Genomic DNA, 288,358 nt, shown 5'->3' with positions numbered 1-288,358 from the left:
ACCTAATGACGCGGACTCCGGTTAACTGAGACATTTGATTTTATATAATCGCTCCAGTGTCAGCTTATGCCGACGCTCCCAGGGGCAGGGAGGGGGAAGAGGGCTCCTCTTTTCCTTGGCTTCATTTATGTCCTGCACTTTCATCCCTCCCAATACGTTTTGTGAAAAAGGCTTGCAATGAATGGAGCTTCAGGAGGACAAGGTAACTTCCTGAAACTTCAAGCCCAGTTATTTCTGTCTTGTTACTTTGCAAAGGGCGTCGGCGCTGGCAGCCGCGGCGGGAGGGAGGGCCGGGCGGGGGGCGGGGGGCGGGGGGCGGGGGGCGGGCGGGCTCGCCGGGGCCCGCGGTTACCTGGCGGGAGGTATGAGGTGAATCACGGAATGGTACAGCCCTTTCATTCCCGGGGGGAGAAGGTTCCGTGAAACAGACCAACCTATCATTGAAAGTGGCATTAACGCCCGCTGGTATGTATTATCGCACCACGAAAAGCTCAACTGATGATTTTTTTTTTCTTTGAAAAAAGCAGCTAATTGCCGGCAATGTGTTTCCTCCTGCTTTTCAATGCATTCTGACGGGAGCACGAATCCGATGATTCATGTAATTGAACAGAAATATGCGTTATTACATAAGAGAAGGGGAACGATTAAATTAGCGCTCGGGTGCCGCTCGCTTCTGGTTCATTCTGCAACGCGCGGAGCACCTTGAAGTTTTCTATCCTCTTAATAGAGAAAAGCATTCTTTGGCTGAAATGGTTTCAGCCACACCGTTTGTACTAAGAGTTCAGCGCCCCAAACAATAATCCCCTAATTCTGGAAACCTGCCCTGGAATATGCTGAGTGCCAGATGGCAGTAGGAGCATTAGTAAAAGACAATAATTTCTAATGCAGCGAGGGAACTGCGCATGGCAGATGCCCCTAGCTGCAGGGCCACGTTGGCTGCTGTTGGGGTCCCTGGGAGCTATGCTTTGCCAGGGGCTCATTTTTCACCCTGTTCAGCTTGCTCTTCTAGAAGACTGCAGAATGAAATAGGATCGTGCTTCTCACCCTCCCTTGAAACTCAGAATCACCTGGGCAGATTTAAAATATATATTGATGCCTGAGCCTTATCGCCAGAAATTCTTATTTAGTTGATCTGGATTGCGGCCCAGGTGTCAGGGCTATTTTTAAAGCTCTTAAAACTATCTCTGAGGTGCAAGCCAAGCCTGGGAGCCCCTGCTTTGTTACAGAGTGCAGTATGTTATGGATTGAAGAATTCCAGAGCTTGACAAGAACGAATTCCTAGCTTGATGGATGATATAGCTGATGCTCAGTGACATCAAAGGATTTGCTAGAAATCAGATATCTTATTAATAGCAGTGTGGTAACTGGAACCCACCCCAGTGTTTTTTTTGTTTTTTTTTTTTTCTTTCTGTAATGCCCTCCAGCCACCGTGCAGGATTTGGTTGATTGGCGGGGGAGAAATTAGGGACTGACAAATCCTTGAGAAGTTGTCAGAATATTGTGGAAGTAGTACCCGTGCCCGCTAGACACAGGGCCAGTTGCAAGTTCACCACTCAAAAATGTGGTGCTGGGTTGCTGGGTATCTAGATCTAGTTGGAGCCGTGTCTCCGAGCCTGTCCCTCTTTGGGCTTCCTGTTTGAAATTAAAATGTAAAATAGGCCAGTGTCTACAGACACTCAAGAAGCTGCGAGAATAAGTTTTGCACTTTGGTGAGGTCCTTTGTCTCTGCAGACTGCCATGCATGGCCTTTACACCAAGGAAATCCCCTATTTTTGTTTTTTTTTTTTTTGTTTTTGTTTTTTTTAATTATTCTGTGCTAGTCAATCAATTGATCAACTAGTAGAGGCGAGTACCTGCCAGTGATGAGTATCTACACTAGCTGCTTTGAGCAATGAAAGATGCATGACATGGTTTCTGCTTCTAATTGATGTGGTTTGCAATGGGGCTTGGGAGCCAGCGCTCAAGAAAGAATTCTTAGACGTTTTCAGTGCAAAAAGGGTGTTTTTATTATAGCACGGGGACAGGACCCGTGGGCAGAAAGAGCTGCATTGTAAGTATGAGGAGTGACTGATTATGTAAGATTTTCTATCCTATGGAAGGCAGGGTGATGTTAGGGCTCCAGGAAATTGAGTCTATAGTTTTCTGGAGGTCTGGCTATTGATCAGATTGCTGTTTTTCTTGTAAATCATTGATACAGTTGCAAACTGATGAGGACTCTTGTTCTGCGCCACGGTGGTCTCTATCAGATAGCCATTTGTTTCTCCCTTTCTTTTGTTCTTGGGCAGCCAGGAGTACCTGAGGAATGTCTTACATACCCTACCCTGGCGTGGGGGAGGGCTGTGTTGCTGGGTGTTAGCTAGAGGTTTGCCCTCAGCTTGCATTTTGCTCCTTCATCACAATCAACATATGATACAAAGGAGGGATGAGACATAATGGAAATCTTTCTTGCTTGCCTAGCATCTTCTGTTTGGGGAACTACCCTTCCCATTCCCAGTCTATAGGTGTGTGGGCAGCCCCACCTCCAGGTTTATGGCTGTGCATAAGCCCCAGCCTTGGCCAAAATAGTCTGAAACTAAGGAATGGGCAAGTGCTCCAAGTGAAGCCAGACAGGAACAGCGCTAAGACTTACTGGGGCTGTAAAGAGGGGCTCCAGCCTGTGCAAGGGCTCCGATTCTGCAGGCAATCAGAGCTGAGGGAGGAGAGACCGGAGCATTGCCCCGATGGCACTGCTTGAGCCCCTGGATTCAGTCGTGCCTGATGTCCTCTGGACTTTCTCGAAGACCCAGAACTTCCCAGGTACATAAATCATAACCTCACTTCCCTTTGTTTTTTTTTCCTTGGAGTTGGGTTTTTCTCCTTGCCAACTAAAAAAGCCCTAAGTCATGGAGCTTTATCTTGGACCACTTGAATTGTTTGGACATTCTGTTCCCATTCATCTTCCACACGTCAAACCCAGCTGAGCTTTTTGGCCAGCATGAGTAGTGATAAATTAGCTGTGTTTCCAGACCTGTCTAGTGGCTACTTTAAGGTCAATTTATTTTCAGGAGCCCATGGAGAAACTGCTGTGGACATTTGTTTGGTGGTATGTTGATTGATTCCATTTTTACCAATGACACCCCTTTTTGATGGGGCTCTGGCATCACAGAAGCCATTCTTGATGAGACCTGTTACTTTCCTGTGAAATAAATTCATCACCTGTCTGAATACTAACCAGAGGACCAAATTTGGGGTGCCTTTAATTCTTTGGTGGTTAGTGTAAATGTAGGGTATAGGTGAATATGTGACTTGAGACTTTAGCTAGCTTTGGAGTACATAATTCTGTACTGCAAAGTGATCCATAACCAGGAATGTGCCACTGATGGGGTTTCCAAATAGGCAAAACTCAAGCTATGCTTATGGTACCAGAAAAGACAATAAGTATTTTTTGGAACGTATTTGATATTTCAAAAGAAGCACCAAAAATATTCATCATAGGAAATATCAGAACTTTGTGGGGTTTTTTTTCCCCTACTCATTTAGTGATTTGAGTTGTGCTGAGTTTCAATTACACATCAGTGGGAAACATAGGATAATGCAGCCTCAGAAGGTTTTAGTCTGTCTCTAAGTGCCAAAACTGAAGAATAACAAGGTATACTAGTGTGGGAAATGAGGGTCCAAAGAATGGGAAAGCAGGGAAAGGCCTTAAGTTCTTCAATCATTGGGATAGAAACCATTTCTTAGTAGAAAATGTTCTAGAAATGTGCTACCGGTTTGCATTATTTTATGCAGAAAGAGGAGTCTCAGTTTTTTTGGAAACAGTTTGGGGTTTCAAAGACTCTTTGGCTTTCTAACTTATTTAAAACATCCATTGCTTTCTGAATTGGCCTCGAGCACTCCTTGCTAAGTTGTTTCTGTGGTATTTGACAGCCACCGCAGGTTTCTATCAAGCCTGGCTGTATAAACAAAGACTATTAACCTGTTGGTTGGATTTAGCTGTCACTTTGGTCTGCTTAAATCCTCTGGAATTTCCAATTACTTTGTCTTCGGATTATTTGCAGAATAACCACTGAAGGCGACAAGACTTTCTTTTTCTTTTCTTTCTTTCTTTCTTTCTTTCTTTCTTTCTTTCTTTCTTTCTTTCTTTCTTTCTTTCTGACTTAAAAAAAAATTATTTGAGAGAGAGGGAGAGCACAGAAGGAGAAGGAGAGGGAGAGGAAGAAGCAGACTTGCTGAGCAGGGAGCCTGATCTGGGGCTCAATTCTAGGACCCTGGGATCATGATCTGAGCAGAAGGCAGATGCTTGATGGACTGAGCCACCCAGGGCACTTCAAAGCTCTTTCTAAAGAGTCCTAATGACAAATACTATGTGTGTTCTGAAGAATGACCCCTGGAGAAATGGGGACCGACATCTTACTTACTCTCAAAATCATGGGGAAAAATTTCAAAGGGGGTGGAAGGGAGTCAAGATAGTTCAGAAAGGAAGTTCAAGACTGTCTTCATGTTAATGATGCAAACTCCTATTTTCCACAATGAGTGCATGAGTCATAGTAGCCCTTTAGTGGCCAATTGTGAAATATTGGGTTTCCTCCCTCTATATTCTTTCTTAGATAAGCTTTTAGAGGACTGCATGTGTTTGGGCTCACCCAAGCCGACACAGAGGTGAGGCTGAGTTTAGCTAGTTAATTTAGACATGGATCCCAGAAGTAACCTTGAAGGATGTGGATAGTAAGACAGGAAGGGAAGAGAGCCAGTAATCAGTGGATTACCACCACAGGCACCTATAGCTCCATCCTACCAGGAATCCTCAAGTAAAGGAGTAGCAGGAGCTCCAGAACTTTCCCAGGGAAGGTCAAGGAAGATATATTTATCTATTGACTCCCCACTTCATTGGTTGAGGCTTGCTCCTGGGGGTCTTTGAATCCCAGAGAAAACTCCAGGCAGAGAAGGAGAACAGTTTGGTGTTTAGGTGAGAAGTTTCCTAAGGAAAAAGAAAAAGTCTACCATGGCTATAGCTGAACAGATGGAGGGAAACACAGGGCAGGGCATCAATGAGGTCAGCCCACTGACCATTTTTATATGGTTGCAATACCTAGGTTCATCATGAGATGCTGTATTGATTTTCTCCAGCAGGAAGAGGGTCTATTTGATTACTTCCTAAAAAAGGATTACAGTGTGAATGACTTAGGCTACGTTTCCCAGCCGCGCCCTCCAGTAACCATGATGTGTGATGTGTGACAGAGAAGAAAAAATGTGGCTACATTATCAGAGTACCTCTGCAGTGGACAATATTATGAAGCCATTAACATCACACTTTTGGGATTTTTAAGCACATGAAAAACGCTCAGCGAAATGGTTTTGTTAAGTGAAAAACATCAAGTTATAAAACTGCAATTTCAGTTATGTGAGAAAAATATTTTTACATGGAGCAATAAAAAGGCTAGAAAGAAACATTCCAGCATGTTGAGTGGTGTCTAACTTTGGCTGGATACTTTGATGACTTTCTGTGCCTTTCTTCATTTCCCGAATGTTCTATGTCGAACATTTTTCCTTTTTTTTTTTTTTTAATAAGCAAACATGTTTTTGGTTTTCTCTGTATGATCAGATTAAATGTGAAGCTTGCTGGGTGGACAGGTGGACTTAGCTCATGAGCTTGTTGGTTTGAGCACGGAGGGCAGGCTGTTACCCGGCTCAGTTACTGGGCCGGGAACTCAGCCCAGTTTCCCAGGGCAATCTGACAATCTGTGGGCATTCATTTCAAGGTTAGCTCATGAGTCTGTTTCTGCATGAACTTGCAAGACCAAGAGGGTAGTTCATAGATGGCGTGTGCCCCGCAAGACTCCTGCCACAGCTGTTACTTGCTTGTGACAGAGGAGGCCACCAAAGGAGGCGGTACCTGGGATGGGTTTCCCACCCACATGTTCTTTTTTGAACCAAGCTGAAGAGCACATCCTGGTTCACATGTGTTATTAGTTTATTGTCCTGAGCAGCCCTTCAGGCTAGTATTGGCCACTGGGCACTGCATTTCCAGCCCCATCTGAGACCAGGCATGCTGCTGGGGGTCAGGAGTTTCCTTAAGGAAGAAATGTTCCAGAAGGAAGTCATATGATCCATTAATAATGATTGATCATATAAAGAGGATGTGCTAAAGGCCAATGTAACATACAAATAAAATATGTTAGGAGTTTGGGAGGTGGTGGAGATGGCTGAGACTCTAGGGAAGAGTCACCATGGACTGGAGTGGAGTGGAGAAAGGTTTTGTAGAGAAGACAGTGCTTTGAATAAGGGGTCCATCAGAAAATGATGAAAATCTACCTAACTCAGTAGCATTTATTGTTTATTGTCTTGGGTCAAGTACAGCCCTGAGTTCTCTAGAGTCCTGATCAGAGTTCTGTCTCACCTTCCCTGTGTGTCATTAGCTGTACTCTGATGAGTAATTGATGGTAAACATGGAGGTGCTGTTGCCAAAGGCTTAAATATGTCCGACAATTGGACATACGGAGAGGTACCAGTGCTTTTCTGAACTACAAAACAATGATAGTGCTGGAAAACTCAAGGATGTCAAAGACATTTGAAGTTGTGTCCAGATTCAGCAAGCTGTTTAGCATGAAGCTGGTTAACTTTAGGGGACTTAAAAACATCATCAGCAGGGGATCCCTGGGTGGCTGAGCGGTTTAGCGCCTGCCTTTGGCCCAGGGCCTGATCCTGGAGACCTGGGATCGAGTCCTGCGCTGGGCTCCCTGCATGGAGCCTGCTACTCCCTCTGCCTGTGTCTCTGCCTCTCTCTCTCTTTCTGTGTCTCTCATGAATAAATAAATAAAATCTTTAAAAAAAAACACAAAACATCATCAGCACAAGTGTTAGGTTGGCGAGTTGATGGCATACTAGCCTGGACTGGAGGCTCTAAATTCTTGGGAGTGCAGACATTCGATAGCTAGATTTGTATCAGAGAGGTCACAGAACCTTCGGGAAGAACTCTAAGAGGGCTCCATCTTCTCCAAAGATCTGTTTGATTACCAAACCTAATTCCTCACGTCTTTGATCACAAGACCCCCATTATGTATTTGCTTGTTCCGTTAACATAACATGGGAATTGGGAAGCTGTGCCCCCCAAACCAACCAACAAGCAAAAATAACAGAATACAGACCCCGACTCACACAGAAAGCGTACATTTCTTTCTGCTGGACCATTTGCAGTATGGCCAGGCCATTCCTGCACACAAGCTGGTTAGTACCATGCCCACAGTGCCAGTTCTCCTGTCCTTTGGGCTGGTCCCACTAACTAAAGAGATGAAAAGAGGTTTCAGGTTTACTCAGTCACTTCTGGATGTGAGGAGGGGCTAGGTGGCTCTTTTCACACAGAATGCCATTTTACACCTGGCTGCAAACTATATGATAAGAGACGTGGTAATGGCTTCAGACTAACCAAACAATACACAGACCATGAAAATGAGGCCAGAGGAATATACTCATGACATTTCCTGGAGGCAGTATTTGCAGCTCTTTTGCAAATATTGACTCACTAAGTAGGAATCTGGAAAAGAAATGTGGTTTATGGCTGGGCCAACCCCATTGAGTGCTTGGGTATGTCCTGAGGGACTTCTTGACTGGCCCTGGGATCCTGCCCAGAGACAAGCACTCCTTTATATGCCACCTGTAGTCCTCCTTGGGAGTATCTTCTCTGCCCCACCTAAATTCATAAAGGGCTTTCTTCTCTATTTGTAATAGCCTTTTCTTCCACTGATTGGAAAAGTGAGGAGGCAAGATGAACTGCATGGGATGACATGTGGCCTTATTGAAACAGTCATTCTATTTCATTTCATTTCATTTCATCATTTCATTTCATTTCATTTCATTTCATTTCATTGATTTTATTTATTTGAGAAGGAGAGAAAGCACTAGCAGGGGGAGAGGGAGAAGGAGAAGCAGACTCTCCACTGAGCAGGGAGCCCAGTGTGGAGCTCCATCCCAGGACCCTGGGATCACGACCTGAGCAGCAGGCAGCCACCCCACCAACTGAGCGATCCAGGTGCTCCAGATATGATCATTCTATTTGCGTATAGAAATGTGATGTTTTCTTTCTCCTGTCCCTTCTGAGCATCTGCACTGAAAGGACTTAATGCAAAGTTCCCTTCTTGCTGCAGAAGTTTGCCAAGTGAGGCCATCTACCACATGGGAAGACAAACCCTGCTTTGTTAATCATCACCCTATGGGTAGAGTAGGCCAAAAGAATTCTTATAAAAGAACAGGAAGTACAAGAGGCTTGTGTCTTAGAGGAAGTTGCTTAGTACAGAGGAAGTTCTTTTGGAGCACAAGAGGGAAGAGGTCTGTGGGTCACTGGAGAGGAGAACGTGCCTGTCAGTTAGCTCAGGTTCCTAAGGAAGTGGCCAGTCCTCAAGGGAGATGAGTGGTTGGGTGATGTGCCTGAGGACACAAGCTCTGGGGTTCTGGGTCCTGGCAGCATTTGCTGTGTCTCAAGCGTGTACAGGGCAGCCATCCTCAGAGTAGTGTGTGTGTGTGTGTGTGTATGTATGTGTGTGCACGTATGTGTGTATGGGCCAGTAGCATGGGGCTTCCAACGAGAAATCAGGTTGACTCACATAAAATAGAGAGAGAGAGAGAGAGAGAGAGAGAGATGTGGTCCTTTTTCCACACCCAAGTAAAAGCAGTAGCTTTAAGCATTTTTCTCCATGACCCACATCAAGAAAATTAAGGACACCTGGGTAGCTCAGTGGTTGAGCATCTGCCTTCGGCTCAGGTTGTGATCCCAGGGCCTGGGATGCAGCTCCACATCGGGCTCCCCACAGGAAGCCAGATTCTCCCTCTGCCTGTGTCTCTGCCTCTCTCTCTCTGTGTCTCTCATGAATAAATAAATAAAAATCATTAAAAAAAAAGGAAATAGAAAATTAGCTAGGGAACCTTGGAAGGAGTCTGGGCAATCAGGGAGCCAGACTAATGAACTAAACTTCATTAGTTATGTGGCAAATCCTCCTCTGCTGGTGGGTGTTATTACATTTTGTCTTGGTTAAGCTGGTAGAAAATGAGCCCAAAAGGACTATCCTCCCTCCCCCCACCATCCATGGACATCCTTCCTTCCCTTGAAGATATTTTGCACTCTCTGATTGCACCACCTTTCAAACCATCCCAACAACGGAGACTCTGAAAATGGGTCATTGACATGAAACGTTTGTTCGGAGGTTTACTCTCGCTCTTGACAGGGTTACTCAACCAGATATATCCCTTCAATTTTTAAATCTTTTACTGCAGGGCGAAAGCCTTCACTACTTTGGTCACCTCTCTCCTCCACTAAGACTCAGCCTTCTCGTTCTTTACGCAACCATCTTTAAAAGAAAGTAGGTAGTTCTTTATTTCTTTTAGCTTTGAAAGAACACTGCTAGCATCAGCAAGCAGTCCAGAAGACTGAGAGGAGGAAGAGGAAGAAAGGGACTTGCCACCAAACCTCATCTGCACCATTAATTTGGCCTTGTAGGGATACTGGATTCTCTCTCTTGATGGTGAAAGCAAGCACAGCTCCGAGTGTCTCTCCATCTGAGGCTCAGCAGATTTCCCAAGATTGAGTGACTTTGTCGTGGTGGAAAAATACATAGGTTCACAGGGATGGTCAACGTCCTATGAATCACTCCAGCAGAGAGGTGAATACTGGAGTCCCTTTTGGTAGTCTTTTCGTAAAAAGGCACCAAGAGTCCAATCTCACCAAGACAGAGAGGATCATTTCCCCGAAGATCTGCAAAAGAACGTGCCATTCATGCTAAAGAACATTCTCAAGAATTCCAAGATGTTCTGTATTGAGCATGGTGTTCATGCTACTCAGCCGGGCATTTGGTCTCATTTGGGAAAGGAAATCGCATTGTTTAGGAATTAGACCTCACATATAGTTTAAGAAAAATACCTCCACGAGGTGGAATGTGGAGAGCTTTATGTATAAAACACTGTTTACCTTACCTGACATTTTCTAGTGTTTGCACTGGGCATAATAAATAAAGAAATGACAGGATCTTATCATAGAAAAGGAAGAGCTTTTATTTGTCTTACAACATTTGGATTGATGGCCTTGCCTGCCTTTCTTTCCCCCCTTGGTCTTTGCCTTCTTTAAAAAAAAAAAAAGAAAATTCCAAGTCTTCAGAGGAGGACAAGGAGCTGAAGAAACAGCTTTTGCCTAAAGTGAAAGAGTATGTGGAAGACTTTGGGGTCTTGGCCTTCTCCAGCCACTGGTCAACCAGTCCAGGGACTTGGTCAGCATCCCTCAAGCTGTCTGCCTTGCCTTGCAGGCAGAGGAGGGGTGGGTCATCCCTCCATTTTTTTCCCAGCTCTGGTGCTCATTGAGTGATTCTCTTCTCGGAACTCCAGAGACTACCTAACTGCCACCTTAGAGTCCAGTCAGGGGAAGCTCGCCCACCATCAAAGGACTAGTCATTCAGAAGATGTTCTGACCAAAGACAGGATGGGAACAGTATGTTCAGACACAGCAGGGAGAGCTAATAGGATTCATCCCCCTGATGCACCCATTGGTGTGGCGCTGCTGTCCATCTGGGAGCCTGCAAGGAATCCTAGTGGGATGAAAAGGTTTGCTGGGGGAGGTGTAAAAGCAAGGGGCAGGCATAGCTCTACTACAAACATTGTCTGACCTTTGGCTAAATCACTGGCCTCTCTGGGACACTATTTCTTTTTCTTTCTTTCTTTCTTTCTTTCTTTCTTCTTTCTTTCTTTCTTTCTTTCTTTCTTTCTTTCTTTCTTTCTTTCTTTCTTTCTTTCTTCTTTCTTTCTTTCTTTCTTTCTTTCTTTCTTTCTTTCTTTCTTTCTTTCTTCTTTCTCCTTCCGTCCTTCCTTCCTTCCTTCCTTCCTTCCTTCCTTCCTTCCTTCCTTCCTCCAAGATTTTATTTATTTAGAGAGAGAGTGCACAAAGGAGGGGAGAGGCAGAGGGAGAGGGAGAGAGAATCTCAAGCAGACTCCACACTGGGCATGGAGCCCAATGCAGGGCTCAATCCCATGGCCCCAAAATCATGACCTGAGCTAAAATCAAGAGTTGGACGCTTAACCAACCAAGCCACCCAGGTGCCCTGACACCATTTCTTTAGAAGTGTGAGGTGAGGGTGATGAGATCAGCCCTGCATGGCTCAGGGGCTTCTGATAAGGCCCAAACATGTATGGAAGTAAGAAGGTTTGAAAATTATATGATGACAGACAGGAGGATTGTGATCCCTCCTTGGGAAAGGTGTTTCTGCCCTTCTGCCCGGACTCAGGAGGAGGCAGGGCTGGGGGTTTATGGCACAGGGGTGAAGGGGGAAGAGTCTGGGCTGAGGGAGTAGAAGAGTCAAGAGCAGTCAGGTCAAGAGCAGGGCTGGAGGACCTGTGAGAGCAAAGGAAGGCCCCTACCCAGCAGCCAGCTCCACGCTGGGGTATTTGGAAGCTCTGAGCCAACTATGTCCACTTCCAAAGGCCATCATTTATGGGCAGTGTGGTCTTACTGTTGGAAATTCCTGTTATACTATTTTCTCAAAACAGAACATGCATAGCTCTGGGATTACACCCCTTACCCTGATGCCCCAACTAGGATGCTCCTGCCTTATGAGACCCATCACAGCACTGTTTGGTGGCCCTTGCTATGCTAAACAAGAAGCAGACAATTTGAGGACACCTCATTTGATTGATGAGGCTGTCATGGTGCTGAGATGGAAAACAGACCAAGTGATAGCAAGGAGGATAATCATATTTACTGTGTTGCAGCACTGTGTCCAGATGCTGAGCTAACTGCTTTACATACATTTGCTTATTTAACCTTCACAGCTATCCAGTGGGCTTGTTACATTATTATTTTATTCCACTTTAGAGAAGTTAGAGGAGATATGGGAACCTAATCTCCTAGGATTAATCTCCTAGGATTAATCTCCTGGAACCCTAGATCTCCTGGCTTGTCTTTGTGATGGAACTGACTTTGAAGCTGGTTTGTTTGGACTCTAGGTTCTAGCCTCCATCATTGTGCTCTTCTGCTTCTCCTGCGTCCACAGGTTCTAATCAAGTCAGCCCCAAGTTGTCTGGTTTTCAGCAGAATCCCAAAGAATGAACTGAGTCAGTCCTGAGCAGTGAGGAGAGCAACACATAGCAGTGATCCAAAAAAGGGCCTGACTCGCTCCTCATATATGGTGAGGAAAATATAAATAAAATAAAATTAAATTAAATTAAAAACAACAAAACTATAGTAAAACAAACACAGGAGTTCTCTACTGGTCTAGGAAAAGGGACAGGCAATGACTTGCTGCTGGCCATTCCAGCTGGCAGGTGCGCTGGTGCTGGCTTGCACTGGCTCACACCTACCTTCAGGAGCCAATTGTGTGCGTCTCTTCCCAACTCTGCATTTGATGAAATTAGGTGGGTAGTTCAAAGTTGGCCGAGGAAGAGTAGATGTTGTATGCGATTTAAGGGGCAGGTGAAGGTGTCCTTTGAAAGCTGCTCAAGTAACCACACATGCTCAAGACAGCTGCATCAGAGTGACGGGACCCCCGTGCCAGTTCTACTGGAGCTTCTCACTTCAGAACTGCCATCTGTGCCCACAGGGAAAGGGGTCGTGGTCAGAGTTTCCTTTGGCAAGGGCTGGTGGCTCGGCTTGTGACAGTGAGGCTGCAAGCCTGTGTGAATGACCTCTTCCTTTTTGACATTTTACCATAACATACCACTGATGTCGTGGCCAAATGGATGGAAGCACAGAGCTACACCGATTCATCTGTGAAAGGTATTTGTCAGATCACCTAAAACTTTTCAACTGCATCTGCATTCACCAGGCAGGACACTTACTAATGTTACCTATCTGCAGTACAAACTTTCTCAATTTTCCACCAAAATGGGAGCTAGGAAGATGATAACCTAGTTTTGCTATTCCTTCCAGAGTTTTGTATGAAGCCTTTTGTCTGAAATGGAGGAGAAATGTGTGCATTTTTGGCTGTTCTCCTAACTCCTCCCTTCCTCTCTCTGCATGTGCTCCTCGGAAAGGGATGGGGTGGAAATGTCTATTGGGCACTTACCCCAGTGCCCTTCACCTGGAGTATGAGAGCGGAGCACCAGACAGTCTCTCTTACTAAGGCCCCTCTGGTTCAAAGATGCGGTGCCTGAGTAACTGGCATCCGTGGGCCGCGGAACATAGTGAATTCGGCAAGTGTGCGATTCCCAGTGGCTTGAGGGAGGACAGGGTTTTGGTCTCAGCTCTCCAGCAGCTTTAAGACTTTTGTTCTTCCTAAAGAGTACTTGTTTTCCAGATCAGGACTTAACAGGTGGAAGGACACCTTCCTTCAGACTCTCTAGTAAAAGAGCAGCCAGGGCTATGGTAAAAATAAGAGATGGAATGCCCCACTCTGCCCCACTCTGCAGCTCACATTTGGGGACCAGAGGGCATGGGACAGCTGGGAGGCCCTGCCTGCACATTCCTGTCCTGCGAGGCTCTGCTTCTCACGTGGACTCTCTTATATAAGACTCAGCGGCAGCAGCCTGCCCCTCCCTGCTGGGACAGCTCCCAGGGCCCAGGATTAGCTGGCTAGAGCCAGGCTCTATTTCTGGAAGGCAGAAAGTTCAGCTCAAGGGTAGCCACCGGGAAGATACTCATTTACTCCACTGAAGGGAGCAGAGATAGAGCCTCCTAGGGTGAAAATTATTCTGGGAGACTCTTTTGTACAGATACACCAAGAACATTCAGGATCAGAGCAGGGGAAGTGAGCAGAGGGAGTGCACACTTAAAAGTAAGCCTTCCTCCTGTTGCCATACCTTCCTTTGGCCACTGCATAGATTCAACCCTGGGATTTTAAAAATATAATTTATCCAGTAAGCCTGATGTGACAAGACTGTGGTTTTTGTCTTCGCCACCAACCTACACTTACATTTGACTACAGATTTTACATAAATAAATACAGTACATCCTGATTATTCAACCTCCCGTGGAATCTCTGTTAACACAAATAACAGATCCCCGTGCCAGGCTAAACATTTGTTATTATACTCAGGTGGCTGGAAGTGCACAGGCTCACCTGTTCCACTGCCTCACCAGGAAGTTAATTCCTTGAGGACAGAACAAAGTGATAATTTCAGGTGGTTGATTAAGGAAAAACTATCTGAATTCTTGTTTTTAGTGATGGTGATGTGTGTGTGTGTGTGTGTGTGTGTGTGTGTGTGTGTGTGTGTGATGGGTGTATGATAGTGTGTGGAGTCTACTGGAAAGGACAGTTTTCACTGGGGGATAGGGGAGTGAAAGGGGACAGCCAAGCTGTGATCTAGGAACTGGAGATGAAAACTAGCCACCAAAGCGGGTTGAAAGCAGGGACATTGAGGCTTGTGAGCAGGGACAAATCCAGAAGGCAGGAACCAAATCAGGAAAGGGCTATCCCATGACAGGAAGGAATATAGAATGGGAATCAGGCAAGTGGGCTTTGACAAGACCCTGGACATTCCTGAAAGGCCAAGGTTAGCAAAAGGAGTGTACGCACCACAGCCCAGAGGGATCCTGGTCTGTGCCATAGGCAGCAGATTCTGTTGCCTGAAGACCGGAATGCCCTACGTGATCACCTGCTATTATATACTCAGATGAACACCCAACATTTTGGGAAGGCACATTTGGAAACAGCTCCCAGAGATAAGTGTTTGAGCAACAGAGAGAAAACCAGATATCCTGAGTTCTTCATCATGGTTTTATTATCTGTTCAAGCATAGAGGTGGCAAGACCAAATTTGTGGTAGGTGGAGGAGCATGGGCGGGTGCCTCGGATGCCCATTGAGAAGGCATTGCTGTGCCCAGGACCAGATGATGGTGGCCCAGACCAGGGTGAGGTTGGAGATGCAAAAGAGGGGTGGATTTGGGTGCTAGTTAGACCACTGGTTGCAAATCAAAATGCCCTAATAAATTTCTGTTAACCATAAGAGAACAAGAGATGGGAAACCCCAGTAACTCTGCTGGAGACCTGCAAGTTAGAAGAGGCATGAATGTATCTGCCAGTTGAATGCAGGGAATTTATTTGGAGTCTCTACTCAAACAATCTGTTAAAAAGTTATGAGACATGGAAAGTTGAACACTGACTTTTTTTATTATTAAGGAGTAGTTTTACATGTGATAGTGGCATTGTGGTCCCCCCCCCCCCCCAGAGGTCTTATGTTTTTGAGATGTATGCTCCTGAGACTTTATAGAGGAAATGGTATGACTAGAGTTTTCTCCAAAGAATAGGGGGAGTGGGCAGGAGTTAGCTGAAGCTGGATTGGCTCTGAGTTGCAATGTGTCAAAGCTGAATGACGGGCTTGGGGGCTCATTGTGCATGGAGTCAAGACTTTCCTTGTAATGATGGCTGCCAGCACCACACCCCAGAAACTTTTCAGAGCTTCGTGTCTGCTCCACTTGTCTATGAAGGGTCCTATCGCTCTAGGATGAGGACATCCAAATGCTCACGTTAATAGGGACATAAAACAGCCACAAAAAGGTGGGGCTGTAGAGGAGCTTTACTGTTTGTTTTAAATGTATTTATACAGTTCTTCCTGCTAAAAATTGTAAAGAAGCAACATTTTGGAACTTACCGAGAGGAGTACAGGCATCATCTTATTGCACTTCACAGACACTGGGTTTTTTTGTTTTCTTTTGTTTTTTTACAAATTGAACGTTTGTAGCAACCTGTTTTTCTGACGGCATTTGCTCACTTCCTGTCTTTGTGTCATATTTTGGTAATTTGCAATATTTCAAACTTTTTCATTATTATTACCTTTGTTATTGATGATCGGTGATTACCACTCACTGAGAGTTCGGATGATGGCATTTTTAGCAAGAACATACTTTTAATCAAGGTATGTACACTGTTTTTTTTTTTAAATATAATGCTATTACACAGTTAATAGACTACAGTAGAGCATAAACATAACTTTTATATGCACCAGAAAACCAAAAAATTCATTTGACTTGCTTTATTGTGATATTCACAGCATTGTGTGGTGGTCTGGAATTGAACCTGTAATATCTCTGAAGTCTGCCCGTGATGATGTGTGAGAGAGGCTAGTTGTCCTCCTTCTCTATTCCTTCTTAGCTGAATCGTAATTGTTTGGTAGGCTTCACTGCTGGCCAAACACTTCCCAGCCTCCTTATTAGAGGGCATGGCCATGTGATTTGGTTCTGGCCAATGAGATGTAGCAAAAAGGTCACATGGAACTTTCTGGAAGGCTCCTGAAGGGGAGCTGACTCCTCTAGGAGGTATGTCCCTCCTCACTTCTCCCCATCTATCTCCTGTTGCCTGGAAAAGGGATGGGGGGTTCAGAGCCCCAGGACCCCTGCTGGGCCATGAGGTGGTTTTGAGGATAGAAGCCACACACCTTATATGTCAGAGCAGAATAAAGGAGGAGCCTAGGTTGCTGATGAGTCTCTGAACAGATTGAAAGAAATGAGAGTGAACTTTCATGTGCTTCAGCCAAAATTGCTTTAGTTTTTTTTTTTAATAAAGATTTTATTTATTTATTGAGAGAGAGAGAATAGAAGGAGAAGCAGGCTTCTCACTGAGCAGGGAGCCCAGTGTGGGACTTAATTCCAGGACCCCAGGATCATGACCAGATCTGAAGGCAGACATTTAACCAACTGAGCCACCCAGGCATCTCCTACTTTAGGTTTTTAATTGTATGCAGAGTCTTACTGCCGATTGATACAGGTGACTCTATTTTAATAAATAAAGTTCTATTTGCCATCATCTATCAAAAAGAAAAATATTGAGAGTCATCAACTCAGCAATTTCATCAGGACTCCAAACTGTAGACATGCATCAAGAAATAGTATTGTTTGCAAGAGTAAACGCTGTAAAAAAAAACAAAAAAAAACAAAAACAAACCACACTAAAACAAAACCCTCAGCATCCACGCATGGGGCCTGGTTACAGAAACGCACCTTAAGTGGGAGGGCAGACAGCCACTTGAAGAATGAGACAGGCCTGTTTGTGTTTCTATAAAAGAGCCTCAAGTCTTATTAGTAATTGAAACCAAGGGAGTTATATTTTAAAAAGTGAGTGAGTTTGATTGCTTTTGCATAAATAAATATAAAAATATGCACATATATTTCCTAGAAGGAAAGAAAAGCCTTGCTAACCGAAGGAAGACAGGGCCAGGGGGTTGGCATGGAAAGAGTGGCATTCACTTTGTCACTGAATATATTTTTGTACAGATTGAATTTTCTTTCTCTAGACTAATAAAAAAAATTACTTCTGGTGGTACAGCTTTGCTCAAAGCCTGATATCCTAAATTAACATCACAAAGAGTTTATGATCATTACATTTTCTTTGCCATCGTTCTCTTACAATCTCAGGTAGAGATTGATTTCCGTCTGAACTAATGTCAATGGTTATAGCAAAGATGTTTTTGTCCACTTCCCATCTCCCTGTCCTTCTATCCCTCCCCTTGTACCTCTCCCCTTGCCATAAATGTTGCTATTACTGATTCTCCAAGGAGCTCGTCTTCCCAGGGCCCAGGAAGGCAATCCGGGAGCCCAGAGCAGAGCAAAGCAACTTGCAGGAATGCTGAGCTGTCCATCCGCTCAGGGGCAGATGGTGACATTCTGACTCAACACAGAGTCCTGGTAACGCTCAGTGGCCTCCAAGTAGTTTTTACCAGTAGCTTTGTTTGTTTCTTGCTGATGAATGAGGACACACAAGCTCTGACAGGAATTGGCATATGTCCTGGAGTTCATTGACTTGGGTTTCGAATGAAGACCGGGTATATTTGACTCTTCCCTCCAGCAGGCGAGCTCTGCTGATGAGAGCAGGATGGGAACACAGCAGGAAGACAGCCACGTGCCACAAGGCAGATGGCAGGAGAGGTGACATTTGTTTCCAAAGGATCTCAAAGCCCTAGGAAGCTCACAAGAGCAGCTCAAATGGCGCTTCAGTTTTAGGACAGTTCTTTCTAGGGGTCTGCATCCTTTAATGAGAGAAATCTGAACCTTAGCAACCCCATGGTCCAGAAAGGATTTTCATAGGATGATCAAGAAAACTCAGGTCTAAGGAGTGGCAAGTTCCAGGGTTGGCTTCAGGGTTGGAGTTTCACATAGAGGAACACAAGTTGGCAAAGTCTGAGCAATGAAGGGAGGAGGAATATGTGGGAATTATGGGATCTAGGAATTTGTCACTAGACCGAGTATATTGATCCCGACCACTCTGGTTTGTGAAATGCATGCCCAAATTGAACTGGCTTAAAGAAGAATCAGGATTTATTGATCAATGTAACTGGAAAGTTTGGTCGGTGATTTCAAGTCTACTTAGATCCAAGGCTTGGAACAATGCGTCAAGGACACTGTCACTGCTTCCCTCCCTCTCCCTTTCCTTCCTCTGTATTAGTTTCATTCACAAACCAGCATTCCCTACAGGGGGCTAGAGATGGTCTCCAGGGTTCCATCTACCAGTTTAGCAATCCCATCAGACACATCTTTCTCTATAGCTCCAACAACGTCAGGGCTGATTTTCACACCTAGTTTGGGACACATGCCCGCCTCTGAACCCATCAACTGCCCCTGTGATCTTCCAGGCCTAGACCTGGTACCCAAGCCAGAAGCCAGAGTCACAGCAGATGTTAGAGGGGCCACAGCTGGGGGTGTTGTTATCAGGGGCAGGAGGAGAAGTTGGTAGACAATTAAATGTACAGTGGACATGTCTGAGCTTCAAGTTTCTTTCCAGGATTAAACAAAAGCAGAAAAGGGACTCCTCCTACACCCCCAGTATATAATCCTTCTTTGAAATGTTAGGGATTAGAAGCTTCCAGACCCTAACCCAGGCTTTGGGGCTTACTCTAGAGTCTTTGGGAGTTTTTTTGTGGTTATCCTGAGTGTGGGGTTGAAAATAAATTGGGACTGGAAAACATATACATACTCTTAGGGGTGTTCTCCAGGTATGGATGGATTCCTGGTCTAGGATACCACTCTGAAAGGTAAAATAATTCTAGAGCTTTCCTAGGTGCTTCCGTTTCTGCCCCAAATCTAAAGGGACCAGCTTGATTTATTTTTGGTTCCACATTTGCCTCTGTTTTTATAGACTTTTACTATTTTTTTAAGATTTTGTTCATTCATGAGAGACAGAGAGAGGTAGAGACATAGATAGAGGGAGAAGCAGGCTTCCTGTGGGGAGCCCGATGCAGGACTTAATCCCAGGACCCCCGGATCACAACCTGAGCCCAAGATAGATAGATGCTTAACCACTGAGCCACCCAGGCATCCCTACTAATGGTTTTTATAGACTTTTACTAGTGGTGAGCTGGACCCACACCCAAGCGTTCTGGCCCCAAATCAAGCAGGCTCTCCTGTGCTCTGCTGTGGGTGGCTAGGAAGAACAGCAATGGACATCAGTGTCGCCTTCCAGAAACAGGATGTTTGAAAAGAAATCTTTGTAAAACTGAGCAGTGTTGTCTTTCAGAATACACAGATTGAGCCGAGTCTACAGCGACTTGGAAAAGACTGGATCTGAATGCAAATTATGTGATCAGACCAAGTAAGCAAAGAGAAACGCAGCATTGCCAGCTCTTTGCACCATTTCTGAAAATGAGAATTGTGCAAAGACAAGTAGCTTATCTCAGAAACTGACAACTGTCAGTTCATTTTCTTACTGGTGACAAGAAAATATTCTGGAACTCTTCCACAGGAATGGCTGTCAGGCGTACACCAATTTCCAAGCAAAAGTTAGTAAAGGAGGAGGAGTATCATTTGTAAATGTGAAGAAAAAAAGAGTCCATCTTGGCCACACAAAAAGCTTGGGTGATGGCCCATATTCATCTCTGTGCTGAAACACTGACTGAGAGGCGATTGGTGGAGAAAATGCCCCCACGGTCCCTGTCAGATGTAGGTCAGGGAAAAGCACACTGGGAAATTTTTACAAGGCATCTGATCAATGCCTTCCTTTTACTTACAGGGAGGATTAGAAAGTTCAAGTAAGACAGGTCCTCTTCACCCTTCTCAGTTCAAGAATTGATCCAGAGAGGAACCCAAATCTGGAAATGTCAACAGTGGTCACCTTACAACTTCTAGAATGGGCCATCCTACCCACCATGTGATTGGACCAGCGATGTCCCCTAACCAAGTCAGAATCCACTAAAATCACTCTTTAGGGATTCTGAACTCAGAGATGCAGATAGAATTTGCCCGTATGGTTGAGGAACAGAAGGAAACAGATACGTAGAGCATAAGCTGAGACACCAGGGCACCAGTTGCTATAAACCAGCCGCCCACAGGACATGTCTGAAGCACAACATGTTTTGCTTGGCCGGCAGGGTTTGAAATTCAAAATGATTGCCAACACGAGACGCTTTCACATTTTAAAATGGGTGGGCTTCCAGAGCAAACCATGTGGAAGTTGTGACTTTCTAAGAATAGTCACGGGAGGTGCATTTGGGACTTTTCAGACTTTTCGGACAGACATTCAAACATCACATGTGTTCTCATGACTGTCCCTCTAGGAGTGCCACTGGCCATGCTCCAGATTCTGGAGCTATCTGTGGGGCTTTGCTTAAAATCACTGAGATTTTAGCAAACTTATGTGGGACAGGATGGATGAAGGATTTTATATAAGTGTCCCAGGGTCCCCACCTACTCCTTTCATTCCTGAGACCCCAAGCCCAAGTGACTCCAGTGATTTTCTGTTTTAGATGCCCTGTTGCACACCCACCAGAGGGAAGCCAGTGAACCTGCACTAAGTGGAAGAGCTGGGTTCTGGCCATGGAGGCTTCTGATGAGCCCCGGTTCCTGCCCCTACTAAGGTCTGGTTCATTGGCAATTCCTGAATCCCTAAGACTTCCATACAGGGAGTGAACATTCTCTCTTCTCCCTGCTACCCCCACACAACACACAATTTATTTGAGCAAATTTGAGTGGGTTTCAGACCTGGCTGCCAAAAGAGCTCTGGCTAAGATGACTTCTGAGGATTAACCTAGCAAAGGGAAGATGCCATGGGGAAGGGCACTGGACAGTGTGGCACTCCATTTGCATGACGCCACCTGAAGCCAATGGCCCCTACAATAAGGTTCTCCATGCACTTTCTTGGTGGCCTCAGGACCTGGTGGTATGGACCCTTTTAGGCTTCTTCCCACCCACAGCATCTGGGCAGAGCTAACTATATCATAGAAGACATCAAGCTAGAAATGGCTTGACTTTTTCTCTCTCTCTCTCTTTTTTTTTTTTTTTTTTTTGCCCCCACATTTCTGCTCAAGTACTCAGCTTATATGTTGGGCAGATATTTTTAAGTGTTTGCTTGTTTCTTGCCAAATTTTGGTGACTTCGCTCATTGGGTCTGTTTGCAAATGTCAGAAGGGGTAAAGGTCCCCAAAACTGGCACTTCGAGACCTGAGTTCTTTTGGGCTCTTGCCCAAGGGAGTGGGTGTGCAGCATGTTTTAAAGCCATCATGCAGTTCTTTGCTCCTTTGTGTGAGTCAGAGTCATGTGCTGTCTAAAATAGGTGGAGCGTGTGGGCAGGATAGTCCAAACACCATAGTTAAGTCATGGAGTTTATTCCTAGGGAGAGTGTGGCCCCTCATCCAGAGCCTTGGCGAAGCTCCATATGACTTCTGTAGGCATCGCACTGAGCATGCAAACCTGCTGAGTTGACTGCTTCTGCTCTGCCCTGGGGATCCACACACACCTTCATGCTGTGCATTTAGGAAAGTTGAAACAAGTAGATTTTACCAGATGTTTGAACACTAAACAGGCACATAGTTAGTTTATTAGGGCTTCCCTAACAAACTGTACAGAGCATGTGGCTAACTAGGAAGGCACAAGCTCATTCATGCAGCTCCACATGGAGGCATGTTTGGGATTTTTTTACACTTTTTAAATATAAGTTTGGTAAGAAGGTACCCTTCCTCGTACCCCCCGTGCTCCCCAACACACACACACACATACACATACACACACACACTAGTGTGAACATGTTCTCATAACGTTCCCATGAATGTTTACCCGATAGCTCATGCTGATTGTGGCACCAATGACTAAGTTCTAAACCTACCTGTAGCTTTACTGCTTAGCTGGCTGTTCTGCTATAGCTTATGGAAGTAATTGCATGACTATTTGGGATGTTAGGAGCTGGTGATGAGCTAACTCCCCACTATCCCCACCTATAATTCCTCAGAGCACAGAGATGGAAACTCTTTCCTGGAAGAAAGGCACAAGGGGGAAGGAAGTAGTTGCTTAGAAGTGTTGCCAAACCCCTGTGCAACAACAGCTTAGTTAGGATTACGTGTAGCAAGCACCTGCTGTGTCCGAGAAAACTTTGAGCCATTGCTTCGTAACGGGTGAGAAGGAAGGTTTTACTGAGCCAAAACCAAAATCTGATCACCACTCAGCCTTGCCCTAGGCAGAAGGTTAGCCATCAGTCTTCCTCTCTGGAACATTTTCTTGCCCTCCCTCCTGGCTTTTGCACATGCCACCTCACCACCATGCTATAGATAACCGTCATTCCCTCTGCCCTCTTACATTCTTCATTTTTATCCTATAATGAATATCAGTCACTGTGAAATTCTGAGATAACTGTGAGCCTTATTGTCAGCTGTGACATAGAAGAATCTATCCTCCTTTTGGTGACTATTATCAGAAGTGGAAGGGCCTGTGGGCAGGAGGAGGGCTTTTTTTTTCTTTACTTTCTTGAACCTGCAAATCATGGTTTTAGGCAAAGAAAATAGCAAACAGGATATCCTAGTGGGGCACCAAGAGCTTAAAATCCACACAGGACAGTGTCTCCGAAAGGGACTTGTATTATTCTGATGCATTACTGCTTTTCTTGTTCGAGTTGCTTAAGTTTTATTTTGTTGCATTTTTGAGAACTTGACATTTTCCTTCCCCCAGGGCTGCAAATGCAGAAGCAGCACTGACCAGCACTTGACATGTCTCTGAGACTCAGGAGACCCTATAGCTTCCTGGTAAGAGTTGTCTCCTGACAGTTCCTGGCTACTGCATTGCGCAAGGGTATTTTAAGTGACAAGAGGGCTACTTACTAACAAACTCCTTAATTGAAAACTTTGCTGTCAGACTATATTTGGGAGAGCCTGTTATCTTTCCTTGTTGTCGTTTGTAAGGACTAACTCTGGGTCCAGCTTGTATTCATACAGAAATGTCATCTGGCTACTTTACTGCTTAAATGTGTTAACTTTTAAGAGTGCTGTTATGGAGACTAAGAAAAGGAAGATTCTGGGATTCTTAAATTTGCTAAAGATTTTCACGGGTTCTCCAGTGATTTCAGAAATGATCACCTTTGAAGACAGATTGCATGCAATGTTGCCACCCTTGAGAGTCCCCAGGAAGTGGCCATTCCAAATGGTAATGACTCCAGGAGACCAGTCTTATTCTTGCTAGATGGAAATCCCAGTAGGGTTTCATTTGGTTCAAAGTAGTGTACCTGGACCTCTCTTCACTTACCAAAGTTAATGGTTCTTATCAATGTGCTCAAGGGATATAGTAAGAATTTCTCATTTTCATAAGGAGAAATGAAAACACTGAGAAAGCAGAACTAGAGCTCATTACCACTAAGCATGGGAGTGTTGCCTTTCTTCTATCACAATTACGTCAATTCTTTTGTCAGTATCTTCTTTTTGAAGTTATTTTTTAAAAGATTTTATTTACTTATTTGAGAGAGGGAGCACGTGCATGAGTGAGAGGAGAGGCAGAAGCAGAAGCAGAGAACCCAACATGGGGCTGGATCCCAGGACCCGGGGATCACAACCCCATCCGAAGGCAGATGCTTAACTGACTGAGCCACGCAGGTGCCCCTTGTCAATATTTTCTAATTTCTTTTTTTAGTTCTAGAGGTTTCCTTCTAATTTCTTCCACCCTCCAATCCCCTGTTTCACTGAATAAGCAATTGCTCATTCTCTTCTGAGTCTTTCCAGTCAACATCTAAATTTAACTTCCTCCTTGTTTCTTCCACTCGGTGGCTTCTGCCCTTACCCAGAGTTGTGATTGGGCAGGAGTCTGCTGTCCATGCAGGGCTGGCTCAGGGGGATTGCTGATCAACTCTCAAAGCCTTACACGTTGACAACAGCCCAATTCAGTATCCATGCGGCCTGACATCCGTCCACTTCATTAGACACATATTCTGATTACCTCTAGAAAATTCTAGCCTCTTTGAGTACCCCACAACCACTACCAATTTTAAATACGTTTTCCAGTCTCTTGATATCATGCAAATTTTGTGAGCTTGCCGAAGGGAGGGTGGTGCCCAGCGTCATATTCAAAGTACTCTCACACATGTCTTCAGTATTCTTTCCTTCTTCCTCATACCTACTCCCTAGCTGCACTCTGTCCAAACTCCGTATTGATTCCGCCTACCTGGTGTTTTCCTGGTCCTTGCTGGAGAAGGCACTACGCAAGCTTGTCTAGATGGTCAATCCCCAAAAGTGTGCAAGGCCCTCATAAGACCGCAGGCTATCTAGACCTTGATCATTGGCCAAAGTGAAGAATAGGCATATCCCACAACTGTCCATAAACATGTTCCCATTTCAATGTATCCAAGTGTATGTCAGTCACTAATATAGAATTCAGCTGTTTTTCAGAGAAAGGAAATGTGTTTCAGGGCTAGTTCATCTTCAGAGTCCACTTAATTGGTCCCCCTCCCCCCGCAGGTTTTATTTAGAACTAAACCAAGCCTTTCTGACGATTAGACAACGTCAAACCCATATATCATGATTATACCGCAGGTTGGCTTCACAACCTGCACACGGGAAAATGACCATAATTAGCTGAGCCTAAAATGCTCAGCTGACATCTGACAACTTGACCAGCTAGCCACACAGGAAAAGGGGTTTATTAACTAGAGTGACATTTGATCTGCAACATAGATAAAGTGAAAAATGAAAAATGTCAGCCGTGGCAATGACTAATGATAAAATATCCATTGCTTAAATATCCATGTGTGGGGGCAAAAATAGTGACAAGGGGGACAGAGCTGTTTGTGTATAAGTTCCAGCTGGTGAGAGTGCCAGGTGGTTCTGAGTCTCTGCTAAACCCTGATTTGTAGGCTGGCTCTCTGTTAATCAACTCTGTGCTTTAGGATGGTGACTTGTAAAAGCTAGGGAGCTTTTAAATACAGCAAACATAACGATGACCATGATTCTGCTTCCCACCCCCGCCAAACCTGATAATTCAATGAAAATGTGCCTGGGGCATCAGTGTTCTCTTAAAGCTCCCCAGATGATTCTAACGTGCAACCAGAGTTGAAGGCTGCAGTTCTAGGTTTGGTGATGTATATATCCTGAGGATGGACAAGAAAATCTGGTTCCATTTCAGGATGGTGGATGAAGTATCCTACTAAGTACTACAGATTCTTCCCTCCTGCAGCATTTCACTTTCAGTGAATCAGAAACCCTGACATATGGCGTGCAGAACTGATTGATGGAAAGATAGGAAGCCCCATGTACAATGCACACAGGAGACTATTGGAAAGGTGAAGGAAGCACTGAGCCTGCTCCGTCCCCAAAGGTTGGGCAAGGCACCAGAAGCAGAAGGGTATCGAGGATGATCAACATGTAGGTGCTTGGGCCATTGCTGCAGGAGGAGCCAACGATTCATCCTCCACGGTGCCCTTCTGGCTGCTCTTGACCTGAATAGCAGTGACTAAATGTCAGCCCTCAGGTAGGAGTCATGGCCAGGGAGCCCAAATTGGATGGGCATGGCCATGTGTCTTGAGGGTGTCCATTGCCAGGGGAATGGGGTAGACCTGAACACCCCAGAGAAATCTCACTCAGTGACTTATCCTTCTTCACTGTCCCTAGAGTAGTCCAATTCAGACCAGCCATCTCCCCAGGCAGGTGACAAACACCCACTGGCAGGGGATACAGAGTAATGGAGAATCTCAACCATAGGGAAGATCACAGAGCGAAGATCACCACACATTCAAGGAAGACCCACCACTACAAAAGACAAGAGACTGAATGAAACAGACAGCTTAACCCCCAAGCAAGATAAAGAACAGAGCGAGCAGAAGATGAATCAAGAATAAACCAGAGAGGGCACCTGGGTGGTTCAGTAGTTGAGCATCTGCCTTCGGCTCAGGTTGTGATCCTGGAGTCCCGGGATCAAGTTCCACTCAGGCTCCCTGCATCAGTCCCACATCAGTTCTCCCTCTGCCTGTGTCTCTGCCTCGCTCTCTGCCTCTCATGAATAAATGCATTTTAAAAATCTTAAAAAAAAATAAGCCAGAGAAAGACACATAGACAGATGCCATATGATTTCTCTTATATGTGGAATCTAAAACACAAAACAGATGAACAAGTAAGCAAAAACAGAAACAGACCCATAAATACAGAGAACAAACCAGAAGGGCAGGGAGGGGATGGGCAAATTGGGGAAAGGGGATAGAAGAGGCACAAATTTCCAGTTACAAAGTCAGTCACTCACAAGGATGAAAAATACAGCATGGCAAATATAGTCAACAAGACTGTGATGACATTGTACAGTGACTGTACAATGTGGGGAGCACTGTGTCATGTGTGGAATTGTCAGATCATTGTGTTGTCCCCCTGGAGCTATTATATGTCAACTGGGCTTCAATTAGAAAAATAAGCATAAGTAAATATCTCCGCTGTGTGAGGATAAAGCAATCACAAATAAATCAACTAGAGGTCATGGAGATTAAAAATTGATCCTTGCAAAAACTGAAGCAGCAGATGAAACTATTTTTTTCTGAAATGTAATTTTATTGTGACAAAGACTAATATGTGTCTTATAACCTAGTGACTAGAGATAATGCCTAAGTTGAGTAGTTCTCTCTCGGAAAGCACGTAATATCCAAGGAGGTTGTTATAGAAAGTGTCTTGAAGAATGAAATGTTTTCTGTAACCCTTTTAAAAAGACTTGGTCCATTTTGAAAAACTGACAACGAATGAAAAATACAACCCAAAGAAGGTAAAGCGAATTTTTCTCCCAAATGTATAAGACACACTTGCTTGGATGTATATTTTAAGTGCCTGGGGTGAAATGGGCCACGTTTTCAAAAGCAGTTAATAACAGCCTGTCCAACAAGAACTTGTTTCATTTGATTTAGCACCAACTGAAATAAAGAATAAATATGCCATTGAAGATACGTGTGTTTCTCCTCTACCTCTTTCCTACTGCCCCACTCCTACCAGGCAACGGCACATAAGCATGTGTCCTCCCAGCCCCACAAAGGAATAAAAAATCAGGATTTAAAAATGTGGTCAGATGACACACACTGACAGGACTTTCTCCTCTTGGGAGAGGATGGCAGTGAGCAATCCCAGGTATCAATTTTCTCCATCCAGAATAAAGAACTCCACCTTCAGCAAACTCACCTTCCTGGACCTTTTTTACCTCTCATAGAAAGCTTTTTTTTTTTATTGCTACACCTGTTACTAATTATGACTGCTGTATCTGTCCAGGAAATTTCCCACCAGGTCAGCCTGTTCCATTTCCATCTCTTCAATGACCAAGCATGGGCATTTTCTGTAGTGTCACGAGTTTTTCTTCTTTGTTTAAAAAAGACTTTGTTACTCTTCAAGGCATGACCATCAAAAAGAACTGGCAAGTAGATCATAAGGCACACATTTCTTAGCCCCCCCCCCCACCGAATCTGTAAATCCAGTTATTTTTATCTGGAATTTTATAGATACAGCATCTCACAAAGCCATGTCCCATGTGCTAGAAACGTCTTTTTTGGCATCTGGCTACACAAAGGCCTCTGATGAGATATTGTCTCCAAATTGGTATAATGTAACTTTTTTTTTACTTTTCCAGAAAGATATGAAACGAATCACTTTTTCCGCCTGAGCAGAAGTCAGATTACTACCAACTGCTCTTTTAATTTTGCTCTACAAGGATGTTTTAAGCTCGGACATCTCTGATGTTTTTGTATCGTGTACCCATAGCTGGATAAAACACACTAGGCAATTTCCAAAGACAAATCTCAGCATGAGCCTCATTTGGCATTATCCTTAGCATCCAAAATAAAATCTGGAGAAATGAAACTAATTTAACTTTCAAGGACTTCATACACGGTGGAGCCTTAGAAGGAGGAACTTCTAACAGAAGAAAGGAAGAAGAGATTATGCTCAGCTTGCTGATTGCAAGCATTTGTCCTCATGGAGTAACCGATGCTTTCTGGTCTATTTGGGGAACTTTTGTTTGCAGGAAAGCACGCACGCAGGGCCAGATCTGGTCGGTTTTCGTTCCGGAGAAAGTCTCCAACACCCCCTTTTCCCGGTAATATTCCAGGACGGGTTTGGTTTGGTCTTCGTAAGCCTTCAGCCTCTGGTTAAGCGTCTCTGGTCTGTCGTCCTCACGCTGAACCAGAGGCTCGCCAGTGAGATCATCCAGGCCAATGGCTTTGGGAGGGTTAAATTCCAGGTTGTAGACGCGCCCACTGCTCGGATGGATCCAGCGAGCAGAGAGGCGTTGCTTGATGACCTCCGAGGGCACGTCCAGGCTCATCACCAGGTGTATCTGATAAGCTCTCTCCAGGGCCTCCGCTTGTGGCAGCGTCCTGGGGAAACCGCACAGCAGCCAGCTCTCCTGGGTGAAGGTTTTCAGCTGGTGAAGGGTCAGCCGGGTCATGATGTCGTCCGGGATGAGCTTCCCCTGGTCCATGAAAACCTTGGCCAGCACACCGATCTCTGTGTCCCTCAGCAGGTTGTCTCGGAGCAGGTCCCCGCTGGAGAACGTCTTCAGCTGGAAGCCTTTGGTGATGCGCAACGCCACCGTGCGCTTGCCGGAGCCCGGGGGGCCCATGAGCACTGCCCGCAGGAGCCGCACCGACGCCCCCATGGCTGCTGGGCCCGGCGGGGGCTGAGGACGGTTGGGGCCCGCGCCCCGACCCCCGCGCTCCGGCCCCGCGCCCCGACCCCCGCGCTCCTGGCCCCGCGCCCCGACCCCCGCGCTCCTGGCCCCGCGCCCCGACCCCCGCGCCCCGACCCCGCGCTCCCCGCCCTGGCGGCAGCAGGTGCGGCGCAGCGAGCACCCAGCCCGTGGTGAGAGCAGGTGTCCGACACTGCCAAAGACCGCATCAGTGACTTGGAAGACTGAACCACGAATTCCTCCCACAGTGTCTTCTTTAAGACAAACTCTCCAGGTGAAACACAAGGCCCATGAAGGATATTCCCTCGCACGGTATTCATAAAGAGCGCAAAAACTGTTAACTACCTAAATGCTCACTATTAAGAGAAGAGCTAAGTGAACCTTAATCCTGCTAGCCCTTGACAGCAGTGACAGAGACAGCTCTCTCTGTGCTAACGTGAAAAAATTTCCAAGACACTGTAAATTCAAAAGCTGGCAGCACTGTATAGTTTATATTCAGTTTATGCTAAAGTACGTTACAATGTTCATTTATTTTGAAGGTTTATTTATATATTTGAGAAAGATAGGAGGGGCAGAGGGAGAGAAAATCTCAAGCAGACTCTGTGCTGAGTGCAGAGCCTGATAGGAGTCTCCATCCCAGGATCCCGAGATCATGACCTGAGCCGAAGGTGGATGCTCAGCCAACAGAGCCACCCAGGTGCCTGTTTATATTTAAATATACCTGTGAGGTGAACTGGGAAGCAAGGTTTCAAGCAGTGGAAAAGACAGCTTGATTCTTGGTTTTAGAAGATTGCTCCATCTGCAACAATGGAACGAAAGGATGCTATAAGGACGCTAGTTCAGTGGACCAGCAGAGAGGTGAGAAAGAATTTTCAATTTAATTCTCTCAGTAGGAATGAGAGCACCTTTTCGTTTGTCTACAGGCCATTTCTACTTTATTTCTGTGTAGAAATTTTAAACTGACAGTTATCTGCTGATCACTGCCTTGGAAAGATGCTTTAGGTAGAATTTATTCCACAAGCCATGGAACAGATCCATTCTCAGCTTTGTCTTGGGTGGTCCAGCCAGCTCAATACCACATGGGAGCCTGGATCGTATGGAACTGATTAATACTAACAAGAGGCTGCTGAGCCACCAACCCTGCAGCCACTTCATTTCTCAAAAAGATCCATAGAAATGATGTGATGGGTTGTTCTCTTCCTATAAGCAAGAGAGAAAGCTATTTCCAGAATAAAGATCTGGAGTGTAGAAACCTAATTTCTGTATTTGTATTTTGTAGCAGCCGATAGAACTGCTGCTCGAATTGCTCAGACTTTTTTTTTACTATTATTTCTGTTATTTCAGGTCTTTGAGTTAGTCATATAATCCCTCTTATTGTCATATTCAAAAGAGTTACACTGGATGCATCAGAAGACTCAAAAGGCATACGAATACTTAATAGAAATTTGGCCCATATCCTCCAGCAAAGGGAAAAAAATGATGTTGTAATTGCTTTGCATAATAAAGCAGCATACTCTTAGTGTCTTTTAATTATATACACAAAAATTGATCCTGGCAAGGTCTTTCTATCCTCCTGGATAGATTTAGACTTCTGGTATATTCAACCTTTAATTGAGACTCCTAATTTGGTACTAGAATGTGATCCCAAAATATCCCAGAGAGTATCTTTGGAGAAAAGGTAGCATTTGCTCAGCTGCAGGTGTGAGGGGGTGAAGATGTGCTCCCCAGCAGCGTAGAACACGCACAGTCATGTAGGTACGTGTGACTCCTAAAGCACAAGGTCATTTCTGGCTCCTCAGACCACCTTGGTCCTTCCTCCTCTCCCAGGCTGGTAGCACTTCAGCCTTTTGGGATGTTGGTTATAAAACTCAACAACATCTAGTAAGAGACTCTCTGACCAAAACATAAAGGCCAGTGGCTGGGTAATATTATGGAACACATTTGGCCCGCATTTAGCAGAAAATGTCCAGTGCCCACCAAAATGTGACTGTGGACAGTAATTGAAACTTTCTAGATGCTTTTCATGATAACAGACACCAAATGGTATAGCGGTCAAGAAAAACATCAGGAACTCCTCACACTAGAGTTTTTTGTTTTTTTTTTTAATTTTATTTATTTATTTGGCAGAGAGAACATGAGTGGAGGGAGCAGCAGGCAAAAAGAGAGAGAGAAGCAGGCTCCCTGCCGAGCAAAGAGCCTGATGCGGGGCTTGATCCCAAGGTCCTGAGATCATGACCTGAGCCAAAGGCAGACGTTCAACCACTGAGCCACCCAGGTGCCTCTATCCCCAAATCTTTATTCTAGATATAGCTTTCTCTCTTGCTTATCTAGTGAGAACAACCCATCATGTTATTTTTATGGCTCTTTTTGAGATATTTCAAGGGAAAGAGACTTCCAGAAGATGTTCTCAATGCTATCTTCATGGGAAATTAAATACAGGTTGGGGACTGTCTGAGTGAAAAGCTGGGGCAGAGAGTAGGGTCAAGTCCATTGTCCAGAGGAGGGGCTCATCTCTTTACTGAGCTGTGAGGTGAGCATTGTTTGGACTGCAGGGAGTAGAAGAGGCATGTGGCCCTGGGAGAGGGCAGTAGAAAAGACTTTCCTTCTGTGGCTGCTGAGCACTCTGGCTCATGTCACACGGCTTTGGTTTCATTAGACACTCCTTTGTGTAATAGAAACCAAAGTATCCCCCACCCCCTCTGCCAAACCCTGTGATAAAAATCCCAAAGAAAATATTCTCTGAGTAGAGCCAGAAAAGGTCACAACTTAAACTCCCTCAGGGAGATACTGGTGAGTTAACCCCTCACCTCCACCTGCTTCTCCCAGGCCTGGCATGAGATCACAGAGACTACTGGTGTCTTCGGTGTTGCCCAGAGAACGTTTTGCATTCAGCCACCTGCAGAGGCTCTGCTGCTAACAGCAGCAAATGGAAAGCTAACAGATAAATGGGAAAATCAGCCGTGGGCTCCTCTCGTCAGCTAAGTGCTTGTTGCAGCTGAAAGGTGCACTCTTCTTGGTGTTGGCTCACCTGGGGTTATGACATCTCAATCCACATCCATCCTTTTGGGCCTTTGCTGAGCCGTATCTGAGCAGGTGCAGGGCCTCTGCATTTCCAGCTCCCTACCACAGTAAAGAAAATGAAACGCAGAACCATTCTTGGTGTGGCGTGATGTGAACAGCCGATGTTCTCACCGGTGACCCTGCTTCACCCAACAAGGATTCCGTTACACTCACTGTCCTCTGCTCAAAGGGCAAGGGATTTTTATCATCCACTTTTGAATGCTTGCCATCAAAAAATAACTGAAAAACTAAGCTGGGTTTTTTTGTGGTTGGTTGGTTGGTAGTTTTTTGTTTTGTTTTGTTTTGTTTTGTTTTGTTTTGCGGGAGGGGGGCAACTGAAGGTTTGGTTTCAGTTTTCTGAAAAAACTGACGTCCACGGTACACTTCCTTCTTCATCTGTGCCAGGAACCAAGGAACCACTGTATTTTTTATGATTCCCAAAGGCACAGGTGACCCCTCATCGGTTTGCATTTGAGCTGGAACGCTCTTGATGGCATACAGTCCTTTTTAAATAAATAAATAAATAAATAAATAAATAAATAAATAAATAAATAAATAAACTTTTCTGATGGAATAGTCAGTGGTACAGCAACGTTTCACGAACAGGACAGAGAGTTTTCACATGTCCCCATCGCCCACTTCCCCGTATTGTTAACATCTTACGTAACTACCAAGCTACTGAGAAACTAAGGTTCGTACATTGCTATTAACTAAACTCCAGACTAAATTTGGATTTCACCACCTTTTGTGTTGATGTCCTTTCTCTGTTCCAGATTCCATTCCACATAGCCACATTGCATCTAGTGGTCTTTTCTCCCTTGTGTCCTCTGATCTCTGACTGTTTCTCACTCTTTCCTTCTTCTTAATGATTGACAGTCTTAAGGGGTATTGGCTGGGTGTGCTGTAGAATGGGTTTGTCTGGTTGTTTTCACATGATTGATTTGGCTTATGGGTTTTGGGGAAGGGTACCACGGAAGTGAAGTGTCCTTGTTGCATCATGTCAGGGGTGTGTGACACCTCATGACATTTCTGGTGATGTTAACTTTTGTCACCTGCTGAAGGAGGTATCTGCTGGATGTTTCCACTGGACAGTTACTGCTTATTTCTTTCCCTCCTCTGTCAAGTCTTTGGAAGTGGTCTCTAAGCCTAGCCCACCTTGGGAAGGATGGGGTTTAGCGCCACCTCCTGGAGCAGTGGGGAGTATCTATTTACTTGGAATTCTGCAGGATATCCCGTAGAGCCATTGTAATGAAAATTTTTAATAAATATGTTTGCCAAGCTCCCAGATTTAATAAATGTTACCATTTTGCCAAATATGCATCAGCTTACTTGCTTGCTTGCTTGCTTTATTTATTTATTTATTTATTTATTTATTTATTTATTAAGGGAGAGAGGGAAGGAGAGCATAAGCAGAGGGAAGGGCAGAGGGAGGAGAGAGAATCCCAAGCAAACTCTGCGCTGAGTGTGGAGCCTGACATGGAGCCCAATCTTATGACTCTGAGATCATAACCTGGGCTGAACTCAAGAGTTGGATGCCTAACTGACTGGACCACCCAGGTGCCCCCATTTCCTGTAGGCTATTAATTATACCTTTGGTGTGTGAATTGTTGGGAAGCACCTGATACCTCCTGGATTTCATTCTTAGAAGTGGGACTGGGGAGGGTTCTAGAAAGATAAGAGGGAAAGGAGGAACTAGTTATCCTTCTTGAAGCTTCCTACATTCTCTTGTTACTGGCTGCCCCTTCTGCTCTTCTTTCTATCCTGGTTACCTACCTTTCCTGGTGTAGGTGAGCCCTCAGGACAAGTCCCTGATAATCAGGAACGAATGTCAGGAAGTGGCCATGTCAGCCCTCAAGAGACAATTCAAGGCACCATGAGAACTGAAGATAACAAGGTTTCTGCACCTAAGCTCCAAACTTGAAGGTCTTACAACTCAAACTCAGTGTGTGTCAAGCCAGTTACCATCTTCCCCTGCAAGCTGTCCTTCCATCAATGTTGCTAACTTTAAAATGTCTCCAGTTGCTAGAGTCAGAATCCTGGGAGTTGTTTTTGACTCCTGTCACTAAATCAAGAGCTACTCTTCCTTTTTTTTTTTTTTTTTTTTTTTAAGATTTTATTTACTTGAGAGAGAGAGAGAGAGAGCATGAGTGGGAGGGGGAGGGGCGGGGGGGGGGGGGAGGAGAAGCAGAATCCCTGTTGAGCAGAGAGCCCAGCGTGGGACTCGACCCTAGGATCATGACCTGAGCCAAAGGCAGATGCTTAAACAACTGAGCCACCCAGGTGTCCCAAAATTGACTTTTGTGAAACAAATAGTTCAGAAGCAAGAGTGTCACCAATACTGATACTAAGGGACCAAAGACCTGCGAAGTTCTTCCCAGAGAACCAGAATTGCCCTGCAGAGAAGGGAAGTTCTCAGTGAAACCCCTCTTAGAGTAGCGAGTTTCTGTCACCGTTTTAAAGGTTTGTGGAAAAGAGGATTCTATGACCTCTCTGGCAGAGTGTTCCAGCTGTTTGGAATGCTGACTCTGGGAAACTTAAGCCTATTGATTTTTTTACTTAAATTTTTCATGCTGCAGGTAAAACCTAATTCCCTTCATCTTTTTGCTGTATAAGGAAACAGGGGCTTACAGAAGTTAAATGGTCCATAATCACACCCAGAAGTGCTAGGCTTGAGATTTGAACCCAGGCCTGTCTGATTCTAAAGCACCTCCTCTTTTGCGCTTTCCCCAATGAGCCCACCTTGCATAGACAATAGGATTGTTCAGTCAGTGAGACAGTTCAGTTCCTTAGCTAGCTCGGGTTAAAGATCATGCCCACCATTGGTCATAAACCTATGTGACCCTAGCTCTGTGTCCCCAGGGCCAGGTCAGTGTAAGGCAGGTAGCAAACAGGCTGCCTGGGGAACCACAGGGCAGTGGCAATGAGACTTCAGTGGATCAGGGCCCAGAGTGCTCCGTGAACAAGCCAGAAAGCTCCTGCACTCGGTATACCAGGGCTTTTGTATGGGTTTCCACTTCCCAACAGCCCACAAAGCTCTGATGCTGGAAAAGCAGGAAACACTAACCTGAGCTTAAGACTGGTAATTCTGTCTCAGACCCCTTCCTGGTCTTTACAGTGAGGGTAATGATAACTGTAGTTAGGGATCCAAGCCACATCGCATGCCAAGGGTTGAAACAGAGTCTAGTGGACCATGAGTTCTCGACAAAGCTTACCTATGAATAATATATTTAAGTTGTTACTATTAGCTTTATTATTGTTATGATTACAACTAGAGAACAAGGTGTTTAAACAAAGCTACAACCAATTAAGTCGTGACAAGGCCCTGTGTACTGAGATGCGTGACCTCAGAGCCAGTCGGAGAAGCTGGTAGCTCACACAGCCGTGGCTAAAATACACACATCTCCATGGGTACGGAGACACCCCAAGAACTTGTGCCTTCAATTTAGCTTTTTCCCAAATTACAGCCACTGTCTGAGAAAACACTCATATTTACTAACAAATATTATATTTAACTTTTGTTCACAAAGCCTTACTTCCCAGTACTGTTTCTACCAGGTGGCTCTTGGGTTACAGATCAGTGATTTATTCACATCCAGTGATTATTTTTATTAGTCTATACCTACTCTTCGGGTTTTTTTTTTTTAACTTCTTACTAAATTCTTCTTACTTTTCTCTCTTCGTTTGTAGCATTTTATTCATTTCATATTCTATGTGATCTTTTTCCTAATGTTGCATTAACATTTCCTACCTCTGGCTCATCTGTTTTGTTGTGAGATAAATATATATATATAAATATATATATATATATATTTATATATATATATCCCTAAAAGCCTTTCAGTACATAAATACTCAGGCTGCACAAAAAAATATCCTTACTGTAAACACAGAGAAATGCATGTGGTTCTTACAAATACTTGTCCATATTTATTAGCTTCAAAATATTGGACACCTGTTTAAAAGTTATAATTGTAGAAACTTAATGTTTTATTTTAAAATCTGCAACCAGGGGCCCCTGGGTGGCTCAGTCGGTTGAGTGTCTAACTCTTGGTTCTTGCTCAGGGTTGTGAGATCAAGCCCCACATTGGTCTCTGCACTCAGAGTGGAGTCTGCTTAAGATTCTCTCTCCTTCTGCATCCCCCATGTGCTCACTCTCCCACACGTGCTCCCTCTCTCTCATATAAATAAATTTTTTAAAAATATATATATAAATAAAATTCTGCAACCTACAAAGCTGAGAAATGTATAACATAACAATGATGTGTCCCCTGACATTGTCAACAGTTTATTAATTAACAGACATGGTTCTTATGCGATCACTGGGTGCTTGCACATTCATTAGCTGGAGGAGTCCTGAGAAGAACTCTTTTCAGATGAGTCAGGAGGACACGTCTACATTCCTTACCGTTGCGTTAGCCCACGGGTAGAACCCATGGGTGCATGTTCCTCTTTATATGCAGACACATATATACCTGTATACCTTGGGCTATATCCTTTTGAGACTTTCTCCTTAAAGACCCCACTTGCTGTTCATCTTGATCTGATTTTATCTCTACATAAGGGAGGGAAGAATGAATGTGTCACTAGAAAAGACTAGTGTGCCCATGTGCTTATCCCGTGCCACTTGCCACCCTCCACCTTGACAACCCTACACTTGGAAATAAGCATACTTGCTGGAGTGGGGTCGGATAGAAAATACCTACCAGGAGTTTGTTAAGAAGAAGAATGGCACATTTCACATCTTCCTTGCCATGCTGGTGGATGGCAGGGGAAGCCACTGTTCTTTGTGTCTTATCTTTCTCTGAGTGAGAACCCTGTCGTGTCAGATGACATGGTGAGCTTGCCAATGGCCTCACACAAATATAAGGAAGTTATTGAGAGGTCAAGGCTCTAATTTAGTAAGATTTAATGGGACCTGCTACCAGGACCTTCTGAGTATACCTTGCTAAAGCATACACACTAATTGTATATTTTGCTGAGGGCCAGCCTGCCCACGTGGAAGGTTCTCAGTGGCCACACAGTGAGTCAGTAGGTGAATACCACCTTGGAGGCTTGTAAACACTACCTCTTGCAGCTCCTTTTAGCTATAGAGTAGTAGGAAGTAGCCCAATTAATGCAGGCGCATCCAAACATCTAGGGTGGAGAAATGAAAAGTATCAGGACGTTAAAGGGTTTTCAGGAGGTTAAAATTCCTGTGTGAACTGCTGTTGAATTTGTAGGAAATTTTGCATTGGAGCTTGAGGCAAAGGAATCTGATTTCTGAAGTCTAACTATGACTCAGCAAACCACAGCCACTAGATTATCAGAGTGTGCAGAATGTGCACCTCGCTCCTAGTCAAAGCAGCAGGTGGAAACAGTTGGTCTGTGAAGATTTATCTGAATGAGTACAGCAGCAGAAAAGGAACCAGGTTTATGTGAGGACCTGAGCCAAGGACTGGAGAGACTATTTTTCTAGGAAATGGCTGCAGGGCCCCCCTCCTTTTTGTACCAGATACGGAAACAAGTATGACTGTCAAGCTCTGAAGTAATTTTATTTTAAAAAGCTAAAGATGGGGGGCACCTGAGTGGCTTAGCTGATTAAGCACCTGCCATCGGTTGGGGTCATGATCCTGCGGTCCTGGGATGGAGCCCCGCATTGGGCTCCCTGCTCAGAGAGGCGTCTGCTTCTCCCTCTACCTTTCCCTCTGCCCCTTGCTCGTGCTCTTTCTTTCACTCTTTCTATCTCAAATAAATACATACATAGATCTTTAAAAAAAATAAAAAGCCAGAACTTCTGAAAGCCCTTGTGGATCTGCCCTCCCGATTACCCTAGTATCTGCCCTGCCAAGTATGTCATGATACCATGTGCCTCCCTTGTGGCTGACCTGTTAGGATACTAACTGAAGCCAGCCCCCTCTGCTGGCCTGAGCATTGGATCTTCAGATTGGGGGCCCCAGTGTGTGCCCTTAGAGGGGCCCCCCACCCACTTTTTTCATTTGTTGTATTCATGGCAGGCAAGGGAAGAGTGCTGGGTTCCTAAAGGCTCCCTAAGGGAGTCTGGTATCATTTTCCACTTCTGTGTCCATAGGACAGAGAAGGACCCAGCAGGTGGCATGGGAACTTTTAAGGTCACAGTTCTAAAACGTCCAACTTGGCCACAAATCTCTTTCTGTATACTTGCCTGGAGGTTCATTTCTTGGACTAACCCATTTTGTTTTGGGCCATTTTTTAAAATGAAATTTTAACTATACCTATAAAGAATATGTATTTTTAAAGATTTTATTTATTTATTCATGAGATAGAGAGAGAGAGGCAGAGACACAGGCAGAGGGAGAAGCAGGCTCCATGCAGGGAGCCTGATGTGGGACTCGATCCGGGGTCTCCAGGATCACACCCTGGGCTGAAGGCAGGCGCTAAACCACTGAGCCACCAGGGCTGCCCTAGAGAATATTTTTAAAAATATTCCTTCCCATCTACTTAATATGATCGACTCAGATCTTAAATAGGTTTTTGGAAATGGACCAATTTGCCCCAGAATGCATTCTTCAGAATCAGTCTTGGAAAATGACCACTCTATTTCAGCAAGGCAATTTTTTCTGCGTAACTGACTACCCTCCAAACCTGTGGGTTAAAACAAAAGCTATTTCTGTAGCTGACAATTCTGTGGCTGTACTTTTGTGGGCAGTTCTGGTCTTGGCTGGGCTTGGTCATGAGTTGGCTAGGTTGGCTGGGAACTGTGGGGTGGTCTCAGCTTGTTCAGTTTTCCCTGATTTACGTAGTCTGCTCACCTTCCTAAGAGCTTACCACCACATAGTTGGCAGTGGAAGGATCCCAGGGAGAGAGAGAGCAGAAATGTTCAAGGCCTACCTTGGAACTGGCATGACATCATTTCTACCATGTTCCATTTGCCAAGGCAAGACACAAGGCCATCTCTGATTCAAGGGCTGGCCTGCATCTTGACAGGAAGGGTTATAAAGGGTCACATTGCTAAAGGCAGAGACACAGAAAGAAGAGGAATCAGAGCCATTTTTGCAATCTGTTACGCCTACCAGTAAAAGGTTAAGTGTATCGAAATAATTTTATTGCAGGCTAATTTTCCACAGGCGAGAAATGGGCTGATAATAAACTGTATAGCTTTGTACCTTATTTGAAATAGTTGTAAACAGTTCATTACTGCTAATATTGACACCACAAGAACAGGAAACACAAGGTCAAATTCTCAGCTAACTTTAGCCTGGTTTCCTATATTTTATACACCAGAAGTATAAGTAAGGCCTTCCCTCTTAATGCAACAGTAACTTCTGTTTTGCAAATGTTTGGGTAGATGCTGGTTGCAGGCTGAGATTTCTGGGATGGAATGTCAGGTCAAGGGTCTGTGCAAGGCACGTGTCTGGAATCAACACCTGCGATGGAGAAAGAGCGGAGCAGAGAGCAGTTGAGGGGATGTGCAGATCCACACAGCCTCAGACAACCCATGGAGAATTCTCTCCTGTTGGGAGCCTGTCAAAGGGTTTTCCGAGATTGGGCCTAGGTGGCTGGGCCTCTATAAACAATCCACCAGTGGGAGTCTTTTGGGAGGGACAGGACGTTGGGCGCAGTGGCTTTCTATAGTTAAGACAACCCCCGATGGTGCCAACACATGAAGGCTGTCTGATGACGGCAGTGCTGGGGCCAAAGGCCATTCCTTCTAGATCCAACAGAATGTTCATGGAATTACAGTGAGATTCTAGCTACCTCCAGATCGCTGATTTAGTCTGCAGGAGAAGCTACATGGACACGTGAGGTATTTATTGACGCTGTTGTTTTCCTTAGATTTCAAAGAGCTTCATGAAGTATCTGACTCAAAGCACTGCTACCTTCATTTTGCTGCTGGAGCTGAGCAATAAGTAGTGGGCTAACTGAGGAATTCACTTAACCATCCGTGCAAGCCTGCCTCATACATATTTTATGCCGCCTCCTCCTCCTCCTTTTCCTCCTCCTCTTCCTCCCGAAGGAGCACTGAGTCCTGCCACCATACCCTTCAGCCAACAATTCCTGGCATGGCAGATGGGGGTGTGGACTTTCTTGCCCTTCTCTCTGGATGACAAGATACCCTCATTGTCAGCAGGGAGTGAACTTGGGCTAAGGGCAGGGTCAGGGCTCAGCATTCCAGCTCAACTCCAAGGTAGTCATAGACATAAAAAAAAAAAAAAAATCTAACTTTTGACATTAAAAAAAAATCTAACTTTACCAAATGGATCTACTAGAACAAATATGTCACAACCATATTTTTCTTTTCTTGGTGAAGGAATGAAGCAAGCTTACTAGTGGATTTAGAATAGGATTTCATTTCCAAAAGTGTGATTTGCATATAACTATTTGATCATCTGCTGCATTTGCAGCAGTTTAGGAAAGCCTAATTAGAAAATGGTTGGATTTTCCATCTGAATATGGATTGCCTTTTTAAAGGCCTTAGGAGAGGGCACCTGGGTGGCACAGTGGTTGAGCATCTGCCTTCAGCTCAGGTCATGATCCTGGGGTCCTGGGATTGAGTCCCACATCGGGCTCCCTACAGGGAGCCTGCTTCTCCTTCTGCCTGTGTCTCTGCTTCTCTCTCTGTGTCTTTCATGAATAAATAAATAAAATCCATGAATGAATGAATGAATGAATGAATGAATGCCTTAGGTGGTCTTTGCAAGAGTTCGGCCAGCCATGAGGGGAGGCAGAATTGCCCAGCGGTGAAGAGCCCAGGTTCCAGGGTCAGACTGTTTTGACTCTGGTGCTTCGAGGTGTGTGTTCTTAGAGAAGTCATTCTCTCAAAGCCTCAGCTTTCTCATCTGTATACACAATGGAGAATCCAATAGCTGCTCCTTCCAGGAACTACCTGTAAGGAGGCCTTGGTGAGGTGATGCCCATGAAGAGCCTGACATAGGTCCTGGCACCAAAAGTGTGAGCTTCTCTTCTTTAGGATGATGATGAGAATGGTGATGATGGTGATGGTGATGATGATGATCATGGTGACCATGGTGATGATGGTAATAGTGATGATGATGGTGACGATGGTGATGCTCATGGTGACCACAGTGAAGATGATGGTGATGATGATGATCATGGTGACCGTGGTGATGATGATAGTATAGTGATGATGGTGATGATGATAAAAACAATGAGGCATTTGGTCTCTGCCTTCGATCACATCCCCACACTCAGGCCTCTTTATGGTTAACTTCATCAGCCAACTCTTAATTGTTCTCCTACAAGAGATCCCAAAACCATAGGTAGTAGGTAGATATGAATGAATGCAGAGGAAAAATGTATTTTTGACAAATACCTAAAATACAGATTCACCTTCAAGATAAGATAGCATGAGTGAATTTTAGGAGAATCACATAAAAGTAAATAGCTATGGCTGATTCAGTGGTGTCTGGGAGCAGGCACCTAAGGGAACAGATAGAGGGATGTGTTTGTGGGATAGAGTGAGTCACTCGGGTGCAGGACCAGGGGGTCAGGGGCAGAGAGCAGCAGGTAGGGCCAAGGGGCCATGGTTTGTGGACACGTGGGAAGCACACAAAGTCACAATCTTCTCATTGTTGGGTCTGCCAGTGGCTAGCCCACAGTGACTGACCGACAGGGCAGACAGGGCACAAGGCAAATTGTGTAAGATTTCTAAATATAAGGATTTTTGACCTCGTCTGTGAAACTCCAGCTGTCCTATAATAAGCTTTAACCTTTGTCCACCCTAGAACAAGATTTCACAAGAGGTTGGTTTACTCTTGCTTGGCCTCAAGTCACCATAATTTTTTTTTTGCAGAGAAGGATGCTGCTGAATTTGCAAACTATTAATATGAAGGTCTTTATTTTCCAAGTGTGATTTAGGTATGAGCTTCATATGCTACAGTGGAAGTGAACATCTCTGTCTTCAGCAGATTTATTAATGTACTTCTTGATTTGGAAGACTTCCTTAGTTGGCATGACAGGCATCTAGTGTGTTCTGATTACTTAATGTCTCGCTGAGCTATTCATTGTGGTCATACTCAGATTATCAACTTTCAAAGAACCAGAATTCAATGAAAGGCACTAATGCTGAAGCTGTTTACATTGGTTTACTCTTTCATCAGAAATTTAGAAGAGCTTTAGAGTCTTTGAGAACCTTGTTGCTGGCGTTATCACTGGGTAGTCCCATGGATTTGGTAAAGGTAAGCAGCAGGACCCCACATGGAGTCTGAATATGTCCCTAGCAGCTGATTGGGGACTTCAACTTCTATCTCATAAAAGCAATGAGAAAGGGTGCACATTGGTCATCTCTGAGGAAGGGAGCTGAGTGATTGGGAGTCGGAGGGAGAAGGGAAGGTTTTCACTATTTATCCTTCTGTCTATATAGACTTTGAATTTTAAACTAAGTGACCATTATAACTATTTAAAAAAATAAGCAAACAAAATCCATTTCTAAATATTAAGTCTTCCAAAAGCGGGTGAGGCAGTGTCGTGACATGCCTTTCCCTGGTGGTAAGCAGGAGTTGAACAAACAGATGAGAAGAGTATGCAAGTTCAGATATAGAAAGCGAGTCCCTCAGGAAACCACAGAAGAAGGAACAAGACTCAGCAATGCAGAATTAGGATTGGGTTTTTTGTTTGTTGTTTATTTTTCTGGAATATGTATTAAGACATGCCTCATGAATGTGTATGTACTGGGCTCCCATGGCCCATGATGGGGAACCAGACAGGTGGGCCGATGGCAGGCCAACGTTAGATGCCGGAGGTGAACATCTAGAAATCCCTCATGAGTCACGGCGGCCTACCCAGCAGAGATGGCTAATATTATTCAATTCTGTACAGATGCATGTGTGCGTTTCTGTGAGGGCACAATTAGGGATTCGGAAACTTGCCCAGTGTTTCATTTTGTGAGGCTTGTTTACATTCTAGGTGTGAAGGTGCTGGGTTTTGATGATACCCTGTCATAACATCTCCTGTAATGAAACTCCATTCTCCCCAAACAGAATAAATTTGTGTTCCCTGGCATAAACGAAAAATAATGTGTAGAGAGCACTTTACAGTATTGGTTAAGGCTGTTTCTGTAATCTGCTGTGTGCATACCTGTCACTTTTTCTTGGTGACAAATAAGCTTAACACAGTGAAGAAGCTATCACAGAGCTCCCCCTGCACAGCCTGCAGAGAGGAAGTTACTGTTCAGTGGGTTTTCAGACCTGCAACAGGCCACCAGCACTAAAACTTTTCAGAGAAATCCACAAATGTTAAAAATCAGAATGTACTTAATAAGCATCCTGAATGAGGATCCTGCTTGCTTCTCTGCATAGTCTTTAAACTTTGGCATAGTTTGTTGTTCTTTGAAGATTTTATTTATTCTCAGAGAGAGAGAGGTAGAGACACAGGCAGAGGGAGAAGCAGGCTTCCCGTGGGGAGCTCGATGCAGGACTAGATCCCGGGACGCTGGGATCACACCCTGAGCTGGAGGCAGACGCTCAACCACTGAGCCACTCAGGCTTCCCAGGGTTGGGTTTTTTTTTTTTTTTTTCTTGTTTGTTTTTTGGTTTGTTTGTTTTTCTTAGAAAAGGAAGACATGCCCCAGATTTACTCTCTTGGCTGTATGTGAAGGACACTGAAAAAGTTCATACCAAAATATCATTTCATGACCCTAACCCATGAGAGATTTGAAAATCAGCAAATCCCTGAGGTGAGCAGAATTCTCTCCTGAACTAGAATCACATGAGCCACCCCTTCCAGGACCACAAAACCGTGCTAGAGACCAGAGCCCTACATTTTGTTTCTCTCCTTACAGTCAGATTAACTATCTTAGTTTGACAGCTTAAACAGTGAGCATGGATTATTTCATGAAATCTTCTCAACTGCCAGTTGGACTGTAATTATTGTGTTTTATGGATTAAGAAGCTGAGACAGAAGCTAAGTCATTTTCCCTAAATCAGACAGTTAGTTGGTCTGACTTTCTAACCAGCATGCTAACCACCATCTTGCACCGCTGCTCTGAAGAGAGGTACTTGTGTTCAGCGGGATCATGTTATATAAGCTATGATTAATGGAAAATCATTAACTTTATGCTTAAATATTAGAAGTAAAGAAAACTGTCGTAAATATGGGCTGCCATGTACAGTTGTGCAGGGGAGCACTGCCCAACCCTGGGCGGAGGGGGGGGCTGTTTATGTTACAGCCTCTGTAGGACACCTAGAGCTGGGCAGCACATAGTATAAGTTGATTACAGAAAAAGAAAAGCAGGGTGCCTAGTTGGCTCAGTCAGTAGAACATGTGACTCTTGATCTCAGAGTTGTGAGTTCAAGCCCCACATTGGGCTTGAAGCCTACTTAGGAAAAAAAAAGAAGACAAAGAAAAAGGAAAGCAGAGGAAGGTCAACCATGTAAACCATTAAGTGATTGGCAAATATATTTTTTAACTATATGCTTCAAGTCTGACAGATTGAGTTAGCTCACTTTGCTATGAGAGATGTAGTTATTAGAATTATCTTCTATCATCCCATATCTCTTTTCTGTATCTTCCGGTTATTGTTCATCATATTATCCACCCACTGAGCCACCCAGGTGCCCCTCCATGTGTCTTTCTCTGTGAACTCTCTTTTTATGTCCTTTGCCCATATTTTGGCTGGGTTTTTGTAAGGGCTATTTATTTTTGATTTGTAAACTTATTTATATATTGAGTAAATTAGCCGGAGCCATCTGTTAATAATAGTTAATAGTAGTTAATAGTAGTTCCCAATTTGTAGTTCGCCTTTTGTCTTTTTTTTTTTAAGTATTTTTGGCCATGAAAAATTTTCTTTTTACTTTTATAAGGCAGATTCATGAATAGTTTATGATGTTAGGTTTTGTGTCTTCCTTAGAAAGGCCTTCTTCACGCCAAGATTGAATTTTAAAAGTATTTCATATTTTCTTCAGGTGCTTTTTTAGTTTCTTCTTTTTTTGAAAGTTTTTATTTATTTAAATAATGTCTACACCCAATGTGGGCATAGGATCTCACCACCTGAGATCAAGAGTTGCATCTTTATGACTAAGCCAGTCAGGTGCCCCTTGTGATTTCATTTTTTTATATTAAATATTTGACTCATCTACTACTTATTTCAGAGTAAGGTAGGCATTCAGTTTTCTTTTTGTTCTAATTGTTAGCCTGTTGAACCTCAAATGCTCCTTATTCTCCTCCCTGCTTAAAAATGCTGCTCTCAAAAAAATCAGTTTCCATTGGAAAGGTACTTAGGGCAACATCTTGGTTTGTGTTTCATAAATGTTGGTTTGCAGTTTGGTGTTGTATTGGTCACTTCACCATCTCATGAAGGCCTCATTAAAAATACAGGTCCCTGCCACCGGCCCTGCAGATTCTGAAGATCTCAGGTGGGGTTTAGATTATTGTCTTTTTTCCCCGTTCATTTGAAAATTTTCAACTGCTTATAAACATATCATGAGTAGTTCAATAACAGCTGTGTATACTTCACCTACGTTCACCATTACTAACATTTTCCCACATTTATTTTAACTTTCTATATATATTTATGTACCTACACACACACACTTTTATTCTTTGAGCCCTTTGAGAGTCAGTCACAAACACAATTTCTCTTCACCTTTTTATATTTCCACATTTTTATCCTGAGAATAGAGATACTCACCTCTGTAGCCATGATACAATGAGGTTTACCATTGCCAACCATACTCCTAGCTAACAGTCCCTATTCATACTTCCCGTTGTCCCATAAACTGTCCTTGATAGTTTGGGTTGTTTTTTTTTTTCATCTCCGATCCCGTCAAGAATCCTCAACACATTTGGTTTCATATTCCTTATATCTCCTCAGGACAGTCTCCAACTTTTTCTTCAATTACCTTGACATCTTTGTTTTGCAGAGCGACCTTTGATTTGGATGCCTTTTTCCTCATGGTTAGATCCAGCTTGAGCTTTTTTGGCGGGAACACTGCAGAGATGATGTGCATCATGTTAGCAGGCACACGATGTCTGCTGGTCTCATCGTCAGTGATGTTAGGTTTAACCGCTTGCTTGATGCGGTGTCCACCAGCTCTCCAGGCCTCTGATATTTTCAGATGCCCCCTGTGTGATTCTGATGCAGAGTCTGGTTTGGGATTCACCAATCAAATTCACTGTCAGAGATGGGAGTCTCCTCTGGGGTGGTGGTGGGGTGGGGTGGGGTGGTGTAGGGGGTGGGAGGTGATCTTTGAAGGCTGGATGTTTGCAGGAATTTTATTGGCTCTGCAAAAGGGGAATAGATGGATCCTTCATCTATTTTGATCATTACAATATCTTTTTAATACCCAAAAGAAAAAGAATTAAAAGCAGGGATTCAAGGGGCACCCAGGGACCCCTGGGTGGCTCAGTTGGTTAAGTGTCTGACTCTTGGTTTCAGCTCAGGTAGTGATCTCAGGGTTGTGGGATTGAGCCCCACATTGGGTTCTGCACTGAGTGTGGAGTCTGCTCCAGATTCTCTCCCTCTGCCCCTCCCCCTGTCCATTCTCTCTCTCTCAAATACATCTTTTTCTTAAAAAGAAGATTTTATTTATTCATTCATGAGAGACACAGAGAGAGAAGCAGAGACACAGGCAGAGGGAGAAGCAGGCTCCCTATGGGGAGCCCAATGTGGGACTCGATCCCAAGGACTCCGGGATCACAACATGAGCTGAAGGCAGACGCTCAACCACTGAGCCACCCAGGGGTCCCTCATACAAATCTTTTTTTTTTTTTTTTTAAAGCAGGGACTCAAACAGATACTTGAATACTCATATTCATAGCAGCATTATTCACGATTGCCCAAAGGTGGAAATAACACACACGTCCATTGACAAATGAATGGATAAACAGTATGTGGTTCGTGCATACATACAATGGAATGTTATTCAGTCTTTAAAAGGAGAGAAATTCTGACATACGCTGTACCACGGACACAAAGCATCCTAATTTTTGATGTTTCTGAGTGAAGGAAGCCAGACGCGGAAGGTCATATACTATATGACTCCACTTGCATGAGAGGTGCCCCAAATTCTTAGAGGCAGAAGGTAGAGCAGTGGTTGCCAGCCATCACGGGGAAGGGAATGAGGAGTTAGTGTCTCATGAGTACTGAGTTACGGTTTAGAAGATGAGAAGGTTCTGGGGATGGGTGGTGGTGGCTGTGCAACAGTTTACATGTGGTTAATGCACTTAAAAGTTGTTGACGTGGTAAATTTCATTTCACGTACATTTTACTGCAATAAAAAAACTGGACTTTTTACATTTATCTATACTAAGACAAAATGACCTCCTTTGTTACTTCCCTTCCTTAGTTTTGGCTTCTGGAACCGCACCAGATGCACTTTTCTCTCTTCTATATAATTTCCCTTCTCGTAGTTTCTAGCCTGTTACATATGCTGCCCTTCCTGGATCCCCACATCCCCAGCCATGGTGGGAGCAGTATAAAGTCTAGTGGAAGTTTTACTTCTTACCAATTGGATAGTAAAACAGTCTAGGACTGCCTTAGGGGATTTATATATATATACATGTATATACATATAATCTTTTTTAAAAGAAAATTAAAATTAAACATTTTAATATATATGTACAATTTTAAAAAAAATTAAAATTAAACATTTTACTAGTAAAGCAGTCTACTCATTTAGACATAGGACAGTATCTGTTATCCTTGCCTGGAGCTCTCCCTTTCTGTGTTCGGAGCCTGTGCTCCAGTCCCGTGCCTGCAGAGGCTCTGTAGCTGCTGCTAGGAAGCAGTTGGCATGGAATGATTTATATTAAACAAACTGTAGAGAATAGGCTGGGGTCTTTTATTATCTCCTTTCAGGACAAACAAAGGCAAGCGTGGTCAGCTGCAAACAGCTTGACATTTCTTGCTAGGTTCACATAACAATCTATAGGCTTTTGACAGAAATGGTTCACCTTTGCCATAGCAACAGATCCACGTTCTCCAGTGATGTAGGCCCTGTCCAGTTGCTAGCAGAGCTTTGCACTCAGCCTTCTGGCTGCAGGCTTTGTGTCAGGTTCCCCTTGCAACTCCAAAATGAGGCCTAGCCAGCTTCCTTGGTGTCTCCTTTGGGCTCCAGGCTGATCGTGTGGGCCCAAGGACCCTTCCTGTCCCAAGAAAGTCACTGAGTGGGTGGAGGGTCTCTCCCTGCCCTCATGGCTGATGCTCAGTTGGGGAGACTACACCAGCCTGGGTTCATCGGTACTCCTTGAGGGGAGATTTGTGTCTTTTGTGGAACAATGAAGGGCAAAAATAGCCAAAAAAGAGGCAGGAAAGAGAGGAGTCCAAAGTGAAGAGAAAAGGAATGGAGCATCAAGGGCCTTGGAAGGGAGCCAGTCTCTGCTTCTCTAAGCACAAGCCCCCTGGACCCACCAGCTTGCAGAACAGGCCTCAGAAAGGAAACAGCTCTGGGCACCTGTAACCTGACCCCAGGTTCCAGCCTCCTGCTCTAGGGTCCTGGGTTTGTGTACTTCAGTCTCTCCCAAAGGTAAAAGTGGCCCCTCAGGTATTGTGTGGAGGGATGGCTGTGGTTAAGGAGGAGGAAGTACAACCAAAAATCTCTAAGGACTCAGTGGCCATCAGCCCAGGCATGAAGAGGACAAGGTGGGCCTCTGAGTGTGCCTTGGGCCCAGCCTGATCCTCCCAAGGCCTGGAGAACAACAGTCCAATTCAAGTGGGATGTCAGCCCTTTATCAAGAGTCCCAGGCAGGAGACTGGGGATGGGGGTCCCACATCCTGAAAGCAAGGTCTTCTCCTCCTACTACCCCACCATCATTTTTCCTGCCACCATCCTTAGGCTGAGGCAATGCCTGCAGAGTTTTGAAGTTTAGGCTCCTAGCTGAGGGAGGTGGGAACACCCAACAGAAGTCACTGAAGTGCCTCTTGACTGCCTTTTCCCATTTCACCCACTGCCTCCTCTCTGGCAACCACCAATCTGTTCTCTGAATCTATGAATTTTGTTTTGTTTGTTTCTTAGATTCCACGTGTAAGTGCAATCATGTGGTATTGGTCTTTCTGTGTCTGACTTATGTCACTTAGTGTGATACGCTCTGGGTCTATCCATATTGTTGCAAATGACCCGATTTCATGGTCACTTATACTTCAGAAGAAAGAAGAAAGAAAGAAAGAAAGAAAGAAAGAAAGAAAGAAAGAAAGAAAGAAAGAAAGAAAGAAAGAAAGAAAAAAAAGAGAGAAAGAAAGAAAGAAAGAAAGAAAAGAAGGAAGGAAGGAAGAAAGAAAGGAAGAAAGGAAGAAGAAAGAAAGAAAAGAAAAAAGAAGGACAGAACAAAAAACACAGCCACCAAGAAGAACCCCCAAAAGAGAACGAAAAGAAAAAAAGAAAGGGGGCACCTGGGTAGTGCCATGGTTGCACGTCTGCCTTTGGCTCAGGGCGTAATCCTGGGGTCCTGGGATTGAGTCCCACATCTGGCTTCCAGCAAGGAGCCTGCTTCTCCCTATGCCTCTGTCTCTACCTGTGTTTCTGTACCTCTTATGAATAAATAAATAAAATCTTTTAAAAAGAAGAAAAATAAATAAATAAAAAATTAAAAAGAAGAAGAAGGGGAAGAAGAAGAGGAGGAAGAGAAGAAGAAGAAGAAGAAGAAGAAGAAGAAGAAGAAGAAGAAGAAGAAGAAGAAGAAGAAGAAGAAAGAAAGAAGAAGAAGAAGGAGGAGGAGGAGGAGGGAGGAGGAGGAGGGAGGAGGAGGAAGGGAAAGAAAAGGAAAAAAAAAAGAAAAGAAAAAGGAGATTGAGGATACCATGCCCTTGGACCGAGAAGCCTTCTCCTTCAGTCTACCTAAACTGACCATGCTTTCCTTCCTCATTCTCTCTGCTCGCAGATTGACTCCTGCTCTGCAAGATAGTATATTCCTTGTGGTGACAAAGCCTCCTACACAGCTCCCATCCAGGCAGCTGTCACCCACTCATCTGGAGGACACTATTTTTGTGCCCAGTGGGCTTCCTGGGAACTACACTGCCTCCCTGCCTGCGGTGCAGATGGAAAGAAAAACAAAACAAAAAAGAGCCTTGGTATTAAGAGCTGAAAATTGAGAGCAGCAGTAAAAGCAGCTAAGAAGCATCTTGTGTTGAAGGAAGAGGTGAGGGAGGAAGCAGAGTGGGGGAGGGCTGAAGGTCATGGCAAAGATCTACTTCCTCCACTGAGTGTTTAGTCTAAGGGGCCTGACCATCTTTCTGTACACTATTTCTGTCCTCCAGAAATAGGTATAGCAATCCAAAAAAAAAAAAAAACAAAACCCACTATGAGTAAGCAGGGTGCTTCTAAAAGCCTTTGGTGGGGGTGCTTGGGTGGCTTAGTGGTCGAGCATCTGCCTTCGGCTCCGGTCGTGATCCTGGGGTCCTGGGATCAAGTTCTGCTTCTCCCTCTGCTTATGTCTCTGCCTCTCTCTCTGTCTCTCATGAATAAACAAATAAAAATCTTTAAAAAAATAAAAACCTTTGATGATTTGTCTGATTATCTTTGTAGGTCAATTACAGTAAGAGCAATCTCTAGAGAAAACATATATATTTAAAAGATGAGAATTGACACCGGGACATGAAATTGACACATTGACATAAAGTAGTCTGGAATTTCAGAAAATAAAAAATAACAACAGAAATACCAGCCCGTTTATCGTTAAGGAAATGCGTTGGAATCGCTTCTCGGCCTTTTGGCTAATATCAAGTGTAGGAAATGCATTGGAGAGGGAAACATTGGGTCTCCAAATATTCCCCGAGAAACAAAACACTGTGCCCGATTGTATGAGAATGTGGCTGTAAGATTCTCCGCACAGAAATACTTTCTTGGCACGCAAAGCATGTGCAGTAAACAGCCATGGGGACCTCTCCCAGTTTCCACTGTTCTAGTAAATACTGTGAGATCACATTCCAAGCTTAAACATTCTCCCTCCATTGACACTGCCTACCATCTTGGAACACTCACAGCAGTGCCTGTGGGGAGGTTAGAAGGAGCTGGAAAGTCACCTTTGGGAGCAGTCCCACTGCCCTGAGCTCACTGATACCAGTTTCTCTCCACTGCACACTCTTGAGGCAAGGAATGGACAGGGAAGATCGGGGGGCGGGGGGGGGGGGGGGGCCAGCAGCACCCCTGAAAGAAAATCTGGTTTCAGCCCTTTAGTTTCTACTCAGGGATGCGAGAGCCCTGCCTGAATGGTCATCAGCGGAGGAAACCATCAAACAAAACACTGATAAAAAAAAAAAAAAAAAAAAACCACTGATGGGAAGCATCATGGAGAAGGGATCAAGATGGGCCTGAACCCATGAGGCCCTATGTGAGGAAGCTCAGCATTCCTTAGAGCAGGAGAGTCGGACTTGTGTCTCCTGGTGTGGTGAACGAGGTAATCCATAGCATCGCCTGGCAAGTATTCTTGCCCCCCATTTTTTAAAAGAGTTTATTTATTTGAAAGAGAGAACATGAGGGGACGCCTGGGTGGCTCAGAGGTTGTGCCTCTGCCTTCGGCTCAGGGAGTGATCCCAGGGTCCTGGGATCGAGTCCCACATCTGGCTCTCCGTGGAGAGCCTGCTTCTCCCTCTGCCTACGTCTCTGCCTCTCTCTATGTGTCTCTCATGAGTAAATAAATAAAATCTTTAAAAATAAATAATAAATAGTGCTATAGGGATATTATACGCAAATACAAATATATGGCTCTTATTTGTTTTTGGTTTTGGGGGGTTTTTTGTATGTTTTTTTTAATTGGATTTTGATTTGCCAACAAACAGTATAACACCCAGTGCTCATCTTGTCCACTGTCCCACTTAGTGCCCATCACCCAGTTGCCCCATCCCCCCACCCACCTCCCCTTCTTCTACCCCTTGTTCGTTTCCCAGAGTTAGGAGTCTCTCATGTTTTGTCATCTTCTCTGATTTTTCCACTTATTTTCTCTCCTTTCCCCTATAATTCCTTTCACTATTTTTTATATTCTCCAAATGAGTGAAACCATATGATTGTCCTTCTCCGATTGACTTACTTTAATACTTCAGCATAATACCCTCCAGGTCCATCCACGTTGAAGCAAATGGTGGGTATTTGTTGTTTCTAATGGCTGAGGAATATTCCATTGTATACATAGACCACATCTTCTTTATCCACTCATCTTTGGATGGACACCGAGGCTCCTTCCACAGTTTGGCTACTGTGGACATTGCTGCTATAAACATTGGGGTGCAGGTGTCCCGGTATTTCACTGTATCTGTATCTTTCACTGTATCTGTATCTCCAGCAGTGCAATTGCTGGGTTGTAGGGTAGCTCTATTTTAAACTCTTTGAGGAACCTCCACACAATTTTCCAGAGTGGCTATTCCAGTTCACATTCCCACCAACAGTGTAAGAGGGTTCCCCTTTCTCCACATCCTCTCCAACATTTGTTGTTTCCTGCCTTGTTAATTTTCCCCATTCTCACTGGTGTGAGGTGGTATCTCATTGTGGTTTTGATTTGTATTTCCCTGATGGCAAGTGATGCAGAGCATTTTCTCATGTGCGTGTTGGCCATGTCTATGTCTTCCTCTGTGAGATTTCTCTTCATGTCTCTGCCCATTTCATTATTGCATTGTTTGTTTCTGTGCTGTTGAGTTTCATAAGTTCTTTATAGATCTTGGATACTAGCCCTTTATCTGATATGTCATTTGCAAATATCTTCTCCCATTCTGTAGGTTGTCTTTTAGTTTTGTTGACTGTTTTCTTTGCTGTGCAGAAGCTTTTTATCCTGATTAAATCCCAATAGTTCATTTTTGCTTTTATTTCCTTTGCCTTCATAGATGTATCTTGCAAGAAGTTGCTGTGGCCAAGTTCAAAAAGAGCATTGCCTGTGTTCTCCTCTAGGATTTTGATGGATTCTTGTCTCACATTTAGATCTTTCATCCATTTTGAGTTTCTCTTTGAGTCTGGTGTAAGAGACTGGTCCAGTTTCATTCTTCTGCACATGGTTGTCCAATTTTCCCAGCACCATTTATTGAAGAGACTGTCCTTTTTCCAGCGGATAGTCTTTCCTGTTTTGTTGAATATTAGTTGACCATAGAGTTGAGGGCCCATTTCTGGGTTCTCTATTCTATTCCATTGATCTATGTGTCTGTTTTTGTGCCAGTACCACACTGTCTTGATGATCACAGCTTTGTAGTACAACTTGAAATCCAGCATTGTGATGCCTCCGGCTTTGGTTTTCTTTTTCAATATTCCCCTGGCTATTTGGGTTTTTTTCTGATTCCACACAAATCTTAAGATGATTTGTTCCAACTCTGTGAAGAAAGTCTGTGGTATTTTGATAGGGATTGCATTGAACGTGTAAATTGCCTTGGGTAGCATTGACATTTTCAAAATATTTATTCTTCCAATCCATGAGCATGCAATGTTTTTCCATCTCTTTGCGTCTTCCTCAATTTCTTTCAGAAGTGTTCTGTAGTTTTTAGGGTATAGATCCTTTACGTCTTTGGTTAGGTTTATTCCTAGGCATCTTATGCTTTTGGGTGCAATTGTAAATGGGATTGACTCCTTAATTTCTCTTTCTTCAGTCTCATTGTGAGTGAATAGAAATGCCACTGATTTCTGGGCATTGATTTTGTATCCTGCCACGTTGCCGAATTGCTGTATGAGTTCTAACAATCTTGGGGTGGAGTCTTTTGGGTTTTCTATGTACAGTATCATGTCATCTGCGAAGAGGGAAAGTTTGACTTCTTCTTTGCCAATTTGAATACCTTTTATTTCTTTTTGTTGTTTGATTGCTGAGGCTAGGACTTCTAATACTATGTTGGATAGCAATGGTGAGAGTGGACATCCCTGTCATGTTCCTGATCTTAGGGGAAAGGCTCTCAGTCCTTCCCCATTGAGAATAATATTTTCTGTGGGCTTTTTGTAGATGGCTTTTAAGATGTCGAGGAAAGTTCCCTCTATCCCTACGCTCTGAAGAGTTTTGACCAGGAATGGATGCTGTATTTTGTCAAATGCTTTCTCTGCATCTATTGAGAGGATCATATGGTTCTTGTTTTTTCTCTTGTTGATGTGATCTATCACACTGATTATTTTATGAGTGTTGAACCAACCTTGCATCCCAGGGATAAATCCCACTTGGTCATGGTGGATAATCTTCTTAATGTATTGTTGGATCCTATTGGCTAGTAAGTTGTTGAGAATTTTTGCACCTGTGTTCATCAGGGATATTGGTCTATTATTCTCCTTTTTTGGTGGGGTCTTTGCCTGGTTTTGGAATTAAGGTGATGCTGGCCTCATAAAACAAGTTTGGAAATACTCCATCCCTTTCTATCCTTCGGAACAGCTTTAGTAGAATAGGTATTATATTTCCTTTAAATGTTTGATAGAAGTCCCCTGGGAAGCCATCTGGCCTTGGACTTTTGTGTCTTGGGAGGCTTTTGATGACCTCTTCAATTTCCTCACTGATTATTGGCCTGTTCAGGTTTTCTATTTCTTCCTGTTCCAGTTTTGGTAATTTTTGGTTTTCCAGAAATGCATCCATTTCTTCTAGATTGCCTAATTTATTGGTGTATAGCTGCTCATAATATGTTTTTAAAATTGTTTGTATTTCCTTGGTATTGGTGGTGATCTCTTTCATTCATGATTTTTTTTAATTTGAGTCTTTTTTCTTTTTAATAAGGCTGGCTCATGGTTTATCTATCTTATTAATTATTTCAAAGAACCAACTCCTGGTTTTGCTGATCATTTCTTCTGGTCTCTATTTCATTGAGTTCTGTTTGAATCTTTATTTTTGCTCTTCTTCTACTTGGTGTAGGCTATACTTGCTGTTCTTTCTCCAGTTCCTTTAGGTGTGAGGTTAGCTTGTGTATTTAAGTTTTTTCCAATTTTTTGAGGGAATGCTGTATTGCGATGTATTTCCCTCTTAGGACTGCTTTTGCTGTATCCCAAAGATTTTGAACGGTTGTATCTTCATTTTCATTAGTCTCCTTGAATCTTTTTAATTCTTCTCTCATTTCCTGGTTGACCCATTCATCTTTTAGTAGGATGCTCTTTAACCTCCACGTGTTTAAGTTTCTTCCAAATTTCTTCTTGTGATTGAGTTCTAGTTTCAAAGCATTGTGGTCTGAAAATATGCAGGGGAGAATCCCAATCTTTTGGTATCAGTTGAGACCTGATTTGTGACTTAGTATGTGGTCTATTCTAGAGAAAGTTCCATGTGCACTTGAGAATAATGTGTATTCAATTGCGTTCAGATGGAAAGTTCAGTATATATCTGTGAAATCCATCTGGTCCAGTGTATCACTTAAAGCCCTTGTGCCTTTGGTGATGTTGTGCTTAGAAGATCTGTCATTTGCAGAAAGTGCCATGTTGAAGCCTCCTACTATTAGTGTATATTATCTAAGTGTGTCTTTACTTTGGTTATTAATTGACTGATATACTTGAGGATATATTAGAGGCCTAAATATTCATGATTGTTAGTTCTTCTAGTTGGATAGACCCTTTAAGTATGATATAGTGTCCCTCTTCATCTCTTACTACAGTCTTTGGGATAAATTTAATTTATCTAATATGAGGATTGCTACCCCAACTTTCTTTTGAGCACCATTTGAATGGTAAGTGGTTCTCTACCCCTTCATTTTCAGGCTTGAGGTGTCCTTAGGTCTCAAATAAGTCTCTTGTAGACAGCAAATAGATGGGTCTTGCTTTTTTATCTAGTCTGAAACCCTGCATCTCTTGATGGGATCATTTAGCCCGTTCACATTCAGAGTAACTATTGAAAGATATGAATTTAGTGTCATCATAATACCTATTCAGTCCCTGTTATTGTGGATTATTTCTTTGGGCTTCCTCTTTCTTCTACAGAGTCCCCTTTAATATTTCTTGCAGAGCTAGTTTGGTGGTTAAATATTCTTTCAGTGTCTGCCTATCCTGGAAGCTCTTTATCTCTCCTTCTATTCTGAATGACAGGCTTGCTGGATGAAGTATTCTTGGCTGCATGTTCTTCTTACTTAGTACCCTGAATATATCCTGCCAGCCCTTTCTGGCCTGCCAGGTCTCTGTAGAGAGGTCTGCTGTTAATCTGGTATTTCTCCCCATATAAGTTAGGGATCTCTTGTCTCAAGCTGCTTTAAGGATTTTCTATTTATCTTTGGAATTTGCAAGTTTCACTATTAAATGTTGAGGTGTTGAACAGTTTTTATTGATTTTGGGGAGGACCTCTATCTCCTGGATCTGAATACCTGTTTCCCTCCCCAAATTAGGGCAATTCTCAGCTATGATTTTTTCAAATATGCTTTCTGGCCCTCTGTCCCTCTCAGCATTTTCTGGAACCCTAATTATATGTAGATTCTTCCTTCTGAGGCTATCATTTATTTCCTTTAACCTTTCCTCATGGTCTTTTAATTGTTTTTCTCTTTTTTCCTCATATGGCTCTTATTTGGATCCTGCTTACAACTGTGTGTGTGTGTGTGTGTGTGTGTGTGTGTGTATTTGTTGGGGGCTGGAATTGAGGCAGTTAGGAAATCTTGTATATGGACTGCATGATACCAAGGAATTATCCTTAATTTTGTTGGTTATGATATTATCACTGCAGTAAGAAAATGTCCTTAACCTGGGTGGTTCAGCAGTTTAGAGCCTGCTTTCGGCCCAGGGCGTGATCCTGGGGTCTCGGGATCGAGTCCCACATCGGGATCCCTGAACGGAGCCTCCTTCTCCCTCTGCCTATGCCTCTGCCTCCCTATCTCTCTCTGTGTCTCTCATGAATAAATAAATAAAATCTTTATTATAATAATTCCATTTAAAAAATCCTTAGTTTTTAAAGATATATCCTGAAGTTTGTGGGGTGAAATGATAAGATGTCTGATACCTTCTTTTTAAAAAATGATTTATTTTATTTTGACAGAGAGAGAGAGAGAGAGAGAGAGAGAGAGAGAGAGAATCATCAAAGGAAGCAGCAGGCAGAGGGAGAGGGAGAAGCAGACTCCTTGCAGAGGAGGGAGCCCCCACATCCCAGGATCCTTAGATCATGACCTGAGCCAAGGCAGATGCTTAATTGACTGAACCACCCAGAGGCCCCTGATACTTCCTTTAAAATACTTGAAAGACACCTGGGTAGGTTCAGTCAGTTAAGCTTTTGACTCTTGATTTTGGTTCAGGTCATGATCTCAGGATCATGAGCTCGAGCCGCACATCTGGCTCCATGCTCTGTGGAGAGTCTCCTGGAGATTCTTTCCCTCTCCCTCTATCCCTCTCCCTGCTTATGTGCGCTCTCTCTCTCATAAATAAATAAATACACAAATAAATAAATCTTTTAAAAATGAAATACTTGAGGGAATAAAAGGATAGAAAAGCAAAAATACTTTTTAGAATTCTTATAAGATACTTCTTTTTTTTTAAAATTTTTATTTATTTATGATAGTCACAGAGAGAGAGAGAGAGAGAGAGAGAGAGGCAGAGACACAGGCAGAGGGAGAAAGCAGGCTCCATGCACCAGGAGCCCGACGTGGGATTCAACCCCGGGTCTCCAGGATCGTGCCCTGGGCCAAAGGCAGGCGCCAAACCACTGCGCCACCCAGGGATCCCTTATAAGATACTTCTATTCATGATTTTATATACATGAAAATATAGTGTATACCAGTAAAATTTACTCAGTGAAATATACACACACAATTGAAAACATGTTGTGCCTATTAGCACACACAGTGGCAGAAAAAGTATTTTTCTGAGTCTCTGGAAATAGATCTGTTCTTTCTCCCTCTTTTGAAATAGTCAAAATCAAAAGAACTTTAAGGCACAGACAGATAGCTTACATGCAAAGAAATATGGATGACATTTGAAAGACATAATTTCTTTGAAAATCCACTGATTTCTAAGAAGTTTAAAAAACAATAACCTTGCAGTTGTCACTTGGAACAAAGTGAGGCTGGATTCTTCCTGGCACCCAGCTTCCTCTAGGACAGTAGTCTTCAAAGTATCACCTGGGAACTTTTAGAAATGCAAATTCTCCAGGTGTACCCCAGACCTACAGAATTATAGGTCTGTTGATCACCCCAAGATTGTGGGGTGAGGCCATGATCTTGTTTTAACAAGCCCTTGGGGTGAGAATGATGAAAACCACAGCTCTAAGAGCTTCCAAGTTAAGTGTTGAGAAAGTGTGTCAATTCTGGGAATCCCTGAGAGGCTTGTTCAGTGCAGTGCAGAAGTAATGCACTAAATGATTCATCACTCCTATTTGCTAAATGGCGGTGGTGGGGTTATTCAGTGGTGATATCCCACATCCCCTCCTGTGAATATTTCAGCTTATAGCTATTGCCAGGAAGTATGGGTTAACAGTTCTCTTTAAGTGCAGACCTGGCCAGGAGCTTAATGTTCTCAAAGGATTTGGAATCTGGTTGCCAGCTTGTGTCCTTTTCACCTCTTATTCTTGATTTGATGCATTGCATCCTTGAAGTTTTATGGAGTGAAGTTTGGTGGAGTCCTTTGGCCTTAGGAGATCCACTCTTTCGCAGGTCCCCAGCGAATTTTGAATTTATGCAAAAGTTAGAAACAGGCAAAGAAATTAGCAGACATCTGTGTTACATTGGAAACATTTTCTCTCCCTTTGATATCTGTGAGAAGTGAGAAATCTTAGTTCTGCAAGGAAAAATGTCATAGTGTTCAAAGAGGAAAATCCCCTTGGAAAATACAGTTGTACTTCTAAATCAATCACCTGAATGCTAACTCCTGAGTGAAAGCAGAAAAAAAGGAAAGTCACCTGCTGGCTTCATGGACTTCTGGAAGCAGATTTGAATAGGCTGAGGATGCATTGCAGGGTCCAAGGACCCAGGTCTTCATCTTGGAGAAAAATCAACTTGAACAATCTTTAGTTTGAAAGACACAGTTGCCCAGTCTCACAAGGGTCATGTCTGTTTATCAACTTGAAGATACAGGTCTAAATTTCTGAAAGTGGAAGCTATTCTACAGATTTAATGCAATCCAACAACATTTTTTCATAGAAATAGAACAAAAACTCCTAAAATTTATGTGGAACCACAAAAGACCCTGAATAGCCAAGGCAATTTTGAAGAAGAAAACCAAAATTGGAGGCATCACAATTCTGGACTTCAACTTATATTACAAAACTGTGGTAATCAAAACAGTATGGTACCAGTACAAAAATAGACACACAGATCAATAAAACATAATAGAAAACCCAGAAGTAAACCCACAATTATATGGTCAATTAATCATTGACAAGAAGGAAAAAATATACAATGGAAAAAAAGACTGTCTCTTTAACAAATGGTGTTGGGAAAACTGGACAACTACATGAAAAACAATGAACTGGACCACTTTCTTGCACCATACACAAAAATAAACTCAACATGAATTAAAGACTGAAACCATAAAACTCCTAGAAGAGAGCATAGGCAGTAATTTCTTTAACATCAACTATAGCAACATTTTTCTAGGCATGTTTCCTGAGCAAGGGGAATAAAAGCAAAAATAAACCATTGGGATTACATCCAAACAAAAAGCTCTACACAGCAAAGGAAAACAATCTTAAAAACTAACAGGCAGCCTACAGAATGGGAGAAGACATTTGCAAATGACATATCCAATAAAGGGTTAGTATCCAAAATACATAAAGAATTGATACAACTCAACAGCCCCCAAAATATTTAATCCAATTAAAAATAGGCAGAAGACATGAACAGACATTTCTCCCAAGAAGACATCCAGATGGCCAAGTCACATGAAAAGATGCCTATCATTACTCATCATCAGGGAAATGCAAATCAAAACTACAATGATATATTACCTCACATGTGTCAGAATGGCTAAAATCAACAACAGGTGATGAACTGAACAATGGTGCACAATGGTGAACAATGGAATACACACTGGTGCAGCCACTGTAGAAAACACTATGGAGGTTCCTCAAAGAGTTGAAAAGATATAATAATTGCAACAGTGAGTATTTGCTCCCCAAGTACAACACTAATTCAAAGGGATACATACACCCCTATACTTATAGTAATAGTATTTAGAATAGCCAAGAAATGGAAGCAGCCTAAGTCCGTCAATAGATGAATGGATAGAGAAGAGGTGGTATGGATATACAATATTATTCAGCCATAAAAAAAGAATGAAATCTTGCCATTTGTTAACAACATGGATGAAGCTACAGAGTATAATGCTAAGCAAAATAAGACAGAGAAAGACAAATACCATATGATTTCATTTATATGTGGCATTTAAGAAACAAAACAAGCAAAGGGGAAAAAAGAGAGAGAGAGCCAAACCAAGAAGCAGACTCTTAACACTAGAGAACAAACTAGTGGTCACCAGGGAGGGGGTAGGTGGGCGAAAGAGATGATGGGGATTAAGAGTGCACTTACTTTGGTGAGCACTGAGTTATGTATAGGAATGTTGAATCACTATACTGTGCACCTGAGACTCATATAACACTGTAGATTAGCTATACTAGAATTTAAAATACAATAAAATAAATATGAAAGCTGGTTGCCTTGTAAATGACAAGACGGGGGTAAAGAGCGTTGATCTGAAAACCTAACAGCCCAAGTTTCAGATCTCATCTGAATATCTGTTTGAACTAGATCAGACTTGTTATTCTGTGAGCCCCCAATCCCTCACTTATGGAATGAGAATAACACCTCGCTTGCAAAGGTTGTCTGAACTGATACATGCACGTACACACACACGTGCATGCACATACACGCACAGAACATTCTGCTCTGCTGCACTCATGCTTTTATAAGCATGACTTCACTCATATGTGATTGCTACATCGTGGAATAATGGCAGTGTAACATGGAGGTCCTGAGGAGCTTCCCCGGCCTGCTAATGCTTCCCAAGTGAGTAACAGCAGCTGACCGTGGGGTGTGTCTACACAGCTGAACATGACAAATGTAAGGAACACAGTACTGTCCATGATGACTAGTTGCTTGTTATTTTTTTGGCTCAGAGCAACTCACTGCTCTCAGAAAGTATTCACCACATGGTTTCCCACAATCTTTGGGAATGTTGCTGCCACACCATAACTCAGCAGCTCCACATTTCCTTTTATACCCAACCCCCATCAAGATGGGTTCACTTCCTAATTTTTTAAAAAATATTTTGCTTCTTCATTCATAAGATACACAGAGAGAGAGAGGCAGAGACACAGGCAGAGGGAAAAGCAGGCTCCCTGCAGGAAGCCCGATGTGGGACTAGATCCCAGGACCCCAGGATCACGCCCAGGTGGCTCAACCGCTGAGCCACCCAGGTGCCCCTAATTATTTTAAGTAAAAATTTTAGGTTTAGTTAGTATCTCTGTGTTAGGAATGTCATGTTTTCACTGTGCTAATGTTTTTATTAAGATTTTTTTTGTTGATGCCCTGGCTACAAATTTTTGTAGATTTTTAGGAGGTACACTTCCACTGTTGTTTTCCCAGAAGCCCTGCTGGTTTAAGGGTAAATGCTAATTTTAGTGTGAATTCTGTAGAATGCTGTGTTGATTAGGAAGACAAATACTGTAGTGAAGCAGAAATTGCATAATGCAAAAAAATACTTATATACCCACATAAATGTACATGCACGGGTATACACACGTATACACACAGACGTACGTAGATATACCCCCACGCACACACATACATATGTAGACCCTCACATACACACGTTTGGTTTCCTGGTAGCAGTGGTAGACTCTTGCTGTTCATTTTCTCACTACTTCTAGATTTCTGTCCCTGGAGGAGTCATCCTCACCTTTATCACTTTCATGGGGACAAAGATTACCTCTCAATATTGAGTCTGAAAATGCTGGATACTCACTTGCCCACCCACCTCACAGCAAAGGCAGAGGCCCGTGCCTCCATTCTGCCACCAGGGCCACCCCTGCCAAGACCCTGCTGTGGGAACTAGCAATGCTCAATCTGTGAACTCTCCGTCACTTCTGTGATGATGGTTTGGGGCTGTAGTTCTATTGTGCTTTCTTCCTGCTTAGCCTGGAACTAGTATCTGGAGGCCTTCCTATGATCCACACGTTATCCACTCTCCTTTCAAAAAACTTGTCTGCATGACTCCGCCAGAATTAGCTTCTGCTGCTCGTTATAAAGAATTGTAGCTGAGGGGCACCTGGGTGGCTCAGCGGCTGAGCATCTGCCTTTGGCTCAGGCCATGATCCTGGGGTTCTGGGATCGAGTCCCACGTTGGGCTCCCTGCATGGAGCCTGCTTCTCCCTCTGCCTGTGTCTCTGCCTCTCTCTGTGTGTCTCTCATGAATAAATAAGTAAAAATCTTAAAAAAATAATTCTAGCTGATACAGTAGTCATTATTATCATAAATTCATTATTTTTTAAAAACATCTACCTCATCCACTCCATTTTAAGGGACACCCAAATTGGCAAATTACCTATCTGTTGCAGATATCTATTGCCACATCTAACCGGACCCAAATATTAGTAGCTTGGAACAGCCATTTATTATTATCCTGATTCTGGGGGCTGACTGGTCTCTTATGCAGTGGCTATTAGATAGCAGCTGAATCATCCGGAGGCTGGCCTGTGCTGGTCACCCAGGATGGTTCCTTACCTGGCACATCTGGCTCCTTGTTCTCTCTCTCTCTCTCTCTCTCTCTCCCTCCCTCATGAAGTCTTAACCTCCAGGGCCTCATCACATGACATAGGGCCTTTCACAACGTGCTGGCCTCAGAGTGGGCACACATGGCAGCTGGATTCCAAGAGGCAGGAAAGGAGCACTTAAGGACCATGGCTGGAACTTCCTTTTTTTTTAAGATTTTATTTTTTTACTCATGAGAGACACAGAGAGAGAGACAGAGACACAGGCAGAGGGAGAAAGCAGGCTCCCTGTGGGGAGCCCAATAAAGGACTGGATCCCAGGACTCTGGGATCACACCCTGAGCCGAAGGCAGACGCTCAACTGCTGAGCCACCCAGAATCCCCATGGCTGGACTCGAGGTTGGTGAAGAAACGGAGGCATGACCTCTAGTCCTTGAAGTGGGAGAGCCAAAGTCTAGTTGGCACTGCCAGAAACATATTTGTGGTCATCTTTGGAAAATAGAATCTGCCACACTCTCCTTAAGGGCATAGGTACTGTCCAGAGAATAACAGAAAACATTCAGGAGTGTGGTTTTTTAAAGGACAAAGTGCCCATCCCTATGGGACAAAACGGGCTGTCCCTGGAATTGTACACAAAATATACAGTGGTCTGATTTCTAAAGGGAGGGGTCAGCTTCTCATGGGAGAGACTCCCTTGCCCTGTTTACCCAGAGCCCTCATCTCTACTTTGTGGCGAATAATGCAGTGCAATGTGGGACTTCTCTGACAGTTTTAGAATCCAAGGGAAAAATTCTCTCCCAGTGAGTGGCTTTTTTTTTTTTTTCAATACTGGTGAAAATCTACCAAGCCAAGAAAATGATAAGCAGCATCCTAGCTAGCAAAGCTTTGGAATCGAGGGTTTAGAAGGAGGAGGAGGAGGAGGAGGAGAAAAGGAGGAGGAGAAGGAGAAAAGGAGGAGGAGGAAATAAAAAAGATAGTAAATGCACTGCTGAGGTGCAGGCCTTTCTCCTGGAGCTGCAGGAGACGTGAGAGCACCATAAAGGAAGTGGAACAGAGTTCCTGAATTTGATTTTCTTGGTTAAAACTAAGGACGTTTGAACACAACTTGATTTAACACAGTGTCTGCCCAAATAAGAGTCTATTTACCTTCCCACAAAGCAATCGTTTCTTGTGGCTCTTCTTCAGGGAGGCAGGAAAGCGGACTTTGTCTTTGATCTCCTAGACCTTGGAGTCTTACAGACCAATTTTCTTATTTATCATTTTGACATTATTGCTTAGGGCTGCCTGCACTCTTGGTAGCAAGTACCTGACAGAAGTACCTCTCTTGGTTTCACAAAGTCTCTGCATCTAACTTTAAAAAAAAAGAAATCTATTCTGGGTCACCTGGGTGGCTCAGTCGGTTAAGCATCTGCCTTCAACTCAGGTGATGATTTTGGGGTCCCTGGGATTGAGCCCTGCATTAGGCTCCGTGCAGGGACCCTGCTTTTCTCCCTCTATGTCTCTGCCTCTTTCTGTGTCTCTCATGAGTAAATAAAACCTATTTTAAAAAATGAATGAATAAGTAAATAAATAAAGAAAGAAAAATAAATTTAAAAAAAATCTGTTCTTCCACACTTGACCAGAAAAATGTCTTCTTGTTCTGGAGACCGAGGGATTTTGTGTCTTGTGTACCCTTTTTGATTCATGTACCCCACTGAGGCCAAGGTGAATTCCATTTGGCTGAGAGAGGGAGCCAGAAGCTCTAAATGCATTACAAGCAACAGCTATTAGGGGCAAACAACAACTATGAGTGTTATTATCACCATCATAATTCGTTCTAAGCTACCATTATTTGTATGATGCCATTTAATCTATAGCACCTGGTACTTGATGGCTGCATAATCCGTGTGGAAGGAATTAGCTTTTTACTTATGATAAACGTTAGTTCAGTCCTCTCAACTGCCAGGCAGGGCTGCCAAGAGGCAGGTGCATAAAACGAAGAAAAGCGTTACTCCCTTGAGGCATTAATAATACAGCAGAGTTTAAAGCAGTCCTTCAGATCTTTATTATTAGATTGTTTTGACTGCATATGCAGCATTTGCTCCTGTTACCAAGTGAAATATGTTTTATGTTACCGTATAAATGGATGGTTTTCTCCCTAGGCGAGCCAATGAATCTGACACACTTTACTCTTAGCCCGATTGGAATGCTTCCAAAATGCACCTTCACATGTTACAGATGCACCTCCATTCTGGTGCCTAACTGTCTGAGTGGCAAGTCTTCCCGCAGCCCTGGGGGTGGAGAAGGAAAGCAACTGTCAAGACAGCTTCAGCGATGCAGTGGGGACATATTCTTTTGCCTCTTTCCCACCGTGCTGTCTACGTGTACCCTCTAAGCGAGGAAAAAGCACCTCATCACTCTCCAGGGTCCAGACTTCTGGTAAAGGACAGGAATGGGGTGGTACTCAGAATGGCACACAGCTCATACCGTTCTGGATGCTTAGAGACAAGATGAGCCATAACTAGCACCACCAGATCTGCATAGAGCGGAGTTCTTAGGATAGTAGGGAAAATTCTCCCAACAGAATTACAGTTGAGAAAGGCTGAGCTGGATCTTGATACATCATCCTGTTTGATTTGAGTACTCTATTGTCTTTTTTTTTTTTTTAATTATTTGACAGAGAGAGCACAAGCAGGGGAGTGGCATGCAGAGGGAGAGAGAGAAGCAGGCTCCCCCAAGGAGCAGGGACTCAGGGCTCCATCCCAGGACCCTGGGATCATGACCTGAGCTGAAGGCAGACACTCAACCAACTGAGCCACTCAGGTGCCACCCCCCCATTGTCTATTGAAGAAAGGAAGATTAACTACTTGTCTGACCATGGACAGGAAGGCAAATCAAGATCTTCCAAATACACACACATACGCACCTGTCTGTATAAGACATATATTTGTACAATGCATAATCTGTTTAATATAGGTAACATCGGGCAGCCCTGGTGGTGCAGTGGTTTAGCACCGCCTGCAGCCCAGGGTATGATCCTGGAGTCCCGGGATCGAGTCCCACGTTGGGCTCCCTGGATGGAGCCTGCTTCTCCCTCTGCCTTTGTCTCTGCCTCTCCCTCTCTGTGTGTCTCTCATGAATAAATAAATAAAATCTTTAAAAAATATATAGGTAACATCTATGGTCAGTGTCCAATATATACTATATATTTCAATATATATGTGTATATCTGCATGTACGGTGTATACACACACACTTTTTTTTTTTTTAACTTCAGGAAAGAAGTGCATAAGACATGCAGCCTCCTGCATATGACGGAGAGAAAATCCTTCCTCAGCCCTTATGGCTCCCCCCTTGGAAATGGGAAGCATTCCAGCCCAGTGGGAACAGAAAATTGCAGTATAGTCAGCTTCACCCTTGGGCCCTGACCCCATCATTGCACTCTTTAAGTCTGCCCTGAGGGGCAGGTGTGTTCCACATCAACAGCTTCTTGGGGGTGCTCTGTGCCTTGGTGGCTGTGATTGGTCCTCTGCACCCCAGGGAGGAAAGCCAGGTGGACCTCATGGAGAAGCATCCTACTGGCTGCCCTCTTCCTGCCCAAGATGGCAGCCCTTCGAGCTGGAAAGAGGCTCCCTCCATTCTGCATGAGGTGAAATATGAGTAATGGCTTTGTCACAGCTACTATATTGCCCTTTGGCCATGGAGGCATTGAAAAGATTCCTTCCAGATATCTATCTTCAGTGCCTGGAATGAGAGCTCTGGGGAAACATCTAGAAAGACCTATGAGCCTTCTGACAAAGTTATAGAGGTCAGAGCTATTGGGCAGAGACAGATGGCACCTTCTGTGCACCTGGCCAAGGCTACAAGCAGCTGAGAGCCCAGATACTCTATTTAAAAGTGCAGCCATCACCCTACAGGCAGCTATGCAGGCAGGGTATGTCGGGTTAGAAGGCTCCTCTTCTTTGTACGGCGAAGCCTTCAGAATAAGCCTCCTTCTCCCTGAGGCACAGATCAGAGATGAGCTGGACACCTTGTGTTTATATCCTGCTTTTCATCTGGATCCCTGAAAACCCTTCCTTGGAGAGAATTTCTGAAAAGAACTCTGAAAAGAGACAGGAGGAAAATCGAAGCGTCACTGTTAGAGCCTTCCTCTGGTTTTAGAGCACACTGAAAAGAAAGGGTCTGTTATGTCCATGAATATTCATGTGCATTTTTCGCTCTTCTCCCCACTGATTCCCAGAGGTAACTCAGCAAATAGCCAGCATTCAAGGGACTTCATCGGTCAGGCCTATGTTATGAAATTTTGACACATGAAGGCAGTTTGATGAGCAATGTTTCAGACTTGATTTTTCATTAGAAAAGGAAATGGGAAGTTGGGAATTGAGTGAGAACAAAACAAACTAGCGAGGGTATTTATTCCAACTGCTAAATCAAACAAACAGTGAGTCATCTGGCTTCCCCCAGCCCTTCTCTGTGAAAGCCGCTCATGGACTTTGCTGCCTGCCTGTATTTGTCAACTGCAAATAGGTTCAAAACATTATTGATAAAGGGTAGATTGACTTCACTCTTGTCCCCCTTAGCGGCTGACCTCAGAGGTGAACTTGGGTATGGGTTTTATTTTTTTAAAGATTTTATTTTTAAGTAATCCCTACACCCAACGTGGGGCTCAAACTCACAACCCCAAGATCAAGAGTTGCATCCTCCTCTGACTGAACCAGCCAAGCGCCCCAGGGTGGGGGGGAGGTAGATTTTATTACTAAAAACTGTTCAAATATTTCATGATTCGAATACTTATTTAATCCTTCATCATTTCTAATGTAAAATAAACTGACGTATTTCACCTAGCCCCAGTCTCGTAGAAGATATAGTTTACCTTCTATTCTTGGTCATATGAATATGAACTATTTGCTCCATCACAAAATAAACTCAGAGAGCAGTTTGAAATCAGGTCAGATAAAATCAGTAGTCAGGTTGGGTCACAGTCTTTTCCTCTACCTTTGCCTTCTTTCCTACCAGTCTTAAATTTTCCATTGGAGAAAAAAAAATGTTGACTACAGAAGAAAAGAACAAAAGAGGGAAATAATAAAAACAGAATATGATGAAAATACGTAAAGCTGGACCAACAGAATCCCTGTCCGTGGCAAATGCATCTATGTGGAAAACGCAGTATTTTTGCCTTCCATGAGCTTATGAGATGTTTATAAAGCACTCAGTGTGTAACTTCTACACAAGAGACACAGGTGAGATGATCTGAGGAGGTCATGAGTCATAAACTCACATGGCTACAGGACCAAACCAGGTAACACAAATGTGTGATCATGACCAAGACAAGAGGGATGAGCAGGCAAACAGGAGAATGCTTACTCTGTCTAAAACGTTCACAGTTAATTGAAGAAAAAAAAAAACACTGTGGCCTGCTGTGGGATTCTGGTTTTCCTTCCTTACAACATGAGGAGAAAGTCAACGCTTAGGGAAAAGCTTATGTTTGGAATGCCTGGGTGGCTCAGTGGCTGAGCGTCTGCCTTCAGCTCAGGTCATGATCCTGGGGTCCTGGGATTGAGTCCTGCATTGGGCTTCCCTTGGAGAGCCTGTTTCTCCCTCTGCATGTGTCTCTGCCTCTCTCTATGTGTCTCTCATGAATAAGTAAATAAAATCTTTTTAAAAACAGAAAAGAAAAACTTTTATTTGAAGTAAACTTTGAAGAATGACTAAGATTTCCAAAACATAAGAAAAAAAAAGAGTAAGAGTAGAAGAAAAGACATTGTCCCCTGAAAATTTTCCCAGGTTGCTGTGGGAGAGGAGCCCATGTAGTGGGATGAGGTCTTGAATACCAGCAGGAGGAATGTAGACTTTACTGAGTAGGTCCAGAATAGAATTCTAGATCACCTCCAAACTGTTCTTTTCCCAGAGTCCTGTAGCTCACAAATGGTACTCCCACACCTCTTGTTGCTCTGGCCTGAACCTAGGAGCTGTCACTTTTCACTTTGTTTTTCTCTCAGACCCCAGGGACAGGGTCAGGTTTTGTGGAAATAAATCTCACACATTTGTGTAGGGAGAGGGTTCTCTTTGAGAGAAAGACTATAAAACTAAGTGCATAAAATGAATATTTATTTTGGATGGGCTGGTGCAAGTAACAGGGAGCCCATCTCTGCAGAGCCTCTACCAAAGCCATCATTAGCATCTATCTTCAAAAATGTGTCCAAAGTTCAACTTCTCCTCCTGACATCCACCAGTCCCTGTCCAGCCCAAGGCACCAACCAGAAGTGGCGTAGATACCTACACTTTCAGCCCCTTACTCTCTCCTTCCCAACACCCTTGCTCTGCTGCTCTCTGTCTGTTCCAAACACCCCAGGCACAATGATCCTTTGAAATCGAAATCAGATCACATCATCCCTTTCCCCCAAACCCTTCATGGCTATCCATCCCACATAGAATAAAATCCAAAGTCCTTCCTGGTGGCTCCAGAGTCCTTGTATCCAGCCCCTTTTCACGCCTGTCAGTATCTCCACTGATCACTCCATGGTAGCCATTCCTTTTTTTTTTTTTTTAATATGAATGCAAATAGCCATTCCTTTAACAAGTCCAACGCTCCACTGCCTGAGGGCCTTTGTATTTGTTTTTCCCTCTGCCTGGATCACCTTTTCCCTAAATATTTTCATTTCTATCTCCTTCATTGTATTCAGCCTTAGTTCAAATGCTGCCTCTGATGACTGTCTAAATGCACCACCATTTAACCTCTATCCCCTTGCTTGGTTCACTTGATATCTATTATCACTGCTTGCTCTATTATTATTTATTCATTTGTTGTTATGGAGTGTTCCCACTGGAGGTACACTCCACTTAGCCAGGAATTTTGTCTGCTTTACTAGCTTCTGTTTTCCCAAAGCTGAACCTTCCACCTGCCATAGAGAGTACTGTAAATCCTTCTCTGGGGGAATATGATATCTTCCAAAGCCTCCGCAATTTTTTTTATACACTAGGCCTAGCATTTAATTTAAAAAACTTTCTGATGGGTACCTGGGTGGCTCAGTGGCTGAGCGTCTGCCTTTGGCTCAGGTTGTGATCCTGGGGTCCTGGGATCGAGTCCCACATCAGGCTCCCCACAGGGAACCTGCTTCTCTCCCTCTGCCTGTGTCTCTGCCTCTCTCTGTGTGTCTCTCATAAATAAGTAAATAAAATGTTTAAAAATATGTAAAAATAAAAAACATTCTGAGCATATCAAGAAATAAGACCAAAAAGAGGAAAAAACAGACAATAGAAAGAGATCCCTGGATGGCCCAATTATTGAAATTATGAGGCATAGCTTCCATGTTAAGTGTAATTAATATGTTTGAGAAAATAGACTGAACATATGGGACATGATGAAGGTACAGATGCAGTATGGTAAAAAGGCCTAACATGAGCACAGCTGGGCTCCTGAGATGAGTGCAAAGCAAAAAAGAAATGGGGTATTTGAAGAGATAATGGCCAAGGATTTTCCAGAAGTGATAAAATACATTCAGCCACAAATTCAAAAATCTCTCCAAGTGCCAGATGGGATGCATACAAAGGAAACCACATTTGGGCCTATCATAGTGGGACTGCTAAAAACAACAAAGTGGGAATCTTTAAAAACCGGGGAAAGAAAGAAGGAAGAGGGAAGAAAGGGAAGCTGGAAAAATAGGCACTACTTCCAAAGAACAGCAAGAAGAATGACAAATTGGTTCCCAAGAGATACTTTGGCAATCATAAAACAAAGGAATAGAGCATTTTTAAAGTACTATGAGAACAAGTTGCCAACCTAGATATCTGTAAAAGCAAGCATATTCTTCAAAGATGAAGGCCAATTATAATTTCCAGATAAAAAAGTCTGAGAAAAATCTGCCACCAGCAGACCTGAACTAAGAAATGTTCATCGAAGTTTTTCAGGCAAAGGGAAAATTATTTCAGACAGATGTTCAGAAATGTAGGTAATGAGCTTCCTGCCTCTCAGCATGGAAACCAGCACCTGCAGGGCCTCCTGCCCACATCTGCACCCTGATTTCCTCTGCAGACCTCCCAACCCCAGCTCACCCACAGCCTAGACTAGGACTCCCTTTGAAGCCCCACTCCCTCTGCTCACCCACGCCACCAGTTGCTGATCCCATGCTGCCACCTGCACTCCAAAGGGTTGCTTTCTGCTTACCCAGTGACAACATACCAGCTCCAGCTGGGGCAAGCCAGTGAACTTGTCTTCTATCCACTGGGCTGAACTACACCTCTGATGAGGTCTGAACTCTCATGTTTACCTTTCCTCCACTGAGAATGCTCTGAGCTGTAGGATATCATATAGAGCTTCCTAACACTTTATAGTCACTCTTAGATTGAGGCCCAGACACTTCCACAGAGGCTGCATTCATCATGCCAACAGCCATCTTGTCCCACTATAGCCATTAACAACTATCTCACTGCTTCCACCACAGCTCAGACTTTGGAAATGTGTTTTTGTGTCTCAGGGTGTCTAATGAGTCCCAGAGGGAAACTGACTCTAGTAGGTAGTAAGTGGAACATTTTTGGACTAGGGTAGAATATTTATAAAGGGTGTTCTCTCCCACAAATGAAAGTAGGGTAGACCCTGATGCAGGCAGAAAGGCTGGGAAAGCTGGACATACCTGATTCCAGAGGTATCAGATTGCCTTAGATTCCAGAGAGTGTTATTCTCAAAATACAGGTTGAAGGTAGTGGTGGACATTTTTGTATACTAATTCTCTCCTCAAGTGTGGAGATGGTCAGTAAACTTGGATGCATAGCTTCATTAGTGGTGCCTTGGAGGTGTGTTAATGATGAAGCATGAGGCAATGTTACGTGAGCAGGGGCTCTATCTGTTACAGATGAGAGACTGAACCAGAAATTAAGAATTTGGCAGAAGGGAACAATTGAACCAGAGATGGCCAGAGATGTGTAAGCTTTTAAGAATCCTTGGAAATAGCTGGGGAAGCCTTGGATGATAATTCCAAGCATGCCGTTTGAAAACTAAGAGAGCTGTAACTTGGGATGCCTGGGTGGCTCAGTGGTTGAGCATCTGCCTTTGGTTCAGATTGTGATCCTGGGGTCCTGGAATTGAGTCCTGAATCGGGCTGTCTGCAGGGAGCCTACTTCTCCCTCTGCCTGTGTCTCTGCCTCTCTCTCTCTCTCTCTCTCTCTCTCTCTCTGTCTCTCTCATGAATAAATAAATACAATATTTTTAAAAATAAAGCTGTAACCCCCCAAATTCCAAGTATTTAGGCATACCCAAGAGATACCTGGGTATCACCAGCATTTATGAACTGACTTTATTCTCTAAGTGGTAAAATGGTCAGGAAGGCAATAATTTACCCATCGCTTCACTTTCCAGAGTTATATTTTTGGTTACACCAGAGCCAGATTTTCAGTTGTTTTTATTTTCCTATCACATATGTAAAAAAACAAAAACAAAAACAAATCTATATTGGTAAACTTCAATAGCCAAGGTTTTCCTCATTTTGAAATGTTACTTGACATCACCTACAAAAAATTAACAACTTAATTATTTTTTAAAGGCGTCTAGGTTAGATTACCAGAAAATGCTATCGGAGGCCATTAATTACACTAGATGCAAATGTATAGGCTTCGCTTACATGGATTTTTGTTTGGGCAAAGAAATATGATAACTCCAGTCTATTCTTTTTCCTGGAACAGTGGTTAACTTTTGACCATGAGATGAAGAAGTGAATTCTCCCTGTATAGGCATCTAGGAGGTGTTGCGATCATGCAGATGTGCTGATGATAGTGTTCAAAACATTCCTGGGATGAATCCAGAACGTGCTCACATGTGCTCTCAAGATGGCGAGGATGCGAGAGACCTTTCCTGGAACAGGTTTCTGGTCATCTGGTTTGATTTCAGTGGTCAGTTGTACTACCAGTCATCTAGAAAATTATCTGAACTCCTGATGTATCTTAATATATTTTCTTTTGTCTGTGATAGTCTCATTCTTAAGCTAGATGCTTCTAGTAAGGGTGGGGAGGACTCTCAGTGAGATACAGGAAAGTAACATTGTCCTCTTTGTATTTTTCTGGGAGACCTTAGTCTTAGTAACTAAAATTTGAATATGACCTTTACAGCTGGCAAATAACTTTTCCATATTCATTTGATTCTTGAGAACAACATGGTGCAGCACAAAAAAGCAGGGCCATTGAAGCCAGAGGGCTTGACTTTCAATTCTAGTGTGGCTCTTTGCTTGCTCTGAGTTCCTGGACTAGCTACTTCATGCTTTGGTGGATGCTTTTGACAGCAGGTAATTGAGATCCAAACCAAGCTAGCTGAAATGAACAGGGAATTTGTAATTTACTCATTGAAAAAAGTCTAGAGGGAGGCGACTGTCTGGGTCCTCTCGGTCCAATAGCTGTCTTGCCATCCCTCTGCCACCCCAGAGGGTCTTCCTCCAACTGGTAATGAGGTGGACAGAGCAGTTCCAGACATCACACCTGCCAACTGGAGGATAGCCAAACCAGTTATTAGCATCGTAAAATACTTTGGTACCAGTTGATAAGTAGCCATTGCTCTGAACCTGCTGAGTACCCCCAGCATCGGCTGCTATAACCCCCCGCCCCAGGACTTCCCCAAAGTCCAGCACTAACAGAGTGATCTGCAGCCCAGCAGGGAGCCCCAGACCCTGCTTTGGTTGTATCTGGCAGTCATCATGATAAATATGCACCAATTAAACATTATTTCTATTACTCTGGTAACGTGTGTTAACATTTGGAGGAGGAGAGCCTATCTTTCCCTATGGCTTTATGTCTGAGCAGAGAAACATACTTTGCAGAAGTCCCTAGCTCACTGTCTCCCAGTTCCCCTTGCCCCACCTCAATAATGTGGTCATTTCCTGACCAGTTTATATGACCCCTTGTTAATTGAGAATAAAGTTCAACGTAAAGACTGCTAACTCTGGGAAACGAACTAGGGGTGGTGGAAGGGGAGGAGGGCGGGGGGTGGGAGTGAATGGGTGACGGGCACTGGGGGTTATTCTGTATGTTAGTAAATTGAACACCAATAAAAAATAAATTAAAAAAAAAAAGAGAGAATAAAGTTCAAAAGCTGATCATCCACAAAGGGGATAGGCTCACCCCCAAGGTTAACGGGAGGGAGGACTTCCTTGCTAGGTCAGAGAGGAGTAGATATTAGCACAAAAGTCAGAATATGCTCATTGTCAGTGTTCTCTCCTAAGCAACAGTCTGGTGAGGATCAGATGAAATCACATGGTACACTACTTAGAACAGAGTTTGGCTTACTGATTCACACCAGGTGCTCAACAGATGGCAGTTGGCCACATTCAAAACAGTTATAATGGCTCTGCTATTGTCAAGAACTGTGGAGGGTCTGAGATTTCACACCACTTGCAAGCTTAACAAGTAGGCCTGCCATAGTTTCATGGATCTTGGCAAAGGACACCACACTCGTGGGGCAAAGACACAGAAACTTACCACTCATAGCAGTAGCCAGAGTATCAGCATTATCAGGGCTTTGAGACCCAAGCCCCACAGGATGATTCCAAGAAGGCCCAGGGACCCCACCATGTGCAGTGAGTTGCATTACAAGAGAGGAACCCTGAGCTTAAGAAAGCCCAGTATTTTTATATGGTGTGGGGAACACGCCTGCCCTTTGCTCAGGAGGGAGGCGTGATCTCTGTTTCCCAAGGCTGTTCTCTATACAGACATCCTTGAAAAGCTATTTCAGAACGGCAACCAGTGCCTCTTTTCACAAGACATGCAGCATTTTGAGAGACCCCACTGAGCATTATCTCCCAAGAGCTGCTGTTTGATGGTGAGTTAAAAAGTTGAAATATCTTTCCATAGCAGGCAAGTATTATTTTTCTTACTTGGAGCACTTGACTAGCCCTCTGTTAGTGTAAGAGTTGCACTGTGTATGTTATGTTGGTGGGGGACCGCATGTTCCTGGGCCCATATGTCAGAAGTCTTAGTAGATGAGATAAACTTTTATGATCTATAATCAATATCCCTGTGGACAGCTCATATTGAAGTGTTCGCCGATACCTCGGGTTGCTCTCACTGACATGTCTTACAAATGACACAGGCTAGTGGGAACTCTAGCATGTATGTGGAAAACCCAACACAAACTCATCTATAGCAAGATCACCTCACCTTAAATCAAATGGACATTTAAGAGGTTGGGTGAATCTGGAGAAAGGACTGGCTTGTCTGGAAAAAGACAGCAAGACATAGAATGTTCAACAGAAGGTATTCATAGCTACCCAAAACTATTATTTAACAATAAATGAAAAAGACAGGTTTTCTGTCAACATCCAAAAGCACTGGACCTCTACTTGACTGTCACGGCAGAAACTGAACTTTTCTGCATTGACTCTAGGTCTTAGGACTCCAGTGGACTTTGGAGTCCAGCAGACATCCCAGCCTCTGCGGCTTGCTAGCTGTGTGAGCATACATAAGTTTCACACAAAGGAACATTTCTGTTCTTTAACTAAAATGTAGAACTAATAGCACCTACCTCATAGGCCATTTTGAAGAGTCAATTCTGGAATTGAACTTAGCCTAAAGACCGGTGCATGTTGTCAGTAACAGTGGGTGATATGCTTGTTTAAAAAGCTTTACTAGTGAGGGCACCGGGGTGGCACAGTTGATTGGGTGTCAGACTCTTGGTTTTGGCTCAGGTCATGATCTCAAGGTCGTGAAATTGAGCCCCATGTCCGGCTCAGCGCTCAGCAGGGAGTCTTCCTAGTGTTCTCTCTCTCCCTTCCCACTCCCCTTCCCACTCATGCTTTCTCTCTCTATAAAATACATGAATAAATCTCTAAAAAAAAAACCCCACAACTCTACTGATGATAATCTTAATAATATATCAAAAAATATGCCTATACTCCATCTGTGTTTCTCCCCAGACATATGTGGGACAAAAAGGCTATTTCATAAAGCACCTACACATGGGGAGCTTAGACGGGTCATCAAAATGATGAGGCATCCCAGAGACCCAGTACCACCTGTGTGCCACCATAAAGTCTCTCCGGGTAATGCATCTCTCCATTTCCTGGACTCCCAGCTCTGGGAGATGGGCATAAGGTGCAGTGACCAAATTCTAGAATGTTGGGTGTGCATCCTGGCTCCACTGTTTTTTACTGTAAACAGATCACCTCAACAAAGAGTTGTAATGCTTAAATAAAATACGTTTATTTTATTTATTTTTTTAAAAACGGTTTTATTTATTTGAGAGAGTAAGAGAATGCATGCGTGCGTGGTAAGGTGTGGGTGAACCGGGGGAGAAAGAGTCTCCAGCAGACTCCATGCTAAGCGCAGAGCCCAAAGTGGGATTAGGTCTCACAATATGAAATCCTGACCTGACCCAAAACCAGGAGTCGGGAGCTCAATTGAGTGCACCATCCAGGCACCTCTAAAACACATTGATTCTTAACTAGCACAATTTCTGGCACATTTTACACACTCAATAATTATATATTCCTCTCTTCCCATCTCCATTACAATAGAGCAGTTGTTTTTCTCCAAGAGTGTGTCAAGCTGCCACTTTTGGGTGGCTAGAAAGGAGCAGCCATTTCAGCGAATCCTTAAATGTTAGTGAGCATCAGAATCACTTGCGAAGCTAGTTAGTAATGCATATTCTTAAGGCCCATCCAGAAACATGTTGCACAAATGAATCTGGCGTGGCAACCAGAAATCTGCATTTTTAGGAGACTCTGCAGGGGATCCTTCTGGTGTCAGTGATGTGTTGACCACACTCAGAGAAATGCTGTCTCCAATGTGCCCTACTCTGTTGGTCTCAGCTATCTATCTAGTATTGCTAATGTCTCTTTCTTTTCTTTCTTTCTTTCTTTCTTTCTTTCTTTCTTTCTTTCTTTCTTTCTTTCTTTCTTTCTTTCTTTCTACCATATTACACAACAGAAATTTTATTTTCAAAGTGATATGTAGAGCAGTGGCTGAGGGGATCCACCAGGGTCAGGGAAGGCAGCTCTGCATTTTCATTTTAGAATCCTGTTCACTTCTCAGGACCTAGAAGTGACAGTGCAAATAAAAAGTGAATTTTCCCGTGAGTAGGAGACTCAATCTTAGTTTGAGATAAGAGCAGTGGAAGAGTGTTCTCATTGTAAGTGCACAGAAACACCCAAAAGTAAAGGGTTGTCTGGTAATAACAAAAAGGATTTTATAAAGCAAGAGGAACTCAATCCAGGGGCACCTGGGTGGCTCAGTCAGTTAAGTGTCCAACTCTTGATCTTGCTCAGGTCTTGATCTCAGGCTTGTGAGTTCAAGCCCCATGTTGGGCTCCATGCTGGGCATGAAGCTTACCTGGAAAAAAAAAAAAAAAGGAGGAAAAAAAAGAACACAATCCATTAATGTGGTCAGTGAGTATTCAGGTTATTCTATAGATGAACTCAGAAATGGTTATAATTTTTCAGGAATGAACATAGACTCAGCTTCTTACTGTGTTAATCTGTAACACTGATATCTCCTGTACTTGAGAAAGGAAAAATTATATGCAGATAAAATTGGTGATAAATGCTCCACCCTCTTTCAAGGTATAATGTTGCCTATGGAAGTGCCTGGTGGGGAATGGCTGTTGGTTCTTCCCTACAACACAGGCCTTGGAATAAATGGGGTATTGTGGTCTATTCCCAGCTGGCTATTTCTAAGAAATGGAGTATTTCTGTGACAGAGACTCTCTTCCTAAGGGAAGTTCCTTATTCATTATTCAAATCCATACCCATCCCTGGAACAGGTTCAGCAACAGAAGTTCCTTTGCTTTAGGATGGTGAGGTATAAATAGTTCTGTAGGATTGAATGCCCATATTATCTCATAATATTGAAACCATTGGAATGTAGCTGTGAATCAGGTTTCAAGCTGTTGTACCACTTCTTGGGGGAAAAATGACTTTAACTAATCCAGCCCTCAAAGGTCTAATGAATTTAATTGCTCCTATTTTGAGGCTAGCTTGGAAACGTATACCCAATTAACCTGGCTATACTTGAAGGGTGAGGGGAGGAATCATCAAGTCAAATAAGAAGGCGACACTCAGAAACACAAAACTCAACACGATGTTAGCTTTTGGGGGTAGAGATTGACCCGGGGAGACGTGTGGCACCTCTGGGCCATCCTAAACTTGAGAACGAACATGGGCACAGTGATGCGGAGTGGATGATTTCCTTCACACATGGGAAAGAAGAGCCTTTCTGCTCCGTCTCTAAAGTAAGCGGTATCAGGGCCTCTGCCTCCCGAGGGAAGAGAAGCCTTCCCCCACCGCCTTCCCCGATTGGGCCAGTGGTGCTGGAAACGGACCATGCTGTGCCTGTCATTTTGGATCTATAGGACAACGGTGACTTTCCATAGACATCTCATTTCCTTTGTCCTTCCTTAGATGTAGTAATCCGTCGGTCCACCTGTCCAGCTGTCCGGCTGTGTCTCCATCTCCTCCCTCCTGCTCAGCCTTGTTATTCAGAGATCTCGCTCCTGGCACTTTCCGCATCGGGCTCCCTGCATGGAGCCTGCTTCTCCCTCTGCCTGTGTCTCTGCCTCTCCGTGTGTGTGTCTCTCATGAATAAATAAATAAAGTCTTTTTTAAAAAGTTTCCATTTCCCTTTTAAGTATCAAGATCCCCCACTCCCCCACCCCCACCCCTCCTGTCACACATCTGTGGGGAGGCAAGTCACTGTCTTCTATCCTGGTTCTGTGATCTTGAGCCTGCTAGGCTTTGTACCCCAAAGCAGAGGGGCTGGACTCCACCTCCAATACCCCTCTGGTTGGGCAATGGTTTTGAGCCGTGAGGAGGAGCTGGTGCAGGTGGAGGATTTCCCTCCTGTGAGCCCACCGGGCACCCCAGGCCCGAGGTGGTAGTGGGAGGTCCTCCCATGGGGGGAGGGAAGGCCCACGTCCTTGGGGACCTGGGCCCATGAGCACTCACATGACATTCCCGGCATCTTCCCTGTGAGCCAGTCAGGGGCCACCTCCTGGCCCTCAGGTTGTTCTTTGTTAATATATCCCGGGAGCAGACTCCAAATGCAGAAGAGCATCAGGGGCTCTAAGTCCTGGTGGTTTTAATCACTTCTGATATTTATATATATAAACTCTCAGGAAAATCAGTGCTCATTGGTTTCCTTTCTCTTCTCCGTCTCTTCTTCTCTCACACAAAGAAAGCTCGGGGTGCCTTCCACTCTGTACTTGTCTCCCCTCCGAGTGCTCCCGGGCATTTCCAGACTGAAACACAAGGTAGAACTGCTGATTTGGGGCAAGGAGGAAAGAAAGCATTTTCGCAGAAACTGAACCAAACAAAAAATGCCTATTTATGTTTTTTGAGTACGTTTGCATTAACCTGGAGGAGATAGGTGACGAGAGCACACTCATGAGACTTGGACACATCAGAGAGGGGAGATGACAGCAGAGAGGCAGCAGAGGTGGAGTTTATACTATTAAGGTTTTCTGTATGCTTCTTTTTGTCATTCTGCTTGTCAGGGTGAACATTATTTTGTAAATTAAATAAAAATAGAGAACATTTGTCTTTGTTTAGATTTTATTTATTTATTTGAGAGAGAGTGCACATGAGCAGGGGGCAGGGGGAGAGGGAGAGGCAGGCTCTTCACTGAGCGGGGCCTGATGCTGGACTCGATTTCAGGACCTTGGGATCATAACCTGAGCCGAAGGCAAATGCTTAACTGACAGAGGCAGCCAGGTGGCCCCAAATAGAAAACATTTTATTTTACTATTTTTTAAAAAGATTTTATTTATTTATTTATGAGAGATACACAGAGAGGCAGAGACACTGGCAGAGGGAGAAGCAGGCTCCTTGCAGGAACCCCGACATGGGACTTGATCCTGGGACTCCAGGATCATGCCCTTGGGCCAAAGGCAGGTGCTAAACCGCTGAGCTAGCCAGGTGCCCCCAAATAGAAAACATTTTAAAAGGAGTAAGTGGACTTCCACTTCTAGGAAGCTGAAACAGACATACTTTCCCCTATCCTTCCCACTAAACACAACTTTAAAAACTAGACATTATATATAAAACAAAAATAAAAGACTCTGCAAGGTGGAGAGATAAGGCAGACGATCTCTGAGCAGCAGGAGTCCCTGGAGCAACTCGGCAGCTGATTTCCTGGGTTTTCATTCTGCCCCCCTTTATCCCTCACTTGGAGCTAAAGATGCCATCCCGCCAGGAAAAGCCAGAGGGTATAGACCCACAAAGGCCCCACCAAAGCCTGCTCTCTGCAGCCAAAGGATGGGGAAGAGGACAGCCTCGCAAGGTTTGTGAGGACATAATTACCATTCTAGCCCAGTGGCACACCACAGGGGAAACTAGGGCCCCCACCCCAGCAAAGGTTGACTGGGAACTCCTGCCCCAGCCTGGGCTGTATGAAGGTGGGAGAGGCTTTCCTCGGACAACCACCTCCGTCCAAGGTGTCAGGTGGGACTGTGTGGGGGGCCTGGGATTCCACGCTGCATGGGTCCAAACAAGACACTCTTCCTTCCCACTGGGATGGTATCAGAGTCAGCCACCAGCTCTCAGTGGTAATAAGGCTTCCCTTGCCAGCTGCACCCCGTGTATGACTCAGAACAAGGGACTTCCACCCCCTCCCAGCCAGGGACGTATTAACAGAGACCTACGGGGCAACCTGAACTCCCACCCCGCCTAGCAATACCTTCTATCATACGAAGTTTTTAGAGCATGGAGACTCAGAATAAGTACAGTAAGAAATAATATATTTACTTGAGTCTGTTAATGAGTAGTTGGATGTTTGAAATAGCTGGTTTCCTCTGTTTTAAAAACTTTTATTTTATTTTCCAGTTAGTTAACATACAGCATAATATTAGTATCAGGTATACAATATTGTGATTCAACACTTCCTTACATCCCCCAGTGCTCATCAGGACAAGTGCCTTCCCTAAGTCCCACCACCTGTTTCAGCCACCCCCCCACCCCCTCCCCTCTGGTGACCATCAGGTCTCTATAGTTAAGAGTCTATTTCTTGGTTTGCCTCTCTTCCCCCCCCCCCTTTGCTTATCTGTTTTTGTTTTCTAAATGTCACATAGGAGTGAAGTCATATGGTATTTGTCTTTCTGACTTATTTAATTTAGCATTATATTCTCTAGCTCCATCCACATCATTGCAAATGGTGAGTTTTCATTTTTTTAATGGCTGAGCAATATTCCATTGTATATATTTATACCACATCTTCTTTATCCATTCATCAGTTGATGGACACATGGGCTGCTTCCATAATTTAGCTATTGTAGATAATGTTGCAATAAACATAGGGGTGCATGTATCCCTTTGAATTAGTGTTTTGTATTTTGGGGGTAAATACCCCATAGTGCAATTACCAGATCTTAGGATAGTTCTGTTTTTTAAGTCTCTGAAGAAACTCATGCTATTAAAAATTTTAATTAAAAAAATTTTTCACAATACATGAATATATTCTAATCTTTTAAAAATTCAAATTCTAGGGGGATCCCTGGGTGGCTCAGCGGTTTAGCGCCTGCCTTTGGCCCAGTGCGCGATCCTGGAGTCCCGGGATCAAGTCCCCTGTCGGGCTCCTAGCATGGAGCCTGCTTCTCCCTCCTCCTGTGTCTCTGCCTCTCTCTCTCTCTCTCTCTCTCTATGTCTATCATGAATAAATAAATCTTTAAAAAAATTCAAATTCTAGGGGCACCTGGGTGGCTCAGTGGTTGAACGTCTGCCTTTAGCTCAGGTCATGATCCCTGGGTTCCCGGCATCAAGTTTGACATTAGGCTCCCTGCATGGAGCCTGCTTCTCCCTCTGCCTGTGTCTCTGCCTCTCTCTGTGTGTCTCTCATGAATAAATAAATAAAATCCTTAAAAAAATAAAAAGTTCAAACTCTATAGAAGTATGTAGAAGTCATGGCTAACAGACTTTCAGTTTTATATACGTCCTTCCAGACAATTCTATGTCCGTTTATATAGATACATACATATTTACAAGTCTACATTTAGAAAACTAGCCATTGATGTTTTTTAAATAAGTGGCATCAGATTCTATGGGTGATTCCATTACTTTTTTTTTTTAAGTTTTTATTTATTTATTTGAGAGAGGGAGAGAGCATGTGTGCAAGTAGGAGGAAGGGCAGAGGAAGAAGGAGAAGCAGACTCCCCACTGAGCAGGGGGCCCAATGCAGGCCTCAATTTCACGACCCTAAGACCATGACCTGATCCAAATTCAAGAGTTGAATACTTAACTGACTGAGCCACCCAGGCACCCCAGCTCTACTGCTTTTTTAAAGCTTTTTAAAAACTCAACACATTATAATGGGTGCTCCATGCTAGTACATGATATTTACTGTCAGTACAGGGTTTTCCCCCCACAGTTATGAATATATCACACAATTCTATCATAAGCCAATCACTTTAAGGGCCATAGTGTTCATAACCTTGGTATACGTATAGATGTATGTTTCTAAGGACAATATCTAGAATTGGAATTTCCTGATTGACAATCATGCACAAAGTGTTGATCCCTTTGGCCACACAGCTGCTGGTGAAGCCTGTGCTGAGGCGTGCTCCCGGTAGCGTGTGTGGCCTGTCCTCACATCTGGTACCCAGCACATCCGAGCTGAGAACACGCACCAGAACAGCTCCCAGCCCCACAGCAACCCTCTGCAGCAGGGTCCCTCTCAATCCAGTCCTGTCTTCTTCCTGCCTTCCAGGCAATTTTTTTCAACATTTCTTCCACATAATGGCAACTCTTGTTTTCTTTTTTTTTTAAATAAATTTATTTTTTATTGGTGTTCAATTTACCAACATACAGAATAACACCCAGTGCTCATCCCGTCAAGTGCCCCCCTCAGTGCCCGTCACCCATTCACCCCCACCTCCCGCCCTCCTCCCCTTCCACCACCCCTAGTTCGCCTCCCAGAGTTAGGAGTCTCTATGCTCTGTCTCCCTTTCTGATATTTCCCACACATTTCTTCTCCCTGCCCTTATATTCCCTTCTTGCTTTCTAAGCATTACTGTATTACTTATTTTTAAAATATATATCCAGTTATTTGAAAGGACTTGGAGATGTGGGCATATGTGCTCGGTCTGACATCTTGCTCTCTCTCGGCTCCACCAAATGGAAGACAGGTGGTTCAGAATAGTCAAAAGGGAAAGATGTGCTCAGAATCTTTACATAGAAACTCTCTAGGAAATTTGCCTTTTTGGAAATCTCTGATCCGTGGGCTCTGTGAAACATCATCTGTAATGTTAGTTTTTCTGTTGAATGCCTCTAGCTGTGGGTCATGGAGCAGAGGACAGAGATTTTTATGTCACCCTAATGGATTAATGGTTTGAAATCAAATCCTGGCAGAGCATCAAAGACTCACATCAGAAATGCAAGGGTAAAAGTTCTATCTCTTGAAAAAGCAGAACTTTGAGCCTGTTGTTTTGTTTTGTTTTGTTTTTTTACACATTGAGTACATTTATCATATTCTTTTAATCTAAAAAACCAAAAGAAAACCCCATGGTGCCAAAGAAAGAAAGCGTCCAGAGAATAAAAAGTGATTTTGGAAGCAATAAAATTTCCTTTAAAGGATTTGCTTCTTTTAAAGAGCACCTAAATGACCTCATGTTCCATACAAAACTCTCAAATCTGGACATAGACTTTCTGTTTTCTATTTAAAGTCCTGTACAAGAGACCAAGCAAATGCTTGGCCTGCAGGTATTATACCTTGAGCTGCCTTTGCTCTGCCAAATTTTCACCAGCTCAAATCAGCAGGAAAGTTTCTGGCCACAAACCCCACCCTCAAGGCTGGGTCTCAGCAATGTTCTGAAGCAGAGAGGGTTTTTTTGTTTTGAGGGGATTTTGTTTGTTTGTTTGTTCAGTCCCCTGGCTTCCCAACCTGGGTAATCTTTTTCCTTCTTTCTGTGTTTTCTTCTTTCTCCCAGTGCTTCAGAACTTTCAGATTCTTTATTAGATTTAGGAGCCTGCTTCTCCCTCCTCCTGTGTCTCTGCCTCTCTCTCTCTCTCTCTCTCTCTCTATCATAAATAAATAAATAAATAAATAAATAAATAAATAAATAAATAAATAAATAAATAAATCTTTAAAAACGTTAAACAGATTTAGGTGCAAATGGCTGACATTAGCTTTCTTTATTTTTATTTTTATTTTTTTTATTGGAGTTCAATTTGCCAACATATAGCATAACACCTTTTTTTTATTGCTTGGAAAATATCTGCTTGTTAACATATGCACTTTAGGGATGCTTGGGTGGCTCAGTAGTTAAGCGTCTGCCTTCAGCTCAGGTCGTGATCCTGGAAACCCGGGATCGAGTCCCACATCGGGTTCCCTGCGTGGAGCCTGCTTCTCCCTCTGCCTATGTCTCTGCCTCTCTCTCTCTATGTCTCTCATGAATAAATAAAAAATCTTAAAAAAAAATAGGTGCTTTAATTATGGAGACGGGGTTGACAAGCAGGTGTGGAGCAGGTGCAGGGGGCCAGGTGGCCTTCAGAACCTTCCAAGTTGGTGAACAGTACCTCCTTCATCTGCACACCTGGGTGCCACTTCCAGCTTCTCACCATGACTTTCATCTGGTTGTGGCCAAAACAGGATCATACTTCTGTGCCTCTTAGGTTCAGTGAAGAGGTAGGAGTCAGCCGGGCTTTGAGCAGTACTTCTCAGAAATGAGCCTCTCCACCACCTCCAGGGAAGGAAAGCAATGAGAACAAGCAGGACCTTCACCCTTCCTCTACCTTCTTTTTAAAAAATGTTATTTATTTATTTGACAGAGAGACAGAGAGCAAGCCGGAGCAGGGGGAATGGCAGAGGGAGAGGGAGAAGCAGACTCCCCACTGAGCAGGGAGCTGGACTCGGGGCTCAATCCCAGAACCCTGAGATCATGACCAGAGCCACCCGGCTGCCCCCTCCTCTACCTTCTTCTTCAAAACAATTCCTTATTTGTCCTTTTTTCTTTTTTTCAGTGTGAAATGTTGAAAAAGGGAGTTCTGTGTCCAAAATAAAGATGGAAAACCTAGTGAAGGCAAGCATGTTCTTTGGAATGGAATAGGGCTCTGCTTCCTGCTTCTTGGAGCTCAGGTGGGTTCAGTATGCAGCGCTAGTACAAAATAAGTCTTGGTCAAAGAAGACCTTGGCCAAAAGTCACATTGGGCCAACGGAGATGGTGGCCTACAATCACCTCCCAGCTCAGGCTGCACTTTTGTAGGGAGGGGACCTGTGCATTCTGTCCCCTGGGGCAGGAAAGCTAATATAGATGAGAGACCTTTTCAGTGACTATGGAAACGCAGACTGTTGCTGATGACGTGTTCTATTTTAGCTAACTCACCAAGCTTTGGTGTCCTCATCTGTAAAATGGGAATGATGACAGTGACTTCACAGGGCTGCTGCAACAGTTGAACAAATAATATGTGGAAAGCTCTCTGGCTAGCGTTTGGCCCGAAGTCAATGCACATGCACGCTATTGTTACTAAGCACCTGCTGTCTCAGGTCTCTTTATGCTAGAACCACGTGTCGCCCAGCTGGAAAGGAAATGCTTGGATAGAATTATGCTTCTTGGCCTATATCCTGCCTTCTCCCATCTCCCCACAGCCCCCGGCACACAGTGAGTTCTCAGCAGATACTGCTCATTGACTTATATGTAGTGCAGCTGAGCTCACGCATTCCCCTTTCTCCTGCAGCCCCTGAGATCCTGTGGTTACACTTGCCCTTGTTTCTGTTTGCTCTTTTATGGAGAATGCCACCTTCACTCCTAAGCACTTTTTTTTTTTTTTTTTAGAAAAAGAAGTTTCTGCAATTTGATCTTTTGGTTTACCTACATGAGGTAAAGGAAAAGAAACGATAAAAATCAAGGGTTTTGTGGGTTTTTATTTTTTCTAAGATTTTATTTATTCATGAGAGACACAGAGAAAGAGAGGCACAGACATAGGCAGAGGGAGAAGCAGGCTCCCTGCTGAGTGGGGAGCCCGATGAGGGACTCCATCCCAGGACCCTGGGATCATGCCCTGAGCCAAAGGCAAATGCTCCACCACTGAGCCACCCAGGTGCCCCGTGGTTTTCTAAATGTACCTTTTGAGTCAACCCAGTAAGAGCTTATTTTTCCCGCTCTTAAAACTATAGGATATTGGAAAATATTTTTGGTTTCACTTTGCTTTATATTCTACACTTGTAAAAAGAGGAGAATTTTGAATGCAGTGGAGACTATGGTTTTTTAAGATGATATCAGTAAAGAGTCACTACATAAAGATGATATCAGTAAAGAGTCACTACATAAAGTGTATTCAATTGTAGAGAGACAAAGAGGATTATATTCTTCTCCACCACTGGGTGAATTTTGAGTTAAAAGTAGATCTGATATGAAATGAATTATGCATACATAAATTATACATAATTACATAAATATACATAATAGATATTATGTATCTATATGTGATATAGATACTATACATTATAGATATCACATATCTAAAATATACATAATAGATATCACAGTTGATGTTGAATTCACAAAGTTTTCTTGCTTAACGTATACTTTATTTTTTTAAGATTTATTTATTTGAGGGGGGAGGGGCAAAGGAAGAGGGAGAGAGAAACCTGAGAAGACTCCACCCTGAGCTCAGATACCAATTCAGGGCTTGATCTCACGACCCTGAGTTCACAACCTGAGCTGAAACCAAAAGTGGATGCTTAACCAACTGCACCCCGAGGAGTCCCTATTTAACATATACTTAAAGATAAATATAAATGAAATAGTGCTGTCACTTCGGAATACAGTGGGTCAGTTTCCTGAAAACTAAACATGCAGTTTCTATTATCTAGCAGTTGTATTTGTGGGTATTTATTCCAGAAAAATGAAAATTTATGTTTACACAGAAACTTGCCCAGGCATACTCATCATAGCTTGTTCATGATATCCCCAAACTGGAAATAACCAGATGTCCTTCAGTGGTGAATGATTGAACAAACTGTGTTACGTCCCTACTATAGATCACTCCTCAGCAATAAAAAGGATGTATTCCAGCTACATGCATCAGGAATTTTGTGAAGGAAAAAGCCACCCTCAAAAGGTTATATGCCATCTGACTTTCTTTATGTAGCATTCTTGAAGTAACAAAATTACAGAGATGGAAAACAAATCATTGATTGCTAGATGTGAAGGAGAGAGGTGGTCGCTATAAAAAGGTAGTACAAGGGAAGCTTGTGTTGATAAAGCAGTTCTGTATTCTGATTGTGATGGTCTACACTTGTGATAAAATGACATAGAGCTGCATACACACACACGTGCACGTACACACACACACACACACACACACAAATAACTGCATGTAACACTGTGACACCAGAATAAGTTCTGTGTCCTCTACCAACATCAATATCTTGGTTTTGATGTTGAACTCTAGTTTTGCAAGGTGATACAGTTGGAGCAAACTGGGTGAAAGGGTACATGGGACCTCCCTGTATAGATATTCTGCAACTTCTTGTAAATCTGTAGTTCTTTCAAAAAGAAAAAAAAAATTCTTTTCAGAGAGTCAACAGTGCATTTTATCATACATCTTAGATTTATACATTTCACATATGCTTTTAAAGCTTCAATTAACAGTTTGATACAAAATAAAAAATATATATGCAGCAGTGGTTCTCAGGCACAGAATTTAGGAGACTGGAGCAAGTTTTTTTCCTAGCATATAGTGAGTATTACGAACCAAAATAGTGGAATGTTTCCATCTGACCTAGCTGCCTTTTTGATTGAATTTTATTACAGTGAAAGGATTTAGTAGGTATGAAATTGCTAACTGGAAACAATGAGACTCAATTTTATAACCTGTATTTTCTTGAAGTCTGTAAGACCTAAATAATTACTTTTTTCCTAATACAGCCCCAAGATCATCCAATGAAAATAATACTGTCCATAAGATATCTGGAGCATCAGCCTAAGAACCACTGCTCATGGTTATTCAATGTCTTCAGGCCTCACAGGATGAGGTAAAGGTATGATGGATTTCTTCTCAGTGTCTCTGGAAAGTGCTTTCCTCATATCATAGGCGTCCTCATCGGGCTCCCCATTGCTGACTGAGTAGTACTCTATGACTGTCCCGTATATATGCTGTAGCCCAATTGCTTGTACGTGTTCACTGCAACTTGGTTAGATACTCTCACAAAGAGATCAACAAAAAATCCACCCTTGCTTTCTGAAATCTCCTCTAATAACTCCATAAGTTTAGCAGCCAAAACAAGGCGTCGAAATTCTGGGGCGACAGAGAGAGCTGTGATATGCCCATGCCATTCTTCCCTAGCTACTGAGCCTTCCGCTTTACCCATGATATAACCCATTAACTCTCCACCAGGTGCCTCCACAACAATGAAGTACTCTGGCCAGTGGGCGAGGTACTGTAAGTAAAAAGGAATCCCATTATTTTCTGTAAGTGGATCCAAGTTAATGTTGTTGAACCGGAACAGGTCATTGCATGTGAAGGCCCGGATCATGGTCATTGTGCTGCCTCCACCGAAGTCAGCTCCCTGTGACCCCCTCAGAAAGAAAAATTTAAAACAAAAATATAAAAAAGAAAGATAGTTCTGTCCAAATAAATGTCCATTGCAGATGCTAGTTTTTTCAATAGATATATCTAAAAAGGGAGCCGTGTGATATTACAAATGATACACACAACAGGGACTTTGGAGGCACCAGGGTGGCTCAGTTAATTGAGCATCTGACTCTTGGTTTCGTGCAGGTCACTATCTCAGGGTCATGAGATGGAGCCCCATGTCTGGTTCCATGCTCAGCCTGGAGTCTGCTTGAGATTCTTTCTCTCTCTCTCCCTCTGTCCCTCCCCCTGCTTGTGCATGCTGTCTTTCTCTCTCTAAAAAATAAATAAAATCTTTATAAAAAGAAAAAGAAAGTGATCTTTGGGGATCAAAAATGTAACCCAGCACACTTTCTCTTAGCTTATGAACACAGGTAGAGTCGATTTGATCATAAAAACTTTGATCTCCAAATCAAAAACTAGATTTGAACTTCCAAGTATTTTTATTAATCTCTTAAACATTCAAGAGTACTGCCAGCATAGCAGTTAAAGAACATGCACACTTGTCCATATTTTAAGAGAAAGAAAATGAAACATAAGTTTCTCCCTGTATGCTATATACTGCAGAATTTCCATTAAAATTCCCTATTCTCCATAGCTCTCTGTATTTATCTCCCTTCTATTTTATCCTTGTGATAACTGTATGGAGTGTGTAGAGGAAAGAACAGAAGCAGAAAAATCCTAGGCTGCTAATACTACCATTATGAACTGCCAAGATGATCACACATAGCCAGATATAAGTATCCCCAATAACTCAGAGACCATCCCTGGGTATCCCTCACATATTATGCCAAAAAGACACAAAAATTTGGAGTGACTTGACAACTCTTCCAAAGCACTGTGCTGATGTAAACATTGTACTATATGGTTCACTGTATTTCCCAACATTTTATTCTCCTTATTATCCTGTGAGGTAGGCATCTTATAGATAAAGAAACCACGTAACTCATTAATCTGCAAATGAAACCTATAGGTGACTGAGCCTGGGGCTCGTCCTGGCCCAGCCACATTCACAGTGACTTGGCAGTCAGCTTCTGGAGCCATGCTACATGGGTGTGAATCTCAGTTCCACAAGGTGTGAGCTGTGCCATCCAGGCCTGTTACATAACCTCTCCGTGCCACAAGCTCCTCATCTGTAAATTAAGGGCAGTAGTAACAACTGAGGTGCTTTGAATATCAAATAACTTCATGCTTATAAGTCACTTAGGAGTCATCAAGCTCTGTCTCGTGGGCCCCTATCTAGCCCGCTGCCTGTTTTGGGGGATTAAGTTTTATTGGAACAGACCCACGCTCATTCCTTACCTGTTATCTGTGGCTGCTTTCTCACACTAAAGCAAAATTGAGTAGCTGTGACAGAGATCATGGCCCAGAGAGCCCAAAACATTTGCTATCTGGTCCTTTCCAGAAGAAGTTTGCCAACACCTGATTTAGTTGAATATGTGGCAGAAGTTAAGTGTTCAGTAAACGTTGGCTCTTGTCTCTATTGCTGTTAAAATCCATGCTGAAGGCTTGGAGAACAGACTCCCCCACCCACTGAGGGCCCGGCACAGTGCATGCTTCAAGCAATGTGTGTTTCAATCATAATTCACTTAGAAAACCCACACAGTTGGCCGTGTCTTAGGCCTGAGCAATAAGGGCAGCATCCTGGTAGAACAGGTTTCTCCTTACAGAGAAAACTGCAGAGTCACTGTAGTTAATCATGGGAGGGGGGAAGGTTTGGTCAAAAAAATCTTGCTTTGGAGCATAGTTGCAGCATGACTTTTCCAGGTCACACCAACCAATGCTTTTGCTAAGTGACTATAAGACAGTGGACTGCTTTTCCCCCCTGTGCTAGGTCACACCACGGTCAGGTTCTCCAGGGAGGGAAAGCATCATTACCTAAAAGGGCCTGGTTTTCCGGAGGACAGGTCTAAAGCTCAGGAAGAATAAAGGGGAGGGATTGGGAACTAATCTGGATTTGCAACAGATAGAAAATAAAAATAGGAATCCTGTTACTGGCCCTGGGTGAGTTTGTATCAGCCGCATTCACAAGGCTAAAATAGATCTACTCTCCTCGCAGCATGCAGAGTTACCTGTGAAAGCACAGGTCAGATTGTGTCCCTCCCTTACCTAAAGTCACACACTTACTTCTCATTTTAGTGTACAATCTGAATTCCATGATTCTGCTCTGTCCCCTTCTCTGACCTCAACCTGCTGTGCCTCTCTCCCCCTTGTTCACCTGGGCTGACCCAAAGGCCTTCTTTGTTTGCTAGCCATCATGCATGCTTGCTCTCTCTTCTCCCTAGTTTCCGCTCATGGTTTAGGTCTCAGCTTCACTGGCACTCCCCCCAGCCAACTGTCTCTGGTGATCATCCACTCACATTTTCCAGCACTTCTTCCCATATGATTTCGTTCTCATCACCCTCATCACCAGCTGAAATGATCTTGTTTATTTGCTTGCTGACTTGATGATTGTCTGTCTTCCTGCACCAGCACATGAGTTCTGGAAAGGCCTGGAATTTCTCTTACAAAATCGATACTTGATAAATAGTTGCTCAATGAATGAATGAATTGGCAAGGTTTTTAACCCCACAACTTAAAAAAAAAAAAAAAAACTGGCCGAGATAGAAGATAAGAATTCTTCAGGGAACATTCATTTAGGTTAAGGAGCAGGATATAGTTGGAGTGTAGTCAAGGGACAGAAGACTGTGTCCAACAGAACTATTTGGAATGTGCTTTCGAAATGCCTTCTTCTGATACATGCATCCTCTCTCCTGCCATTTAGGCAACATACTCGGAGAGTCTGCAGAAATGCATTTTAACCAACAATTCTACTCTTCCTCATTAATCTTAATCAGACTGCCTGTAAAACCAGCAGACAGATGCAAATGCCCTGAATCTCTTAAATGCCTACAGGTCATCTTTCCCTTCAGTGTTTCTGGGATCAGGGTCAAAAAATAACTCCCTTCTTCAGAAGAGAACATTCTTTGAATTTTTTGTTTATGGCTCAATTTCCTGTTTGAAAAAAAAAAGTCAAGTTATTAATATATAAAAAGACCATTAAGGAAAAAATAAATAACTAAAAAATAAAAAGACCATTAAGGAAAATAATCTTGTACCTGAGAGTAGTTCTTCAGTATTTTCACAAAAAGTAAAAGTAGGCTTATCATAGGCAAGAAATGATGTCTGTCATTGGCCCTTGGAAAGCCTTCTAACAGAGTTCTATTTTTTTTAAGTTTTATTTATTTAAGTAATCTCTACACACAACATGGGGCTTGAGCTCATAACTCCAAAATCAAGAGTCTTGAGAGATCTAAACAGCCTCGTAAATTACGTACACTAGGGTAAGCTAGGACTGCCATGAAAACAGGCATCAGATCTTTCAGGATCCACTCTGAGGACCAAGCATGTCCAGTGCATTGGTTAATAGCACATGGGTGTCATATTGAAAATGTATTTAAATTAACATATAACATAAAATGTACAGTTCCATACATGTGGAAAGCTCTAGATGAACTTTAGAAATTAAAGGAAGGGGAGAATTTCAGAGAATTCATTGAATTTAGAGGAAAAAAATGCATTTTGAGGTAAGAAGCTCCTAAGCACAAACTTTCATTTCTATTTTTTTAAAAGATTTTACTTATTTATTCATGAGAGACACCCAGAGAGAGAGGCAAAGATACAGGCAGAGGGAGAAGCAGGCTCCATGCAGGGAGCCCGATGTAGGACTTGATCCCAGGACTCTGGGATCATACCCTGAGCCAAAGGCAGACACTCAACCACTGAGCCACCCAGGTGTCCCCAGACCTTCATTTCTGGCTCAGACATTATTTTTTTAGTTGTGCAGTAAAAACCTTCTGCTTCATTTATTCATTCATTCAACAACAACTTACTAACTACTGCTTATGTACCAGGTGAAAGTCTAGGCTCTCACAGAACTTACCTACTAGTGAAGTGAGACAGACAAATATCAGATAGACAAAAAAATTTAATTCCAGATTTTAAAATGGAAGTTCTGAATGTCAAACAAAATATCTGAGTTATAGTTTTGACTAATCTTTAATATTCATCAGGTAAATTATTTAACATCTATCTGGACAGACCTAGGGAATATTAATGAATATTAATTCTCATGAGAATTCTGAATTCCACATAGATGCAGATTTGAGTTAGAGTTTCAAAGTGGGGCCAAAGAGAAATGTGTCTTCCAGGAGGATTACATTTTTTTTTTTTTTAGGATTACATTTTTTTTTTTTTTTTATGATAGTCACGCACAGAGAGAGAGGCAGAGACATAGGCAGAGGGAGAAGCAGGCTCCGTGCACCGGGAGCCCAACGTGGGACTCAATCCCGGGTCTCCAGGATCGTGCCCTGGGCCAAAGGCAGGCGCTAAACCGCTGTGCCACCCAGGGATCCCTGAGGCTTACATTTTTATTGCAGTGAAAGGATTGGGCTCAGATTTTATGGAAGAAAATTAGATACAGGACATTTGTTCTCATCATGTAACAAAAAGTATTTTCTAAATGGAGTTTATCAAATAAAATAGCTTTTTATGTATTTGGTGGATTAGAAAGATTAGTGTTTCAAGGAGCGGCACATTTTGTTGCTGTCCACAGAGAGCACACTCTGGAGGAGAGCTCACATGTATGGGAAAGCTCAAGGCCTTGTTTGTAGATTTCTCAGTCTATGCCAGTTGCAGGGACCCCAACACCTTGCCATGGGCTTTGCACCCATGACCACACTTAAACCATAGACACGGGAAACAAACGGGTGTTACCAGATGGAGAGGGCTTCAGGAGTAGGCAAAATAAGCAAAGGGGATTAAGAGGTTCAGACTTTCCAGGTATAAAATAATCAAACCATGGGGATGAAAAGTACAACCTAAGAATGGGATCCCTGGGTGGTTCAGTGGTTGAGTGGCTGCCTTTGGCCCAGGGCATGATCCTGGAGTCCTGGGATCAAATCCCACATTAGGCTCCCTGCATGGAGCCTGCTTCTCCCTCTGCCTGTGTCTCTGCCTCTCTCTCTGTGTCTATCATGAATAAATAAATAAAATCTTTTTTTTAAAAAAGAGAAAAGTACAACCTAGGGAATATAGTCAATAATATTGCAATAACTTCATAAGATGACAGATGGTGATGACACTTGTCATAGGGATCACTTTGTAATGCATGAAAATATTGAATCACCATGATGAACACCTGAAATGAATAGGATATTGTATGTTGATAAAAAAAATTTTTTTAAGATTTATTTACTTATTTGAGAGAGAGTACATGTGCACAAGTAGAGGGAGGGGCAGAAGGAGAGGGAAACAGAGAATCCTCAAGCAGATTCCATGCTGAGCACAAAGCCAGTCATGGGGTTTGGTCTCATGATCCTGAGGTCATGACCTAAGCTGAAACCAAGAGGCAGACACTTAATGCACTGAATCACCCAGGCACCCCAATAAAAAAAATTAACACATAAATAAAATAAGCCTGACAGGGAAACAGAGGGAAACAGAGTTAAGTAATTTGCCCACAGTTGCCACAGCTAGTAGGTCAGCGATTTTAGACCTGACTCTAGGGTCCATAAGAACTCAATCACTTTCCTGGAGCCTCTCTCTCAGTTGAGAAATGTTTCATCAAACTTGAATCTGATGGGCCACCTGGGTGGCTCAATTGGTTAAGCGTGGGCCTTTGGCTCAGGTTATGGTCTCAGGGTCCTGCGATCAAGCCCCTCATAGGGCTCTTCACTGAGCAGGAAGTCTGCAGGAGATTCTTTCTCTCTTCCTTTGCCCCTACCTCCCCCTCATTAAATAAATCTTGTTAAAAAATGAATAATAATTATATTTATAGCTAAAGCTATTTGCCCACCTCACTTGCCTTTCCTTTCTTTCCTGGTGCTGACCACTATTTGTTTTTATTTTGTTGTGTTTTTTTATATATTTTTTTTCTTTATTCATGAGAGACACACACACACACAGAGAGAGAGAGAGAGAGAGAGAGAGAGAGAGAGAGAGAGATGCAAAGACATAGGCAGAGGGAGAAGCAGGCTCCCTGCAAGGAGCCGGACCAGAACTCAATCCTAGGACCCCAGGATCATGACCTGAGCCAAAGGCAGACGCTCAACTGCTGAGCCATCCAGGTGTTCCTGACAACTTGTTTTAATTTGAAGATCTAATTGGCTTTATCATTCAATTCATGAGTCAGGCAGCACCCATGTCGCCAGTCGAGGGGAGCCCCTGAACAGTGCCCTGATACTCATGTATATGTTTCTCAGCAAAAGGGTTTTTCTAAGGCAAATATCTCTGAGTTAACAAATGCTAGCTGATAAAACAGATGCACCCTAAAATCTCCATGATTTAACACAATGGAAGTTTATTTCTTGCTTATGTGAAGTCCCAAGTGCGAGGCAGGAGTGAGGAAGGGAGGAGAGAGCTCTGTTCCAACAGAACCATTCCGAGACCAGGCCTCTGTTTGGACACCCTGCCTCCCTTTGAGATCAGCCTGTTTGTCAGCATCCAGCCAGAAGACAGAGAAAGAGTGGGGAAGGTACACTAGCTCTTTAACTGCTTTGGTTCAGATAATACACACATGACTTCCACTTACCTTCCACTGGTGAGAACCAGCTCACCCACATGCAAGCTGGCCAAAATACTGATCCACTGCCTATGAGAATGTTGTTTCAAATTAAGAATTAGAATCCAATGAAAGTAGCTTAGTCATTGTCATTTGAAACTAAGGGGAAAGGAATGGCAAGTATGACAGGACCTACCCTCTGTTTTTCCTAATTCTGTTCCATCTGGTTTTGGCCCAACACACTGAGAATATGATCCACCTCGTTAAAGAACAGCCACTCTCCCTGAAAGAGATTCTTAGCTGGGGGCTACACACCCCACATCCCAGGGCAAGTACAAGTAGCCTTGAACCTGTTCAAGGGGCTATAGACAAAGGAATGGAGCAGCAGAATATTCCCAGAACTGTGATCACAGAATGGTTTCCTTTAGAGAGCACCTCTTTATAAGATTTTATTTATTTATTTATTTATTTATTTATTTATTTATTTATTCATTCATTCATTCATGAGAGACACACAGAGAGAGGCAGAGACATAGGTAGAGGGAAGAGCAGGCTCCCTGCAGGGAGCCCAATGTGGAACTCGATCCCAGGACCCTGGGATCACGACCTAAGCCAAAGGCAGATGTTCAACTGCTGAACATCTTTATTAATGTATTAAACATTAATAAAGGTGCCCCTCTTTAATACATTAGTATTAAACATACTTTTGCAAGAATGATTCACTGGTATCCCCTCCTGTGACCAGTTTAGTTTATTTATTTGTTTAGTTTATTTATTTTTAAAATATATCTATGTGTTCTGTTTGGGGCAGAGTTCTCCAGCATAGGGCCATCTTGCCAGCTGATGCATTAAAATGTCTCTGAACAGGGGCATTTGGGTGACTCAACCAGTTGAGCATGGGACTCTTGATTTCAGCTCAGTTAATGATCTCAGGGTCCTGAGATCGAGCTCCGCAGCAGGCTTTGTGCTCAGCAGGGAGTCTACAAGAGATTCTTTCCTTTTTCCTCTCCCTCCCCTCTGTTCCTACCTCCTCCCCACCACCTCCACTTATGCACATACTCTCTTTCTCAAAAGAAAAGTTTCTGAATAGCCTGACCTAAACACAGTAGAGTACTCTGTTTCTTTGCCATCCTAAACTAAGGGGTAGCATAGAAGAATCAGGGGGAAGAGAGAGTGGTGATAATGTCCTTTGGTGATTTTGATACACACCCCAGCCTAAAACCCACACTCGCTCACTCAGCCATCTTTGGGGAATAAACAGTTCTAAATCAAAGATGGCTGGTGGCCATTGGCCATGATAACCTTCCAATCAACAGGGAAGTTAACTTCACCATATCCTTTTTAATGGGCTAGAAGGGAAGTAAACCAAAAGTAAATTTCACCAGATCCTTCTTAATAGGCTAGAAGGGGGAAACATCACCACGACATTTTTAATAATTTGTGATCCTAGAATAATACAGCTGCGACATAAGTGGTGACTTAAAGGAGGTATGCTTTAGAAAGATTCCTGTGGGTTTTGCCTTACAATTTTGCTTTCTCCACAACTTACTAATCAACCTTATCAAAAGGAAATTCGTGACATAGCTCAATGCTAAAAGACCAAGGAACAACGTTAGGGCTGGAAATAGTGACCTGATTTTGCTAGATATTGCAGAAAAATTACAGATTTATAGGTCACTGTTTTTTTTTTTTTCCACCAGAAGTGCCTGAATAAATTAGATTATGGCCTGCAGGTCCTTCACCTGTCTCTTATACAAATAAAATTTCCCAAGAGTGCCCTTTCAGCCCTATGCATTGGATGACTGGCACAAACATGATTTAGCCGAAATAAATTACCTTGTTTGTCTGTTTCAGGAGAAATTTGGTTCTCTTAAGAGGGGATGGCATGAAAATTTGTTCAAAGCCAAAGGTGAGTGATGAAATACAGTAGTCTCTAAAAGGATCCTTCTGCCTCTAAGACCACAGAATTCTATGATTAGAGGATGTGGAATGGAAATTAATGAGATCTGCTCTCCACAAACGAGCAGATCTAGGATGAGAGAGGTATGTTGTAACTTGAAGACAACCTCAAATTTATTTTTAGTTTGCACGAATATTTCAAGGTTCTTGATTTCAGGAACAAAACCCACTCTAGCTAGTTTAAGCAGAAAAAGAATTGTATTACAGGTAATATTGTAATAAATTACTTGCTTCTGCATGGAGGTCTCCATGAGGTGGGTCTGATTGGCAGAACCTGGACCCTCTGTCCTCATATCTGAGATGTCAGGAGAGTTTCTGACTTCTTTGGGGAGCAAACTCTCCAAAATTAGGACATTCTCTGAATATAAAATAGGCTGAAAAGCAATAGGTGGCCAAAAAACATGACAAATGCTCACTGTGGCAAAGTTGTATAACTCCAGCTTCCCCTATGTGCCTGGAGAGGCTGAGGATGCCTTTCCATGAGAGTTAGTGATCCATGGGGCAGACTCTTAACCCATGGGACACAAGGAATGGGAAAGAGCTGGCAGAGAAATTTCTTTCCCTTCTTCTGTCTTGAGGGTCTGTCTTTGGTCTTGCTGAACACATCCCAGGAGCATTATCCTCTTGCAACCAATCACAGGCTGACTCCAGCCTCTCACATTTACCCCTGACCCATTCCCTTTTGACTCTAACTTCCCTGGGACTGCATCTCCCTACAACGGGGCAGCTCATGAGCTTTCCCTTGGGCTCTGGTTTCTCAGAAAGCCCACGCTACAAGAGCGGCTTATTGCAGGTGCAACGTGGTCCCCATGACCAGCTTCAATTATTTTCCCTAGAAAACTAGTCATAGATGCTCATGCTGATTTATAAACCAGCGTTCGTCAGAGCTGTCACTCATGTTGAAGACTTCTCCTGTCTCTCATTTAGAGAATTATTCATTGGGAAATTGGGTTAGGAGAGTGGGGATGGAGGAGTTCGCTTGCCAAGTCTCTCAGGGTCCCCGGGAGTCTCCTAGCTTCTGGTTGAAACAGCTTTATGTTTTTCTGGCAGCACAGCTCTAATCTTTTTCAAGTTGTCTTCTAAAAATCTGTGCTTTGGGGGCATCTGGGTGGCTCAGTTGGTTGAACAGCTGCCTTTGGCTCGGGATGTGATCCTGGGGTCCTGGGATCGGGCCCTGCATCGGGCTCCCTGCTCAGCAGGGAGCCTGCTTCTCCTTCTCCCTCTGCTGCTCCCTCTGCTTGTGTTCTCTCTCTGTCAAATAAATAAATAAAATCTTAAAAATAAAAAGCTGTGCTCCCTCTTCTCTTATCTCTAAAACAAAATGCTTCTTGTCCTTGAAAACTGAGCTTGGGTGTGTGTCCTCCTTAAGGAAGCTCTTCTGAAGACCCCCAACCACAACCCTAATTAATGCTCAGCTGTGTATTTCTATAGCACACTGTGCAGCATATTTATGTAGGCTACACTGGACTTTAGTGATTGGTCTATTGGCCTGTATTCTCTCCAAGAGGTTAAACTTGTTGTGGGCCAGGATCATGTCTCATTTGGCTTTGTAGCCCCAGCTTCAAGCAGTGTAACAGGCACTTAATGATTATTCAGTAAAAAGCTGCTGAATGAACAAATACAATTTGTGGGATAACTCACTGAGTAGTCCCAATTAGAGTCCCTGTGCAATGTCATGGAAGTGCCAGGAAAAATCTCCTTTCTGAGCCCTCCTCTGGCTCAAAGAACTGTTTTACCCTTCCACTCAGCTGAAAAAGTCATACTGCATTGCACCATCCTGGTGAAAAAAACCCTGTAATTTCCCTAGGAAGGAAGAACACCCTAGGAAAGGGTTTGGTGACACGTTTGGTTGGTTTTTGAGTCTGTGAATGACAGTGATAAGAGACTGAATTTCTACTTCCAAGAAGTTCTTTCACTTGAGACTGGCCTCAGAGATGACCAATGTTCTTGTCAACCATATATACTCATTCATTTATTCATGGATCCATTTAGCAATATTGATTCTAACAGTGGGCCCCTATCAGGCATAGGGTTGCAACAGTGGACAGAGCAAAGATCATCCTTCATGGAGCTTGTACTCTAATGGGGGAGGCACACAAACATTGTAATCTGTACTCAATAATTCTTCCTTTCAACAAATATTTATTAAGTGCTATTAATTAAACTCCACTGTGGCCTATGAGGCAGAGACGTAAGGGTGCCCCATGGAGGAGGTTCCCTTTTAGATCATATCATCACACAAATAGATCATAACAAATGGTAACATCTGTTATGAAGGAAGAACAGATTAGAGGGAATCCAAATCTAAATGGCACTGAAGGTGGCCAAGGAAGGCTTCCTTGAGAGCTGAGATTCAAATTGTGTCCAGAAGGTTCATGACTAATAAAATAAAGGGAGGGCTGGAGGCTCATTCCAGACCCAGCGCCTAATATCCTGGCACATTCGTGGACCTGAGAGTAACCCAAGGTAGCGGAAGAGCCAGGAGGGCAAGAGAGGGAAGCAGGAAAGGTGGCCAGGGTCAGATAATGCAGGGTTTTATAGGTCATTGAAGGAGTCTGGTCACATGCAGAAGAAAACAATAGACTACAGAAGAGGAAATGGGGTTGTTGGTAAGAATTAGTTCATGAACTTCAAAGTTACTCAGTCTCTATTCTTTTGGTTCACCTGGTATAAGCAGGTGAATGTTGGGTTTTTTATATCATATAGAAATTGGTAGCATTAAAAACTATTCCAACGACTTCCACTAAAAAGAACTCTTAGATTTAGTATAACATTTGGGTAACTGAAATCTGTTTCAGAGGTGAAATGTCAGTCGACTATATTTGAGAATCTGAATACGTGTAAATGTTTTTATTTATCTGCCACGTTTCAACTGGCCTGCACCTTCCTACCCATATTGCTGATATATCCTAACAAGAATATTTTAATTTTCATGCACAAAAAATGAGAGTATTTTTCTTTTGCAAATAATCACTCTTGCTTACTGTTTCTCAGGTGACATCTGGTGGTTAAAAAGTGAAATGCAGTTTTCTATAGTTAAGAAAGGTGAGGTTCTCAAATTCTTTGAGCAGGAAATCATGCAAGCATTTGATTTGCATTGGTTAAAGATTAAGTTTGCTTAAAATTTTGGCGTTGTGTGATCCACAGCAAGTAGGCGTATGGTATGAGATGTGATGGAGAGAACAGTAGTGCGTCACTGGATTTGGCAGACTTTCAGCCCTTCCCCCTGACAATAGCTAGAAGATTTGCTTTTGTGTTTGCTTTTCAAAAGCGCTTTCGGGGTGCCTGACTGGCTCAGTCAGTGGAGCTTGTGATTCCTGAATTCAGGGTTGTAAGTTCCAGCCCCACACTGGGTGTAGAGATTATTTAAAAATAAAATCCTTAAAAAAAAACTTCTGAACTAAAGAAACAAATTAGGTGCAGGCAGACAAAAATCAGGTTGATATTGGTACTATACTCAATACAGTAGTAGTACTGCATAAAATAGAAAACAGAACAATATCTTCAATGTTCTGAGGGAAATTTACTTATTTTTTAAGATTCTGTTTATTCATGAGAGGACACAGAGAGAGAGGCAGAGACATAGGCAGAGGGAGAAGCAGGCTCCCTGCGGGGAGCCCCATTTGGGATTTGATTCCAGGACCCCGGGATCACAACCTGAGGTGAAGGCAGATGCTCAACCACTGAGCCACCCAGGTGTCCTGGGAAATTTACTTTTACCTAGAGTTCTCTACTGAGCCAACTCTTCTTCAGATAAAAGTATTTAAAATACTGTCTTTATTGAACATTTCATTTTATCTTTAGGTATTTTCTTTTTTGCTACTATAATATGCGTCTTTATTTCCATCACACTCTTTCTCTCTTTCCCTACTAAGGTATAACTCATACACAACTATTGTATTTGCTAACTGGTTATTGTTTGTATAGATGAAATCAATTGATTTTGTGCCCTTCCATGTCATAAGTTCTCATAGTTTATAATAGATTTATAATTGAGTTTCTTGGGTTTTCCAGGTATACAGTTATCTGTAAATAGTAATAAATGTACCTCTCTTCCAATGTTTATACTTCCTATGTCTTTCTCTTGTCTATTCACATTGGTTAAACCTCCAGAACTACGCTAAATAGTAGTGGAGATTGTAAATATAATTGCCTTGCTATTGATTTTTTTAACATTACTCATCTTTTCAGCTTTATTTATTTATTTATTTTACTTTTCTAAGTAGGCTCCACACCCAACGTGGGGCTTGAATTTAGAATCCCAGGATCAAGAGTCACATGCTCTACTGATTGAGCCAGCCAGGCATCCCTTGCTGTTGATGCTGTTGATTTTAAGGGGAATGCTTCTAGTGTTTCTTCATTAGGCATAATGCTGGCTTTAAAAAAAAAAATCCATCTTTCCTATTTTAAGAAGATTTTTAAAAAATCAACTATGACTAATCAAATGTAGCATCTCTGGAGAAAATCTTACAATTCTTTTTTCTCTTTTAATCTGTTTTATCAGCCAGCATTCCGTTGCAGGAAACAGAGGGGATTTATTACAGGGAATCAAACACTTGTAAATCAGTGGGGAGCTGAAGGAGGAGGTTCTAGAAATAACTCTCAGAACCATAGTGCAGAGCCAGCCCACCAAGAGAGGGGCCACCTCCACAAAGGTCAGGAAATCATGCTTCTGTCTATTAGCTTCCAGAACACACCATCCTAATGTGCTCTGGGAATGAGACATTGCCACCAGAATTCTCAGCTCTAGAAACACACCTTCTTATCTGTCACCTCTGGATCTCAAAACCAGTGCTAGAACTGTTAGCCTCACGGTTTCATATCTGCTACAATCTGCTACAATCAACTCCAGCAAAATGGATGCCTCAGGCACCACCTCTTTCCCTGTTGAATTGAGTTCTAAAACCAAGTTTCACATAAGTGCATCTGATTGGCCAACATAATTTACAGTGAAGACCCTAGCTGCAAGGGAACCTAGGAAATGAAGATTCTAGAGCTTTCTAGAGTCTGCAGAATGGGAGCCAACCAGCCATGCTCAACCACTTCCTAACATAGTGAATTATGTTGAATCGTTCTTGCAATCCTAAGAGGGAAATAAATCTATTTTTCTCTTAATTCCTCCAAAGCACTTCAGGAATATATTTGCTAAAACTTTCTGAAGATTTTTTGCATCAATGTTCATAATTGAGATTTTTGTTATAAGTATTTTTTTGTGCTATTGCTGTTGGTTTGGGGTAACAACTATATGCTACTTTTACTGTGAAAATTCAGAAGCTGTTCCCTTTTGTCTCCGTTCTGGAACAGTTTAAAAAGCATCAGAACCCATTTGTTTCTTAAGATTTGGTTAAGATTAGCCTGTGAGGTCCTCTGGGCCTGATGTTTTTGTGGAGTCTACCATTTTAGCAATTTTTTTCCCTTTTTCTTAGGTTTTTCATAGCTAATGGTTAGATGTTTCTTTTTCTTTTTTTTTTTTGATGTTTCTTTTATCAATGTTAGTAAATTGTATTTTCTTAGAAAAATTATTCATTTCATCAGGATTTTCATATTTATTTGCAGATAATTGAACAAAATAGTCTCCTGTGATTCTTTTACTTTCTTTTGCATTTTATATTACGTATATTTGTGATTTCTTAATTCCACATCAGGTTAGCTAGTAATTTACCTGTCTTAATTGGTTAAATTTATTCATGGAGATCATTTCTCCATCTTTTTATTTCATTATTTTCTGCTTTTACATTTCTTGATTAATTTTTCTTTCTTTCCTTTTTTTGGTTATTGATTTTTCCCAATTTTCTTGAGTTGGATGGTTAATTAATTTACTTTTATTCTTTTTTATTTATTAATATAACTTTTGAATTTGCTTCTGAGGATTGCTTTAGCTGTATCCTATGGAAACTAATATGTAATGTTACCAGAATTTTAGTTTTGATATCCTCTTTGGCTCTAGAGTTTTATGAGAATTTTAAAGTTTCACATAACAGAGTCTTTTTGTCTTCTCACTCCGTTTGCTTTGTGATCAGAGAATTATTTCTTCTTTTTGGCACTTATTGAGGTTTTTGTGGCCTAAATATATGGTCAGTTTTTGTGAATGTTTCATGAGTATCAAAAAAGAAAGTATTATTGGGGGCGCCTGGGTGACTCAGTTGGTTAAGCATCTGACTTGGGTTCAGGTCATGATCTTGAGATCCTAGGATCCAGTCCTATTTTGGGCTCCCTGATCAGCAAGGAGTCTGCTTGTCCCTCTCCTTGTGCCCCTCCTCCCACTTCCCCACCCCCGCTCATGTTCGCTCTCAAATAAATGAATTCTCAGGGAAAAGAATTCTTTGAAGACTAAGTGGTATGGCCACAAAACTATCAACCACACAGATTTTTCATTTCCCTGAGGCTGATATGAGGGATGCCAGCCTAGCACTTCCTACAGAAGAATAATCAACACCCCTTCAAACACAATTGATTATCCTCTTTATTTTCTAGTGGCTGCCAGAAAAAAAAAAAACAAACCCACTAATCTTTAAAAGAAAAAAAACTAGACTTGGAGGTTATTATGGTTTAGGAAATTAAGTATTAATTGTAAAGTCAGATCCAGGCTTCATGGTCGGCTCTGCCATAGTCAGGCTACATTATTTTTAAAAGTTTTTAAAAAATATTTTATTTATTTTTTCATGAAAGACACACAGAGAGAGGCAGAGACAGGCAGAGGGAGAAGCAGGCTCCCTGCAGGGAGCCCACTGTGGGGCTCTATCCCAGAACCCTGGGATCATGACCTGAGCTGAAGGCTGATGCTCAATCTCTGAACCACCCAGGCATCCCTTTTTAAAAGTTTGCTAACGAAGGTTCCCCACGTTAATTTATTTATTTAAACCAAAGAGTAGTGATGGAGTTAATGAGTGTGTTTGACACACAACAATCAAAAGTAAGGATTATACGTATTCACACTGTTTTCCAGACCTGCACTTACTCTGCCTTGCAGCCATATCTGAAGCAAAGATTCACTGATTTTGCACCTCCTGTCATGGTGATTATTCAGCAATAAATCTTTTGGGCCCGTCCCAAGGAACTGATAGCGTGCTAGAGAGTATCTGGTAGGGAACCCCAACCTTCCCCTAACCCACCAGACTGAGGACTCTTTATATCACTGTTTCTTTTTAGTGTCCAGAAATACAGACAAGTTCAAACCACTTGAACATTTTGTATGGAAATAGTCATTTAAAGGTCAACTATTTTTATTTGAGAATGAAAATAGTGGAAGGTGTTATCATCTCATGTATAAATAGGATTGGTTAGCTCTTCTGATTTCTTATTTCTGATTTCTTGCAGCCCTGTCAATTTTTGCTGGTGGGTTCTGTAGGGCACCCTAAAACCATCCCTTTGTTAGTGTATTTACAACAGTAATACAAATATTTTGTTAATAATTAAGCCTTTTTAAAAAATATTTTATTTATTTATTTGAGAGAGAGAGAGAGCAAAAGCAAGCAAAAGCAGGGGGAGAGGCAGTGGGAGAGTGAGAAGCAGACTCCCCACTGATCAGGGAGCCCAACATGGGGCTCAATCCCAGGACCTCAGGATCATGACTTGAGCCGAAGGCAGATGCCTACTGAGCCACTCAGGTGCCCCATGAAGCGTTTTTAGAATGAGCAAATCTGGTGCCTGAGCATAAGAATATATTTGATTTTACTTAACTCTCTGGAGCAATTCTACCCATTGCTAGCATATCGGTCTGTGACTCTGAAATAGTTTATAACCGTTTCGCCATCTGTTCAAATTTCAGTAGGGATCTTTAGGGCAGTAGCAAAACAAAACATTTGCATTAAAACAAAACACTTGTGGGTGCCTGGGTGGCTCAGTTGGTTAAGCGTCTGCCTTCAGCTCAGGTTATGATCTCAAGGTCCTGGGATGGAGGCCCATGTCTGGCTCACCACTCAACATGGAGTCAGCTTCTCCCCTCCCTCTGCCCCTCTTTCAGCTCATGCTCTCTATCTCTCTCTCACATAAATAAATAAAATCGTAAAAAATAAAAACCCAATATACTTGCAAATCCCTAGCCCTAACACGTGTAACTAGTTTTTTATTGAGCTGAACTTGGTTAGTTATAATTGGAAAATAGCCTCTTTCTTCCCCGCACTGATTTCTCTTCAAATGTCCTCCACTACGTCTCTCTTGTCTGCCCCAAGGTAATACTTTAGGGGGATCCCATATGTTGTCTGGTCTCTTAGGATATTAGAACAATCATGTTTTCTGATGTTAAAAAATCAATGTTGCCTAAGTCAATACTATCATCTCTTGTCCAATTCATTGCATCCCCTGCCCCAGAATCAGTAAGCAGGAGTGGAAAAGGAAAATATGTTCTTCTCTCCCCTTTTTCACTCCCCTTGCTCTGCCTCCTTTGTGTGCTCTTATGCTGCTACTGGATACTTCTGGATCAAAGTGAATAGGAAAGGCAAATAGAAAGTCAAGAATTGGTGACAGTAAATATTGAGTTGGTTTCTTTTTCTCCCAAAAAATGGCAGTGAAGACCAGAAATATAAGACTGTAACTTGGCTCACATATTGTCTCAAAGCGAAGTTCAATTTATAGGCTACAGGCAAGAGACATGCCTACACAAAATGAAAAAATATTGAAATTAGCGGGTGGACAAAGGCCTACTGGCAAAAAAAAATACCCATAAAAATGAATCACCAGATAATGCTCTTAATAGAAGACAAGATTGAACTCAGGGCAAAAATCATTAAACAGGAAGGGTGCTTTACAACAGTAACAGGTGGAATCCACAGTGAAGATCTAAAAATTATAAATGTGTATACACTAAGTCACATGGCATTGACATCCACAGGAAGGACCACAAGAGCTAAAGGAAGAAAAAGACAGAGAAACACTAGCACCAGGAGACTTCAATTTATTTCTCTCAGTCTAAGATCAAGAATTAAAAAACCTAAGTATGGATTGGGAGGGAATACAATGATGTGGGGCAAAATTGACTGTAAAATAAACTATTCGTTTTACTATTTACTAATGCTATTATTACTAAAATAATTTGGTCTTTTTTTTTTTTAGTAATAAATAGATCTAGAGGAAAAATACATTTGCATGTAAAGACTGAACCAGGTAATATAAGAGTAATTTAAAAAGCTAGTCAGGCTGTTAGAACAGGCAGTGCTAGCAAGTATCAGCTCATAGCAACCCAGATAAATACCCTTTTAGGATGCTTTGCAAATAGGGGTGGTCATGTGACTCAATTATAGTCAATGATATATAAATGGAAGGCACACCATAGAGCTCTTAGGAGAGCTTCTTAAAAAGGAACAGATTTGCTGTCAAGCTTCTTTTGCTCTTTGCCTCTGTAGCAAACATTGTAGGTGTCCCATCTCTGAGTTAACCTATCTTCACAGAGAGCTGCCCACTTCTGCCCAGGCCTCTGCTTCTTGGCTTAATGGCTTTCTCCGGGAGATTGTTTAGTTATTGTGTGTGGCAGCCTGTAAATGCTGGAGCTTAATGGCCCCAGAGAAGTCTTCAACCAAGGAGTTTTGGGATTTGTTGGATAGATATTAAGATTCCCCATCCCTTGGTGGAGCAGTTCTGAGAAATGTTCTGTCAGTTTCCTTAGGAGGTCCATAGGTAGAATGAGTCCATCTGTCCACAGCAATAACCACTATAGCCTCTTTATTGGCTTTCCCTCCGTTCCCTCACTTGTCTTCTTGGGACCACCTCTGAAACAAGCCTCCTCCTCTACCCAAGTCCTTGACTCATGATCTGATTTCAGAGAAACCCAAACTTGGAGTCTTCTTTCTTCTTTCTAGTTGGAATATAGGCGTGAGAATTGGAAGGGAGGACATAACATGATCTCTATTGGCAGATACTATAATAGCATAAATTGAAACCCTAAGAGAATCATTCTAAAGATAATACCAAAATTAGGATAACTGATTAAAACACAATTAAAAAACTAACAAAAATCTATTATCTTCATATACTCAAAGAATACCTAGTGAAAGGATATGAAGGAAGGGGAAATCACACTTACAGTTGCACAAAATCTTATGAATAAACTTAAAGGAAAATGTTTACTCATCAAAGATGAAAAGGTAGACATGAATAAATGTAAAGGCATGCCTTGTCCATGGATAGGATAACTTTATGTCATACGTGTGTTAATTCTTCCCAAGTTAATAAGTAAATTTAATGTGATTCCAATAAATATCTAGAGTTATTTTCCCTCAAAATAGATTATTTAATTCTAAGTTTCTTATGAACAATTGAATAGGAAAAGGTAAGAAAACCCTGGAAAAAATAAACAATGAGAGGAACTAGACCTATAAGATATTAAAACATTTTATAAAAACTCTGTAATTTTAAAAGTGTATATTCATTGGTACATAAATAGATACACAGAAGGATAGAATAGAAAATTCAGAATAGGAGCAACTGGGTGGCTCATTTGGTTAAATGTCCAACTTTTGATTTTGACTCAAGTCATAATCTTGGGGTCCTGAGATTGAGCCCTGCATCAGGCTCTGCTCTCAGTGGGAAGTCTGTTGAAAATTCTCTCCTTCTCCCTCTCCCTCCGTTCATGCCTGCTCTCTCTCTCTCTCTCTCACACACACACACACATAAATAAATAAATATTGAAAAAAAAGCAAATTCAGAATAGAACAATTTTATATGAAAAGTTAAGTGACACCTAAAATCAGTGTTGAGAATATACTGTTTTTAATAAATGTTGTTGGCATAATTAGATAGCCATTTGGGGGAAAAGCAAAATTTGATGCGTATCTCATACCGGATATCAAGATGAAATCCAAATAATACAGATATCTACCTGTAAAAAGTAAAACCACACAAGAATTCATTTCTTTGCAAACTTGAGTGAGAAAAGCCTTTCCAACTATGATTATAAATCCAGAAGCATAGGGGATCCCTGGGTGGCGCAGCGGTTTGGCGCCTGCCTTTGGCCCAGGGCGCGATCCTGGAGACCCGGAATCGAATCCCACATCGGGCTCCCGGTGCATGGAGCCTGCTTCTCCCTCTGCCTGTGTCTCTGCGCCTCTCTCTCTCTCTCTGTGTGACTATCATAAATAAATAAAAAATTAAAAAAAAATAAATCCAGAAGCATCAAAGACAATTCTAAAATAGACAAATTTAACTACATAAGAATAAAAATAACTTTTTCAAAGCAAAAACAATCACAAAACAAATTAAAAACCTAGAAGAAAATATTTACAATTTATATCACAAAATTATATCAGATTCACCTAATTATTAAAGAGCTCTTTAAAATGGAAAGAAGCCCAAATACCAATGGGGAGAGAATGTGAATAGAGAGTTCAAAGAAAAGGAAAGTCAATAATGTCCTTCCACTTGTGAAAAAAGGCTGACCTTCACTCATAAGAGAAAGGCATATTAAAATTACTGAGAGATACCATTTTCCACTTATTCAGACTGTCAAAAATCCAAATAAGTTGAAGAAATCCTGTGATGGCAAGCGGCAAAGAAATGGGCACCCTCAGGCTTTGCTAGTGAGGGTGCAAAATAATACAACTCCTTGAAGGGAATTTAGCGATACCTAACTGCATTGTTTGCTTTGACTCAGCAATTCCACTAAAGATACACTGCCCTGAAATGAAATACTTATGAATCATTGCTTGTAACACCAAAAGATTGGAGATAACCCATACATCTATCAATAGATGACGGTTGAATAAAACAATGGAAAGGTAGGTGTCTGGGTGGCTCAGTCAGTTAGACATCTGCTTTTGGCCTCAGGTTATGATCTCAGGGTCTGTGATCAAACCCAGAGTTGGGCTCCCTGCTTGGTGGGAGTCTACTTCTCCCTCTGCCCTTCCCCATGTGTGTATTCTCCCTCTCTCTCAAATAAATAAATAAAATCTTTAATAAAAAATTAAAAAATAAGATAATGGAACATGATGCCTGCATTAAAAAAAGAAATGAGGAAGATTTCTGTGAACCAAGTAAGTTCCAGGAGATATGATTAGGTGAAAAATGTAAGGTGTAGGGAATTATATATGAGTTGAGTTGTGTCTTTCAAAGAGATGCTGACATCCTAATACCGAGTACCTACGAATGTGAACTTATTTGGAAATATGACCTTTGCAGTTGAGTCAAGTTAAGGTAAGGTCTTACTGGATTAGGATGGAACCTAATCCAATGCCAGGTATCCTTATAAGCAAAGGAAAATTTGTACACAGACATCACGTGGAGGGGGGGGAACCCCATGCAAAGATGGAAGCAGATGTTGAAGTCATGCTTCTAAAAGCCAAGGAACACTGCAGGTGGCTGGTGACCGTCAGAAGCTAGGAATGAGCCATGGGACCAATACCCACTTTGAGCCCCAAGAAGGTACTTCTGGCCTCCTGAACTGTGAGGGAATAAATTGCTATTGTTACAAACCCCTCAGTTTGTGACTTTGTCATGGCAGCCCTAAGACACTAATATAATATGCTACATATTTTTGTGAGAAAAAAATAAAAATAAAAATAAAAATAAAAATACATATAGGGGCACCTGGGTAGCTCAGTTGGTTGAGCACCTGACTCTGTTTCAGCTCAGGTCATGATCTCATGGGTTGTGGGATTGAGCCCCACATCAGGTTCTGCAATTGGCAGGAAGTAGGCTTGAAGATTATCTGCCTCTGTCGCTTCCCCCACTCACGTGTGCACATGTATGGGTGCTTTCTCTCAAATAAATTTTATTTATTTATTTATTTTTATTTTTTTAATTTTTTTCCCTGGTCAAAGTCCCTTTTTTAATTAAGCGTTATCAAGCTGTACACAGTTCCTACGCCTTCCGCTGTGAACCCGGGCAGCACCGTGTTCCACACCCACAGCGAACCGGGCCGGGCGAGGGGTTGGGGCGGAGAGTAGGAGCTGTCTCTCAAATAAATTTTAAAAAGAATATATAGGGCAGCTCCAGTGGCCCAGCAGTTTAGCGCCGCCTTCAGCCTGAGGCATGATCCTGGAGACCCGGGATCGAGTCCCACGTCGGGCTCCCTGCATGGAGCCTGCTTCTCCCTCTGCCTGTGTCTCTGCTTCTCTCTCTCTTCCTGTGTGTGTGTGTGTGTCTCATGAATAAATAAATAAAAATCTTTACAAATAAAAAAATTTAAAAAAGAATATATATAAGGCTTTACATATACTTACATACATCTTATATATACAAGATATGATATAGTATCTAGTACTTATATGATATAGTATATAGTACTTATACAAGATAAGTATACATGACTGTATATATGACTATGTATAAACTACCCCTCCTCCCACTTGTGTGCACACGCCTTCTCAAATAAATTTTTAAAAAGAATATATATACAAGGTTATACATATACTTGCATATACCTTATATACATATGTATGTTATATGTATATATACATATACAGAAGATATATGTTAGTATATATATACTCTGTATATAACCATATATAAACTCATTTTTGTGAAATGAAACATAAAAGATGAGCCAGAAATTGATAAAAATTGTTACACACAGAGGATAATTTGAAATGGCATGGAGAGAATGTGTTAGCAAGACTTCTTTAAATAGACCTTGTTGTCTCATTTGACTATATATGTTACACATGTTTTACATCTTTCTAAAAAAGTAAACCAGAAAGAAAAAAAAAAGAAGACTGAAACTGAACACAAATACTATCGAAAGAACCCAACTGTATACAAATTGACTCCATAACCACAGAGAGAAGACAGATTTCACAAAACTGTCAAACACAATAAATATTCTGATGGGATATATAGTGTAGGACAGAGTTGAAGGACAAAAAGAATGTAAAATGATCTTAAATTTCTCTCGGTAGGTTTACTGTTTGTGGAAATGCTACAACTGTAATTTAAGAGTATGCAATTGTTGCAAGAAAATGCAAATAAGTAATATGTTGGTAATGTAAGGAACATAGATTTTCAGTGTAAGAGAAAAGAAATGCAAATACAAAGGAGGTGAAGGAAAAACAAATCTCTGATGTTCAATTAGAACTGGTACAAAATGTAAGAAATGAAACTGTATAGTACAAATGAAACTATAGTATTTTGTAGCTCTCATCACTGAAAGGGGCCTGGCAGCTGCCTAATCTCATTGCAAAGGTCTGCTCTCATTTTCTGTTTGTGAGATTCTTAATCACTTCCCAGAATTTTCCATCTTAATAAATCATTGAAAGCCTTAAACAGTAGGCATCTTACTTGCAGTGTGTATATCCCCGTGGATTATCCGTTCCAGTGTTGCCCCTTGCAGAGACCACTGAAATGAAGCTGTTGATTGACTGCCCCTGAAGCTGCCAGATTTTTCCAGACTAACAGTTACAGGAGCTCAGGGGGTGCTATAGCAACAGATCTCATTTTGGACAAAATGTGCATATCTAAATTAGAGAGGTTTTACCTTCACAACACACCCAAGCTGCCTACTTCCTCCTACTTAACGAAGGGAGGAGAGGAAGCCATCTTCTCTCACCACATCTACCAATCAGCTTGCACTGTAACCGTCCAGTCGGGAAGAGCCTATACTCATATCAAAGACAGACCTTTCCACTTCTGTCCTGGACTCCAGGGCACAAGCACTCTCTAGTAGTCCTCACCTTGGAACACAACACAGCAAAGATCACACATCTTCTCTGGTCGCACATCTTCCAGAGACCACCTCATTTGTCTGATCACCTGTATCACAAATTCATCAAAACATCTGTTATTTCTATTTCTATTCCTCATGTTCAATATTCCCTCAACCGTCTCAGTGAGGCTTTGTCCTCACCATCCCACTGGCGCTGCTCGTCTTGGGGTGGCCATGGCCTCCCTGTTGTCAAATCCAACCATCATTTCTCTGTTTTCCTCTCACTCAAGCTTCTGGGCAGAAGACCACAAAGTGCATCATTCCCTCTTCAAAACACTTTTTTCTTCCACAGACCTTTGGTTTTCCTCCCTTCTCTCAGACCTCTCCTTCTGAGTCTCCCTCCTCTTCTTCCTGTCCGTGGTCACCTATGTTGGAAGGCCCTAGGACTCAGTTCTTAGACTTCAATTTATCCTCCTGTGTGAGCTCATTCAGAGTTATTTAAAATATTTTCTACATGCAGGGGTGCCTGGGTGGCTCAATTGGTTGAGCATCTGACTCTGGATTTTGGCTGGGGTCATGATCTTGGGTTTATGGTATCAAGCCCCACATAGGATGGGGAGTCTGGTGCAGATTCTCTTTCTCTTTGCCCCTCTTCCCCTCAAATAAATAAATACTTAAAAATAAAACAAAATAAAATAAAATATTTTCTACATGCAGATGAAGACCAAAGTCACATCTTAAGCTCCAATCTCTCTCCAGGCTCCAGAGACATTCATCCACTTGCCTGTTGAACTTCTCTACCAGGATGATCTCTGGAGTCAGGCTGCTGAGGTTTGTATCCTTATTTGTGAAAAGGAGATAATAGTGATACCTACTTCACTGGGTTACTTAGAACAGTGTGAGCACAAAGTAAATGCTCAGTAAATACCCTGTTTGTTTACTTGTTTAAATTCCCTAAAAGTTAGAGAGAAGGAACCTCGTATAAGTGTGTGGGTGTGCCCCCATGTGCATACATGTGTCTAATTGTACAATGAATTCTAAAGGCCTAGAACAGGGCCTGGACCCTAGCAGGAGCTGGATATTGATTGAATGAGTGAAGGGATGAATGGATGAATCCATTTCTTTAGAGGAGGAAAAGGCGGTGGTGAGCCCAGGAACCCGGCAAACTGCCACTGGTTGTCTGTGTCTTAATTGCAGGAGTCATCCATCTATGGATTTTTTCCAACTCCCCTACACAGTGTCTTTGAAATGTCCCTTCTTATTGACCAAGTGTGGCATTTCTGCCTCTGGCGTCTGACAGTGCGGGGCATGCCCTGCTTCGTTTCTTGGAAAGTGTAAAATACAGTTAATTGTTCAAACTCATAAATAAATGCTTTTACAGTGAGACTCTGTTTCACCAGCACTTAGTAGAAACCTAGAAAGCAGTCCTATTAGGTAAAATATGTAACTATAGACAGAGCTATATCTATATATAACACAAATAAATGTGACAGTAAAAGGTGAGTAGGGGACTGGAGGTAAAGGAGGGATTTAGAAAGATTTTGCTGAATACCAGTAGTGAAGCTTTTGGGAAAGTTGACACGCACCCGCAGCAGCGCTAAGGTTCTGGCCGATCGCCCCGCCCCGCCCCCTCCTGTTCCCGGGCCGCGCCCTGCCGGCACCCAGGTTCCTCCCGGCCCCGCCTCTGCTCGTACTCCGCCCCGCCCCTGCCCCCCGCCCCGCCCCCGCCCCGTTCCGTCCCCCGGCCGCGCCCTGCCGGCACCCAGGTTCCTCCCCGCACGCTCTCCGGCCCCGCCCCACGCTGCTCCCAGGTCCTGCCCGGTCCCGCGCTCCGACCCGCCCCACACCTTGGCCCCGCTCCCAACCCGTTCTACACTCAGGCCCCGCCTCACAAGCCGACCCGCCCGCGCTCCCGCCTTGCCCTGAATCAGCCCCGGCAGAGCCCGGCCAGATTCCCCCGGCCGCCCTGCACTTGGTCCGCGGTGCCCCCGCGCCCCTGTCCCGCCCACGACTCGGCCCCACCCTGCCCTCCGCCCCGCCGCACTTCTCGGCGCCGCTCCGGCGTCGGCCCCGCCCCGCGCCCGGCCCCGCCCCGCGCCCCGCCCCCGGCCCCGGCCCCGCCCCGCGCTCCCGCCCGGCTCAGCATCCCCTCGGAGCCCCGCCCTGTCCCCCGCCCGCGCCCTATCCCTCCGGCCCTCCTTGCACTCCCGCCTGCTTCCCAGTCGGCCGCGCCCAGCAACGCCCCCAGCTCCCGCCGGGTCCTGAGCCGCGGCCCAGCTCGACGACTCGGCTCCACCCTCCATCTCCGACCTGCCCTGCCCTGGCCTCGGCCCCTCGGCCCCTCGGCCCCTCGGCCCCGCCCCCGCCCCTCGGCCCCGCCCCCGGCCCCGCCCCTCAGCCCCCGCCCCGCATCCCGGCCCCGCCCCCGGCCCCGCCCCCGCCCCGCCCCTCGGCCCCCGCCCCGCATCCCGGCCCCGCCCCCGGCCCCGCCCCCGCCCCGCCCCTCGGCCCCCGCCCCGCATCCCGGCCCCGCCCCTCGGCCCCTCGGCCCCTCGGCCCCGCCCCGCGCCGTGGCCCCGCCGAGCTCTGCGTCCCGTGGGGCTCCGCCGCGCAGGGAACGTCTGCAGGACCAGGAGCTCCCGCGGCCCGGACCCCGTGGCCCGCGTGGCCGCTGCAGCCCGAGCGGCCGGGCGAGGAAAGATGGCGGCCCTGACGACGGTCGTGGTGGCGGCGGCGGCCACGGCGGTGGCGGGAGCTGTGGCGGGGGCGGGCGCGGGCGCGGCCCCCGGGAGCGGCGTGGGAGCCGCGCAGGTGCCGCAACAGGTAACCCGCGGAGGGCCGGAAGCCGTTCCCGCGGGGGGGCGGGGCTGTGGGCGCTGTGGGCGCTGCGGGCGCCGGGGCCGGGACGGGGCCGGGACGGGGTCGGGCCCCCGCCGAGCTGGTGTCCGCCGCAGCGCCTCCGGGGGCGGGGGCGGGGGCGGGGGCGCGGGCGCTGGGAGCCTCCCCTGGCCGCGGCCGGGCCCACGCCGGGCGTCGCGCTCTGTGGGCTTGTGCGTGCAACTGCTTTTTCAGAGCCACGGCCATGTGGCTTTGGCATCGAGGCAAAGTCTGGGTGGGAACCCTGGCTCCGCCGCCCCCAGCCCCGTGATGAGAACCTAACGTCTTGGCGACTCCGTGCCTTCTGGTCCCCACGTCCGCGGGGCCCTGCACGGTGCCCGGTCGTTGGTGGCTGCTCCGTTATTGTGTCTGAGCGAGGAGCACAAGAAGAGCTAAACACGGGGTGGTCTCGTATCTGCCTAGGACCTCGGTCTCCGCGCCGGGGACCAGAGGATCCTCAGGGACGGCTGGGTCCAGTTGCTTCCGCCAGAGACCTCCACTGCTCTCGTTGTCCCGCAGCCCACACCCAGAGCGTGGGCAGCCCCCCGTGTCCTACCTGCAGAGTAAGTCAGAAATCCCACTCACTCTTCACATCTCCAGTGCCGCTGCCCTTGTCCACACCATCATTTCTCCCTGGCTGAAATACTTTCTGAATTGGTTTCTGTTCTAACATTCTTGCCTTCTTAAAGTATCCTCAACAGCCGGGGCAGTTCAGTCCAGTAATGACACTCTTCAGCTCAGAGCCCTCATAGTAAAAGCCGATGTCCTTTCCACGGTCTGCAGAGCCTTCTGCTTGTCCCTCAGGCATGCCTAGCACTCTCCTACCTTAGGACCTTTGTCATTGCGATTCCCTCTTCCCTCTTGATTCTGTGGCTAGCTCTGTTTTCTTCTTTTTTAAAAAAAAAAAACTTCTTCTATTTATTCATGAGAGACACACAGAGAGGCAGAGACATAGGCAGAGGGAAAAGTTCCCCTCTCTGCTGAGCAGGGAGCCCCATGTGGGACTTGATCCCAGGACCCCGGGATCATGATCTGAGCCAAAGGCAGATAATGGTCAACCACTGAGCCACCCAGGCACCCCTAGCTCTGTTTCTTTCATGTAACTTTGTTCAAGTGCCATCAGCTCAGTGATTCTTTTCTTTTTTTAAAATTTTATTTATTTACTCATGAGAGACACAGAGAGAGAGGGAGAGACTTAGGCAGAGGGAGAAGCAGTCTTCATGCAGGAAGCCTGATGTGGGACTCGATCACCAGACCCTGGGATCACACCCTGAGCCAAAAGCATCTAGACGCTCAACCGCCGAGCCACCTAGGTGTCCCTCAGTGCTTCTTTTCATGACTTACCCAAACTGAATCCCCTTACTCATCACACCCTATTCCCTCTTCTGGTTTTGTTTTGCTCCATGGCACTTATTACCAGTAGGCTACATGTTACATATTTTCCTTTTTCTCTTGTGTTTTAGTCCTGAATCATAGTAGGCACTCACTGAGTATTTGAGGATCAATCCAGACTTGAAGGAAGGCTTTTGTGAAGTGAGGATAGGTTCTCTCTATTTCTTCTTCTAAGAGAATATAGCGATTTTCTATCTTGATTTGAATTATTAGCTCAGGAAATTCCACCTCAGCCAAATGTTTCACAGCATCCCCCTGTAATTCTATTATTCTACCTCTGGCCCAGATGTCCTAGGGGGAAAAAAGTAAAATATAATAATGCATTAAGTACTTTAAAAATAATTTTTAACATTTTATTTAATGTATGATCCCAGGGGTTTAGCCAGCTTGCTGGCTTTTTCCATGAAGCCTTTCTGGCTTACTCTAGTTCAAACTGATTTGTTCTCTAAATACTGTCATCATGTTTTGCCTGATAATGTCATTAATGGGCCTTTTTATCACTCCTTTCTGGTGATGTTTGCCTTTCCAGGGGTTGGATCAAAATCACCTGTGGAGCTGTTTGAAATATTTTATCTATTTCTGACATTTAGCAATGTCTGGAGACATTTTTGGTTGTCACAACTGGAGTGGGGTTGGGTTGTGTGTGCCACTAGCATCTGGTGGGTAGAAGTCAAAAGATAGTCCCCCAACAAAAAAATTATCTAGCCCAAAATGTCAGGAGTGTTAAGGCTGAGACACCCTGCTCTATATGCTTTCATCATTTTAGGGAAGGAAGAGCCTCGTAGTTGATGATGACAGCAGTAACAATCTTTCAAGGGTGTTTGGGCTTTAAAAAAGAAATTAGAACCACTGCTGTACCATATTGTGAGGTTTTTGAGGATTTTAGCTAGGTATAATCCATCTTTGCACTTCCCTCATATACCACACACACCTACACACTCAAATTCTCAGCTTACCACTGAACTTGAGTATTTGTCATATGATTAAATGCATGAATATTCCCACTGACTCTTATAGTGAAACCAACTAATGTTTTTTGAGGAGAGATTTTTCCTGATGACCACTTCATGGTGTAAGAAATGTTCACTAAAATAGCTAAAATTCCTGTATTAGTTTGTTAGGGCATACTAACAAAGTATCACAGACTAGGTGGCTAAACAACACAAGTTAATTTCCTCACAGTTTGGAAGGCTAGAATAGTCCAAGGTTAGGGTGATGCTAGGATTGCTTTGTGGTGTGAGCTCTCTCCTTGGCATGTAGATAGCTTAAGTGTCTTCACATGGCCTTTCTACTGTGCACAGAGAGAGAGAGAGATCACCAGTGTCTCTTTCTCTTCTTCTTCTTTTTTTTTTTAAGGTTTTATTTATTTATTTGACAGAGAGAGTACAAGCAAGAGGAGCAGCAGAGGGAGAGGGAGAAGCAGGCTCCCCACCGAGCAGGGAGCCCAGCATGAGGCTCAATCCCAGAACCTTGGGATATGACCTGAGCCAAAGGCATGCACTTAACCAACTGAGCCACCCAGGCACCCCTCTTCCTCTTCTTATATGGACACTAGTCCTATTTGGGTGGGGCCTCACCCTTATGATCTCATTTAGCTTTAATTACCTCCTCAAAGGCCCTATTTCCAAGTATAGTCACAAAGGGGGTTAGGGCTTCAATATATGAATTGGGGGGGAAGACATAAATTAGTCTATAACAGTTCCTTCGCATTATTTTGGAGAAATTCCCTTCGAAGTTTTAGAAACATTTTGTATTGTATTTTATTCTACAACCTCCTTAGTGTATGGAACCTTATAAATTTCTTACCCATAATGAAAAGTAATAACGCACCCTGTTTATCCTTTCTCGTAATTATATGTTTATTGATAATCCCCCTCACCATTGTTTTACAAGTCTGAAGACCACAAATCCTTACCTTCCTCTCAAATACCATTTCCCTCTTAATCATTTTAATAGTTGAATTATGAGTTTTAAAAGGTATCTATAACAGCATCACACTAGCGTGTGTCCCTGCTTTAAACTAGGATAGGGCTGTGTCCTGTTCTGTTTTTTTCTTAAGTAAACTTCCCTCTGATGGCCTAGATGTTATGGCCCTTGGCTGCTTGGAGTAGTCCTTTAGTAATAATTACATTTCTTCTCTGACTTTACCTTATTACTTACAAGGAATTTCCTCTAGAAGATCACACACATGTGTAGGGTTATGTCTGTGTTTAGGTGTGGTAGGCTGAATAATGCATCCCTCCCCCCAGGATATTCACATTCTAATCCCCAGTACCTGTGGCTCTGTGACCTTACATGGTAAAAGGGACTTTGCAGATGTGATATAATTAGAGATCTTAAAATGGAGAGATTATCTTGGCTTATCTGTGTAAGCCTAATGTATTCACAAAGGTCCTTTTAAGAGGGAGGCAGAGGGATCAGAGCCAGTGGTAGGAGATGTGACAATGGAAGGAAGAGGGTGCAACAATGTGAGGAAGGTGCATGAGGCAAGGATGAGGGTGGCTTTTAAGAGCTGAAAAAAAGTATGGAAGTAGATTCTTCCCTGAAGTCTCCAGAAGGAACACAAACCTGCCAACACCTAGGGCTCCAGAAATGTGAGATATTAAATTTATGTTGTTTAAGCCAGCAAGGTTGTGTTAAACTTATTTGTGGTAAGTTGTTACAGTAGCATTAGGAAAACACTACACTGGGGAAGACCTGAGAAAGCCCTAAGCCTTCATCCTTGGCTGACCTTGAAGCTCTGTGCAAGTGATGAGTGAAGGCTGAGTTTGACTTGTAAACAGCCTGCCTAAGTGTTGAAGGTGTACCCTGGTATGTGTGCAGACCTCCTTAGCAAAGGCTGGAAGACGTATTGGTTCTCAGCATCTAGGAAAACCTCTGACCAGTCAACCATAAGATGACAACTGAGCTAACCAGGCAGAGATTTCAGTGCCACACAAAGAATATAGTTTTCACAGAATTAGTTCAGGAAGTTGACTAAACAGCAACAACAACAAAGCTTGGGGTTGGAAGAGAATCTCATTTTGAGGCAAATTATATTTTTAATATAATTATTATATTTATAATGTAATATAATTATGTTAATATAATAGATTAACCAAATTATATTTTTAAATATCAAGTTTTTAACAAAAAAAATATGAGCTATGCAAAAACCAAAAAAAAACACAAGATTTTTTTTTTTTTTTAAGCAGGATAAAGAAACTGTCTTAAGGAAGACTAGGTGTTGGAAATAATAGACAAAGACTTTAAATAAGCTGTTTTAAATTCATTCAAAAAAAACTAAAGGAAACCATGGCTACAGAACTAAAAGAGCATGAGGATGATGTCTCACTAAATTAAAAATACCTATAAAGAGATTAAAATTGTAAAAAATTAAATAGAAATTCTGGAGTTAAAAAGTACAAGAACTCAAATGACATGTTCCCTAAAGGGGCTCAACATCCAACTTCAGCTAGCAGAAGAAAGAGTCAGAAACTTGAAAAAGGCCAATTCAGATTATCCAGACTGAGGAACAGAAATGAAAAAAAGAAAAATGAACAGAGTCTCAGAGTCCTGTGAGACACCATGAAGATCATATATACTGAGAATCTCAGAAGGAGAGGAGAGAGAAATCAGAAGGGGCAGGAGATTATAAGAAATTATTGCTGAAAAACTTCCCCAATTTTTTTTTTTAAGTAGGCTTCACATGCAGTGTGGAGCCCAACATGGGCCTTGAACTCATGACCCTGAGATCAAGACCTGAGCTGAGATCTAGAGTTGGAGGCTTAATCAACTGAGCCACCCAGGTACCCTGAAAACTTCCCAAATTTGATGAAAAATATTAATCTACATATTGTTAATGCTTGATAAACTCCAAGTAAACTCAGAGTTCATACCTGGACACATCATAATCAAACTGTTGAAAGACAAAGACAAAAAAAAAAATCTTGAAAGCACCAAGAGAAGGAACTTGTCATATACAAGAAATCTTTAATAAGATTAACAGCTGACTTCTTTTCAGAAACCTTGGATTCCAGAAGGCAGTGGAATGATTTAGTTAAAGTACTAAAAGTAAAGAACTGTTAACGAAGAATTCTGTGTCCACCCAAATTATTCTCTAAAAATGAAGAAATTAAGACATTCCCAAACACTAACATATATGCCAGTATATATGCCCTACAAGAAGTATTAAAGCAAATCTTTCAAAGTGAATGAAAAGACATAGAAATTCAAATCCACATGAAGAAGAATATCAATGAAAAGTACTGGTAAAGTAAATGGGGAGGTAAATATAGAAGTCAGTATAAATGTAGTTTTTTGTTTGTACCAAAATTGTTTCAGAAACTAGAGGAGGGGATTTTTTCAATTCATTCTGTGAGACTGGTTATTATCACCCTGATACCACAATCAGACAAAGATCACAAGAAAGAAAATAACAGACTAGTATTTCTTATGAATACAGATGCAAATTCCCCAATAAAATATTAGTAACTCAAATCTAACAATATATGAAAAGGATTCATACCATGATCAGCTGGGATTTGTACCAGACATACAGGTTAGTTCAGCATATGAAAATCAATCAATAATAGAACTTATTAATAGAGTAAAGGACAAATCACATGATTATTCCAGCAGATTTAGAAAGAGCAATTGACAAGATCCAACACCTTTCCATGATAAAAAAAATTCAACAAACTAGCAATGAAAGAGAACACATCAATCTGATAAAGGCTCTATAAAATTCCCACAGCTGACATAACACTCAGTGACAAAGGATTAAAAAGCTTTCCGTATAAGATAAGGAACAAGACAAGAATGTCCGTTTTCACCACTTACTCACTGGAGATTCTAGCAAAGGCAATTAGTCAAGAAAAACAAATTGGAAAGGAAGAAGTAAAACTATTCTTATTTGCAGGTGGCATAATCTGTATATAAAAATCCTTAAGGGTCCACATAAAAACTACTAGAGCAAATAAATTCAAGATTGAAGGATAAAAAAGCAATCGATAAAAATTAGTTATAATTTTATATACTAGCAATGGACAATTCAAAAATGAAATCAGGAAAATTTTGTTTATAGTAGAATCATAAGAATAAAACACATATGAATTTCACAAAAGAAGTAAAAACTTATGCTCTAAAAATTCCAAAACATCATTGAAAGAAAAGAAGGAAGACCTACATCATTGGACATTTTAGGCTCATGAATATGAAGAGTTAATATTGTTAAGATGGCAATACTCCCCAAATTGATTTGCAGAGACAGTGCAATCCCTGTGGAAATCTCAGTTGCCTTTTTGTTCATAAATTGATAAGCTGATTCTAAAATTCATATGGGAAATGCAAGGGACTCAAAATAGCCAAAACAGTCTTGATGAACAAAGTTAGAGGACTCATATTTCTTAATTTCAAAACCTATTGTGAAGCTACAGTAATCAACGGTGTGGTATTGGCATAAAGATAGACATACAGATTAGTGAGAGTTAAGAGGTAAAGCCTACGTTTATGGGCAATTGATTTCCAACAAGTGTGCCAAGATAATTCAGTAAGAAGATTCTTTTCAGCAAGTGGTGTTGGGATAACTGGATATCTACATACAAAATGAAATTGGACTCCTGCCACACACCATATATAAAAAAAACTAACTCAGATGGAGACCTAAGTGTAAAAGATAAAAGTATAAAACTCTTAGAAAAAAATGTAGATGTGAGTCTTCATGACCTTTGAATGTTTCTTCTGTATAATATCTAATACACAAGCAGCCAAAGATAAAATGGATGAATTGGATGTTATAAAAATTGAAAATGTTTGTGTTTTGAAGGATGTTATCAGGAAAATGGAAAGATGGCTCAGGAAAAAGGGGAAAATATTTGCAGGTCTTTTATCTGATAAGGGAGTTATATCCAGAACATATAAAGAATGCTTCCAACTAACAATAAAAAAGACAACCCAATTTTTATTCTTTACTTTTTAATTTCTTAATGATTTTATTTATTTGAGAGAGAGAGAGTGCATGCATATGCACACATGCATGAGTTGGGTGAAGGGCAAAGGAAGAGGGAGAAGCAGACTCTCCTCTGAGCAGGGAGCCCAACCTGGGGCTCGATTCCAGGACCCTGGGATCATGACCTGAGCTGAAGGCAAATGCTTGCTTAACCAACTGAGCTACCCAGGCACCCAAGACAACCCAATTTTTAAAGTGAGAAAGTAAAACAGAATTTCCTTGTGATCCCAAAATTCCACTGTTAGGTGTATGCCCAAAAGAAAGCATATTCATACTAAAGCTTGCACAAAAATGGTCATAGTAGCATTATTCATATTGGCCAAAGAGTGGAAATAGCTAATTTTCCATCAACTGATGAATGGGTAAACAAAATATGGTAGATCCATATAATAGAATATTATTCAGCCATAAAAAGAAATGAAGTACAGATTTATGATACAATGTGGTTGAATATTAAAAACATTATACTAAGTGAAAGAAGCCAGACACAGGGTTACACATTGTGTGATGCCATTTATATTAATTGTGCAGAACAGGCAAATCCATGGAGTCGAAAATAGATTAAAAGGTTGCCAGGGGCAAGTGGGGAAGAGGGGTGAGGAGTGACTGCTGGAACATCCGGGATTTCTTTTTGGTATGATGGAAATCTGGAATTAGGTAGTAGTGATGTTTGTACACATTTGTGAATATATTAAAAACCATTGAATTGTACACTAGATGGATATACTCTATGGTAATATGAATTACGTATCTCAATGAAAAAATATTTCCTAAATTCATTACTTTTTTTTTTTTTTTGGTTGCTTCTAGAAATGTAAACTCTTGTTTCCTTTCTCTCTCATCTCCTACATCAATCTGTCAGCAGTTCCTCTTGGTTATAGATCCAAAATGTATTTGATCTTACTACTTTTTTTTTTTAAGATTTTATTTATTTGAGAAAGAGCAGGGGGAGGGGTAGGAGGGAGAGGGACAAGCAGACATCACACTGAGTGCAGAGCCAGACGTGGGACTCAGGCCCAGGACCCAAAGATCATGACCTGAGCTGAAACCAAGAGTCAGATATTCAACCAACTAAGCCACCTAGGCAGCCCTGGTCTTACTTCTTGTTATATCTGCCACCACCCCCGTACTCCTAGACACCATCATCCCTCATCCATGTTCTAGATGTACCAGCTTCTTCCTCCATCCTTCTACTTCCAGTCTTGCTTTACCTCCTCCCCCCACCTCCCACCAATTTATTCTCTGAAAATGGCCAGAAAGTGTTTCTTAAAAATTTCCATCTATCATGATATTCTTCTGCTCAAAACTCTTGAGTAAAATCCAGACTCCCTAAGTGACTTGAAATGCCAATGAGATAGGCCATGTACCTGCCTGTCTACGTTTACCTCCTACCAAGCTCCCCACCTCTGCTAACATCATGTCATCACTGCTCTTTGTCTGCTTGAACCAGCCAAGGTCCTTCCTGCTCTGCAGCTTTTGCACACACTGGGCCCTCTGCCTGGGACCCCTTTCCCTACTCTTTGTGGCATGGCTGGCTCCAATATTCCTTAAGCGTCATCCCCTCAATAGAACTTCTGTGGTCATTCTAACTAAAAAAACAATCCTTTTATCCATTATCTCCATCTCAGTCCTGTTTCTTCCCTCTCCCCCGCTTTTCTTTTTTTTAAAGATTTTGTTTACTTATTTGCGATTGAGAGAACAAGCAGGGGAGCAGAACAAGCAGATGGAGAAGGAATAGCAGGCTCTTCGCTAAGCAGAGCCCAATGTGGGGCTTGATCCCAGAACTCTGAGATAGTGACCTGAGCCAAAGGCAGCCCTTAACCGACTGAGCCACCCAGGCACCCTTATCCTGTTTATTTCTTAAGTAGCACTTACTGCAGTTGGTGTTTTTTCTTTATTGCTGGTTTACTTTTTTCTTTTTAAATGTTTCCCTCATTAGACTTTAAGCCTGGGGCCATATTGATGTAGGTCATCATTATTTCCCTGGTGTCCAGAGCACCACATATCACATCATAAGTGTTTAATACATATTGCTAAATGACTGAAATAATTAGATCTTTTTGTAAAAATCCCCAGACTTAATATTTATTAATTTAGCATTTTAAAATTAAATAAGATCGGCCCCCAAATTATCCCTCAAGAAACTTGATTACTGACACTTTATCTCCGAAAAAAAAATTCTGCCTTCATCTTTTGCCATTTTTATTATTGATGGTAAATCTGTTTTTGTTCTCTGTGTAGAATGACAGTGGTTTTGGTACTTCGGGTGGGATTCGTCCCTTTCAGCTTCAAAACTGGAAGCAGAAAGTCAGTCGGACAAAGAAAGCAGAGTTCATACGCACAGCAGAAAAATTAAGAAATCAGTAAGTATAAGAACATTATCTTCAGTTAACATTATTAGTTGTGTTATTTGAATCAGTGTATTTCAAGGGAAACAAGACAGTTATTTGTTTAGATCTCATACATTGGTACATTTTCAACCAAGATAAGCACTTGGTAAATATTTTTTAGTTCAGTGATTTTAATGAAGAGTCTGTACCCTCGAGTTGTTTTTCTTGAAATGGCCTTTTAATTGATCTCCCTCCTTCAGTCTCTCCTCTTTCAGATCCGTCCTGCACATCATGTCTAGAGTAATGGAGAAGTTGCCATTTACTTTCATTTTTCATTTTTAGCATATGTGTATTTTTTCTTTAAATAACCAGTGATGTCTGTCGAATGTTCATCATCAGCAGGACCATGATATAAGTATTGTAAAGGATGATCAAAAGAATTAGAACTTATACACCCAACCCTACCCTGCAGTTGAGGGCTTTCTTTTTTTTTAAGATTTTTAAAATTTATTTATGAGAGAAGAGAGAGAGAGGCAGAGACATAGGCAGAGGGAGAAGCTGTCTCCCTGCAGGGAGTCGGATGTGGGACTCGATCCCGGATCCCAGGATTACGCCCCTGAGCTGAAGGCAGATGCCCAACCGCTGAGCTACCCAGGCATCCCAGTTGAGAGCTTTATACGAACACTGCTTGACTTTGTATAATACTAATTTCCTAAGGAAATCAGAAATAGAGCCTATTGTAAGGAATGGTCTCTAGATGGGCAGGAATGAGGCAGTTCTGTTTAGAAATTCTGCCAACAAAAACGTATACTGTTTGACTTTTGAAACTTATACCATACTGTAGCTTTGGGAGATTGAATTGTCTCTGCATTGATATAATAGTTTTATTTTTAATATTCAGAATTTGAGGAAATACAATTTTATTTTATTTTTTATTTCTGAAATGTATGATTTTAAGTAGAACTGGACTCTAGGTTAGGGGTCTGGCTTATGTTTGTCTCTAGACAGAGTAATCGGCCAAGTGGTTAATAGCCATGTTTATAGCAAACCAGTCAATTATGGCAGTATATATACTTTGTTTACCAGTATGTGTTAGGTTTTATAGCTCTGAATAGACTTTCTTCATCTTGTTATAAGATTTTGGAAAATCTCATGGAAAGAAACAGTGTTAGAAAAATCCATTAATAGAGTGTTTCTGGCCAACAATTTTCATTGAATACAGAAAAGCAACAGTTTAAAATATAGTTCTGTTTTTGTTTTCAGCATAGGTAATACATTCACATGGTTCAAAAATCAACATACATCGAAGGGTACAGAGTGGAGAGTCTGTTTCACCCCAGATCCCAGTCACCCACCTCTCCTCCCTTCAGACAGCCACTATTTTTATTTTCTTGTATCCTTCCACAGGATTTTTATTTGCTTAGGAGGAAATAAAAATACATATTCAGATTTTTCCTTTTTTATATAAGTGGTAGCATACTGTACACACTTTTACGCATCTTGTTTTGTTTTTAACTTAAGAGTATATCTTAAATACCAAGGAGTTGTTGATTTTTGTCAGACATGATCATGGCATTACAGTAAGTCAAGTATTCATAATCTCTAGAGATGCATATTCAGGTATGCTGGGGTGAAATTGAATCATATAGTAGATTTACTTTAGAATGCTTCAGTTAAAGAGAGACAAAGAGAAAGGATTAAAAAGTAGAAGAGCTTGGTGAACCAAGAGAGGTAAAATTATCAAATCAGAGTGATATGAAGGTAGGCAAGGGGAGTCATTCAATCGTTTTCTACTTTTGGGGTGTATCTGATATTCTTATGTAAAACCTTTGTTAGAAGAAGAGTGCATTTTGGAACTCTTTCCATATCAGCACACAGAACACAGTATTGCTGTGCTGTATTCCAGGGCACAAATGCACCATAATTTATGTACCCTGCCCCATAGTGATGGACATTTAGGTTACATTCGGTTTTTTGTCATAATGAATCATAGTTATCTACATCTGTCCAATTGTTTTCTACATGTGTAAATATATCTACAGGAAAAATTCCTAGAGGTAGAAATGCTCAAAGGCCCATGGGTTTGTAGATGTAATAAATAAATATTGTTAAACAACACCCCACAGGCAATTTGTAATTCCACTAGAAATGTGTGAGAGGACTTATTTCTCCACAGTTTTATCAACAGAATATGTGTTTACACTTGTGATTTTTGCCAACCTGGTAGGTGCACAATGTTACCATGGTGTAGTTTTACTTTGCATTTCTTCTACTATGAGCAAGGTTGGGCATCTTTTCCTATATTTAGCTATGTGTCTCCATTAGTACATTTTGAATGTCTTAGCAGGTAAATATTTCTAACCTAGGAATCACAGAACATAACTTACTGTTATAGCAAATCCTGTGTACATGCAGACATTTCTCTCTGATCCTATAATTTCCCCCACCTGCCACCAGAACCTGGATGGCCTTCCCAGTCCTCAGCACAGGACTCCCTCAGTCCTTTAGAGTTGACATGCAGACTGAGATCTCTTTATATATTTTTTTAAGATTTTATTTTTTATTCATGAGAGACACACACACACAGAGGCAGAGACATAGGCAGAGGAGTGCTTCTTAAGCAGGCTCCATGCAGGGAGCCCAATGTGGGACTCGATCCCAGGTCACCAGGATCAGGCCCTGGGCTGAAGGCAGACGCCAAACCGCTGAGCCACCTGGGCTGCCCTGAGATCTCTTTGACAGCTCTGTTCTATCTTTGGCTTCCTCCACCCATGCTCATGTATTACGGTAGTAATCTTCTCAGCCTTTGGGGCAGCCAGGTAGGGCCCAAGACATCTCATCATCTGTTTACCCCACTGTACCTTATAAATATTAACTTTTTTTAAATGGATGCCAAAGTAGAAAATACTGGGAAACTCTCCCTTAGGTTATATGAAATTAAGTCATGGCCAGAGATATCCCAGTATTTGTTAAATACAGGATTACTAGAGAATAATTTGTGTTCATTTCTGGAAGAAGAAAATAAACTTCTTTGACCAACCAGAAAATCTTTTTGCTAGTATTTGTTTTGTCTTACCCCAGGGTTCATGCTAGCATTAGCACTCCTTACTGGTAGATGAACTAAATCCAAAGAGCAAAGATGACACTGAAGAAGCTCTGAAGTCCTTATAGGTGATTTCCCTAAATATACTAAATATACTAAATCACCTTGTAGATGACTTCCCTAAATATACTAAAGTTCCTGTCTTTGTAGATCATTTGCCTCTTGAAATTTTAGGTTTATTAATATTAGTAATGCATTTCTATAGTACATTTTTACTGCATGAACGTCTGTCATATAATTTAATCACATCCTGGTTTAGGTCATTGAGATCTGTCATTCACATTTAGTGAGGAGGAGGTTCACCGCAGGGGAAGTTAAAGGTCTTGGCTCAGTTTACAAAGCTAACCTATCTCCTATTGAAAGCAGCCATTTGCAGTGGTGGCCATTTTCAGGCCACAGCAAGACTGAGTTGGAATCAAGAGCCAAATAGCTATTGTGTTTTCAAAGTAAGTCCACGACTGCCTTTTCCAAAACTTACATTTTATAATTTTAATAGCAGTTCAATTACTCATGATTGTAATTGAACTTGACTCTTTTTTAACTACTATTTTACTCTTTAGATGTATTAATTCTAGTAATTATATTTGGACTCCTTAGATGAATTAATCCATCTATAAGTACTGATTATAATGAGTGTCTTCATATTTTAAACAATTAAAAATATGTTTAATCATATTTATGCCATTTGTTTCTTTTTCTGAAGAGTTATTAACATAGAAAAAGATAAACACAGTCATTTCTACAACCAAAAAAGTGACTTCAGAAGTGAGCAGAGTATGCTGGAAGAATTAGAAAATAAATTGATTAACAGCAGGAAAACAGAAAGTAAGTTGAGTTCATGATGAGCTACAAACTGTTGAGTGACACTAAGTTGTAGTTGTTTTGCTCTCTCTGTGTGCATTGACTGTGTGCATTCTCTGTCAAAATCACTTTCTAGTTGGTAATAACTCTGTCTTTTAGGGATCTGTATTTTTTCAAGTCCCTATTCAGTCATTCGAATTGGATTGTTTTCTATGTATGTTTTTTTCTATTTAAGAGGAAAAAGAGGGTTTTGTTTTTTGGTTGCCACATCAGTTAAAATTTCTTAAAATGAAGGGAAATCAGTTCTAGGGCTCTCATCGCCCTGGTGTTGTTGACTGAATAAGTAAACACCAAGAGATGCAGATGCCTTACTCAGCTGTGGTAGGAGGTGGGCAAGGCCAGAGTTCCTTAAAACGGAGTTCCTTGTCTCTGATAGAAAACCTACCATTTCTGCCTCAGAGGAGCTGTCTGTGCATCCAATGAAGTGTAATACATGAGAAAGTACTGTATAAAGTGCACAATGACTATGTTCTGCTGTTACTAATAAATACTAATCATTGGTAACAGTGTATTAAATATTAAATGTTGCTCTTAAAGAATTCTGTAAAAATATCTTGTTTTGTTGTAAAGAGTTTCTATGTTGCAAAATCCTTGTTATAATGAAAAAAAAACTGAAGCATTGCATAAAGGAAAAATAATGGTTATCAACTAAGCATTATGAAATATTAAGACATATAAAAACTACACTGCTTATACTCCTTTATAGTCGATTAAAAGAAATTCTTAAATGTTTTCTTTCAGAATCTAAGACTGCAGTATTGTAAAAAGTCATCCTCTGTCAGTTAGTGGCAAAAATCATTCTTCCTCTTCTGTTGGGATGACAGCAGGCCCTAATATAATTATCAAATGTCTAGTTTTTTACTTTGCAGAGAAATCTTAACATCCCTCATTTAATATTTTTCTCAGTCCTTTTGTAGACAACTGAGAGATGGATCTTTTTTTAAAATAATTAATTAATTAATTAATTTATTTATTTTAGAGAGCGAGAGTGTGAGCAGGGGTAGGGGCAGAAGGAAAGAGGGAGAGAGTATCTCAAGCAGACTCCTTGCTGAGTCAAAATCAAGAGTCAGACACTTAACTCCCTGAGCCACCCAGGCACCCTGAGACTGATCTTTCTATGTCTTAATCATACCATTACTGGAGTATTTCCCTTCTGTGCATTCCCTTTTGTAAGACAACTTTATTCCTATCTTTTCATTTCCCATTGTTGTACAGTTCTGCCTCTCTTTATTCACACTTTGTGTTTATCTTATCTAGGAGAGGATGTAATGCACTGTTTTAGCATAAGTATATAGAAAGTTTCTTCTTCCCATATTACAACTTACAAGTAATAAATACCTTTTCCTTGCCTCAAATATCGCACTGCAGTTTTGGCCTGCACTTATGTAATACTGTATGTGATGGTTGGCCTATTCTTAATATTAGTTCCAAATGAATAATTAAGGGATCATTTTCCCTATGACAGTATCACTGTAGCTGATCAAACTGTGGCAAAAACAAAATAACAAAACTTTCCTAGTTATTATAGTTTGCTCGAGAAGCTGCCCAACCTAGAGTTCTAACAGTGAGTGAATGAGACCCTGTAAAATATGTTGGATATGTTTCTGCTTTTATGGAATTCTTGAATTTTAATAAAAAGTAGAACAAACCATGGGGCACCTGGCAGGCTCAGTTGGAAGAACATGCAACTCTTGATCTCAGGGCCATGAATTCAAGCCCCACATTGAGTGTAGAGATTACTTTAAAAATTAATAAATAAATTACTTTTTAAAAAAAGGTAGAACAAACCAAAACCTCATACACATGTGTGAGGTTTGTTAGCACTGACTCTGGGCCTATGGGTAAACTTTAAAAAAAAAAATTGGTTTTAAGGGACGCCTAGGTGGCTCAGTTGGTTAAGTGTCTGCCTTTGGCTCAGGTCATGATCGCAGGGTCCTGGGATTGAAATTGTCCTGCCTTGGGCTCCCTGCTCAGCGAGGAGCATGCCTCTCCCTCTGCCTGCCACTCACCCAGTTTGTGTGCATGTTCTCTCTCTCTCTGATAAATAAAATCTTAAAAAAAAAAAAAGTAATTGGTCTTAAGGACTTTTGGACAGAGCTGTTTAGTGCTTCATGCTTATTTGTGGAAAAGTTGCAAAAAAGAAAGAGGGGGTATACAAAGTACCCAATGATGATGAAATAACAATATTATTATATGAATATATGATATTAACATAATAATTTAAATAAACATTAAAGTAAGGTTATTACTTCAGAAAGAAAATAGGAAAAAAGAATCCAGTCTTTCTGCTGATACAGAACATCTGAAAATGTCTTTGAGACCATCATCTGGCTTTTATTGTGGGTCTAGCATGTTCTTTCAGGCTAGTCCCTTGTTTGAGCTTGATAACCTATAACAAAGGTACCACTACATGGCAGCTGGGTATCTCCTCAAGGCCATGACAATGACACCAGTGGGTCTTACCAACCCCTGTCACAGAGGATGTGGTTAGATAGCAATAATTCTCATTAGGAAGTTTGTTGGTATATTCATGGAGTTAATATTGGTTAGACAGTTTTAATATTCCAATAGTAGAGATCAAATTCTGTTTCTACAACTGATAGCAAATTAAAAAGAAAAAAAACTTTTTAAGAACAAAACATGACTACATCTGAGCTACTATTCCATGTATTTAGAACAGTGTTCAATCACTCAATCTCCAAAGAGTTAAAAAAAAAAGAGAGAGAGAGAGAGAGAGAGAGAGAAAGAAAAAATTTAACCTAGTGGGCTTTTAAATATTGGAGGAAATTGCGAGTTACTTTATTTAGATCAAGGGTACTTGAAATGTTCAGGCTGTTTTGACACAAATACTCATCTTTTGTCCATTATTTAATTGCTCTTGCTTGTCTTCTAAGTGATAGGGATCAGTCTTTTGTGTTGCAACCACCTTTGTCATAGAGTTATTTAAAAAGTACATGCTTCTTCCTTGTAGGAGCAAAAATCCAGCAACAGCTGGCCAAAATACATAACAATGTAAAGAAACTTCAGCACCAGTTAAAAGATGTGAAGCCTACACCTGATTGTGAGTGAATTTAGATTTCATGTTCTGTCTTATGTGTTAGTATTTGCTATTGCTCATTAGAAATATTTATACTCTCCCAATAAGTACTTTTTCTGTTTGGCTTTACTAGAACTAGGCCATACTGTATTGGTTAGGGATCAATAAAGATACATTAGATCATTAACTATAATATCTGGCCTTTATGTAGTTGCTTTACCTTTAAAATGCTATCACATCCTTACAAGTTATGAAGTAGGTAGAACAGAGAATAGTGTGTACAGAATGGAAACTCTGGTCAGCTAATGAAGAAGAAAAAGATTAATTTTCTGATTCCTAGCCTAGTGCTTTTCCCACCATTGCTTTTTCAAACAGTCACCTTTGAAATAATTGCATTTCGAACACATAAGGAAAAGGTTAATAGTACTGGGACAAAAGGTAGCGATTTGGAAAAAAATGAAGTGGCATTCTTACCTCCCTGCGTACACCAACATTCATTCCTGAAGGATCAAATCACTTATTAGTTACGTGCTTTTAGGCAATTACTTGGTCTTTCTGAGCTTTTATTTCCTTAGCTGTAAAATGGAGATAATCATAGGACCTACCTCAGGATTCTGGAGAGATGAAGTGAGACAATGCATATAAAGCACTTGTTCAGTGTTTATAACGTAGGAAGCACTAAAAAATGATAACTATGACTCTCCTAATTTTTACTAATATATGAAGCCATAAATATCCTAGGAAACAAGTTTTTATAATTGTATTCTAGTTTGTAAGTATGATGAAAAGAAGCCTTAAAGCCAAAAGTAGACATCACTGACAACTTCACCAAAAAAAAACAAAAAAAACAAAAATACCCCCCAAAAAACAGAAAAAAACCCAAAACCATAAAGTTGAAAAACAAATTAGGAAAATACCAGCAATACATATGCAACTTAAAAAAACTAATGTCCGTAACATATAAAGAGTGCTGACAAATTGGAGCAACAAAGGTAAATAACCTAATGGAAAAATGGGTAAAGATTATCAGGTACTCATTTATAGCAAAAGGAAAACAAAACACATTAAAAAAATGCTCAGGCTCATAAATGATCATAAAATATCAGTGAAATCAGTCATGATCCGTTTCACCTCTCATTTTGGAAATGGTTCAAAGTGCATAGGAGGTGGCTCTCAGGACCTGCATGTGGGTTAAGCCTCCCTGCAGGACCATGCACCAGCATGAATTATACTGTAAAGTGCATATACTTTTTAATTTGGCATTTCAAATTTTCAGTTATTATCTAAAAACACTTGAGCATATAGAATCACTACACAAAAAATATTGACCTTAGCATTGCATCTATTGGAAGGCTCATCACTTGGGAGAACTAATTAAATGGTTGAGGGTGAATGTATAGACAATGAAATCCCATGAAGCCATGAAAAGAATGAGAGTGGACGCATGTATATTGACATGGAAAGTTCACCACATATTTGACTGCATTTTGTTAAATGAAAACTACTTGTCACAAAGCAGTACATGTAGTATAAAAACATTTCTATGGGAAAAAATAATGATATTAAGGTTTAATAATACTTATTCAGAGGAATAAATCTGTTATTGGAAAAAAATAGTCATAAACATTAGCTTTATAAAAGCATAAGTGTCTTATCCTTTAGGTTAAAAAGTGTGTTTAAAGTAAGGCAACATTTCATTTTTTTCTAACATTTTAGTCTTAGTCCTACTAAAATACAACATAACAGTCTTTGCGTGTGTGTGTGTGTTTTTTTTTTTTTTTTTTTACAGTTGTTGAAAAGCTCAGAGAAATGATGGAAGAAATTGAAAATGCGATTAACACTTTTAAGGAAGAACAGAGGTTGATGTATGTTTTAAATTCATTTTGATATAAAATTACTGACTTTTAGTTTTCAATAATTCTCCACTAGGTTGTTGTATACAAACCATTTTATTGTTCTGTATTTGGTATTAGTCATAACACGAGAACGGTTTAACACCTCTCTCCTTTTGTTTTATTTTTTAAATTTTTTTTAAGATTTTATTTACTTATTCATGAGAGACACAGACAGAGAGAGAGGCAGAAACACAGGCAGAGGGAGAAGCAGGCTCCATGCAGGGAGCCCGATGTGGGACTCAATCCTGGGTCTCCAGGCTCACACCCTGGGCTGAAGGTGGTGCTAAACCGCTGAGCCATCTGGGCTGCCCTCAGCTTTTGTTTTAGCTTTGATTGCTTTTTATGTTTCAAGTGATTTTTTGCTTGTATTTGGACAAGATGAAAACTCTAGAATTTGAAAGATGTGGGTATTATTTTCCCCTTTTGGGAAACTCTTTTAAGGCTTAGATTTACAATGTTAATAATTTTAAGTCGAGAAGATGACATGAAAAGAGTAAAGAATAATGAAATTCAAGAGGGGGGAAAAGGCAAGGTTAATATGGATTGGTTTCTATCTTATTATTCAAAATTTACCTTTAAAATTTTAGATATGAAGAGCTTATTAAAGAAGAGAAAAGCACCAATAATGAGTTGAGTGCCATATCAAGAAAAATCGACATGTGGGCTTTGAGTAATTTGGGAGCAGAGAAAGCTTTCAGAGCCATGTCAGGCAAGCTTCCTGGAGACAAAGTAATGCCAAGCACTCTTCCAGAAGAAGTGGTAGATTTTGAAAAATTTCTTCAGCAAACTGGAGGGCGGCAAGGGGGCTGGGATGACTATGACCATCAGAACTTTGTAAAGGTGAGAAACAAACATAAAGGGAAGCCAACGTTTATGGGAGAAGTTCTAGAAAACCTTCCTGGAAGAACACAGGATGAAGTTCAGCAGCACGAGAAATGGTATCAAAAATTTCTGGCCCTGGAAGAAAGAAAAAAAGAGGTAATAGTCATGATAATAGCTATTATTCATTGTATGTTGCTGCCTTCTAGGCATTGTGCTACCTCTTTAACACACGTCATTAACTTTACAACTGCTCATGAAGTGCATTTAGAGTTTCTCAACCCACTCTCTTTTAAAAGAGAAACTGAGGCAGTGAGAACCTAAGTAATTTTACCCAGCTAGTGGAACTCCAGTTGGATTTCTTCAAGGCTGAGAAATACAACAACAGGCCAGAAAACTTCTGATAGTGGGCAGAACCCTCTGTGTCTGCCTGAAATGTGGGAAATCCAGAGCTATTTAGGGTTCAGTAAAAGTTATCTTACCACCAAGGCCAGATTGTTTTCAATGGAAAATAGAGGCAGTATGAAAAAGTCTTTGGTTCTTAAAAGTTTCTTGGAGTTTGGGAGTGTAAGCCTCACTGTTTATTTTAAAAGACTCAATATGTTGGCTACCCCAGAGGAAAGAGTAACTCTTCATGGTAGCAAATACCTAACAGGTTCCATTTTCACAATAAGATGACTCTGGTTTTGGTTTAAACCAGGACTTCTCACCCTTGGCACTGTTGACTGGGCTGGAGACCTCTTTGCTATCTTGTGTCATAGATGGTTAGCAGCATCCCTAGTCTCCACCCTCAAGATGCCAGTAACACCCCCTTAGCTGTGATCATCAAAAATGTCAGATGTTGAGAGATGCCCCATAGATGGCAAGAATTGCCCCTAGTTGAAAACCATGGGTTTGGATAGTCTGTCTCAGTCTCTTACTTATAGACTTCAGCTGTAATAAACGTCAACTAGCTTGGTTTGACAGCAAAAGTATGATTGTTCAACAGATGACATACCTCAAAAGTGGTGAAGAAATGTTGATTCCACATTTAATTTAAAATTCTAGAGATTCGGTGCCTGGGTGGCTCAGTCAGTTAAGCATCTGCTTCAGCTCCTTGGGTTGTGATCCCAGGGTCTTGGGATCGAGTGCCACATCAGTCTCCTTACTCAGTGGAGAACCTAGCTCTCCCTCTGCCTGCTGCTCCTCCTGCTTGTGGGCATCCTCCCTCTCTCTCTCTCTCTCTCTCTCTCTCTCTCACAAATAAAATCTGTATAAAAATAAAATTTTAGAAAAAAATAACTAGGGTTCATTTGTTGTTTTTTCCCTTAAAAATAAGTTGAATGCAGGAAAATTGACATTTGGGACATAAAGAAAATTTTTTAAAACAAGTAATTTTTTTTTTTTTTTTTTTTTTAGTGAGAGAGCACACAGGCTCATGGAAGGGAGAGGGAAGGAGGGCCGGAGGGAGAGGGAAAGAAAGAATCTTAAGCAGACTCCACACCTAGTGCAGAGCCGGATATGGGGCTTAATCTCATGACCCTGAGACATGACCTGATCCAAAATCAAGAGTCAGATGCTCAACTGACTGAGCCACGCAGGCACCCTGAAACAAGTCATTTTTAAAAAGCCAAAATATGAGCTATTAAGAATTTATTTGGGCTTTTTTTCCAGGATACTGAAAACATGGGGTCCCTGGACCAGCAGAGTCAGCATTACCTGGGGACTTGTTAAAACTTACCAGACCCCCCCCAACCACAGACTGAATCTGAACCCTGGGTGTGGGGGGAGCAATCTGTGTTTTCACAAGGCCGTTAGGTTATTCCATCACAAGTTAAAGTTTGAGAGCCACCTCTCTAGGGAAGAGGACCAGACACGGTATTCTGGTAATAAACATAAAACTGGATTCTGGCTCCCTCTTCTCACTCTATTTCCTAGTGTGTGATGACTTATCGAATATAAGGGTGAGGTGGGTGGGGTGTGCACGATGAGGGGCCATTTATTGTGATACGACATGTTGGAGGAGAAGAGGGAGGTTTGGGGGAAAGGATCAGGACTGTAGCTTTAACTCTTCTGAGTTTAAGACGATGAGTAGGAGGGGTGATCAATGGGCTCGGTGGGTGGAGCAGGTGACTGCATCTTGGGGTTGGGAGTTCGAGCCCCATGTTGCTGTAGAGATTACTTAAATAAAACTTAAAAAAAAAAAAAGCTGAGTAGGAAATTCTCCATGCTTACTTCCCACTTCCCTTAACATGTCCTGTATTTTGCCCAAATGAAGATACTGATTTTCAGACATGCCTTGAACTTTCTGGCCTGAGGACCCTTGCTTGTTTCTGTTTCTGGAGCCTCCATCTTTCTTTCCCCTTCCACTGCCAGCCCATCACAATCTGACCAGATCAGATGCTACTTCCTGCTTGCCCATCAGACACAGGAAGTCCTCTCATAATTTAGATTCTTCATATATACCTTTTTTTTTTTTTTTTTTGAGAGAGAGGGAGAGAGAGCATGAGCAGTGGATGGTGGGAGGGAGAGGGAAAGAGAGGATTTCAAGCAGGCTCCCCAGTGAGCGCTGAACCTGACCTGGGACTCGATCCCAGGACCCTAAGATCATAGCCTGAGCTGAAATCAAGAGTCAGATGCTTAACCAGTTGAGCCACCCAGGCGCCCCTTGTTTATACCTCTTTTATGATGTGCGAGGGCGCATTCTCTATGCTGGTGTTTATGCACATATCTTATCTCACCTAGAACAGTGCTACTCAAACCTGGTCCATGGACTAGATGTTAGTTTGTTAACTATTACTGGTTTCCAGGAGGATAAATTGACTGCACCAGAATCAGATACTCAGTAAGCTCACTGTTTAGTCAGTTCACTTTTTTTTTTTCCCTGTAGAAAACTTTCTCTTGGAAGGAACCAGGGCATTAATGTACATTCTGGTGTGAATTCCTGATATTTTTGTGGACCTGTGCTTTGAGAGAATCTGTACTAGATGGCACTTGGTATTGTTTTAATTATCTGTGGCTCCTACCACATTGCCTTGCATATAGTACCCTTATCATAGGGATTTATCTAATGAATGTATGATACAGCATGAGAAAGGGTGAAGAAACTGTTTCCTGACTAGTGGGGGAAGTAATTCAGTAGATATATCCTTAATGGCTGCTAGCAGACTGCTAGAATTTTAAATAATATTTATATACCCATATGCAATATAGCAATTTTACTTTTTTTTCACACTTGTGAATCATTATGTGCCAGGCACTGACTCACTGACCCTTCACAACAGCCCTGTTTGAGAGGTACTACCCACCACTTTTACAGATGTGCAAAATGAGGACAGAGAAGTTTAGTGACTCATCCAAGTTCACACCTACTAAAATGCAGAACCAGTATTCGGTCTCAGATGGCCTGGCTTCAGACCCCATGCTCTCCATCAGCCCACTTTTAATTCCTCTTCTGATTTTTGACCAAAGGAAAGTCACTCAAAGTATTCCAAGCTTAGACAGAGAATTTGGAAGCTGAGTGGGATGATCAGAAGAAGAGATGTTCCCCATGAATGCAAAGGAAGGAGGTAAAGGAGAGGAGGCTACTTGATGAGGTGCAGTCCTTGTGAACCTAGGGATTCAGAGAAGAAGAGGAAGGCCAAAAGAATAAGCCACTACTCAGGGTTTAAAAGATAAATTTATTTTAAAAAAATGAAGTAGAAAAAAACCTGCATTTGTTTAGGGGGAAAAAAGCTTTAAAACTCCAGCAACCAGCATTCTGCCAACAATATTCTTTTTGGGAAGATGGATATGAGGTTGCATTTTCAAGTGCTCCTGGTTATTAAAAATATTTTTCTCTTGCTGTCCTTTTTATTTGTTTAATCATATAGTCTATTCAGAACTGGAAAACCAAAAAGCAGCAAAAGAAGGAGGAAATTTTCAAGTTAAAGGAAAAAGCAGAGAACCTATCTCTACTCTTTCATAATAAAAAAGAAGATAATCAAAAACACAAAGAGGAACAAAGAAAGAAGCAGAAACTGGCCGTGGAAGCGTGGAAGAAACAGAAAAGTCTGGAAAGGTCAATGAGACGTGCCTCCCAGGTGAAGGAAGAAGAGGAGAAAGAGAAGAAGCAGCAGAAAGAGCGCCGACGCCAGTTTAAGCTAAAATTACTGCTGGAGAGTTACGCGCAGCAGAAAAAAGAACAGGAAGAATTTCTGAGACTTGAAAAGGAGATGAGAGAAAAGACAGAAAAGGCAGAAAAAAGGAAAGCCGCTGCCGAGGAGATCTCCAGGTTTCAAGAAAGAGTGAGTCAATACAGTTCCCGGGACATGCTTTCAGGGCTGCACACAGCAGAACCCAGGGCTTCTCGAAGCCTGTCAGGCTGTACCCAGCGTTCGTCCAGTTGGAACAGGAAAGGCTGTTCCCTGATTTCCAGTAGATTGTAGTCTCGAGGGAGAGACAGGTGTTCAAGTGGGAGACGTCAGGAGAACGCGGTGATGGAGGTGGGTGGGGCCCGGTACTTCGGGAGATGGACAGGCAGCCCGGGCAGCTTCCCCCGTAGTGGCGAGTGTCAGACAGGAGGTGATGCTGGCATTGACCCTTGGAGGAGAAGAATGGAGGGATCCTTCCTGGCAGAGGGAACAGCAGAAGTGGCCATGTGGCTTGGCCGGGAACCCAGGAGAACTGCAGTAGTCTCAGGGCACTGTGCACACAGGAGATGGGAAGCAGCTGGGGATGAGGCTGGACAGGGAGCTGTGGGCCCAACTGCACAGGTCTGGTCTTTGCCAGACCAGTTGGTCCTACACCGTAGGTGATTTGCTTACTGGTTCACTGTCCATATCCCCCCCATCATCATGAAAGTTCCATGAGAGCAGAGGTTTTTGTCCTTTTTGTCCATCCTTGTACCCTAGGGTCTGCTACTGTGGAGAAACCTGGGATATATTTAAGGGCATCCAGGTTACTGCTGAGGGGTGGGGATGATCAGGGATTTTAAAAAAAACATGCAGAAGAAAAATGCTAATCAAAGAAAGAGTTTACGATTTTACCAGTGAAGTGGAATTCAGTCCAAAAAATATTTTAAAAGACCAGGAAGGACTCTTTCTTTATTTTTTGAAGATTTATTTATTTATTAGAGAGCTCGAGCACATTCAAGAGGCAGAGGAGCAGGGGTGGTGGAGCAGAGGGAGAGGATCTCAAGCAGGCTCCCTGCTGAGTGTGGAGCCAAGCTTGAGCTGGGGTGGGGGAGCTTGATCCCACCCTGAAATCACCCCCTGAGCTGAAAGCAAGAGTCAGATGCTTAACCAACTCCACTACCCAGGCGCCCCAGGAAGGATACTTCAGAATGAAAAAGTTAGCATGAGATACAACTGTTAGGAATATAATCATTAGGAATTCTTCTATGCATCCAAAAGACATAGTCGCAACTTTTCATAAAGCAAAAAGTAAAGGAAATACAAAGAAAAATAATAGACAAAAACGCAATAATAGGATATCTCTTAGTCCATATGTAAAAATATTCCTAAATAACAAAAGATCACATGCATTCTCCCCACCCCCCACCCAAAAAAGGTGAGCAGGCCACACAATAAAAGACCATAGGGAAAATAAAGAAATCCTGTAAAATGAAAAAAATTCAAGAGATCTAAAACCAGACATATCTATATCAGTAAGTGAAAATGGGCTTAGGTCAACTATTAAAAGGAATTTTAGATTAAACCATAGAATAAAACAAGATAGCTAAAAAAAAGTGCATGTCTTACATTTATATTCAGGAAAAATACAGCTCTTAGCTTTTGTTGCAAAAAAGTTAATTATTGGAGGAGTAGTGATACTTAGGGTAATTTAATTTTACCTACAAGCAATCAACCTTTAAATCAAATTCCAACTAATTTTATTTTCTTAATATTGCCCTTCTTTTGTTGGTGTATTTCCTAGGATTTACATAAACTCAAATTGAAAATTCTGGATCGACAGTTAAAGGAAGATGAAAAGGCAGAAAAACAAAGAAAACTGGCAAAATTGAAAGAAAAGGTACTGCGTGCTGAGATTCATTTATTTTTATTGGTACTATCCTAGACCCTTGATCTGTAAGGAGACAAGCATAAAACCCACTTTCCATCCATCCCGCGCTGTATTTTGGTGTCATTTCCCCCAAGTCTCGTACTTGCCCATTCACATACCGCGAAGCCCACCTTCGTGCAACTTAAGCAACTGTCATCGGAATTCTCTTGTTTCACCTCCTCAGCACCTTATTCTCTTTTACCCTGAGTTTTCTCTTCCTACACTCCCTTCTGTTTTTCATTTTCTCTTTATGTACCTCTGTGTCAGACGTCCGGCAGCTTAGGAGCACTGCTCAGTATCCCTGGTAGTGCATGGACTTCAGATGTTGGTGCCTTTCATGGGAGCAAAGAACTTCTGGTGGTTATTTATCTTAAGTCCATTGTCTGGCTATCCCACCATCGTACTTGGCCGCATTACACTTCCCTCAGAATAGAAACAGAGAAAAATAGAACCACAGTGGAAACAGAACAAAATAATTGGACTAGAAAAAAATGAAATTAAATTAACAGTTTGTTAATAGATTGATGGAGTCCAGGTTTTGTGTCAGCTCTAGGAGCACAATGAGAAGTTTACTGAAAAGGTTATTAACAGTTTTATTTCTGTTTAGCTAATATCAAGGATGTTTCTTATAACTGCTTGCTCTTGTTACTAAGGATCTCACTCACTAGTCAAAATTGATAGTTCATTTTCTTTCTGATTACAGGTTGAAAACAACATTAGTAGAGATCCCTCTAGGCTTTACAGACCTACCAAAGGTTGGGAGGAAAGGGCCAAAAAGACAGGATCCACCAGCTCTGGGCCACTTCTGCATATCCCACACAGGTAAAAAGGAGTTAGAGTGGATGTCCACTTTATAACAATTATTAAATATAACTACATGTTTATATTTTGTACAGTTTCTATATATATGCAGTATTTTACAATAGAAAGTTGATAAAAATTGCTAAATAATGTTCATTTATATAGATGTTCTAGCATTCCTAGACTTTGAAAACTTGAGCTATTTATTCTTACTTACCCAGTAATATAGAGTGGCATTTCACATGCTGGACTCTGTCATGCATTTCTCAACAGTCTGTGTGGTCAAAATCACCCATGAAAAGCCTTTTACTTACCCAGGAGGCATATTGTAATCTCTCTCAGTGAGCCCACCATAGAATTTTAATTAATTAGGATTTTTAAAAATTTTCCTTTGTATTTATAATTGCTCTTCTTCTTTTTCCTAGGGCTATTCCAACCTGGAGACAAGGACTTCAGAAAAGAATATGAGATAATGAAGTTGGTATTCAGTTGATGAGAATGTCCGCATATTCATAGTGGGAGAGTCACTAACCATGTTCTTAAATTGTACTAGCCCTATTCAGATTGATAACTGTGTTGTATGCGAATCAACAGGCAGTGAGTTACGTGTGGCACTGTCGTATTTCCTGTTTCTACTCAGAGGGTATTTAATGTGTCTGTTGGCCTATTATTGATGTAAAAGTCTTTTAAATAAGTTGATGCTACAAACGTTATTTCATTTAAATTCTCAGAACACTGCAAAGATATTTTGTTTTTGTCATGGCGTGGCAAAATAAATTGGGACAATCATAGAGTAACATTTTTTTTAAACAAAAATTTTGTAACATTTATAACCTGGAGGTGAATTAGCCCAAGTAACAAAAATATGAAGGTTTTCCTGTTGGCAGGGGTGGGGTGGGGGTGGGGGAATAAGGTAGTATTTTTCTAAGCTTAACAAATTGGTAGTTTGTCAGTTGCTACATTTTTTGTGTAATAAATATTTTGTATTTGTTGGAAGCATGCTTTGTTTTAGAGAATATTTATTTTAAAAATATGCCTTACCTCATCTATACCCTATTATTTGTATTATCAATATTTTTTTATTTTCTTTAGCTATTCCAAATTTCCCTCCAGCCTTTCTGGACTTGACACATTTATAAAATCTTTGTGTCTTTCACATCTTCCTGGCTGATGCAGTTTTCTTTACTGCTTCTGTTTGGCTTAAAATATTTGGTCAAAAGAATTAATTTTAAAACTCCCAAACTTTTGTACATGAAAACACAACTTAATATGACTCAACTTTTCCTATTATAAAATCTTAGTCCCTATATTTAATCAGTCCCCATCTTGTAGGAAAGGTACTACGTACATAATAAATATAGGAAACTTGTTTCTTTTAACTTTTATCTTGGAGTATCTTTTTTTATATATAAATTTATTTTTTATTGGTGTTCAGTTTGCCAACATATAGAATAACACCCAGTGCTCATCCCGTCAAGTGCCCACCTCAGTGCCCATCACCCAGTCACCCCCACCCCCGCCCACCTCCCCTTCCACCACCCCTAGTTCATTGCCCAGAGTTAGGAGTCTCTCATGTTCTGTCTCCATTTCTGATATTTCCCACTCATTTTTTCTCCTTTCCCCTTTATTCCCTTTCACTATTTTTTATATTTCCCAAATGAATGAGACCATATGTTTGTCCTTCTCCGATTGACATTTCACTCAGCATAATACCCTCCAGTTCCATCCACATCGAAGCAAATGGTGGGTATTTGTCGTTCCTAATGGCTGAGTAATATTCCATTGTATACATAAACCACATCTTCTTTATCCAATCATCTTTCGATGGACACCGAGGCTCCTTCCACAGTTTGGCTATTGTGGACATTGCTGCTATAAACATCGGGGTGCAGGTGTCCTGGCATTTCATTGCATGTGTATCTTTGGGGAAATCCCCAGCAGTGCAATTGCTGGGTCGTAGGGCAGGTCTATTTTTAACTCTCTGAGGAACCTCCACACAGTTTTCCAGAGTGGCTGCACCAGTTCACATTCCCACCAACAGTGCAAGAGGGTTCCCCTTTCTCCACATCCTCTCCAACATTTGTGGTTTCCTGCTTTGTTAATTTTCCCCATTCTCACTGGTGTGAGGTGGTATCTCATTGTGGTTTTGATTTATATTTCCCTGATGGCCAGTGATGCGGAGCATTTCTTCATGTGCTTGTTGGCCATGTCTATGTCTTCCTCTCTGAGATTTCTGTTCATGTCTTTTGCCCATTTCATGATTGGATTGTTTGTTTCTTTGCTGTTGAGTTTAATAAGTTCTTTATAGATCTTGGAAACTAGCCCTTTATCTGATACGTCATTTGCAAAAACTATAGAACACTTCTGAGAGAAATTGAGGAAGACACAAAGAGATGGAAAAATATTCCATGCTCATGGATTGGAAGAATTAATATTGTGAAAATGTCAATGTTAGCCAGGGCAATTTACACGTTTAATGCAATCCCTATCAAAATACCATGGACTTTCTTCAGAGAGTTGGAACAAATTATTTTAAGATTTGTGTGGAATCAGAAAAGACCCCGAATAGCCAGGGGAATTTTAAAAAAGAAAACCATAGCTGGGGGCATCACAATGCTGGATTTCAGGTTGTACTACAAAGCTGTGGTCGTCAAGACAGTGTGGTACTGGCACAAAAACAGACACATAGATCAATGGAACAGAATAGAGAATCCAGAAGTGGACCCTCAACTTTATGGTCAACTAATATTTGACAAAGGAGGAAAGACTATCCACTGGAAAAAAGAGAGTCTCTTCAATAAATGGTGCTGGGAAAATTGGACATCCACATGCAGAAGAATGAAACTAGACCACTCTCTTGCACCATACACAAAGATAAACTCAAAATGGATGAAAGACCTTAATGTGAGACAAGATTCCATCAAAATCCTAGAGGAGAACACAGGCAACACCCTTTTTGAACTTGGCCACAGTAACTTCTTGAAAGATTCATCCATGAAGGCAGGAGAAACAAAAGCAAAAATGAATTATTGGGACTTCATCAAGATAAGAAGCTTTTGCACAGCAAAAGATACCATCAACAAAACTCAAAGACAACCTACAGAATGGGAGAAAATATTTGCAAATGACGTATCTTGGAGTATCTTTAATTATAACTTGATACATCTAGGTCAAATGATTCAGAAATTTATTAATAGTAGTAACCTTTACTTATTTTATAGTTAATATAGTCAAAGTAGATGGCTTCCAAATTTTGGAAACAGATTTTTTTTTTAAGATTTTATTTATTTATTCATGAGAGACAGAAAGAAAGAGGCAGAGGGAGAAGCAGGCTCCCTGCAGGGAGCCTGATGTGGGACTCGATCCTGGGACTCCAGGATCACGCTCTGAGCCAAAGGCAGATGCTCAGCCAGTGAGCCACCCAGGTGTTCCAGAAACTGAATTCTAATTACACTATTATTGGTGCAAAATGAGAGAAATGACATAAAACACCCTTACTCAGGAATGCTTGTTTTGTTTGTAGTCCTTGTTCTCTATAACCTTTTCAAATGATTGGAGGCAGCTTAGAAATAAAATATTGGACAACAGATTTTAAAAACAGAATGGAACTATGAGAAGATACACAAAAGAAAGTTTCCTTACATACAGCTTTTGAACATGTTGCTTTTTGTTGTGCACAAAAGCAGCTTTCCATTTCCTGCATCTAAGGAAGCATACTGGGTAGTATGATTTTATGGCTTTTTACCTGTTTTTTGGTTTGTTTTTTAATAAAAGTATGGAATTCTTATTCACAAAACCAGTCCTTCAAACTGAATCCAAAATAAATGAGGGATTTATCATATGGATCCTCTAAAGAAAGGATGTAGAAATAGCATAATTAAGAGTACCTTCAGTTACAGGCTCATAGACAAGATAAATAAACATTTCTTATAAAGGATATGGGTAAGAAATTTAGGAAAAACTCTAAAGGGAAAATGTTAATAAAACACTCATAATTCCATCACTCCAGGGTAACTTTTTTCAAAAAATACCTACATATTTTAAAATAGTTACAGTCATAGAGTACATTTTATTTACCATACTAATTACCTAACATTACGTTATACATACTTTCCTATATTTTTATAGAATTCAAACATTATTGTTTAATGGCTAAATGTTCAGTTTTATAGATATTCTATTATTCATGTACTTTGAAAAATCGAGCTATTTACACTTCTTACCTAATGATGTAGAGCGGCATTTTATGTGGGGGTTAGGTTCTGTCATGCATATGTCAACAATCTAAATGTGGTCAAAATCATCCATGGAGAAGAAAAAAAAAAAATATATATATATATATGTATGTATATGCACCTAGAGGCAGTGAGTCCACCATAGAATTTGGATCAGGCTACTGGTTCTTGAGCTGAGAATCATATGAAATATCTGGGTTTCCTTTAAGGCCCGTTGAATAGGATTTTCTTTCTGAGCACATATAGACTGCATTATTCATTCTAGTAAATTAAATGTGTGTGATATGACTCATTTTGAGCATCCTCAGACATTTGGTGGTGTATGTAACTGTAATAACAGAATGAGCACTCCTCTAGACTGGACATATCTGAAAAGCAAGGAATGTGGCCTCCCTATTTGTAAGGAAGCACCAAAAATGCCCTCCAATTGTATCCAGCCCTTTGGTGATGCTGTATTTGTTAAAGACGTAACAGGAGGGGATCCCTGGGTGGCGCAGCGGTTTGGCGCCTGCCTTTGGCCCAGGGCGCGATCCTGGAGACCCGGGATCGAATCCCACGTCGGGCTCCCGGTGCATGGAGCCTGCTTCTCCCTCTGCCTGTGTCTCTGCCTCTCTCTCTCTCTCTGTGACTATCATAAATAAATAAAAATTAAAAAAAAAAAAAGACGTAACAGGAGTACTTGTGAATTAGTAGTTACTAGAACCTAAAATTAGGCACTTTGGATAACTCTAGTCCACACAGTATGTATTTTAAATAGATTTTCTAAGAAAGCTAATAATAAAACTATACTCAAACTCAGCTTAGCTGACTATAAAGAACATAGGTTTTGACTTGATATTTGGCTCAAAATGATCCCCCCCTCCCCAAAGGCTGCCTCATGAACTTTTATTTTTTTATTATTTTTTTTAATTTTTATTTATTTGTGATAGAGAGAGAGAATGAGGCAGAGACACAGGCAGAGGGAGAAGCAGGCTCCATGCACCGGGAGCCCGACGTGGGATTCGATCCCGGGTCTCCAGGATCGCGCCCTGGGCCAAAGGCAGGCGCCAAACCGCTGCGCCACCCAGGGATCCCTCATGAACTTTTAAAGGGAATGATAACATACTGCTGAAGCAAATCAATCTCTCTTTAAAAAAAAAAAAAGCTAGAAGCATGTTCATTTTTTTAATATACAGGTAGTTGAACATTTTAGGTTGGTTGCTATGTATGGTAAATTGATTCAACAATGATGCTAGATGGATGCATTGACTCAAGCATGAAGACTTGAAAAAGAAAATGATGCAGTCACATATGAATAGGTTATAAGTGTATGTTATATTTGGGTGTGTGTGTATATATATGTATATATTTTTTTAAGTGATTGCTGGTATCCTAGAGAGGACCAGGAATGTCTCTGAACTTAGGAAGTGTCAATAATTATTTAACGAACATTTATCTCCACAGCTCTATTTGCAGGCCTAGCTTGCCTATCCATTCAGTTTTAAAACTGTGGCCTTCCAAAAAGCGATTTACTCTGATCCATCCGTTTTCATATGTACCATCCTTTAAGCCCCTGATGGTTTTAAGCGATCTAGGAGCTTTTCATCTTGCACTTCCACAAATATCGAATGAGGATAAGAGTTCTGCAAGGATTTGTGGATTTGTGGGCCGCATTTTACAAGGCGTGAGAGGGGTCTCCAGGCCTGTGGAGCTCAGAACGGAAAAGGTGGGGTCCAGAGAGAAATCCGAGGCCTAAAGCGCAGCGTAAGTCTGCCAACGCCGAGCGGCATCAACCGCAGGCTCCCTGCGCCCGGCGCGCCGCCCATCCCCCGCGCCAGCCCCGGGTTGCCCCTCGGGCTTCCTTCCCGCCGCGCGCCAACTGCTTCCGGGTCGCGGCGGACGTCGCTTCCGCAGCAGCATGGCGGCCCCGGAGGATGAGCGGCCGGCGGGGAGCGGCGAGGGAGAGCGGCTGGATTTCCTGCGGGACCGGCACGTGCGGTTCTTCCAGCGCTGCCTCCAGGTCTTGCCCGAGCGCTATTCCTCGCTCGAGACCAGCAGGTAACTGGCGGCTCCGGGCCCCGGCCCCAGCAGAAAGGCACCGCGGAGCCTGCCGGCTGACCCGCCTTCTGTGGGGCCTGCGCCGCCGCCCACCCGGCGCTGCCCGGGGCCTCTCCCCTCGGGCGGCTCGGCGGTCACCCTCCCGCCCCCGAGCTACGGCGGGAGGGTTGGGGCAGCGGCAGGGCGAGGGCGTGGGAACCTCCAGTTTCCGCCTTTCTCTCTTCCCGACCGTTTTCCCTGTCAACTCTGAGCTTCCTTTTTACTCCCTCTGCGAGGCTGCGAATCACTTGGCCTCACCGACTTCCGAGTGTAGCAGGAGAAAGACCAGTCATTTCGTCTTCGCAGTTTAGGTGTATAGTCTCCCATGCTACCCTTTCCTCCGACACCTGATTAACTCTTGATTGAATATCTGGATGGTGTTCGATGTATAGGAGCGGCGCAGACCCTGTAAGGTTTGTAGAAATTAACTTTCCAGGAATTGTGACTCTCGGGGTAGGAGAAGGTTGGCGGAAGAGGTGCAGCGTTCGTGGAGCATCCTGTTAAAAGTGTATTTGCCGTAGCCTTGGGAGTTTGGAGTTGGCTGAGGAGTGTGATTTGGCTGCGGCTAAAAAAACTGTGAATTAGTCATTCAGAGTAAAAGTCTGGAGATGAGAAGAAGGAGGAGGCGGTCCTCGCTCTGCATTGCTGTGTTTTGAAGTGGGGCTCCCAGGCTGCATGGGACTGGGTAAGAGCAGATTGGTTTTGCTCTAATCTCTCCGTGTTTTCTGGACTCTGATTCTCTGGTGTGTTTCAGACGTTGCAGGGCTGGGTCAGACTTGGAGGTTTGATAGTTGACTTCTGCCTAGTGTAGTGGCCTTGAAATGTATGATGCTGGGTGCTGGAGTACAGCCGCACAAGACAGCTGTTCTGTGCGGTGTGTTCGCCCAGGGTTATTGGGAGCATGTGTGAGAGCAGATTCCCAGCCCAGATGTCTTTAGAGACGCCTTCCCAAAAGAGATCCACCCCTTCCAATCACCACCTAAAATTACATATTTGTTGGTTTATTTGCTTACTATTTTTCTTTCACGCTGGATTGTAAACTTCACAAGGTATCTTTTTTCTAGTTTACCTGTATGATACTAGAGGTGCCCGGTCCAATGTAGTCACGAACCACATTTGGCTGTTTAAATTTGGATTAATTAAAATTAAATCACATTAAAAATTCAGTTCTTTCCAATTGCAGTAGCCACTGCATTTGGAGGGCTCCATCACCTCGTTGGCCAGTAGCTTTTGTTTCTGCTTTAACATTTCCATTATCCCAGAAAGTTTATAGGGCATTGAATATATTATCTCGTATATAAGAGGCATGAAGTAAATATTTGTCGAATAATGTGAGCTGAGCCCTGAACAATGAACATATTATTGCTAAAGAAAGAGTGAAGCATCATTTTATATTCCTTTCTGTACCCATAGGTGTTGATTGACTAGCAGAGCATCTCTCTAGAGCTAAATTAAGGTTTCCAAAACTCACTCTATTGATTGGAATGATATGTGATGAAACAAATGATACTAATAAATCACATATTTTATGGGGATTAACTTTATGTGAATTCAAAGCATTTGGATAAAAAAAAAAAATCTTCCATCCTATTGTGCTTGTTAAACAGTTGAACTTTGCTCATAGGTATCATTTTAGGTCTGTGGTTGCATTTTCAAAATGCCAGTGTTTGTTCTGTTTAAAATTTCAGCATGGACAAAACCATATATACTAATGTATGTTGGTAAACTGATGATGCTCATAACAAATAAAACTGCAAAAATTGATTGAAAACTGATTTAATAACCTTAGTGTAATCTTAGAATCTACAACAGGCATTATAAGAGAGTGTATTATGTCATGGTGCGTTAAATATTATTTCCTTTGTAATGCCTAATGTTTATCACTTGAATAGAATATTTATCATTTCTCATTTTCTTAGGGCACACTTAATAACCACGTTTAAGCTAATGTGCACATAGCAGTTTTTGTAGTAATTTTTTAAAGTTTGTCAGTTTTTCTCTTTTCTGATTCAGTCTTTAGTTTAGCATTAAGTCCTTTCATGGTGTATGTGATCTCTAATTGACTTTAAGATGCTTGTGAAGGAGCTTGGAGCTTTTAAGGAAAGGTGACATATCACAAAATTTCCACTGATACCAGAGTTTTCAGATGAAACAATGTGTTTGCTAAGTCACAGTTCTTCATCTGGTATTGCTGTTTAATCTTTCAGATATTTATTTGAGGGCCTGCTGTGTGTCTGGGTACAGGGATACAGTGCAAAACCAGTGATTTTGGTGTTCCTTTTTTCTTACTGATAGATATGACACAGGTGACTCTGGGGAAGGCTGATAACAAACTAGATATTTAGACACTTATTTTCTGACCCACCCACCTGGCAAAATTACCTCATTCCCCTGTTTCTTTTAGTCTGACAAATAGGACTAAGTAATTTTTATTTTTCTAATAACTATGGGTTTATGAAAAGAACAAAGTCTTTGTTGTTTCATTTGTAGCTTTCCTTTCATATTAACTTCTGGAAAGTGGCAGCTTTTAGTTACCTCAGGTGAATATTAAAGCTTGGCTTGTGAGCTTTGTGCATTAACAGATTTCTTTTCTATGAGCTTTTTGGTCATGAGTTGTTACTGCCATTTGTAGTTGGGTAATGGGAGTTAGAGTAGGTTTTTTTAAATCAAAGAACATAATACTGACCATTTTCTATGTATGTTATTTTTACAGATCCAGCTGCTCTCGAAGAAGGGTTTAGACATTTGGTTTTTATTTTCTGAGACCTCACAATCTACCTGGTCTTTCTGTTCATGTGTCCTTCCGTTTTCCCCTGTGTAATCTGTGTCATAACTGTCCACCTGATTAACATCTAGCAACTACTCTGCTCTTTCATTCCCTCCCTTATCTGAAATATATTGCAGTCCAGCGGTGTATTTCTTAAGATGTGATGATGATGGCAGGAGGCTCCAAATCAGTGACATCATCACATACTTTATAAGACTGCAAGTACCTGGGCCCCTCCCCAGTTCTGCTTCAAACTCTGGGCTTGCCAGTGTGCATTGTGACAAGCATTCCAGATGGTATTCATGCACACTGAAGTTTGAGACTGTTTGCCTGATAGGAGAGACAGATGTACAAACATTCTTAAAATGTTTCCTCCCAACTCAAATGTGCATATAAATCACCTGGGGATCTTGTTTAAATGCAGATTCTCATTGCATAGATCTGGGAGGGGTCTGCATAGAACCTGAAGTTCTAACCGGTTCCCAGGAGGTGCTGATGGTGCTGATTGCCTGACCACACTTGAATTTGTTTGCACAATGATTGTGGTATCCACAGACATTATGGAAGAACCTTAGCTCAACCTGAAGAGAGACATGTCTCAGAGATGGCTTCTTGGAAGAAGTAATCCTGGAACTAAATATTAAAGAATGTGTTAGGTTTGGAGGATGGATTATAGGCAAATGGACAAGACAATAAAGGTAGACGAGTGAGTGTTGAGCAGAGAAACTGCAATCATTTGTCTCATAGTGGTTCAAGATGTAAGGCAAGTGTGGTAGGAATTGAGTCTGGAGGGCTGACATGGGCCAGATCACAGAGGGCTTTGTGTGCCAGATCAAGAAACTTAAATTTGATATCACATAAGTGATGGAAAGTTGCCCAGCAGTGGATCTTTCTGGTTAGATATGCATTTCAGAGTCATCATTGAATTTGAGATTGGTTGCTCTGGTAAGTGGAACTAGACCAAACAAGGAAGACCCGTTAGGGAGCTGTTGTAGTATGCAGGAGTCTGAGAGCCGTATGCTGGGGCAGTGGAAGCAGGGATAGAATGAAGAGGTATAGGAAGAAGGAGGAGTTCCAGAATTCTAGGTTTGGATCTGCCATCTGGTCTAGAGAACAAGAGGCAAAAGGAGTAGGTTGAGAAAAAAAAGATGATTTTTTTTTTTTTTTTTTGATAGCAAGAGCACTAGTTGTGTGACATGGTGGGGTGGAAAGGTGGAAGGGAGGAAGGAGAGAGAGAATAGAACCTTAAGCTCCATGCCCAACACCAAACTGAGGCAGGGCTCGATCTCACAACCCTGAGATTAAGAGTCATACACTTAACTGACTGAGCCACCCAGGCACCCTGAAAATGGTTTCTATTAATAGTACTTATATAACTATTTATTTTCTCTCATAATTTAACCTGCTTAAGGTTTGGAGGCTTGTTTTATTCGTTTTTGTCATGACATCTCTCTAGTAGATGTTTAGTAAACACTTCTTATTGAAAAATTATTTTGCGTGTAAAATAATTCCAAAGATGTGTGACTGTACTTAAAAATACTTACCATTGAACCAGCTATTTAAAAATATTACAGATAAAGAGTAAGGCTTATAATTCTAGCATTCTTGCAGCATTGCAGTCATTCATTCCAGAGTATTTATTGGGGCCTCTGTTTGCTGTGTATTTTAACTTCATGATTAATTTTCACCTGTCCTCTAAGGCTCTCTCATCATTTCGACTGTTAGCAATTTTATCCAGCAACTGTGTTCCTATTTCTAAATATTCCCTACTTCTAAATGCTTGTTTATAATTTAAAAATTCTTTGCAATATGGTTTAATTATAGCCCCACCTGAGAGCTAGGCAGGAATGCAGTTACATTTGGGGATGCCAGTAAATAGACTGTACTAGAAAGAGGCAGAGCAGGTAATCCAAAGTTTGGGAATCTAGTCAGTGCCCATAAATTAGTGTTTCCAGTATATTCCAAATGGTTACTTACCTGTCATAGCCTAACAGTACACTACTCGTTTAGTAGTACAGGAAATCATATTGCTATTACTTAGTTCTTTTATCTACTGCCCAGACTGGTTTTCTTTTCTTTCTTTTTTTCCCTATTTAATCCATGGGAGCTTGGGCGACTATTTCTTAAGCCTGAAAAATTGGAGATCTTCTGGTGACATCATTTAGTTGATGCCTACCATCTGTGAATTGATCCAGTGGGGCAGCACGTTGATTTAGAGGAGACAAACTTTACTGCTTCATCCATGTAAGATATACTTTCCATATGTATTGTTCAGAGTGGAAGAAGGGGCAGGAAGATGTGGCTGGCTTACTTTGCTTTCTCAGGTTATAGTTTCAGAGTTCAATTCTAGGGAAGAGAAGAAAGGAAGAGAACAAATGAATACTCACCAAAGTAACAAAATTGAAATACCTTCACTGGCTTGATTTTAGGCATGTGTCTTGACACGATTTCCCCTCTAGACACCTGCGCCAAGGTGGGTGGGCAGCAGTCCATACCCCAAGTACCACTCAATGGGGCACTGTAAAACCCTCCATTATTTCTCTCAGAGGCCCACAGCCCAAAATTGCTTTGTTTTTCTTATGACTTCTGTAATTCTCTCCCTCTCAGAATTTTAGGACTGCTTGAGAAGTCTGCTGTGATGAGAAAGGATATTTTTCCAGCCTATCTTAGAGGGAGGCCAGGCATTTGCTGCAAATTGATTCCTTGGTTCTGTCTGCCAGCCGCTGCTGGGTGTCTTATTTTATGACCATAAGCTTTTCTCTATAGCTGTGTTAATCCTATAAACTTTAGTCTTACCTGCTAGTAGTTGAAAATCCTGGACTCTCAGAAGCCTTTAATAATTAAGTATGCAAGATTTTAAAGTAGTTTACCAGCAACTGACTTGATTTCTGGTATTTGTATCCATATTCAGAAGCAAGTAAAATGGGGATCCCTGGGTGGCGCAGCGGTTTGGCGCCTGCCTTTGGCCCAGGGCACGATCCTGGAGACCCAGGATCGAATCCCATATCGGGCTCCCGGTGCATGGAGCCTGCTTCTCCCTCTGCCTGTGTCTCTGCCCCTCTCTCTCTCTCTCTCTCTCTCTCTCTGTGACTATCATAAATAAATAAAAATTAAAAAAAAAATAAATAAAAGAAGCAAGTAAAATGAAAAACAATCATTCATATAACACTTAACGTGTAGGTAACAGTATGACGTTAGAACAGGGTTACTTAACCTCAGCACTGTTGGCATTTTTTTGAATGACGCTGCCCTGTGTGTTGTAGGTGGGACATTTAGCAGCATCCTTGGCTTTACCAGCTAGCTGCCATTGGCACCCTCCTCTAGTGACAGCCAAAAATGTCTTTAGAATGTCCCTACCGGCATCACTGCTCTAAAGCAGTGCCTTTTTTTTTTTTTTTTTTTTTAAAAAAAAAGAAAAAAAAGAAACAAGCTCCATGCCCACAAGTGGAGCCCAACATGGGATTTCAACTCACCCTGAGATCAGGACTGGGCTAAGATCAAGAGTTATACACTTAATTGACTGAGCCACCCAGGCACCCCTAGAGCAGTGCTTCTAAAGCCCTGCTGTACATTACCCTCACCTGGGAAGCTTCCCACACCTGCCTCCCCCACCCTAAATACCAGGTACCCAGACCCCACCTTCCACCTAGAATTTCAGTTTTATAGACTAAGGCCCAGGCCTCTCTGTTTTATTAGTGGTGTTTTAGGTGTTTGTTTTTAAGCTAATTCTAATGTGTAGACGGGCTTGAGAAACACCCTTGTGGAGAACACCACCATGCAACTCAGAGTTCCTAAGTAGCTTTTTTTTTTTTTTTAAGATTTTATTTATTCAAGAGAGACACATGGAAAGAGGCAGAGACATAGGAAGAGGGAGAAGCAGGCTCCCTGCAGGGAGTCCAATGCCTGACTCATCCAAGAACTCCAGGATCATACCCTGAGCCAAAGGCAGAGGCACAACCGCTGAGCCACCCAGGTGTCCCGAGTTCCTAAGTAGTTTTAAGTGGTTATCTAGGGTTGAAATCTCAAGCAAATTACTGGAGTTCTTTGGACTTCATGATCTTGAGCTAAAAAAATTTGAGAATACTTCACTTAGAAAAGAGTACCAGCTTATTTTTATAGCTTTTTAGATGTTTTCTAACTATACATTTTTTATTGTGCAGAAGATCTTCAACTTATTCAGCCTTAGTAGGTTGTCTTATCGACAATCCTATGCTGTCCTCCACTTTTATCTTCCTTTTATTTTTTCTATAATAAAGCTTTAATAAATGTAATTATTAGATAATTTTAATTAATTGTATCTGACTATATATAATCATTTACAACAAAACTGAAAATCCCAGTGAGAGTTCTCCAAGAGGGCTGATGAGGTATTGCAGGTCTTTTATTAGTTAATTCAGTAAATATTTGAGTACATATTACCACAAGGCAGACCTTATCTCCTGAGACATAATTATCATGAAGAGCAGTAATTCTCACACATGGCTGCTATTCTATAGACATTCTTCTAATTTCTAAAGTAGCATTTTGTTTTGGGAAAGAACAGGGTTGTCTCGGGGGCAGAAGGTGCCCAATGACCTAGAGAAAGGACCTGTAGTGTGATTGTGTTTAGATCCTGAGGTCGTCATTAACTCCTGTCAAATCAGGGAAATATCAGTAAGGATATTCCTTACTGATTTCCCTGAGGTCTTGCTTGCAGGCAGGTATTGCAGTAACTGTGAGGTGTAATGTTTTACAGATAAGGAAGCGGACTTAGAAAAGATTTAGCAAAGGTCCTACCTAGGTTATAAGTGGCTAAATCAGCCCACCTCGGATTTGAACATAGCTCATTTGATGGTGAAGCCTGAACTCTGAACCACAGCCTCCCACTTTAAGGGGTTTGTTCACTGCCCTGAATTTAATCCTGGTCTCAGATAAATCACATCCCTAGTTCTGGTGGATCTCAGTGGTTTGTTAGAATTAGGGTAGTATGTAAGAAATTTTCTAGCTCAGTGTCTGGTACATAGTAGTAGTGTCTCAATAATTTGTGTTTCCCAAAATCTGTTGTTGTTAAGTGTACCAATATCTCATTAATCTTAGTTTTTGCCCTTAAGCTTTGGTTAGAATTAAATTACTCCCTGATTTCTTCTCCTATTATTTAATGTACACCAGTCCTTTTCAACCAGAGATCAAAGAGAATTATACCCTTTAAAAAAAAAGTGACTTTTCTCATTTTTCCTTAAGTTGGTAGTATTTTTCTAGATGCATGGGAAAGAAGTTAATTTATTACACACAGTGGATGCCTTAGGATAGTAAGGCTTATTTATTTCTCTTTTTGAATCTTAGTTGAAAAGGTTACAGGGGATCCCTGGGTGGCGCAGGGGTTTGGCGCCTGCCTTTGGCCCAGGGCGCGATCCTGGAGACCCGGGATCGAATCCCACGTCGGGCTCCCGGTGCATGGAGCCTGCTTCTCCCTCTGCCTGTGTCTCTGCCTCATTCTCTCTTTCTCTCTGTGGCTATCACAAATAAATAAAAATTAAAAAAAAAAAAAAGAAAAGGTTACAGAATGTGTCCAGTGCCTTTCCTGTCAGATTTTAGGCCAAAGTATTGTTATTAGTCATAGGAATTATTAGAATACAGAAATGAGATAACCATGCTCAGATAGCAGTTTTGCATCTTAGCCTGAAAAGAATTAAATATAACAAACTCTTTGTATAAAAAATAATCACCAAAGTACTAGTTTTTATATGAAAACAAAGTTAACACTTCTCATTTAGTGTACAGTCTTGGAAGGAAGGGATTGTGTTGCCTTACTGTTTTTCATTCTATCACAGAATCCTCTCTGGGAAAATGGAGTTGAGACGCATATGTATTTTTAAAGTTTTATTTCCCAAAATTCATTTTAAGTTTTTCCCAGTCACATTAATTGTAAACCAATTTGAATACAGATGGATTCTAACATTCCTTCAGAATTAAGCACCAACTGTAAGCATAGTTGCTCTTGGCAAATAAGTGGAAATTGGGATTTTTACATATTTTCCAGCCTTTTTAATTTATTTGTACTAATTAGGTGCAGAGAATTCTTTTTTAAATTCTGCTTTAGCCTTTAGGTTGCTGAGACACTGCCTTCAATGAATCCATATATGCTTCAGATGAGTAGCACAGGTTTTTTTTTTAACTCCTAACTATTCCTTTTTACAAATGAAACAAACGTGTGATGGATATTAAACTAGAACTATAAATAGGATTTTTTGGCTTTTGCAAAATGAGACTATTTAATTTTAAATTAAAAAGACTTTATTATTTTTCTGAATCAGAAAGACTTCAGTGTTTTGATAGTTAAGATGGAAATTTTATGTTTGTTTGTTTGTTTTCTTTTAGGCTGACAATTGCATTTTTTGCGCTCTCCGGGCTGGATATGTTGGATTCCTTAGATGTTGTGAACAAAGATGATATAATAGAGTGGATTTACTCCCTGCAGGTCCTTCCCACAGAAGACAGTGAGTGAGTTTTTAGCATTTTATTTTTAGTGTGACTAGTTAGTTGTACTTGGCATAACATGTGTCAGACTAGCAAATCTCAGTATTAATTTATAAACTATTACCAGATTTTATTCATCCATGTTTTCCTTGCAGTGTTGCACTCCCCTTGTGTTCAAATACAAACACTTAAGAAGTTTAATCATTGGAGCACCTGGCTGGCTCATTCAGTGGAGTGTGTGACTCTTGATCCCAGGGTCGTGAGTTCAAGCCCCATGTTGAGGGTAGAGATGACTTAAATAAAAATTAAAAAGTCTAATCGTTGCTCTCTCTTTCGAGAGAACCATTGTGCAGTTGTCTGGGACTCGAGATTTGCAGTTGTAGCCACATGTTATGTTCCGCACTTCCTCATTGATGATTGCTTATTGATTATTTGTATTTGGTATTTATGTTTGATTAGTTTTATAGCCTTTGCTGTATTTTTCATTCCCAGCCATTCTTTTTGTCTTTTCAGTGAACTCTTTGCTGTCAAAAAATTTCTTTTCAGTCTCCTGGTGGTTTTCTCTCTTGTGTTTCACTAGCCTTTCTCTGATGGTTTCTTAGAACTCTTACTAGCACTACAGTCATTTTTATGCTTCTTAAACTTTATAAATTTTGGTCAGTTATTTTTCTTTTCATAACTAATTTTCAAAATTTCTATGTTTCCTGATCAACTAAATGCCCACAAGTTTTATACACCTTATTGTTCACTCTGTTAAGTGTAACATACCTAACATTGATTTAATTTACAAATGTTAGAAATTCTAACCTTCAAAAGAGAAGCAGATAAACTCCTGAAAATGACAGTTTTTATCATGCCTAAATGAGTCAACATTTATAAATTAACTGGGTGTTTCGTTGGTTGAAGTAAACATTTATAAATGTCTCACCTAGATGAACTTTAGGGAAATAATAAGCTGAAACTTTATTTAGAAAAAAAGAGGTTTGGGGACACGGGTGGCTCAGTGGTTCAGCGTCTGCCTTTGGCTCAGGGTATGATCCCGGAGTCCTGGGATTGAGCCTTGCAGGGAGTCTGCTTCTCTCCCTGCCTATGTCTCTGCCTCTCTCTGTCTGTGTCTCTCATGAATAAATAAAATCTTGGGCAGCCTGGGTGGCTCAGGGGTTAGCACCGCCCTTCAGCCCAGGGCCTGATCCTGGAGACCCGGGATCAAGTCCCACGTCGGGCTCCCTGCATGGAGCCTGCTTCTCCCTCTGCCTGTGTCTCTGCCTCTGTGTGTGTGTCTCCTGAATAAATAAAAAACCTTAAAAAAAAAATCTTTAAAAAAAGAAAAAAGAGGTTTGATCTATTAGCAGATGTTTTTGGACATTGTTTTATGTCTTTCTACATTATTGTTATTGGATTTCATAGTGTTTGTGTTTATATAATTTTTAAAATCTGGCCTGTCAGTGAATTCTTACTTAAAAATGATTAGACATTTTGAACTAGGTCTGGCATACACAAGTATCTACTCACTTTTCACCAGCTGCATGAAGCAGTATGTATGATATATTGGTAAGTAGTTAAAGATTCTAGCATGTTGGTGAGTAGGATTTACTGAATGTGCTGCTACACCTGTAAATACGGGCTGTGATAATTAATAAGATAATGCTACTCATTTTTTTCGGAGCTTATGGCTGAGATTTGGTCACAATTCTAGATGCCTGCAAAGTGGAAGTAATTTGTGTTTTCCCTTTTTACTAGGTTGTTTTTTGGGTTGGGGGGGGGTTGACTTGTTTAAATCAGTATGGGTTATTTTTTTTTATTTTTAAAGTTAAACATTACATATAGTATTATTATAGATTCTGATTTTGGATTATTAAAAACACATGTCCTGATTAAATTATACACTAATTTCTTGAAAGCACCTCACATAGTATGCATAAGGAAATTATACAGTGTGAGTCATAGAAAAGCTATTCTCTATTATGTTTTTGCTAAAATATATATTATTTTTAGAAAAAATTTATTGCTACTCATTTCCCTGAAATAGCCATTGCTACTCTAGAAGAGTATAGATCATAACATTTGAGAGAACTCATACTACTATATTCTTTGCTGGCCTCTGTGATTGAACTAAGCTATTGTTTTTTCTTAAAATATGTTTACTTCTACCATTTTATTGTAAGTTTTTCATGGTAGTTTACTATCTATTAATACACACTTTTTTTTTTTTAAAGCAACTTACAGAATGGTTAAAATAACTGATTAATTATTCCCCCAGTGGAAAAGCAGTGGCTACAAAACAATAGGCTGCTGGTTTTATGCTCTTAAACATGGATTTTACACATGTCATTTTGTTATCCCTTGGGTGTGTGACTATGTTCATGAACTTTTTTTGTGTGCAATTAGTTTAATTAAAACCCATATTCTTGGGACATCTGGGAGGCTCAGTCGGTTGGGTGTCTAAGTCTTGGTTTTTGCCCAGGTCATGATTGCATGGGTCATGGGATTGAGCCCCTCATCAGGCGCTGTGCCCAGCAGGGAGTCTGCTTGAAGCTCTCTGTCCCTCTGCCTCCACTCCCCCCATCCCATTCACACACACTCTCTCTCTCTCTCTCTCCCTCCCTTAAAAAAATAAATACATCTTTTTAAAATACCTGTTTTCTTTCTAAAGACTGCTTTGTTGTGAGAGGTTTGTTAATATCTGAACTCTCATATTATTCATAATGTGTTTGCTACATACTCACTAGAAGGCTAAAATGGAAAAGGCAGAAAGTAACAGCACAACTGGAACTCACACAAGCTGAAGGAAAACTGCCAATTTACCAGCTCCTTTGGAAAACTGGCCGTACTCACTAAAGCTGAACATGTGTGCACTTCTCCCTAGTCCACACCCATCAGAAGTGAAAACATGTTCACCAGAAGGTATGTTTACAGCAGTGTTCTTCACAAGAGTCCAGAAGTTAGGAACCATACAAACTACCTGTCTTGGGTATAATGGATGAATGATGTATTAATACAGTCACACAATGGAATTCTGTACAATGGAAAGTGGGAAAGAACAGTCTATAACTATATGCAAAAATTTTGATGAATATCACAAACCTGTTTTGAGAGAAAGAAGTTACCTAGTGCATAATTCTATACAGAGTACAAAAATAGACAAAACCAGTGGGAGCTTTTGGGGAGCAAAGGAAGAAGAGGAAGTAGGAGGGGGCTTCTGGAGTGCTGTCATGTACTTTCTCTTGAGCTGAGTACTGGTTATGTGATAAGTTTACTTTGCAAAGTTCATTGAGTTGTTTATGATAATGCGCTTTTCTTATGTGTATTACAGTTTGATGGAAGTTTTAAAATTTTCTTTGAATTCCAATTGGTACTCACCCCATCTCTTTTGAGACTTATCAGAATTCTCTTTTGTGTTGCACTGCCCTCTCCATGGATTTCGTTGGTTTGAAGCACATTGCTAATTGTTTTTTCATTCATCGCTGCTTAATTGTTACTTAAAATATTTTTGCTTGCGCCTGAATTGTACACTTCTGGAAGGCAAAGAATGTATCTCTCTTATATTTCTTTTGTCTTTTAGTGCCTAAAGCTTTGCTGTGTATCAGGAGTTGTTGGACTCTTAAATCACCCATTCATCCTCCAACTTGACTTCTCTGTGTTTTCACATTTGGTCTAAAGCATCGTGATATTGTGATTTATAAGAAATGTGTATTTGGTCTTCATCCATAGTTCCTGGCTCACAACTCCCAAGACCTTTGGCGTTTCCTAAGGCTTGAGAGTGATAGAAATTGTCTTTTGTTACCTTAATAAGGTGACTTTTGTAAAGCACCTAAGGATGGGGCCTTTATGCCCTTAGAGCCAGCCAGAGATTAGAGTCCCACTACCTGAGCTCCAGGGAGGGGAGCGGTGAAGGGCTGGGGGCTGAAGCCATTGCCAGTGGCCTGTGATTTAATCCATCATGCCTATGTAATGTAGCCTATGTAAAAACCCAGAAGGACAGGGTTCAGAAAGCTTCCTGGTTGGTGAATACGTGGAAATGCTGGGAGAGTGCCACACCGGAGAGGACATGGAAGCTCTGTGCCCCTTCCCCATACCTTACCTATGCATCTCTTCCATCTGCATGTTCGTGAGTTACATTCTTTTACTGTTAACAAGTTTTTCTGAGCTCTGTGAGCTGCTCTAGCAAATTAATTGTGCCCAAGGAGAGGGGCTCATGAGAACCTCCAGTCTGTAGCCAGTTGGTCAGAAGCAGCACAGCTAATGGGGCTTGCATCTGAGGTCTGAAGTTGGGGGGTGTGTTGCAGTGGTTTGCAGTCCTGGTGGACTGAGCCCTCAGCCTGTGGAGTCTTTTTTTTTTTTTTTAAAGATTTTATTTATTTATTCATGAGGGACACAGAGAGGAGAGGCAGAGAGACACAGGCAGAGGGAGAAGCAGGCTCCACGCAGGGAGCCCGATGTGGGACTCGATCCCGGGTCTCCAGGATCAGGCCCTGGGCTGAAGGCGGCGCTAAACCGCTGAGCCACCCGGGCTGCCCCCCCTGTGGAGTCTTCATAGTGTCTGCAGCCTATCTCTGCGTAGTGTCAGAATTGAGTGGATTGTATTGAGTTGTATTCAGTTGAATGAATGGCTGGCCTTCTGAGAATTGCTTGTTGGATATTGCATCTCAAAACACCTAATTTTAGCATCCTCTGGCTCCTCAAATATTTTCTCATTCATAAGGGTTTTGCAGAATGAGTAGAGTGTGCCTTCTGTGACTCCTAGGTCTGTATTTGTCCTACCTTGTGATACCATGTAAAATCTTAGGGAATTGAAAAATCCAGAAATGTTAAAAATCCACCATAAAATAAAAATGTGATAAATTTGTTTAAACAAATACTTTAAAATGTTTTGTAGTAAAAGATAAGGCTGAGTAAGTGACAGGCTTGGAAATTGTGGTAATATATGTAACAAATACTCATATCCAGACTGTGAAGAACTCTTAAAGATTGAAAGGTAAATGACACATCACTGTTTAGAAGATGATGAAATTTAAGAATGGAGGACCTCAAAGAAGTCAGTAAATAATATATAAGAGAATTAGCCTTACTAGCAAAGTCAGGGAGATGCAGTAGAAACAAGGTTGCATTATTTTTTATGTAACATCAATTTAGCTGGAAGTTTTAAAAATTGGCAAGAGGGGTGCCTGGGTGGTTCAGTTGGTTAAGCGTCTGCCTTGGGCTCAGGTCATGTTCCTTGGGCCCTGGGATAGAGCCCCACATCAGGCTCCCTGCTCAGCGGGGCAGGGCGTCTGCTTCTCTTTTCCTCTGCCCCTCCCCCTGTTCATGAGCTCTCATTCTGTCTTTCTTTCACTCACAAATAAATAATGAAATCTTTTAAAAGAAATAAATTAAAAAAATAAAAGTTGGCAAGAGTACTGGGGAAAGAGCACTTCATTTTTGTGGAAGTGAAAATCATTGTAACCTTTTGAGAGACATTTTAGTGTATGATTTTTTTTTTAGCACATCTGACACAGTCTCATGTGTGTTATAGTGGCTCCGAAAAGATAGATCTGCTTAGAACCTCAGAATATGACCTTAGTTGAAGAAGGGCCTGTGCAGGTATAATTAAGGTAAGCATCTCCAGATCACTGCCTAGTGCCCTTCTAGGAGAAGGGAAGAGGGAGATTCTAGACCCCGAGGGGAATGCCCTGTGGGGGCAATGGCAGAGGTTATAGTGAGCTTACTGCACAGAGGAATGCCAGGATTGCCCAAAGCCACCAGGAACTGAGAGAAGCATGAGATGATTTCTCCCTCAGAGCCTTCAGAAGGAACCAGTCCTGCTAGCACCTTGATTTTGGACTTCTGGTTTCCAGAACTCTGAGAGAATATATTTCCATTGCTGAAAGCCTCCAGATTTGTGGTGATTTGTAACCTCAGGAAACTAATAACATGCATAAAAATCTTTGTAGAATATGTTTTGGCATTGTTCGATACACAGGCAAATTAGAAGGGGAATAAATGTTCACAAAAGTGAAACAGTTAAATTAACTATGGTCTACCAAGAATAGTATGCAGTAGTAAAGTGATTGAAATAGACCTATGTATATAATGACATGAAAATGTTCATATATAGTTAAGTTATAAATACTAACGTGTACAGAGATGTTTTGTGTTAATCTTTGACTAATAAGTATATAGGGAAAACTGAACGGAAACATAGAAAATATTTATGGAGGGGAAGTAGATGGGAACACATGTAGGAGGATGACAGGATAAGGTAGTACTTTGTTTTTATTCTATGTATCTGCATTATTTGTGTATTCAAAGTATGTTTCCATATTTAAAAATCCAAGTTAAAGGAGAGCCTTGGCAGGCAGATCAGTTGGTTAAGTGTCTGCTTTTGGCTCAGGTCATGATCTCAGGGTCCTAGGATGGAGCCCCACATTGGGCTCCCTGCTAGATGGGAAGCCTGCTTCTTCTCCCTCTCCCGCTACCATTCCCCCTGCTTGTGCTTGCTTTCTCTGTCAAATCGATCTTTAAAGCAAAATTCAGAAAACTTCAACCTCTCTTCAAAACACAACTAAAATTAAACTAAACTTAATGTTATATGGTTATATACAAATGCTGATATTTTGCTAATGCAGAAATGTTATACATTAATTAAAATTTTATGCTTTTTAAGGCACTGTCAAATACATTGTCACATTGTTCTAATCTGCCTTCCCCAGAAGAGGAGAATGAGAGACATAGCGACTAAGAGCTGCCTGAGGCCACACATAGGTATTAAGTGATAGATCAGACTGAAATCCCAGGCTTCTGACTTCCAAGCCCCAGGTTAGCTTTACTGGTGAAGTTTTTGGTCTATGGTGGGGACTATGATGTGTGGTACTTAAGTACGTTGTGAATATTTAATCAGAATTAACCCTGGCTTTCCGCTTAACTCCAGGGGTATAAAGACCCCACTGGTATCTTAGTAAGGTGTATGGTTAGACCATTGGAGGATTGGGCCCTTCTCATCAATCTCTGGAAGTGTTTAGAAAACACAGAGGATCAAGCTGGGGGTTGTGTGTTCCCTTCTCTTATCAAGGGCACAGCCAGAGAATTTTGGAGCTAGAGTAGAGCAAGGAATATTATAGTCCATCATTTTACACATGAGGATATTAAGATCCAATGGGATGAATAATTTGTCCATGATAATATAGCATGATAATGCTAGAGGCAAAATTAGCGTACAGTTTTTTGTTTTCTAGTCCTTTGAGATTCCCATTCCTGGATATCTCCAGTACTGATTCTGTACAATAGGTGCGTGTTTATCGTGTATGTTGTCCTGTGAGATTTTTTTTAAAATAGATTAAGTCCTATTACTGCGTTTTTTAAATAACATACTTACAAGTGTGAGTATAGTTGCATGTGGCTAAACTGGGCATGTTGCACATTTAAAAATAGCATGTCTGGTTTGGAAGAATTGTAGATCAAGAATTTTTTGCAGAGATGGCTCCACAATGGTTATGTGCCCAACTGTCCCTCACCATGTGTCTGGTAGGCCACACCACCAATCTTGTCACAGTCTCATTCTTCATTTACTGTTTTGTTGCATGAAACTGTTAAATCTCTATGAAGGGAAGTCTCCCACCTGCCTTTTCCTTAGTTAATCTAGTTCTGACTCTGAAACGAATTTGTGAAATTTAGAAAATAGATAAACCTATTTTGTAGGCTCTAGAATGTTTTGTTCACCTTGTCCAGTCTCTTGAGAATCTGAAACCAGGAGTTGTGTAAAGTGTATCTAGATGTTTATGAGATCCTGCTAACTAAACTACTTGCATGTAACAAGATAAACTAGTTTGACTCTGTGACTCTGATTGTGGAGCCACATCAGTGGTTCTCGATTCTGGCTGGCTATCAAACAGGGATTGTTCTTTGTATATATGATTGTCCAGGCCCCATTCTGAGGGTTTTCATGTGGGCCTGAGTTAGGACCCAACAGGCCTGTATATTTTTTCAGACTCTGCAATTGATTCTGTTGAGACCCAGAGCCACACTTCCAGTTTATTCTGCTGCTACTGAATAGGAACACTAGATGGCACCGTGTAATAACCTCCAAGGAAGCTTAGACTACTGTGAATATGCATCTGGTTATAAATTTGGAATGGCTCATTTATACTTAATAATTATCATGAATAGGTAAGCTTGCTAGAATATAAAGGAAAACACAATAGCAGGCAAATCTTGACAAGAATCAGAATGAATTGCCCAGTGAATTTTTTTGAGTGACAATATATACTCTTTTGGAAAGGGGGAAGAGGAAGTCGTTTTTGTTTATTTGTTTTTTGTTGTTATTATATTTTTTAATAATAACTTTATTTTTTATTGGGGTTCAATTTGCCAACATACAGAATAACACCCAGTGCTCATCCCGTCAGGTGCCCCCCCTCAGTGCCTGTCACCCATTCACCCTCACCCCCTGCCCTCCTCCCCTTCCACCACCCCTAGTTCGTTTCCCAGAGTTAGGAGTCTTTATGCTCTGTCTCCCTTTCTTATATTTTCTCCCTTTCTTATATATTTCTTATATTTTCTTATATTTCCCCCATTTCTTCTCCCTTCCCTTCTATTCCCTTTCACTATTATTTAAATTCCCCAAATGAATGAAAACATATAATGTTTGTCCTTCTCCGATCGACTCATTTCACTCAGCATAATACCTTCCAGTTCCATCCACGTTGCAGCAAATGGTGGGTATTTGTCATTTCTGAGTAATATTCCATTGTATACTTAAAGAAACTTTTTTTGGGGTGCCTGGATGACTCAGTTAAGCATCTGCCTTCAGCTCAGGTCATGATTTCAGAGTTCTGGGATAGAGCCCTGCATCAGGCTCCCTACTCAGGGGGGGCTTCTGCCTCTGCCTCTTCCTCCCTCCCCCTCATGCTCTCTCTCCTTCTCTCTCAATAAATAAATAACTTTTTTTTAAATTTTTATTTATTTATGATAGTCACACACACAGAGAGAGAGAGAGAGGCAGAGACACAGGCAGAGGGAGAAGCAGGCTCCATGCACCGGGAGCCCGACGTGGGATTCGATCCCGGGTCTCCAGGATCGCGCCCTGGGCCAAAGGCAGGCGCCAAACCGCTGCGCCACCCAGGGATCCCAACTCTGGTTTCTCTTCAGATCTTATAAATCATTTGCCTTTAACTTCTTTTAAAGAAACTTTTCTTGTTCAGTTGCAACAGAAGCTGATACTTTTTTCCTGTTTCACTTTTTGTAAAAATCTAATGAATCTGTTTGAACTGGGTTACTGTTGATTTCCGTTGGTCACTGGACAGAACATCATCTGCCTGTGTCCTTTAAACATTGCAAGAACCCTGCAAAGTACTGCTTGCAATACGTTACGTTCCTTATGTTCCTTGTTCAGAAATGGAGGGAACTAGCTCAGAGAGGGTATTATTTGCCCATAGAATACAGAGCTAGTAAGAATAGGATCTTGAATTAGATTCCAAACGTCCATGCCACAGTCTCCTAACCTTTGGTGATATTTTTGAACATCAGTATTTTTGCTGCTTTTCAGATAATTTAAAGGTGTAAGTAAATAAGCTAAATACATAGAAATGAACAATTTCCTTTACCTGTAAGGAAATAACATTTCATTCAGAAAAAGATTTTTTATACTCTAATAGGCATTCCTCATTTTATTGTTTATGCTTTGAAGATACTGCATTTTCTATAAATTGAAGGCTGGTGGCAACTCTCTGTCATGCAAGTTTATTGGTTCCATTTTTCTAACATTTGCTCACTTCATGTCTCTGTTTCATACTTTGGTAATTTTCTCAGTAGTTCAGTTTTTCATTATACTTACTATAGTAATCTGTGATCAGTGATCGTTGATGCTACTATTCCAATTGTTTTGAGGCATGACAAACTGTGCCTATATAAGACGGTGCACGTAATTGATAAACATGTGTGTTATGACTATTCCATTGACCAGCCATTCCCCTTCATCCCTCTCCTCAGGCCTCTTTAGTCCCTCAGACACAATATTGAAATTAGGGCAGTTAGTAACCCCATAGTGGTCTCTAAGTGTTTAAGTGAAAAGAAGGGCTGCACATCTCTCACTTTAAATCATAAGGTAGAAATGATTGAGCTTGGTGAAGGAGGCATGTGAAAAGCCTAGATAGGTTGAAAGCTAGGCCTCTTGTGCCAGTTGGCTAAGTTGTGAATGCAAAGGAAAGGTTTTGGAGAAAATTATAAGTGCTACTCCAGGGGTCCCTGGCTGACTCAGTTGGAAGAGCATACAGTTCTTGATCTTGGAGTCATTAGTTCAAGCCCCGTGTTGAGATTACTTAAAAATAAAACTTAAAAAAAAGTGATATTCCAGTGAACACACCAATGTCAAGAAAGCAAATCAACCTTATTGCTCATGTGGTGGAAGTTTTATTGGTTGTACAGACACTAGGCACTTATGGACTTTAAAGATGAAGTTAAGGTTCCTGGTCAGCTGACCTCAAAATAGGGAGATAGGTGTTTTATGTACTGGGGCGAGGAGTTGCCTGGTACAACCACATGAGCCCTATTAAAGGAGAAAAGGCAGGAAGAGTCAGAGAGATGCTGCAGAAGGAGAAGCTAGAGAGAATCCCAACACAAGAAGGATTTCAGCTGTGTTGCAGGCCCATGGTACAGAGGCCCAGATACAAGCAGTGGCAAGAGTGGTCTCTAGGAGCTCTGGGGCCCAGATGACATGAGCAAAGTGCAACACCTGCTAAGCAAGCTGAGGGAACTTGAGGGGAGGTTGGTTATTCCCCAGAGCCTCCAGTGGGGAGTGCAGCCCCCACTGGCATGCTCATCTAGCCTGGTGAGACCTGTCTTGGACTTCGGAACCTGCAGAGCTGTGAGATAATAAAGGGGTGTGGTTTCAAGTTAATAAGTTTGATAATTCATTAGGGCAAAAATGACTCATACAAAAAACAGAATTCACTCTCCTGTCATTCCATACAATGTTACTTTATTTATTTCCTTCTGGACTTTGTTGATAAGCCTCCTTTGCTTAATTATAAACATGATCACATAAATGTTTGTGTCCTGTTTTTTCTCTTAACTTGATCATTTCTCCATGGGGCTATATAGTTTTCCCTAAGTATTTTTGTAGCAGTTTAGTGTTCCTTTGAGGAGCTAGAGTATTGCATTTAACCTGCTGGACTCCTGTTTGTTTCTGAATCTTACCACATGTAGCACTGTATTGGGTGTGTCTGTGCATCTGGCCTTTCTTATACTGAAAGTTACAAGAGTAAATTCTCAGATGTATCCTTACCCTGTCAGTCTGAGCCTTTTTGTTACTCTTATTATACATTGACAAGTCTTAAATAGTTTATGCACTTAAAAGTCTTTAGCAAAGATAATAGAGCCATGTTCGTTAATATCCACCATTAGATAATACCCTTTTTCAAATAAATTTTTTGTTAATAGGGGAAGGTGGTTAGTGGAAAGTTTTAAATTTGGTGTGTAAAGTTTCCTAAATTGTTCAAGAAATTAATGTTTAAGCTATTATTCTAAGTACTGTGGGAAATACAGAGAATAGAGTACCTGATTTGAAGAAATATAAGAATGAAAACCAGTTATTATGAATTAGTCATGTTCCAGTCATAAGAGATACGAAACTAGTTTCTCACGTCAGAACCTATTTATAAATCTACTTGATTTTTTATTAACAGTGCTTGTACAGTCTACGGATATTACATTTCTGTCCTCTTCATCTGTAATGCTGATTGTCTAATAGGTATCAGAACCATAATTACTTTCTTACTGTGGGTATAACTAATTTTTCATTTATAGTTTTTTTATTTTTCCCAGTTTTATAGAGATATTATTGACATAGAATATACTTAAGTATAAGTTATACAACATTATGATTTGATACGTGTATATATTGCAAAATGATTACCACAGTATCCTCACATACCTTTTGTGTGTGTAGTGACAACATTTAAGATCTCTCCTATCACTTTCAGGTATATAATACAGTCCTATTAATAATAGTCACCATGCAATACATTAAGTCCCCAGAATTTACTCATCTTACAGATAGACTTTTGTATGACTAACATCTCTCCATTTCTCTCAGCCCCTGGGAACCACTATTCTACTGTTTCTGTGAGTTCAGCCTTTTTAAATTGCACATACAAGTGAGAACATAGAGTATTATAGTATTTATTTCTCTCTCTTATTTCATGTGGCATAACGCCCTGAACTTCCATCCATAATGTCACAAAAGGCAGAATTTCTTCTTTTATGACGGAATCATATCCTGGTTGGTGTGTGTGTTTGAAAAATTTTCTTTATCCACTCATCTGTCAGCAGACACATCTTGGCTATTTATTGTAAATTATGTTGCAGTAATCATGGGGGTACAGACATCTCTTCAAGTTAGCGATTTTGTTTCCTTTGGATATATACCCAGTAGTGGGCTTGCTGGATCATATGGTAGTTCTATTTACAATTTTTTTAAGAACCTCCATCCTATTTTCCATACTGGCTATACCAATTTACATTTCCCACTACCAGTGCACAGGGCTCCCTTTTCATGGACGTGACTGAAGTTTCCAGCTTATTTGCTTAACTTCCCAGTACTTTAAAGTGGGTTATTGTGTTGAAATGCAAAATACATAATATTTTTTGTGACTAGAGCAGCTTCTTCTGCCTTTAGTTTGCTCACATATAAAAAAGCAGTGAGTTAAAGTAAAAAGACACTGGATGGGAAGTTAGAATTCCAGATCCTGATGCATTACTAACGGTTTGTTACCTTGAACATGTCACTTAACCTCCGGGACTTCTTCCTTTTCTTTAGCATGGGGATTAAATATGTTGGTCACATGAAAAATAATCATATAGAAAAGGTAAGGAAGCATTTTGTATACAGTGAGGTAGGCTATAACCTAAAGGTACATAGTAGGAAATCATTATTTTGTCTCTGGTTTGAAAATTAAATGAAAAGGGCATCTGGCTGGCTCAGTCGGAGCGTGCAACTCTTGATCTTGGGGTTGTGAGTTCAAGGCCCATATTGAGTATAGAGATTACTTTAAATAAACTTTAACAAATTTTTGAAAATTAAATGAGGAAATTCCCATAAAGAGATGACAGCTTTTGCACATAGTGAGCATTAACCAACCATTAGCTAGAATGAAAATGGACACAGTGACAAGGCTTTGGTACTAAAATGCTCAGTTTCTGAAAGAATGTTTAATTGAACGACCTAAGAGTCTGTAGAGAAATAAAGTATGCCTTAAATAAGTACACGTTTTTATTTTCTAGGATCAAATCTAAATCGCTGTGGTTTCCGAGGCTCTTCATACCTGGGTATTCCATTCAACCCATCAAAGGTGCGTTCTATCTGGGTCAGGAGGAAGGAGAAGGGAGATGGTTGGATTTTAGTGAAAAAGAAAACTAAGAAATTATACAAACAGAACCAAGCTTCCATGTTTTGATATACCTAAAATAGTGTCTGTTGATGTACATGATGACCTACAACTCCTACAAAGGAGTGTGGTGCACACCTTATTTCCTGGCACAATGTACAGTACATACACACACAGAAATCTCTACTGTCTCAAGCATTATATCCTACTGTCACTTGTGTTTGTAAAAATTATTGGTGATTTCCTGGAGAATTGGAAATAAAGCACTCTGCTTGGTACTTGCTCTCTAGGAAGCCAGAGAACTTCTGTGTTAGTGAAAAACTGTATATTCGACTCACATACCTTAGAAATAAAAGAAAAAGTTCTTGCCAAGGCAGTAATAGAAGACCCTAGCAGTGATGAGTTTGAGGACTTTTGCGGCAATAGGCAGACAGTCTTCCAGGGTTACAGCCAGTGACTTTGGTACCAGCACATGCTGTATAGAAAGCAGTGACTCCTAACAGAGTGAAGAGCTTTTCTCTTCTTCGAAGCAGTGGAACCAGCCAGCTCTGCAGGTGTTTGCATCTAGACTCAAAATAACAATATTTTTCTATAGCAGAAGCAGAGAGAAACTTCGTCATTTTCTTTTTTTTCAAAAGAGGGCCATACAGCATAGACACTTTTCCTTTAATGGGTCACTCTGCTTATATATTGGTTACAAGCTACTGTCTAACAATACTGAGTACATTAATATTTATATCCAGTTGTAACCTAAACATAAATGGCATATTGCCCATTTTTTAATGCTCTGCTTCTAAATTATGGAATAAATAGCAGTGGATATGGGTGGGTGAAAGCAGCATGATTGATTTCCTAGAGGCACTGCTTCAATTTTCTTCCTCTGTCCTAGGCTATAGATCATCTTGCCAGTGTCAAAGTCATGTGACTCGGTCAAGTTGTCTTCAATCATGTGTGCCCATTGCTTTTAGCAGGGAGTCTAAAAACCAAGGATTCATAAAATATGTTCCCCTTTTCCTATACATATAACATTTTCCAGTTGATGCCAGTCCTGAAGAAGATGGCTCTCCCTTTGCTCATAGTGGACAAGGTTTCTGGGTGCTATGACACTTGGTCATGATGACCCCCCCCCTAGAGTGCCATAGCTTACTTACACAGATGTATACCTACCCTTGTTGAAATTAAACAGGGCTTTGAAAGCATTACTTTTAAAAGTCAGTCGCCTTCCTCTTGCCTTCCCACTTCCAAGACATTTTTAAAATAACAGGAATAAAACTGAAGAAGAAACAATCTTTTTTTGTCCTGATTTACAGTCTCTTCACACCCAGTTTTGGTCCTAATTCACCTGGATCCCTGGCATCTTCTGGGGAGGCCAGGTCTCACTCCAGGTCTCACTCCATGCCACATTGTGTTCATATGAATTTGAATGCTGGGAGGACCAGGAAAGTCCAGGGGGACTCATAGGCCCCGCAGGAGTTTTCACTGAGGGTGGTTGGTTGAGAGTCTGTAAGAATCTGAGGCACATAGGATTGTCAGATACAGTATATAAATACAGTAGTGTTCTCAGTTTTTCTTCTGAATCCAAACCATCTATACAGGCCATTGCCTTACCTGTTAAATGCCCAAGATCTTCCATGGCCTTAGAGCACTTTTTAAGAAACACTGATGGATGCTCTCAACCCACTTTTCTCACTGTTTTCCTTCACAAATTCTGTATTGTCTATTAAATGAAGTGTTGTCCCTAATACATGCTAAATACCCAGAATTTTCTTTCTCTGCTTTGCTTTTACTTTTTCTTCTACCTATAAAGCTGCCTCTCCTTTCTACCCACCAAGCTCCTCTTCTGCTGCAAAAAAGAAAAATCCATTTAAAATTTTGTGTTACTGGGGCCCTTGGCTGACTGAGTCATTAGAGCATGCAAATCTTGATCTCAGGGAGATGAATTCAGCCCCACATTGGACATGGAACCTCCTTAAAAGAAAATCAAGCTAAACAGTCTATTGATTTGGCTAACAGAAGATGATAGTTAAAAAAAAAAAAAAAAAAATCAGTGTGTTGCTATATCTCCCTCCTGACACTACATTCTAATTTGTATTGTAATTACTAGACCAGACCCTTTTTCTGCTCTTAAGATTAAGTTCTGCATTTGATTTCTGTTTGGGTTCCCCCACAGTGCTTTTAACATGGTAGATGTTTAGTTTAAGTACCAAAAAATGAAATATGCCATAGGAGTTCTAGGTAGACTATTGTATATGTGGAGTAGAATAAGCAGGAGTACCAGAGTTTGAGCTCTAGGAAGGAGCTCAGAATTGAAAGTGTTAGCCAGATGAGAATTGGTTTGGCGCGTTTGTGAGACCATATAAAGAATCATATATGTAAAACCAGATGGGTGGGGTGGGTTCAGATTATAGAAGGTATTGAAAACCATGCACACTTGTTCTGTGAGGAACCACAGAAGATGGGTGAGCAGGAAAATAATGTGATTCACTCCCTAATGATTCCAAGATCCTGGTTCATGACTCCCAGGAAGTAGTGGCCCTTTGGATATTTGCCTTGTACTTGCATCATCATCAGGATAACTAGCATCTTTGTCCCAGTAATTTTATTTAATCCTCACAATAACCCCATGTAGAGGTACTAATATCCTTTTTTCAGAAGGAGGAAATGAAGCAAGACAACGAGTTGTAGAGCCAGGATTTGGTGTGTTTCAGTGGTTGTAGAAGTTACCATTTCTTAGAGTGGGTACAGGAGAGAGATGAATTTTTTAAAATTACTCGTATTCTTTCAAAATTAAAATATTCTTTGTCATATGTCACTGTACTTCAATTTTAAAAAATTAAAACATTTAAAACATTTTTATGTGGTGATTACTATGGTATTTAATTTGGATTTGTACAGTAAAAGAATTTTTATTTCTTTTATAAATCTTTGAAAGGCTGTATGCTTTTCTAACTTCATGAGACTTAAATTGTAAGTAATGTGGTTGACTACATATGAAGCTCAAATAATGTGGTTTATTTGCATATCAGAGCTGCTTCTATAAAATTTGAGGTTTGCAGGATAAATTTAAAAATTGTGTAGCCTGGCAAGCATGCAGTCATACTTACATTGAGACCTATAAAATGGGGTTTGTTTTTCAATCTGGTGTAGGTACAAATCAGTACTAACATTTAATTTTACTAGTTCCTGAGACCTCGTGCCGGATTACTTAATGAAGTAAGTTTTCAGTTTACCAATTAATTAACATTATGTTAACTTTGAATTTAGAATCCTGGAACGGCTCATCCTTATGATAGTGGCCACATAGCAATGACCTACACTGGCCTTTCATGCTTAGTTATTCTTGGAGATGACCTAAGCCGAGTAAATAAGGAAGCTTGCTTAGCAGGCTTGAGAGCCCTTCAGCTGGAAGATGGAAGGTATGGGTCACTCTTTGTTTTTTGTCTTTTTCTTTTTCTATTTTTTCTTTTTCGGACAAATTTTGTAGAACTAAAAAATGGGTATAATACTGTACTAGAACTTTTAGAGTTTATCATAAACCCATTTAGAAGCCTTTAAAGCTCACTGTATATACATAGAGTTAAATCCCTAATCAAAAACCCCCCCAAGATTTCTTAACGTGAGTAAAAAGAAATCACAACAGCAGAGCTCCTTGTTTTTTCTCTTTTTTTTTTTAAACTGAGACAGTGAATATGTTCACAAGTAAGTGGTTGAATGGTTTCAGTATTAGGATGGACTTTAATTTACCTTCTGGGTGAAAAAAATGGATATTTTGAAGTAAGCATACATTTAGTCTGAACTTTTATTCCTTAAGATATAGTGATTGGGGACTAAGGGGGTGAAGACAATAGTGTATAGTTTCAGTGACATTTGTAAAGGTTAGAAAAAGAACTTATGAATATTAGGTGGTTTGTATGGTATGTCTGAGGAATCGTCCCAGAGTTTTAAGGTGAAACTCTCCACTCTCCCCTCCACCCACCCCCCACCACCAAATCTAGGAAGTGACAAAGCAGTAGTGATACTGTCTAAGGAAAAGATTTTGCAAACCAATTCCCCATAATGTTATGTCAGTACTCCATCAGCTAATACCTCTGTTTTCCTTTCAGTGTTTAAAAGACACGATCTTGGTGAGGGGAAAATTAAGTAGACTTGTAAGATAAATTGTCAGTAATTGGAAATACTATAGAACTCAGTCTTTACCTCAGCCAGTGTATGTGACCAATTTCTCAAAGTTTCCATATGGTCTTTGATTACTGCTACCTTATCCTTGTTTATAAATAAAGGAATAGATATCAGACTCAGACTGTTACCTCTCTAAAACTAATGAAATAGGTAAAAATTAAATTGTAACACAATATGATCGATTAGTTAGTGGTTACATACATATACATTTAGAAGAAATTACACATATGAAAATGTGGGTTTGGAAATTTCTTACTACCCAGTGGGTCCTAGGTATATTTCCCCCCATCAGTTCTCAAGCTGGTGTGCTATGACTGTCCATGATAGGGACCAAATAAACTTATTCTGTGTGGTGCCATCTGGGAAGGAGTAACTGGTAGTGTGTAAAACTACCCAGATATCCAGAACTTTGAAATAGAGTGGTGACCTAGGGATGATTTTGTGTTATTCAAGTTAATAGTCCTGTTCTTTACTAATAAAAGTAGTATATGGCTTTTAAACCCATATTTAATAAGTTTTTCTGTGAGTTAAGACATGAAGTAGATTTTCTTGCTTCCCCCATCCCCACAAAAAAATAAAAACTAGATTCTAGTGTGGTGTTACTGTAAATAATAACTGTTATTACTTTCAGCTTCTGTGCAGTCCCTGAAGGCAGTGAAAATGACATGCGATTTGTATACTGTGCCTCCTGTATTTGCTATATGCTCAACAACTGGTCTGGCATGGATATGAAAAAAGCCATCAATTATATTAGAAGAAGTATGGTGAGTTATGTTGGTAAATTGACTGTTTTAGGTTATTATTGTTACTATATGGAGATTGCAGTACAATGCATGTCTCAGTCGCTCTTCCACCAAAATCTGGAAATAAGGGCAGTAAGATTGCTTTTTGGATACGTTGTGTAATCAGAATATAGAAATAATTGTAAAGGGCAGATTGATTCATTGGCCATTAAAATTTAAATGTAATTTGATTGTGTCTAAGGAAACAAATGTCTTTACTAGAAAGAGATTGGTCAAAAAAGAAGTAAAACCTCAAAGGCACGTGTTTGATAGCCTTTGCTTCCAGGGGCCAGTGAAGAGCCCTGGCTAAGTGTAATGGAAAATTATGGTTTCTTTGATGAAACTATTTCTGTATTTGGTGTGAGGTGGGAGTTCCATAAGTCATTGGATTAGCAAGAACCAAATATAACAAGATTGACTGAGCTAACAATAGATTTTTGGGTCTTTTTGTTAATACTTTTGCATGTGCTTTTTTTTTTTTTTTTAAATCTAAGGTTTATTTTAAGGCTTGTATCAAATAGAAGTGTTACTTTTTTCATGATACAATTTAAACTTTTCATTGGCAATAATAAGGAGAGCTTAGTCTCAGCCAGAGTGATCCTTGTTCAAATGTTGCTTCCCAGGTTTATTACTTCCCAAATATGAGGTTTTGTTTTTATAGAAGTTATGTAGATAAGACTGTTTTAGGTTGTTAATTCAACTTTTACTAGTCAGTATTTCAAAATGAAAAATAAGTTCTTAGTGTAATGAAATTTTTTTAACCGAACGTTTGAGTATGGATCAGATTTGGTAGATTCTGCAATAGCAGAAAGAACAGGCCCTTAAAGGAGCTTTAGAGGGAATGGAGATTTATATGAAATAGAAGGATGTGTGTTTTGGCGTTACTGCCACAGAAGTAACACCATGTTCTCCGTGTGTTGTATTTGGAAATACAGTGTATTGATTTGCCCTGCTAGCAGTGTTGGTAACTTTTGATCACCAGTTAAAGTGGTGTATGCCATATTCTTCTCTGTAAAGTTAGCATTGTTCTGCTTGTAATTATTCAGCATCTTCTGGCAAGGTTTTGGAGACTGTTACATAACTTGTCCCTCATTAAACTTTTGTCTACCAGTGTCAGTATGCCATTGATGATTTTCCAGTTCTATCATTTCCTCTGTAATTTTCAGTTGAAATTCTGCTTTTAGAAAAAACTTTCACTTTACATCTATCATCTATTCATCCATCTATCCATCCATCCATCCATCAATCTGTATCAGTTTGAACTCTAGATTCTTGTTTTATCTGGTGTGGGCTATTGCCTATTACTGTCCTTACTTATTTTGATGGTCACATTGTCCCACATTTAGCCAGTGCAAGCCCCTTCACACAGATGCTTGTGTCTTTTTTTGTCTCACTCCCTTCATTCTTTGAGCAGCTCTTTGCATTCTGGTACAAGATATTCCAGGTTCATCTTCTACTTTCCTGGAATCAGTCATTTCAGCAAGGAGCTCTGGTTCTTACTGGAGAATGGTGTGTAGAAATGAGGATTTGGGCATAGTAGCAGTGCTCCCTGGTGTTGGGATATCACTGCCTCTAACCCTTCTCTCAGCAGGCCGAGCTAGGAAATCATGTATGTGTGTGTATCTATGCACAGACTGCCCCCCTCCCCTTTTACACACATTGCCCATTCTATTTCTTTATCCATATGTGTATTAAAAAACATGAGTCCTGTTGATACCTCAAATTCCAATTCACCACAGGTTTTTTTGATCTTCCTCCTTTCTTTTTGTAACCCCCTTCTTGGACAGTGATGAGCCTGGTTCCCATCATCTAGGATACATTGACTCTTTTTTGTTTTGAACCTGAAGGTATATAGTCAAAATACCATATTTAAGAAATACTTGATGGGCACCTGACTGGCTCACTTGATAGAGGACGCACCTCTTGACCTCAGGGTTTGAGTTCAAGCCCCACATTGGGTGTAGAGATTACTTAAAAATTAAACCTTAAAAAAAAAAAAAAAAAAAAAAAAAAAAAACTTGAGTTCCTTCCTTTATTCCCCCTCACCTTCGCTATGGTTATGTTATCTGTGTAAAATACAGCTAAGTTTGTTTGGGCTCCATTTTAGTGTTTTTCCCCAATTTTGTTGATTTTTTTAAATGTATTTAATATGTGAAATATTGACTTGGTTCTGAAAGACAGAACTGTACACAAAGGGGTATTCCAAGATGTGTTACTCATCAGCTCCTGTTCCTTCTGTCTCACCTCTTTCCTGGCTCCCATATTTGCCACCTTGTTCCCATTCACTCTATAGGGAACCAGTCTCATTAGTATTGGGTTTGTCCTTCCTGTATTTCTTCTTGATGAGCAGATAAGCACATTTTTGTTTCTCCTTCCTTCTTACAAGGTAGCACACTCAAGGTACCTAGTTTCATAGTCCTCTATTGTGTGCATGTACTTAGTTTTTTGAACTATTCTATGCACTTATTTTCCAAATCCAGAGTGTTGAAATTAATAACCATATGCATACGCATTTATGTATTGTTGGAGATAGATCTTCAGAGTTCTTAGTAGTGCACTTGCATGATCAAAAGGGAAATGCATATGTAATTTTATTAGACGTTGCCCATTTTCTCTTCCAGAGGGGTGAACCAGTTTATATTCCTGCCAGTGTAGGTGAGTGCCTGTTTCCACACCACCTCGCCAATGGAATGTGTTATCATTCTCTTTACTTTTTATCAGTCTTGTGGGTAAAGAATGTTTTCTCAGTGTATTTTTGGTTTGTTTTGAGTGAGCATGATCATGTTCTTCACTCCAGATGATACTGAACCAGACCACAGGCACATGTAGCCTGCGGCCCATAGTTTACTAATGCCAAGTTCCAGTTCATTATTTTCCTTTAGGCACTTCAGTTTTGTGTATGTATCTTCATTCTTCCTTGCTTGTCCTTGATCAGTCACTGTTCTCTCTGACCCTTTTTACTGTTGTATCTCAGTTTTCATCTTTTGGCTGTTTTCTGCCTTTTCATCCATGTCACTTCCTGTTTTTTCTTTTGAGAATGTTATTCCTTGGTCTTATTATTCCTTATTTTCTTCCATTTCTTTGCTGAAGTTATTGAACTCTGTTTATTTCCTCCTACTGTTTGTCCTTTCTGTTTTTAACTTTTAGTTTCCTTTGCATACTCCCAGGTGCTTACTTGATGATATGCAGTTGAGTTTGGGGTGCTGTATGACAGTTTCCTGCTTTATGGCCACTTTGAGGAGGCGGGAGCAGATTTTCATATACTGAGATGTTTTCATTGCATTTGCTATGTTTTCATTTCAGAGTTACTTTATATAGATGTGTCTCTTTGTTTAGTCATTTTGTGAATTTTTTTCTCTCACAAACATTTCTATTTAAGAGTGTACTCTTTTTAGTCAACAAAGTCTGATTTCTTTAATGAGCTTTTGTAGGGTTTGATTTTGTTTCTTTTTTTCATGTTGAGGAAAGTGTTGTGTGTTTGATGATTTTCTGGCAGGACAGAGGTTCTCTTGTTTCTCAGGTCTCTGAATGTTGCCCTTTTGAGTATCTTTTATTACCTGATCTTCAGAGGGCCTGTCTCTGCTTCCTTGTTAACTTGACTCATCAGTCATGCCCTCTGAGTACTGCACACTCTGAAGTCCCTTCCCTGCAGGCAAGTGCTCTGTTCTCCAAGAGCTCATGCAGTTCAGGCAGCGCTCACTTTGCACAGTGGGGCCCGACCATGGCAGTGAGCATGCCGGCTGCCAAGAGGCCCAGTGATGTGAATCATCTGGGGGAGATCACCACTGCTCTGTGACCTATGCCACTTTTTGCCATAACATCAAACTGGAAGTCATAAGTGTACAGAGAATTTTGAAGTGGTAAAGCCAGTACTTAGTACATTGTAATATTAAAACATTAGAAATTGTGAATTAAAGTAATTTCTTTGTGGAAAAAAATATATATACAAGAGTAGTTTGAACAGTGCTTGCCTTATTTTCATTTTGTAACTTAGGACAGGGTTCGAGCATCTTTTCTGCCTTGGTAGATGATCAGACTCCTTATATTTGTAGCAGCTTCCCAACACTTTATCCTTTGTGTTTTCATTGTTGTGAAAACATCTCCAAGAATTCCTTTCCTGTCAGTGTTTTGGCAGCATCCCTTTTGTAGACCATCTTCATCCCTCCCATCACAGCCAGGTCTTCACTTGCAGTACTCTGCCTTCACGTAGTTCTCCTGATAGCACATCAGGTCTCCGACAGCAGCACCAGCACAGGAGCCCAGGATCAGCTGTGTTTTCTTTACTTTGTGTTTGATCTCACTTTGACTTCTAGGGTGCTGCTTCTCGTTTCTTGATTGCACTTTGGGTTTTGGTGGTCTGTCTGCTCTTTTGGTTCTGCCTTTTCAGAGAATGTCGTGTGGGTTTATTACTAAAACAAAGGAAGAGACAACACAACCATATGTTTTGCTGTCTGTGCATGAGCTGAATAATATGTGCAGTGACCAGTTACTAACAGATTTTGAAAAAGATGATAGGACTGGTTACTGATTATGATGCACATCTGTATGTAGTGATTTATAAACTGAGGTGCTAGCAGCAAGTTTGTACTCTGTGCAGTTGCTCACAATTAACTTACCATGGTTTCTGGATTGGAACCGTATTGTGTTTAGCTAAGGTATGGCACCTGGAATTTGTGCGTATCAGGACTGTACAAAACAAGGACTGCCTGTATTGCGCCCTTAGGGTGGACCTTCTCCTTCCCGCACTAATTTTAGATCTGTCTCAGGCCTACTGTTGGCTCCCATCCTCTCCCTCCCTGATGATTTTCCACAGACTTCCCTTGCTCTCTGCAAAAGGGTGTCAGGAGTGTGAGAGGTAACATGCTGGGATTTGATGTTCCTTTTTCTATAGACAGGTAATTTAAAGCTTGTGCGCTTCCAGCTTCCCTGAGATTTCGGTTTTATATAGTTGTATTGTTCTTCTGTTTTGATTTTGTAGAATACGTAGGGAGATCCAAATTTAGGCAGGCATTGTTATCCTCAGCTACCCACGAGCCTCAAAATAGACTTATTTCATGTTCATGATATTTTATTAGTACAGACTCTTTACATTTTCCTTAAACTTTATGCTCTTGCAAGTAGAAAAATAATAGGATTGGGACTTTTTATTGGGTAGAAATTGAATATATAGGTGCTATCTTTGAACAATCTGTCTCAGAATGTGCCTACTGTATGCATTTGACTTGGTAAATAAGCCAAGACCAGGTACTTGAAGATACCTAAAACTACTCTTTTGTGGGAAAGGATTTTTAGAAGATATGAGAAACCAAAAATGGATCAAGAGACCAAAAATTATCATAACGAGGACTTATTTCTTATCATTTCCCTATTAAACTGAACAATGTTTTTCTTTTTCAGTCCTATGACAATGGGCTGGCACAGGGAGCTGGACTTGAATCTCATGGTAAGACATCTTAAAGTAAATGAACGTTTAGTTTCTTTTGTTCTTTTAAATAACATGATGATGTCTTTGACACGGAGGACCCCAGAAGTTTGCCTCAACCCAGGGTTGTTGTCTTTCCTACATCTCCCTTTTAACACTTTTTGCCACTTTGAACATCGTCAAGGTCAGTCATTGGTCAGAAAATATTAGACCAGGATATTCACACTCCTGTAATATTTTCTAGTTACCTATTTGAGTGTCAGCGCTTAAAAATATCCCAGGGTGATTTCTTAAGATAGTGCTGGAAAACAGCAGGTTCTCTTTTTTGCCGTAATACTGGAAGACTAGCTGCACTATATAAAATCAATGAATTTGTGAAGAAATGAAAATGTTTTTTGTACCTTTCTTAATAATCCTTAATCATTACCATAAGACATTTTGCTGCATTGCATATGTTTCAGTACCTACATTAATACAGTTTCTCCTTTTACTCTTTGCCCCACTTTGGGCAGAACCAGATTGGTGAGTTGATATACTTAATTTGTCAGCACATCGGTAGCCTGAAGTTTTTCAAATTGAGTATTTCTGTGTAGGAGTTAATAAGCTGCCATGCTCCTTTATTATTGTTTTAATATTTTATTTTTAAGTAATTTTAAGTAATCTCTACAACCAGTATAGGCTCAAACTCACAACACTGAGATTAAGAGTTGCATGCTCTACTGACTGAGCCAGCCAGGCTCTCCAGCCATGTTCCTTTTTTAAAAAGAAAGAGTGTAGATCAAGGAGGCTCTGAGTGAACTCCTTAAGTTTCTTCTGTCATGGCAATCTCTTTGTACTTGCCTGTTTATCCCTCCCTTTGGAAGCATGATAGAGTGCAAGAACAGATCTCAGAAAGAACAGGTCTCAGCCCTGACACCTGCTTGGGACCTGGCCCCTCACTTTGTCCCTCTGAGGATTTCCCCATGGACAGACTAGAAGTAATTGGATCTTCCTTTAATTTTAAAATTGTTGCTAGGATTGTAAGAGATGAGGAGGAAAGTGACTTGTAAACTATAAAACACGTATAAAAAGATTTTTTTTAAAAAGGTATTTTTGACATATACTCCTTGACCCCATATCCTTGTAATTCCCCTGAGGCCTTGTCCTATTTGGTCACTTCTCCCTCTCACACATCTTCACTCCCTCCTTCAATGCAGATATTTATGGAGTATATATCCCTAAGGGCTATGTAGAAGACTGTCTTGGTTTTTCTTCTGAAGCCGTACTGTAGTTAGGACACCTTAATTCTTGTGTGTACCTCTATTTGTGTGAGATTGGGCTTGGGGCAAGCTGCAATAGCAGTTCTGTCATTCATCATCACCACTTGGTAAGGAGGGATATGTACTCATAGGTGCACATAGAGGAAATCTGGTGTCTAAGAATTCAGAGAGTTCATGCTCAGTATTGTAGCGGGTGTTAATGGGCACTGTGGCTGAAGAGACACATTACCAGTACAGGAGACCTGTGGAACTGATGTTCTTGTTCCCAAGAAAAAAGGATTGCATTTGCTGGGACTTAAAACAGAGGGCTGCTCAAATATGATTCTCTCTGACAGATCCAATCAGGAAAAAAATCTTGCTGAGTCACACTGGTAGTGATTTTAAGTCTGTATGACTTGAGAAGGATTATACCCATCAAGATCATCAGTCATGGACTGTGATTCATGAAGAAAGCTTTTATCTCTCTTCTTTTTCTCTCTAAATTTGATGGGTTTGAGACCTAAAGCTCCAGAGGAGGGCGTCCTACTCAGAGTACTGCAATACGTACATTAATACACAGGGCTGGTGTCCTGTGAATGGGTTCTAGGTATGTTAAGATATAGCGCTCCCTCCACCTTTGGGGCAGAGAAGTAGAGCTGTGTGTCTGGAGCCCCTGGAGAGGTGGCCTCTGACCAGGATCCCCTCTCAGGGTACACCGTGTGCGCACACACATCTGGCATCATGTTCTCTGTAAAGTTAGTTAGGCTGAGGAGACTGCTCTGTAGGCCACTGGTGTGGCCGTCCTATCCCCCCTCCTCTCCTGTCTGCGCTGGTGACCAAAACCTCTTCCTCAGAAGTCACCCTGCAGTTTGTCTGCCCCTTCAAGTCTTTTGTCTTCTCCCCTCTTCTTTCTATTGTTAATCTTTTCAGAATAGCAGTCCAAATATACTATTCACCCTTCTAAACAAGTGGCTTGTTCTTCAACTTTCTATATAAGCCTTCAGCAGCTTAGGAAGTTTCTATTATAAAGTCATGAGCGATCGAGATTTCAAACCCATTGTCGCCCTCTCACTCCTCACCTTGTGTTTACTGAAGCACCGGAAACTTTCAGCTTCTTCCCTGCTTTCTGGAAGCATCAGGTTCCTCTTGCCCCACTTCCTTACAAGTTGTTTCTGGCTCCTTCACCATATTGGTGTCTTCCCCTCACCCCCTTACCCAGACCCAGCTTTCTTCTTTCCTTCGAGTAGTTCTCTTTCTGAATCTCCAGGCTCTTGTACTTGCTGTTCATGTGTATAAAACCCTCCACCCTCACCCCTAGCTTATACTTGGCTTTGTTTCTTATCCCTCAGGTCTTAGCTCAAATGATTATTTTTAATGATCATTTTTGAGGTTGCAGACCGCCCACACACACCCTGTTTGGCATCATCAAACCTCCCCCCACCCCACACACACACAGTCTGTTTCCTATCTACCCTTTCTGCCCTCGTTTTGCTCTGTATTCTATCATTTGTGTATTATCTGTCTGTCCCCACAGGAGAACAGAGATCTTTGCCTGTTCCAGTCAGTGTTGTATCTCCCATACCTGCAGCATGAGGCATGCACTGGGGTGAACTGATGGACCGTCCTTTATTAGTCAGCCCTGTGCTGATGGCTCCCAGAACTCTGTGTCCTTCCCACCTGCCTGCCCAGCATATCTCCCTCCATACCACTTCAGCGTCTCAGACTGCACATTTTTTAAACCATTCTTTTCCTCTTTCCTTCTTCCCATGCCTGCATTTGCTCTTGAGGAATGTGGAACAGCTACTCCCAGGTCTACTGGTTTTTCAATCCATAGAAGCCAGAAGTCCAGAATTCGGGGTGTTTGACCTCATGCTCTGTTTTATTTTGTTGTTTTGTTTTTTATTTGCGGTTATACCAGTGTTCTCCTGTAGGTCACCTGCTTATAATCCTTGATCTACAGGTGGAAAGGACTAGAATTTATGATGAGGCAGCTGCTCTGTGCCAGCTACCATTTAGTCTCATTTAATTCTCACACCAGCCCTCTGGGAATAGACATCTTTGTATTATTCACATTTGATCAGAGACCTAAAACCACCACATATAGTAAAGAATAGGGATTTATTGTGGGAATAAGCTTGTCCACAACTGTGGACGAATACAGAGAAGTAAGAGCTTGATGGGGAAGTTGGTGGATTGAGGAAAAGTCACTGGAGTCATCCTGCAGCCCTGGCACAGGTGGACAGTAAAACCTTGCAGGAGAATCTGGAAAGCCAGACACATCCAGCTGCCAGAGCAGGACTGTGGTAGAGAAGTCTGGTGGGGGCTCTTGCTCCGGCATCTGACTGTGGGTCTTGGGTCACCAGGGCAAGAAGTAAGGCAGACTTGGCATTCCACATATGTGGGAGAATAAGTACAAGTTGGAATCTGCCGGCACCTCTGCCCTGTCTCTTAGCTCCTAGAACCACAGCCAGGATAAGGACTGCTGTTCCTCTTCCTCCTTACAGATCACACCCAGATTTCTTGGACTGTAGCCCATCCAGGGAAACGCTTCTGGTTTAGCTAAGTGGACATGGTACCAAACCACCACAATAACCATTGTCATACTAGGCTCACATATGATTGGGTATATGTCATAGCCTGCTTAAAATCCTGTCGATGCTCAGCAGTGCTTTTCTGCCCATGTTTGTGTCCCTCATTTTAGTTCTCCTTGTCCACTTCCAGCCTTGCTTTGTAGACACGTGTGTGAGTGACCCCTTCCATGCTGCATTCCAGGCTGCAGAGAACATGTGTTTCCCAAATGTTCTCACATGCCTTTTCACCTCTGGACATGGCTAACATTCTTCCCTTGCCTGAAATGCTTCCGCTTCCATCTGCTTCTCCTCTTTTTCTTTTTCCAAACCTTGAGAGTTTTCCCATCTTCCTGTGGCTGGTTCCATTCTCCATAAAACTCTTCATTGTCTCTTGTGCTGTAGCTTTCAGCAGTTCCTCCCTTTGGAGTAATACCTGGCTCATGCCATCTTCATGGCACTTACCTGTTTGCCTGAGCTTCTTTGCTATGTTGTGAGCTGGTATGTCTGATTCGTATCTAACTCCACTTGTCTTCATACATTGCAGTTGTCCAGTAAGTATTTGCTTATCCTCTACCCCACTCGACATCCTGAAGCTCAGGAGGCTGAGTGTGGGTTGTGTCCTTCTGCTACAGTTCATCGGCTCTTCTCCCACAACTGTTTAGCTGAGAGCCCATTTGTCCTGTATACAAAACAGACACATGATACCCTTCTATGCTGAGATCATCAAACGGGAGGATTCCTTTTTGTCCTAGTGAGTCTCTTAAGCCCTGGCACAATTGTAGGGTAAAGCATTCCTGTGTTTGAAAGAATTGGATTTATCTGCTTTCCTAGGATTAAAGCTCTTTTTTCTCTCAGGATTCAGGATATAACAATAATACTTAAGATAAATTAATTTTATTGCATGATTCTTCAAAAATATCTCTACTCCTTAATCCAGAAGAGAAGGATGCCTGGGTGGCTCCGCAGTTGAGCGTCTGCCTTCGGCTCAGGGCGTGATCCTGGAGTCCCAGGATCCAGTTCCACATCAGGCTCCCTGCATGTAGCCTGCTTCTCCCTCTGCCTGTGTCTCTGCCTCTCTCTCTCTCTGTCTCTCATGAATAAATAAATAAAATCTTAAAAAAAAAAAAAAAATCCAGAAGAGAAATATTCAGCTCTTTGGCCTAATTTCATGTAAGCATTCAGTTTCTTGAATTTTCCTCACTTTACCTTTTCCATGGGGTATTTGAATATAAAATGGTATAGTTACTTTTATTTATATACCTAGTTTTTGCTTTCTACTTTAGCTGTATGGTTGTTAGCCATCTTAAATTACGTATTTCAGAGCACACAGACTCCTTCAGATATTTTGATACATGCAAATAAATACAAGAGAATGTTTAAAAGTGAGCTTTAACCTTATGGGAGCAATAAGCCTAATACCTGTTACACACTTAAAATGTCAGTAAGTCTTTGTATCCAGGACTAGAATCAGGAATACCTTCTTCACCCCACCCCCAGGAGCACTGAGATCCATTGTTAGAGAGAGCCTGCCTCTCTGGTCCCTTCCATCTGTGCGTCTTGTGACTATGGTGTTCTGCCCACATGAATCATCTGTGTGATTGAAGCATCTCACTTAAGTTGACAAACTCAGCAATGTCCATCTTTCTCGTATTTGCATGTACCTTAATATCACATGTTGTAATAGCCTTCAGGAAAGATATCTTTGTTACCCAAGATGTAATGAACACAACTGAACCTTTTCTTGATGAATTCAGATAATTATAAGAAGCAGTTTTATATTGTACTTTAATGTAATGATGTAATATTCTTTTTTTTTTTTTTTAAGATTTTATTTATTTGAGAGAAGGGGTACATAAGATGGGGGATGGGGAGGAGGAGAAGCAGACTCCATGCTGAGTGTGGAGTCTGACCTGGGGTTCCATCTCCCAACCCTGAGATCATGACTTGACCCAAAATCACGAGTTGGACGCTTAACTGATTCAGCCACCCAGGCATGCCTGTAATGATGTAATATTCTTGAAATGTTTTGAAACTTATAGGAGTCATTGATGTAACCTTGTTTAGCCCTCTGGAGGCTAAATAAAATATGAGTTCCTGTGCCTACCTTTTTTAATGGTATTTCTTAGTTATTAAAATGTTACCTGTCTTATTTTGCAGTGTTTGTATCTGCATCTAATACTGTTCTAACTAAATACTGTTAGCCTAGGTTTTTAGAACTAGTTTTTAAGAATTTTGTGTAAAATAAGACCCTCTCGGGTAAATGTTGGTAAATGAATTTTAGATTAAAGCCTAGACTGTGCGGTGTTTTTGGCTACTCAGAGCTCAGACTTACTTTAGAAGTTATCATTGTGCAAAGCTGGTGATTTGGGCAGAGTGGAGAGTATTTTTACTTTAAATTGTGCCAGTTTGCTTTAAAGCATCCTAACAAGTAATTTGGAGAGTAACAATTAAATAGCTCTTTTTATCTTTTGGTAGTTTTTTGTTTTTTTTTTTAATGTTTTATTTATTTAAGTAATCTCCACACCCAACATTGGGCTCAAACTCACGAACATGAGATCAGGAGTTGCATTCTCTTCCGAATGAGCAAGCCAGGCACTCCTATTTTTTAGTAGTTAATAAGTACATGTTATCTGTTGAAGACTTTATGTTTAATGATGTAATAATACCTGAAGTGATGGCCAGGTTGTCATGAAAGAGAAATTGAAATCAGTGGGTCACTGAAGAGGAAATAAGATTGGTAGTTGCTTAATAGGAAATTATTCTAAACAGTTATTGTAAATTTATTTTTCTGTTTTAATTCACTCATGACTGACATAGATCTCCCAAGTCACTGGGAAAAATTCTGAAGATTAAATAGTTCTTACTGATAGTGGCCTTTTTAACGTGATGACTACCTTGAGTTTTCTAGAGGGAATGTTCACTTTTCCTTTGCCAGAGACTGCATCCAGGACATACAACAGTAAAAGAGAAGTTGTAGAATGAAGCATATTACAAACAATCCATTTCTGTAGCTGAAATTAATCAGTAGGTGAGGTCACAATAAATTGGAAGTGTAAATGTTTTCATATTGTTTGGACTTGACAGTAAACATTGCCAGTGGAAAGTGTCGTTTCTTTTCCTTTGTGGAAAAATAATGGATTTTTCAATTCCTGAGGAAAGGAATCGCCTTTGAATGCCATGGTCACCTGTTGCTGCTGTAACATTTTGCCGAGGACTTAGAGGTATAAAACAACACAAGTTTATTCTCTTATAATTCTGGAAGACAGAAGTCTGTACTGCACTTTACAGGGCTGGTGCCTACTCTAGGCTCCCAGGGAGAATCTGTTCCCTTGCCTCTGCCAGCTTCTGGATGTGTTGCCAAGCCACTCCAGTCTGCTTCCATAGTCACATCGCCTCCTCTTTCTGTAATCACCCTCTGTCCCCTTCATGAGGACACTTGTGGTTGCATTTAGGGCCCACCCAGATAATCCAGAAAAATCTGTCTCAGAACCTGTAATCACATTCACCAAGTCTCTTTTGCTGTGGGAGGTAACATTGATGTGTTCCAGGGATTAGGACCTGGACATCTTAATCTTTGGAGGGCGTCATTCAGTCTCCCGCAGTGAATGAATACTCATCTCCTTCCTGACAGGCTCTTCTCTCTGCCCCCAGTACACTCTCCCTCATCCCTTGCTCTGACTTTCCATCCTTACATTTTGTAAGCTGAGTAGATATCATATGTACATATCCACTTCTAGCTTGTCTGTGTTCTACGTGAAAATTAGTCTGTGCTCTGGGGCAGATGGAACCACAGTTGACGAGCACTGTGCATGTGGTCTTGAAGGAAACGGAATCAGACTTGGGCAACAGAGTCCTGGACAGGAAGAAGTCATCCTTGGTTCAAGTGTCAGCTCCTCCAGTAAACCATGTAATTTTGAACATGTTCCTTAGCCTCTAGAGTCCTCTTTTCATAAGTAAAATATTTTTTACGGCTTTAAATTATCTTGTTTCATCAAATTAATATTGAAGACTTCAGTGCTTTGTGATTATTTTAAACATATAATTAATCATCTTCACAATTTATATTACTGATCTCCAAAATTATATAACCATTGGTTTTTTTTTTTTTTCTCCAGCCATTTTATACTATTTTCCTAGACATCTGATTTGAAGTTTGAAGTACTGTGTGGTTTTGATTAACAGGAGGATCGACTTTCTGTGGCATCGCATCACTGTGTCTGATGGATAAACTAGAAGAAGTTTTTTCAGAAAAAGAATTGAACCGGATAAAGAGGTGGTGTATAATGAGGCAACAAAATGGTTATCATGGAAGACCTAATAAGCCTGTAGATACCTGTTACTCTTTTTGGGTAGGAGCAACTCTAAAGGTAAGAGAAAAAGTAAAATTGAGAAACCTAAACTCTATGTTGATACAAACTGTGCTTCAAAAGGTTTGATCTTTGTAATGTTCATTAAATACTGTTAAATTTAGGCTGCTGAGATTCTCTGATGCTCCGGCAAAGTTAATTCAGTAATCTGTTGTGCTACTTGAAAATTTTCATTCTTATAAAACTTAAGTGGCTGAGAACTTAGATAAGAAAGGATAGCATACAAAGTATAAGGTTGTAAAAATCTTATTACTAAAATGGCTGATAGTTTATCTAGAGTAAGGATCTGTCTGAACATGATACCAGCAAAAGCTTTATGGGAAGTTACTAATCTTATAAGACAAACTATGGGTTTTTCCTTTGAAAATGATTCATGGTTTTTAATTTTTCATTGATTTGCCTAACCCTTCTATATAATTTACTGATTGATGTTTGCACATTTTTTCCTATCTCTTACCTTTTGACATACCTAATTTCATGAGGTTACTAGCCACTAAATTCCTACAAGTTTGCTGTATCTTAAAATTGCCTTTTCACTTTCAAAATGTATCACCTAATTCTGATATTTGGAAATCTGACAAAAGTCTGTTCATCTTTTATATAATATCCTAATTTTTTTCTCTTAAATTCTGAAAACAGAATGATTTAAAATGAAGACAGTATGTCTCCCTCTCCTCACTTCTAGTACCATTCTTCAAGTGTACCACTTTAATTTTTTTTAATTATGGGAAATTTCAAACATTCTAAAGTAGAATAGTATAACAAACCCCTGTATGTCCACAGCTAGACTCATCAGCTTTCATCCCAAAGCCAGCCAGTGTTATCCATATTCCAACTCCCTTCCGTCCACCTCACTGTATTATTTTAGGGCAGATCCCAGATACCATTTTTTATATTACCTGGAAATTTTTCAGTATAATTCTTAACCAAAAAGAACTTTCTAAGAAACAGTAGTGTCATTACTACATCTGCAAAGCCAGCCATAATTCCTTGATAATATTTTGGCCAGAAATTATGTATATTTCTTTTTGCATCACATCAAGAGGCACATAATCTCTGGTTGTCTCCTTTTGATCAAAAGGCTCCAGAGTTGTCAAACCTGATTTATCCCGTATAAAGTTCCCCATCAGCTTTTTTTTTTTTTTATGGTGACAAAATATACATAATGTACTACATATCAGTTTAACTATTTCTAAGAGTATAATTGGGGTAGCATTAATTACATTTACAATGTTGTGTAACCCTCACCACTGTCTTTCCCCAAAACTTTGATTTTCCTCAGTTTGAACTCTGTCCTCATGACCATTCTCCACTCCCTCTAGTCCCTGGTAATCTCTATTCTGCTGTCTGTTTTTATGAATTTGCCTGTTCTTGGTGCATCATGTAAGTGGAACCACATGGTATGTCCTTCTGCATCTGGCTTACCTATTAGCTTCTCATAACACTCTCAAGGTCCATCCATTTTACAACACATAGCAGAATTCCATCCCTTTTTATGGCTGAGTAATATGTTGTTACCAGATTTTATTTATCCACATATCTGTTGATGGACACTTTAGTTATTTCCATGTTTTAGCTGTTGTGAATAAGGCGACTCTGAACATTGGTATACAAATAACTGGGTTTATGCTTTCATTTCTTTTGGATATTTACCTAGGAGTGTAATTGCTGGATCATATGGTAGTTCTACGTTTAACTTTTTGAGGTACTGCCATACAGTGCAGATGTGCACCATCTTACATCCCTACTAGCAGTGTATGAGGGTTCCAGTTTCTTTATACTCTCAGCAACATTTGATTTTCCTGTTTGGTTTTGGTTTTTATAATAGCCATCCCAGTGGGTGTGAAGAGCTATACTCATTGTGGTTTTGCTTTGCATCTCCCTAATGATTAGTGATATTGAGCATCTTTTCATATTCTTATTGGCCATTTGTCTATCTTTGGAAAAATGTCTATTCAGGCCTTTCACTCACTTTTTTTTAAAGATTTTATTTATTTATTCATGAGAGACACAGAGTGAGGCAGAGACACAAGCAAAGGGAGAAGAAGCAGGCTCCCTGTGGGGAGCCTGATGTGGGACTTGGTCCCAGGACCCCGGGGTCACTACCTGAGCCAAAGGCAGACAGACACTCAACCACTGAGCTACCCAGATGCCCCACTTTCACTCACTTTTTAATCGGTTTTTTTGTTGTAAGGTTGTAGGGAGTTCTTTAAGTGTTCTGAATATTAATCCCTTATCAATGTATATAATTTGCGAATTATGCTCTCCCACATGGAGCATGGGATGTCTTTCCATTTATTTAGATTTTTAATTTCTTTCAGCTCTATTTTATAGTTTTCAGCTTACAAATCTCTCCTATCCTTGATCAGATTTATTCCTAAATATTTAATTATTTTTATGCCATTATAAATGGAATTGTTTTCTTAATTTCTTTTTGGATAGTTTGTTGCTGTTGTATAAAAATCTCATCAAGTTTTTTTTACAGAATCATTTTAGTGGCCATTGAGGTTAACACATTTTAATCTGTTACATTATTCTTTTTGATGCCATTTTTAGCCAGTCAAAGCCCTTTGAGTAGGTTCTTGAGTCTTTTAGATGGACAACTTTCTGAAAGCAACCACTTTTAAACATTTTAAAAATTCTTAATTCTTATGGATATCACCATAAGTTTAACTGATTTTTTTGGTTTTTATAAATATTTATTTTTAAGTAAGTTCTACACCCAACATAGGGCATGAGTGCATGATCAACAGCCAGGCGTCCCAGCTTAATGGATTTCTTGAGTTCTCTTTAGACATTATTTTTGATTCCTAACTGTGAAGAATGAAGATTTAGCCTCCCTTTTTTTCAAGTAGATTGTTACTCATTCTGTATTTTTTGGTCCTGAACCTTTTCTCTTCCCCTTCCACTTTCTAATTCTGTCATATTTTCTTTACTTTTATAATACCAAGTTAAGTAACATTTCTATTTTATTTAGTAACAATATGCACATATTTTATACTTTCCCTGTGGGTTGATTCTAAAATTTAAAACCCAAGAATCAACACTTAGTACGATCATATAAATATTGTTTATTGCTAAACCAAGTACAGTGTTAAGATTATAGTTTCTTCTTAGTTAATGACCCCTAGGCCACTGGCTGGAAAATATTTCTAGCTGATGGATTCTAAAGAGTCTCTTTCCTTTTATTGTATGGACTAAATTAAAATGAATAAGTTTGTTTCTTATTTGTATCATAATTCATTCAGGCTTTTTCTTTTTGAGAAATAACACTGCTTTAATCACTTATATCTTCTATGGCTCTTTCTGATTTATTAACATACCTTGTGTCTTACAGAAATTTTTTAAACTCTCTTGTCTACTGCTCCACACCCCTTTTCATAGTTTAATTTATCCTTTATTTTTGTCTATTTAATGGGATCTTGAGAGACAGAGTAAATATATGTTCTAAGTCTTAAAGCTATATAGTTTTTTACACTAAAGTTATATTTATCTCACCTTTTACCTTTCCTGGTTTTTAAAGAGCTACAATTTTTTACTGTTCTCAAGTAAAACTGTCTCTAGCATCTGGTTAATAATTTTTGTTTCTCTCTTTTTTTTTTTTTTTTTTTTTACATGAAATAAAGATAGCACTTTATCTACAGTAAACACACAATTACAAGGATGGAGTACAAGCACTCATTCACATTTTTTTTTTTTTTTTAACAATTCATTTTTATTGGCAGGCATTGTATTTCCTAGTTTCAATTTGTCAGTTTTACTTCTTTAGTATTTTTAACCAAAAGAAAGAGAAAAATAGTTTTAACATTCTAAATGTAATTTTTTTTTCACAGCCACATATTTTTGTTTTGATTTTAAAAAGCTGTGCCTATCCCAAGGTCTAATTTTTGATATGTAGTATGGTTTTTTATTATTCACTTCTGGATGGTTTTAAATTCCCATTAGGATTTCTTTTTAAATTATGATTTATTTAAATATCAGTATATAATGATTTAATTTCTAATTATTCAGGAAAATTCTGTATATCTTTTGCTATATACTTTTTGATATATTTACTTATTTTTTTACTAACAACTTTTTAAAAGATTTTTTTTATATATTTAGTTTTTAAAGTTGTATTTAAATTCAGTTAATCAACACATAATGTATTATTGCTTTCAGAGTTAGAGGTTTCAGAGTAAGACTGATTCATCAGTCTTATATAACACCCGGTGCTCATGACATCACTTGTCCTCCTTAATATCCATCACCCAGTTTGTTTCTCTTTTTTGAAATATTTATGGTTCAAGTTACTACCGGTTTATAACTAATATCTCAAAAGCCTGTCTTAAGAATTAAAATATATGTAGATAAATTCTCCTTTTCAAAATGACTGGTTAAGTAGAACAGATTGGTAGAGTTGTGTTTTGAACCTAACCAAATGTGATGCAAAGAGATTTGTTTAGGCATGGCTTCAAAGAAGGAAATAGTGAGTAGATCAAGAAAAGGAGAGTAGTTGTGATCAGATGATAAAAATGACAATAATGTGGTTGACTGATTCTAAGTGCTCAGGTTCCCGAGAGGCTTGCTTTGAGAGCCTTAGCTAAAGAAAAGCATATTTAATTGATGTATATCTGAAAATTGAGCCAAAGGTCAATATGAAAGCTTGATGTTAGTAAATTTATATTTGTCCTGTCATTTCAGCTTCTGAAAATTTTTCAGTATACTAACTTTGAGAAAAATAGAAATTACATCTTATCAACTCAAGATCGCCTTGTAGGGGGATTTGCCAAGTGGCCAGATAGTCATCCAGGTAATTTATTTTTTATATGAATCTACAACAACTTTACTTTTTGTTTATTTCTTGAGTAGACCTTCAGTCATCTTTGTTAGAAAGGGCATAATATAGAAAATTTAGCTACTACAGTTTACCTTTTTAAAAACATATTATTTAAATTTAAATTGTTTAAGTTTAGGGGAATTTAGCATGTTGAGAGTTGTGACGGAAGGGTTGGATTATCAAGATGTATTGCTATTAGTATGCCTTTTTTCCCCAAATATTTCACTTACTAATGTTTTATTTCATTTGAGGTAATAAGGCAGATGGCCTGAATGGGCCCTGTCCAAATAAAGAATCATTTGGCCCATCCAGAATCTTAAGGATTATTAGCTGTCACTAGAACTAAGTAGAATAAATCACTAAGTCCATAAGGGAATCTGTTCTTACTCTGTTCAGAAGCCATTAAATCAAACATCTTTAATTCTGAAGATAGCTGTCCCTCACTGTCCACACCCTTCTCTGAATTTCAGCAGATTCAAGTTATTTTTTTAGAAGAATACTTTGCTGTCTGAACTCCGTATCATTCACTGTCTAAATCTCAAGAGCCAAATCGATTCAGACAGTGTGATACTGTTTTCCAAACTCAGGAATAGCAAAAAAGTAAAGAACAAAAGATTCTTGTATTTGAACTGTGCCTGTCCACTTATAAATGGATTTTTTCTATAAGTATTATGCTGTACTGTGAATGTATTTCTCTTTATAATTTTAAAATTTTTAAATTTATTTTTACAGTTTTCTTTTTTTAGCTAACTTTTACAAAGTTTTCTTTGTAGCATTTTCTTTTTTTAGCTAACTTTATTGGAAGAATACAGTGTATAATATATAGAACATAGTAAGTGTTAATTGACTGTTGATGTTACCAGTAGGCTTTCCTGTGAACAATAGGGTGTTAATTAACCTTTGGAGGAGTCAGAATTTCTTTGTGAATTTTCAAATGCACAGGAGGTCAATGATTATAACCACTGCATTGTTCAAGGGTCAATAATGACATTTCTCCAAAAAATGTGGATAATTCTGCCATTTCCCAAACCTAGACATACTTTATTCCAAGCTGTATACCCTGATATAAAACAGCCTGCTCAGTAACTACATGGATGCTGTCCACAGGCTCCTTAGACCTAGGCTGCCAGCTGAGCTCGTCTCATTCTCCATCCTGACCCAGAACTTGAGTGGCACAAGGACCAAGTTCAGGTCTACGATTCTGCAACAGTTGGACTATTAATCTTACTGCCTCTATAGTTTGGTCCCCCTCACATTGACACCATGTGTGTGTACGCATGCATGTACGCCTTCACCCACGTGTGTGTACATGCTTGAATGAGAGGAGAGAGGCCAAAGCTTTCCTTAGACTATCACAGGGATCTCTGATGCAAAAAAGGCTGAGAACTTCTCTAAACTGTTCTCGTAAATCTCTTATCATTGAGAGTCTCTCAGCACCCTGAGGTGGTTCTTCCCCATAGCACACAAGGCCCTCCTGAAATAATGCTCCTCTACCTCTAGCATCTTTCTCCAGGCTACCTGTCCCTCTCCCTGATGTTTTCACCTGTAGCAAAAGGGCTTTATTTACAGCTTCCCAAAAAATCAATTTGAAAGTTCTTTATAAATAATTCAGAACACTGACATTTTTGATAAGCAAGTTGACAAAATATTAGCTTTACTACATGAACAAGGAATACAAGGAATAATTGTTTTTACAGCACTGAAATAGAATCATGGTTTTTACTATTAGTTTAGAACCTCATCACATCTATCATAGAACTGCTGCAGTCAGAATATATATATATATTTGAATGAAAATAATAAATATGGGGCTCATGAAATCAGATTATTTTACCTGAAGTGAGCAGAAATATTTCCTCACATCCATACTTACCTGTATTTTCATGCAGGATATGCTTCTTTTTAGGAAAGGTACAGTGCTTTTAATTTCTACAGCAAAAGAATATTTTTTGCCATTTTTATTGAGAAATCATTGGCATACATCACTGTGTAGGTGTAAGGCATACAGCATAATGGTTTGACTTACATCTGTTGTGAAATGACTACCACAATAGGCTCAGCTAGCACCCATCTTTCTTATAGAAGATAAGAGATCTTCTGATCTCTTCTTAGAGATACAGAAGAAACAAAATAGTGAAGGGCAAACAATTTATTTTTGTGATGAGAGCTCGTAGGATGAACTATCCTAACGTGATTCCTATATATCGTAGTGCAGTGTGAGCTGTGGTCCTCATGTTCTGCATGACACCTCAGTTCTTATTTATTAGTGGAAGTTTGTACCATTTGACACCCTTCTTCCAATGCCTCCTCCCCCCAACCCCCACCTCTGGTAAGCACAGGTCCAATCCCTTTTCTTCTGTGAGTTTCGTTTTTTTGTTTTTGTTTTTTAGATTCCACATAAGTGGGATATTTGTCTTTCTCTGACTTCATTTCACTTAGCATTACACCTTTAAGGTCCATCCATGTTGTTGCAAATAATAGGATTTCTTCATTTTTATGGCTGAATCCTATTCCATTGTGTATGTATATACCACAAAGTCTTTTTTTTTTTTTTTTTTAAGATTGTATTTGTTAGAGGAGCACAAGCAGGAAGGAGAGGCAAAGGGAGAGGGAGAAGCAGGCTCGCATTTGAGCTGGGAGCCCCACACAAGGCTCAACCTCAGGACTCCAGGATCATGATCCAAGCCAAAGGCAGACGCCTGGCTGAGCCACCCAGACACCTGTATACCACAATTCTTTATCCATTTATCTGTTGATGGATACTTAGGTTGTTTCTATGTCTTGGCTAATGTAAATAATTCTGCTGTGAACATGGGGGAGTAGATAACATGTTAGTGTTTTCGTTTCCTCTGAGGATATTACTGGATCATGTGGTAGTTCTATTTTTAATTTTTTGAGTCTTCTCTACTACTCTACTCCCTTTCCATAGGGACTATACCAATTTACATTCCAACTAGCAGTACACAAGGGTTCACTTTATCCATATACACATCAGTGTTATCTCTGTCCCTTTGGTGATGACCATTCTAATAAGAGTGACATGGTATCTTACTGTGTTTTTAATTTGCATTTCCCTCATAGTTAATGACGATCCAGCATCTCCTCATGCATTGGTTGGCCTTTTGTGTATATTCTTTGGAGAAATAGCTATTCGGATCCTTTGCTCATTTTTTTTTTTTCTGTTGAGCTATGAGTTCTTTATGTTTTTTTTTTTATGTTCTAATTTCTAAAGCAAAATAATATTTTTAAATTTGGTATCTGTAACCATAGCTATAAATGTTACAACAGTACCTCAAGAAAAGTGAGAATTGTCTTGATGCCATTGGTTTTCATCAGGTCTTGTACTATTTTACCAAATGGTAATAGAGAAATGACAGTATCTTAGCATGTCTGGCATAAACATACTTGAAATACTTTTTGAGTATTTACAATAGATTTGGTTTTTAAGATTTATTTATTTATCTTAGTGAATGAGCATGAGTGGGGTAAGGGGCAGAGGAAGAGAGTCTTCAAGCAGACTCCCCACTGAGCACAGAGCCCACAAGGGGCTTAATCTTACAGCCAATAAAATCATGACCTGAGCCAGAACCAAGAGTTGGATGTTTAACCAACTGAGCCACCCCCCAGACGCCCCACAATAGATGTTTTTTTTTTTAATTCTTGAAGCTTTTTTCTAGCAGTCAGTTCTTAATATTCGTGTAAATGCTTGAATATAGAACTTTTTACAGATATGGTAAAATGTCTTCTGAACTTATACACCACAGAGCATAGAAAGTCTGTGTCTAATAAATTGAATATATGTGGAAAGACCTGTTTAACAGAGTCTAGGAAAATCATTTTTTTAAGAGTCTTTAAAATTAGCTTATTCTTGGTTCTAGTAAATTTAGTAACAGAATTGATACAAAGCAATTTTATATACATTTATAGAAGAAACTTAATGAAAAGAATGAACTTTTATTATGAGGAAACTAGATATTTTAGCATCTAATATGCTTGAATACACCTACGGATAAGGAAGGTTAAAATAAAAAAAAAAAACTTTGAGATTTGAAACAAATCTTGATTCATTGGCTTTTACAAAAATCTTTGCAAAAAAATGTTTTATTTTTACATTATGTAGAAAGTAGATGATCCTATTTTATGTTATTCTGGATCGATTTTATTTCTCTTTCAGTTGTATTTTTTCCTAGAAATATTTCCTCATTTCTAGACAGTAAAACATAATGTCGTTTTGTGCCTTTTGTAATTTTAGAATAACTAGAAGGAAACTTTCATAGTATAGGGGAAATCAAATTTTTTGTGGTCTGAAAATGAGAGAAAAGTGAGCTAAAAGAAACCTAAGCATTCTCTGAGAAGACATGAAAGGGGAGTGACATGGGCCTCACAAATAATCTTGAGTAGGCACAACTCTCTCATCACTCCTGTTTTGAAAAGTAAATGATACTCACATAAGTAAAACTTTTTCTTTAATTCTTCTGACAAAGTTTGAGTTGGTAAGGTGTCTGAACTTCAGTAGCTTTTGCCTTAAATGATGGCCAGTACAAAAATAGGAAAAATGCTTGATGACTACAAAATCTGTTTTTTGTAGTATGCCCATAACTGCAGAGCTCTGAGCTCTTCAGAGTCCGTATAAGGCTGTCCAGGAGGAACAGCCATGTGATTTCTCTGGCTGCTTGAATGCAAGAGGGTCACTGCCCCTTGAAAGATGGGAAACAGTAGTGAAGCCAGTATAGAAGAAAGATTATGGTATTTATAACCACAGGGAATGTAAGTTTGTTTTTACTGTTAGGTCGGACATTTTTTGGATGACTGACATTCCCCTAAATAGGAAAACTAAATATGGTGCAGCATTCCACAACAGAGTATTCTGTTTAGACCTCTTTCACTGAACAGAGTATGAAGATACTTTGGTTATGGAAATGTCAGAGGTAAAACTTAGAGGGGAAAGGTATTGCTACTTAGAGTCAGAGGTCTATTTTCATTTTTAAGGAAATTTTTTCCTTTTACTATACAGAGCTAAAAGCAAAGGGAAACTTATAAGCAAAGGGAAAACTTAGCGAGAAGTCTTATATTACTGCTACTCTATTTTTTTTAACCATAGAGGATGTTGAGAGTGTCACCTCTTCCTTTGAGAACTATTTTCCTTTGTTAATGATATTTTCTTGGATAAAATACCTGATTTTGATCATCTTTTTTTTTCTTTTTTTAATTGGTGTTTTGAGACCTTGAGAGCACGTTTCAAAAACTAACATTTTTCTAAATTTAATCTTAATGTGATGGACTAATAGATATGTAGCTACAATACTTTGCAGCATGTACAAATAAGAATGCCTATTATGATTAAAAAAAAAAAAAAAACCAAATACCTCATTTTCAGATGCTTTGCATGCATACTTTGGGATCTGTGGCCTGTCACTAATGGAGGAAAGTGGAATTTGTAAAGTTCATCCTGCCCTGAATGTAAGCACACGGACTTCTGAACGCCTTCGAGATCTCCATCAGAGCTGGAAAATCAAGGACTCTAAACAGTGCCCAGAGAATGTGCACATCTCCACATGACTGACTTCATTTAGTTTGGGAGGGCGGGGGGATTTGTAGCATAACTGTAGCTCAAGGTTAAAAGCCATGTATAACCAAGTGTGCTCTCTTTTTTTTATTTTTATTTTATTTTTTATTTTATTTTTTTTAAGAAGTAGAGTCTCACAATCAAATCTTGTGCCGATGTCACTTTGGAATATGGTCTTGAGCCAGTAACCTTTGTCCTGGGTTTCAAGAAAATTTTTGTTGAAGTTTGAACCACAGTGGACTCTGTTGTGGTTCTTAAATGTTTATACTGTATTTCTAAGAAGTTCTTTGCGGCAAATTAACTATATGTATGTAGGTTATCTTTTTAAAAAAAAATCTTCAGTACAAATTGTATCATACTGTAAAATGGACACAAATCTTCAAAATAAGTTTACAGTTCACATAGCATTGATAATCTTCAGGTGAACACTTAATGGTCATTTAAAAAGCTTGACAGCTGATGGTAGAAAATTGCTTTAATGAATTAAGTATCTAGGATTCTTCCTTGAAAAGATGATTCTGTAATTTTTAAAGAATGACTTTTGTCTTATTAAGTGTGCCAGTTAAACTTATGTGGCCTCTATAAGTGAAATTAATTTCATAGCAAGGATGAATAGATTTAACTAATACAGTAATTTTCTAAAGGGACATTGATTTAAGAAGACTATTATGTAATTGAGGGAAAAATAATTTAACTATGTGATTGTGAATGAGAAAGTTTTGTGCTGTGTGGGTCATTTATTTAGATGTCACTGGGGTGAATAACAGTTATGTTTGATTTTAATTTCATTAGTTGCTTTTTCTTTCTGGAGAGAAAATAGTTATCTAGAAGGAAAGACATTTAGTGGTTTTGTTTATTTTTCTGAAATATGTGATATTGTAAATTGTACTTTTATAACCGTTACTTTTAGCCATTTGGATTTTTTTTTTTTAGTTTGTTGCCTTCAATATGTTAGTGGTTCTGGTTTCAAAATGACAATTTTCTAATTTTTTCAAAATAAATAAGTAAAATTCTCAGTAAAAAAAAAAAAAAAACAGAACCACTAAGTAAATTTAATGGTACAGCTCCATACATGGTCATTTATATTTTTATATTTTCAGGTAAGTGGAAGGGAAATGTTCTGTTCAGGCGTTAATGATGGGGGTGTCACTTTTGTTTTTTGTTTTCTTCATTCTGTGAACTAGCTAATTGTAAAGGAAATAGTGTAAAAACTCATCTTCATTAGTAACAAATTATCAATAAATCACATCCATCACTGTTGTTGAATGATGTTCAAAGACTGAAATAGATAAGAAAATCTCTTCACTAAAGGAGCTGAGTTTAAGTTCAAGTTTTAGTGATAATTGATGTTGAATTATTCCACAACTATCAGTATAAAAACTAAATTATTAGTATTACTGTTTAGGGATTATTTAAATTTTAATTTCTTTCCTAAATTGGAGGGGAGAGTGCCCTTAAATAATGGTCCTTCCAAAGAGAAATCTGGTATGTGCTTGGAGAAATGATTCATTTGTTGTTGGCATCCTCAGTTTTAAAACTCATCTTGCCAAAGTCAACTTTATTATTTTTTTAATTAGAAATAAAATCCCTTTTCTGATTGTGGGGAAAATATAAGCTTAACAGCAGATGTTATCTTTCAGCAAGTTATTTCAGTTGCTTCTATTTAAGTCCTGCAAATTAAGACATCCCTATCTCAAACTAAGTAACTTCCTAGACATGGGGAGTTAAAATAACATTTATGGAATGGCAGTAGAGCTATTATAAAAAAACCCAGATTGTTTTTCTGAATTGCCACTAGCAGTTATAAAGTAATAATAGTGGCTATTTGTAAATGGGAGAGAATTCTAAGTTTAAAAGTATTTCATAAAACTTAAATATTTCCTAACTGCTTGTATACTTTAATAGCAAAAGATTGTAAATTTCTTTTTTTTTTTTTTAAATTTTTTTAATTTTTTATTTATTTATGATAGTCACAGAGAGAGAGAGAGAGGCAGAGACACAGGCAGAGGGAGAAGCAGGCTCCATGCACTGGGAGCCTGATGTAGGATTCGATCCCGGGTCTCCAGGATCGCGCCCTGGGCCAAAGGCAGGCGCCAAACCGCTGCGCCACCCAGGGATCCCAGATTGTAAATTTCTAAATTTACAATAAGTATGATAGAATTTCTAAATGGTACACATGTGAGGGGCCTTTTTATGCAGTCTTGTGGCCCAGTGGGTGTTCACCGTCCATAGTGGCATGCTGACCAGAACACATCAGCCAGTGAACTGCAGAGAAAGGATTCCTGTTTTTAAATAGTTATTTACAAAAACAATATTTATTAATAAACTGAATTATAAGTAATATTTCACATATTTATTCTTTAGCATTGGTTTATAATGAGCAAGGAAATAGAAGTCCAGAACCTCAAATAACTCTGTGTTCTACCCTCATCCTCTTTGTGGTTTTTTTCAGAAGTTAGTAGGAGAAGCTTTGAGCATCTGCATGAAAACAAGATTGATCAGGTCATACCACACAGTTCAGCCTATTCATCATCTATGGTGTTTTTAGATTTGACCTGTAACGTGTATACGTTTTTATCAGATCTTCAAATATTATTTAATTTCAGTTCACAGTGGCCCGTAGTTTGGAAATGGTTGGACCTGCTACTGTTTGAGAGTCAGCTTAGTAAGGAGGTGCTCTGGAGTCTTATGGTTTGGGTTTAAGTCCCAGATGTGCAAATTTAGCAGCATGATCTTGGAACCTAACTTTCCTATCCATAAAATTGGGGTGAGGAGGGGATGAACGCCTAAGGGTTATTCAAGGATTAAATGACATAATGCATGTAAAACACTTGGCATAGTTAGTACCTGAAATACAGTAAATTCCTCGCTATAATTTGTCGTAACCATCATAAAATCATTATTAAAATCTCTTTTCTGTAATAGAGATTTCACAAGGGTTAAGCTTGGGGACGATGACCACAGGAGGGTCCTTCTGAACCTTCCCCTAGGAATACAGAGTAACCAGGTTAGCCCCAGACCCTTTTCTACAAAACTAGATGACAGTTGTCCCTGTGAACTTAAAAACACAAGGAAGGAAGGACAAATGACTGGCCAGCATAGTTTCAGCATCTGTATTCTGACAGTCCCTTGCTTCTCAGCCAGGGTGGTGTCTCAGCAGTGTAATGAAGTCTGACAAATGTACTAAAGCAGTTTGGACCTGGTGCTGTGTAGGTCTCAGAACTAATGAGATGAAACCTAGCAGCACTGAGGAGAAACAGCTAGAATTAGGATTTCAGCTTGACAGGACAGGTACAATAGCACAAAGAGAAGAGAGAGTCCAGGTCAACGTTGGGAAGGAAGGTGGGTAGCAATGTCCTGTCAATTCTTTGTCAAAACGAAAACGGAGCTTTAGGGCGGTGGAACTAAGAAAAGGCATCCTAGAGCCGCTCCTCTCCTAAGAAGTACAGGAAAACTCTCAATCAGGAAACTCCACAAAACTGTGAGAAGGATGACCATGAGATCTCATTCAAAAGTTAGAAGAAATAAGAGAATAAGCAAGCCGACATCCCCAAAGACAGTGAAAGCACACCAGAAAGACATGACCACAAGACTGACGAAAACTTCAAATTTTTTAAAAAAGGAGTTATGACAGGTAATTTACAGTATTTAGAATATATCATTAAAAAATGGGAGAGGCTGAAAATTATACAAACAAGTCTTAAAATCTGAACGAAGAAAAAACAGAAGGAATTTGTAAAAGCAGAGAGGGTGTGAATCTGCTAACTCATTCAAGAGAAAAGGGAGGAAGCAGAAATACACAGATTGAAATGACAACAGGAGAAATAACCACAAAACATGAAATTTTTCAAAATTATAAGACTAATTTGATGTAATAAATTAGAAAAATAACTTGTTTAAGAAAAGGCAGATTGCCAGCATTTACCCTCCTAGACACAAATTTAAAACCAGTTGTCATTGAAGAAACTAATAAAGGACTCCTTACCAAAAAAGTGTCAGGCATTGATGGTTTCCAGGGATTTCTACTAAACTTTTAAGATTAAATGATCCCAATGTTGTTGATGTAATTCTAGAAGCTAGAAGAAAAGAATCTTGACCTCAAAGTGCCAAAAAAAAAAGTTTTTAAGACTTGCAAATTGATTTTGTAAAGCAAATACAATAGCGTTGTTTCCAAAACTTGACAAAGATTGTACCAAAGAGAAAATTATAGACCACTCACAAATACCAATGCAAAAAACCTTGTGTATTAGCAAACATTCCAACAGCACTTTCAAAAACTAATAAATCATGACAAAGTAGGATTTCTTATAGGACTACAAGGATAATTCAATAGTAGGCAATTATTAGTACCATCATATTAAGAGCTAAGGAGAAATTCATTCTCCATTTTTCAGAAAAGGCATTTGACAGAATTGAGCATTCAATTCATGCTGAATGTATTCAATAAACAGAAATTGATGAGTCATTCATTACCACTGTACCTCTGCCCAAAAGCCAGCAATACAAAAGTGGCTTTCCACAAAGTGAAACAAGACACAAGATGTGCCCCTGTCTCTCTCTTCCCCTTAACATTGTTAAGGCTAAAACCAATGCAGTTTGACAAAACAAAGCCATATGAAATTTGTGGAAAGGAAGAAGTATTTGCAGATACGCATCTAGTATCTAGAAAACCTTAAGAAATTTGTTGAAAAACTGTAAGATGACTTAGTAAAGTAGCAATTACAAGTATACATTGAAATACCATATGCATACAAGTAGCACTCCCCAGACAGAATATATATAACTGATTTCATTTAAATGAAGTTCAAAACAGGCAAAACTTATCTATAGGTGTCAAGAATCAGCATCCCCTTTCACTATCTCCCTCCCCCAAAGGTAAGCACTGTCATGATGAAATTGTCAGTTTTGTCTGTTTTTAAACTTTATATAAGTGGATTCGTATACGTGATTTTTCATCTGGCTTCTTTAGCTCAACAAAGACCTGGAAGAGGAAGAGTATGAGGCAGCTTCTATGGTGCTGGTAATGTTTCATCATCAGGTGCTGGTTACATAGGTGCATTCATTTTATGACTACTTATCAAGCTGTACATTTATGATTTGTGCATTTTTCTGTATGTATAATTATAGTTCAATAAAAATGTTTACTAAAAAATAAAAGACTTTATATATATACACACAAACTTAAGCTAGTTAGAAGATGCTTTTGAAGAGAAGACCCTTTTATTATTAGAAAAAGAAATTTATGTGTAAACCTTTTTTAAAGTTTATTTTTTCAATCTCTATGCCCAACGTGGGGCTCAAACTCACAAACCCCAGATCAAGAGTCCACAAGTTCTCCCAACTGAGCCAGCCAGGTGCCCCTAACAGGAAGACTTTTAAAAAATAAAACTCTTGATAGAAAAGTAGGCTTTAACTATTGAAAAGATGTATCATATTCTTTTTTTTTTAATGTATCATATTCTTAAGACTCATCATGAAAATATTTTTCTCCCAATACAGATGATCATGTTTACTTCTATATGAGAGAATATACAAGAAAAGCTATGGAAACTAAAAAACAAACAAACAAAAAAACCTAACCTTACCAGACATTAAAACACACTCTTAAATCTTCCATAATTCAAAGTTTGGTATTGGCACGTGAATAGGCCATACAGCAGGACAGAAAAATTCCAGGAGTAGACTCAATGGTAGCCACATAAGAAAGGTAGCATTTCAAATCAGTGAGATTAACTTTTTTCTTTTTTTTTTTTTAAGATTTTTAAGTAATCTCCACCCTCAATGTGGGGTTCGAATTCAAAACCCCAAGATCAAGAGTCACATGCTTTAGCCAGGTGCCCCAAGAAGATGAACTTTTAAAATAAATCATATGGGAATGACCATTGATTACTCCGATATCTATATTTATTGTTAAAGAATTTATAGCTTCTTTCACTTTGAACCCTTTATTTTTTTTACACTGAATATTTTTTATTCTTTTAATTTAAAATATTCGAAAAACAGTGATATACCCCACCTCTCCCCTATCTTGTAATTCCTGGAGTTAATAAACACCACTGTTGGATAAATCCTCAATCCTTTCATCTCTCTCCATACACACGTATGTTTGTATATCTGTATATTTAAGCCCTCGTCATTCCACCACTACATACATCCACAAATACATGTGGATAGGCATATAAACGAGATACTGCATTATGTTTTGCAACTTGTTTCCAAGTTCAGTGATCTTTATGAACATCTTTCAAAATCCATACTTTGTTTTCAACAGCTGGGTAATATTAGTAATATCAGTATTATGTTAGTATTGTATAAAGCTATAATTAGTATCTATTTCTCACAATTACAAAAATATTGGTGTAAGATCTTTGAAAATGTATCATTGCCTACTTGGGTAACTCAGCTAAATTTATGGCTGTGAAATGGCTGGGGCGAAGATTGTGCACATTTTAAATTCTGGTAGCTTTTCCATAAAAGACATTGCTTTCAAAGACTGATACATGCTTCTACCTTGACACTTGAGGTTTTAAATATCAGAAAATAATCTTCCAATAATAAAACACCATCTTGTAATTCACAATTGTGGCATTGGGAAAGACCTCCATGGTTCCATTCCTCACCCAAGGACAAAAGAATTCATGCAAGATCATATATGTACCATATTCTTAGATAACATATCTATCTATAGAACATATATCTACATATAAATAGAGATATATAAGACAGATGCGTTCTCTAACATAAAATTTGTGGTGATGCTGCAACTAGAATGCACGCAGTCTCCAGGATGAGGATTTTTCCCACACTGTGGCAAGTCTTTCCCCAGGGTATTCATCCTATTGCCCACTTTCCCATTTTTCCAGATGTTCAGTTCTAATAACTTTTCGTTGAGGCTCTCAAGGCTTTGGCTAAATTAAGTGCTGCCTTTAAAAGCGTATGTGGTATTTACTGAACTGACCGATGAGGCGTCACAATTCTTCACCTGTTGATGAAGCTGTGTGATGGGTGCTCAGGGCCCCTTCAGAGTCTGCTCACAACCTACTGTGAGTTTAAGTATTTCAAAAAAGTTTTTTAAAGTGTCTATGGGAACATGAGAGGCATAAATTCACTGGAGGAACTCCAAGCCACTTTTCCTTTCATGTAATCCTAGATGTGCAAGCCAGGCAGTTTGGTAGGGCTTTATGAAGTCTCCCAAGGAGTGAAAGAAAATCATTAAAGGAATCAATCTGATAAAGTACAAAGGTAGCTTACTCAAATGTTAATGGATTTTCATCTTGCATTTGAATTTCAGCAGTTGATTTCCACGCTAGAATATCCACGATATTTTGCTACAGAGTATCTTCTCTGCTACAGAACGTACTGTAGAAAATTATTCAGTGATTAAATTATAGAAACACGCATAGGAGAACAATCATTCAGGTAATACCTTTTATGACATTTGCTACTGATTTTAATATTTCATATTAAGGGATATTTGATTATTTCCATCTTACCAATGTTGCTGTGAACATCGTACATATTTTTTATGGGGTTTCTAGCAGGCAAATTCTGTATTAAAAGATATGTACTTAAAAAGTATTGGTAGTTGCTGTTAAATTAGATCCAGAAACGGGGTAGCCATTCATAACATCATCAACAGGATATTGGAGTACCTCTTCCCTCATATTCTCTGCAATACTGGATATTCTCAATCGTAAATTTTCCCATCCTGCATGCCAAAAAAAAAAAAAAAATGGTGTTCCATTGTTGATAAACAACATGGGTAGACAACAGGCCCTGCCAAGTTTGGGGAAGGTTGATTTGTGCTGTATGAGTCAATGCTAATTGTTTCATGTCTGTAAGAATGAACTCAGAAAAACGGCTCTCCATTAACATAGGCTTAATAGCAATCATTTTCAAATTGTGTGGTCTGGAGACAGGAGCATTGGCATCATCTAGGAGCTTTTCGAAATGTGAATCCTCTGGTCCCACTTTAGACCTACTGAATCAGAAAGGGGGAGGAGGGGCTGGTGAAGAGCAGCCATCTGTGTTTAAAAAGCCTCTGAGTGGTTCTGCTGTGCCACTCAAGTGGCACTGATGAAGGAAAGTTTGAGAACTAGTCACTGATGAAGAAAAAAAATAGCAGCTTGGGCAGGGGAAGCAAAGGAGATCCCTGTTAAGTATTTGCAAATTTAAATTTTAAGAAGATAGGCCTTTTTTTCCTTAAGTTTTATTTAAGTAATCCCAACGTGAGACCCCAACTCACAACCCCAAAATCAAGAGTCACCAGCTCTTCCCTAATAAAAACATAGGGGTTTTAGTCAACAGTAAGCCAAGTATGTTAAAACAATGTGATCTTTACCCCCAGCCCCAAAAGTTGATGCTGTCTTCATGTGTGGTAGTAGGATTGCAAATGTAATTAATGCTCAGATATGCAAAGAAAATATTCATTTTCTCAAATGGACCCAGTCTCCGTTTGCCAGTAACTTTATCTGTCAGGGTAGGGCAGGTCCGGGAGTGGAACTATTTAAATCTGTCAATTAACATTTTAAGTCTTTGTCAACATCATTGGTTGCTTCTCCTGCTCTTTGCTTTCTGGATGGTTGTGCCTCCTGGTGGCTGATAGAGTCTCTGTTGCAGGTTGCTGCTTTGATCTGGTCCCTCGACTGGTGCCCACTGAATTGTCTGCTGGTGTAGTATGGTCATTCAAGGTGGGTTACTGCCATTTGCCTCTGATGGCACTGTCCCAGCACCAGGGCCTCTTTGCTCTCAGGCCAGTCCTAGATTTGTATGCCCAAAGCTCTGCCTCCATCTCGTATTAACCAGCTCCCTCCCCTCCCACTTTGGTGCTGGAGGTGGAGCTAAGCTAAGTGTGTTTCCTCTAGGACTCAGCCTCTTGTAGGCTGTGCTTGGAGAAGATCACAAGGCCACCCCATTACTGCATGTGCAAATATTTAAGAGTTACAAATCAAACTAGAAGATGATGATGTTCTATCCTTCCTGGTTGACGAGTACACATAATGACAGATTTGGAAAAATATCAGGTCATATAAATAACTATGAAGAACAAAAATCCATAATTCATTTTCCACCCAAGGCCATGATTTGACAGTGGTGGTTACTGGCCTGGAACAGAGTGGACCATGTGCAAAGCTTTCTCCCTGGTGTGCTGGTTGACCAGTCCTGGCTTCCTGCTGTCATTGGTGATATTCATAGAATAAGCATTGGCTTTCTCTTATTTTATTTTATTATTTTATTTTATTTCATTTCATTTTTAAAATATTTTATTTATTTGTTAAAGCATGTGAACAAGCAGGGGGAGCAGCAGAGCCAGAGGGAGAAGCAGGCTCCCCACTGAGCAGGGAGCCCGATGGGGGCTCAATTCTAGGACTCCAGGATCATAACCTGAGCCAAATGCAGATGCTTAACCGACTGAGCCACCCAGAGGTCCCTATTTATTTTTTTAGTAAAGTCTGCCCAACATGGGGCTTGAACTCACAATCTGGAGATCAAGAATTGCATGCTCTACCAAATAACCCAGCTGAGGGTCCTAGCTTTCTCTTCTTACAGGGGCAATAGGGACCTGCACCCTCTCCAATAAAGATATGCCCCAGGCAGTCTTTACTCACATGTCCCCAGCCCTCCTACCTCACCAACATCACCCCTTTCAAGTACATCAGCAGAACAGAAGCCTGGAAGGTCAGTCTCAAGTTTAGAAATTTTGGCGGCCTCAGGGTTCCCAGCCTGTGGCCAGCCCTCCTCTCCCCCACCTCGGCACCCTCCCACAAAAGCTTCCTTCCATCACACCTTGGACCTCGAGTATGCAGCCTGACAAACACAATCCAAAAAGGACCCAGAGAAGAAGCCCATGCAGAGCCAGGAAGTGGGTTCAGACAGGAATACCAGGATCTCCAGTACCTGGAACATGGTCTAGAAAGGGGCCTCTCCAATTCCCCATCTTAAAGGGAGTGTTGGAATGGGGTCCTGGCAGACCACCAGCCCCCGTGTCTGGACCTTGCTACTAGGCATCTTCACATACCTCTCCTCCTCTGCCTCTGCCTTCCTCCTTTCCAGGCTGTCCCAGGGCTGGGGGACACCGAACTACTCCCCTTCATCTGTGGGGCGACCTGCCTTTCTTCACTTCCCAGGTTCTCTCTGCCACTGACCTGATGTATTAATTGGACTTCTAAGAAATCTACAAAATCCTCTCCCTCGTGACAAAAGCCTGGCTTTATGATTCTCATTTTGCTGTAAAAACAAAAGCTGCCCCCTTCTTCCTGTCTCAATGATGAAATGTTCTAACCTTTTGAGGCAAATGAGTGCCTCTGGAGGAACAGGAAATACCCAGGCAAATGCATTAAAATTTTTCATAGTTGGCTCCCCCGCTGCTCAGGTTTGGGTAGCTAGAATGAAGAGAGGGTGACACCAATGTGCTCTGTACTGTCAGGACACCACTGTCTGTTCAGGCTGCTACATATTCGAAAGATCGGAGGTGGGAAGATCAGGTTTTGGGGGTTAAAAAAAAGGCTATTTGCACATTCAGATATATAAAGGGCTCTTCTATGGAAAGAGGTTAGTAGACTCAGTAGCAACTCCAGAATTTCTCCCCAGGTGGGGGTGGCATCAGTAAGCAAGTGAGGCTTGGACCGGTTGCTATGAAGGAGATTTGCATATCACTTGCACTCTTTTTTTTATTAGGCATTTATGTCAGGTAGCTTTAGAGGGAGCAGGTGAAGATTCAGGTTAATCTTAACCATATACCCTTAGCCACACTCTGGCTCCACCAGTAATTGGCTGCTGCAAACTCAAAGCGCATGTGGCAAATAACACTTGTTGGATAATGGAATTAATACATGAATTTCTGTGTGAGAAACATACAGCACTTGGGGACATTGAAGCTGCATGAAGCTGGACCCAGTAGCCCCAGTAAGTTTTCTGGTGCCGGAGAAGGGGTGGCTCAGCTGGAAAGCAGGTATGGAGCACAGGGCAGCACACAGTGAGACCCCCTTGCAGGTGTCATTCAGTTTGGAAAGGGCAGCATTTAATGCAAAAACAAACACGCTTATTTTATTAATTTATTTCACTAAAAAGTAAGCATTTATAGTCCCTGCTCTGAGCAAACTATTTTCAGAGTAAACAGATTATCCCCACTGGTGAGGTTAAGTTCCCTTTTTCAGAAAAATGCTCAGCTCATAAATATAGGAAGAATGATGGGGATTAAAAAAAAAAAAAAAAAGAACTGTTTTGCAAACACTGATGAAGTCTAGACCACAATCAACAATGGACACCAAAACTATTAGGAAAGAAGTTGATGGAGAACTTTACAGTGGAAGGTGTCATCACCTGAGTCCTTCAGCCTCCAACAGAATAAGCAGATGTCACATGCCTCCCAACATAATGCTGTATGAAGTAAAGAGTATTATCTATAAAGGATCACTGCCCAAAAAAGTTGAGACTGAATCTAATCATTCTGGTAGATCTAACAAGTAAAATGGTACTACACAGAAGCAATCAGCCACATCCAAAAGGTAGGACATTGGGACACCTGGGTGGCTCAGTGTTGAGCCTCTGCCTTTGGCCCAGGCCGTGATCCTGGGTCCTGGGATCGAGTCCCACATCGGGCTCCCTGCATGGAGCCTGCTTCTCCCTCTTCCTGTGTCTCTGCCTCTCTGTGTCCCTGATGAATAAATAAATAAAATCTTGAAGAAAATAAAAAGGTAGGGCATCTGAAAGACAAACCTGGTTTCTTCAACCAGTCAATAGCATAAAAATTATGGAGCATCAGGAATAAGCTACACTCCTCTAAATTAAAGGAAATGCAAGAGACAGAATAAGCAAATGCAACACATGGAGTTTGGGTCCTAATCTGTACAAACTAACTTTTTTTAGGACTGATTTATTTGAGAGAGAGAGCATGAGCAGGGAGAGGACCGAGAGAGGGTCATAGGGAGAGAGAGAATATGTGCGGCCTTATTCCAGGACCCAGAGATCATGACCTGAGCTAAAGGCAGGCACTTAACTGGCTGAGTCACTCAGGTAGCCCCAGAACTTTGCTTTCAAAAGACTATAGCGGGGGTGGGGTGGGTGGGGCAGATGCCTGGATGGCACATTCAGTTGGGTGTTTCATTCTTGGTTTTTGTGATCTTGGGCTCTGGGATCAACCCATGCACTAGGCTCCATGCTCAGTGGCAAGTCTACTTAAGATTCTCTCTCTCTCTCCCTCAGCCCCTTGCCCACATACTTGTGTATGCTCTCTCTCTCTCTCTCTAAAATAAATAAATCTTAAAAAAATAAAAAGACTATAGTGGGGGGTGCCTGGCTGGCTCAGTTGGTGGAACATGCTATTCTTGATCTTAAGGTTGTGAGTTCAAGCCCCACACTGGGTGTGGAGATTACGTAAAAATAAAATTCTTTAAAAAAATTAAAACTAAAAATACTAGTGGAGTTCACCTCCAAAGCTTTTTATTCAGAAAACAATGGCAAAGACAAGAATTTTTCTCTTCCTTTTTTTTTTTTTTTTTTTAAGATTTTGTTTATTCATGAGAGACACAGATTGAGGCAGAGACGAATGAGAAACAGGCTCTGTGTGTGGAGCCTGATTCTGGACTCGATCCCAGGACCCTGGGATCACGCCTGGAGCCAAAGGCAGATGCTCAACCACTGAATCACCCAGGTGCCCCTTTCTTTTCTTTTCTTTTTTCTTTTCTTTTCTTTTCTTTTCTTTTCTTTTCTTTTCTTTTCTTCTTTTTTTTTTAAAGCTCTGTGGGCAATTTTGATGAGAAGCCAGGTTTAGGAGTCACTATATTAAATAACTCAAAAGGAGGGGATCCCTGGGTGGCGCAGCGGTTTGGCGCCTGCCTTTGGCCCAGGGCGCGATCCTGGAGACCTGGGATCAAATCCCACATCGGGCTCCCGGTGCATGGAGCCTGCTTCTCCCTCTGCTTGTGTCTCCGCCTCTCTCTCTCTCTCTCTGTGACTATCATAAATAAATAAAAATAAAAAAAAAATAACTCAAAAGGTCCCTTCTACAGGGAGAGTGAATGGCCTTAATGCATTCTTAAAATAGTGCTTGGGAGCAATATCATTAGGATACTTTTAAGGTTCTAACAATAGGATCCCTTTCCTTGAAGGGGCATCGATAATAGGAAACCTAGAGATTACTTTTAAAAAAGAATCAGAAGCAGAGAAACTTTTATTTTTCCACTTCAGGCCTTGCTGGTCTACACTATGCCCAACACTGGAAAAGGAAGATATCTTTATTGAAAACTTCAATAAAAGTTGGGGTTGGCTGTATGTTATTTGTCATTGATAGGGGCGTCTGGGTGGCTCTGTTGGTTAAGCATCTGCCTTGGACTCCGGTCATGATCCCAGGGTCCTGGGATCGAGTCCTGCATCAGATACCTGCTCAGTGGGGAACCTGCTTCTCCCCATCTCTCTGCCCTGCCCCCTACACTCATGTTCTGTCTCTCGCTTTCTCTCTCTCTCAAATAAATAAAATTTTTTTGAAAAAAAGCATATTTTATCTATACATACCTCATAGGTGAAACCAGCAAGAGTAGGAAAAATGTCTAAATGTCACATCTATTTAATGAGTAAATTGACAAAGGTGTTTTGGGAAGCATAGCACTTAAGTGTTCTACCTGCCAGGAGGTGAGAAGACAGGCAACAACACACACAGCTCCACACCAAATTATTTCAGCTCCTGTTTCTACAATGGGAGCATACTAATATTACTGTTGTGTCTAGAGTTCATTAGGCTCACTCTAGTTTAGATTTTATTTAATTTGTAGATTACAAAGTGGGTTATAGCTGCTGAATGTCTAATTGTAGTATTTATAAAGGATACAATAATGCCTCTCCCCTGCTTAAAAATATATAATAACATAACGCAGGCTATCCACTAAATGTGTATGGATGGTGTATATCTGGGCTGTGTTTTCCCCACAGATCTACAATGGTGTATTTGGGAGCAGAGAGGGGGTAGTGGGAGGGGCATCAGTGAAGATGCTTGCTTGGGTTAAAAACAAATTTTTTCCTCCAGTTCCTTTTTATTTTGTAATATTACATCTCCTTTCGTTTATGTTTTGCTGTTATCTGAAGAGAGGGCAAAAGTGTCAGCTGGGGATGCAATTAAAAACGATTCTGACATATGAGAAACTTGTAATTTCAGAGGTTTATTTCCTCATAACAGACTCTGGATAACACAGCAGCATGTTCAAACACAGGAGATATAAGGACTTTCATCTTTTCCCTTGGAACCCATAGAATGAGAAGAGTCTTGAGATTAGATGCATCAGGAGGAAAGTGAGTGTTCTCTCCAAACCAGCACAACGAGGGGGTACAGCAGATATCATCATGCTTCTCAACCATTGACATGACTCTTGTCTTTTCTATGTTGTTTAGGAAAGGTAAGCAATCATATCAGAAAAGTTGTAAGCAAGACAAAAGTCACTGTAGACAAGAAGGCCTCCTGGGGTGCCTGGCTAGTTCAGTGGGTGGAGCATGCAACCCCTTAATCTCAGGGTTGTGAGTTAGAGCCCCACTATGAGTGTAGAGATTACTTAAAAATAAAATCTTAAAAAGGAGGAAGGGAAGGCATCTGGGTGACTCGGTTAAATGTCCAACTCTGGATTTCGGCTCAGGTCATGATGTCAGGGTCATGAGATGGAGCCCCAGGTCAGGCTCCGTATTTAGCGAGGAGCCTGAATGAGATTCTCTCTCTCCCTCTCCACCTGCTCTCTCTCAAATAAATAAGTAAAATCTTAAAAACATAAGGCCTCCTTCCCATTTCTTTTCTAGAAATGGAACAGCAAATATAACCAAATATGTTTATACTCACACACTGCTTACAACAGTGACCCAAAGACCAATGGACTCAGCAGAAATCCAAATTGGCATTCATTTGACATTGGCTGGTATTTTTCTGTGCAGGATGGATGTCTATTACTGTCATTAGGAGAAATGGCCAACTTAATCATCTTGTTTCTGTTTTGAGGATGGACTAAGAAATGACTTAAAATAACTTAGAGAGCTGTACGTATAATAATGAACCAGTACAAACTGTCAGGTCCCAGAAGGAGATTTGGTGTTTTCAGCCCACCATTCCTTGGCTGCCATCACATAATAGAGTCTTGCCACTTTGAGTGGGACAGAGAGACTGCAACAGAAACCATCACAGGCTGGGATGAACTCAGCAGTTCACTGGCAGAGTACAACTCACTCCCACTGGCAGAGTACATTAGGAGTTGAGATTTCAGTCTCGAAACACTGAATGCTTGAGGAAAGGAGGCTCTGGGCCACAGGAGCTGTTGCAACACTGTGGGTTCCTAATACAAAGCCAGGTTGTGGTTTGTTAGCGCACACCTGCTTATTTGAACTGGCATTGCTTCCTCTCCCCTCCTTTTTAAAAGATTTTATTTATTTATTCATGAGAGACACAGAGAGGCAGAGGCCCAGGCAGAAGGAGAAGCAGGCTCCCTATGGGGAGCCCAGTGTGAGACTCGATCCCAGGCAAGGATCATGACCCTAGCCCAAGGCAAACGCTGAACCACTGAGCCACCCAGGCATCCCCCTGCTTTTCTTTCCATCACAGAATGCATAGAAAATATTACTCGTAGCACACCTGCCATAAACCCAGGATGCAGCCTGTGGGTACCACTCACCAGCCTGGAGGCTCTGGTGACCCAGGTCCCACTGTACACCCCTCCTTCCAAAGGGCAGAAGACATCAGAGCTGAGCACACAAGAAATCCATTCCTGGTGCTGGAATCTGTAATGATTTGCTCCCTTAGTGAGGCCAGAAGGTCACTTGATTGCAGCCACAAAACACCTGGGGCTCATTAGAAGTGGTGACACTCAGACCTATCAAGTGTCTTTTTTTTTTTTTTTTTAATTCATTTTAGAGAAAGAGCAAGAGGGGGAGAGGCAGAGGGAGAGAGAGAATCCTGAAGCAGATTCCACACTGAGCACAGAGCCTGACACCAAGCCCAGTCTGGGGCTGGATCCTAGGACCCTGAGATCATGACCTGAGTCAAAATCAAGATCAGCAGCCTAACAGACTGAGCCACCCAAGCGCCCCCATCAAATGTCATTGTATTTTCATTTATTTCTTCAAGTATCATTTTATTTTTGCAGAGTTTTTTTTTTAAGATTTTATTTATTTATTTGGGAGACACAGAGAGTGAGAGTGAGAGTGAGAGAGAGAGAGAGAGAGAGAGCCCAAGCAGGGTAAGGGGCAGAGGGAGAAGCAGACTCTTGCTGAGCAGGGAGCCTGTTGTGGGACTTGATCCTGGAACTCAGGGATCATGACCTTAGCCAAAGGCAGATGCTTAACTGACTGAGCCACCCAGGTGCCCTCAAGTATCATTTTAAGGGAGCTCCCCATGGGTATCTGGTGGACATTGAAGTTTGAGAAGTATTAGTCTGCAGGGTAATGTCTAGTGTCTGCCTCCTTTGTGTGCTGTATAAGGCCTTACATAAAGAGAAATGAGGGGGCTACCTGGGTGGCTCAGCGGTTAAACATCTGCTTTCGGCTCAGGTCATGATCCCAGGGTCCTGGAATCGAGCCCCACATTGGGCTCCCTGCTCCACGGGGAGTCTGCTTCTCCCTCTGCCTCTGCCTCCTTCTCTGTCTCTCATGAATAAATAAATACAATCTTTAAAAAAAAAATAAAAAGAGAGAGCTGGGCCCTGCAGACCTTCCCAGCCTCATCTTTGATCATTCCTCTTCTCTTTATCCCAATCACAGTGAAGTGTCTATAATGCCTGAATGCACTCTGCATTCTCTATTCTTTGCACGGCTGATTCTCTGCCTAGGATGTGCTTTACCTGCCCTTCTGAACTCTTGCTTATGCTTCAGCTGTCAATTTAAAAGTCAAGTATCACCAGTCCCAGCTGAATTAGGCAGAGCAAGACCCTGGCCCCTTTATAAAGTCTTACTTCCATCTGCTGTTCCCATGCTCTGACTATGTGACTATTACAGAACACATCATACTGGACAATAATGTTCTGTTTACTATCTTCTCAAGCCAAGCTATGAGCGCTTGGTGTCAGCAGCTCGGATTTACTCATCTTTGAATTTCTAGGAGGTAACACAGCACATGGTAGGTACGAAAGTCAGCTTATTGGATCCATCAATCAGGGAATCTTGCTGGCCATTTCTTCCAGAAACCATTTTCTCTAAAAGCAATAGCGTGTATGATTTGAACAAATCAGTTAAAAATAATTCTGTTTGTATTCCTCTGATTTGTAGCCAGTTTCACAAAATGCAAAAATAACATGTAAACCCATTTCTTATCCCTCAAGCCAAATGTAAAATCATAGCCTATCTTTTCAAGATATTTTAACTATAATAAAGTTATTGAAAAGAGAAGTTAAGTCACATCTAAGTAAGTTATAGAAGAAAAACATCCTCTGATAAGACCACTATCACTAAATCACTGTTCAGTGCTTGCATTTTTAAAAGATAGGCCTAAATATTGATTTCTGGCTTTCTTTCCTTAAAGATACTAAGAAATCCTTATACTAGCCTATCTATATCCACTTTAAGGATCACATTTTCAAAAAAAAAATCATGTTTCCATATTACATCCTTTTTCTTTCTCAATAATTGTAAATTTATCTCCGCATACCACTTTCTAAATCTTCATCTGGGATGTGTGGGTGGCTCAGTAGTTGAGCATCTGCCTTCTGCTCAGGTCATAATCCTGGGGTCCTGGGATTGAGTCCTGCATCAGGCTCCCCACAGGGAGCCTGCTTTTCTCTCCGCTTATGTCTCTGCCTCTCTCTGTGTCTCTCATGAATAAATAAATTTTAAAAATAAAAATAAAAAATAAAAATAAATCTTCATCCAGATACCAGGGCCATTTCATCATGTTTGGGAAATCCATAAAAGGAAGATGTTACAAAAGACCAATCCCCCCAAATCTGGGCAATTATTGGCATAATTTACCAAAGAATTATAGCCTGGGAGACTATACCATGTGCTGAAAAAAGCCAAGCAGGTAGAGTTTCATTCCTCACCCAAGTTTAGGAAGGGAAGAGTGTTAGCTCTGTCAGGAGATGATGCAAGCATACATACATCTTTGAGAGGGAGAACTTTGGGATGTGAGAAGGGGACCGGATGGTTATCACAAAGGCTCCAAGAAGCAAAGGCTCCAAGCAGAGAGACAAGAGGACCCCACAGGTATCTGCCCACCAGGCCTCAGAAAACATGGAAAAGTAGGAAGTAATTTCAAAATATATAGGATAAAACTTGGCACAGTTTGGGAAATGGCTTCTTTTAATGCAGAGACTTACTATGAAAAAGAAAGAAAATCTCTCACATTTGTACAGTGGGCTTGTACAGAGCTTTGACCTGAGGCCCAGAGGCTCCTTTATTCTCCCACAGGGAAGCAGGGAGGCCCTGCACCAGGAGTGTCTCCCAGACCTGGTTCCCAGCCTAGAGGAGATATGGCCATGCTTCACTATCAGACGGCAGAAGAAAATTGCATTCATCTCCCTCGTCCCGTCAGGCTAATCTGTCCCTAAATCCTCCACAGAAAACAAAGAGCTGTCCCTCTGTCCTAGGAGTGCCAACATGTTTTACAGACAGGAAACTCCTGCAAAAATCTCCCTTCTCTTTTCTCAGAGACCCAGGAGTAAGGGGGGTTACGTGGACCTTGTTTTTGCTCTTAGTTCCTGCACTAAAGCCCTTCCAGGCTCTCACAGGAACTGGGCCACTGAGGGTCAGACCTACGCCTTGTCAGAGCATGAGCCTTAGAGCCCAGCCCAGCCCACCACCAGGTGAAGCTCTATAAAAAGTCAGACGCAGCAGAGCCCCCGCAGAATCAACAACCACCTTTTTCTCTGACGGGGTCCACCTGCACTTCAGGCTGACGTGTTTCCCCTAGGCCTTCTCTCCTGGCTCCCTCCAGGCCACCAAGACACTTCCCCTCTTGTCCTGAAATTACTTCTTTACAATATTTTTTTGCTTCCCAATCGTAGCACAAGGCCCTTGAGCAGGCAACTGAACCGTACCTGATTTCAGATTTCCAGGTGCTTCCACAACAGAAGAAGTGCTAGTAAACGTTTGTTGAACTGAATAGAATTGAATTCATCCCAGCTAGTCCCCCCTACACACACACACAAAGCCTACAAGTGATACTGGGAAAGGCAAACAGGACTCCCCACCCAGTTCTGCCTTTATTCTAGTAACTTCTAGCATGCCCTTCCCTGTGTCAGATCTCATTACTGTACAACACAGGAATCATAAAATGTGCCACCTGGACCAGCAGAAACAATAAAAACTGGCCAGTCCTTTTCTGGAAAGTGCCCAAAGCTCTTTAGAGTTGAGAGGGTGTTTTTGGTTCAGAGTTTTTATGATAAGACAAACAACACAGTCAGCCATTCCCAAAAATCTCAGATAAGACTTTCATTTTTTCCAATACATTTTTTATTGTAGAAATTCTAGATTTATAGAAAAATTGCAAAGATAGTTCCAAGTTCCCAAATACTCTGCATCATTTCCCTTATTTTTTCAAGAATTTATTTTTTAAGTCATCTCTACACCTGCCATAGGACTTGAACTCACAACCGCGAAATGGAGAGTTTCCCCTACTTTTTTTTTATGAATTTCCTTATTTTTTAAAACTATTTTAATTTATTTATTCATGAGAGACAGAGAGAGAGAGAGAGAGGCAGAGACACAGGCAGAGGGAGAAGCAGGCTCCATGCAGGGAGCCTGATGTGGGACTCGATCCTGGGACTCTGGGATCACACCCTGAGCCAAATGCAGATGCTCAACTGCTGAGCCACCCAGGTGTCCCAAGATGAAGAATCGCATAGTCTACCAACTGAACCAGCCAGGAGACCCAGTTTTTCTTTTATTAATATCTGACATTCATGTGGTACATTTGCAACAATTAATTAACCAATATCAATGCATTATTATTAACTATATTCAGATTTCCTTAGGTTTTACCTGGTGTCCTTTTTTTATTCCAGGATCCCACGCAGGACAGCATATTACACTTAGTTATCCTGTCTCGAGTTTCCAGACTTTCCTTGTTCTTGATGACTTTGATAGTTTTAAGGAACACTGGTCAGGTATTTTGTAGAATGTCCCTCAAGTGGCATGTGCCTAATGCTTTTCTCCATATTAGATGGATTGTGGGTTTGGGGAGAAAGATTACCTTTTTAAAAGTCCTGTGTCAAAAAAAAAAAAAAAAAAAAAAAAAGTCCTGTGTCCAGAGCACCTGAGTGGCTCAGTGGTTGAGCGTCTGCCTTTGATTCAGGTCATGATCCTGGAGTCTCAGGATGGAGTCCCACATCAGGCTTCCTGCAGGGAGCCTGCTTCTCCTTCTGCCTATGTCTCTGACTCTCTTTCTCTGTGTCTCCATGAATAAATAAATAAAATCTTAAAAAAATAAAATCCTGTGTCCTTCCCCACCCTCATTTTTCTCTCCACCTCTCCCCCACACATACCCCGGAAAGCTGTTATTACATTGATAGTGCCAGTTAGGACCAAGGAAATGAGGTTTTATTCTAGTATTTTAGAATACTAGAATAGTAGTATTCTTACTGGGAGTCATTCTTACCCCATTGGATATCACTAGCAGGAATGGCCCCTCAGAAAAAAAATTTCTGTGGAGCAGCGTGACCTCAGAACCACAGACCAGAGGCCCTCGTGGGCTTTTGACAGTGAGCCTGCCTAGCTGCAGGACCATCCAAAGGCCACAACCCTCTGGCAGGAACAACAGACTTGTCCTGGTGGTTGACAGGCTAATAGAAGACACTGCCCAAGGGCTTTTATAATCTTCTGTGAGTAATAAAAGACTGGAATGCAGAACAACAAGTCATAAAAAATATGGCCACGCCTGGCCCAAGAAACAGACTCACTTCCTTGTGAGTGCCTGAGGCCTGAGGAGGAAAGGCAGAAAGTGGAGAGGTTAGGAATATGACAGATCCTGGACGGTGACCAAGGGCCCAGAATGTCTCTTGACTCTGCTGCTGCCTCTTCCGGTGACTTTGGGCTGAGCCGTACCACTGTTGGTGGATTTCGGCTTCATGACTCTGGAGGTTGGATATCATGGGACGTGGCTTTTAGAATTCTGTGGAGACCAAACCGGATGATATCATTGACTGGATGTGGGGGCCAGCAGCAGAGGGTCAAGAAAGAATTCATGAGACTTTTTGGTGCAAAAAGATGGTTTTATTAAAGCACAGGGACAGGACCTGTGGCCAGAAAGAGCTGCCCTGGTTTTATAAAGAGACTTGCTTTGAAGGAAAAATAAAGATTTTATTTATTTATCCATGAGAGAGACACACACACAGGCAGAGACATAGGCAGAGGGAGCAGCAGGCTCCTCATGAGGAGCCTAACATGGGACTCGATCCCAGGACTCCAGGATCACAACCTGAGCCAAAGGCAGACACTCAACCACTGAGCCACCCGGGTGCCCTTGATTATATACTTTTAAATTTGGGGGGTTGGGGATAAAGATAAAGGAAGTTTCCAAAGAAATTTTCATACGTTAACAAAAACATATGCAGGAACCTTGAGGTCTAGCTATTGTTGAGCTAAGGTTGCTTTTTGCCTCTAGCAGAGCATTAACATGAAGGCAGTTGTGAACTACTGGAGAAATGTCATATCCTGCCTATCTCAAATACTTGTCGATGGGCTACAAGTTGTAAGGAAACTTAATTTTATCTGCATGTCTTTGGCCTTTGTTCTCCTCATGAGTAATTACTTAAAATAGTGCATGACCCACAGTGAGTGTTCACTACATGTTAACTATTATCATTATTATTACTTTAAGATGGGAGTGGAAATAATCTGGCAATCATCCTAAAGTTCAAGCCCTAAGGCTCAGAAGGCTTCTAAATAAACTAGCTGAAAAAAAAATTCAGATTTCTGAAAAAGATTCCAGAAGCAACTCTCTTAAAAGAAAGGGAGGGGGGTTTCTCTTTACAACCCACCTGTGCACCCACTGGCAGGTAGGGAAGACAGAGAGTTAGGGTTTCTCTAGAGCATGGCTAAGTTACATTTCCTCATGTCCCCTCCCACATGATTTAAACTTGGAATTAGGTTCAGAGGGCAGTTAACCAGAGCTACGTATATGCTGCACGGTATACTGTATACTGTGTATACTGTGTGTTGGAATCAAGCCAACAGGCCCTCTCTGAACAGTGAACATGTGTGTCAGCCACTGAGCCAGCAAGCTAATGTAATGACCTGCCAACACAAACAGCTCCAACGGCCACTTCATCTGAGGAACTGTAGTATCTGAAAGCACTCAGTATAATCTGTAAAGTGCTTTTATTTACTTATTTATTTTTAGTATATACTTTCTTAAGTCACCATTTAAAATTCCAGTGTAATTAACATTATAAATTAGTTCACATTGTTAATTAACAGTGTTACACAATTTCAGGTGTACAGTATAGTGATTTGACAGTTCACATGACTCAGTGCTCATCACAGTAAGTATACTCTTAACCCATCACTTGTTTACCCCGTCCTCCCATCACCTCCCTTCTGGTGACCATGAGTTTGTTCTCTAGAGTTAAGAGTCTGCTTTTTGTCTCTTTTTTGCTGTTTCATTTGTTTTGTTTCTTAAATTCCACATATGAGTGAAATCATATGATGTCTTTCTCTGACATTTCACTCAGCATTATACTCCCTAGATTCATCCATGTTGTTGCAAATGGCAAGATTTCATTCTTTTTATGGATGAGTACTATTCTATTTGTGTGTGTGTGTGTGTGTGTGTGTGTGTGTGTGTGTGTGTACCACCTCTTCTCTATCCATTCTTGTATCAATGGACACTTGGGCTGCTTCCATATTTTGGTTATTGTAAATGATGCTGCAATAAACAGAGGGGTGCATATATCCTTTAGATTTAGTGTTTTCTTATTATTTGGGTAAACTCAGTAGTGGAATTACTGGATCATATGATAGTTTTTTTAATATTTTATGTATTTATTCATAAGAGACGGGGGTGGGGTGGGGCAGAGACACACACAGAGGGAGAAGCAGGTTCCCTGCAAGGAGCCTGATGTAGGACTCAATCCCAGACCTCAGGATCACGCCCTGAGCTGAAGGCAGATGCTCAACTGTTGAGCTACTGAGGAGTCTCGATCATATGATAATTCTATTTTCAATTTTTTGAGGATTCTCCATACTGTTCTCCGGAGTGGCTGCACCAGTTTGCATTCCCACCAACAGCATAGGAGGGTTCCCTTTTCTCCATGCTCTTGTCAACACTTGTTTCTTGTGTTTTTGATTTTAGCCATTCTGACAGGTGTGAGGTGATAGCTCATTGTGGTTTTGATTTGCATTTCCCTAATGGTAATTGCTTTTGAGTTCTTTTCATGTGTCTGTTGGCCATCTGGATATCTTCTTTGGAGAAATGTCTGTTCATGTCTTCTCATTTTATAATTGGATTATTTGTGGTTTTGGTGTTGAGTGGTGTAAATTTTTAAAATACTTTGGATACTAACCCCTTATCAGGTGTATCATTTGCAAATGTCATCTCTCATTCAGTAGGTTGTCTTTTTTTTCTGGTTGATTATTTATTTTGCTGTGCAAAAGCTTTTTATTTTGATGTAGTTCCAGAAGGCTTTTTTTTTTTAAGATTTTATTATTTTTAAGTAATCTCTACACCCAACATGAAGGTCAGATTTACAACCCTGAGATGGAGTTGGCTCTACTGAGTGGCCAGCCAGGCACCCTTCAGCAATTTATTTATTTAGTTTCCCTTGCCTCAGGAGACATATCTAGAAAAATGTTGCTACCACCAATGTCAGAGACATTACTGCCTGTCCTCTCTTCTAGAATTCCTATGGTTTCTAATCTCACATTTAGGTCTTTAATCCATTTTGAGTTTATTTTTGTGTGTGGTATAAGAAAGCAGTCCAGTTTCATTCTTTTATATGTAGCTGTCCAGTTTTCCCAACACCATTTATTGAAGACACTGTCTTTTTCCCATTGTACATTCTTGTTTCCTTTGTCATAGATCGATTTACCCTAAAGTTGTGGGTTTATTTCTGGGCTCTCTAATCTGTCCCGTTGATCTGTGTGTCCATTTTTGTGCCAGTACCATACTGTTTTGATGACTATAGCTTTGCAGTGTAATTTGAAATCTGGCATTGTGATGCCTTCAGCTTTGTTCTTCTTCAAGATTGCTCTGGCCTTTTGGGATCTTTTGTGGTTCCTTACACATTTTAGGCCATGAAGTCCTTTTGATTGAGAAGTATTATCAGTGTTCTGTTAAGCTCTTTGCCCAGGTCTCTGCCTCTGAAGAATATGACAGGAAACAAACACAGCTGATTTCTCCTTTTCATTCACCCTTTCCTTTCACATTTATACTCCAGGCATTATCCTGGTGCAAATGAATAATAATAACAAGATCCTTGGAGCCCTCTTTCTGTGCTGCTTACACTTCTAAACTCTTTACAGGTGTGAATTCATTTAATCCTGATGACTCAGTAAGCCAGTGCTATTATAACATGCCCATTTGTACAGAGGAGTAAACTGAGATACAGAGAAGTTAAATGAATTGCCAAAGGTCAAATAGCTATCATGTGGCTCTATCAGGAGGGACTAGGTTTAGTTGCATGTAACAGAAAACTCAAATATCAGGGTTTAAATGGGTGAAGGGGAGTGAGAGGTACAGGCTTCTAGTTATAAAATGGGGATGAAAGATGCAGCATAGACAACATAGTCAGTGGCATTGCAATAACTAGGGTGGCACATGGTAGCAACACGTGGGGTGAACACAGCATAATGTACAAAGATGTTGAATCACTATGCTGTACACCTGAAACTGATATAACATTGTGTGTCAACTGTACTTACAAGGCTAGAATGGCAGCCCCATCATTCTTAGAGATCAGGCTCATCTCTCTTTCTTCTCTGGTCAACTTAGCGTGTGACTTCTATCCTCAGGCTCTTCTCAGTAGTCCAAGCTGGGGATCCCCTGCAATGCCAGACATCAGAACTGTGTGTCAGTCAGAAGAGAGGGAAGGAAGGGTGCCTGGCTAGCTCAGTTGGTAAAGTATGTGACTCTTGATCTCAGGATAGGGAGTTTGAGCCTCATATTAGACAAAGAGTTTACTTATAAAAAATAATAATAAATAAAATGTAAAAAAAAAAAAAGAAAAGAAAAAGAGAGGGGGAAGGAGAGGGCAAAAGGACTTTCCAGGAGACCCCCCCTCCAACAACTTCCATTGACATCTCATTGGCCATACCTAGATGCAAAGAAGGCTGGGAAATTTGTTTTTGTTTTTGTTTTTAAAAAACTTTACTCATTTATTTGAGAGAAAGAGAGACAGCACAAGTAGGGTAGAGGAGCAAAGGGAGAGGGAGAAGCAGACTCCTTGCTGAGCAGGGAGCCCAACACAGAGCTTGATCCCAGGACCCTGGGATCATGACCTGAGCTGAGAGCAATCACCCAACTGACTGAGCCATCCAGGCACCCTTGTTTTGTTTTTTAACTAGGGCACATTTAATAAGGTTCTATAACAAAGAGGAGAAAATAAATTTTGGACACATGTACCATAAAATATAATTTTTCACAATGGAACTGGGCTGTTGGTTAGCAGGTGAAGATGGGGCTGAATTACTGTTTTTATTTCCCACTTGTGGCATTCACTCGGAAAATCAAACAAAGGTGATGTATACAATAGAAAAAAAAGTTAGAACTTTACTAAGATTTCCAGTTTTCCCTTGTCCACACTTCAGAGGTATAATGAATGAGATCTTGTAATTTCATAGTATTTAAATGTTATTTAGGCTCTAACAATTAAGATTAAAAGTAAGACAGAAGTAGTATTTTAATGAAATAATTTCCTTCCATATTTTCATTCTGAAACTCTTAAAAAGATTTGTTTATTTATTTATTTATTTATTTATTTATTTATTTGAGAGAGAGAGAGAGACAGACAGACAGACCAGGGGAGGGCTTGAGGGAGGGAGAGAGAGATATCCCAAGCAGACTCCTCACTGAGCACAGAGCCCAACTCAGGGCTTGATCCCCCAATCCTGAGATCATGACCTGAGAGGAAATCAAGAGTCAGCTGCTCAACCCACTGAGCCACCCAGGAGCCCTTTTTTATTCTAAAATTTTAATCTGAAGGGTTTTTTTTTTATTCCTCAAGACATCACTCTCAGATTTTCCTTTCAAGAGTAAATGTCTAATATCAAAACTTTCATTTATCTTTTAAGGAAAGAAAGGAAAAGAATATTTGAATTAGCTATTTAGAGGATTTCTTAATTAGATTAGATACAGTACTTGATAATGGCCCAAACCTTTCATTTGACCTCAGTTTCTCCAGTTGAAAAGTAGATATATTCATTTTTCCTTCAACAAATGCTTGTAGTGGGCTTAATAGGTGTTGGATGCTTTATATGTGACAGCCATTTTCCTCTTGTTATCAAAATAATGGATTAATGTGTAACAAATTATTTAAAATCTGTTAGTGATACTTTTATGGCTAAATTAAATAAAAAGTATACTGTTTTATACGGATAAACCAAATATGTTTCATTGCAAAAGGAAACTTAAAACTCTTTTGGAATCATGAGGTGCAAATATTTTAATTAGGTACACATTACACAGAGCAGAACATATTAGGAGTTTTGTATGTAAGGATACTGGAAGATAAATATTAAGCATTTTCCTTTTTAAGATTAAACAACAGGGGAACCTGGGTGGTTCAGTCCATTAAGCATCTGCCTTCAGCTCAGGTCATGATCCGGGGGTCCTGGGATTGCATCCCACATTGAGCTCCCTGCTCAGCGGGGAGTCTGCTCCCTCTCCTCCCCATTCGTGCTATCTCTGTCTCTCTCAAATAAAGAAATAAAATCTTAAAAAAAAAAAAAAGAGTAAACAACATACTATGAAATGCCTTTGTGGAACATAGTGCTTATCCCTAGCAAGCTGATGGAACTCTAAAATGGGATATATTTGGAGAAAATATTCTCACTTATATTAATGCAGCCATATTGCTTCTCTAAGGAAATATTTATAAATATTACTACTGTGTTCTAGAAACATATTAGAAAGAAAATCAGAGTAGAAGATTCCATTATGATGGAAAATATCATAAAAAAGTTTCCCCTGATAGAATTCAAAATTGTGCATGTCACAGTAAATTAAGAGACATGAGTTCAGAGTCAGAGCCTAAGGCTGTGGCTACGATGTTGTGGTTGGTCTTCAGTTCATTATTAATTCTGATTACCTCCTGACACTAGACAAGCCATTCAAACCACTGAATTGTTCACTTTTTGTTTGCCAGCACGCAGCACACAGCCAGCAGTTGGCTGTGGGAGAAACCTCAGAGCTTTGCTCCACCAGTTAGAGACATATCTAAATGTGTGGGGATTGGGAAAAGGCACCCCAGAAGTGGTTTGAGGCCTTAAAATAGAGTATATTAACTTGAAATTACAAAAGACACCAAACCCTCATTTCAATTATGGATCCAGGTAAGAAGCAGAGGTAATAGTGCAGAGTCAATGAGAAGAGAGGCAGTGAGAATAGCAAGATTCTGAAGGAGAATGTTCTGCAGAAAGGCAGTAAATGTGGCAGATACTAAAACACAGCAAACAGGTTAACAAATACACTTCTCAGCATGCTTTCCCTGTTGTGCCCTTGATCATATTCAGAAAAAGGTGATAGGTAATTTTAAATATATACTGTAGCTCTTCCCCTTGCCTTGGCTTGTAGTTTGAGACAGGTGAAAACATGCCTACCTCTTGGCCAAAAGTTCGTCCTTCCTGCTCCTCAAAGTCAATGTTATTTTTACAGTAGGATGTTAATAGAATCCCTTTCTTAGCATTTGTTTCTATTCTGCAAATTTGTTCCAGATATTTCCCCTCCCCTATAATAGAACAACAAACTTGAGCCCCAGCAAATACATTAACCAATAAATCAGTAGCCTATATTAGTGGTGTTAATATTCTTAATATCAAAATAATGGAGATACAAGCTGTGCCCTTTGTTGAGGAACACCAGCACAACAAGAAGGAGATTTTTAATGTATACCTTGGTGGTAAAATAGGATAATAGACACACTTTGTCATTTTTGCCAGAGCCAATCAACTCCTTCTTCGATAATTAGCGCCCATCCTATTACTAATTAATACCTCTTAATATACCATCTCCTCATTCACTGCCATCAAAAACAGTACTAAATTGGAATCTGGGATCCTATAAATCAGCCCTCCACCCTCCTCCCTGTATCTTCCCTCCCCCAATACTCACAAAACAAAACCACCTTCTAAAATAAGTAGAGGACAACAGGAAGACAGCTCCTAGAGCCACCCCATTTAGCTTATTACCAGTACTAGTGAGTAACTTTCTTTAGCTCTGACTTGTGACATGCAAAGCAGCAACCTACTTGAGATCCTTCAGAATGGTAACAATGTCAGTACTTAGTTATGAAGCTGAAAAAATTGATACAAAGTGGAGTTTTCCCCCAGGGAGATGACTGAGGTGCTAGGAAAGGTTCTTCAGCCCTCGAAGAGTAAACTTTTGTGGCAGTAACACCACATGATGAGAGAAGCAGATCAAAGAAACTAAAAACGGAGTATGTCTTAAATTATTTATGATGCTGCTGCAGCTGTATCGATCAGAGGTGGTTTTCTCTCTTAACCTTCCCTTCCCTGTACCTCCAGAAGCTACCACCTGCCCCCCAAAGAATTATGCCATGGTGTGCCAGTGTGGCAGTTCAGGGTGGGTTACTGGTCAGGACCTCGGTTAAGAAAGGACTGGTTATCCAATATACCTCTGCCATATCTAATGACAAACAAACCAGTGATCTCTTTGTATATCTCATTTCCTAGGAAAGAAATGGGATATCATTGCACAGTGTCCCCTGCAGGAAAAAAGGTTCTGTCCTCCCTTTCAAGATCGCATTACCTGAGCATCCAAAAGCCTCATACGAAATTGAAGCTTTCAAAACACATTATGGTCCTGGGAGGATGTTTATATCATAAGAGCCTTGTTTACCTTGTTCACTGTTAAATCTGCACTGCCAGGACACTGCCAGGCACACAGTAGGCAGTCAGGCATGGCTAGTGGATGAATGTTGGGGGTATATAGGAATTCAGGCAATGAAGGCTGTGTGCTCAGCAGCATGTTGTAGGGAGTCGCTGGCTTCCCAGATAGCCTGGGTTGGCCATTCTAGGCTTCCTCCTGGGTAAAATCTTATCTACTGTAGTCATCCTAGAGTGAGGATGAATTTAGGATATGTGCACAGAGTTCCAACTTTGCCATTTGGGGAACTAAGACAAGGATTGATCCTTTGTCCTTAAACAAGCAATCCCAAGGCAATTTGCCCCACTCTTTGGGCCAAAGATTAGGTGTGATAAACTTTTTAAAAACAGAAAATATTAGAAGTTATGGTGTCCTTTTAACCTTAGGGAAAAGGGACTTGAAAATAATTCTATTCGTTTTTCTTCTTTTTTTTTTAGATTTTATTTTCAAGTAATCACTACACCCAATATGGGCTCAAATTTACAACTCTGAGGGATCCCTGGGTGGCGCAGCGGTTTGGCGCCTGCCTTTGGCCCGGGGCGCGATCCTGGAGACCCGGGATCGAATCCCACGTCGGGCTCCCTGCATGGAGCCTGTTTCTCCCTCTGCCTGTGTCTCTGCCTCTCTGTCTCTCTCTGTGTGACTATCATGAATAAAAAAAAAAAAAAAAAAAATTTACAACTCTGAGATCAAGCGCCATATGCCTCTCTGAGTCAGCCAGGTACTCCAAGAATAGTTTTCTGTTTTGTTTTGTTTTGTTTTTTTTTAAAGATTTTATTTATTTATTCATGAGAGAGAGAGAGAGAGAGGCAGAGAAACAGGCAGAGGGAGAAACAGGCTTCATGCAGGGAACCTGATGCGGGACTCAATCCTGGGTCTCTAGGATCACACCCTGGGCTGAAGGCAGATGCTTAACCTCTGAGCCACCCAGGCGTCTCCAGGAATACTGTTTTAATGCTGCTGAGGTAATCAACACTTCATTTTCTAAAAAAATCCAATCCTGATATAGAGAAAAAAAATTGGTAGCTGACCAAACTGGTTCACTCCAAGAAGAAATTCTAAGAATTTGTCCCAAATTGGTTTTGGAAGACATCTAGGAAAAGCATATTATGACATATCTCCATTACAGAAAACTGGTCAAGGTACTACCTTCCTTCCTAATTGTCTACGTTTTTATGGAATTAAATAAAAAAAGCACATTTTTAAAAAGATTCTATTTATTGGGGATCCCTGGGTGGCGCAGCGGTTTGGCGCCTGCCTTTGGCCCAGGGCGCGATCCTGGAGACCCGGGATCGAATCCCACGTCGGGCTCCCGGTGTATGGAGCCTGCTTCTCTCTCTGCCTGTGTCTCTGCCTCTCTCTCTCTCTCTGTGTGACTATCATAAATAAATAAAAAATTAAAATCAAACTGGGTTGTTAAAAAAAAAAAAGATTCTATTTATTTATCATGAGAGACACACACAGAGAAAGAGAGAGAGAGAGAGAGGCAGAGACATAGGCAGGGGGAGAAGCAGGCTCCATGCAGGGAGCCCGACATGGGACTCGATCCTTGGTTTCCAGGATCAGGCCCTGGGCTGAAGGCAGCACTAAATCACTGAGCTACCGGGCTGCCCCACCCCCCCACCCCCCCGCAAAGCGCATTATTAAAAGAGATGGAAAATGTTAGGTAGGTGTGCCTAGTTTTCTGACAATATTTAAATCAGAGAGTACTAGAAATAATCAGGTGCCAGGAAGAACCTACAAACAGCATCAATCTTAGATTTTAGAGAGGATGAAAGGTTACAAAGGCTTCTGTCCCTCCCATCCCAAGTTCCCAGAAATGGCAGATGTTATTATTATTATTATATTTTAAATCCATAACAGTACTAGGAAGCAGAAACAGATACCCTGGGTGGGCCAGAGATTATTAGAAGGAATCCCTGAAATATGCAAAGCAGAGGCAATCTTATTAACAGAGAAAAACTGCTACCTAAAAATGAGAATGACTTCAAATGTGCTACTGGCTTGGAAAGGGCAGATACAAGGATGGGAAGAGCCCTAGGCCACCAGAAAGTGATCAGATGGGATGAATGTGAACATTAAACCAAAAATACTGGAGAACATGTTAGTACATCAGATTCAGTAATGTGTTAATAGAATTATATATGACAACCACGCAGGATTTACATCAGGAGAGGTTCCATGCTGAAAAACTAGACTAATGTAATTAACTCTATTACTAGATTAAAAATGGAAACCCAGGGGTTGCCAGGGGTGGCTCAGTGGTTTAGCGTCTGCCTTCAGCTCAGGGTGTGATCTCAGGGTCTGGGATTGAGTCTTGCATTGGGCTCTCCCTGGGGAGCCTGCTTCTCCCTCTGCTTATGTCTCTGCCTCTCTCTGTGTTTCTTTCATGAATAAATAAATAAAATCTTTAAAAAAAAAAAAAAAAAAAAAAGGACACCCAGGATGCCTGGGTGCCTCAACTGGTTAAGTGTTTGCCTTCAGGTCAGATCACGATGTCCATGTCCTGGGATTGAGTCCCATATGGGGCTCCCTGTTCAGCAAGGAATCTGCTTCTCTCTCTCTCCCCCCACTCTGTGTCTCCTCCCTTATTCTCTCTCTTTTTCTCTCTCAGATAAATAAAATCTTAAGAAAAATAAAAATGGAAACCCTGTAACATCATGAAAATAGATGTCCCAGAAAAAAATTTGATAAAATTCAGCATTTATAATGTAAATTTTTTTTTAGCATACTGGAAATAGAATCTTCTTAGCCTAATACAGAATATTAGTCCAAAATCCTTCAGCCAACAAATCTTCATCTACGGAGGATCGTTTCCATTAAAATCAGAAATAAGACAAGAATGGGGCACCTGGTGGCTCAGGTGGTTGAGCATCTACCTTTGGCTCAGGTCATGATTCTGGGGTACTGGGATCTAGTCTCACATCAGGCTCCCTGCTCAGTGGTGAGCCAGCTTCTCCCTCTCCTGCTCCCCATTTGTGCTCTGTCAAATAAATAAATAAAAATCTCTTTTAAAAAAAGAAAGATGACAAGAATGGATATTACCACTTTGTTATTCAATGTTATATTGGAAGTTCTGACTAAGTAAAGGAAAAAAAAAAACATTTAAATATTGTCAAAGAATAGGAAAAAATGACCTAGATACATATTCAGCAAGTGTAACTATCTTTTTAAAAAACAACAGGAGAATCAACTAACCAACTATTAAAAATAACTAGAGAACACAAGGTGACCAGAAACAAGATAACAGAAAAAATTCATACTCTTTCAAAAAAAAAAAAAAAAAACTTATAACTTTCCAACATAGTAGCAATATCCACATAAAGGTCATTGTTATGGACTGAATGTTTGTGTTCCCTCAATAATTCACATATTGAAATCCTACCCCCAGTGAGATAGCTTTGGGATGTGGGGCCTTTGGGAATTGATTAGGTCATGAAAGCAGAGGACTCATGAATGAGATTAGTTGCTCTTATAAAAGAATGCCCTGAGGGGATCCCTGGGTGGCTCAGAGGTTTGGCACCTGCCTTTGGCCCAGGGGCGATCCTGGAGTCCCAGGATCGAGTCCCAGGATCAAGTCCCAGGATCGAGTCCCAGGATCGAGTCCCGCATCGGGCCCCAGCATGGAGCCTGGCATGGAGCCTGCGTCTCCCTCTGCCTCTGTCTCTCTGTCTGTCTCTCTCTGTGTCTATCGTGAATAAATAAATAAATCTTAAAAAAAAAAAAAAAAAAAGGAATGCCCTGAAAGCTCTCTCACCTCTCCCTCCATATGAGAACACAATCACACACACAATGCAGACTACTGTGGCTAGGTGTGAACCTCTTTGGGTTTATCTTTCTTGGAGTTCATTGAGTTCTTGAATGTGTAGATTTAATGTTTTCCATCCATTTTGAATAGTTTTTAGCCATTATTTCTCCAAATGTTTTCCCCACCTTCTGTTTCTCCTCTCTTTCTCAATATCATATATATGTTTATATATATATATGTTTATGTATAAAATACCATATTTATATTTATATATAAAATTTTATTTTTTTTAAATTTTAATTTTGTTTTCAGTTGTTTAACGTACAGTGTAATATTAGTTTCAGGTGTACAATATTGTGGTGCAACACTTCCATACATTACCCAGTGCTTATTACAAGTACGCTCCTTAATCCCCACCACATATTTCAGTCATTCCCCACCTCCTCCCACCTGATAACCATGAGTTTGTGTTCTCTAATTAAAGGTTTGTTTCTTGGATTTTCTCTCTTTTTTCCTCTTTTGCTCATTTGTTTCTTAAATTTCACATATGAGTGAAATCATATGGTATTTGTCTTTCTCTGACTGATTTACTTTGCTTAGCATTTACTCTCTTAGCTCCATCCATGTCCTTGGAAATGGCAACAATTTCACCACATCTTCTTTATCCATATGTCAATTAATGGACACTTGGGCTGCTTCCATTATTTTAATGGAAAATAAATGGAAATATAATAATGGAATAATATAATAATGGAAAAAAATATATATATATATAACTTGTATGCTATATTAAAACAAGAGTATGGATATAGCATAAATTATTCAAGCATTCCTTTATTGGTAAAAATTAAATTTCTTCCAGTGCTTTACCATTATAAACAATGTTATAATGAACATATTTATACGTGCCTCATTGAAGGGTGCTTCTCTGAATAGATATTGAAAACTGGGTCATTTAACATTGTAATCACTGCTGCCAAATTGCTCTCCAAAATAGCTGTTTCAGTACTCAAAACCAAAAGTTCTTAAAGGTACACATTTCCTTATACTCTGACAAAATTTTATATTTTCGATTCCTTTTAAAATTTGTTATTAATTTCTGTTTCCCTGATTACTTTTGTGGTTCTGCATCTTTTCATGTTTATTGGTCATTTGTTTTCCCTCATTTACAAATAATTTGTCCATATCCCACTTTTCTGTTGGGCCACTTGTTTTTTTCTTATTGATGTATTGGAGGTTACTTATGTATTCTTTTTTTTTTTAAGGTCTTATTTATTTATTAGAGAGAGAGGGAGAGAGAGCAAATATGTGCATGAGTTGGGGGAGGGGCAGAGAGAGAAGCAGATTCCCCACTGAGCAGGGAGCCAGCCATAGGCTCCATCCCAGGACCCGGAGATTATGACCTGAACTGAAGTTAGATGTTTAATGGACTGAGCCACCCAGGCGCTCATGCATTCTCTTTTGAGTTAAGTTTAGAATTAACTTAACCAGGAACACCTGAGTAGCTCAGTCAGTTGAGTATTAGACTCTTGTTCTTGGCTCAGGTCTTAATCTCAAGGTCGTGAGTTTAGGCCCCCTGTTGGGCTCCATGCTGGGTGTGGAGCCTACTTTAAAAAAAAAATTAATCTGACCAGTTCCTGGATAATTCTTGAGATTTTTATTGATTACCTTGGATTTTCAAGTTAATTAAAAGATTGAAGGAGTTCATGACTAATTATAAGGTACACTACAGTAAGTCTTCAAGGTGAAAGGAAATGCTTACAGACAACAAAAAATGATAAGCACCAGAAATTATAAACTTGTGAGTAAATTAATTTTTTTCTCTTAATTTCTTTAAAGAACATACAGTCCTTTGTTAGATTGTGTAAAATAATAATTATGACACTGTACTGTTGGGTTATAATGTATATAGATGTGATATGTGATAGACAATGAAGGGAGAAGGATTGGAACTGTATTATAAAGTTGCTATGTTTTACCAACATTTAAGTCAGTATTATCCTAGTGTAGATTGTGATCAGTTAATTTTTTTAAAAGCTTTATTTACTTATTTGAGAGAGAGAAAGTGTGTGTTATAAGGAGGGGAGGAGTAGAAGAATATGGAAAGGTAGAGTTTACAGCAGACTCCCCACTAAGCATGGAGCCAGTTGCAGGCTCCAATCCCAAGACACTGACATGACCTAAGCCAAAACCAAGAGTTAGATGCTTAACCAACTGAACCACCCAGTGCCCCATGATCAGTTAATATTTATATTAAATTCCCACAATAACTATTAAGAAATAAAAATGTTAAAAATCAGCAGAAGAATGGGACAGATATACTGAAAAGTATCTAACTTTTCAGTATCTAACTTTACCTAACTGATTCATGGGACACTCTACCAACTGCAGAGCACACATTGTTTTGAAGCACACATGGAATATTACCTCAAATAGATGATATTATAGGCAGGGGTCAATTAGGTAGCCCAAGGGCCAGCCACCTAAATTTTTAAAGCCATTTTTGGGGCACCTGGGTGCCTCAGTGGTTGAGCATCTGCCTTTGACTAGGTCATAATCTTGGGGTCCTAGGATCCAGCCCTATGTTGGGCTCTTCGTTCAGCCAAGAGTCAGCTTGTTTACCTCTCTCTCTCTCTGCCCCTGCCCCTGCTCATGCTCTCTCTCTCTTTTGAATAAATACATGGATCTTTTTTTAAAAAAACACTGAGATTATTTAATCTTAATTAATGGTTTTTCAAAACAGAATTAGATTAGAAATCAACAAAGAAATATGAGAAATCTAAAATATTAAAAAATTTGGAATTACAGGATCCCTGGGTGGCGCAGAGGTTTAGTGCCTGCCTTTGGCCCAGGGCACAATCCTGGAGACCTGGGATCGAATCCCCACGTCGGGCTCCCGGTGCATGGAGCCTGCTTCTCCCTCTGCCTATGTCTCTGCCTCTCTCTCTGTGTGTGTGTGGGACTATCATAAATAAATAAAAATTTTTTAAAAATTTGGAATTATTCGGAAAATAAGCAACATATTTCCAAATAACCCAGGGACCCTTGTGAAGAAATCCCATAGGTAATTTAGAAAATATTTGTAAGGGTAAAAGAAAAAAAAAGAGAGAAGGAAGTAAGCCATAAGTGGTTTAACAATAGAGAACAAACTGAGGGTTAGTGGAGGGAAGTGGATGGGGGATGAGCAAGATGAAGGGTGGGGATTAAGGAGGGCACTTGTGATGAGCACTGAGTGCTGTATATACGTGATGAATCACTGAATTCTACTCCAGAAACCAATATTGTACTGTATGTTAACTAACACAATTTAAATTAAAAAAAGAAAATACTTCTAATAATGAAAACAAAAACACTGTATCAAAATTTATGGAATATAGCTAAATCAACACTTATGGTTAAAGACTGAGTGCTTCTCTTATATGACTGGCAAGGATGTCCACTGTTGCCACGTTTATTTGATACTGTGCTGAAGGTGTTAACCAAAGTAATAAGGCAAGAAAAATAAAGACTGGAAAGGGAATAGTAATACTTGTTTAATTACAGATAATATGATAAGGAATCTACAAATAAAACCTACTAGAATTAATGAATTTTATCACAAAATACAAATTCATTATGCAATTATTAGTCATATTTCTATATACAAGCAATGAACAACCCAAAAGTGAAATTAAGAAATCAGCTTTGTTCTTAATAACAAAATATTCAGCAGTACATGTAGCAAAAGAGTGCAGTGGGATCCCTGGGTGGCGCAGCGGTTTGGCGCCTGCCTTTGGCCCAGGGCGCGATCCTGGAGACCCGGGATCGAATCCCACATCGGGCTCCCGGTGCATGGAGCCTGCTTCTCCCTCTGCCTATGTCTCTGCCTCTCTCTCTCTCTCTCTCTCTCTCTGTGATTATCATAAATAAATGAAAAAAAAAAAAGAAGTGCAGTATATCCAACACCGAAAACTATAAAGCATAGCTAGGAGAAGTTAAAAAACAATCTCAATAAATGGAGAGATATTCCAGTGTTTTTTTTTTTAAGATTTTATTTATTTATTCATGAGAGACACGCACACACACAGAGGCAGAGACATAGGCAGAGAGAGAAGCAGGCTCCATGCAGTGAGCCTGATGCAGGACTCGATCCCAGGACTCCAGGATCATGGCCTGAGCCAAAGGTAGATGCTTAACTGCTGAGCCACCCAGGCGTCCCTATTCCAGTGGTTTAAAACTGGATCATGAGGTGATTGCACAACTCCATAATTTAATTAAAAAACTATCCACCTACAATTGGTGGATTTTATGGAATGTAAATCATACCTCAACAAAGCTAGTTATTTATTTATTTATTTTTAAATATTTTATATGTTTATTCATGAGAGATACACAGAGAGAGGCAGAGACATAGGCACAGAGAGAAACAGGCTCTCTCCTGGGAGCCTGATGTGGGACCTGATCCAGAAACTCCAGCATCACACTCTGAGCCAAAGGCAGACACTCAACTGCTGAGCAAGCCAGGTGTGCCATCAACAAAGCTATTTAAAAAGAAAAAGAGGAATTGAATTCTTTTCTTTTCTTTTTTTTTTTTTTTTTATGATAGTCACACAGAGAGAGAGAAAGGCAGAGACATAGGCAGAGGGAGAAGCAGCCTCCATGCACCGGGAGCCCGACGTGGGATTTGATCCCGGGTCTCCAGGATTACACCCTGGGCCAAAGGCAGGCGCTAAACCGCTGCACCACCCAGGGATCCCAAGGAATTGAGTTCTTAAAATGACCTTTCTGGGTACAGGTGTTAGGATACATTCATGTCAGAAAGCCACATTTTATGCTTGTACTTTTGAAATAAAAGCCAAGTAAATATGAGGGTTTATTGGGGCACCTGGCTGGCTCAGTTGGAAAAGCATCCAACTCTTGATCTACAGGTTGTGGGTTGAAGCCCAAAGCTAGGTGTAGGGATTAGATATAGGGGTTTATTAAAACCAAGATCTTTTTAATTCTTTTAAAGATTTTATTTATTTATTCATGAGAGACAAAGAAAAAGGCAGAGACACAGGCAGAAGGAGGAGAAGCAGGCTCCATGCAAGGAGCCTGATGTGGGACTCGATCCCCGGACCCTAGGATCACACCCTGAGCCAAAGGCAGACGCTCAACCGCTGAGTCACCCAGGCGTCCCAAAACCAAGATCTTTTTAGATTTCTTATTCCATCCTTTAACTCTTAAACTGCCAAATAGTCATCATCATAGATTTCAACCTTCTAAGCTTTCACAAATATTTGTGTCCACAGTTTTAAAAAACTTGAAATGTGTATTCTGTATTTGTTAAAACTATTATGTTTTATATTGTTTACCATCAGAAGGTTGAAGTAGGGCGTGGTGGATAAAAATGAAGTCAAGATGGTATATCTCTGTGAGTTATACTTATTTTACTAATTGGCATGGCAATGGAGGAGTTGTATCGAAGACTTTTCCATTAGTTGGAAGTTGGCAATTAGAGGGTTTCCTACAGCAAGGAACCCTTTCATATTGCTAGTCTTCTCAGTATGAAAAATTCACACATTAGATAGTCCTTCTGTTAAATATCTTTCTCTTAGATAGGGAAGTTCCCTGTGAAGCAGCATCTGTCATGTTAGTTTCATTATACTTGAAAAATGTGAATTAACCTTTTTCTTGCTTTTAGTTCCTTTGGAGAATGAAGTTTATTTATTTTTAAAAAGATTTTTATTTATACATGAGAGACACAGAGAGAGTGGCAGAGACATAGGCCAAGGGAGAAGCAGGCTCCCTCTGGGGAGCCTGATATGGGACTCCATCCCAGGACCCCAGGATCACAACCCCAGCCAAAGGCAGATGCTCAACCACTAAGCCACCCAGGTGCCCTGGGGAATGAAGTGTAATTGATATCTGTGTGTATGATATTAGTCTTTATTTGTTCTTAGAAAAGAAATGATAAAGCAACTTTTGTTTAGTACTTACTGACTGACTGTCCCTGTGTCTTTGAAGTCCACGCATAAAATTTCAGGAAAGATTCCAGTGTAGTCTTCATTTTTTATGCCTGCCGTCTTTGAAACGTCTTTAATATTCCATAGTGTCTCACAGGCTGACAGCAATAGAGTGGTGAATGCCAGCAGGCATATGAGTGACTGCCAGGACCCAACCAAGGTTGTAATTTCTGAACACCGATCTGGACTCTCAGGGCACTTCCACTCCCTGCCACTGCAGCAAGTGATTCTAAGACCCTTGCCCCCACCCCTGTCTTGGACTTGGGATTCCAGGCAACTGAGAGGGATATGTTCCCTGAAGTATCTCCTAGTAGCAAGTGATCAGGTGGACAGATCTTTTATAATATAATTTTTTTTATTTGACAGAGAGAATGAGAGAGAGCACAAGCAAGGGTAGCAGGAGAGGGAGAAGGAGAAGCAGACTCCCCGCAGCGCAGGGATCCCAACGTGGCGCTTGGTGCCAGGACCCCAGGGTCATGACCTAAGCTGAGCTCAATTGACTGAGCCACCCAGACACTCCTAAAAGGAACTTTTTACAAGGAAAAGAGTGGCAACTAGTGCTGTCAGCAGACAAAGGGATCCTTAGATCAGAGATCTTTGCATTAAAAGCAGGAAGGGTTAGAGACGGTTGGTTCAAAACCAGTCATTTTGCAGAAGAGAAAACGGAAACTCAGAGAATTGAAAGCACTTACCTGAGGGAGAGCAGAAACTAACAGTTTCCTACCCAATATCTGTTTCTTCTTATATAGTAACAAGTCCTTGATTTTGTTTAGAGTGGCAGTGTTCCCAGAGTGAAATAATCACCTTCCAAATTTTCCTTGAAGCTAGGGGTGGACATATGACCCAGTTCTCACAAGGGATATGCGAAAGTCATTGAATGGGGTGTGAGGGAAAGCTTTTTAAGAGGAAACATTTGGTTTATATGCCCTTTGTCTCTACTTTCCTCCTTCTTGCTTGTAATGCAGACATGAGATTAGTTCACTGCTAGCACAGGTTTTTATCATGTGCCAGAATCCACTGTGGGCAGGAAGCACTTTCACTTTTAGAGCAGAACCTCTTTCTGGTAGTGTGTCGGGTATTGCTACTATTAGGAAAGAATCCATTCATAAATGCTACTGGCCTTATTTCAGTTCTCCAAGTTTCTTAGAAGCAAAGAGCACACAGGAAGTTCTACAGAACCTGAAAAGGACAAGATGCTTCCAAGCAAGGAGTAACATGATTGTGTCTTACCTCTTCCTGAGCCCCAATCATGAATACCCAGCACCTTACCTTTTGCTGCTTTGCTCTGAGGCTGACACCATCAGCTCATAGAGGAGAAGTAGCAATGTCGTGGCAGATGAACAGTCAAGGAACAACATAATTGGAGCTTTAAGGAGAGGTGCCTGGGGGGGGCGGGCACAGTGGATGGATCATCTCGAGACACACCACCCTGCCCACTGATGCCGTGCCCAGCCCAGGACCCTGCCAACTCGCTGAAGGCAAGTGACTTCATTCTTGTAGTAAATCTCCTATTCGTGGCTAATCCAATTATCAATGGCAGATTTTGTTTGTTTTGGGGGAAAAACTCAAGCCCTTATCACTTTCCTCCTTTTCAAGAAAGCTAAGAGAGCCTACAGCAGAGCAATAGACTAGGGCAGACTTGTTAAGCCAAGTTTTCTTTTCAAGGGAAGCACAGATTGTCAGGTATGAATGAAGCAGGGAGGCAGGCCTCCGACAGGCCATTTCAGCTGCAGCCTCCTAGGGGAGCTGCTATTGTAGAAAGAAGCCTAAAATGTGAGCGACATGCCCTGAATGTTTAAATCAATTAATGAAACGATAGTTGGAGAAGTGAGTTAGTCGTAACTAAGGGTGACAGGATCTGTGCAGGAACCTTGCTGGCAGAAATGGTGCTATGTTCTTTGTTTTTTTTTAATTAAGGGAAAGTTGAGTATCTGGAAGATATAGAGATACAATCGCCCTTACACACTTAGAGTGTTTAAAATACAATCCTTGTATTCTCATCTCAGAAGCGCTGGGCTTGGGCTTTGTTACCTATTGGATTTCAGGAAGGCTGACTTGAGATGCGGCGTTGCCATTTCCTGGGCCCTCGCATCTTTTTTTTTTTTTTTTTTCCGGCGCTGGCAGCCAGATCCTTTGTTGTTGCCTGCTCTGCCTTCAGTCTCCCTGGCCTCGCACCTCCAGACAGTGTGATTGGGTTTTGTTGTCTTTTTTCTTTCTGGTCCTCGCGCCGGGAGCTCCGGGCGGCCGCCCGCCTGCCCTGGGCAGAGGGACCGCCTTAACCACCCCCGGGGGCCCGGGGGCCCGGCTGCCCGGCTGCCCGGCTGGGGTGGGGCGTCCGGGCTGGGGCCGCGCCGCGCCGCGAGCGGACCTGCTTTTGTGTCGCTGTTTGTCTCCGCCGCCGCGCGACCCCGGGGAGGGGGACGGCGCGGGCCGCGACCCCCGAGGAGGCGGGGCCGGGCGCCTGGCTCCGCCTGGTGTGCATTTCTCGGCCGCCGCCGCCCGGCTGCGTCCCGCCCGCCGCCCTGCCCTCCCGCGGCACCCGGAGCCCAGGGCGCTCAGTGGCCTCCGTCCCGTCCCACCCAGCCGCGCTCTGGGCTCTCCCCGCGCGCTTGCTCACTTTCCCCAGTTAACCGCAGGCGGGAGCGGCGCTTGGCAAAACTCGGAATAAAGGAGAGAAGGGGGGGGGGGGGCGGAGAAAAATCGGATGCGCCGGCCTGGTCCTCCAGTTTGTGAGGGGTCGTAACCATGTCTGAGTCGGAGGAGATGAGCGAGTTTGGCTACATCATGGAATTGCTAGCCAGAGGCAAGGTAAGTGCTGGGGCGCGCGGTGCCGCGGCCTGGGTCCCCACCCCGGGCGCAACCCGACCTGTGGCTGCGGGCGCCCCCGCCCCTTTCCGGCGCCCGCGGAGGGCGAGGGCGTCCAGCAGCTGCAGAACGCAGAGTAGCCGCCTTTTCTTTATCGCGCGGCATCCCCGAGACGAGCCAAGGGGACTCGGCCGGCTGGGCGACTGCGGGGGCTCCTGGGAGGGCGAGGGGCGAGAGCTCGGCCCCCGGGGTGGACGGGAGGGCGGGGGCGTTGGCCGGGGGCAGTCCTCGACGCCCCCAGAGCTGCCCAAGCGCGGTGACTTGGAGCGGGTGACCTCGGGCGTGCAGGCGCGGAGCCCGCAGAGGGGCTCGGAGCAGCGAGTGGACAGTCGGGAGGCGGGGTCGGGTTCAGCGCGCGGTGACCGAATAGCGGGTAAATAGCGAACAGAACCCCAGGCGGCTGGCCTCGGCGTCTTCAGCCCTCCTTCCAGGTCCCTGGCCACTGCCCGAGGCCGAGCTCAGTGCCAGCAGCCTGCCTTTGGAGGGGAGGGGGATGCCAAGGAGCGGAATTTCAGCTCGGCACCTGTCGGGGAGCCAGTTCGAAACCCGGGCGGGCGCCGTCGGTGGCGCCTCGCGACCACGCCCTCGGCCGGCCCGGGTGGCGCCCACCCTGGCAGAAAGGCTGGCGGGAGGCTGGCCTCCGCGCCTTGTCCGAGAAAATGCCCAGGGAGGCCCCTGAGGTTTGCCGACGGGAGGTGTCGGGAAATGCAAAGGCTGCACCGGGCGCGCCCAGCCGGGACTCGCAGCGGGCGAAAAAGCGAGAAACGGCGTCTGCCTTTGCTCTGTGCACCTGGATTTGCGAGATAGTGCTGGCAAGGGGGAAAAGGACGTCCTGCGCACGGTCATCAGAAAGAAGGATGATTCTGCAGCCCTGCTGTGATCACCTGGAACTTCACGAACTCCGACTCCGCTAGGTCGGCGGAGCCTCAGGGCGGGCGGTCCCGCGGCCCCCGGAGCTGGGGAGCCCGTTAAAGCCCTCGCAGATTGCAGTGGCCCCGGCGCGCCGTGCGCCTCCTGGAATCCTATCACGGGATACACGCAGCAGAAATAGACTGCTTATTACCGTTTCGAAGACGGGGGCTGTGCCCCGGACCACAGCGGCCGTCTACACCCCGGGACCAGAAGTACACGTGGAGGACCCGCTTTCAACACTTTTCTTCCTACCCTGGGCTTCAGCCTGCATCTGGAGGGGCCTATCGCACAGGCGTGGGGGACACCTGGGCCACCACATCCAAGCTCCTTGTCGTTGGAAGCTGTTTCCCATTGGCCACCCCCTGGGCCTAGGGCGAGGGCCACAGCCGGCTCCACCCTCTGCAGAACCGACCCTCGGGGAAAGAGGAAGGCCAGAGAAAGCGCTGGCTCAGAGGAAGAAAGAGACTTGGAGCCAGAGGGTCAGAACCTGGCCTTCTAAAGCGAGCAGCAGGACCCTGGCTGTCCTGGAACTGGGGGGTGAGGTGGGGGAGGGGAGGATGGGGCGGGGAGAGGATGCCTTTTGTTGATTACAAAATAAATGGACCTTTCTCGATAGGACCAGGAATGGGGTGACTGAGAGGTGTTAGTCTTCAAAATCAGTCATAATTGCATTAGTTGGCTAATAGTTTCCTTCGGTACAGGCAAAATTTGAAATTCTGAGAGAAGGGTTCTGGGGTGGGACCCAGGGATCTGCATGTTGACAGCGCAGCTGATTATGAAGCAGACAGATGTTCAGTGTTCAGTGTTCCCATAAACACTAAGTGGGCAACTCGGGGGCAGAGCCATTAGTTGAACTCTTAAAACATGATAAAATCAGGTAAACAAAAACAAACACAAACCTTTCAGAATTACCAATGTGTTCACAATATGCTTACTGTAGTGAAAAACCAAAGCCAAAATAACCTGGCTTCCTCCACGGAATTTCTCTGCCTCACTCAATAGGCCCTCACTGGCTCAGACACTGGGTAGACCCTCTACCAGGCTTCAGCGATGTACCTGCCGCTGACACCCGAGCCTTCTCAGCTGCCTTCCAAAGTTAGGGAGGGAGGCAGGCGTTCCTGTGAAATCCCTGAGGTTGGAGAGCAGGCTCTCACTGTAAGAACGTAGTTCCTCCCTATGCCTTTAAAAAAAAAAAAAGATTTTATTTATTCATGAGACACACAGAAAGAGAGGCAGAGACGTAGGCAGAGGGAGAAGTCCCTGCCGGGAGCCGGATTCGGGATTCGATCTCAGGACCCTGGGATCACACCTCGGGTGGAAGGCAGATGCTCAACCAATGAGGCACCCGGGGGTCCCTCCCTCTGCCTTTTTTGATGGGTCCCCTCCAGGGATGTGGAGTAGCCTCTGAACTATTTCCGCTGGAGCTTATTCCCCGCCCACTCTCCTCATACCTCCGCCCCCAGTCCTTTTAAAACCCTCCTTCTGTGTGTGATTGTATAGGATTTGAACACGGAATACCTCTCGGAGTATTAGCCATGGAGTAGCAGAATTTTAAGACTGACTGGCTTTATTCTGCGTTGGGAAGTTAGGTTCCACCGTGTAGTTCAGGTTTTAATGTGAAGGATAATATGAAATAGTTGCATATAGCCACGCCCCCTGAGTTAAATCAGCACAGAATCCCATAATCTTCCTGCCTCCTCCTCTCCTGTCCACTCTTCTATCCTCCTCTGCCGTCTCCTTCCCTCCCATTCCTTCTCTTCCTTTCCTTAGAAGTGGAGACCTGATGGGCTTGCCATCATCCTAATTTCTTTCACTTTTCTCTGATAGCTTTAAAACTTGACAAAATTAACACGTGCTTTCTGAGTAAAAGCCAGGTACAGAAAAGTTGTATGGAGGAAAAAATGGAATTTCACTCCCACCTGTAAAACACTGCCTTCCCCAGTGACAGCAGTGTCTTATGTGTCTATTTCAAATTAAATTACCTTATTGTGTGTTCTCTGAATAAGGGGGATGCTGAGCCTTTCATCTTTAGGGTAACCTAAAACCCACATGACAAACTTGATCAACATCCTTGATCAGCTTATTTTACTCCATTTTAATGATGACTTTAATATTTAAAGTTCCCGGAGATCTCTACCATAGTGGTCTTTCTGCTCATCAAACAGTACTCTGTGAGTGTAGTTAACGCCTATGATAATTCTCAAGAGGTTTAAAAATCAACATAAATGGACTTCCTCGTATTCACTATCAGAGAAATTTGTACCATTTCTCAAAGTTACTTTTTTCTTTTGTAGCTCCTCTTTTTATACAAAAAGAGACCTTTCCAAATCTGTGATCAATATCTCGGATCATCCAAAACAATGTTATTAAACTTTTGGGCTCTAGAAGGACTTGGCTGATAATTTTATTTTTTTTTATCATCTTCATTCACCTTTTCCCTTCACACCACCACACACTCTGGAACCATAGAATGAAGGTTTGATGACAGGGAATATAAAAGAATTTAAATTTAGCAGACTTCTTAATATTTAGACAATTTAACATATTTATATTTATGCATTAAGCGCCAGAAAGTACTTCCTGCGAAAAATTTCCATAGTTCAGTAGTTACTGTTCAGACACCTCCAAGGAGTGCAATAGTTTGAGCAAAATACTAGAAGCTTTGGAAAGCTTACATTTAACTTTGGTAGAGAAACAGGTAGTGATTCCATTATCTGGTGAATTACTTTTAACTTTGAAAGTCTCTGAGGCATAAAAAGTTGAACTTTCACAAACACAAAATTTACTGTAAAACAAGAAGATACTTGTACTCTGAAAGAATTAGGTTTAGAAGATCCTCCAATCTAGACTAATGGAAAGTCTTAAACATCTCCTGGGACAGAAACAAAAATACTACCAAATGATCTGTTTCAGAGGGCTCAATAGGTAGTTGCTCACATAACTGAAATCTAAACTGAGTGATAATACTACGGTTGGGTCCACTGCAAAGTATTCTTTAAAATTTTTTTATATCTCAGGACTGGGTGAAATGTGTGCGTGGTGGTGGGGGGTAGGAAGGGCAAACAGAGGATTTAGACTTTAGCAATATCATTTGAAACTAGCTAATTTCATAAATATAATTTTCCTCTGATTTTTTTTACCATATTCAAAAGATAATTTGAAAAAAAAGAGTATCTTAAACTACTTAGTTGAGTAATGCTTAAATCATATTTTTTATGCAACTGTAAATTATGTGTTGTATATTCACCTGTGGGCAGTGCAAATAGGGATGCTGGAGGGAGACCCAAGTTTGAATCTCAAGGCTCTTTGATATCTAGTCATGTGACCTTGAGGGTATTACTTAATCTCAGTGTCACATGGTCCCTCTGAAGGGAATCATACCTATTCACAGGGTTATTGCCAGAATTAAATGAATATTTTATGCAAAGTTCCTCACACTGTTATTGGCACATTGTAGTAGGCCCTGAATAAATGAAAGTTATTACATCTAGCTTCTATGACATCAGTGTTGGGTTTTGAGACACCTTTATCCAAACTGTGATTATCAACAAGTGGACATAGGGAGTTGCCAGATAAAATAGAGAACATAGAATTACATTTGAATTTCAGATAACAAATTGTTTTTAAGATTTTATTTATTTATGTTACAGAGAGTTGCAAAAACAGGGGGAGCGACAGGCAGAGGGAAAGGGAGAAGCAGAGTCCTCGCTGAGCCGGGAGCCTTATATGGGGCTCCATCCCGGGACCCTGAGATCATGAGCTGAGCCAAAGGCAGATGCCCAATCAACTGAGCCATCGAGGCACCCCTAAATAATCGTTTTAATATAAGTAGGTCCCTTGCAATATATGGGGCATACTTACTTTTTTAATATATAATTTTATTTTATTTAAATTCAATTAGTTAACATATGGTGTATTATTAGTTTCAGAGATAGAGTCTAGTGATTCATCAGTCTTATGTAAAACCCAGTGCTCATTCCATCACATACCCTCCTTAATGCCCATTATCCAGTTGCCCCATCCCCTCACCCTCCTCCCCTCCAGTGACCTTCAGTTTGTTTCCTATAGTTCAGAGTCTCTTATGGTTTGTCTCCCTCTTTGTTTTTATCTTATTTTTCCTTCCCTTCCCTTATGTTCATCTGTTTTGTTTCTTAAATTCCACATAGGAGTGAAATCATATAATTGTCTTTCTCTGATCGAGTTATTTCTCTTATCCTAATACCCTCTGTCCATGTTGTTGCAAATGGTAAGATTTCATTTTTTGATGGCTGAGTAATATTCCATTGCATACTTATGCCACATCTTCTTTATCCATTCATCTGTCAATGGATATCTGGGCTCTTTCCATAGTTTGGCTGTTGTAGACATTGCTGCTATAAACATTGGGGTGCAGGTGTGGGGCATACATATACTAAAAAACTCATTATCTGAAATTCAAACTTATCTGGGTGCCTTGTGCTTTTGCTAAATCTAGCAACCCCAAGTGTGGGAATGACACGTAGTCAAAGGGGACCTGCTGACAACCTCTAAATATTGCCAATGTGGTTCACCACATGTTGGTCAAGGGACCCCATTTCCCACCAGTGATGCAGCCAGTACACTCCTACCATTAATGAAAAAATGTCTGCCAGAGCAGCACTGTGTTCTTATCATCAAATTTCAAATTATTGGTGGTGCTACTGTTTAGTAAGTAAATGTCTCTTGGATTTTCTCTTAAACAAACAGAAGCTTAAATGGCTGGGAAGATAAGGCTTACAAGACATCAAACATTCATGTATGAAATGAGAGTATGTAATCGTGTTAAACTGAGTGGACAGACTAGGTGCCAAAGGAGTTCAGAGTCAGGGTTGCTGATCAATGAAAATGAGACCAATGAGGGAGGAGGCTGTAGATCTGCAGCTTGAAAGATAAGTAGGACTTGGCTAGGCACTGGACATCTGAACTTCCGGCCTTGCTGGACTCCTCTTCCCTGAGGTTGTTCTCATTGAGCACTTTATGACAAGTAAGCTTGGCCCGCCAGAGACTTGGGTCAATAATTGATAATTATCATTCACCTCTAATTTCCCGATGCCCAGCAGTGTAGACAGCACATGTGTTAATCTGTGGGAACCCCTGTGATTTACTTCCTCGCCTGCTATCTTGTTCCCCCAAAGTCCAGGGGCTCTCTTAATTTTTTACCCAAGTTGTCTGATGACTAAGATTCCCCAACTGAGCGTGGGGAAGCAAAGTATAGGTATATGTGGCCATATTGCCCTGTTGAGACTCCTTGTCGAAGACTTGCTAACAGATTGGTAGAACCTCAGACCTGGCTGTTGAACCTCAGACCAAACAGATGAAGGGCCGGTGACGTGGCACAGCACTGACCAAATACCCACGGGGGTTGTTCGCAGTGGACTCTGTCAGGAACTTAATATCTTGTGGGGTATTGGGAGTCAGTATGGAAAGAGACCAGGTCAATTTAGTGAGTAGTGGATAGCCCGAAAGGTAACAGGTTTAGATTTTAAATGTCAGATAATGAACCTACCGAGCGTCTCCTTTACCAAACCTGAATGGTGGTGGTGGTGATGGTGGTGTGTACTGTTGGGGGAGTGGTGGTTGTTGGCAGTTGACGTAGGGGGGGAATTGACAGCATCCTTCCCTGACCTTTTGGGCCTGATGAAATAGATGCGAGACAGCTCATGCATCTGTGACCGCAGAGCAATTAAGCAACACAGCATGAGATAGTGTAGGCAAGTGTGCTGAAGGTCTCCGGACCTGCGGACCTGCTGGGGGTGGCGATAGGTATGGAGCAGGCTTCCTGGTGTTGAACTTTGACCATATTTCAAAAGCAAGTCTTGGTATAGGAGGTGCTAAGATACTGTAAATTGGGAAGGGATAGCTACCAAGGGATAGCATGGGCAATGCAAATTGGGAGAATAAGGATTCAAAAAACAAAACAATACAGATGGCTCATGTCATTCCCACTTAAAAGCCTTCAGAAGCTTCCTGAAGTCTACAGAAAAGAAGCATGGCATTCCAGGCCCTCTGTACTACATAGGCTCATTTTGTATTATTGAAAGTTCACCACTCCTCCTGTCACGTTGGCACCCCAACACACAAACGTTCAAATACATTCATTCGTGTGCACATGTATCCCTCCCTGGTATAGTCCCACACTAAGCTCCTTGTAGTCTAGGACTGCAGCTTACTCTGCCACTGTCACAAACAGAGCTGTAAGGACAGTGATACCCGTAAAGTCATCTGTAAATATGGAAAGTCATCTGTAAATATCTACTTGATAGGCTGTTGTAATCTAGGCACGGGGGGCGGGGGTGTGGAGGCTCAGGGTGGGCAGGGGAATTATCTGTAAGGATGAGAAAGGATGGGATCTGAGAAGAAACAAGAGGATTTGAAGGCTGACCAGAGGTAGAGATGAAGGAGAGAGGAGGGTTATATCAACAACAACAGGCTCAAACCCACAGGATTTTAACTTGAGGAACTGGGAAGGGTCTTGGTATCTTTGATAACTGGGAAGCTGGTATGTGTGCATGTTGAGAGAAATGGGTGAGATGACCCAAAACCTGGTAACCAAAGGGGGGACGGGGTAGAAAGGATTAGAAATTGGCAGAACAGGGACGCCCGGATGGCTCAGCGGTTGGGCATCTGCCTTCAGCCCGGGCGTGATCCTGGAGTCCTGGGATGGAGTCCCACATCAGGCTCCCTGTATGGAGCCTGCTTCTCCCTCTGCTTGTGTCTCTGCCTCTGTGTCTCATGAATAAATAAAATCTTAAAAAAAAATGGACAGAACGGTTTAGAATGCTGGTATATGTATTTTGCTATCTTCCTATCAATATACCCTTCACCACCTTTTGCTTTTAAAATGTATGGGTTAATAGTTTAAGTGAATACAGATGAAAACTTTTATGAATTATGTAAATTGCATCAGAGAGTTTCTAGAAGTAAAATGTGCACATAGCATAAAGTGCAAACAGTGCAAAATACAGTGTGACTGAAGAAGTGTTTCCCACACTTGATTGCATCCCCTTCTCCACAATTCTGTTGCTATTTCTTGTGCTTTATTTCAGACTTATTATTTGCCTATATAAGCTTGTATGCCTCTCTCTCTCTCTCTTTCTTTTTCTCTCTCTCTTTTAGCCAAAGTGGCAACATACAGAATCCATATGGCTTTTTATTTTTTCAACACAAGGTTTTGGAAATCCTTACTCATCAGTACATTCATTTGAACTGCTGCACAGTATTCTATGGTATGGTTGTACATCATGGATGACAGTTTCTATAAATAAGGTCCCAACAAGATCTTTGTACAGGTTTTTGGGCACACATATAAGTCTTTCAGTAGGGAAATTCTTAGAAGTGGAATTGCTTAGTCAAAGGTATGCACATTTAAGATTTTTGATAGGATTTGCAAAATTTCCCTTCCAATAAGCTGTACCCATCTACAGTGTCACAAAAAAGCTTGAATGTGCTTAGTCCCCTACATTCTTGTCAAGTGTGTTAAGATAATTTTTGAACCTTGAGAATCAGGTGGAAAAGGCTATCTCATCAAAGTCTAATTTGCATAACGGAAGGAGGGCCTTCAAATTTATTTTCAGCCAAATATTGTCTGTACAAGTCTAATCTTTAGCTCATGTATAATGAAGCCTTCTAATCTCTTTTACTAGGTTAACTCGTTAGTTTTTCACCAAAGCGCTATTCAGGTGGGCTGATGTGAGATCACAACCTTGGGGGAATAATTTAACCCACAGACCAGTATTAAAAACAAACACTGATCTGTCGTGCTTTTTAAGGGCTGCATCTTTTAAAAACTATATGGGGAGCATGGTGTGGCCCATGATACAGGTAACCGAATTACGGAGGCACTGGTTATTCTCATTCCCCTCCAGAGGAGGATGTTTCGGAATCTGGGGGAAGGAAGCAGCCTCAACTCCAGCCGGTGGGGCCCCAGAGCAGGCATTCATCCGGAGAGCAGTCCGGTCGTTGCTGGGCAGGGGCCCATCCTCCCCACACCTCAGCTGTAAACAGACCGTGCCCTTCACGACATCATTTAAATCGTCGGGCTGGCGAAGAGGCTGCACCGCTGCTGACCGTGCTACGACGGGGGGGGCCGTAGAACTTTTCACAGCGACGGACGTCTCCCAAATAGAGAGTACAAGCAGGAAGCTTTCCAAAGCCTCGGCGGGATTCCTCTGCTGCAGCCGAGGTCCCTTCACCCAGCTGTCCAGGGCTCCCGTTTCCCCTGTTCTCTACGCACGGGTGGACTCAGCCAGCCGGGAAGGCAGTGGCGGGACCAGTAATGCGGCTTTCCAAGCACCGCAGGTCAGCCGTTTCCCGCGGGCGGGGAGAGGAGACGGAGGAGCGGCGCCCGGGAGCCCCGGCAGGTGGAGGTCGCGCTGGTCCCCGGGGGGCACCGCAGGCCGGCGGCCCCCGCCCCGCGCCACCTGGCGGGAGCCTGTCGTGCGACAGCGCCGCGCCCCGGGGTGTGCGAGCAGCAGCGGGGTGCGGGCGGCTGGGGACCGGCGAGAGACGCCAAGTTCGCCCGACGAGCCGGGCCGGAAGAGGCGGGCGAAGAACCGGGCGGAGGTGGACCGGGAGCCGCTCGGGGAAGCCCCGGCCCGGGTCTCCCTGCGGTCCTGCGGTCCCCCCGCCCCGCCCCGCCCCGGCCCGGCCCGCGCCCGCGCCCGCGCCCGCCCCCGCCGGCCGTCCAGCGTCCGAAGACCCGGCATCGCGGTGACGGCTCGCCCAGGCGCGGGGAAAACGAGGTGAAGGGCGGAGGGGCCGCGCCGGGCCAGCAGCCAGGGCCGCAGTCGCCGCAGCCCCGCCGAGCGCTCCACCCCGGCCCCGCCCCGGCCCCGCCCTCCGCCCTCCGCCTCCCCAGCCCCCAGCCCCTCGCTTCCGCCCCCTCCGAGGCTTCCCACCGCGGCGGGGAGGCGACCGCGGCCGCCCGGGAGGGGGCGAGCGGCGGAGGGGGCGGGGCCCGGGCGGCAGACCCAGCGCGCGCCGCGCCCCCGCCCGCGCCCCCGCCGCGCCCCCGCCGCGCCCCCGCCGCGCCCCGCCCCCTTTGTGCGGTGGGCGCTGTTGCCCGGGCGACGGCCCGGCCCCGCCCCGCGCCGCCCCGCCCCGCCCCGCCCCTCCGCGGCGTCGGCGCCCGGTCTCCGCGCGGCCGCCCGCCCTCCCGCCCGCCGCAGTCCGCAGGAGCCGCCGCCGCAGCCGGCCGCGGGGCGGGATTCCGGGGCCGTCGCAGGGCGCGCCGCTCGGCTCTCGGTGCCTGTGCTTCCCCCGCCCCGCTCCCAGCCGCGTCGGTCCGCTGGCCGGTCCGGCTGACCCGCTGGCCTCCGGCTCCGAGCCCAGGCTCCGCGACCGCGGGGACCCGCCCACCAGACCCTGCCCGGGCCGCCCGCCTGCCGGCTCGGACCGCGCGGTTGATGACACCCGGCACGAGGCTACCATGGAAGGGGATGGTTCCGACTCGCTGGTGAGTGGGCGACCGCGGCCGCCGCCCCGCGCCCCCGGGCGGCTCCCCGGGGCCCCTGCTCGCGCGCCGTCCACCCCCTCCGCCGCGAGCCGCGGGAGCCTCTCCTCCCCGGGAGCGAGGGCAGGCGGCGGGCGGCGGCCGCGCTTCCTCTCCGCCTTCCGCGCCCGGGGTTCCGCAGTCCGGGGCGCCGCCTGCCTGCCCCGCCGGGGCTCGGAGCCCGGGGCCCGGGGCGCCGGGGCCTGCCGGGGGCGCCGACCGGGTGCGGCGCTCGCCCACCTGAGCACCTCGGGGAGTCCGGGCGGGGCGCCCTAACCCGGGCCAGGCCGAAGAGTCGACTGGCCCCGGGAGTCGGGGGCCGGGCGCGGCCCTTTGTCCCGGGCGTCGTGGGGCCGGACCCCGCTCGGACCCCGCTCGGACCCCGCGGGCGCTCCCCAGCCGCCCGCCCGCTCCGCGAGCACAGGCCCCTCCCCGGCTGCCGGCCGGGCGCGCGGGAGGCGGGGTGGCCCTGGCAGCTGTCGGGGCGCAAGTGTTTTGTTCGAAAGGCTCGGATCTGCCCTTCTTTCCAACCTGTTAGTTCTCGTCGAACCCTGCTGATCCTCAGCTCAATTGCGGGAGCCGCCGCATCCCATTTCTCGTAATCAAGTTGTTGCTGCCCTCGGTGGATCTAAAATGAGAGCTCATTTTTCTTTTGGGGAAGGATTACTTTATGTCTGCCGTGATTAAGAAGCTTATGTACCGCTTTTTGTACAAGGAAGTTGGAAGTGATCTGAGATCTTCCACCAGGAGGTAAACCTTTTACCAGATGGGAATGTGTTGTGGACCTTCATTCAGAACAGTATTTTCTTTTGGACCTATCTTGGACCTTCAGAGCAGTATTTTCCTTCGAATTGAGGTGTCAGATTCTTTGTGAAATGAGCTAGGATGCGAATATTCTATTTTCTTTGCTGTGAATTGTGAAGTGTGGCACTCTCCCAAATTTAATAAAATCGTGACATGATGTGGGCTTCTATGAAATATTTATTGAATGATGCAGCAAGAAACGCTTCAAAGACCATGGGCAGTGATAAAGCCGGTTGGATGTAGTGCTTCTGTCAGGGATTATTAAAGCACTTAAAGGTCGCTTTAGGGGGAATAGAAGAACATACATTTTCATTTAGTGGAAATGAGTAAATTGATTCGATTCTCATTTTCTTTGGATCTCCAGTAATCGAAATGATTGTACATGGGTTAGGAGCACTTTAAAATTGAACTGTAAAACTGCAGGGGTGCTGAATATAGATTCATAGCACCTGCAGTTTGGGGGGCTGCATATGGGAAGGATGGGAAAATGAGCATGAGGTCATCAAACCTTTTTGGTTGTGATAAGAGACTGAGTGTTTCTCATGGAAAATAATGCAAGCCTGTAGTATTGAGAGCACTTATAATGGTGCTTTCTAGTCCTCTCCACCCTTTCAATATTCATAAAGTGCTTTTAAGATAACCACTTTGATAGGCAGCAGAACCTCAAGCTTTTCAGCAACATTACAGTTGCAGCATGTGAAAATTGGCCACATTTAATGTAGACAATTGCTGATGATTCAGCTTGTAAAGAGATTTCAAGGAGGCTTCCATGAACATACTGGCTAACCCAGTTTTCGCCAGCTCTCTTTTGCCACAGAGTTAGTGTGCTCAGTAGGAGCAGTCTCATTCTTAGTGGGCTGTATTCTTAACTTTTACTGAAGTCATCTACTTTAAGGGTTTTTCAGATGTCCTAAATCAGTGAATTCATGATGATTTGAATAACTTCATGATTGGTGAAATATGGCCTCCTCATATTTGGGGCTGATATTGCTCAGACTTCAGTTTTTTCCATTTCTGCGTCCCTTCAGTTCTAGGCTGTGGGTGGTGAGGGGGGCTGATGGTACAGAATTTCATTGCCAGAAAGCAACCTCAGATTATAAACCGTGTCTTGATTCCCTTTGGCAAGGCAAACACATGTAACTGACACGAGAGGCATAAACATGGTAATACGTTCACTCACCGAGGGCTTTTGATTCTGATTTTTCTCCAGGTTACCATTAAGAATATCGAAAGAGAGCTCATTTGCCCAGCATGCAAGGAGCTGTTTACCCACCCACTGATTCTCCCTTGTCAACACAGTATCTGTCATAAGTGTGTAAAAGAACTCTTACTGACACTTGATGATTCATTCATTGACGTGGGATCAGACAACTCCAATCAGAGCAGTCCTCGACTTCGGCTCCCGTCCCCGAGCATGGACAAAATTGACAGACTTAGCAGACCAGGTATGTGGCCAAAGCCTGGGGCCTGGGAGTCTCAGCGATATTTGTGGAAGGGACATTGTTTTTGCCATTTTGCGGGTTGATCTTTCCAGGTGAATAAATTGAAACTAGTTGTAAAGGAGCCCTTCCCTTCAGAAGTTCAGAAGTGAACTTCTCCTGTCTCTGGGATACACTTAAAGTTGAATACTGAACCCCAGCTTTGTGTTAGAGCTCTTAATAATGGTCTGTATTTTGGGGTGTGTTCTGACCCAAGGGGTCCTCTAGATTAGATGAGGGATGAAACAATGGATCGCGGAAGTACTCAGTAGGGAATCCTCTGTCTATAGTAATATGGAAATAAATGTGACAAATTAAGGGATAAGATTCCATAATGACTGTTCCCAAAAGGCTTTTTAGATAGATTAATTTGGTGTCATTTTGTTCTACCTGAGGACTTTATCTTCTTCAGCCATTTTAAATCCATTTTTTGAAATCAGGATTTTTGAATATCAACTAACTAGTGGTGGAATTCTGTAGTAATGATAGAAGTCCATCATAATTGTTACCTGTTGGGATAGTGTTAACTCTCTTTCTTCTGGACCTCCATTGCAGAATTAAAGTAGATCAAAACTAATTTGAAATCCCAGGAATAGGGCCACTGGGCATTTCAGGGCCAAAATCAGCAGTGAGGTCCAAGAGGAGGCCGAGATTTGAGTACCAGAATCTCAGCGTCAGGTTAGGTACTCGCATCATTTGGAGGAGGAGAGTATGTGAGTAGCTCTAAACACCAAACTTCACTGCCTCAGTTCTATCCGGTTTTGGTTTGGAGCTTTTAAGTTTGATCTTTTAGGACCCTCTGTTTATTTCTTCCCCCTATAGTATAGGAATAATTTTTTAATCTTTAATATAAAAAAAAAAAACTTTGTAGAAGAGAATTTCCTTTTCCTCATTTGCATTTAGTGAATGCTGTCTTTTTTGGTCCACACTGTGATCTGGTGGTATCTTGTAGGGCAATGTATGTGTCTTAGTGCTTCATCAGACAGTGGATAAGAGTGGATTTTTTCTTTTTAAGATTTTACTTATTTATTCACGAGAGACACAGAGAGACGCAGAGACATAGGCAGAGGGAGAAGCAGTCTTCCTGCAGGGAGCCCAATGTGGGATTTGAGCCCAGAACTCAGGGAGCATACCCGGGGCCGAAGGCAGACAAACGCTCAACTACTGAGCCACCCAGGTGTCTCCATAAGAGTGGATTTGATCTAAAAGTAGTTATTATGCTGCTTTAAAAATGTCTTCTACTTTAAAGGGTAATCACGAATTACTTGGAAGATATTTTGCATATATAAAAATTATAAGCATGTATTGAAAAGGGAGTGTTAAATGACTGTGGCTGCAGGGAGTATGAGATCAGAGAGAGTTATGCTTATTATGAAGTCATCACTTGTATGTTTCCCTCCCTGCTAGGAACCAGCTGGCAGCCCTGGGGGCAGGGACAGATTTCCATAGCTGGAAATTACCTACAGGGAAAACAGATATTCTGTTGGTAGATCCTCATTGGCTAATTAGGGACAGACCCCTTGATTGATTGACCAAGGGAAATTTACTTTTTTCTATTAATATTTAACACAAATCATTAAAAGGAATTTTAGTTATCTACTAACATTTCTATAATTAGATAGAGCTTACACAAGTATATAAAATCCTGTATCTCATGTGGGCTTCTAATCTTAACATTTGGTTGGTATTTATATGTGATTCATATGGAGAATGGATGAAATACAGATAAATATATATATATCTAACTAGATGAAATATGGTTAACTGCTTTTAGAAGCACACCTAGATATTACTTGGTGGATATCTTTTTTTTAAAGATTTTATTTATTCATGACAGAGGGAGAAGAGAGAGAGAGAGAGTCAGAGAGACAGAGAGAGAAGAGAGAGAGAGAGAGAGAGAGAGAGAGAGAGAGTCAGAGACACAGAGAGTCAGAGACACAGGCAGAGGGAGAAGCAGGCTCCATGCAGGGAGCCTGATGCGGGATTCGATCCCAGGACTCCAGGATCACGCCCTGGGTCAAAGGCAGGCACTAAACCGCTAAGCCACCCAGGGATCCCAGATATTTAATACATATTTGTGGAGTGGTTGTTGAATGACCCCTGCTACAAGATTTCCACAAAACATGCCATGATGGCTTTTAATCAATAATAGTGTTATTTTTTCGCCTAAAATAAGAGATCCATTCCACCATATTTTACACCATCTAGATCAGAAATAGAATTACCGAGATGTTCCTCCCTCTCCTTGAGGAAGAACCCTGTCAAGTTGGATCATGTCCTGAGATGGGGGGAGGTAGAAAACCTTTCTGTGAAAAGGAATGCAGATTTCAAGCTCAGTGCTAAAGAAAACAAACACCCATCATGGGTTTCCAAAGATGAGATTGTCAGCTCACTGTCAGTAGAAGTATTCAAATGAGGGGTCAGATTTAGAATGCTTCAGGGGCCATATGCATTAGGGAAGCAGGTCCCAGGCATAATAAACACCTTGGTTTTACTTCTTTGATAGAGAGTAAATATTTCATTTTCCCATTAACTCATCTACCTTAAGAAAACTAGCAGCCAGTTGACTCCAGGCCTCCCCTGTAGAACATGGTGGCACATGGTTTGAGACTGTAGACCAGAATGGATGCCTTGTCTAATTGGGCACTTAGCCACTTGGCACTAGTGCATTAGTTTAGGGGTACTAGATTTTCAGATTTACTGTCCTCCCCTCCTCCCCCCGCAAAAGAACCTGATAGTGTTTTTGATGTGTAATCTGTCTTTTAAATGTTGGTAGGTAATTCAAATTATTGAATGACTCCATACCAGCTCAACATAGGATAGGGCAGCCAATGCACATCTTTGGCTATGACCTTCCCATTCAGCATTTGGGCCATCAGTATTTGAAATCTTTGTTTTAAAGAGTGGGTGAGTGACCACCATTTGAATACATTGTAGAGGGGATTCCTGCCTTGGGTGGTAGGTTAAGTCGGTTGTATGTCAACCGCCATTTCTTCTCCAATATTGAAATTCTCAAGCTTGCATTCATTTGCATTCATTCGTTCAACAAATACTGAATTTAACCTGCTGGTTGCCAGGCTTGGCTAAATGCTCAAAAGGAATGAACAAGATAGATCTGTCCCTCCTTTTCAAGAGGCATATAGCCTAGCATTATGTAGAGCGTCATAGTTAGAACACAATCATTCATCAAGAAGAGCCTACAGAGCAAATTAACAAATACAGATCGAGTACTCAGAGGGTTGGGGGGCTCCAAGTATAATAATCATTCCTGGAGGATTTTATCAAATGAATGTGGATTTAGGATTGCCATTCTCATGGTATCAGTTTTGAATTAATAGAAGTAATGATATTACAAATATAATGCTACCCTCCATTTATGGGGCATTTGCCTCTACTTTTTCTTTGGAGCGATTCAAAGAGAAATTCATAGGGAAGTAATGCTCCCCCCCCCTTTTTTCCTGGCAGGCTTCTTTTTTTTTTTTTATTTTTCATCACTTAGAGATACTTGGGAAAGAAATCCTATTCTGAGTATTGGTGTGGGAGGAGTAGAATTCTAAAAATTAGTTTTGCCCCTGGTTTAATAAAGGAATTAATTAGATCAGGATTGTCCAGTGCAGTAGCCACTAGCCCCATGGGGCTGTTGACCACTTGAAATAAGCTAGTCTGAACTGCAATGTGCTGGAGGTATAAAAAATACACTGTGAATGCCAAACCCTTAGAATGAAAAGAATATCAAATGTCTCTAATAGTTTTTATTACATTTTGAGGTGTTAGTATTTTGGATATATTGGGTTCAGTAAATCACATATTAAAATTGATTTCACTTTCTTTTTAATTAATCTGGCTACTGGAAAATTTAATGGCATATGTGGCTGATGCTTTTGGCTCAGATAGCCCTTTTGGCTATCATTGCATTGGATATTTGGCAGATTTTTTAAAATAAAAGGGTACTGCCTTGAAAGGAGAGTAGGGTTTGTGTATGCAACACTGTAACACATTCAATTATATAAAAATAGCCATATTACTATACATTTTGTGTCACATGTGTACAAGCTTTCCCCACATTTTGTATTTCTTTTTGGAAGATGATACAGTCAGTTTTAGCAATACTTACTTACAGGGTTGGTTTGGTATACATCAGTTAAAAAAATCAAACAAAAGATGCTTGCTATTGCTGTGTATTTTCAAGTTACCAGAAATACAATTGTGTAAACATACGAATCTATAAGATAGAGTTTAGACCTCTTCAGGGCTGCGCCAACAATGATTGATTCTGAACTCTAAGGTCAGCTTGATGAATGTTTGACAGTGATGGTTTCATAAATACCACATGTGCCAGGAAAAAAACACATTTTCTTACCGTTAATGCAAGAATTGTGTTGTGTACAGGACACAGTTACTGCTTTATCTTTTGTTAACGAGTTGTGAATCTTCTCTTTGAAATTAAATTCTAAATCCAGCTTTCTGTTCATTGTTCGCAGCGTCACAACGGAGATCTTTGGGGTGGAGAGGTAGAAAACGCTTTATTGCTTGTGTGGCCGCAGGCAGTATAGTGTTAGAATTAAATTTAATAACCTTGTATACATAAAGTGTGTAAATATCAGTGGTCAAGTGTTCAAAATTTTGTAGAAAGTGGACAAATTGGGCTGAATGACTTAAAGGTCAACAGGACTAAATTTCCAAGCCGAGGCTGGTGTTTCTAAAGGGAGCTCCAGTCACCAGTGCCTCCCTTTTGTCCATTGGCATGACAAGATATTTTTGAAGAAAATGACATACTCGTGTCTATGAGTTCTTTTAATATGCCTAACGATTCTTTTCATTTACTTAGTGGAACTAAGATTATATTAATGGCCGTATTGCTACCTTGGGCATGGTCAAATGAGCCAGTACTCTCTTCTGCATTTAAAACTTTGCTTAAAGGGCAGTGGCAGTTTTTTGGGTACTTAATAATACAATCTTTGCTTGTTTTGTGCATACGGTGTCTCTCCTCTGGTAATGTTTGAAAGTGTTTGAGTTTTGACCTTGAGGTATTACCCATTTGTGGGTAAATAACGTACACTGCCTCTTTTAGGCTTTCCAAAGTATTTGACTTCTGGGCCCACAATGGGCCAACCCTTTTTATTAAAAGGATTTTTTTTTTTAAACTCCAGTTGACCTTTAAAGTAAAATTGGCTACTTTTTATTTTTTTGCAGAATGCTGGTGATACCTTCTATTTTACTAGAGAAAATAAACACCTGAAATGTTATCCCTTTTCTGTCTTCCTTACCTACCTCTCTACGTGCCTCAGTTTACAGATCTGACACTTCCAAAAAAGCCATGTGGCATCCTTTCTCTTACAAGCTTCAGGGAGTCCCTGAGAATCTTAAGTGTTGAGACTTAGTAAATAGAAGGAAAGGCAGGAGCAGTTGGCTTAAGCATTGCTTGCTCCCTATTTCTTTCAGACAGTAGTTGAGATAAAGGTGTTGCAGTTTGAACATGCCCCTAATACTTGGAAGGTGATTGTAGCTTGTAGGCATCAGATGGTGAGAACGTGCTGAAAGAAGCATGAATGTGGCAGCACAATCCATGAGCCCTTTGCCAAGCACCTAGAAGCCCGACCTGAACTCGCTGGCAGCTGATGGTGGGGAAGTAGTTTGTAGTCAGAATTTGGGAGAGGATACAGCTAGCAGAGTTTTGAACTCCTTACGAACTGACTTGGTCTTGAAATCCTTTATCTTCTTTGATATTTCAATGACAAAACATAATGATTGAAAGGTAGTTTTGAGGGGAGATTTGCTAGAAACCAATTTGAGGATTTTTTTTTTTTTTTGGAGTCTTCATTTTCAAATTGTGTCATGATTTTATGACACATGTGTCATAAATCTGTTACATTTATATGTGTCATGAATCTGTCTTTGAAGTCAAGGTGTTATTGGGGAAAAGAATTAATCCTGCAAGGGGACAGATTCAAATAATCTGCACATGTAATTGGCCCCATAAATGCAGTTTGACATATACTGTTACATTGCTTGGCCCGCATTGCTTCCTTACCTTTCAAAGTCATCATTACTTTTCTTTCTCATTATGTCATGCTGTTGGGGAATATTACTTGATGGAACATTCTATGATCATGGGAATGTTTTGTTTGACCATGCACTGGACAGTATGGGAGCCACCAGTCACATACGGCTCTTGAGAATTTGAAATGTGTCTAGTGCAACCAAGGAACTGAATCTTTCATTTAAATTTAGATAGTGATATTTGGCTAATAGTTACTATAGTAGAGAACACAGCTGTAGAGTAAAAAGTTGACTCTATTACATTTTATTCTTAGTTCTACTGTCTCGATTTTTTAAAAGATTTTATTTATTCATGAGAGACACAGAGAGAGAGAGGCAGAGACATAGGCAGAGGGAGAAGCAGGATCCCTGCGGAGAGCCTGATGTGGGACTTGATCCCAGGACCCTGGGATCACGACCTGAGCTGAAGGCAGATGCTCAATCACTGAGCAACCCAGGTGCCCCTCTGTCTAGATTTTTTTCCCCCACTAGATTTACTTCCTAGAATATCCTTAGACCTGTTCTGTTTTCTTATTGCCCTGAACATATATACTATCATTTGTTTTTGAAGACAATGGTGGAAGCCCAAGACATGAAATAAAACTTAAATACTTTGGCATTCACAGAAAAAGATGAGAATTTTTTTTTAAGATCTGTTTAGGAAAGCAGCTGAGATGTATCGACTTAATATTTTGTCTTATTAGGCTGTGTGATGCTTTACACCTTATTTTTGTTATAAAAATAAAAGAGGTTTACAGAAAAGGGACGAAACATCTTATTTGAAATTTCTGAACATGAAGGCCACAATCTGGGTGTCACCAGTATATACGTGAAAGCATGACTTTGTTGTCGTGATTTAATTTTGTTTGATCCTGTTACTTAAACTGATCTCCACCTTCAATTCATAAAAGCAGTAATAACTCATTTTTTTAAACATTGACTGTTTGGGTTTATCCATTTTTATTTCTATCACCTGGTTCACATATGGAAGCATGCAGTTAAAAGGGACTTTCCATTTGTTTCAACTTGACCACTGCACTATATCACTTCCAGAATTATTTGGCTTGTTTTTTTCATGAATGAAATTTTCATTGGCATGTGTCTTAAAAAGTGGCTTTGCTGCTTATTTCGTTATATGCCTGCTGTGTTGTGAAATATCTTGGACTGTGTTGCATGTTTTGAGGATTATCATAAAAATATATTTTATGTAGAATTTTCTAATTTTTTATGGGGCAGCTTTTTTTGTTATGCTTTTTTTTTATAGGTTTAGAAATGCAAAGGTAAATGAAGATATCAAAAATACTCTGCATGTTTGTTGCTTAAGTACTTTTGGGAACCCAGTGCCACTTAGCATGCTGTCAAGTCACTTCAAATGAATAATATTGTGAGCTGATGGCTAAAATTTACCTTTAGTGTTATCATGCAAGACCTATTTTAAGACAGTCTTTTCAGTGATGATAGTAATGTGCCAGAGCAATATTAACGTAGCTGTTGGAAAGACTTATTATAAATGTGGTAGACTAAGTTTGGCCATTCGTTTTTAGTACTGGATATATGGTAGAATGAAAGAGGCTTTAGGTTAAGAAGTTTGTGTTTATAATTAGGTAGTTATTTTGTGAACAACCAAGACTACGTGCTCTCAGGGTAGATTTATAAATGAGAGCAGGGAATAAGTATGCATGTGCTTAGGTTAAAGGAACAACCCCAGGTTCTCTTGAACCTGTGGGTAAGGACGGTCATGTCTTGGCTTCTTGATTTGTTAAAAATCAAGATAATATTGAACAAAAGTGTGCTCTTCATAGTCATTCACTGAATTATGTATATATTAGAAAATTATTAATTATACTTGTTGGGTTAACTTTTGGCTTACTGAATTAAGTAATTTTAATGGTTCTTTTTTTCAGGTCATAAGAAGATACTAAATGGTTGGTCCCTCTTTTAAAGTCACTAGTCTCTAGGTCTATGGATGAGGTTTTCACTCTTATAGATTACACTCAGTTAACTAATGATTTTGCCTACTTGGATAAAACAATACTACTGTGGGGAATGCTCTTTTGTAGTGGTTCTTAACTATTTTATGGTCACATATTCTTTTCAGAATCTGATCAAAGCGATGGATTGTTGAAATTGTATACACAATTTCAAATAGCATACAGAACTATTTGGATCTTTCTGGAGCCTCTCCATGGGGCACTGTTTAGGGTCTTCTGTCATTTATGTATGAGTTTGTTTCCTATCCATCAGCCAAGGCTGTGTTCATTTAAATGAAAACCAAATTACTTTGGATATGATACATAGAAATAACTGTAAATGTTAATTATATGCTTTCAAAAAAAAAATCCTGACCCTGTGTAGTATTGTATTCTGTGTTTTGTCTATATATCTGTTTGGTTTGATATGGTTTTGTGTGGGATTTACTCTAGATTTTCCTCTCCTCTTTAAGACCTATCTAATAACTTGGGCTTGTCTTTTGTATACCACAGAAAAATCAGCATTATGCATTTTCAGAATACAGACTGATTCAAGTGGAGCCACCACTCTGAGCATTATTTTCGGGGATAGGGGTGCTGGTGGTGGTGGTGGGAATGTAGGTGTAGCTCTGTCTCTTTCCAAAACATCACTCCTTTCTCCTTCATTCTGTTTGCTTTCCTACTGACATAACTAAACAAGGACTTCCAATTACACAGGCTGGAAGCGCGGTTCACTGACCCCCAGGACAACCACTTTTCCTTGCCCCGGCTGTGAGCATGATGTGGATCTTGGAGAACGAGGAATCAATGGTCTGTTTCGAAATTTCACTTTGGAAACCATTGTCGAGAGGTACCGGCAGGCAGCCAGGGCAGCCACAGCTATCATGTGTGACCTTTGTAAGCCACCACCCCAGGAGTCCACAAAAAGTTGCATGGACTGTAGCGCGAGCTACTGCAATGAGTGCTTCAAAATTTACCACCCGTGGGGTACTGTGAAAGCTCAGCATGAGTATGTGGGTCCGACGACTAATTTTAGGCCCAAGGTAAGAGAAGTTCTGATTTGGTTAGAATATCGGTATCCTAACAGGAATTATTTATGCATCTAGACCTCGACAGCAAGAATGGGAGTAAGTTGAAAAGCCTATAAAAAGAGGGGCGCCCGGCTGGCCCAGTTGTTAAGAGTGTGCGACCTGATCTCGGGGTTGTGAGATCAAGCCCCACTTTGACTGTAGAGCTTACTTAAAATAAATAAACAAAATATATACATACATTAATTAATTTTAAAAAATGGATGGTGCTCACAAACACAGAGACGTGTATGTCCAAAAAAATATAAAATGAGAACATAAAAGGAAAAAAAAACCTGTACGAGAAACTAAGGCCTGGCATTTGGAGTTATTTTGTGTGTGGCTGGACACTCACCGCACAGCCCAAAAGCAATATCCTGGGTCGCTATGTTACAACACAGCGTCATGCAGCACGATACGCAAATGTTCGCAATGCTACCTCTGCAAACGGGAAGGGCTGAATTGTCTCAGAGGTGCTCCCTGAGATCCAAGTGGTTATAAAGTTCAAATGCTTCTGTGCTTTAATGTGATTAAACCCATAGTTGCCTAAAGGATTTGATTGGGAAACATTTTTCTGACGTTTTCAGTTAGCTGCTTATGCTGTGCATATATAAGAGTAAGTACTGCGTAATGGTTTGAAGACTGTGGTATAATGTTTATATAATATCTGAAGTGGAACTCACATTTCTTAAATATTCTGGGTAATTTCTCTAGTAACACTCACAAGACCCTTATGCATTGTGGTTTGCCCTGCTTCGTGGCAGAAAAGCAGAATGATGTTTGGCTATCTTCACTTATGCTGCTTTCTGATTTAGATAGATTACCAGAAACTTGAGAGATTCTTTTGATTAAAGTTTTTATTTCTTCTTAGTAACGTGTGTGAGTATGAAAATCTGTTTACATTCTTGAGGATAAATCTTTGCTGTTTAATTTGTCATAGAAGAATGGGGGCCGCCGTGACTCAGTAGGTTGAGTGTCTGACCCTTGATCTCAGCTCAGGTCTTGATCTCAGGGTTCTAAGTTTGAGCCCCAAGTTGGGTTCTGCATTGGGTGTAGAGTCTGCTTAAAAAATACAATGGAAATAAATCCCAAAAGTTATCTTGAGACTATGAGCTGAGTATTTTTTGCATCATATATCTATATTTTTAAGTAAGCTCTATGCCCATTGTGGGGCTCAAACTCATGAACCCTGAGATCAAGAGCTGCATGCTCTGCTGACTGAGCCAGCCAGGTGCCCCTCTGACATTATAGTAAGTGGCCCAGGACTGGTAGATCAAAAGAGAAACAATCTGGGCTTTCACACTGTGTCTTTTTTTTAAAACTATGTCAGTGTGGCAATATATTTATCAAAAAGTTTTAAATCTCCTATTATGTTCCTTATCTCATTTTAAATGCACCAGGTCATAGACTTTTAAAAATTTATGACTTCAACTTGGGGCTTCAATGCCTCTCTCAGAAGATTAATTAAACTGATTAATACTAGTTCTTTCCATTATGAAAGAACTTGTCATTATAGAATTTATTACACTTGGGCTTTTATGATTTAAAACACATGAAATCTTGAGTAAAAATTTTTTGAATATAATTTGCAGACTTAGTCTACTTAAAAATACAATAAAAGATTGGCAAAGGAGAACTGAAGAGGTGGGTTATATTGAGGAAAATATTACTTTCCTTAAATAGTGTAATGCTAAATATAGTAAAATTCTACAAAGTTGTCTCTTATATTTGCCTATAACTTTGAGTTCTTATCCTTCCTTGCAGAATGCCAAATTTTCTATTTTATTTAAAATGCAGTGGCTTTGAAAACTAATGTAACACTGTGTATTAACTATACTGGAATTAAAATAATCAGAACAAATAAATAAATTTAATGGTTTTGAGAATGTAGGAACTTGGACATGCTGGAAAATTTCAATTTTTTTTCCAGTTTTTATCCTGGTCCTGCATATTGGTATTAGGCTTTTTCATATTGGACATTTTCTTTGTGTCTTGATATTATCAAAACAGTTGTGGTTGCTGAAAATGTGAACTGTTGGAGCCACAGACAACTTTTTGATTTCATTGACACACTAGTCTAAAGAAATCTCTTTCTTGCAAATGAAACTCGTTATTTCATACATAGTGATAGTTCACAGAGTAAGTTAGAAACTTGAATCAGAAAAACAGTACTAAAAAAAAGAAAACGAAAGAAAAACAGTTCTAAATTTGATCATGTACCTGATTAATATGTAAAGGCAAACATCTGGAAGCTTATATCATAAAGTGTTCCAAGACTCCTTAGCAGGGTTTTTTTTTTAAGATTTTATTTTTAATAATCTCAAGCCCACAACCCCCCAGATCAGGAGTCACATGCTCTATTGACTGAGCCAGCAAGGCACCACTTTAGGAGCAGATTTCTTATGAAGATGGTGAGGCCTTGGGTTCCTATCAGTTATTTGTCAGGGTACCTTACAAAAGCGCTGGTCACGTCATTCAAATTTGCCTTGTCAGTGTGGCCAGAGGGCCTTTTTGTCTTGAATAAGCATGCAGACCTGATAGCAATGGAATTGTCACCATCTTACCACCAAGTTGGGGGAAATAATATCTGCATATTTAATTGGCCATTTGAATCCTCAAATTGAAAAATAGTGACTCTAATACACCAAATGCTTTTACACTTTTTAAAATTAATTCATTTAAATGGCTTTATTTAGTGATTTGGTAAAGCACGTCTTTGCATGTTGGGATATTGAGTATCCTGCAGGCTCTGAGGACCCTTAATTACACCTTTATTTTGTGCTCAACAGATTTTAATGTGCCCAGAACATGAAACGGAGAGAATAAACATGTACTGTGAATTATGTCGGAGGCCAGTTTGTCATCTCTGTAAGTTGGGCGGTAATCATTCCAATCACCGGGTAACTACTATGAGCAGTGCCTACAAAACCTTAAAGGTAGGATTGTATGTTTGGAGAACTACATTTTGAATCCCTTATAACTTTTGTTTTACTTTTGCCTTTAACTTTTTCTTTATAAAGTAACAACTTGCTGTGTAGTCTTGTTTTACTGAAACGAGTCAGCAATGTAAAGGGTCCCTCAGTGATCTAATATGAGGTTGTTAGTGTGTGTGACTCAAGCAGATTAGCTGGTTCTGAAGAAAGAGGGGTGAAGGCCACTCCGTTATGATTCCCATGTGAGCCCAGTGCCTGCAGTTGAGTGTGTGTGGAAATGACATGCCTGTTGAGTGTGGAAATAACACACCTGTTGAGTGTGTGTGAGGAAATAACAGCCTATTGAGTGTGTGTGGAAATAACCTGTTGAGTGTCTGTGTGTGGAAATGACAGCTTGTTGAGTGTGTGTATGTGTGTGTAAATGAGAGCCTGTTGAGTGTGTGGGGTGGAATTACAGCCTCTTGAGTGTACGTGGAAATGACAGCCTCTTGAATGTGTGTGGAGCTGACATGCCTGTTGAGTGTGTGAGGAAATGACATACCAGTTGAGTGTGTGTGTGGAAATGACACCCCTATTGAGTGTGTATATGTGTGTGAATGACACACCTGGAAGGATGGTAGTCATGTTAAGACACTTGATTCTTATTACTTGCCTATAGAAGTAGTGGGAAAATTTATTTATACTAAGGGTCTGGTGGACCTTTACCAGCTAAAACAGAGTTACCTCCTATCTCTGAACCTTATGCATGGACCTTTGAAAACTTTCAGACTTGACCAATAATCTACAAGTAAGGTAGGCTATTTTTTGTTTGTCTTATTCTTTTTTCTTTTAAATGGTATCTTCATTCATAAATCTCACCGATTTTAATTAATTTCCTATTTTTCATAATATGTACATGCCTTTTGGGGCCTTTATCTAATTCTTACTTACAGTTTTATCTTTTGCATTTTTATATGTCTATCATGCTCAGTCTTTGTTCTACTTTCTATATGGATTACGGTATAATTGTTTTATTGTCCTGGTCTTCTAACTGTCACCTATGTCATTACTAGGTCAGTTTTGTAAATTTTACCGTGTTGGGCCATAGATACTTCTATATCCTACAGATATTCTTGAGTTTTCTTCTGATGTGTGGTCACGTTACCTCAGAACAATTGGTTCCTTGTTGGGTCTTTTAACCTTTGTTAGGTAGGACAGAGCAGCAGTCTAAGGCCAATTTTACCAGATTACTCTTCTCATTTTACTCTTTTCAGTGACCTTTGGATTTTGAGTTTTGTCGGCATTTTTTGAGGGTTTTTAATTTGTTTTTTGTTTGTTTGGTTGGTTTGGCTGGTGAGTCACAGGCAGTATTCCCAGCCTTGTGTGAGCCCCTGAAATTGTTCCTTGTAATCCTCCTGGGTGATTCTTTCCCTGGCTTCTGAGAGTTTCCTCACACGTGGGAATTGATCAGTACTCTGCTAAGGAAGCCAGGAAGCCCCTTTGGGCATCTTCAGAGTTCTTTCTGTCACTTTCTGTTCTTTTTTTTTTTTTCTTTTTTTTTTTTTTATTGGTGTTCAATTTACTAACATACAGAATAACCCCCAGTGCCCGTCACCCATTCACTCCCACCCCCCGCCCTCCTCCCCTTCCAACACCCCTAGTTCATTTCCCAGAGTTAGCAGTCTTTACGTTCTGTCTCCCTTTCTGATATTTTCCACACATTTCTTCTCCCTTCCCTTATATTCCCTTTCACTATTATTATATTCCCCAAATGAATGAGAACATACACTGTTTGTCCTTCTCCGATTGACTTACTTCACTCAGCATAATACCCTCCAGTTCCATCCACGTTGAAGCAAATGGTAGGTATTTGTCATTTCTAATAGCTGAGTAATATTCCATTGTAGTCACTTTCTGTTCTTAGGGATTTTGCTTTATAAGCTCTGGCCTCCCGGGACTCTGAGCCTTGTCTCCTCAACTCATGGGAGACCCAGGATCTATCTCAGTTCTCCTCCATCCTGGCCTTGGAGGAAACCGTGTCTGGGCACGGCCATAGACCCATCTTATTGCCCTCTCTTCAGGGATTTTTTTTTTTTAAGATTTTATTTATTTATTCATGAGAGACACAGAGGGAGAGAGAGAGAGACAGAGAGAGAGAGAGAGATAGGCAGAAGCAAGCTCTATGCAGGAAACCCGATGTGGGACTTGATCCTGGGACTCTGGGATCACACCCTGAGCCAAAGGCAGATGCTCAACCGCTGAGCCACCCAGGCGTTCCTTGATGTCCAGCGTCTTGAGAGCCATTTCATGTATTCTGTTAGGTTTTAAAATTTCTCCTGGTAGGAGAGTAAATCCAGGCTTTGTTACTCACTTGTGCACCGCCCCCGCCTCCATGGTGTTACCATTGTTTGCTAGTTAAATTTAACTTTTGACATATTTTTGTTCTATTTTTTAGTCCTCTGGTCTTATCCAAGCTATCCAAAATTTCTTTTTCTGCTACCTGGGATAAAGCTTTGATAGTACTCTTTACACTCTGCTATTAACTTTTCTTATTCATGTTTCAGACTTTTTTTTCCCCAATAGGCCCCCTAATGAGGTTTTCAATTTACTCACTTTTTAGTAAGGATAAACTTATTTTGATTGACACATTTGCCAAAAATGATCTCCTTAGATCTTTCTTTTCACTTGGTTTTAGGTTTTAAGCAGGTGGCTGGCTACATGATACACGTTTATATTATTTTTATTTTTAAAAAATGATTTATTTACTTATTTTAGAGAGAGAGCATAGTGGGGGGAGGGCCAGAGGGAGAGGGAGAGAAACTCAAGCAGACTCCCTGCTGAGCATGGAGACTGATACGGGGCTCGATCCCATGGTCTTGAGATCACAACCTCAGCTAAAACCAAGAGTTGGATGCTCAATCAACTGTGCCACCCAGGCGCCCCATACTGTTTTCATTTTTACACACTTGTGTGTTGCAAGAACAGAAGGAAAATGATTGTCATGGTGGAGTAACTTTGTCCATCTTGTTGCTGCTGTTTGTTGAAACCACTGAAGCCAGGGCCAGGCTTCCCATCTACATCTGTTCAATTTGGCTTTTAATACAGGTAGACTGTGTTGTCGTGTCTGGTGTCTCTTTGGAATTTTTACCAAGTTATTCCATTGAGTGTGCCCTTCCCATTTTGGAAAGCGCTAGCACTTTCAAGTGAACTGGCCTAAATAGTGAATAGCAGAGACGGCTAATTGTACTCCTGGCAGTCTTCTGTTACAATGAGACCTGTTTTCTTGGCTTTTTGTTTTTGTGTTTGCTTCCATAGAACTTCATCCTTGTTAACTCAAAATAGAAAGACACCTGCACGCATGTGCACACGCTTCAGATGGAATGGTTCCATCTCTTTTGTAGCTTGTCTTTGTTTATTGGCCTTGCTCTTCCAGAATAGGGACTGATGTGGAGTCCTTTCCACCTTCCAACATAGGAAACCATGTTTACTATCTCCTCTGGCCAGTTTGAACAGCTAAGGTTCATAATTATGTTTTACCCTGAAAAAGGCATCACAGTTGGATATTTACTGTCTCTCTCTCCTTCTGGTCCCACCTCAACACCTTGCTTCTCCCAACTTTGGGTGTTAGTGGGTTTTCTAGGATTTTTTCAACTTCTCACACTACTATACAGGCTCTCATTAAGGTTGTTAGCTCATCTTCCTTCAGTTGTCCACTTTCTAGTAGTTAATGGACATTTTACTGAAGACTGTTACTTGAGGAGTTTCTCCTACTTTTATTTTTTCTTTATTTCCATTAATTTCTGGAAGAGAGTTAATAATTGTTCATGTGCGGTTATCTCTTCTGAAAGGGGGTCACTTTGTGATTTTAATCATGATGAGATGATTGGAAACTAAGACTTAGAAATGTAGAAAATGTAAACACCCCTAGAACCAGTCCCCATTGAATGAGAAAGTAATACAGCTTCTGTATTTTGGGGGGGTTTGTGAGATTTGTGGTGAATATAGCATTACCATATTTGGTGAAGTCATTTGGCACTTGACCAAGATGTATCATTCTATACCTTTTCTTCTTATCATTTTCTTCTTAACATTTTTAGACACATAACAAGGCTGATATCACCTTTAAAATGATCTGTCCTGGGGAGCCTGAGGAGCTCAGTGGTTGAGTGTCTGCCTTTGGCTCAGGTCATGATTCCGAGGTCCTGGGATCAAGTCCCACATCAGTTTCCCTGCAGGGAGCGTGCTTCCCCCTCTGCCTATGTCTTTGCCTCTCTCTGTGTCTATCATGAATAAATAAATTTTTTTGAATAAATAAATTTTAAAAATAAAATATGTCCTAAGGGGGCAGGGAACATACTTATTATTTTCCTAGCTTGCTCATATGAGAGATATTCAGTGTGATTGATGAATGAATTTCTCTCCCTTTCTCTCTCCCTTCTCCTTTGTTTTGTTGACTGTTTTTTGGGTACCTTGGATCAGTGATCTTACTAAAAGCAGGAGGCAGTGGTTCTCAGACTTTGAGGGTGCTGGAATCATGGAACACTTGGTAAAACTAGAGGCCCTGTTCTCCTTGAGGGGGTTGGGCCTCTGTGGTCTTTATTAGTTCTTGGGAGACTGCTGCACGCCAGCTTTTGAGAATCACTGCCCTAGGGGAAGGCTTTGGAGCAAATTTGGAGTCCTTGAGCAGTTAGCTTTTGGTCAGTTCCTAGGGAAATGGGGCCCTAATATAGCTGAAGGATTTAAAACTGATTCCCCTATTAGATGGATTTCCTGAGGGAACCATTTCTGCTAATGTTTCACTTTTCAGCATCTAGTATCAGTGTCTGGTGTTTATACTTTTGGAGGCCTATGAATAAATGGACACACTGATTATTGGTTAAAATATGTCATCTTGGGGTGCCTGGGTGGCTGAGTCTGTGAAGCATCTGCCTTTGACTCAGGTCATGATCTCCGGGTCCCGGGATCGAACCCTGTATCGGGCTCCCTGCTCAGCTGGGAGTCTGCTTCTCCCTCTCTATCTCTCCCCTGTTCATGCTCATGCTCTGTCTCTCTCAAATAAATAAATCTTAAAAAAAAAACCCAAACCAACATGTCATCTTGACACAGACTGGGTCGTTGTGAGGGGACAGAGAAGACTGGTGCTAAAGGCCATGGTTGGCTGGAGACCTTGCCTAAGCTTTACTGCTCACTGACAGTGAACACCCGTGCTCTCTGACTTTCCATGTTCCTGAATTCCATCATCCTTCCTGTTCCAGCCCATCCTGCACTCCCGGCGTAAGCTAACCACCAAGCCCTACGTCACTTGAAATGGCCCAGTTCTCCTCTGTTGCTGTAGTGACAAGGGGTACAGCCCCTGGCCCCTTGTACCTTTGGTCCCAGCAGGAGCCTGATGGGATGGCATTGCAGGGGCTCTCCTGTCCCTTGTAGCTTGGTGCCAAGGAAGCATCTCTCAGCCTGCAGAATCATGGTCGGTGGATTGCATGGCGAGGAACCTTCTAGTTCGTATTGACTGTGTACTCTCTGCACTTAGCTCTGGTTTCTTCATCTGTAAAATGTGAGTCAAGACATGAGATTTCATGTCTCTTGCTGTCCTTGACCACCCACAGGTTCTTTCTGGTCCTATCCTGCCCTCAGGAATCTTATTCCTCTACCCATGGGTCCTTCTTCTGGCCCTGCAGTGAGCCATCAAGGCAACTCAGTGTGTCTGATTACTGGGTGCTCCAGAGAATTGAAGACTGGTCCTGCCATGGGCCTGTCATATCCATTTCAACATATGTTCTCTTACTCTATCACGTGGTCTAAATGAGAAAAGAGGGAAACCATATAGGTAGAGACTTACTTCTTGAGTTCCAAAAAGTTAGATCTCTGGTCTTCTTTTCTTACCCACCCTTTAATTGAGAGCAGCAGCAACGATTGAGAAATGCCCAGGTCCTCTTGTCAGGGCTCCAGCTTGGGTGGCATTTTCTGGATGATGTTCTGATTTAGACTCTGCATGCATGTGTCTCTTAAAACTTTGTACCCCATGGTGCTTCAAGGGTTGGTTGTTTGTATTTTTAATATCCTTCAGTCACACACATTCTTTTTTCTGGGTTAAAGTAGGGATTGTACCAAAGCCCACAATGTTATCTCTATGGTGAGCAGGCTAACTTCAAAATAACTACTTTATAAATAAGTTCTTCAGTGAGCTCTGGAAGCTTAGTTCTATTTTTATAAATCTATATTTTCATTATTTTGTGTGATTATTTAATGAATATCTAGTCTGGGCTGAGATGTGCAATTCATTTTGGAAGGGTCTGTGTTCTTTGTGTGTGTGTGTGTGTGTGTGTGTGTGTGTGTGTGTGGTCAGAGAAAGCATGAATTATAAAATCTGATGGAAGACAATCCTATTTGAATTGCTCTTCTAGCATTTACTTAGAAACCTAGGACCACTGGGAATGATGAAAAGACAACAAAAATGTATTATTTATGTATTCTGTTTTTTTGACTCATCTGAGCATCACTGCCTTATTCTTTTACTCAGCCTGCTTCTCATCTCTCATAGATTCGCGGGTTCCCATGCTCAAGGCCAGGAACAGTTAACCCTGGGTTAGTAACGAGACTCGTCAGGGTTGATTTTACTGCCTGTTCATCACAGGCGAAAGAGTGGTGTGTAAGAAAATAAAAGCACAAAGAAGGAAAGAAGGAAGAAAGGTAGATCTGCAGGGCCTTTGTTAAATTTCTGCTTATTTGTGTTACTGATCTGTTCTAACAGGAAAAACTTTCAAAGGATATTGATTACCTTATTGGCAAGGAGAGCCAGGTGAAGAGTCAAATTTCTGAACTAAACTTGCTAATGAAAGAAACAGAGGTAAGTGACAAACTGGTTTGCGTATTTTTGTTTATCCATCTAGAGAATTTATTCATTCGTAAAATCTGGAGGCTAGTAAATGAGCTGGGAGTACAGAGTTGCATTAGATTTCACCCCTGCTTTTCTGGGACTAGGAAAACAAGTATAAAATACAAGTTACAATGTGTGATCAGTGGCTGATAGAGGTGGTGATTAAATGATACTGAAGCACAGGGGAGAGAAAGACTAACCCTTTACGTGGCGGTTACGATCTCACAAGTAGGGACATAACGTGAATGATAGCTTTGGCAATTTATCTGTATTGTACAAAATTAACAGATTGCATTTAAAGTATACTATATATGTTGACTTAAAATGCTGCTGTTCCCAAGTGTATAACTGACACATTTGTCAAAAGACACACATTAGAATGAACATTAGAATGTTCATAGCTGCAGTCTAATAGCTGAGAAGTGGAAACTATCCAAATATTCATCAGCAGTGGAATATGATCAGCAGTAAGAATGAAGATCTGCAACTCTATGCAACAGTGTAGCTAAATCTTGCAATAATATTGAAAGAAAGATGCCAGAGACAAAGGAATACCAACTAGTGATTCCCCTTTATAAAAAGTACCAAAAAAGGTAAAACTGGACTTTCTTGTTAGAATTCAGGATAGGCGTTGTTGAAAGGTGAGGAGGGGAAGGGTGGGTGTCTGGAAAGGTTCTAAGGGATGGCGTCTGGGATCCAGATAATACTCCTTTACTTTACTGGGATGTGGGCTACATGTGTGTGTTTGCAAAGATTGGTCGATCTCCATACTTAAATATACATTTTTTCTGTTTGTATATTATATATTTCAATTAAAAATGGAGAAAATTGACAGCATTTTAAAAATCAAGTAAAAGAGGATAAGGACTGGGTTGTTTTAAAATTCCAAATACTCTGCATTGATTTTGCTGCCTGTTTCTTTTATCTCTTTGAAATAACTGAAGAGCCATTACTCCTGGTCACTTTAGAAGTTACAATGAAATATAAAAATATCTTGGCTAGTATGAGACTGTTAATGGCTTGAAATTTTATTTTCCAAAATGAGTGGAAAAAAATTGGGAAATTATGCAAATTAGTGCCATATCGCCGGCATTGCTCTTGTTCTTAATACTCTTTTTCTGCTACTGGCTGATTGCATTCCCCAGGTTGAGTAAGTTGTTTTTCCATGTACTTGCAAAGTGGGACTTTGTTGTACTTCTTTTTGTCTGATGGACCAGCTCTCTCACTGTGGTACAACCCTCCAGCCCTTGGCAGGTAATCACCTCCATAGGAGGTTGCTTCAAGGATTGAATCTTTGGTCATTTTAGGTTTCTTTTACTACTGGTCCTCAGTCATGCTGTATCCCTGAAACAAGGGATCCTCAGTACCCATTGCTGAGTTTGTGATTCAGTAGGCTGAAAACTGAGGAACTCTCCCATCAGTATTCATGCAGACATCAAGTCCTTGAGATCCTGGAGACATTTTTAGCTTTCTTATGTACCTTTGACCTAAGCTACCTCTGTGAGCCTGTTAGCAAGAATCTTTCACACACTGGAGAATTGGTCTGCATTCTTGACTTTTACTTGGTGAGGACTGCGACACTTTTTTTTCTATATAGTTACACTTAGCTGGAAAAAAATCACCCTTTTTACCTGTGTGCAATGATCTTTTGAGTTTAATATTGTGATGTATCACTGAAATTCAGCTACCAAAATGTCACCACCCTCTGTCCCCCAACCTTCTTTCCCTCCTGCCCGCCCTTTAAATTTTTTTTTTTTTTGCCTGTTGGGTTTAGGAAGCAGAGAAGGGAATCTGGAAAAAATTTCCTTTCATTAGAAATGTTGGCCAGAAGCCATTGGAAAGTGCACAATGCACTTCTTCCATATGTTGTCAGCTTTTAAGAATGTGTTTGAAGACATTTTTTTTTTTTTTTTCTGTTGGCTGCTGCTTATGGGTCTGTGATGATGGTGGCATATGTGTGCTCTGCTGGTCTTATTTTCAAAATCAAGTTGGTCTCTGATTTTATGGACATTCAAAATGTTTCATAAGCACTACAAACAGGGTCATTTTATGACAAAGTAGAGGAAGAGCTGCGTGCACAGTGAGTATAATAATACTGTGTGTGTACAGTGTATGTGCCATTGTGGTGGGCATTTTATGTAAATAATATTTTTCAGTCTTAAAAAAAAAAAAGCCCAAGGATGCCTGGGTAGCTCAGTGGTTGAGTGTCTGCCTTTGGCTTGGGTCGTGATCCTGGGGTGCTAGGATTGAGTCCCGCATTGGGCGCCCCTCGGGGCACCTGCTTCTCTCTCTGCCTATGTCTCTGTGTCTCTCATGAAAGAATAAATGAAATCTTTTCAAAAAAACACAAAACCCCCCACAACCCCGCTCCTTAAAACCCAAATGGCTTCTCTCATCCCCTGTTTTCAGAAGAGGAAAACTTAAGCATACAGAAGTTCCATAGCTTGCATAAAGTCACACAGGATTTAATTCTAATTCAATTCTATCAATTCAAAGAGAAGAGTCACACTCTTCTTAGTTAAAGGACATCATTTTCCTGAGTGTCATAGCTGTGATTTAACATTTTTCTTAAAAAATTGAAAAAGCATAGAAAAGGTCAAAAGTAACCTGAATTAGAGATCAAAAACTAAAAAAATTGTTTTAAATAAAATAAAAAATATTTTAAAAATCAATTAAAAACTCCAGAATTGTGTTATACTGTGTCTTTGTTTAAATCAGTTAATTTCTGCCTCCAGTTCCCTTGTATACAATGTTGCAGGTTGTTTATTTGTTTATTGCTGAACTTTGGAGAGTAAAACTTGCGGAGAGTACAGTATCACAAAATTAGAAAGGATGTCTAAATAAAAGCTGGTGATCATGCCCCCTGCTCAGTGTAGTTGATGCCAAATTATTGTTCTGAAGATGTCAGACTCAGACAAAATTAAATGTTGGTTATTTTGAGAAAAGACATTTGGATTTAGCAGATGAGGTAACTCTTTGCTTGTTTAATAATAGTGTAACGGAGAAAGAGCGAAAGAAGAAGCCATCACACATTTTGAAAAGCTCTTTGAAATTCTAGAAGAGAGGAAATCATCTGTTTTGAAGGCAATTGATGCTTCTAAGAAACTAAGATTAGACAAATTTCAGACTCAAGTGGAAGAGTATCAGGGGCTTCTAGAGAACAATGGGCTTGTGGGCTATGCCCAAGAAGTGCTGAAGGAGACAGATCAGTCCTGTTTTGTGCAGACAGCAAAACAACTCCACCTCAGGTATGTTGCTTTGGATTTAGAATCTCCATGGCAATGTCATTAAATACTCTGTTTCATCCCAAACTCTCAGGGGTTCCTAAGGCTGCACTCTATGCGCACACCTGCTGCACACTTAACCTGCATGTGAAGAGCAAAGTGTTTTGTTTTGTTTTAATCACATTGCAGATGTTTAGTCTGATTGGCCTTTTAACGAGTTATTTTTATATAAACTGTATCTGTCTGCAGAATACAGAAAGCTACGGAATCTTTGAAGAGCTTTAGACCTGCTGCTCAGACTTCTTTTGAAGACTATGTTGTTAATACATCTAAACAAACAGAACTTCTTGGAGAATTGTCTTTCTTCTCTAGTGGTAAGTTTGAGATGACTGCAAAAGCTTGCTCTTGTAATTTGGGTTCTCGTGATGTGGGATAAACACATGCTTCGGTTTGACAGTACGAAAGACCGTGTTTTTATGCACAGAAAGTATATTGTGTTGGCTTGTGTGGTTTTTAAACACTGTCTAAATGGCATCACGTTGCATGTGCATCCCTTTTGTGAATTGTTCAAAAAATGAAGTTGAAGATATTTGTTACTACACGGAGTTCTGGTCTATATTTTAGCTGTTCATTGTATTTCGGTATAGAAATCGTTTCCTTCCCGAGAGACCATTCGTTTCTCTTCTTTCTCCTTTGTAAACAACTGCTGTGTTGAGCATCTTCATCAGTGTTACTTTCTGCACATGTTCGTGAGTTTCTCTAGGGCGGAAACCTAGAAATGATGTCTCCAGGCTAAAACTGACTCTGAGATGTGTGTTTACCTGTGTTAGTTTGTTAGTGCTGCCGAAACAAAATTCCACAGACGGCATGCCTTAAACAACAGAAGTGTTGGCAGGCTGGTGTCTCCTGAGGCCTCTCTCCTTGACTTGCCGATGGCCACCTTCCAGAGCCTTCACATGGTCTTCTGAAATTTCTATTCCTGAGGATATCAGTCATATTAGTCATGGTGGGATTAGGGCCCATCTTTGTGACTTAATTTTAACTTAATTACCTCTAAAGACTTATTTCTCCAAATAAAGTCACATTCTGAGGTCCTGGGGATTAGAACCCCAGCATATGAATTTTGGGTCCATAGCACTCACTTATGCTTGTGTTTTGCTGTTCCCCAGCAGGGAGGTCTTCCTTTACTTTTTCCCTTCTCACCCTGTTCATATCTTCCTCCAATTTCTCTTATGGTGGATAATTAATAGTCCTTAGAATAGTATAGAGTTTGATGACTGTAGAGGTATCAATGTGTAGATTTGTACAGTCACCTGGAGGAAATTTGTCCCGTTAAAAGTTAAAAATTCTTGGGGCACTTGGGGTTTAGTTAGAGTGTTTTGATCTTAGCTCTTGATCTCAGAATTGTGACTTCAAGCCCCACATTGGGCTCCATGCTGGGAGTGGAGCCTACTTTAAAAAAAGGGGGGAAAGAAAGTTTTAAAGCTAAAAACTCTAAAGGATTATTATTATGACTGACTTTCTTTCGAATCTATACCTGAATCTTCTTGCAGATATGTGCTTATCTTTTTTTTTTCTTAAGATTTATTTTAGAGAGCACACAAATGAGGGGGAGAGGCAGAGGGGGAAGGAGAGAGAGAGAGAATCCTCAAGCAGACTCCTCACTGAGTGAGGAGCCTGACATGTGGATGGATCCCAGGACCCTGAGATCATGACCTGAGCTGAAATCAAGAGCCAGTTGCTTAACTGACTGAGCCCACTAGGCACCCCTGGATATGTGCTTGTCTTGTTTATTATGACAATCTTGTTTTCCCATATCTGTACTTGTTACTCTTTCAAATGCTGATTCTTCTTCATGTAATGTAAACTTGAATTGTTTTCCATATACAAGCCAGTTTATTTAGGAGTACAAGGTCCTATCTCCCCTGGGCGGGGGGGGGGGATCCCAAAAACAGTCCTTGGAAGGATGATGGTGAAGGTTGATCTTGGGTTAGACCAGTGTCTAACCAAAAGAACCAGCAGAGTGGATGGATGAGGATGAAAAGTAGTTACCCAGCTTCTGACTGATGGATGGTCTCGTTGTTTTCCTGCATGCACATTTTTTAGTAAGCTATGTTTCAAAAAAAAGAAAAGAAAGGGGTGTGGGGTGGAGTATACAAGTCATGTTATTTTTTAACTAGCTTTCCCCCTCCCCCACCAAATATATTTTGAATGACTTTCCAGATCTCATTATAGCTGTAGAACATTCAGTTGCATGAATGTACCATATCCAGACATGCTTCTCTTTTGCTTATATATGTCTGGGGGAGGCCAGAGGGAGACTTTTATTTTCATTTCATAGAATCTCTCATTTGATATAAATATGTGTTATGTGTGTGTGACTTTTATAGCTTGTCCCAAGCAGTTAAGCTTATTGGAATTTCTTCTATGGAAGGGATTATGCATATGCACAAAGCTTCAGCTGCGATACTTTTTGTATTGTATTTTTCATGAAAAAAAAAAAACTAGAAACATATTTCTGAAAATTGTTAAAATGTTGATATAGCCATGGAGCATAATGCCATTGGGAGAAAAGAACTGGCAGGATCTGTATAAAATTATTGTAGTGATTATCTTCAGGTTACTTAAAGTGTGTTTTATGAAGTTTCTGATTTTCTTACAAAAAAATATTATGTATCATGTTTATGCCAAGAAAAATTCATTAAATTGCTTTACAACTCTTTGAAGAAAATATGAAAGTTGTGTATAATGTTTCACTGAACTTTGTTATACTCACCAAACTTAGATTAAAAAATATTTATTATAGGACACAGATTAAAAATGTCAAGTCTGGTGCTGTTAGTAAGTGGAAGTTAAAGGCAAATGCTTAAAAACTTTAATTTATGGTGTTTCAGAATTAATATAACATGTAAAGCTGAAACTGAATCTTTTTTTGTCTTTTCATCCTTCACCCTTTCAGTTATCAACCTAAATATATCTTTAAAAATCCTTATTGCTTATTGTTTGTCATTGTAAATTTTGTGGGAGGAGTACTTGCCTTGAGATCTGTTCTTTTAACAAATTCTAAGTGTGGAATATAGTGTTGTTGACTGAGTACTGAAATCTCTAAAGTTTATTTGTCTTGCTTGACTGATACTTTATGCCTCCTGATTAATTCCTGCCCATTTCTCCCTCACCCCAGCCCCTGGCAGCCAGCATTCCAGTCTTTGATTTTGTGAATCCAGCTCTTTTAGATTCCTCATGGAGTGGCATCATGCAGTTAGTATTATGTCTCTCAATGTCTGGCTTATTTCAGTTTGCAGGTCCACAAGATCCATCCATGCTGTTGTACATCGCCAGAATTACTCTTTCTCTGATACATAGTATTGCAAATTTGGAAAACACTTGGACAGTACAGAAATGACTGAAGTATTGTCAGTACCTCGTTTTTATTGATGAATGTCCAGATTCCAATATGTATCGATATTTTAACATTTTTTGTTTCTTAACACTTTCAGGCATAGACGTGCCAGAGATCAACGAGGAACAGAGCAAAGTTTATAACAATGCTCTGATAAATTGGTACCATCCAGAAAAGGATAAAGCTGATAGCTATGTCCTCGAATATCGGAAGATTAACAGAGATGAAGAAATGCTGTCTTGGAACGAGATAGAAGTGTGTGGCACCAGTAAAGTCATTTCAGATCTGGAAAGCAATTGTAACTATGCTTTCAGAGTAAGAGCCTACAAGGGTTCAATCTGCAGTCCTTGCAGCAGGGAGCTGATTCTTCATACTCCACCAGCTCCAGGTATTGCGAATACTGGGAATCAAAATGCCAGAGAGTTGGAAGGACCTTGATAAAAAAATAACCTAGCCAGTGCCTCTGGATAGACCTGCGTTGAAAAACCAGCTCTTGTGTGTTAAAAAAAAAAAAAAATCTAGAAAATAGATTGCATCCTCAGCAAGGATTTAGAAATAGACCGAATACATGAATTTCACCAGACAGGCTGGGAACAGGATTCGAGTTTGGCCTGACCTCAGATAATAGAAAAACATGAAGTCATTTGACTGAGCGGGGCTATTAATTTGAGATTAAAATAGCATCAGTGCCACCTTACAAGTTTAAATAGTATAATTCCATATTTCTGATAAGCTGATAGAAAGCTATAACCGAGACCCTGGTAGATTTGTAGAAAAATTACTGTTCTAATATGAAACACTATTTCATATTTCACTTAACCTCCTTCTGACCTGTCCGGATTTTCTATCTCTGCGATTCCCGGCCCGTGGGGGTGAAGGGCATCTATGAGAACCACGTGGTAGCTGTGCCTCCCACACTTAGAGTCCCCACACCCACCCACTTCCCCTGCCTTCCGAGTCAGAAACCACTGCTGTTCCTTACAGAGCGCCTGTGGGTTTTTTTTTTTTTTTTTTTTTTTTTCCGCCTGTGGGTTTTTATAGAATGAGAATCGCCAGGTGGGTGGCTCTCCGCAGGGTCTCCATAGACAAAGGACACGCAAAACCAAGGCTGTGCTTGTTCTGCTTTAGCAGGAAGACACCGTGGCCTGTTGTCACTGCCTGCCAGGTGCTTCCAGTTGGATCTGAGACTATTGCCCCTGCCTGGGTTTAGTGGCTTTATGTGCCGTCTTTTGTACACTCTTGTCTTTCCTTCCCCTTTTGTCCATAGCAGACTGACCACTACTTGTTTTTCATGCACGTTGTGGCCAATTTAAAAAAAAAAGAGAATACAGATACAAATTAGGGGTGGCTAAAATTGTCTTCCTTCAATTTGAATAAAATCCAGTAGAGTCTGAGGATGGATTTGCAAATATTAAATGAATTTGCCTTTTATCATCTATTCAGTTTCCCCTTTCTTTTCTCAGCTCTCTGACTGAAAGTGGAATTAAAAAAAACCTGGAAGTAGCTGCTGTTTTAAATAGTGATGTGGAAGGGGAAGCAAGAAAGGACATGTTCAAAGTTGTCTTTTTTTTTAATTTAATATTTTATTTTTAAGGAATCTCCACACCCACTGTGGGGCTCAGACTCACAACCTTGAGATCAAGAGTTGCATGCTCCACTGACTGAGCCAGTCGGGTGCCCCCAAAGTTGATTAGCTTTTCTCTGAGAGGAGCTGTGTGAATTGGGAGACCATTAAAATATATTTTGCCAGGTGCCTGGGTGGCTCCGTTGGTTAAGCATCTGCCTTCAGCTCAGGTCATGATCCCGGGGCCCTGGGGTCGAGTCCTGCGTCTGACTCTGCTCAGTGAGGAGCCTGCTTCTCCCTCTCCCTCTGTCCCTCCCCTCTATTTGTGCATGTGCGCACATTCTCTATCAAATAAAAAAATAAAATCTTAAAAAAAAAAAATTTGCAAATGGGGAGGCTTGAGATTGGAAGCAGGAATTATTATGGCAGGACAGCAGACATTACCAGGAAGAATGGTCAGCCTACGTATGGAGAATGACTTTAGCTTGCTTTATAGACTTTTTTTTTTAAATTATGATACAGTTAAAAATTACCATTTTGACCATTTTTAAGAGTACAGGTCTGTGACATTAAGTACATCCACAGTGTTGTAGAGCCACCACCACTCACATCTCTAGAATGTCTTCATTTTTTCCAGATGAAACTCTGTGCCCAGTAAACACAAACTCCCCATCCCTCCTCTCCATAGAGCCTGGGAGCCTCTTTTCTACTTTCTGTCTTTATGAGTTGCCTGTACCTCATAGAAGTGGATTGATAATAATTCTTCATTGTCTGTACCTCATAGAAGTGGATCTAATAATCCTTCTGTGCCTGGCATATTTGGAGCTTCAACCATGTTGAAGCATGAACCAGAATTTCTTGCCTTTTTAGGCTGAATACTATTCTACTGTTTGGATTTATCTATTCATGTGTTGATGGACTTTTGAATTGTTTCCACTTTGGGGCTAACAGCCAATTGTCCTTGCTTAATGGATATGAGTTGATAGAGACTCAGGAGAGTGGCATTATGTCCAATCTGTGGTTGAAGAAATTGAAAGTTCTGTTAAACTCCATTTAAGGGGCGCCTGTGTGGCTTAGTGGGTTAAGTGTCTGCCTTTGGCTCAGGTCGTGATTCCCAGGGTCCTGGGGTCGAGCCCTGCATTGGACTCCCTCCTCACTGGGGCATCTTTTTCTCCCTCTCCCTCTGCTTGCCTCTTCCCCTGCTCATGCTCACTTTTTCTCTGTCAAGTAAATAAATAAAATCTTAAAAAAAAACTCCATTTAAATCCTTGAGCAGGAATTAAAACTCATCTCTCTAACCCCAAAACTTTTGCCTTTTTAAAATACCATGCACCATGTCTCATGTCTGCCATGTTGATGGATAAGGAAAAGCCTCTATCACAATTGCTCATGTTTTCCAAATTTATAAAATGTGGAATACATGTTTAGGAAAATGTATTGATAATTATGAAAATGTACAACCCCTCGTTTTAAGGAGAAAAGGGACAGATCCATTTGTAAAATATTTAGAAGAGATCTGTAACTGTTGCAAGGAACCACACTCATTGGTTTTCTCATATGCTTAAAATACTTCCTTCTGCCTTTTGATATTTCTGAGGACGTTCAGGTAGAGAGAATCTATTGGAAGTGATTTCCCAGTCAGGGATTTGGTTTGTCACAGTTTGTCGAGGGTATTGTGAAACATGCCTCTTCACAGCTTTTTCAGACATTTCTGGTTCAGAGCCCGATCGTGTTAACCACCAATTACAGAAATGCAATTACGTAGTGATCAGGCTAATTTTAAGGTCTCTTTACAGTTTTCAGTTTCCTCTTTGATGAGAAATGTGGCTATAATAATGAACACCTCTTGCTGAACCTGAAGAGAGACCGCGTGGAGAGCAGAGCCGGGTTTAATCTCCTGCTCGCTGCGGAGCGAATCCAAGTGGGTTATTACACAAGCTTGGACTATATCATTGGAGACGTTGGGATTACCAAGGGGAAGCACTTCTGGGCCTTCCGTGTGGAGCCGTATTCGTACCTGGTAAAAGCAGGAGTTGCTTCCAGTGATAAGCTACAGGAGTGGCTCCGGTCTCCCCGGGATGCAGTTAGTCCAAGGTAGGTTCTTGTACTGATCTAGAATTCGATGATTCTTTTTTTTTTTTCGATGATTCTTTTAAAAGTAAATATCTGGGATTGCCTTGGTGGCTCAGCAGTTGAGCGTCTGCTTTTGGCTCAGGGCGTGATCCCAGAGTCCTGAGATCTAGTCCCGTATGGGGCTCCTTGCATGGAGCCTGTTTCTCCTTGTCTCTCACAAATAAATAAATAAAATTTAAAAAATACAATAAAAGTAAATATCTGTGTTTAGCAAGACAGGAAATCCACTTGGGTTTACTTATTGCAGTTGGAGTGCATTCCTTAGAGTCAGGTGCTCTGGGCGTGCCAGGTTGGCTTACATTCCCACAGTGACTAATGAGACTTAGTGGTTAATTTCTGGTGCCATGACGAACTGAGCCTGTTTTGGATACCTCTTGACTGTGCCTTGCTGTTTTAAATTTTCAAAGTTTCTTGTATCAGTTACCTTAATTCTGTAATAAGAATTACTCACATGGATGGTGAAGTGCTTCTAGTTGCCATAGTTCAGAATTTTTTAAAGATTTTATCTATTTAATCATGAGAGGCACAGAGAGAGAGGCAGAGACACAGGCAGAGGGAAAAGCAGGCTCCCTGCGGGGAACCCAATGTGGGACTCGATCCTGGGACTCTAGGGTCATATCCTAAGCTGAAGGCAGAAGTTCAACCACTGAGCCATCCAGATGCCCCCGCATAGTTCAGAATTGATAAGAATTTGTTCTTGTGTTATGGGACACAATTTCTTTAAACGCCCCTGTAAGTACTTGATAAAATTGGGTCATGGTAAACAGGTTTCCACATCAAAGAATTCCAGTTTCTTAAGAGATTGGTTAATTTGACTGAGTTCATATGGTTTTGTTGTTTTAGATGGTATAAGGTCTACTGGCCCACGTAGATAATGTTTGACCCCTGGTGTGAACAGAATCCCCAGTTAATCATCTGAGTTGATAGAAAAAGCTTTTGGCACAAGTGTGAGAAATTGTAACCAGGACATGGTTAATTAAACATAGTACCACAGGCCTAGAATATTGATAGAATATTAGTATTAATAATGTTTTAAAGAGCTTGTAACATCGGAAATACCAGAAGTGAGAAAAAATATTAGAAGTGAGAAAACCCAATTAAAAGCATTGATTTAGGGACCCCTGGGTGGCGCAGCGGTTTGGCACCTGCCTTTGGCCCAGAGCGCGATCCTGGAGACCCGGGATCGAATCCCACGTCGGGCTCCCGGTGCATGGAGCCTGCTTCTCCCTCTGCCTGTGTCTCTGCCTCTCTCTCTCTCTCTCTCTGTGACTATCATAAATAAATAAAAATTAAAAAAAATAAAATAAAAATAAGATTAAAAAAATAAATAAAAGCATTGATTTAGTATAATTACAAATATATAAAAAGTAAACTATGCATAAGAAGAAAATGGAAGAACCTTTGTATCAAAAATTTATATAAGCTGCTACTGTTGTATGATATTGGGAAAGAAACCTTCCTGCTTGCTTACCTAGATCCATGTAGAAATCCCAATCCAGAAATAGGGTCTTTAGGACCATGAAATATGACTTTTTCTCCTGCATTGTTTTGTATTTCACTCTAAGTTGGTAATTCCTTGCATTAGGGCACACATTTAATTTAATCTGTGACAGTTCCCTTCAGTTTTCTCCCCCCATTTTATTATTATCTATTTTATTTTAAAGAATCTCTACTTCCAATGTGGGGCTTGAACTCATTACTCCAAGACCAACAGTCCAGTGCTCCACGGCCTGAGCCAGCCAGGCATCCCTCCCCTAGTTCATTTTTGATAGGCCAGAGTCTTGAATTATTTTATAGGTTTTTATTATTTTTCTTATCTGAATGTATATAGAGATGTTTTATGATATTTCATGACAGGAAATTTGGGGCTGAGTCTCTGGTATAATTTCTAAATGGCAATGCGTAGTCCAGATGTTTTTAATTGATTTGTGTTTTAATAGAGAGTTTTTGACACACAGTCTAATTTCAAAGCAATGTGTATTATCTCATGAAAATGCTTTGTGGATGACGACACAGCTAAGACTGCTTTGTGTATTGTGTTCTAGATATGAGCAAGACAGCGGCCATGACAGCGGAAGTGAAGATGCCTGCTTTGATTCTTCCCAGCCGTTCACTCTGGTCACCATAGGCATGAAGAAGTTTTTCATACCCAAGTCAGCCACTTCTGCCAATGAACCTGAGAATAGGGTTCTTCCCATGCCAACAAGTATAGGGATTTTCCTTGACTATGATAAAGGCAGAGTGGCTTTCTATGACATGGATCACATGAAATGCCTTTATGAGCGTCAGGTGGACTGTTCGCACACAATGTACCCAGCATTTGCATTAATGGGCAGTGGAGGAATTCAACTTGAGGAACCCATCACGGCAAAGTATCTAGAATACCAAGAGCACATGTAGATTAAGCATCTGATGTGACTTAGGGTGGAAGAGAGGAGCAGAATAATGCCTTGGTGTAACCTTCGTAACTAATTACATATCATCTAAGTAGTCTGTGACCACACTTGTTTGTGTGTGTGTTTCTTCTTAAATCAGAAACCCTAAACAGTTTTGCCTTTTCCGTGTCATTGTCCTGCCTTTCACAAGCCATGGGAGTCAAGACACTCTCCTGGTTGACTGTAACTGGATTGTCTTTCTTTTTTTTATGAACAGGAAATCTAATTTATTTATGTCAGCCATGTTGCTGATAGGCACATTTCTTTTTGAGGGCGGGGAAGGGATTCAAAAGTATTTATTATTATGTTTTTGTGTTGTGTTTGGTTTTTCATTTTGTATCATGTTTGTCTTTAAAAAAAGATATTTTTTAGATGCCTTATGGATAGAAATTAGTACTTAGCCTTGTGTCTTGCATATGTTTTTCATAGGAAAACAAGTTAGAGATAGGTAAAAAGACCAGAGAAACGGTAGTATATTTAAATGGAGAATTCTGTATTTTGAGGTGTATAACTGAGATTCAGAGTATATTCCCTGGGAAATGAATATTGTTTTTTTTTTCTTTTAAGACTACAAATTGTATTTTTAAGGATATTTTTAAGAGTTTCCTTAGCTGTGATGCCCATTCCTGCATGTGTAGTTGAACATGGTTTTGTTTTTGTTTTTGTTTTTGGCAGGAAACACAAAAGTTCTTGGCTAACACACAAAACTTCTCACTTCATTAAAATTTCTCTTCAGTTTTTCTTAGTGAAAATATCTGAGCTACTTACTCAATGAAAATACCAAATAATTTATTTTTCACAAATAGTAGTGAAGATACACTGATATTTGGCATAGTTGTTCTTTTGCTCTCTTATCGTGTCCTATGATTTTCATTTTTTGGCACCATTATTATATATCAGATTGTCCTGTTTTATGTTTACATGTTTGGAAAGTTCATGATATATCTTTAATGTCATTAAATTATTCTAAAATGTAGAGTAACTGGTCATTGGATGTTATTTTCTATGGTCCATTGGTAATAAGCTTTTGTAAAAGTAAGTAAAATACAAATCTAGTTGTTGAGGAATAATAACAAAAATCATAGGACTGTACCCTTTTAAAAGTTCTGATTTGCAGAATTAATATTTTAATTGAAATTTTACATTCATTTTTGAAAGGTGTCTTTAACTTAGATGGTTTTTATTTAGACTGCTCATTTTTTGGACATTAAAACGTTCAGAAACTAGACTTTTATATATCATAGCACTAATGATTTTGAAATGCTTTTGATCTGTTTTGATAGACCAACCAAAACCTCAGGCCTTATTTGGTTTCCTTATTTGTTTTTCATATGTATTTTTAAATGGAAATCTATTACTTAGGCTGGTAGCATCAAATTAGCTTTTCTTCCCCCAACTCAAGTAGGAAATACTGTGGTGAAGTTCAGTATTGAGTAGGCTTTGTTACTTTCCCACCAATGAATAGCACTTTATGACAGGCTGAACTAAACACATACACTGTGTTATGTGGGTGATTGTGCATTAAGGCTGCTAATGTCATGTGTGTGATAAAGTTTGAATCTCAAGCCTGTGTAAGCACATATCATGTAGACATTTGAAACATAAAGCTTTAATAGGAATAGGGAAGGCACGTAAAACATTGTATAGTTGTATAGAAATAATTCTCCTGGATTTCTTTCATTTTTAATAAAAATTGAAATACATGTAATTATTGAGCTGCATTCTGGGAATTCTCAGTATATTTATGTGGAAAATGGAAATAAAATCATTGATAAGACGTGTTCAGCTGAATATATTAACTTAGAGCTAAGATTTTACGTAAAATTATTTGGGGCATGTATTTAGCTCTAATTCTTGTCGAAGTGATCATTAGAAAAGCTTAACATGAAAATTCATTTACTTCAGCTAATTGATCAGATTGTCTCCTATTCCTTTTCTGCTCCGTAATCAGATTTTTGATCAGATGAGTTTTCCTTTAGGTCACATTCATACTCTTGGGCCTTTGGGCTCTGGTGGTTGTGTGTTGCAATTAAATGTTATTTGTGCTTGATGGGTCTTAATTTTTAGAAAAAATCAGCTCCAGGCTATTCCTGTGTTACTGTATAATAACTTAATTCTCATATTTGCAGTTGCTTTCTGGAGAGTAGTAGGAATCAGAGCTATCTCCGAGGCATTGAAAACACTCTAGGTCGTCATCTGATTAGACCCCAGGAGTGTGTCCCGTGTGGGAATATCACTGATCGTGGCATTGCTACAAAAAGTGGAGAACTGTTAAAGGCAAGAATACGCTGAAGAAATTGTTCTACAAGGCAGGTGTGCATTCCTTTTAAAGGATCTTCACGTGCTTATTGCAACTAACATCCTGAGAACTGACATTTTTCTGGGGACTCTCTTGCCTTTCATAAATAAACTTGAAGGAATTTAGTTAAGTTTGATTTGGAACCCAGTTCCTTTATTTACAAAAACTCCTGCTGTTTTGTGTGGTATACTGGATACAAGGTGAACAAGACTGCCCACCCAAGTTCCTGCTCTTAGGAGCTTCCTTTGGAGGAAGTGGAAAGTGCTAGAGAGTGTTGGAAGAATGGGCTCTGGTAGACTCTGGTTAGGGAAGCCCTTCTGAGGAGGCACTAGAAGTTTGACACCACTGGAAGGAGCTGGCTGTACAAAGAGCTGAGTGAAGCGTGTGCTGGGTAGAGAGAACAAGTTGCCTAAAAAGGCTTGGAGATGGCGAACTGGTCAGAGTTGGGGCAGGAAATAGCATTTGGCCTGGAGGGTTCAGTTGAAATATTAATGAGAGGGTTACTTAGAGATGTGAGCCACCTTGAAGAACAAGTAACGGTGAGGCCTTGGTAAGACTACCCACAGCCAGAAGCCATGACTGCCTCCAGAGCAAGGATGGCCAGGGGAGATCATGTTCCTAGATGTTGGGGGAGAAAGAGACATTAAGGAAGGCTTCCTTGCTGGGAGCTGGGCTCACTGTGGGAGGCAGCTAATCCCTGAGATGCATCGCCAGGATAAGGAGTCAGAAATCCCTTTGTTGGATCTGTTGGTGCTGCCTATTGACCAAATGCTACTGGAAGCCACTCAGCCAGGGCTCTCTAGGGATGCAGATGTGTGTGTGTGTGGGGGGGGGGGGGGGGGGGGGGGAGGGGACAGCTCATCCTCCTGGGGTGGAGAAGGGGGAAGCAGGCATCTGGTGGAGGTTCTAGGGGTAGCTTCAATAGAGAACAGCTGGTGCAATTGGGAAGGAGCTTGGTGTATTTGAAGGGGGCAAAAGGCTATTGGCCATTGTGCTGACTGCTTAAAGGTATTTACAATGTTCTGCAAACGCACATGGGTGGCTCGTGGTGGAGCATCTGCCTTCAGCTCAGGGTGTGATCCTGGGGTTCTGGGATTGAGTCCCACATGGGGCTCCCCACAGGGAGCCTGCTTCTCCCTCTGCCTATGTCTCTGCCTCTCTCTTTGTGTGTCTCGGAAGAAATTAAAATTTTTTTAAAAAAACACAGAAATGAAGACTTAGAAAACCATTACCTGGGAGATCTCTACATCATCCCTGAGTCACTTCTCCAGTTTTCTTCAGAAGCTCCACCTCCTGTCTTCTCTGGTAGGGACTGGTGGTGGTGGCAGGCCAGGTGGGCAGGAGAGGTTGGAGGAAGGGTAACTGGTAATGCAGCTGCAAGGAGCTGGGAAGTGGGAGCTGAGGTGTGGGAAAGGGGTTAACTACTCTGTATAGTAACCTTCAAACAGCCCATTGCCTCAACTTTGAGACTATCCAGAGTCCACTTTGTCCCCCGTCTTCTGTACCACCACCATTCTCATGTGATCCCTGTAATAGTACCTTCTCACCTGGTCTCCTCCCTCAGGCCATGTATTTTTTTTCTTTTAAAGATTCATTATTGAGAAGCATAGAAAGGCAGAGACATAGAGGGAGAAGCAGGCTCCTTGCAGGGAGCCTGATGTGGGACTCAATCCCAGGACCCCGGGATTACAACTTGGGCCAAAGGCAGATACTCAACAGCTGACACCCGGGCGTCCCTCTTAGGCCGTGTATTAGCTGGATAAATAAATCCTCCTAAGAAACCCTGAGACCTCTAGTCTTAACCAAAATGTTTTTTTGCTCTCACAAAATTAACTGTGTATCAGCAACCCTTTCCTCCCCTGGCAATGCAGGGGCAGGCTACCTTCACGCTGTGATGCCATCTAACATTGCTGGTTTACAGAGTTCTTAGAAACTGAAGACACTGGAAAGCCCCCAACAGCTACTAATGCCCCAGCACATCATTTGCATTCATGTTCCATTAGCTAGAACTAATTGCATGGTGCTAAAACCGGCAGGCATGGGAGTGAGAAGCTTGTTTCCTTCATTTTTTTTTTTTTTTATTTATTTATGATAGTCACAGAGAGAGAGAGAGAGAGAGGCAGAGACATAGGCAGAGGGAGAAGCAAGCTCCATGCACCTGGAGCCCGACGTGGGATTCGATCCCGGGTCTCCAGGATCACGACCTGGGCCAAAGGCAGGCGCCAAACCGCTGCGCCACCCAGGGATCCCCGCTTGTTTCCTTCAGATGCGCAGACAGGAGACCACCAGTTATGGGCGAGCACCAATCATGCGTCTCTCAAGCCAATGC

General features: G+C 41.3%; 4 protein-coding genes, 2 long non-coding RNA genes and 1 pseudogene across 15 annotated transcripts; 4 read left to right on the top strand and 3 right to left on the bottom strand.

The window, feature by feature from the left end:
* Positions 1–26,628: 26,628 nt before the first annotated feature.
* LOC102157398 (GTP:AMP phosphotransferase AK3, mitochondrial-like) lies at positions 26,629–28,763 on the bottom strand. Its single transcript, XM_038551840.1, has one exon. It carries the CDS (start codon positions 28,732–28,734, stop codon positions 28,051–28,053), a length of 684 nt encoding a protein of 227 aa, XP_038407768.1. The 5' UTR covers positions 28,735–28,763; the 3' UTR covers positions 26,629–28,050.
* A 58,121-nt stretch (positions 28,764–86,884) lies between these two features.
* LOC100682743 lies at positions 86,885–87,708 on the bottom strand (annotated as a pseudogene).
* Positions 87,709–111,488: 23,780 nt separating this feature from the next.
* LOC119876793 lies at positions 111,489–112,238 on the top strand. The gene is made up of 2 exons (XR_005366513.1): positions 111,489–111,685; positions 112,052–112,238. It is a non-coding gene; the product is annotated as an uncharacterized LOC119876793 (long non-coding RNA).
* Positions 112,239–113,539: 1,301 nt separating this feature from the next.
* CCDC112 (coiled-coil domain containing 112) lies at positions 113,540–141,368 on the top strand. Of its 2 annotated transcripts, XM_038551838.1 has the most exons (10): positions 113,540–113,677; positions 123,354–123,475; positions 127,249–127,370; positions 130,378–130,467; positions 132,233–132,308; positions 132,926–133,316; positions 137,009–137,422; positions 139,053–139,148; positions 139,882–140,000; positions 140,405–141,368. In XM_038551838.1, exons 1-10 carry the CDS (start codon positions 113,555–113,557, stop codon positions 140,445–140,447), a joined length of 1,596 nt encoding a protein of 531 aa, XP_038407766.1. In that variant the 5' UTR covers positions 113,540–113,554; the 3' UTR covers positions 140,448–141,368. The 2 variants fall into 2 exon arrangements, with proteins under 2 accessions (XP_038407766.1, XP_038407767.1); XM_038551839.1 differs by lacking the exon at positions 137,009–137,422.
* A 4,724-nt stretch (positions 141,369–146,092) lies between these two features.
* Positions 146,093–218,008, top strand: PGGT1B (protein geranylgeranyltransferase type I subunit beta). 6 transcript variants are annotated; one of them, XR_005366511.1, is made up of 11 exons: positions 146,093–146,251; positions 155,415–155,533; positions 168,768–168,835; positions 172,136–172,287; positions 173,682–173,814; positions 179,230–179,275; positions 187,245–187,429; positions 192,113–192,221; positions 205,106–205,233; positions 206,434–206,504; positions 217,776–218,008. XR_005366511.1 is itself a non-coding variant. In XM_038551833.1 (9 exons), the coding sequence occupies exons 1-9, from the start codon at positions 146,112–146,114 to the stop codon at positions 197,805–197,807; spliced, it is 1,134 nt and encodes a 377-aa protein (XP_038407761.1). In that variant the 3' UTR covers positions 197,808–199,080. The 6 variants fall into 6 exon arrangements, 5 of the variants coding, with proteins under 5 accessions (XP_038407763.1, XP_038407761.1, XP_038407762.1 ...); XM_038551833.1 differs by lacking the exons at positions 205,106–205,233; positions 206,434–206,504; positions 217,776–218,008 and adding an exon at positions 197,626–199,080 and having other exon boundaries at positions 146,112–146,251; XM_038551834.1 differs by lacking the exons at positions 146,093–146,251; positions 205,106–205,233; positions 206,434–206,504; positions 217,776–218,008 and adding exons at positions 146,424–146,703; positions 197,626–199,080.
* On the bottom strand, positions 205,229–216,938 carry LOC119873852. The gene is made up of 2 exons (XR_005366512.1): positions 216,810–216,938; positions 205,229–205,522 (listed from the first exon to the last, which is right to left on the bottom strand). It is a non-coding gene; the product is annotated as an uncharacterized LOC119873852 (long non-coding RNA).
* A 21,075-nt stretch (positions 218,009–239,083) lies between the features above and the next one.
* Positions 239,084–283,798, top strand: TRIM36 (tripartite motif containing 36). Of its 4 annotated transcripts, none has more exons than XM_038551829.1 (10): positions 239,273–239,350; positions 251,842–252,076; positions 260,836–261,161; positions 263,975–264,121; positions 270,849–270,944; positions 273,969–274,222; positions 274,448–274,572; positions 277,696–277,986; positions 280,959–281,256; positions 283,341–283,798. In XM_038551829.1, exons 1-10 carry the CDS (start codon positions 239,288–239,290, stop codon positions 283,693–283,695), a joined length of 2,190 nt encoding a protein of 729 aa, XP_038407757.1. In that variant the 5' UTR covers positions 239,273–239,287; the 3' UTR covers positions 283,696–283,798. The 4 variants fall into 4 exon arrangements, with proteins under 4 accessions (XP_038407760.1, XP_038407757.1, XP_038407758.1 ...); XM_038551830.1 differs by lacking the exon at positions 239,273–239,350 and adding an exon at positions 249,560–249,791; XM_038551831.1 differs by lacking the exon at positions 239,273–239,350 and adding an exon at positions 250,409–250,577.
* The last annotated feature ends 4,560 nt before the right edge of the window (positions 283,799–288,358 follow it).

The sequence above is a fragment of the Canis lupus genome, chromosome 11, assembly GCF_011100685.1.
Source record: "Canis lupus familiaris isolate Mischka breed German Shepherd chromosome 11, alternate assembly UU_Cfam_GSD_1.0, whole genome shotgun sequence".
NCBI classification, from domain to species: Eukaryota; Metazoa; Chordata; class Mammalia; order Carnivora; family Canidae; genus Canis; species Canis lupus.
The sequence above is the reverse complement of the archived record's forward strand: the minus strand, read 5'-3'. Positions and strand labels throughout refer to the sequence as shown.

What these genes read in the sequence shown, in the direction of transcription:
- LOC102157398 (XM_038551840.1), bottom strand. Translation starts at nt 28,734, where the DNA reads ATGGGGGCGTCGGTGCGGCTCCTGCGGGCAGTGCTCATGGGCCCCCCG.
- CCDC112 (XM_038551838.1), top strand. Translation starts at nt 113,555, where the DNA reads ATGGCGGCCCTGACGACGGTCGTGGTGGCGGCGGCGGCCACGGCGGTG. An exon ending in GCAGAAAAATTAAGAAATCA is followed by an intron (nt 123,476 to 127,248) that starts GTAAGTATAAGA and finishes CTTTTTCTGAAG; the next exon opens with AGTTATTAACATAGAAAAAG. An exon ending in TAACAGCAGGAAAACAGAAA is followed by an intron (nt 127,371 to 130,377) that starts GTAAGTTGAGTT and finishes TCTTCCTTGTAG; the next exon opens with GAGCAAAAATCCAGCAACAG.
- PGGT1B (XM_038551833.1), top strand. Translation starts at nt 146,112, where the DNA reads ATGGCGGCCCCGGAGGATGAGCGGCCGGCGGGGAGCGGCGAGGGAGAG. An exon ending in TTCCATTCAACCCATCAAAG is followed by an intron (nt 168,836 to 172,135) that starts GTGCGTTCTATC and finishes CTTTGAATTTAG; the next exon opens with AATCCTGGAACGGCTCATCC. An exon ending in CTTCAGCTGGAAGATGGAAG is followed by an intron (nt 172,288 to 173,681) that starts GTATGGGTCACT and finishes TATTACTTTCAG; the next exon opens with CTTCTGTGCAGTCCCTGAAG.
- TRIM36 (XM_038551829.1), top strand. Translation starts at nt 239,288, where the DNA reads ATGTCTGAGTCGGAGGAGATGAGCGAGTTTGGCTACATCATGGAATTG. An exon ending in CGACTAATTTTAGGCCCAAG is followed by an intron (nt 261,162 to 263,974) that starts GTAAGAGAAGTT and finishes TGTGCTCAACAG; the next exon opens with ATTTTAATGTGCCCAGAACA. An exon ending in GTGCCTACAAAACCTTAAAG is followed by an intron (nt 264,122 to 270,848) that starts GTAGGATTGTAT and finishes CTGTTCTAACAG; the next exon opens with GAAAAACTTTCAAAGGATAT.